Below are 288,358 nucleotides of genomic sequence, written 5' to 3'. Positions count from 1 at the left end.
AGCTTTAGTCTCCTGTTAGAGAATCACCCTGCTGTTGAAATATTACCAGCAGTGGTGCCTGCACTGGAGTTTTATTCCTTTTTCTGGGCCAGTCCTTTCATCTTTCTTTTCTTTTTTTTTCCTCTGAAGGTTATTTATGCAAGTGTGACATGCAGTTACAGTAAAGTTCCTTGCAATGAATGGAGTGCAGGGCAGTGGTAAATTCCATTCCAAAATCATTTTGAATTCTAAAGGTTCCATTTAAGGGATAATGATGGGAGCAAAGGGCATTTCTCCAGGATTAATCACTGGCTGGGTGAGATGATAGCCCAAGGCAAAGCCACAGGCCATTAACCCCTGCAGGTCACCTTATCCCTACAGGAAATGCACTGGGTCAAGTTCACTGTTGCTATTATAAACTCTTATTCGAGAAAGGGGTTACACTTCTATGTTTATATATGTCTTCCATTCCCATGTTTGTAATGATAGTGGATAGCTTTTGGCAATGCCTCTATATTGTACCACTGAGAGATGTAAAAACAAGTTCTATTGTTATATTTGATGCCAAAGACACAAGTGGATTTTTAATGTTTACAGTGAAACATTTAAGATTCTTGGAAAAGAATGAAAAATGAAATGACAGGAAAACACCACATGAAAAAGGCCCAAGGAAATGACATTAGAAAGAGGGAACCTCTCTTCAGCTGGTGTAAATCATCACATCTCTAAAGCTAAAGGAGCTACATGAATTCATACCAGCTAAAGAACTCAGACAGAAGTTGAGGTTGAAACACATTGAAGAATAAATTTTAGTCTTGGCTTCTATACCATCACATAGGTAACATCACATAAAGGAGCAGTTTGACAAAAATACTGCTAAATGGGATTTATGTGCTTGTGAAAACAACATTTTAAAGTGCTGCCTGACTCCTCTATTATTGGCATGGCTCCCAGTCCCACAAACTTCAGCCAGGTTCAATAGTTTCTAGCCACAGCACCAGGCAAAGGCCTTCCAATCAACCCATTGCAAGGGAAAGGTTGTCACTGTAGCTCCGTGGGTTGAAGCAGCAGGAATTTTGCTCACAGTGAAGTTTTTCTTTGCTCACATGAACAGTAGCCCCAGAGTTCAAACTCAGATCCAGAATAAGAACTGTGCAAAATCCCCACTATATGCACATTTGAAGATCCTCCTGAACAAAGGGACAGCAGACAAGGTCAAACCAGGGCTGTGTGAGCTTTCTGCCTGCCTTCCCAGCCTATCTTGAAATGCAGTAAACAATTTCAACTTTCATTAAAGAGCAAATAGTCCTTAGCCCTCTGCCAGAGAAGAGCACTGAGGGCCTGGGCAGTTCTCTCTCACTGCTCGTGGCAGCTCCTCTCTTCCCTTGGGGCTGTAGTACCTGTATCCTTTTGGTATGCACTGTCTGCAACTCTCTTTCTACCTCCAGCCTCTTTTTCCAGAGGTGGAGCAGGGATCACTGGTTTTATGATGCCCCTGCAGTTAGCAGCAGTAATCCCTTCTATAAAATCGTTTCCTGAGGACTTGTACAGGAACAGCAGACTTAGACTACTTCTCCACAGTCTGAAGGGAGTTCAAACACTCCTAGATCCCATCTACAGAGCAAATCTGCGGGGGGTGCATTTAACCCCTTCATTTTGAAGTTGTGCTGAAGTTCAGCAAAGAAGTGAAGATCCACAGAGCCCCAGAAAGTGGAAGAGTACATCACCATACTGAGTGGTGGAGGTGGTGCCTACGACAGGGAGGCCTCAAGTCCATCAGCTACTCCTGCAACATTTCTACATTTATCCAGTTACAATTATACTTACAGTGCATAAGCATCCCTGCGGCTGTCAGGATGTTACACTCTCCCTGAAGTAAATAGAAATCTCACTGCAGTACGGGAGTTTTCCCCAGCAACACGCCTTTCCCTTGGAGGTTGTCCTGATGTCTCTCTCCCCTGGGAAAGGAGCACTTACCAGCAGAGCTGCTTGCTGCAGGCTGCAGGTCCTGCACACACCAAGGAAGCTCCTTCCTGACCACAGTCAGGTGCTTCACTTCTGGAGAGAGTTCAGATTTCAGATGGAGCCCCATCTCTTGCGCAGTGTAGGTGGCTTACAGACCATGAGTTTGTTTAAATCCCACTTGGAGGTGGCTGCCTCTCCTCATGCACTGTATACAGTGTCCAGACAGCTAACCTGTGGGTCTGATTTCCCTAAAGAGTTTTAAATTTATGCAGGAAAACACCATAATTTCCCATTTTCAGAGTACTACACTTCGTAGTTTTAACATTCCTTTAAATAATTTTTTAGGTGCAATACAAAAGTACGTACATATTCAGCATACAGTAATCAACTGCATAGTAAATATAATTACAATAGCTCTCACCAAACTGAAACCTTTTCATTTTCCTGTTAAATGACTAAAAGAATTTGCAAATGTTGAAAACAAAACTTTGGCATCAATATTTAATAAAATGCAGCAATAAGATTCTAATCATCTGACGGGACCAAATAACAAGTTTTTAGATCATCTGATAGGTGATCAAGTGTAGAGCTGATGATGCTTATTGCTCTCTAATTAATGCCTAAACCAACATTCAAACAACACAGAAGATCTGGATTAGTAAAGCTGTTACTGCTATTCATTTTTTTTACTCATTATTTTGAGGAAAGACCCATTATGTGAGTGGAAAGCAATTGGACTCATGGCCCTGACCCCTGTGAAAATGGAGACAGGTAAGACAGACTTCAAAAGGAAAAGTCCAGCAATGTCTCTAGCAGGACCAGTCAGGAGGAGCAGTGTAAGGCTGCTGCAAGCAAGCACAGGGAGTTTTCCACTGCATGGCCTCCCACAGGGAAGGAATGCATGGTCATTTCACAGCACCAAAGCCTCCAAAGCCAGTACAAATGTAACTCAGGAGTAACTGAGGTACCAGACATGATGTCTCCTCCTTCCCTTACCTTCTCATTTGCTTAGGGAGAGCAAGGGAAAATTCTTGCAGAACAGGAATGGAAAAAGAGTATTGCTGCCAAACCTGGGCTACCTCCAGCACATGATCCAGTGTGGGAGAGGAAGCAGTGGGAACAGTGGTCAGGGTCCTCCAGGGCTGCTTACAGGTACCAGCTGGCATCAGACCCCAGGGCTTTTAGGATGCTGCCACATCCTGTGCCTGACCAACTCCCCACCCAGTGATTACCAAGCAATGGTCAAATCTCAGCCTTCACATCTCACGTACAACAAGCAGTGCCATTGCAATGTCTGCTCTGCTGTGCCCACAGGTCCCCTCTCTGTATTCTTGCATTTGACAGCTTCCTAAAGGAGGTTCTCTTTTTTGTTATATAGAAACAGTAGCTCTGAATTTCCAGCCACTAGTGCCTCAGTGCTGCTGCAGTACACAGGAATCATTGTAGGAACAGAAAACATCATCCTTGGAAGACTAAAATGAGGCAGAGGAAAAAAAAATGCATCATAGTCTTAAATCTAAAATAGTTATTAAGAAAAACTGAGAGTAGCAGAATGTAGTTTGTTGCATATTTTGAGATGGCCAATACTTGGAATGCCCCCTCCAAGTACTCATCTCTTGTGGAATTTTATATATATATATGTGCATATATTGCAGCAGTTTTTCATCTAACTGTTGAAATACTGTAATGATCACATGTTTCACTTTAAATAGAAACTCCTACTGAAAAGATCTGGTAGGTAATTTTCTTTCACATCTGTGATGGGAGATGTATTATGCATTTGAAGTTTGAGCCAGCATTTTCTCCCTGCCTTTTTTTTTTTCCTCTCAGAAGAGCCAGCAAGAAAGACTGCTTCATTTCACTGCTCTGCAGTTTTGAAAAATGAAATGGGCTGGACCATCATGAAAAGCTAAATAGTTAGATCTGTCTGTGCTTTGGCTAGTTTTGCTACAGCATGAGGAATTCAGATCCCCCCACAAACACTGCTCTAATGATAGGGTACCACAGCCTAGCCCCAGTGGCAGGGGAGCTCTACTTTGGCTCTTACTCGCCCTTTAGTTCTTTCAGGAATAAGATTAGAAACTCTGCAAGTCTGAGTCTCTGCCCCATGGCATCATCTTTATGCTGATTTTACCATGTTAGACGTACATGTGTTATATCACACCGTAGGGGTGGGGGCTGGACAGGATCAACACTTTTTTGGCTGCCTCCATTTTATGCAATGTTTGTTTAGCCTGCAAGTACAGGCCATGTTCAGAGGAATAGTTCATAATAACATCAATCTAATTTGGGTTTATTGATCAACTATTTCAATTTGCAACCAATACAATAAAGGATGTCCTCCATATGTTCAAGCAGCAAAGGAAAAATTCTGTGAGATAGGCACATCAGCAGTTATAACATATACAGAAGGAATCTCCTTGCCTCTTTCCTAGGACTTCCAAGGTCCTCATTAAAACATTTGGGCCCCATTCTTGACTCAAGGACATTGGTACAAGCTCATGAGTGTCAGTGGAAGTCAGGCCAATTTAAACTAGCCCAGAATATGGAAATGAGAAATGGCTCCTCTTTACACCTTGAATAATAGTTGAGGCACAACAACTATAGATAATAATTTGCATAAAACACTAGACTAAAAACTCCTCTTATACTGAATACTTATTTGTTGTTTGTTACATTACTTACTATGTTGTAAGATGATGTCCAACTAAGATAGCTCCAAATCTATGTTCTATGAATATTTTCTGTCCTGCTTTTATGACATCCTATTCTCAAACTCTTAAGGGGCTTGTTTTAATCAATTTAATCAATAGTGTGGTAAAGCTGACACAAGAGATTACAGCACATGGCACAGGAATTCTGCTGCTCTTCAGTGACGCTTCTAGGTGATCTTTGTCTTTAGATGCTCAAGAAAAAAGCCAACAGTGATAAAGAATTGCATTTACATCACTGTATTTAGGTTTATATTCCTATTCACCAACAATGGAGATTTGGTACTTTCAAACAGTACTTTATAATGTGATCCAAATACCTTATCTTGAGTTACTACATAAAAATATTATAGATCATCCAACAATATGAGAAAATGTCACCTTATTAATTTAAAACAGCTATCTCTGAAATGTGTGTTACCGTATTTTGCTTGGGGCAATATATTTCCATACTTTATGAAATTATTAATTCTCATTAAATTCTAATGATCCCGTCTGAAAAGAGCAGAACTAATTAACTGCTCCATTAAAGTTATTACTTATTCCTGATGAGGCCTGTAAATGTTTCTACTTTGTTAGGCCAGTGAAAGTTTTCTGAACCACAGCTCCTGTCCTTCCAAGGAAAATTCCCCATTATTCCATAACAATAAAATTACCAGGTCCTAACAACACCAATGTAGCCTTTAAGACTGAAGTCTTACGCCCTGAAACAAATATTTTCCTCATCTCACAAATAAAAGAAAATAATCTCATGCTGGCAGGAGGGCTCTGCAGAGCCTGCATCAGGCAGGTGATGTCTACTTGGGGTCAGCACCTGTACAGAAAGTAATTGTTTAAATGTCTTTGGGGATTTGGACTGCAGTGGCTCTGCTCCTCTGCTGCCATTTGTAAAACCAAAATGACTTTGGTACTTCTCCAGAAGCTGTGAAAAATGATGACACCCTGAGGTTCTCACATGCTGTGTCTGTTAGGGTTTCATCTCTGCCCCACGGACAGATGACAGAGCCTGGAGAGCAGCACTGACCCCTCAGTTTGCACACTGAGCTGAAGTGTTCAGCATAAAATGATACTTTTAAGAGAATACAGGATCATCTTCAAGAATTGAAGACCATCATAACTGCAAGAGGTAAGTTCCCAACATGGACTAAGGACAAGTAAAAGAGCTTCAGTAGTCTCAGCACCACCAGGGTCAACATCACAGAAACTCAGTGAGATGTCGCCAGGAAATGAAGGAAGAAAAGCATCCATCAGAGCTGGTAAGTAAAGACTGCAGACTGAAACAGCAAACTGTGACAGCTGTTTTCACAACCATGTAGTGTACAAACATTCATATGTGAGAAAGATTTTAAATACACACACGTAAAAATCTCCCATGATAAGGCTGTATGCTGATCTGACCACAGAACTGGAACAGAGCCTATTATTGCTGCTACATCTCTGACCAAGACCTACTCCAGACAAGTAACAAATACTTTAATCCATCAGGTAATAATTAAAATAGAGATATATTAGTTAAAGAGTTTAAAAAAATTATTACTTTGGTGATCTATTAGATTATTTACATACAATGAATAAATTATGTTTTAAATAATTTCTTCAACTTCATTATTAAGACATTTTTCAAAGTTTTATTATTTTTTAGGAGGGAGGGGATTTTCTGGTTTTTTTTTCAGAGTTTATTCTTTTCTAGATAAAAGCTGAATTTTTTAGGGAAATTAAATAGTTGTTAATAGTGTTCCTCAGACAATAAACACATTTTTTTGGCATTCAACTCCCATCACTTCCCAAGAAGCACTTCAGTTTGCAAGGCTTCTGCCACAAAATCAGGGTTTTTTAATGGTCATTGATACTCTGGAAAGGATCAGAAGTTAGATTTGCAACCTAAATCAACGAATACACAGTGTACTTTGACTCATTCTGTGCCAATCTCTGCTATTCAGGCATTGAGGTTTGGCTGAGGGTTTTGGATGCTTCTCTGCAACAAATACAACCTGAAATACTGACTGCTCTGGAAATACTTTTTCATCTGCTATGTCACCCCTTTCAGCCACAATAATAAAATGATCAATTCTTATCATTAGCCCCTTGTTCCAGCCCCTTGAAAAATGTTTTGCCAAACATTTGCAGTGGCAACTTTTGACAGCACAAGTTTTCCTGGAAGCCCTCACCCTTCCCGGCTTTCTCATGGCCTCCATGTGCACTGGGCATCCCCAAGGAGGGAGCTGATTCACCATTTGGGGCCATCCCAACAGGCTGGGGAGCTGATTCACCATTTGGGGCCATCCCAACAGGCTGAGGATCTGATTCACCATTTGGGGCCATCCCAACAGGCTGGGGAGCTGATTCACCATTTGGGGCCATCCCAACAGGCTGGTGATCTATTGCTCTTCATTCAGCGGTGGTCCACACCAAGGTAGGAAATGCTGTTTTGGGCCCCAAGGTAACTGTGCTAGGAAGTGTTTCTAAACAAGGAAATTCCAAATTACTTTAGTTTTCTCAGCAGCAGAAACAACAATAGGACCTAAAACACACTCACACTATCAGGCTGCTTGTGCAAGCAAGCACCACACAATGCCCCAGGCTCAGCTGCTTCCTGGGAGAGGCTTCATCCTTCCATGGGGGGACCTGGCTCCATCACCCACACCAGCATGGCATTTCCACCACCCACATACTCCCTGGAGAGCTGTGCCACTTGCAGAGAGCTTCCAAAATAGCAACTTCCCAGCCCATAAGCTAGAAGCTTTTGAAAACATTTGCAACCAATTTTACAGTTAATTAAACGCAGATTTGCTCTATTCAGTCATTTGTCCTGTAACTTTTAAATCTTTTTTTTTGGTTTAAAGTTTAGGGAGTTTTTTAAGTCGTGTGCAAGCTTTTGCTGTAAATAGGTTAATTGCAGCTCTGATGTTCCTCCAGCATCTGCCAGTAAAGACAAACAGTTTTCAAACATCCAGAGCTAACATGGATCACAGCATTTCAAGGTGGGACCAGTCCCATGACACTGCCAGCAGAGAATCCCATGCCAAATCATACAGCTAGTAAATAGTATGGCATCAATTCCTCAAAAATTTCCATAGCAAGAGTTTTAGGAAAAGATCCAAATACTCCTGTAGTAAATCTCACAGAGTAGGTAAAAACTTTGCAGTTGCCATATATTTCAAGAGGTCTTTCTCTCACATGTGATTGCTGTCTACAGATCCAAAGCTTACACAAACTAGATATTCCACAAATTTTGAAACTCTCCTCTCTCCTCTGCTCAGAATAAATGCAGGAAAATGGTATGATGCAAAATCCCTTATTTTTTCTCAACAAGACAAAAAAAAATCATTATTCATGTTTTTCTTTTAAAATCAATATTTCTACCAAGAAAGAGAAGTAAGTTGCTGCAAGAAGGAGTGTCTGGCTTAAGTTTAAAGGCAGGCTTCTCCTATCTGGCCGTTTCCCCAGCAATGTGCCTTTCTCTAGCTCCAAAGCAGAATCTCTTATGACTCTTACCTTGTATAGGTAAATGAGGAAATACCAGTTAAAATTAAGGTCCGGCTCAGCAGAGACCAATTACTGATTTTCTTTCTCTCTTTACTCAATGAATAGAACAAACAAGATTTTAAAAATATTTTTAAAAACTTTGGAAAAAAAATACCTCTCTGACAACTTCTGCAGTGAATTGCAAATATTAACGAAAAAACCCATGTCTTGCCTCCATTTCTGGTGAGTGCTATAATTTTTTTTTGAGAAATGAGTAATTCACATTCACTGAATAAGGTCACAGAAGCACCCCTGTGCCTTGAAGAGCCACTGGAATCACAGACATCCTTGGCAGCTGTGGGCACCTATACTTAGCCCTAGCCCTGGACAAAGGAATTAATCCTACAAAATCTGAGGTGTAAGTGCATAACATGCTGGTATGTCCCAAAGACAGGCAAAAGCTGCTATGGGAGCTACAGGCTGTCCTCTGCAGAAAATAATGTCTGATTTACTTAAAATCCTTAAATCCTTCCTATATTCCTTCCTGGAAGGTGTGAACTGGTGTCCAGTAAAATCAAAAACCATAGTGTGAACCCAGATTAATTATCTGCTTGGTTGTGAAAGCAAGTAATTTATATATTCCTACAAGCCAAGCCCATTTGTGAGTTAGAATTATCTCAATGCCTTAAACAAACTTCCAGGAAAGCTTTCCTATTTACCTTGGAAATTTCATTTCTGACATTAAAAAACCCAAAACCCTCTGGTATCTAGTACCTTCAAATGGATATTAGATACTATTATAATTCTTGTTTTAAAAGTCACTATGCAATTCCTTAAAACAATTATTTTGGTGCCACTTACCATCATCTGCTGCTGCTAGTAGGAGATCAGGGGGAGGGAGCACAGATGCCAGTGAGAGTCTGACTCAAGGCCAGAGCACCACCCCTGCAATCCTGCCTGTAACAACCAGCAGGGTGAGATTTCTCAGACCACATCCAAGCCCCGGGGATCGGAGATCACTTGTCAGTCATTGCCCACATTGGACACAACTCCTGCTCTCTGAAAGCACTGCTGCATTCTAGCACTTTTCTTTCTTAAATTTCACATCCTCGCAACCATTTGGTTTTTAGACAGTTGTCTTTATTTGGCAAAGCACACCTTGGGTACTTTAGGCAAACCTGTACCATGCTCTGATAGACCAGAAGTATGAGTCAGATAGCATTCCATCAATCTGTGTCAGTATGGGCAATTCCCTTAATACTCAGACTCGAGGATCCTTGTGGGTCCATCCCAATTCAGAATATTCTGTGAGTGTGTGTGTGTGAAGTCTGACCACATATACAGCAGCTTATGCAAAATGTGCAGGATATACAAAATACACATCAATCAAAAATATCACCACAATCTTGGTATAAATCAAGATCCACAACTCAAAATCCAAGACTCTAGTTTAAATAAATTGGAGTTTTATATAAAGATTAAGTTCATTAATTCTTCTTCATCTCGTTTGAGGAAGTGTGCAGGGTTAGAAGTGAGAGAGTAGTATGTTTAATCTTAGTTTAAAAAAAATTTAAAAAGAAAAAAGAAGAAAAAAAAGAAAAAAAAAGGAAGAAAAAGAAACCAGCAGATTCTGTGTCCAGAATAAATATATTGTGCCACTCTCATAAGTATTCACTTTTTGAACCCATTCCAAAATTCACCAGAACTCATGCCAGTTTTTTCTCCAATTGTTTTCTGCATCAGTGAGACTCCTGACCTCACACACAGCCACTTTCCTCTTTGACATTTTGACATCATCATTTAAAGGCTGTTGTTATCATGGCAGGTTCTTTACAGCTGGAACAAAGAAGCAGTATGGTTTTACTTCTTGGGAAGAACATTTACTCAACATCCTGCAAACAGTCTACTCCTAATCCGTGGAAACCAGTGGCTTATGGTCTGGGGAAGTCAAAGGATTTGTGGCTAGTTACTGTACAAATCAGAAGGGAAAAACATAGAGCATGTTGCTGAAATTATCAGTGACCGCAATTAAAGGTGAATTAAAGGAGGGACACAGATCAAGAACCACCAAAGAATGAAGTATCAGGTAAAAAAAAAGAGGGAAAAGGTGCCTTTTTTTAAAGAAAGTAGTATTAATTTTGCCTTCAAGCTACTGACCTCTGTACAATAGATGATATATTATTGTAACCTGTTTTAATTCCTGCTTAATGAATAAGTATTCTACTGTTCTTCAAATGTGGCTTTCTCCTCTATTTTGGATTCTATTTTTAATCAATGAAAACCCTATTAAATTTTGGAAAATAACTGACGGTTTCATGTGGCATACTGCATGAAGTAGTTTCATGTTAATTCAGACTATTTTGTTCAGTTTCATTGCTTTTGATATATTAACAATTTCTATCAATCAGAGACATGCAGAATTCAAGTTGCTAAACTAATTTAAAATAATTTCTTTTAAAACAAATCAATTTACATTTCTATAAATATGATTTTCCAGGAAAACTTGATAAAAGGAGATTTTCTTCAAAGGATTGCTGTGAAACCCTCTGGATCATTCAGGTACATTTTCCTTTTTAATAAGTTTAAGGTACTATGGCCTAATTTTAATTTAACCTAGCACATGCTTGCTTAAATTAACATTCAGACTTGTCATCAAAACTTCAAAATTCAGTTTTTAAAAAGCATTGTAATTTTAAATTTCAGTTACATTTAAAGTACAAGAAATCCAAACTGTAGACAAAACCAGAACTGTATTAATTCATGAATATGTTATTGCTAACAAGAATGGGTAACATAATTATATAATTGTATTTTAAGATTATCTTTTAGCAACATTCATGCCTTTAAGATCAAAACGGTGTCTGGAAAAACGTATCAGTAATTTATGTCGACATCAGTAGTTAAAATATTTCATGGGATCGTTAATTTTTAATTTTTGTCATACTGCTTTGACTCCTTGATATCCAAAAAAGCCCCCAACAAGAATCTAGAGAAAATGACTGCTTACTCTATTGCTCCTCAGTATGTTTAGCAACCACATTTCTGGGTGCTGTCATACAGCCAGACATACAGGAGCTATGAAATGCACTTACAATTTATTGCCTATAATTAATTACACTCACAATCCTTTACAAGAAAAAAATTGTACCAATAAAATGGAGACCTTATAAAAAGAACTGCGTATTACTTCAAAATGACAGGGTTCTCTAGCAGTTTCACTACTGCTTTTTGGCTAAAATCGTCCTTGCTCAAATAGTGAATTCTCCACCTGGGCCCATCCCAGCTCTCTCAAGAGCTCTGACTCCAGACTGGCAGCAAAAGCTGCATTCTTCAGCAGCAAAGTTAGCAACCCCCAGGGTTCTATTGCAAGTCTTGGTATAGTATAGTCTTGTGATTTTTTTTTTCTTTAAAGCTTCACGTCTTGGAATTAACAAAATGCATGAAAAAATTTGCTTCCTTTTAACTAATTTTCAACTTCACCGGAGAATTAGCTGAAAAATCTTTTTTGTAAAAACTTGGGGATGTGGAAGGCAAATAAAGCCAAGGGGATTTTCTACAGTAGAGATTTTCTAGGCTGGCATGTTTGGGTTTATGTTCTATTTAATATTTTTAATGCTTGAGATTGACAAAATTAATAGTGGGGTTTTATATCAAATGTTAAACACTGCGGAAGAGCAGCCATCCATCAGAGCCAGAAGGACACTCACAGGTTAGAAAAGCCGAGTTTCTCCTGCATCCCTATTAATAACCAGCTACAAAATCCATTGCTTATATAAATACCTGTGAAACAGGGAGGGGATTAAGCATAGTAAGGGCTTTGTTTTGGTGTACATGTTCAGTGGAAAGCAAAGTCGAAGTTAGTATCAACCCACTTACTCGAGAAAGTGAACTGGGACAACAGAAACCCTCCAAACCAGGAAATGTGTTTTCCTAAGTGATTTATTTTTCCAAAAATCTGGTTATAATTTATTTTAAAATGTGATTCCTAGCTATCCTACTGCAAAGCCTGGGCAATCTCAACCCCCTTGCTGTTGTCCTCCTGAGTCTGTAAACAGGCAGAATTAAACAACAGCATTGCTAAGTGCGACTTACTCCATTCATCTTAATGGACTGTTAATTATGACCACTTAAATGCCCACAGTGTTAACCCTGTCACCGCCGGCTGCATTTCATCCAAAAAGGCAGTTTATGGATGTTGATTTACACACAAGCAAGTAGATGTAAAACTCTCATCAATGCACCGTTAAGTGAACTAAAGGATTAATGAAGTTATGAATATGGATTATGAAGACAGATGAAAAATCTAATAATCATCTTCTGAAGTTTATTCCTTTCAAAGATTTAGAGCAAGGTGCTTCTTTCAGAGTCAACACTGCTGGCTAATTTTTTGAGGGTTAAAGAGTTTTAAATAGGATGGTGTTTGGTGTGTAGTGAATTTTCATGTAGTGAATTTTCAGAGGCTGTAAGGTGTAGTTAACTGATTGACTTTGCAAGTCCTAAGTAATGCAGCAATATGTAACATCAGGATATAATAAGACCAGTTTCCTTTTATTTCAGAATTTTTAATAGAGCTATGTAAGATATGAAACTATGCATTTTTAAAAGCCAGGAAAGTTTTTTTAAAAGTAATAGGTTTTATGTATTGCTGCTTATAAAGCTGAAGCAATTAACAGAATTAACAGGTATAGAATAAATGGAATGGGCACAAATTTATAATTGAATAAATTTTTTGGGCACAAATATATATGCTTTTGGAAGGGGCACAAAAATCACGGTGGTTTTTGAAGAATTTAACGGAACAATATTTGGAGTACAGTCATTATAGGAATTGCATTTTTAGTATTGTGTGTATCGCAAAAATAATAATTAACAAAGACTTAGGTTTCATTGTCTCCCTGTTTTTCCACTGGCATCTCTGGCTATTTGAGGAAAATCTTAGCACCAAAAGGGAACACATCCATTTTTTTCTGTCACATCATAGGTTTTTCAGGCATTCTTTCCATCAAATCCTATGGCTGCTCCTTGCTTGCACAAATCCCAGAAACTCGGGGCATGAGGTAAGCTGGTTAGCATGGGGAAAAGCAAGGGCTCACAATATTCATAACATGCAAACCCCTTGTAAATATTTTCTCAGTCTGCACTGGCAGTTACAACCAGCACCACTGCAGCACCACTGGCCACCCATGCAATGCAGATACTCGTTTTTGCAGCATAACCATAGTTCCCAGAGTCTATGAAACAGCCAGTGTGCCTCTCCACAACGATTAGAAAACAACACATCCACCAAGTAAAGCAACTCTGAAACCAGAAACCATATTCCAAAACACAGAGAACCCAACAACAATTTGTACTCAAGCATGCTGTCTGTTTTCTCCATTTAAGCACTTTGGGGGGTATCTTTTTTTTTTTTTTTTTTTTTTTTTTTTTTTAATAAGAAGTAGTTGTAAATGAGCAGTCAAGCCCATGTGGTCAGCACATAACGCTGGCAAGAACAACAGTACAACAGTACGTGGGCCGATGCTCTGGGTCTAGCACCACTCTCGAGACCCCCCTGATAGTTACCATAGAGATAGTAGGAGCCACAAAGAGCTTCGATCGCATTACCGGCTGGGAGGGGGTCAATTTGTATGCGCGAGCCCTGCTGGGATTGAAAGAATGCAGAGGAGGACAGGAAAGATAATAGAGAGAAAAATAAGTGAAGGGAGAATAGAAGAAATTAGAAAAATGAAAGAATGAAAGGAAAAGGGGGCAGGGGAAAAATGGGAAAGCGACCAAAGGGAGTGAGGGTTCTCAGAAGAAAAAAATCCAGCAGAAAGACCAAGGGAAAATGAAGAGATGAGAGAAAACACGAGTGAGAAAATTCATCTTGTACAGACAGCACTCGTGTTGCTGCCTGATAGGAACTGCTGCTCTGGAGGAGCTAAGCCAGAGGTGTGGGCAGCTGCAGGAACAGCAGGGATAGAGGGATGGATGGATGGATGGATGGATGGATGGATGGATGGATGGATGGATGGATGGATGGATGGATGGATGGATGCTTGCAGCACCTGACCCACACCAGGAAAAACTGCTCCAAACACAGAGCAGAGGAAGGAGACTGAATCACGGAGAGGAGAGGAGAGGAGAGGAGAGGAGAGGAGAGGAGAGGAGAGGAGAGGAGAGGAGAGGAGAGGAGAGGAGAGGAGAGGAGAGGAGAGGAGAGGAGAGGAGAGGAGAGGAGAGGAGAGGAGAGGAGAGGAGAGGAGAGGAGAGGAGAGGAGAGGAGAGGAGAGGAGAGGAGAGGAGAGGAGAGGAGAGGAGAGGAGAGGAGAGGAGAGGAGAGGGTTTGTTTCCATACGCCCACATGTGAACTTGCTGAAGCTATTGCCAACTGCACCAGCACCACAAATTTGTTCCTTTCTTCTTTGTGCTCCTCACACTGGAGGAGGACACTGAAGGGCACTGAGGGCTCAGGGAAGGAGAGCTTTTGCCTCTGAAAGCTCTGACTGCCTGGTCTGGTGGGGCTGGACCTTCAGCAAATGCTCTGGAGTCTCTGTGAGCACCACATTCCCAGCTGCCTCCTGCAGACAACACCTAAATCCCTACTCCTGAAAGGCAGAGACAAACAGTTTGAATCACTAACTAAATCAGCAGAGTGTCCCAAACACCAAATTTGGGAAATAATCTCTTAGGGATGACAGTGGCCACTGTAATAAGTCGACTGTGTTGTTGCAATAACCTGTTTTTCCTCTGCAGGTTAGTAATGTCACAGGCAAATCTGCTTGTCTGCCAAGAGGAATCTCAGCAAAGTCAGAGACAGAGAGAGAGATTTAATACATAACCAGTAACAGTTAAAGCAAAATGTCTTATTTGGTAGAGTGCTCCTCAGCCCTGTAGGATAGGGATAACAAAGAAGGCCTTGCTTTGGTAGCCTGGCTGATGCCATCATCGTGCTGCAGCAACTCACCTTGCAGTTCCCAGGACACTTCACAGCCTCGTGCTGGTACTCAGCTGGGATTTATTTTAGTTTGCTGCCAGAGGAATGCCCCAGAGGTTGGCAGAGCAGCAGACCGCTGCAGTGTACTGCAGCCCATGGCTGAGTGACAGCAGAATTTTTCCTGGGGAGAATGACCATCAGCTGAGTTTTTCTAAACTACACCCTTTTTTTCCTTCGCAGGAGAACGACGGTATTCCTCACCTTGAGGGCCATCCTATTCAGCCCTGTGAGATCAAGACAACATCTTCTTACATTTTCTTACAGAGAAACAGATTTAAATATGTTCAGTGAAAATTAGGATGGATTTCAGAGACAATCCCCAGCTCTCAATAGCATCAATTGGCTCAGCTGTATCATGTGCTCAGTACGCACAGACCAGCTTGGAATGGAACATGAAGGTGGGTTGTTTTTCTTTTTAATGAACCAATACTGGATTTGTATCATTTCACTTTTCAAGCCAGCTGCCAAACTGACCATAAAGTAGATTTCTCCCTTGCCTATTAACACCAACGTCAAGTTACCCCTAAGATCAACAGCATTGCCTTTGAGTTAAAAGCACACAGATGTCTAGTAACAGTAAAATTACTGAAGTATGTAAAAGCCTCTGGAAATGTTGGAAAGCAGCTTTTCCATATATAACATGTCACCATTTAAGTCAAATACATTGTGATTTTAGCTTAAAAAGCCCTCCAAAGCAACACAAACTAAATTGAAAACACTTTCCATTCAGATGAATATGCTCTTTACATAAGCTGCAAAGTAAAGCAAGAAAATGGCATGTATAAAACTGCGAAGTGCCTTTGTAGGAAAACCTGAATAGTTCTATGCACAAGTTTCCACACTGTCCTACACATTAGAGCTACTATCTTTTAAAATGTGATTTGTAATACAGAATAATTTTTAAAAGAGATGGTGTCAGTCCAGCCACAGATATAGTCAAAGATTTCAAAGCCTTTTTTCGGCTCTTCCCTTATCACCACCACACACGTAGGGAGAGGATCCTCCAGTAAGCCACGTAGTTTCCAGCCAAGCCCAGCCCAGCCTCAACAGCCTCAGGCTGCTGAAGTCATTAAGATTTTTATGAACATCTACTAGCCAGATGAGTCCTCATTTCCAAATCCCTTACAAATTTTTCCACCACAAGAATACTTTCCAAAAGCTGGGTAATAGGCCCCAAACAGTGTTTTCAGGACTAATGTGAACTGGAAACTGAAAAACCACCCAGCAATAGTAATTTGTACAAGTCTCTTAAATCTTGAAAATGAGGCTATTCATTTTCTAATAATAAATCTTTACTGCAGATAATCTTATCTTCCTTCTACAATAAACTCCTAATTATTACCTTTCCAGCCAGCATATCTGGGATTTTAAAAGTATGTGATAGCAGTAAAAGCAAATGCTGGATCTTAGGACTGAAAAAAAAAAGGAATAGTTTGGTTAGGCATACAGAAGATCTCTGTTTTTCAGGATCTGGACAACATGATATAACAGAACAAGTTACAAGCTGGGAGTGAACAATTCATATGAGAGAAGTCAAGGACAGCCACGGCTCCACCAGCTGTGGAGAAACTCTACCTTCGGTGTGTCCAGACCTGTGCTGCCCAAAGGAAAATGAAAGAGGAAAAATCCTTCCTTTTTTTTTTTTTTTTCATTTCAAGTTAGACCCAGTTAAACCCAGAATCCACTGCTAAATATTAAAGGAAAATGAATAAAACATTTTTGCAAATATTTGTCTAAACAGAAAGCTTTGCACATCATTAATTATGAGTTTTATCTCTCATTTATACTGAAAGTACTTCAGGGCTGGCAGCCCTGTGAGGCCCAAGAGCACTGAGCACAGTGTGTGTCATGGCACAGACCTTTTCTGTATCACTTTCTCTCTGCTGAGGCTAAGCAAATTATGGAGAGCATCTGCAAGGCTAATTTTTGAGCTTCAGAATATTTATGACACCCAAGAAAAAAGACCAGATAAAATATGTCCTCACATTAAACTGAAGATCTTAATTTTGAGTAGTAACCACTTATCACTGCCTACTTTCAATCGAACCATGGGAGAGGAAATATTTAGAGACATGATCTGAAGAACATATCTGTCTTACAAAACCAGAAATATTTGCAGGGAATCTGTAAAAATTATCACTCTAATCCTGCCATTTTACTTCACTGCTTTACAATCATCTTTTAAACAGTACAAGGGATTTAGCAGCACCAACTTTTAAGCAGAATGTTTATAAACAACTCACAGCTTGTTAAACCAATTATTCCTTATCAATATATGCACTACTCTAGCAAGTATTTAACAGTTGCTTGTAGAGCCTGATATGACAATGACACAAGAAAATAAAATAAGCAGAATATCCTGTCCATTCGGAATAAAATATAAAATCACCAGTCCCTTGGCCTCAGTTATTTGGAAACTCCCAGATATTTCTTGCTTTTCTGGAAGATGTAGATAGAAGTATTCCCACAAATCTCCCTGTCTGTTTAAACATGAAGGTGCAATTTAGTTCTCAGGTTTTGCCAACAAAGCTATGATGATGACAAAGGAATATAATACTTAACAGAAAAAAATAATCAGAGCCTATTACATGTAACAATGTTTTAAGTACATTAGGGCAAATGAACTTCATGAATCATAGTCATATCCTTTAAAGGAAAAACATTATACTGGCATTTCTCTTCTTGTGAATGCATTTCTTTGGAGCAAAAATGTATTTTGAGTAATCATAAAAATAATTTTAAAGCAATTTATATTTTATTGATTTATAATTTAGAAATAAATTTATTTATTTATTCTATTTATTTCAACAAAATGTTCCTGTCCTTCATATCTGTGGGACAAAATACAGTGTTATATCTCCTTGGTCCTTCTTCACACCCTGTTTCCTCCCTGGAACCCCGCATACCTTTCACACATAAATCGGATTTCCATGACATTTAAATGCAGTTCCTTAAGCTTTCAGCAAATGTGACACAGCTTTCCTCTCTGGGCCCTACAGCAGTCTCCAGCGTTACTCAATCTGGTTGTAATCTTCCTGTTTCTTAGATAATATTAAAATTTGAGCTGAGTGTCTCTTTCATTTTCAGAACAAGACTTGTCCATTAAAAAGTCAGTGCCTGCTTTTCTAGGTTATTGTTTCTAGTCTATGCATTTTTTTTGGTCACAAGCGCAAGTTTGTAATTTTAGCCTTCGATGGAGCTTGTCATTTGCATTTCAGTAATTTTGCTCACTCTGCTTTTCCCAAATGCCATTCTTTGGAGATTCTTGTGTGCTACAATTATAAAAATAATGGGGAATCTGCTTGGTTTCATAGTGCCTTTGATTCAAATAGTCTCAAGAAATGCTGTACCAACATCAGGATGCGTAGAAAGAGGTGCTAAATACGTTTTTATGTATCAATCCATGGGGAAGAATATGGAACTGAGAAATTAAAGTAAAAATGTTCAGCTGCAGAAAGTAACCTGTACCAAGATGCTGAAGTAATTAGGAACTGCATATGCAGTACCTCAGAATTTCCTTCAAAATTAAAACATATAATAAGAACAATACAGTTCTCAACAGGAACGTTATCCTTAACAATTAGAATTAAAACTGCTGCTCAAATTGACTTTAAAGAAACAAGTAAGTGAATAAAATCAAGCAGTTCTGTCTCAAAATCCTATCCTTTAATCTTCAGACAATTCTCTCTAGCCATCCCTGCACTGTATTTTTTAGTTGTCTTTGTTTCTTTTTTTTTTAAGTGCATTGTTTATGCTGTGCTTATCTTTGAAGGAGTAGGTCCAAAGTAAGCAAACAGCAACGAGAAAAGAAATAAATAAATAATCCAGGGGAAGGAGCCTTTCTGAGCCTGTGTAGCTGTTCCACTGACTTATTGTCTCTGCTCTCACCACACCCCCCCCACTCCAGTCGGTTGTTCCTCTGTAAAAAAAAAAAAAAAAAAAAAAAACAAAAAAAAAAACAGAAAACCAACAACAAAAAAAAATTAAAATTTGTGAAGGCCCAACCTTATTAAAAACCTTTCAATTCTTAGGGGGAAAAAATGAAAAAAAAAAACCCAACCCATCAACCAAAAAAAAAAAAAATGGAAAATCTATTTTGCAGTTATATGTAAACAAAAAGCATCTGAAATCAGCATGTTGTATTTGTTTTCACCATCACTTTAAGGTGGGAGAAAAAGAAAGAAAAAATAAAGACAGCTGTTAACCCATTTTAGTAGAAGTGGAAAAAAACCTGGGGACTTTTTAAGCGTAATTTCAGCCTAGAGTGATTTTTATGGCGAAACAATGAATCCTTAAAATAATTGGTTCATATCATGAATACACAACAAACTCTGAACCCAGGCCCTGATTCAATTTCCAGGGTAATCGGCAGCAATACCTCCTTTGATTTTGGTGATGGTAACAACGTACAATATCATAAAAAACCAAAAAAATCTTTACCGATGTGTTCTGGCTGAACACGGACCAATTGTTTCTTTATGTTGCCTGAGCTCTGAAGGTGTTTTTGCAGCATTACATGTGACTTATGTCGATGAAAACAAATCGATATAAATCGTGGGTAAAAAAAGCACCGTCACTTAGAGAGGTACTAAATTTCCAGACCACAGCATTCAGATTATGATTATTTATTGCCATTGTAGGTAGATGAAAGGCTGTGGCGTTCCTTCCAGTCTCCCTGCTTCGTGCCAGCTGAATTCTGCGAGAGGAATGGTGTTAGAAATGGAAGGCTACAGTAATGTTAACTATGCTGTTTCCCTCCAACATCCATTTTGTTCCAAAGAAACACTTGCCAGAGATTAAAATATTCAAGATGGCTGTTTTCTGCACCCTTTCTGCGAGCTGTACAGTTTTTCATCTTTCCAATACTCCGGGTCCCCGTCTTTATTGAGACCATGAATATTTTATTCCCCATCTTATCTGCCTCCCAAGTCATTAAATATTGGCCAAAGTTCAAAGGGAGTTGCTCCACCACGGCCCCTCTCGCAGCCCGGACACCGCGCGGCCCTCCGGCCGCCGCTCCAGCCGGACGCCGCTCCCGCACCGCCGCTCGCCTCCGGGGATGCGCCCCCGCACCGGGACACCCCCGCACCGGGACACCCCCGGCCGAGCCCCCGCCAGCCCGGGCCCCGCTCGGCCCCGCCGCCGGGAGGCAGGGCCGGGGCAGCGCCCGGGGCGCGGCGGCTCCGCGGGGGCGGCGGGGCCCGCGCCCCGCACCTGGATTTCCGCGCGGGCCCGCGTTCCCTCCCGGCGGAGGCCGAGCAGCTGCGGGGCGGGGCGGGGCGGCCGCGGGGCCGGGGGCGGCGGGGGGGTCCCGGCTCCGAGCGGCCCCGCCCGCTGGCAGGAGGCAGCGGGGAGCCCCGGCGAGGGGCGGGGGCAGTGCGGATCGTCCCCCCTCCCCCGGCTCCCACGCACAGCCCACCTCTCCCCTGGGGATCCCCGCGGCCGGGAAAGAGTATTCTTTTGTCCCCGCGTGTCCCCGTGCTTGTGAGTGTCCCGAGCAGAGGCGGGGGTCGGCTCGGGCAGGGGGCTCCAGCAGTGCGGTCAGCCGTGTCCTCCCCATCCCCCAGGGCTCCGCTGGACGCTGCGGGGAGGGGACCGGGATCCGCACCCGCGGGGAGCGCCGACTCCCCGAGCCCATCCCGCAGCGCCGGGCCACGGGAGGCCGGTGGCGGCTCGCCCTCCTCCGAGAGCGGAGCCCCCGAGGCAGGGGACCGCGACAGAGCTGTCCCCTCTGTCCCCAGCCCGAACCACCGGCCGCCCCCAGCACCGAATCCCCGTCCCATCGCCGCGCGAACAAAGAGCCGCGGCGCGTTGCGGGTTGCTGGGGTTTATCCAGGCGCTGATGATGCCAGGTTGAGACAGCCGGCGGTCCGCTGGTCCTGGGTTCTCCCGAACGTCTCAACGGCGAGTCTTCCGCAGCTGCCTTAGAAATTGCTTGGAATATCGGTTGGAAATACTTTGGAATTTATCCCGGTGTTGGTTAAGAGGTCACTTTGAATACGTCAAGTCTTTTTCCTAAAAGCATCAGACGGTGCAGTCCCCCATTACATTAAGAACAGCGTTTATCCTAGACTGCATATAGATAAATGGATTAAGGCAAGAACCGGCTGGTTTGTCTGGGTACATTACACAGCTACGAGAAGCTTTTTCCATGGCTAAAAACTGAAAGCTTCACCGACCTCTGGAAAAAAAAAAATTCATACAAAGAAAGCTTCGATTCCCTGTCTAATCCCAAAAATGTATCAGGTTTCCCGTTCCCCACAACCTTAATTGTAATTAGTTAGTGAGCAGATGGGATGAGGCAGTTCCCATGCACGAGCTTTCCACTTCTACAAAATGAGTTTATCAAGCACTGCCTAAACGTCGCTTTGTATTACCGAACCCATGATGAGCCTCCTCCCGTAGATGTGTCGCAGGATCGCGGTGTGGATGCTCACACCCCGCACCGATTTTAACAGGTTTGACGGTGCACGTTTGCACAGCGACGTGTAGCAACTGGAATTAGCTTTAACAAACCCCGTGGTCAGCAATATCCATCCACCCCTATAAAACGCATCTGTGACTTGCTAAGGAGAGCAAGACTTCTTTATAGGAGCAGAAACGCCTGTCCTTCCCCACGTATTATCAGCTAATTTTAGTTTCTAAATTGTTACTGGTTTTCCAGACACTGCTGTTTCACACTGACAGGATCAATTTTTTTGTCGGTGATGGTTCCTGTAAACTCTTGATGCCTGCCTGCTAGCGCGACGGTACAAGCAGTGGCAAATGCAGATTTTTAGATTTCATCCCCTGCGAGACTTTGCTGGCTGCAGTGGATGCAGTGCTACTGGGCTGAATCCATCCTGCACTGCAAACAGCGTGGAAATATCGAGGAGGGAATTTACCTGAACTTTAGTTAAAATAAAATTCTCCCTATCAGCAGAAAGTATTTAAGGGCTAAGCGTGGCTAACGGTAGTAGTTGGGGGGGGGGGGGAGTCCTGCAGATAGCTACACCTCCCCCGATGCTCAGCACACGGCTGCCAGTTTTTCAAAATATTTTACCGAAATGAAAACTATATGGATGATAGGGGGAAAATATACCATCACACCAACGGTTTAAGGTTTACTACTTTCAAAAGATTTTTCGGTGTTTCTAAATACATGTCTTTTCTCTGCTATCTTGGCTAGCGAGGGCCGTATCTTGTCATCGATGGTAAATCAATGGCACTGCCTGACCTTTAAGAGGGTTGTATCCCTTATTCAAACCAGGCGGGTTGAACAGAAAGATCTGTGAAATACAGCTTCGCCGGGGAAGGGGCATTTTTAATACGGATCCTGTTTTCTCTAAACTGTAAATAGATCTCCTCAGAGCTGGCAGAGGTCGGGCTGGAAGTCAGCCGGATTTCACGCAACCAGAGCGCTCGTTGGAATCGGCTCCGGGCTCGGATACGGCGAAGGTGCCAACTTCTAATTGACACGTTTAGGCGAAGCTCCCAGAGTAATTGCTTTTAACATTCATTTATGCAAAGCGGCTTCGCGCGGGCAGGGCGAGCCCGGAGCGGCCGCGCCGTCTGCCAGCGGGGAAGGGGCCTGGAACGCGTCCCGCCTCGGGCGGGGAGGGACCGGCAGGGCACCGCGGTGTCCCGGTCCTGTCCGCCGGTCCTGCCCGCCGGGCCCCGGGACGGGGCGGGAGCTCCGCGGCCGGCTCTGCCGCCGGGCTCCCGTCCCCCGCCTCGCTTCACCGGGCTGAGCGGGCTCCGTGCGCCGCGGCGAGACGGGACCGCCGGTCTGCGCGTTTGGCAGCGCCCGCGGAGCGCCGGCCGCAGTCGCACCCGCCGGTGATCGCAATAATCCTCCTCGCAAGCGGCGTTTGCCCCCGAGTCTCGGCTCCCACCCGGGCTGTCCGCTGGCGATCGCTCGAGTGCCGGAGCGCCGCGAGCGCCTCCCGGAGCAAATCGCACTCGCCCGGCAGCATCGCTCGTTATCCCGGAGCAGCTCGAAGACCGCGCTTTCCTTCGCACCTCCCGCCGCCGGAGCACGGGGTGCAGAAACTCCCTGGCACTCGGGTCCCCGCCGGTCTCAGGACAGAGCCGGCCGCCGCAGCCGGCGGCGCTCGGGGACCTCTCGCAGTAACCGCATCGCCGCAGGCAGGAGCGGGTCTGGGGTGTCCCGCACCCCTCGGCCTCGAGCGCCGGGGCGCGGCCGTGCGGCCCCGCGGGGGCTGGGGCGCCGTGGGCAGGGCAGGCGCTGTGCGGCGGCGCTCAGGGAAGGCCCCGTCGCGGCTGGGGCCGCCGCGCTGCGCTCCCCGCCGGGGGCCCCCCTGCCCGGCAACACGCGGCGCCTGCAGGGCCGCCGGCGATAATCTCACATCCTCCCCCGGCGCACTCGCACAAAACGACGGCCGGCGGCGGGGGCGGCGCCGAGCCCAAAAGGGAACGCCGTCCCTGGGTGGGCTCGAACCACCAACCTTTCGGTTAACAGCCGAACGCGCTAACCGATTGCGCCACAGAGACCGCGCTGTTGGTCCTTCCGCCCTGCTATCCAAATGCTGCGACACCGCGCCCGCCGCGTCCCCGCCGCCTCCCCGCTCCTGCCCTGACCACCGGCGGCCACCACAGACCCTCTGAGCCCGGAATCCTAAACCGCGAGCCTCGCGACACGCCAAAATTACACTGAGGAGACAGCGAAAACGGCGGCTTTCTTCTCCTACCCAACGAGAAACTCATTCCCAAAATCATGGTTCGCAGCAATGCTCTTTACTTTAGGGAATAAATTCATATATCAGACTTAAAACTGCTTCTTCTTGGATGCTGATAACTGATGAGTTATGTATGCAAACCAAAATATAATTTCCAAATATCGTGGCAAAATTCCCCTATTAAGATATTTAGAAGGCAATTTTAAGTGACCTCAGGGAGCAGTTAGTCTGTCTAAAACAGGCAGCAGTCCTCTGTGTGTGTAGGGTAAGTCTATTTACTATTCTAAGTACTGGAACTACCTGTGAAGAAAAGCTAACATTCCTATTTATTATTTTATCAACATCTTCTTCCCAGAGTGCCTTTCAGTAAATCTACACCTACGGCTCTGCAAGTGCAAAGTTTCACATCTGAAGCTGAGCAGCTATTTCCCCTTTGCTTTCACAGAATTATACGGTTTGAATCTCTTTAAACTCTTAAAATATCGTTGGCTTCACGTTGTCCCTATGCCTACCTGAAGCCATGCCTGATGGCTCTTTTGCCCATTAGAAGCCCTTGGAGTGGAGCAGGCACATGGAGCTCACAGCACCAGGACAGGCACTGACTGCTCTCCAAGCAGTGCTGCTCGTCTCCTTGTATCCACCCATCCACAACGAAGAAGTCCCAGATCACTCCTGAAAACAGAGAGTCTCACATTTTGCACAATACCTTGCTCATCAACACTGTTTGACTTCATTCCTCATCCCAATGAGTAACCTTAGACTGATCATTTACTGATCACAGCTCAACCTTTCCAGTTTTTCCAATACTTTGAAAAGACCTACATAATTCCCAGCATTATCTCAGGATGGCTCAATTTTCTTTTATTGTGTATTTTTGGTAACCTTACTGACTGACACGTTAAAACCCGTAAGAGAAAGACAAGATATGCAAGCCCTGAAGAGTAATTGAAATAATTATTTTATAGATGGTTTTTGGGAACACCATGCCTGCTGCTGCATATTTTCCTAACCAGATATCTGCTGTTCTCAGGGTCAGAAGAATCAGTTCACGGGCTGGATCACTTCTGAGTGCTTTGTGTAGGAGGATAAGCAAAAGTCCTGTGATTTTATGCACAAGCCAAAGGGTATTTAGTGGAATGAGCAAGATTTCAGTCTGACTAAAGGCCTAGCCCACAGATCCACAAACCTGTAGATTGTGTGTAGATTTTGGGCCCTGAAATGTTTCACTTCATGCACATGAATATTCACATGAGTTTTAATGAACTCATTAAGCCATTTTAAAACTCCCAGTCTAGAGGCTACATCCCAAAAGGGTCTTCTCTATGCTGATATTGAACACAAACTCTAAGTCTGAGCTGTCTGACCTGGTGTTAGAAAACCAAGGCTGTCTGTTCATGCACTGGGACCGTGAGAAGAGTGCTGTAGGTGAGGCAACACAGTCACTTGCACATTTCTTCTCAGCAGTCTTCCTCACTCAGTCTCAGAGTCTCACATTTAAAGTCTCACAGTGTAAAAAAGCAAATAAAAAGAACGTACACAGCTGTGAGTATTACCCCTTCAAGCTTGAAACACACAGATGAGCAAAAGATCCAAACATAGATGACTTGGGTGACTGTGGAAGCACTGAGCAGTGAGGCATCGTACTAGAGGGCAACATTATCAATCACTGCTCTGCCAATGGAAAAGATTTACCAGATTTACCATCTACTCTTGGAAGAAGGTGTCTGACTGCATCTTTAGTAGAAAGGAAGAGCCCAGGTACTGTTTAAGGCATTCAGATACTAGAAAGGGCTGCTACTTCAGAATAATCACCCTTCCTATCAGGGTTTTGTTCTTTATTTCTGGACAGCTCTGCTCCTTGATATTCTATTTCTTGTGGATTATCTCTGGAGATGCTTAGTACTTTGCAATATTTAGTGTATACAATCTAAATACTATTATTGCATTAACTATGTTTCATATCATTGTTTCAATTTTTATAAAAACACAAATGTGTAAAAATATATTGTATATTAATGTATTAAAATAGAACACTATATAATGTGGACTAATTTATATTTTATATAATAACTTTGTTTTGTTGTTTTTAAATCTGTGTACTTAAATGTTTATTGCTATGACATCTGTGACCTTCTTCAGATGTAGTCTTTCTTTCTTAAATGTCAGAGAAAGTTACTGCAGGACAGAGGGTGAAACTGGTATTGTTTACAAGATTTATAAACATACCATATATTCATCTGCTGTTCAGAAAAAAAAAAATCTAGAATTCACCCAGAACAGTTCCTATAATCAATTCCACAGGACATAGCAGAAACAAAAGAATCCACTTATATAGCAGAATTACTCTATTTCTATAATTTCTACACAGGAAAGGACCATTTTCCCCCAACAAGCACATGTGCCTACTTTATTTATCATCCTGTATCATTTTTGGTTAGCTATTTGTCAGCTCTCAAGTTACAATTCTGCACAAACTACAAAAATCTATAGTCACAAAAAAAAAAAAGTGCAACAGCTACTCAGATGCCCAAATGCATTTCTGATTCCTTACTTTGCAACAGAAATCTCTAGGTTACTATCCAAAGATTTCTTGTGTTTTCCTCAGAAACATACTATTCTAATCCTTATGAGAACTGGGACATTAAGATAAATGGGCAGATAATGCAATTCAACATTGCTATTAGAGTTATTATGGGCAGAGAACAAGATTTCCATCACAAAAGATTTTTCTTCATGGAGCTGCAAGCATCAAACCATGGAAAACATTACTCCTGAAGAAGGATTCAAAAGGTTGGAAGAAGCAGGTATTGACAGTTTTTCTTGACCAGTTGCAAGACTTCTGTTCTTTTATTCTCCCAGTAAAATGCATTTGTATGAGGGTTTTTCCATTTGTTTCTAGACAAATTTGCTGCTTTCCAGATACAAAGATGGCTTATATTTCTTTAAGGACTTTATCAACTAAACACTTCTATTCTTGGGCCTGTTAATAAAATCAGGAAAATGTTATAAGTGAGAGGACATCCCTCCAAATCTGTTCAACTTACCCTAAAGGCAAAGAGCAAGACTGAATAATAGTATTTTACTGATAAACACTAGTGAACTTATCTAGTTCACTTAGCTCTGGCTTCTCTTCTGGTACAAGTCACATAAAAGATGACTAGGTGAGAATATCCAGCAATCTTGGGTTACTGTCAAGTGCAGAATGTTGGGTAAACTGAGTCAACCATACTCCCAACCTCCATGTTTGCCAAAAGGAAACGGCACAGGCTGCCTGGTTCTAGATCGAAACACATGTTTGAACACTTATGTTCAGGAGAGACAAAAAGTGACTTGTGACAAAATTAGAACAGCCATTGCTATTAGCAGTAATTTGAAATACACCAAAACCCCAAACCCCACAATGACAAAAATAAACAAAACAAAAACAAACCTCAAGCCAAACAGAGAGGGCTGCATTCAGAACTGATCTTCAGATCTCAGCTTACATACTGTAAGGGGAATTTTATTTTGCCCTTCCCTGCAATCCGGCTGTTCTAGTGACTGACTACTGAAAAGAGTGCAATCATTGTAGCAGTCAGTTCAATAGTTTACACACACACTCAAACACACACACAACCAAAACAAGGGGAAAAAAAGCAGACAAAAAACCCCATGTACAGTCTAAAGTGAAAAGAAGAACATTTTACTGGCATAAGAAATAGGAAGAGTAATAATGATGCTTCTCACATAGCATTTATTTATCTCAAACACTTCTTATTATCATAGTAAGAAAGGGAGAGCTTTCCTGTCCTTGCAGGTTTTTTGAACTACTCTAGGAATGCCTAAGAGTTCCTAAAATAATAGCGAATATTATGAAAATAAGAATGAGTCTTATGCAACTGAACTTTAACGTTGTCTCTGCAATAACACACATGAAAGCACAGGAATTTCCAGCCGGTGTTTTCAGAAGCACCAACCTGTTTTACCATTTTCTGAAGTCCAGAATTCACATTTAAATTCTCAGCATAGGCCTCAGTTCAGGAAAGCATCTGTATTCAGAGTAATATGAAAGCATATGTTACCTTCAAGTAAATAAAATTACTAGCATGGTGTAAAAGTACTTTATTAAACAGGTTAAATTTCAGGAGAAAAAATAAGGGGCAAATTTTAGAGTAGACCCAAACCCATAGTTTGTTGAGAATTGAGAAGAGCACAAATTTGGTATCCTTACAATGCTGAGGAAAGCACACCTCCTTGGTAGTCTCACCAGAAAATACCAGTTCTAAGTTATTTTGCAGGTCATCACACTGGTCAAGTTTACATCTGCCTCAGTGCTATAATTCAGCCAGAATATCTGAAGGAAAGGCAGTGAGAAAGGAAAACACAGGTAAGTTTTGTGGATGCAGTCCAGATATTTCCCAAAAGGAATCCAACATGTTTGGCCAGGCTGCAGGCTTAAGAAACTTGTGCTGACAGGTTGTATTGGCAACACCACTTTTCAAACAGTAAATAATAAATCAAATTCTGGTATCAGTGCTCTTTTCAGGATGTGTTTACAGGTTCAGAGAGTTCTTGCATTGACTTCTAGAAGAGCTGTGTGAGACAGATGGCACAGAGGGTTCAAGGAACCATGGAAAAGCCAATATATTTTAGTTTCTTCAGCTACATTTATTTTCAGCTAGCAAAATAACAACAAAGGTTTCTAATTCTGTCACTCTATTACCAAAAGGGAGGGAGGTTATGATACCCCATTCTGAAACCAAGTTTGAATCCCTATCGTTATCTATCGTTATCTATCAATCCCTATCGTTATCTCCAGCCAAATTCTGACTCTCTCAAATACCTCGGGTGCAAGGAAGTTTCTTCCACTGCTGTCCCCTAGCTGTCTCTTACAATGTGAGCAACATCCCATAGGACTTCAGGATACTGAACCTATCGGTGGTCTGAACCTGCAGTAAAAAAACCTCCTTCCTGAAGTTGCAGTAAGAATGGTATACAAGAGATTTGTCTTGTTCCTTATAACTACTATGTAAGAGATACTCAGAATATTCTTAGTAATTTACAGCAGAGAGAAACTAAAGGATAAATCTCTATATATACATTATAAGAAAATCCTTTCCTTTATATGGTCTCAAACATGGATAAGTTTCACAATAATGGGGCCTCAAAAACTAAAAGCAAAACTGTAACTAGACATGAGTCTGCTCCAATTCAGTGGGGGAGAGAAAAACTGAGGAAGTTTATATTTACATTAGTTGAAATAATGGACAATGTACTTCTGCTGTTCTATGATAGTTTATCATCACTTAGCACAGATGGGCATTCGGAGGTGCTGTAATATTTAAAGAATAATTTTTAAAAACCCCAAATCAATCACCTTTAAACTCTCAAATTAAACACACCTATCCTAATCTGAAGTCCTGGAAACTATGAGGTAGAAGAAGATTAGAGTAGGGAGAATAAAAAAAAAATAGATTAGGGAGAAACAAAGGAGGACAATGTAGAGCATGAAGGAAATGAAAGGTTAAAAAAAAATCAGAAAAATGAAAGTCAACTTGAATTAGATAATTTTTGAGTCAGGCCATATTCCTGCTGCTTTCAGAGATTTTACAGTGGAAAGGAACCACCATATTTTTGCAGCTTCAATAGCTTTCAGTGAGACTTCAGGCAAAAGGAGAGCACAGAGGGAACTGACCTGTGTCCTATTTCTCCTGTCCTAAAGGATAATATAATCTCCACTACAGCAAAGGAAGAGAGAAGGCACTTGGAGAGTTACTCACAGCCTCCTGTCCCCTCCTCCTCTTCTTAGCCCCCAGTTTCTCAGATCTTTCTATTAAACTTTAATAGTGGGGACCCCCTCACTCAGGGCAGCACTGCAGTCATTCATTAGTGTCCACCTAGGGAGCAAATAACTCTTTAGCTGCGCTGTAGGTGTCCAGCTTGCTTTGTGCCTGGAGGGGGATTTGTAATCGAAACAGGGAAGTGCAGGAGCAAAGAGAAAAAATGGGCAGCAATAACCCATGAACTCGCCTTTCCTTCAGGTAACACACAAGACACATGTTAATGATTTCAGCTCAAGTACCAGGCAGAGAACTAACTGTACACTGACCAGGCAGAAACCACCTGCATGTGACAACGTCCCTCCTAAGCAGGGACTTCCTGCAGAAGGGACAGCAAGAACTAACTTGCTGAATTTGCAGGAAATTATTTTGTTGTGTATTTTACTGCTCTGCCTTTGCAAAGTCCCTTTTCATCTCCCACCTGAAAGGATCGACAAGCTAAGATTTTTCTCGGGTCTTGTATTTTAGCTTGTCTGCACAGGATTCCTGCAAGTGGATTAGGAGAACCCATGAGTCTACAGATAGAATGTGCTGGGATTTCAGCAGCACTGTTGTCTGATGGGACTAGAACATCAGCCAGTTATGGGCTATCTTAGGCAGGACTGCTTCAGGCCTCACGGCATGGATCATCCAGATAATTTTTAATACAAATTAATGAAAAGATAGACAAACAGTAAATGGGTTTTGCTTCCTATAAATTCTGTCAAAATGCATGTGTGTACAAAAGCAAACAAGCAGTCCTTATGTAAGCACTGTCCTTCAGTTTCCTTTTACAGGTTTTTGGTGGCTGCTGGCCCCAGCAGGGTGAGGCAGCTGTTTGCCCACCTTCCCAGTGCCCTGGGATGAACATATCAGCCTCCTGTACATAAAGGTAAGAAGACAGACAGAGAAATACAAGGGAAGAAAGATCTCTAACAGAGGAGAGAGGAGTGCAAATACCTTTGAGGACAATGTTTCCCTTTTCATCCCTAAATATTTGCAATCAATAGAGCTTCAGTATTTCACAAGCTAATCAATAATGCAGTGACAGTGAAAGAGATGTGAGGGTCTTCTTGGCAGCTACAAACCAGCAATGATGCTTTGATGGCTCCTACTGAGGATTTATCATTTCTTGGATAATCTCCTGCAGAACACTGTGGGGTCTGCGAGTAAAATATACAATATGGCTATAGGAAAGAAACTGAAGAGATGATTGCACTTTATCTTAATTCCCTATAGCATCATCTGCCAAGGAAACGAAAGGTAAAATACAAACATGATAGATGTCTAAAATATGAATACACTATACAAAGATTGTTGTTTAGACATTTAATATAGCTAAGGTGGTCCATAGAAAGTAAGACAGAGCAAGAGTGTTATGAGGAACTACTTTCCTTTTTTGCCATTGTCCTTGCCATGAGCAACTTCAGAAGGACTTCATTATAACTAATGTTAGATTATACTAACAGTTATTTCAGAAGCATACACAAGCTAATTCTCTCTCCTTTTCCACATGCATGAAATTCAGTAAGTGTGAATAAGATTAAAAATTGCCCCTAAATACAGAATCACATGTGCTATATAATAAAAAAAAAAAAAAACAGAAGAGGTCACACCTCCGAAGTGTAATACATTATGATCAAAATGCCCCTGACCAGAACATTTAGAGAGATGTGCCACCCCTGGGGGAAGGGATCTTCCATTCAGACATCTCAATGGCTGTGCAGAACACTGTCCCTCACACACAGCATAACCCTCTCAGGAAAAGGAAATACAGGCTGTGCACAGCAACACATTCTGACAAAAGTACCAAAGTCCACCTCCTTCTCCTGGAGGCTGTGATCTAAGGCCCTAATAATAAACCCAAGAATAGTCAGACAACATGTTAAAACTCACCATTTCATCTGCCCAGGAACCCTCTAGGCCTGAAAGGTCTAAAGTGATTCCCTTCCCCTTCTCCTTTCTCACTTTTCTTTCCTTACAAAAAGCCTTTCTAGATTTCCACAGGTTTGTTTTGCAATTATTTACTGTCTCCAAATCATTATTGCAAATATTTTAAATTTTACTTCATGAAAAATGGTGTATTAATAAACATCCACTGTAACGCATCCCAGTTGCTACTGAAGAGACTCCTAATGATCCAGCATTACTTGTTGTAGTTTTTCAAAAGAGAACAATCCAGCATTTTCAGTTTTCCACACAGCCATCTGTAGGACCATTAGCTTTTTCTGTATTTTCACACTCTCTGCTCATACACTGTACATTGGTTCAGCTTCCACAACTACTTACCCAAAAGTAAATACAAAATATAAAGAACACTTGATTGTGTGCAGCATATTTCTACATCTTACTGCCCTTCCTACTCTTGTCATTACCACATTAACTAGCTTTAGAAAATTCTGCTAACACTTGAAGCCCTTCAACAGTTGCTTTCCTCATGTGATTGGCATTTCCAGAGTCTCAGAGGTTTAACCTTTTTCCTTTCTTGTAGTTTATTAAAAAAAAAAGAACCCCCAATAAACCCAACCAAACAAAAAAACCCAACCCCCACCCCTTAAAAAACTCCCACAAATGTGCATGAGTCTGTCGGTGTATTTGGAAATCTTCTACCTTTTTTTAAAAATTAAGATAATAGACAAAATTGTAATGTTAAAATCACTCTCAATTAAATTTTCAAGTGACTTTAAGACAGATTATTTTCTGAAATTCTTTCATTTTTTAACTCAGGATTTTCTAGAGCATGTTAAAATATTATGCCAAAATCATCAAGCAAAAACACATCAAAAAGAATGATGATATTAATGATAAAAGTGGTATTTATGCTCTTTTACAAATCACAATATCTGGTTCAATGGCACACAAGCAGATTTATAACAAAACTAATCTCACAAGACTACAGAGGCCTTTTAAAACAGCATTTCTGCCATCTTCAACAGGCTTTTGCAGCTTGGTAGGTACAGATAATTTGTATTTCATCAGATAATGGTCATTAAAGATCCCCCCATATTTCTCTTAAATTGCATAAATTAGAAAATTGTTCATTTCCTCTTCCTCCAGCTCTGTTTCCATGCATGATGAATTTAGGCATGTTTTGCTGAAAATGGCCAAGTGATTATGCTACATAGAGATATGTCTGCTGAAAGCAATTCAATGAATTTAAAATAACTCTGCAACTGACCTTTCATATAGATCATATATCTCTATATTTTTTACATGCCTTAATGATTATTAGAGTCTGGCACAATGAAAACGACCAAAGATTACAGTTTCAGTGTTCTGTTTACAGATGTTTACGATCGCCATCCTGGCAATGTTACTGAGATGAGTGATCCAATCTCTTCTGTTACTGAATGGAAGATGAGCACTCAAGTATTCTGAATGGAAGGTGCAGGAGCGACTCTTTTATTCCAATATATGCACGAGATAAACAGGCAGACACACCATACAGATCAGCTTAGGTGGGGAATGCCTCCTTGCTGGAGACAACGAGTCTGCTGCCTGAGCAGGGCTCACAGGCAGATGAGCACAGCACTGCTGAATCCTGACATGCTCCGAGAGCTCTGCAGCCCTTCTGATGGAGACCTGTCGCAGCCAGCTCTGCGCTGAGTGTCCCCTCCTCCCCGACACAGAAAGTTCACTGTCTCCAGCACCGCTGTGTGCATCACCACATTCTTCAATACTACACCTCAAATGTTGCTTCTAGTCAATACCAGAATCATAGTCTGGGATATATTAAATATGGGTTTACCTCTATGAGGAAAAGGGATATCTGCAACATCATTTCCTTCCTAAGTCCGGATTTTAACTAAAATTACCATGAAAATGTACGTTTTGATCATTTTGATATTAGATAAATGGGAGGTCGCAACTGTGAAAATTAATTCCATGCCTAGCATCTAGCTTAGTTTTGAAGATTAAATTCTGTAAGTACATATTAAGATATTACTCATAAGGATTTTTAAATAACAAATTTTAGCAACACATGGAATAAGTGTATGCATAAAATGTGATAAAAGTTATATGCATTTGTAGTTCAGAGCAGATGCAGCCATGGCTACATCTTCCTCACTGATGATTTTTGGTTTCAGTTCAAAGGTTTGCACATGAGTTTCATGCACATGGATTTTCTGACATTTTCAGGACCTGACCTTACAAACACTTGAGTAACTTTCTCCAGAGGTGCAGTCCAACTCTGCTCCAAAACTTCTCATCTGAGCCAAGCTGCTTTCACATTTGCCGGATGAAGCTTCTGGTATTGACACGGATACACGTGGCTAAATGAGATTTGGCTGCCAATTTCACAATGTGGTATTCTGTATCAGACAAAGCAACAAAGAGAAGGTGACTTGTTCCCCTGTGTGAGCTGTAAATACCTACCATCACACCACTTAATAGGTTTATTTTATTAATAGCATGTATTTAAAGACTTCAATGCAAGTTTCTTTTGAACGATGAAAGGCTGGCAAATTCTTAAAAGATAATAATCAGCAGTGCAGCAATTCTTTGATGGTCTGTAATTACCCAACTGTCCACTATTTGAATGACAGCAGCAAACTACCACTCACTGGTAGTTTATTTTTATTTATAACTCGTACTTTAGGTAAGAATCCATTAATTACAAGCAAAACAAATTGCTTACTCAAAACACTTCCCACAGAGGCTATTTTTTTCACATGCATTAATCTAGCTGAGATATACATGACATTTTAAATGGAGGTTAAACTGATGTAAATAAATGCAATTATTAGAAAGCAAACAGGATTCAGTCACATTTATTTCTGTGCTGGATTACTGTACTTTCTCCCCTTGTGACCAAGCACTGAACCACAGGAATTCTGGAAGGCTGAGGATTTTAAAACTTCCTACTGATATGAAATTTGAGGATATATCTCCATACCCTTTCTTTTAATTCTATACAATTGGCTTTAGGTGGTGTATTGTGTAATTGTTTTTCAAATAGGACCACTAAGCTGGAGGCACAGCAAAGGTTTGGATTCCACACACTTTTGTGCTTTCCTAATAAAAAAGTTACAGATGAGCTGCCTGCATGGCCGAGCCCTGCACATGGAGCTGCTGGACCCTGCTGGGAACACCATGGGACAGTCGCCACCACGGGACTCCCCTGGGTGAGCCGTGGCCAGCCTGCACTGCCCAGCACCCACCCACCAGGCCATGATGGCCATCCTGAGAGCCTGGCCTTCAGCCAGCTCCAGGCTCCAGAGCACACCTCAGCCACCCCCATGGATGCCGCAGCATCAGGGCTCCTTCCCATCCTTTTCCATCTGGCACCACCCATCTCACCTGGCCACCCCTGAGTAACGCAAAGCAAGCTCCGCTGACCTAAGGCCAGGGTCACTTCAAAGACAATGACCAGCCCAAGAGACGTGCCAGAATTGATAGCTGTAATCCTGCCACCTTTTATAAGGTATTTAAATTTCAGAAGTGAATTTGTACAGTTTTGGTTTGCTTTGGTCACACTCTGAGCTGTGCTAGTTTCACTTCTTTGGAGCAACCCTCGATGAAGCTCTTTGAGAAAAAGAAGAGAGAGAAATCAGTGTAAACCCATAGGGACTCTGAGGACCCACCAAGTTTCTATGCTACAGGCACTGGAAAGCCCAGTCCTGATTCTGAAAAAGACAACAAAAAAGGGATTTTGCCACCAGTATCAATGGGAGTAAGATCCAGCTGCCCACAGCAGCAAGGTTCCATGAATCAGTTACATGGTATGATAAAGACTCTGGGACACAATGATTTTATTGTAGTCAGTAGGGACGAAAAAAATTCCCACCCAATTTAATGCACCAAACCGTTTCAGCCTATTTTTGCCTTTTGCCATGGCAGACGTCTTCTAAAAATTATTTAAAATAATATACAAATATGAGTTCCAAAATGTTGGCTTTACATCCTTCCAATTTCAGCTAACGTGCCATGTAATGGATAACCTCATAAAATCTGATCAATAAAATCAAAGCATGCAGCTGAACAATCAGCCTTCCACGAGCTGACCAGCAGTCTTGACGATGGTTATTTCAAACTACACAAGTTAGAAGTAATTGCAAAAGGGTCCATCTTTCTACAATCAGACCAATGTAGGGACACTGTTGGCTTATGACACCTTTAGCAAGGCTGTTCTTGCTGCTTCTGTGTCACTGGAGAGGGATAAGCACGACCCTGACGTGTTCATGCTCCAGTGGAGAGGTTAGCCAGAGGGTTGGGGTGCTGGGCTCCCAGAAGCTCTCTTGACAGACTGGATCTCACATGCATTTTCAGCAGTGTTACTGGGTTAGGAGTAGTACCCAGGCACAGTCTGGCCCATATAATCCATTAACCCAGCCAGAGATCAATTCCTGGGAGAAGTCTATTCCATTTTTTAAGAATTACTTTGTCGCCGGCATTGTAAATCTAGCAATAAACTGTTGTGAAACTCTATCCTCTCTCACACTTAAAGAGCTTTGCAGAAAACGGGTCTTGAGGGATAGGGAGATGCAGGAATATTTTTCTGCAAATATTTCAAAGAGGAGTTTTTCTACCTGGGTCTAAAAACATTTTTGTATTTTTTAATATTTCGGTAACTAGTACATTTTTTAGAATGTTATTTTTATCATTATTTTAATAAACCATAGCTTTGTATTGTCAATTCCAAAAAACACAGGCAGGACTATCTTTGTCAGAGTTCCATATTATCATCAGACATACATATTTATAACTCTCTATTTCCTAGAATGCTCCACATAAATAGATGCTCAGCGCTTGTCATGTAAAATGTCTTGCAGATAGTAAGAACAAAAGAAAAACAACAAAGCAACAATACCAAAAATAATTTTTAAAAATCCGAGCTGAAAACATAAAAGAGAAATACTCAGGCATTCACTGGTAACAACCACACATTTGAAGCCAGTGAGAACTGAGCTATGTTTTGTTTCCCTCATGCTTATGAATCTGATTGATGCCATGTGAATGGGAAGAAGTCTGTTTAAATCTAATAATATTCTTTATGCAAGTGTATTTTATATTGATACACTAACTCAAAACCCAGTCACCTTTACCTGTATTATAAAGTTCCAGCCTACAGGAGCTCTTGCAACAGGCTAACCTTAATTTCTTGGCTTCAGACACACGAACCTGGCCAGGGTGATGAACATTTACAGACAGTATGTCATGTGGCACAAGGGTCAGTATCCACTAATTTCAGTGGCTGCTGCTACAATATTCAACCAGCAAAAGTTTCAGATCAGAAGTTGAAAGTTTGAGACATTTATGAGTGAGAACAGAGGGTCCTAATTTGAAACGTGTGTGACCTTAATATAGCATTTGGGGATTCAGAATATTCTTATGTACTTTGTCTATTACTGCAGTTTTACAGTACTCCCTTGCTTCCAGTCGTAAAACCTTTTCTGTAAATTTTGTAAAGATGTCTGAGAAAAGCAAATTTACACTGACTATGTGAACCAGTAACAGGCAAATAGTTTTTCTTTATGCAAAGGCAGAATAAAAAACCCATGCATCTAACCCTTAATTCCAGACGTAAGTTGGCATTTTTCATAGATGTGTACATTTTTCAGAAAGTACAATAAATCAGAATGATTCTGTACTTGTCAATGATAACTCCGTTAATGTAAAATAATCTTATAACAGGACACCAGAATAATCTATCTTAATCAAAGACAGATTTATATCCATACAGTCCAGTTTTTCACAGACTGTAACAAACCATATAAAAATGTAGATCTGACATCACTGTAAGTCTTGCATACAGAATGGCCTTCTTCATGTATTGCATAACAATGAAAAACTAACACCTACTCCTGCTCCCATTGAATCAGTTGAAACATTCCCATTTACATCGTTGCCATTTGGATGAGAGATCAAGACTAATTTCCAGCTTTTGAAAACTCCTTAAGACTCAGTATCACATGTATTTGAATAACTCTGATTGTTCCACAGCTTACAGGAAATATAATTTTTTTTCTTCATAATTAGCCCAAAGAATTAAAACAAAATTCAGAAAAGGATGGACATGCACAATATTTTCCATAATTCTATCCATACATTTTTCCATAATTACAGCTTAGATTACAAGAAACCAACTCAGAAACTTGGCTCATCTAAACATTTTCTTGAGGAAAATACTTAATAAATGGCAGTATGAAAGAGGAATAGAAATAGAAATAATAGAAATAGAAATAGAAATAGAAATAGAAATAGAAATAGAAATAGAAATAGAAATAGAAATAGAAATAGAAATAGAAATAGAAATAGAAAACTACAAAAATTGTGTCATCAAATATGATCAAACCTACAGTCCTTATCCAGTCAAAATATCCATTATTTACCTGATGACTTAGCCCACTGTTCTCAGTCTTGTTTCAACAGCTTTTTTGATAAAAGCATTGATAGATGAACTGACAATGGAATCACTAAAGAAACAGATGAACATATTTTTAATAGTATGCAAAAGTTTAATGTAGATATATTAATGACCTGTTTTCTGTATCAATGTCATTGAAATTTCACAATAGGTAGGTAAAGCCAAGAGCAATCCGAATTCTTTAAATGGATTCTGGTTCAAATCAAAATAATTACATTTTATTCAAAGTGTAAAAAATACCACAATGAAGTTTTAGTGAGACAGAATAGTGCAATAACTCAAGAAAATGAATGCCATGAGCAGTTTTTCCTCTCTTTTTGACGGCAGTGGTCAACAAAATAAATTAAGAACAACAAAAGAGAATCAATGCAAAGGCCTAGAGAGTAACTCTAATTTTTTTAACTATTAATTTTGTTCTCGGTGTCAAAGGCAATGACAGTAAGTATTGAATAAATACAAAACTTCTTTGGGAGTGCTGTTTTTTTCGAGATGAAAAATGCACTGGCTTGGAATGTTTATTTGAACCAGCTGTATGGTATTACTATAGAGAGTCAGGAAGTTAATATATTCTTTGGAAGTCCAGTATCATAACATGCTATTCTAGCAGGCACAGTGAATGAACAGAGGATGTGCAATGGCAGCCCAGGCACAGACACTGCAGACACTCCTATATTCAAGCTACACAGCAGCTACAAGTTACCAGCACCATGTCTTGCTGCTAATGAGTAGAGTGACTGGTAAAAGAGGCAGAATCAGATTTAATATCTACAGTTCCTAGCAGAAGTCATGGGACTTATCCTCTCTGAAATTTACAGAATGAATTCTTTTGACTGAGATCCATCATGTAACAGGATCAGGCTCATAACACACGACACCTTTTTTTGTTTATTATAGTGCTTTATTCTGGGCATTTGTCTCCTGCAGTTTATACAACTACATCCTCATTGTTACAGCCCTGGCAATTCAGCAATGTCTTGTGATAAGAAGGGCTGGAAAATCAAAGAAATCTCTGTTCTGCCAAAAATTTCCATGGCAAGCTGAGTGTTGTAGAGGTGGAAAGGTACACATGCAGATATTCCAGTTAAGAATAGTCATGAAATCTTTTTATATTCTGAATCTCTCTCATAAAACTGTTAAATGTGAAATCCTTCATAACACTAGAATTGATCTCTCTGTAACCATTTAATAGCTATGTTGAGGCAAATCAAATTATTATCATAATCAAAGATAAAATCCAACACACTTTACAATCTATTAAGTAGAAGATCTCTTACTTGTACAGTTAGTGTCTAAAGATTGTAATGGGTTCACCCTGGCTGGATGCCAGGTGCCCACCCACTCTATCACTCTCCTCCTCAGCTGGAGGAGAATATAACAAAAGGTTCATGGATTGAGATAAGGACATGGAGAGACCCCTCACCAGTTACTGACATGGGCAAAACAGACTTGACCCGGGGAAATCAGTTTAATTTATTACCAAGCAAGTCAGAGTAGGGTAATGAGAAAATAAAACCTAAATCTTAGAATACCCTCTCCCCACCCTTCCCTCCCTCCCAGGCTCAGCTTCACTCCCCATTTTCTGTGTCTCCTCCCCACAGCACAGGGGCATAGAGAATGGAGGCTGTGGTCAGCTCATCACGTTTTCTTTGCTGCTCCTTTCTCTTAAGGTGGAGAACTGCTCACACTCTTCCCCTGCTCCAGCAAGGGGTCCTTCCCATGGGAGACAGTCCTTCACCAATTTCTCCAATGTGAGTCTTTCCCATGGGCTGCAGTTCTTCCCAAGCATCTAGAGCACGGCTCCCTTCCACAGGGCGCAGTCCTTCAGGATTAGGCAGCTTCCAGGTGGATCCCTGTGGGCTCACGTGTCCTGCCAGCAAACCTGCTCCAGTGTGGACTCCTCTCACACAAGGATCTCACAGGTCCTGCCACGAGCCTGCTCCAGTCTGGGCATGTGATATGGTCACAGCCTCCCTTGGGCACTCAGCTGCTCCAGCGTGGGGTCCTCTGTGGGCTGCAGGTGGATCTCTGCTCCACCGTGGACCACCACAGCCTTCACCATAGACTCCAAGGGAATCTCTGCTCCCACACCTGGAACTCCTTCTTCACCTTCTTTCTTCACTGATCTTGGTGTCTGCAGCCTTGTTTCTCTCGCATACTCTCACTCCTCTCTCCAAGTGAAGTTGAACAGAATTTATTCCCTCTTCTTAAGTGTGTTATCCCAGAGGCTCTACCACCATCACTGATGGGCTTGGCCCTGGCCAGTGGCAAGTCTGTCTTGGAACTGGCTGGCATTGGTTCTGCTGGACATGGAGAAAGCTCTTGGCATCTCCTCAAAGAACCACCCCCCATAGCCCTCTCATTATGAAAACCTGTCCAGGCAAACCCAGCACAGAGATCAACTGCTGCGTCGCAGAATATTAATTTTATTATATGAAGTGTAAAGCAAATAATTTAAAGTTCAAGCTGAATTTCAAAGCTAGAAGTATACTTTAGTGGCAAGATGATGTAGGAATGTAAGTAATGACACCGCAACAACAAGAAACAATAGGGTAAGTTAAAGTTACCATAACAGATGTTTTGACATTGTCTGCATACCCTGACTCTAGCTAATGTTGTCACAATCTTCTAGTTGCCTAAATACGGATTACTGTTATCAGCCAGCCATATCCCATCATCCTTAGGCAACTTTCCCAAAAAGGGAAAGGGGAATTTTGTTTGAGTGACAGATACAGAATAATGACAGATGCAGAACCATTTTTTATCCTCTGTCTGCTATGTAAGACAAAAAGTGTTCTGGAAAAGAGTTCTTTTCATTGTAAACAAGGACAAAAGCCTCTTCCAAAAAATACCACTTTTACCTAACTTTTTTTACTTTCACAGAGCAACACAAATTTACTGAAATTTCATTACAAATTTACTGAAATTTTAGAATGTGTTAAGAACCTTTCTGAATTTATTTATCCTTAAAAATGGGTTATGCTCTAAGTTACTATATCTTCACTTTCTTTAAATTACAGAAAAAAATTATTTTCCAAAATATGAACAGACTCATATCATAGTTTATTTATTCAAAGCAGTCTATCAAAAAAAATGATACACCTACATAGATCACAACAGGGTATTATCAGATTGTGCTAGGAGATGCTTTGGCTGATAATATTAATCTATCTAATAGAGTCCTGTATATACTAAGAACAAGTGAGCAAGTACTCTGGAATGTGCTTACATTTTAAAACATATATTATCTACCTGATACAAGAACACTTTTTAAGTTTATCAGGTATTTTACTATATTTGCACATTATTTAAAACTGGACTAGGTAGCAATCCAGTATAAGATATTCTCAATTCTGCCTGTTTTTTCTTTTTGTGGGGTTTTTTTTTGGTTGGTTTGTTTTGCTTTGTTTTGTTTTAGTACTACAATGTCACACTAATATGTCATCTTAAATAATTAGATTACTGCCACAAAATGCATGCTTGTCCCCTCTTCTACATGCAAAATACTTACAGCATTTTTCTAGTACGATGTGGCACAGTGATCCTAGTGATGTGAGTGGATGGTGGGAGGCACAAAGCAGGACTCTACCTCCAAGCTTGAGCAGTATGACTTGCCCAGCCTAAGCAGCTCTGTAACTTCCATGGAGTGAACAATTTCCAACACTGAGAAGTTCCAACATTAGCAAAGTTATCCCCAGCATTCATTCTGGGCTGGTCATTCAATCCCAGCATTCTTCCCTTCTCCTCTGACCCTCATTCACCGCCACATTCAAAACATCTTGGACTTTCTGCCAAATGGTGGTCTCCAGTTCTACTCTGCCTTAAGAGAACCAGGGGTAATGAGACCAATCCTAATATTAACGGGGTGGGGGGGGTTGCACTTAGACTCAGGCCACTGGCTGGAAATGAAGGCCACAGTGAAACAGGGCAGGGGGAAAAGGTTTCTGACAGCTTTCCCTGACACTGAGAGAAGTCCACAGATGAATGCACTCTTTTCAGTCTCATCATACAGCATGAGAGAGAAAATCCTACCATAGAACCTCCCAGGGTTTCCTGCCTCTCAGATGGGCTTTGCCTCAGAGAGGACGCCTTGACAGGAACAGATGTGATAACAAATGACCTTTAGAATTGCACCCTGAGAGCTGTTGACCGTTTCCTGAAAGCTGTTCATCTTCCTGAGTTCCTGGCTTTAGTTTGGAAACCTTGAGATCTTGGCATATAGCTAAAAAGGGTCAACAACAAGAAATAGACAAATAGAGTGTAAGATCCAAAGAAAGCCAGGAGAAAACCTGAGTACATACATATATATTTAAAGATTCTTCCTTTGTTTTCAAGGATAAAAATCCCCGAATCAAAGAAAAAATTCAGAGATGACACAAAAGGCTATCCTATTGTAGTATAATAAAAAAATTGATTCAAATCTATTTAATTTTTATTCCAATTCAAATTAAGCCAAATATATCATATTAGATAACATAATATTTGTATATTTCTGTGACAGTACTTGGATTTGCTATGTAACACACAAAACTGCCTTTCCCAATGACAGCTTACAGTGCAAGTGGAGCACACAGAGAGCAGTACACCTTGGGAAGTCCAGAGAAGAGGCTGCACATGCAGATGTGTGACCACAAGCGTGAGAGAGGAAGATGGGAGGTAGTTTATTTGTTTCTCTTTGACTTCACCAAGAAAGTAAAAAGTTTCTCAGCACTGACTTCTTGTAAAGCTCCTCAAAATCAAGACTATGACCATAGCCCATGACTGACATGGAGCAAAAGTCACATTTCACTCATATGCTCACTTAGTTTCTGTTGTGGATTTCAGGCTGTCTCCACTGAGTCTTTTTGGGGGGGGGAGTGGGGGGAGGGAAAGGCTGAAAGAACAACAACATGCTGGCATTCCATTTTTGAGACAAGTTCAGGAAAAAACCTGGCCCTGCTAATACAATGATATGCTACATCTCATTCATTGCCTGTGAGATGCAGAGAAGAGAAAATGGGAGGGGTAAGCAAGAGACGGAATGAGACAGAAAGCAGAAGCAGAAACAAAGATGCAGCACTGGGAGAGAAAATGAAAGCAGGGATGACATGGGGGAATGTTCACAAGATGCCTCTTCTTACATTTGTTAAAACTAAACACACACGCAAACTATAAAGCTGAAATGAAAAGCACAGGCAAGCTTATTTGGTTTAATCCTTTCAAGCAGTGAAATGATTTTCTCTATGATTTTTTTCCCTGTCAGTTCCTGTCATTTCCTTGCAATGCCTTCTCCTTTCTCACTTGTCTTTTCTCTTTTTCCTTTTCAATGCCATCTTGCTTTGCTCCTTTTTCTTAGCTTCTGTCTGCTTCTTTCTTCCTTTCTTCTCTTGTTTTCCCTTGTCTTTTTTTGCCTTGCTCTTGCTCTCCCATGTGTTGTCTAAGTACATGAAGAACATGAGCACAAATAGTCAAAAAGCTTTTTTTTTTCCCTGATGCTTCTTTTCCATCCCCATGTGGTTTTGACTGTTGCAGCTCTGTTAGGTTTTAAATGCACGTGGGGAACCCACTTGTAGTCCCATGTGTTTTAGAACTATCTACAGTAGCACGCTGCAGGAAAAACATGTGGGAAGGGAATGTGTCAGAAGAGTTTCTTGTACTCCCTCCAACACGTGGGCCACATTTAACAAGGTCAAGGGACAAGTGTGGCTCACAGGCATTAGTTTGACCGGTACGATAAAAAAGCATCAGACATTCTACTTTCTTTTACCTGCACACACTCTGCAGTTAATCACTCACCCAAATACAGTTCATGGAGTCTCAACTGATCTACTTTTATTTTTAGGCTAGATTATCATCTTAACATATTTTAGGAAGAGGTTATTATATCATTTTTCCTGATTTGATGATTCCAAGATAATGAAGTATATAAACGTAACAGAAGGAAATCTTTTTTTTTTGTTTCCTTTGTCTTCCCTCCTGCATGAGAGCACCATGCACGCTGTGACCGAGCAGACAAGGGTCTGCCTGTTAAACTGGCTGGCTGTTCCTAAGGCAGATAATCTCTGCTGAGAGCTCCTTCTAAACTTTCCTTATACAACACCAAATTCACACAAAATGTCTGTGAACTGCTGGTTCATGTTATGCACATTTTGACACCTTTCAGCTGGCTTTCACAGATTTTCAAAGCACCTATTCCAATACAACCTGTCTTTTTGGCAGCAACCAGTATCAGTAAACCCTGATCCTCTGTTGCTTAACCATTTCTAATAATGTACATGTCAAAAAATATAATTAAATGAAAGAAGGCAAATGCTCTCCTAGATACTGGACCACACTTCCTGCAGGCAAAAAAATTGTTTGCATTGTTACAGACCAACTGATCTGTTCCTCCCTGTCACTCATTTCTTAGGGGAAAGGTCCAGCTCACTTGCAAGTGGGCTGCTTGCCATGTGAGCAGATGGGCACCAGGTTTGACAGCCAAGAAATGATGGATCAAATTTTGAAATTTGTTGCTCAGTCTCCACTCTAGTAGTTCCTAATTGGCCTCGATGGAACTTTATTGCTGTAAAAATGGTATAATGGCAGCAACATTTGACTGAACAAGCACACATCCCATGTAGGTGCTGCAAGCAGACTTCCTGGCTGACAGAGTCAGGACGATGCCGTCAGTGAATGTCTGCTACAAGCTGACGTAGCCCTCTAAGGTTAACGTGTTCCTGGGTGAGCACACGGGGGGTTGAAGGGAGCTTCTAAAGCTTATTTTAAAAGGTAGTCTAAGACACAGTCTTCTGCCTGCAAAGATCCTTTTAATAAATATAACCATATAAACAAAGAAAGGGCTTACTGATGTTTTACAATAAACATAAGGCAAGAGGAAGGAAGAGGTTTTATTTCAGTGATGCACTGTCTAAAATTGTTATTGCCCATATAACAAATGCAATTCAGGATTTTATATAGAAAATTGACCAAAATTAAATTATATTTCACTGATTCTAAGAAATTAATAAAATAAATTTGCCTTTAGAAAAATATTTTTTCCCAGATTTCTCAGAGCTGCTACGGCAGTATACATTCAGCTCAAATTCCTGTGTACTCAGTGAAAACATAGGATGTGAAAACAACACAGATTTATAATAGATTTCATTTATATATATATATATATATATATATATATATCTCAATAATATTGTTCTGGTTTGTATAATCAATAATTTGAATTATGACAGATTAAGTGCTATTTAACCTACAAAATAGAGGCTTCTTAAATTTCATATTGGCTGTACATAGCTGTGTAATTTTAACTCTGTCTTTCTGCTGCCATTTTAACTGTATGATACACTGTATTAACTATGCACTGTATTAACTAATACCAGCAGCTGCAAGGCAGGATCTCAACATTTTGTTTATACTATAATTGGAATTACTCACCTTGTGCTGCTTTCTTCTCTACATTTTGACAGATTACTGATGCATTTGCAAAAATAGTTTAATTTTATGACTGCATAAATAACAGGTGATTATTATTATAATTAGTGTTGTATTTAGAAATTACATTGCGTTTTTAATAAAATTGCAGATTCAGAAAAGATGATAAAAATCTTTATAAGCACCTACACAATACATTTCATTAATTTTTTCAAGGAAAAAAAGCAATTTCCCAGGGTCTCTTCCAATTTTTCTCCACCACCTTAGGCCCAGTGCTATTTGGTACGGGCAGATTAGGGTAGCTGATGATTCCTATTGATTTAAATGTCGTGCTAGGAAGCCTAAATCCCCAAGAGCAATAGAATCTCCCCTATCACTATCCTACTGCTTATTGACCTAATTCACTAACCAACCATCAGGGTTTTCTCTCACAACAAATAAATCTTGCATGAAACAGAGAGTACATGGACATTCATAGTTTTCAGTGCGTTCCTCTTTGTTTTCTCAGAGTGATCATAATGTCATTTGCTATTTAAAATGAGCAGAAACAACAACTGTATTTTTAATAACAAAACTCTTTCCACAGCCTGAAGTAAACTTGATGTCATATAAATGATGCAGACAATTTAGTATGTGCAAAATTCTGTGTACTTCAATGCTTTGATTTGCCCGTAAGTTATTGCTGGAGCATCTGCTGAACAGGTTTAATGGTTGCAGCATCACATCCACTAATTGAGATAATTCTTTCTCCCAGTGTTTACTGCTCAAAATTCTGATAACTAGTAAATTTTTCATTAATTGAGTCTAACAAATGAAGAATGAACCAGGGTTGGTTATATTACTCTGGGTCTCACAGGGTCATCATTTCAACAAGAACTTTCAACTTCGAACTCTGCAGATGCCTCTGTATCTGAATTCACTCTTGGTGACTTTACTGAGTTGAATAACACGTTTGTTTATATGTAAAAGCCAGGATTCTAAACTTGGTGGTTCTGTAAAATGTGGTTGCCACAAGATATGAAATAGGTGCAGCAGGAGAATACAAAAAATAGACTACAGATGTAGAATAAATTTTAAAAAGGAAAAAACCCAAACCCCATCATACTACTTTGATAGGCAGGTCTATTTCAGAGGAGAGGCCTCATTCTGCTCCCAGTAAAGTTAATTAGAGCAACAGCAAGATCCTAAATTAGTCCTCTCATCAATATCAAGTTAAGCTTTTATCAATGTAATTTGAAGCAGCATTAAAAGCAATAAGTGCTAATTTATAATTGTTGATACTATCAAAGCAAGATCCTTTGCATACCATACATAACTGTGCCAGATTTTTATCACACTATAAAGGTTAACATAAGTGTTACAAGAAACATCAATGAGCTATGTACACTACGTTTGCTTTTGGTTAGATAAGTATGCTTTGTAGTAGTTGATATTCCCTCTAGATAATGGATATGGGCCAGATTCTCTGCTGACACAATGCAATATAAGTTATTTGAAGGCAGATATGCTGATTCACACTAGCTGCAGATGTAGCCCTAATTTATTTAGATGCAACAAGCCATCTTAAGTAAGTCAGTTTCCCAACTATTACTCAGCCATTCCTCACTGTTGCCAAAAGGGAACTGTGAATGCCAAGGTCTGCAGTACTTTATTTATCAAAGCTTCTTTTAAGACATCTATCATTTCGGCATGCAAGCTTTGCTTTATGACCAGAATCAAACATTTTCTTGAAACAGCAGGTCTAATTCTAGCAAAAAATGCCACGTAGTTCTTGTTCTTGCTGCAGTATTACAACATCTGTTTCAACAAGTTGGGTTTTTTTAATAAAAACTGTTTATTACATTATCAGAATTAGATACTTTTGCTGCTTGATACTGTGGAACTGTATAAAGAGAATGAAAAATGCTATCTCATGTACCTCTAAATACTGGATTAATGATAACTCGATGTATTTCTGCTTTCATCTAATTTGATAGGAAACTAAGTGCAGAGCTAAGAAAATCACATTTCTGTTTGTTATATAAATACAAAATTATTTTGAATAGCAAAATTAGGTGCTATGCTAAATAACATTTTAGTGTCATGACATTAAACATCTGGAGACAAATAGTACCTAAGCCACACAGCTTAATTTTCCTTTGAGGTTTATCTATTTTTACTTACATTTCCTGGATGTCATCTTATAATAATTACTCTTCTACACACATCTCTAGCACTAATGTGACAGACTGTGAATGCTTCTTGACAATAGAACATAATATCCTCCTTACAGGTTTCCACCAGCAAGGCTACAATCTTACTATCACGTGTATAAACATGTAAAAAGCCTTACTTTAAACATTAACAAATTTCAAATGTATTTGGCTTACTGTTAAAAATCACATACAGATTAGACTTTTCTCAATGAATCCACAAAATAAAGCTAGATGTAAAGAACTTTGGGTACAATGTGTGACATCTGTATCTGAGAGCTGCCTCAACTTTGAAGCAGCTGTAAATTATGTCAGATCATTTGAAAAGTAGCAAAAATTTCCATTTAAGACCTGCTTCCAATAAGTGTTGCTTACAAAAACAGATAAAAAGCAGTTCCTAGTATTTTTGTGATTATGACAAACTGTTCATCTGTGACACAGGACTAGACATGGAATTACAATAGTAATTCCAGTAAAGCAGCAGGGATGTTTGTATTTCTCCATCTGACATTAAAAGCAGCATGCTTTATGTAGGCCTCATCTGTAAACCTCCACGAATTTAATCAAAGACATTAGAGTTTTATCTGAAGAAAGAACAAACACATTATGAACTACACAGCTTTATTTCTCTGTGAAAGAAAAAGAAGGAAAGAGAGAGACTGAAAAAAAAATAAAAAACAGTAAATGCAGGACTTTCATTTAATTAGGACTTCAAAATAAGTCAAAATACACAAAACAACAAAGCTGTTATCCTGGAGGATGTACTGTCCAGTACATCACAGTGACTCCAGCTCACATCTTCAGATATTTACTGATTCTTTTATTCCTCAGGTTTTTTTGTATGATCTTAGACAGAAAGTATTCAAATTATCCCTGTGATTTTTTTGTATTAGGCAAGAAATTATAAAATCTAAATTCAAATAAATTTCTAGAGTTCTGATTTGTGTTTTCATAAAATAAGAGAGTAATGGAACTTTTACAAAATATAAGATTTTCCTGAATTGTTAAAAATCAGAGGAACTACAATGTTTTAAGCAGCGGTACTTCTCTGGTTGCCTCTATTCCTGAACATTTAAATAAAGACTGAAATATCAATACCATAAAAGTAAAATTAAAATGTGTAAGCTCTAGATTTTTCATTCTTCTTCTTCTTTTTTTTTTTTTTTTTTTTTTTTTTTTTACAGCTTAGGAATATCCGGCTTTTTTCATGTATATAGAGAAAATCAAAAGACTTTAAGTTTAGACAAATAGAAGATAAAAGCAAGTTGAATAAAGCTAATCAAAAGGTAAATAGATAAGACCTACTTCTTTTTTAATAAATTAATCTCATTTAACTTCAAAAATACTACCTAGTACAAAAAATGGTTTTCATGTTAAATAGTCCAAAAATATTAAATACCTGGCAAAAAATGTATTCAACTACTATAGGTTTTACCTTACCAAAATAGATCAAATGCTTTCACATCTTTAAATAAAAAGCTAAGGTCCTTAACTGTTAATCAGAACTATTTGGAAGCAAACAAAACATGTTTTGTTGAATAGTCCTTGTGTCTAGAAAAACAATGCATTTATTGAAATTAATACATACCAAAAATTTCTGAAAGCAAGTATTTTCTTCTTAATATGTGACAAGTACTTCACTTTCAGCAGATACACAATAATCATACCAATTAAATAATCCATATAATTGCCTGGTTCAAGGGAGTATTTTATTTAATATTGCATTTTTGTGCCTGTGATCATGAGAGAAATTTTCCTTGACTTTCTGGCATACACAGTCTCCTTTTCTTTATTTCTGTGGTCATGTCAGTTACTGGTATATGGATATGATGCTGTCTCAAAAATTTTTAATCCAGCAAGAAATAATTTTTGTAGAAAACGCTGACTTATTTTTACTGTTTTGAACTGCTCAAAATATTTTATTCAGAAAAATATATTTTATAGTGAAGAAGGCTTGATACTGACTTAAAAGAAATGTTCAAGAGGCATTCCATTAATGTGTGGAAGAAAGTCTTGGAATTCAGTAATAATTTGGCTGAAAACTGGTATTAGAATATCATCTTATGTTACTGTCTCTTAAGACTATGAAGAGAAATACATGAAGCAAAATGAAAAAAAATGTTAATCTGAGATTTTTCAGAAATACTTATGCCAATGTTTAAATTTTATGAATTAGTCCTCTGAAGATGTTAATGATTTTCCTTCATTTTGAATAGTTGAACTATTTTGTTTTAAGCAACAAAGTCCAAGCTGTAAAAATTATTATCTGGCAGAGGTTGAGACAGCATGTTTCCCAGATTAATTATTATTCAAGTATTTATGCATTTCCATCATAATATCTTTATTCAATATACAGGTTAGATTTATCTAGGAAATTTTAATGAACAGCTCTGTAAAATCAGTATATGCTCTCAACAAGTAGTAAATTCTCATAGCAATCTTTCCACCTGAATCCATCTCATTACCTTCTTGGAAGGAAAAAGAAAGAAATAAAAAGTCCAGCTGGGAGACTGGGTAGAGGACTTGATAATATAAATTTTGTGATGAAATTGTGATGAGAGTTACATGTACTACATAAGCTTGTAATGAATCTTTAGCAGTTGTTTTGCCTTTAAAGCTAGATATTAATTTATAGAATTCAATATGCTATAAATGATAAGGGGATGTTTAAGAAGAAATTTCTGTAATGTGCAACCATACCCTGTGTGAACATTTTAATATATTTTAGGTGACAACCCTTTTCTATAGCCCTGGTCTCTTTACCTTTGTAATTCTACAGCTCAGAACTCTCTCCTCCATGTTATGGTTTTTCTTCACCTCCATTTTATGCTGGCATTTCTTAGGTATTGTGTATGTATTTGACAACCATACCAAAAAAAGAGAGAAAGTCTTAATTTGTCAGCCCACCTGCCTGTCAACACCCCTTTCTTGTTTCTGGCAAAAAAAAAAAAAAAAACCCAACAAAAAAAAACCCCAAAAATAAAGACCAGGACTTCGGTCTGCCAGACTCTGAAGCTTGGAGTTTGTCAATTCAGGGGTACTAATTTTTATGTGTGAGGCCAGAGGTGGTATTTCAGACCATATTCCAAAACATTCTCTGTTCGTTCTTCACAGTATCGTGTTGCCTAATATTGTACATGAGAGTTAGAACTGAGAGCCAGTTGATTTTCCTCTTTACCTTAATTTTGGCACAATTAAGACCCAGGTATACAAACATGGGGTTTTTTTTTAATAACACAGTGGCCAGACAACCCACAGGAGACAGGAAACTGGAGGCAGAATCTTTTGATAGCCTGCATCCATACTGAGGGAGATGCACACATTGGCTTGGTTTGCAGAAAATATTTATTAATTAATTAATATCACAAAAATATTAAAATCAAAAAAATTAAAAGAAAGTAAGTCGAGGGATTATCTCAAATGTAGCATGATTCAAGCAGACATAAAATGTGCTGTGGTGAGATGTGGCAAAGGCTAATTTTACCATCTGTACTAGGACAAAGCTGGAACTGGCCTCCAAAGCTGGACCAAGCTTTTAGATGGCGGATTGTAATTAGTGAGAGTGATGGATACAAAATTCCAAAAGACTTTTTGATTAAATCAGCTACCAGTCAATTACCATGAAAATTCAGAAGAAATTAAATTTTTTGTTCTTTTTGACATTGTATAGACATTATTTTAAAATAATTAATCTGGCAAAGGCCTCTAGCTTTTACTCTTATTTTTTTAGGCTGAGTAGCTTTCAGCATTGCATTTCCCTTTAAGAAATGTTCAGCAGAAATGTTTGTTCAATAAAGAATGCCAAGTAACACAGTAATGTTCTCGACCATTCAGAATAGGAGCACACAAAGAAAAAAAAAAAAAAAAGATCTAAAATATTTTCTGTACATGAAATCCAAAGGTCATATTCATTTAACACACTAAGGCCTTTACCTTTTTTGATTACATCAGTCCCAATTTGGTCCTTAGCTGAGATATAACCGCAAAATATCTCATTGCTTACTCTTAAGTTACTTAAGTAAACTTTAGTATTTTTGAAGATTATGGCAATATTTCAATTCTTAAAGAATAAAATGCTGACATAAGAGGTTAATACTTCGTGAAAAATTTATCAGATTTTCATGAAGATGTTTTTAGACAGCAGTTGTACGCCTTTTGTAAAATCCCCACAAAAAGCTGTTTTGTCTACCGGTAACTATTTTTTGTATGCCAAAATGTGCAAAACCTTTTGCCAAAATGCAACAGCAATCCTGGTTAGAAAATTAATTTAGGAAAACAGAAGTTAGTTTAGTAGTAACTTCACATTTCAGCTGGCCATAACCACAGGTAAAAAGCGTGGTTTGACACTCAAATCTATAACCACGTGGAGAGGGGAGGAATATGTGATGATACACATAAGCGTTTCAGAAGCAAAATAACATTCTTTACTGGAAGAGTGGTTAAGCATCGGAACAGGCTCCCCAGGGAGGGGATGGAGCCACCGTCCCTGGAAATGTGAAAAAATCCGAGTGGATTGTGGCACTCTGTGGTATGCTTGAGTGGGCATGGTGGTAGCCAGTCGGGGGCTGGACTTGGTGATCTCGAACGTCTTTTCGAACCTCAGTGGTTCTATGATTCCATATAATGAAGGGATAATCCTGTTCCTGCGGATTTGACATTGCCAGCAACACATTTTTGGGCTGAAAAACTTCACACCAACACACGCACGTTAGACATCTACTGAGATACAAGCGCTTTAGGGATTTCATGAGATACGAGCACTTTTAAGACTCATTAATGGCTAATTACACCCCAAAACACGACTTTATGGCGCACCTCCCACGAAAACAACATCAGCGACCACGCCAAACCCACAGCAGCGAGGGGCGACGCTGTGGACACGCGTGGGGAGGACGGCGGCGGAGCTGGGTGGGGCAGAGGAGCGGGGGCGGCCGCGGAACCGGCACCAGCACCTCCTCCCCTCCCCTCCCCGTCCCGTCCCGTCCCGTCCCGTCCCGTCCCGTCCCGTCCCGTCCCTCCCCTCCCCTCCCCTCCCCTCCCCTCCCCTCCCCTCCCCTCCCTTCCCCTCCCTTCCCTTCCCCTCCCCGCCCCTCCCTCCCCTCGGCCCGGCCCCGCCTCGCGCCCGCGATCAGCTGCGCGCGCGTCACGTGGGCGCGTGTCGAAGGTCACGGCGCCCACAATGGAGCTGTCGCCGTACGCGCAGGGCGGGTGGCGGCTGCTGGGCGACCCCCGCCGCTTCCCCCGCCGCCCTTTCGCCGCCCTCCTCCGCGCCGCCTTCCGCAGCCTCCTGGATGACCCGCAGGCCGGGTTGGGTAAGGCGCGGCAAAGGCGCGGGGCTGGGCGGGGTGCGGGCCGCGCCGCTCCGTCCGCCCCCGCGTGTGTGTCCGCGCGTGTCCGCGCCGGAGCGGGCGCTGCCCACGCGCACTCCCGGGGCGGCTCCTGCCCGCGGGCGGCTCCGGGGTGCCGCTGTGCGGGGTGTCATCGCTAACGCGCGCCTGCTTCAACAAGGCTCCGAGCCGTCCGAAATAGAGGGGGCGGCTCGGGGAGGGTCCCCCCGCGCGTTCGTGTCCGCGGGGCGGGGTGGGCTGAGCTGGCGGCGCTCCCCCGCCGCTCCGCCGCGATCCTGCGGCCGGTTTCGCGAGTGGACGCGTCCTGCGGCGGCCCCGGCGCGAGGGTGCACGGCCGTACAATTAATTTGGCGGTGTTAATGGCTCCGCCGCCGCCTCCGCGGACGGAGGGTGCCGGGCGGGGGCGGCGGTCCCGGTGCCCCTCTCGGCCGGTGGTCCCGGTCCCGCTCCTCGCCATTAAGAGGCTGCTGAGGGTCGTGGACGGGGCTCGCAGAGGAAATTGAGGTTATCCTTCTTTGTTTCTTTCTTTATTTTCTTTTTTTTTTCCTTTTTTTTCTTTTTTTATTTAATCTTTAATGGGAAAGGGATGTAGAGGCGGCGGGGCGCTCAGCGCCGCACAGCCCCGCCTGGTACGGTTTGCTCCAGCCAGTGCTTCAGCCCCTCACCTTCTCCTCCACCTCCTCACCTTGCCTGCTTGCTCTGTCCTTTGGCTCTGAAACACCAAATGTGTTTCATTTTGAAGTTTTTGCGGGAAGGATAGCGTTCAAAGGGCGAGCAGCAGCCTTTGGTACCGTGTGCAGGGGTTTGGCAAATGTGCGTCATCAGTAATTCACTTATTTTAGACGATCCAGACCTGAAAGATATTGACCCTACAGTGTTAAAACATTGCCATGCTGCGGCTGCAACGTGTATTCTGGAGGCAGGGAAGCAGAAAGCTGACATATCTGCTATAAGGTACTCATATTTGGAAGCTACACTATTTTTCCAGCGGTTGTTACTTAAAAGTGTACTATTGAGTTAATGTTAACAAAAAACTAATAAATTCTTTTTCCCCGTAGCACATGCCTAGAAGACTGCAAACTGGATAAAGAGAGAATAGAACAATTTTGCACCGAATATCAGGTTTTTAAACCAATTTTAACATATTAATTTTTCTGCTTTCATAGGAATTTATTTAAACTAGCAAGTTTTTTTTCTCTCACTCCAGAAAAACAAGGATGCATTGGAAATCCTATTGGGAAGGTAGGTTAATCACTCAGCAGAGACATGGTTTCACTTACAGTTACTTTGAAACTGTCCTGGAAAACACTTCTGCATACTTTTGGTGATTAAAATAAGTTATATTGTTCCATTAAAAAATAAAGTGCATTTTTAACAAACTCTAGAATACAGCTGTTGAAACTTTTCTTCATTTGGAATTCTACTCTTAAATAGTCTTTTAGGGCTTCCCAAGAAGCAATACCAGGATCATGAAAAAGTCCTTTATTGATGGACAGCCTGAGAAAATGACCTTTTCTTTTAGCATAGGGAACTTGTACCTGTTGTGTCTTTCAGCATAGGAAGATCTCCTCTCCATATAACTGATGTGTCTTGGCGCTTGGAATATCAGATCAAGGTATTTTTAACAGATCAAGGTGTTTCTTTAGTCATCTTATATTTTAATGCTGAGACCTGGCCTTTTAATATGTTCTTTGTTTTTTATTTAGAACAGTCAGCTTCATAAAACTTACCAGCCTTCCTATTTGGTGACCTTAAACGTAGAGGTACAGTACTCCCAACACCCTCAAAGGAAAAAACTCAGTTTCATAATATTTTTTTAATAAAATAGACATTGCTGGTTTTTTTGCTTCTTTCCCCCTTCAGAACAGTGATTCAGGATCACACCCAGATGTTAGTTTTAGTTGTACAATGGAGCAATTACAGGTACTTGTTTCCTTGATCATTCTATGCTTAGCCTCAATTGTGGATGTACGTGTTTTTAACAACTTGCCAATCAAAGTGAAATCATATACACTTGCTTAAAAATATATATCCAGTACTGGGAGGGTAAGAGAATTTTCCATAAAAGTTATCCAAGTGTATTTTTACTGTCTTTTCAAATAAAGTTGGAAAGTAACTGAATTTAGTTGCGTGGGGAGTATTTTATATACGTGCATAAATATTTTGTCTGTTTTCATAACTGTAATCCATAAGTATATGTGGGAGGAAACTCATAGTTTTCTGAAATTCTGATTTCCTGGGCTTTAGAGAAATGATTAAAGAAATTGGTTGAGTGATTTAAATGTGTCATGATTAAAAACAGAGAAGGAACTGAAGGCTCTTCAGTGGTGTTAATGACATGTAAGAAATGTCCTGAAACAAACGTTGATCTTTGTTCAGCGATTTAAATGTGTAACTGAACAATAGAGGTATTGTAATGCTTGGAAGTGACCAAACTGTGGAGGACCGGGAAGAGTGCTTGGCGGGAGAAGAAAAGCAAGATATTAAAACTTAAGGTTTACACCTCCTCTTTTTAAATGTCTCAAAAGTTGTCCTTTTGTCAGTAATGAGTGTTTCTAGGCGGTTTGCTGGCATAATGAAATCTGATGTGCTTTGGCTGGAGACTGGTCCTGGTACAAAATTGCGCTCAAAATATTTTCAGTATTTTAGAAATCCATGTAGTACCTCAGAGCCTGAAGCAAATGTCAGCATTAGCCATTGTGGCAATATCAATAAAATCTACGTGTTGATAGTAATGATCTATTTTGGGAGAAAATACATTTTTAAAAGCATTTTCCTTCAGTTCCCACTTTTCTGACTACATTGTAAAATACAGAGCTATTTAGTTGTTTGCTTGCATTGTTTATCAGTGGCAACACTTCTTTGTGCTACAAAGTGCTGGTTTCACTTGCATCTGTGTATTAAAAAAATAGTCTGTTCTTCTGGCTGACCTTTTAAAAGTGTGCTTATTCTAAAACACTATTTCATCTCTTAGGACTTAGTGGGAAAGCTAAAAGATGCTGCAAAAAGTCTAGAACGAGCGACTCAGGTGTGATTGAAGGAAGGTGTCAGCCTGCTGAAGCACTCTCCTTCCTAAGTGTCTCCAAAATGACAAATGTATTTCATCTCTTGATGCAAACTGTTTTTTGTTTTAAGTTCTTGGATGTGAATTAATGAAACAACTTTTTTTTTTTAACATCAGGATTGGGTAGTCCTTGGTCATGTAATTTTTTTTATTAACTTCTGTTAAATATTTGAGGAACTGTTGTATCATTAAAGTATTCCTTGTATCTTATTTTGTGTATTTTTACAACTCTCGCTGCTTATTTTTCTCTATGATCTAATAAAAGTTTATTCATGCCTGTTGTGCAATTTCTATGGATGAATCAGCTGTACCTAAAAGTAAGATGCTAAACGTTAGATCAGCCCAATGAGGCAAAAGCGCCTTCTTCCCCTGCCGCGGCTAAGGCGCGTTTGCTAAATCGCCCGCCGCCCTTCGTCGTTTACAGCCGGTCTTACATCTCTCCTACGAGGAAATGTTGGACCCCGACGCGGGGGCCAAGAAAGGACTTAGTTTAATCTGGGGGAGCCGGGGCGCCTCACGGAAAGCCGGCAGACGCCGCGGAATGGAGCAGAGGCGGGTGGCGGCTCCGGCTCGACGGCGCGGCCGCTCCCGGCAGGTATCGCGCCCGGCACCGCTGGTCTCCGCCGGCAGGTGCGGAGGGGCTCCCGAGGCGCGGTCCGTCCGCACCTGCCGGCCAAGGCAGAGCGGCCCGCGGAGGATGGGCGCCGGCGGCCCCTCCGTCGCCGCGGAGCGGGGCTTTCTCCTCTCCGCTCCCGCGCGCCCGAGCGGCGGACGGCGTCTTTTCCTCGCCAGAGGCGAGCACCGCGACGGTTTCCCCGGTTCCTCCCCCCTCCCGCTCCGGCGGCTGCCCGTTCCGCCCGCGGGGTGCGGGGACACCGCGGGTCCCCTCGGCGCCCGGCCCCGCCGCCGCTCGGGGCGGAACGGCGTCCGCGCGGCCCTCGAGGGGACGGCGCCGCCTCGACGACGGCGGCTCCGCGCGGCCCCGGCGGGGCGAGGGGCGCGCGGCAGCGCGCACGCGGCGGCGGAGGCGCGAGGCCGCGGTGCGGGTCCCCGCGGGGGTCCCTCCGCGGCGGGACGGGGAGTGCGGGGACGGGAGCGCGCAACAAGTGCGCGTAGGGAGGCGCCGGGGCCGCGGGGGCAGCGCGACGGGCGGCGCGTGGGGCCGGCGGGCGTGCGGGCTGTGGGGCTGCGGGGCGGGCAGGATGGAGAGGGCAGCGCCGGGCAGGGCGGGGGGCGCAGCGGCCGAAGGGGAGCCGCGGCGAGGGCGGAGGGAGCGCGGGGAAGGAGGGCGGGAGGCGCTGGGGCTGCGGCGGGCGGGAGCCGCGGTGCGGGGCCGGGGGTCGGGGCGGGCGGCGAGGAAAAGGAGGAAAAGGAGGAAAAGGAGGCATCGGCGGCGCGCGGGCGAGCGCGTGCAGGGCCGGGGGGAGGGGAGGGAGGGAGGAAAGGAGGAGGGAGGGAAGGGAGGGGGTGGCGGGCGGGGGAGGGGAGGGAGGGAGCGAGGGGGGGAGGCGGAGGGGGAGGAGGCGGCCGGGTTGCGGGATTGGGTCACGGGGAGGCTGCCGGGCCCCGGCGGCAGCGCCGCTAATTCCCAGGCCGCCCTTAAGGAATGAGGCGCCCCACGTGACGCTGGCGGGGCGGGCGAACTCCGAGCCATTTTGGGGACGGTGTCAGTTTCCACTGTGTGCCTTCAGCGTTGCATTCTTCCCTCCTCCGCCCTCCTCCCGCCCGCCCGCCCGCCCGCCCTCCTTCCCTCCCCGGGTCCCCGCCACCAACTATGAAATAACAACAACAATAATACTCGTAATAATAGCAATAATAATAAAGGAAGGAACGCGAGAGAGGCCGCGAGGCGGAGCGGGGGGCAGAGGGAGAGACAATGGGCTGGTGGAGAGAGGACCCATCCGGACCGGGGAGACTGTGCGCTCCCAGCGCCTGAGCCGCCCGGGCGGCCGACTCGGAGGGAGCGAGAGAGCGAGGGAGCGAGCGAGAAGGGCCCGCGAGGAGCGGAGGAGACCCGGGCGTTCTGTAACTAAAATGAGCGGAGCGCAGCGGCGGCGGCGGCAATAAGCTTATTGCAATTGACAGCGTCTGCAGTTCATTTCAAGATGGCCGCTTGGCTCACATTCATTTTCTGCTGAACGACTTTTAACTTTCATTGTCTTTTTTGGCCCCTGCGATCATCACCCACCGGCTCCGTTTTCCGGGTACGTATGAAGCGAGGTGTCGCCTTACCAAGGGCGGGGGGCGAAGGGGGCTCGGCGGCGGTTTTCGGCCGGTTTGGGGGCTGCAAAGGGGCGCCTAGGTGTCCCCCGAGCTCTCCGTATGGGAAAAGCGCTGACAGGCTGCTCTAGCCACACACACACATACAGACACGCAGCAGCAGCAGCCTGTGCACTCGCTCGCGTTACGCACCCACATTTGTAAATTTTAGTTCCTTTCTTTCTCCAGACGCCCCCTAAAACCTTTCTGTGCACATGGCCCCCGAGGAGAATATTTATATTTCCCGACCCTGCTGCCAACCCGGCCCGAGCGCCCTTTGTTTAAAGGCAGATTTTGATTAAACAGGGACGGTCGTGAAATCTGGAGCTGCCTGGGTCAAGTGATTTCAGTCCTCCCCGAAAGAAATGTGTCTGGGGGGGGTTAAAATGTCAGATAACGCACCCATTTTATAGAGACGGAGCCAGCGGGGGCTAGCGATCCTCCTAGGGGGGTTGTTAGGCGCCGGGGCACCCAGCAGAAAATGTTATTAACTTAAGTTGGACAAGTACTTCTGTGAAATTGGATGGGTTGTAAGATGGCGGTTCCCAGTTGTTTCCAATGTCTCCTCTTACATTTCTGCTCTAAATGCTGAACTTTAGGGGTTTGTGCCTACTGGGAGAGGCAAGGGGTGGTCAACGCCGAGAAATAACTTTTTTGGGGGGTAAGGATAGCACTTTTAATGCGGTCTTGAGGAGCTGGGGCGAGCGGTTTGCTGGAGCCTTTGGAGCAAAGGTGATGTGTCTGCGGGACGCGGAGGGGGGGTGGTGTGTGTGAATTTCTTTTCTCTGGTCGGTATTTTTTTTCCCCCCCTGAGCCCGGGAAGGGTAAATTTACATGAAATCCTTTGTCAGATGTTAAAGATGTCATGAGTGGGCTCCTCGTGCTGTTTATGGGCAGCACTTGAAAGTTGCTGGTGTTATGTTTTTATAATTGAATGGCCTTGGCAATATATAAAGCGGGATGTTTCTGTGTGTTTGCTGTAAACATTTGCAAATAATCAGGTGAAAATAAGCAGGGAGAAAAATTGCGTTTCCATAAAAGTGAGGCAGTAACTTTTCAGCCTCTAAAAACTTTGATTCACTTCTCCACTCTCCAGAAAAGTCGAAGAAAACCTGGACATGTGTGCCCATTTGCAAGCTTGGCGCTAAAAGAATTTTTTTTTTTTTTTGCGTTGTCTGTAGTGCTGAGAGCAGCTTCTCTTATGGGACTGTCTCTAAGACCAGGGACATTCGGTACAGTCCACTAAAACTACTTTGAATGACTCTGTGCAGCCCGTCCTGGAAACTGAGACTTGTGTTGCACTTTGCCAGAGACACGAAGCCTTGACCTACCTGATCGCTTAGCTATTACAAAATTAACATTTTAGTGTATTTTTAAAAGTAGATAGGTTGTGTCGTACTCCTAGTCCCAGGGAGGCGATCTAAGAGACTGGGGTCCTTTTGCACTCTGTTGCCAATATTCTGGTCTTTTCTCGCTACAGCGAGTTGTGCAGAGATACTTGAGGTTCTTGTGCCTCTTCTGAAAGGACTAGTGTCCTCTCCTTTAAAACATATGCGGCCATTCTTAAGCGAAAGAGTAATAACAGGCTCGATAGTACAAGTGGCTCTGGCTGATAATGGGTGAAGATGTAGAATGAAGGCTTGCTTTATTCCTGATGAGAGTTTTCCGAGAGGAGATGGGTACAAAGTACACAAACTTACCCGAGTGATGCCTCTATTCTTTATGTATGTATTTTCTGTTAGAGACCTGTCAAGGAAGGTTTGATAGCTTATTGCCTTTATGGATTCTTAATAATGCAGCTGATTCTTAGCAGGAGAATGCACTTCTGTTTTTCTTCATTTTGACATAACTTGTTTAAGGCCTCTGTACAATCAATTGGCTGGCAGTGTTTACTTCTAGCAGATATTATCCACATATATTTTACGTTTAGTTGTTCCATGTGTCAGTGTGTAAATATATATTGTCCTGGCTAAGAGGCTGTTTGTATTTCTGTGAAGTGTTGGCATTCACCGTGCGATCAGCAGGAGCAGAAAAAGCATCTGAAAGGGTTTCCTCGTACCGAGATATTAAAGTCAGGCTGCTGTAGTAAAATATGCTGTGTTCATGTTACATCCCCGCAGGCACAGACACGCGTGTGCCTGTGCGGGTGGCTTTTGGGGAGAAATTAGGTGCCTAGTTCAGCTCGCTGGGGAAAATCACTGGTTTTCAAGATAGCTCATAGCATGTTGAAAATGTGCTAATTTTGGGCAATAAATAATCCACATTTAGGGGTTGCTTCGACAAAACAGGTTTCACGGTTGAATTTAATCCCCCTCCATTTAGGAAGGGGCTATGCCTGTGTGAAATAAACGCGTTAATGTCTTGAAAGGTTTGTCCCAGTCTGTCAGGGCTGGGAAGGAATTCTCGGTCAGCCGACTTGTGTGACCTCGGTCACTGCTGGTTTGTTGTTTTTTTTGGGGGGGGGTTTGGTTTTTTTTTCGGTTTAGATATTTATGAATTATAAGGTACTGACTTGAACAAATAAAACACAGAACCGTGAAAGCAGCCTGTCCATGTGTAAGTACGTAAAGGGACTCTAGAGCCGCCGGCTTCAGGGCACTGGGTTCTTCAGAGAGGCGTGCAGAAACTCCGTCTCTGCCTTTTCTAGGAAAAGCAAAACCTCGGTATCAGTTTAAAAGGAAGAAGCGGAGGGTCAGGGACCCTGGAAGCGACATTTAAACCGCAGTACAATGCAGCGGGTGTCTTGCTTTCCCGCACGGTCCTGGGAACAGCTCTGGGGACCTGGTCTGGCTTGGTGCTTCTGGAACTTTGCTTTTCTTTTTGCTGGCCGTCTATGGTTTGATGTTGGGGTGTTTTTTCTGCTGTTCACTCGGGGGTTCTCCTGCAGCAACAAGAGAACTTTCCTGGTCGGGGTCGCTCGTTGGCGCTGTGCACACTTCTGATGAATATTGTACCCCTGTCCTGGTCAGTTTGGCTGACGTTCAAAGCTTTTAGAAAGCGTGGTGTGTTGCTTTTCCCCCCCCTCCCCTTCTTTTTTTTTCTCTGCCTAACGTTGAAGTTTGCGAGTGGCTGCTCGCATCTTGGGCATACGGTGGTGCGGTGAGAAGTGGCTCGAAAGCCACGAAAGGTGCCTCGGGAGGAGAGGGGACCAAGGACAGGAGCTGGTGTGCCGGGAGCACTCACCTGGGGAAATTAATAGCTTGGACTGGAGCAACGTTGTTACGTTACATTTTTCAGGATCTGGTTGACAGAAAATAATTTACTCTACAATTGATGTGGCTGTCAGGGTTTTTTCCCCGTGTGCGCTTTTCCCTTTATCTGTTATTCCCTCTCATTTTAAACAGTGTGTATGCGCCTAGCGTTGGTGCCAGTGCATCCGATGGGGTTTTATGGATTTCAGACTATGAAAATGACATTTGTTTTTCACTCTTGTCTCTGCGTTGTGTTGACAAGGTGTTGATTTAGCTTTAGGAATGATCTTGTCACATGGTCCTTCGCATGTTTACACTAATGTACCGTTTAAAGTCGGTTTGGGCTTCCCCCCCCCACCCCCACCTTCTCGGTGTGCTTTATTGCTGAAAAGGGGGGTTACTTAGGGATCCGGAGACGTGTGTTCTCCCGTCCAAGCACCTTACTCTGGTGATGCAAATCTCTTTACATCTTTTGCAAAACTTTGCATCTCGCTTGCCTCGTCCGCGGGATGGTTTTCAAACAAGCGTCAAAGGTCGGAGAAGAAAAGAAAGAGAAAGAAAAAGATTTGGGCGTGAGAGAAAGCTAGGAAGGAGAAAAGTGAGGAAAGCAGAGAAGGAGAGAGCGGGGATGCCGGCGCGATGGAGCGGGAGCTGGGGCTCGGCACCCCACTGGCGGTGCAGGGGGCTCGGTCCCCGGGAGCGCGGCGCGGTTCTTCTCGCCGGAGGGAGGGAGCGGGGGGGGGGGAGAGGAGCTATCTCAGACCAGCTCCTCGCACCGAGTCGACGTGGAGAGAGGCCCCTGAGAGGATCCGAAATGGCCGAGGCTCGGGAGGAGCCTCTGGCACTCGCCTCCGCCAGGCTGAGACCCCAAAGCCCGGGGCCGCCCCCTCCGCCCGGGCTGCCCCACATCGCGCCCGGGCACCCTCCGGGCTGTGGCAGCCGACCCCGCCCGGGCCGCTCCCGCCCTCCCCCTCCCCTCCCTTCGCGGCCGGGCTCCCAGACCCCCGCGGGCTCCCTGACTCCTCCACCCCCTCCGCCAGCCCCCGGGCCCCGCGTCCCACCCCCTGGCCCGGCCCGGCCCGGCCCGACCCGCCCCCCCGGCCGCCCCCCGCCCGGCTCTCGTGTGTTCCCAGCGGTGGCAGGATGCCAAGTGTAAGTGTAAGTTGCTATAGCAACCCCCTCGGAGAGCGGAGCAGATCCGGATCGGCACCGAGCCGCAGCGGCAGCCGCCCGGGCCCCCCCCGGCGGGCCGGCCCCGCCGTCCCGGTGCCCGGCCCCGCTCCGAGGTGCGTGTGTCCCCCCCCCTCCGGCCCTCCCCCCGCCGCCCCTCCCCGCGCTCCGGAAATGCCAGGGCAGCCGCACCGGGAGGCGCTGGTTCCCCTTTGTGCTGCTCGCCGGCAGCCCGGTGCCCGCCGTGTCGCCCCCGGAGCTCCCCGCCGCATCGCAGCCGAGCCGCCCGCGCAGCCCGAGCCGCCCGGGGCCGCCGAGCCGCGGGAACGGCGCCGTGCCCGCCGGGGAACGGCGCGGTGGGTGCCGCGGAACGACCGCCTCTCCGCGGGGCTGCGCCCAGGCCGGCCCGGGGCGGTGCGGTGCGGGGACGCCCCGCCGGCCTCGGGACCGGCCCTCGCCCGCCGCCCGGCCCCGCGCCGCCGCCGCCTTCGTCTTCCGCGCTTGGTCTTCCTCTGCGCCGGAGGATGCGATGCGATGCACGGGGGAAGGGGATGCGCCGGACCGCGGCACCTGGGACGCCGCCGCGCTCGTCCTCGCTGACCGGTCCTCTGTGTGTGTGTGTCTTTCAGAGCCGCTCCTCGCCACGCCAAAATGCACCGAACAACCAGAATCAAAATAACCGAGCTAAACCCCCATCTCATGTGCGTGCTCTGCGGCGGGTACTTCATTGATGCAACAACCATCATAGAGTGTCTCCACTCCTGTAAGTACGACCGGGCGCTCCGCGTTTTCCCCCCGCCGCTTCCCTTCTTTCCCGGCATCCCGGGAACATGCAAAAAAAAAAAAAATCCTCCCAAGCCCAAATCCCCCGAGGGGCTCGGGACCGACGCCCTCCTCCTCCTCTCCGACGGGAGGGGAAGTAGGTGTTCCAGCCGCGGTTCAGATTTTCTGAGGATGGCCCTGCGGTCTTTGTTAAAAGTAATAATATATGTACTATAAGCGTCTCCTTTTCATGGTAATTGCAGCTTATTTGGGTAGTTGTTTAGCTTAAGCAGCATGTTGCTGACAATGGACGATTTGCTCTAGCTTGCATAGTTTAGAAAATCGCACCTTTATCTATGCATATCTGAGCGGCACCTAGGAGCATCACTAAAAGCCTGTGGTGTTTGACTTACAGTCTGTAAGACCTGTATCGTGCGTTACTTGGAGACCAGCAAGTATTGTCCTATCTGTGATGTCCAAGTTCACAAAACTCGACCGCTTTTGAATATCAGGTAGGAGAAAGTTGCGAAATGCACACTGCATCTCTCGTTTTGCTTTATATGGGGAGACCCAGCAGTAGTCGGTGTAAATGTTATCTCTTCGTCTGCAATTTAAATCTGAAAGGGCTTGTCAATTTACAAGCTACCTCGTGTGTATGTGCTCTCTTTGGAGTTTTCTTCACAGATTGAAACTGAAGATACCTCTAGATGTTTTTGTTGATCTATTTTAGAATATACCAGTCATTGATGCCTCTTCCCTCTCGCCCATTCTCCTGTACCATCCCCACAGTTCTTACCTCTACTTTCTGTATCTCCAAGACATGCGTCACTCTAACCACAACTCCTAGTCATGAAAAATCCTGCTGCAACTTTCCAAACTAAGAGGCAAAAGCCTTTAAAATATCATTTGCCCTTCAAAAACGCTTTTGTGTCAGCACTGCATTTTGCTCTCTGTACTTTCTAGGGAGGACATGTAGTTTTTAAGGCCTTCTTTCAGTCTGAAAGAATTCTTTTTCAGTTGTGGTAATACGGATGAGTTTTTGTTCAGGGTGGTATTTAGAGCAGGGTTAGTTTGATTACAAGGTCCTGTAAGTCAACTTTTTATGACTGGCCTCCCACTTCATGAAGATGCCTCATTGTTGTGAAAGTTTATAAGTGAGGAGCTACCATTTGGATTAAAATATTGCTTCATCTACTTAATTTTATGTTGTGGGATTGTTCTTTTTTCAGGTCAGATAAAACTCTCCAAGATATTGTATACAAGCTAGTACCAGGCCTTTTCAAAAGTAAGTAGTTAAATCAGGTATTTTATTAAAAGCACAAAAGCAAAACCAGAACCGCTATCCTATATCAATACTGTGAGTTACAGAGTAACTACTAAAAGAAAAATATATGCTTTTCCATCTAGATGAAATGAAAAGAAGAAGGGATTTTTATGCTGCTCATCCGTCGGCTGATGGTAAAAGCTTCTCGTTCGCAACTTTATTATGTATAGCATTCAGCTAGATGTTTTTACTGTTTCCTTTTTAACTTACAAGTGATGTATTACCATCACAGAATTTTAAGAAGTAAAGTCGGCATAATAAAAGTTTATTGTTTTAACAGTCAGGTAGCTTTCATTTATTATCTTACTGTGAAGATTTTTTTTTCTTGTTACTGAGAATTGCAGTTCTTCCTGATTTGAATTTCAAAATGTAAATTATTGTGGAAATTTCTGTGCAGCTGCCAATGGCTCTAATGAAGACAGGGGAGAAGTGGCTGATGAAGACAAAAGAATTATAACAGACGACGAGATAATAAGCTTATCCATTGAATTCTTTGACCAGAATAGGCAAGTTTCAGAATTGCAAAATTTTATGTTTACCTGTTTGATAGCACCTGTATTTATTATTTGTTGTAATTGTGTAACTTCTTCTCACAGACTGGAGCGAAAAGGAAATAAAGAGAAAGAAAAATCAAAGGAAGAGGTAAATAACTTTCCTTTACTCCAGAGGAAACATACCACATACACACACAACTTGGGGGCAGGTCTGTAGCTGCAAAAAATTTTTAAAAATGTAGGTATGTGTATCTAGAACAAAGGAAGCACACCTCCTATTATGGCACTAAGTATAGAAGAGGTAAAACATTTTCATATCTCTGTATATGCAGGCAACTTTTTAAAATTAAAAATATCTGCTGTATTATTTTTCAAGCAGAATCTGATATTTTTGTCGAAGTTTGGGGAAAATATTTAATAATTTATTTTTTAAAATGTATTGCATATGTACCCTAAAAATATGTTAAATATAATGCAAATATTTACATATAAATTTAGTTACAATTTTAAATCACTTTCTCTAGAACTATAATTTGCTGTTTATTTCTTATGTGCCCTCTAAGACAGCAGGCATTGTTGTATTACAGTTCATAATTTAGTAAGGTGCACTTTTTTCAACCTGAAACGTTTGAATACAACATTGGTGGGAATAATTGCTCATTCTCAGTAGGCTGATTTTCTTTACTATGCCACTAGGTGAATGACAAAAGATACTTGCGCTGCCCAGCAGCAATGACAGTGATGCATCTAAGAAAGTTCCTGCGGAGTAAGATGGATATACCTAACACTTTCCAGGTACCCATAGGGAAAGAGTGACTTGTTTGGGGGTTGTTTTTGGTAGGACTCATTTTCTCATTGCAGCCAGTCCCAGCAAGTGGTAGCAGTCAAATATTTCTGGAGCGTGCCATACATTATTTGGTTTATTTTAAAAATATCTGTCTGTAGAATTTGGTGACATTGTAATTTTTTTAGTGCTGTAAATACCAAAGTATTGAGAAATTGCTCCTTGTTGTATTTGTGATATCTGTGACAGTGGGGCTACTTTTACCTTAGAGCAGTCACATGCTGGGGCTAAATGCCTGGATGCTCCTTAATGCAAGGGTTTGTATCTTGAACAGATCGATGTGATGTATGAAGAGGAGCCTCTGAAGGACTACTACACCCTAATGGATATTGCCTACATCTATACCTGGAGGCGGGTGAGTATTTCCAATGTGCCTCCTGGGAGGGTGCAGGTCATGGCCTGGGCAGGGCACTTACCAGGGTCTCCCTTTTGCTTTTCAGAATGGGCCTCTGCCCTTGAAATACCGTGTCCGACCTACTTGCAAGAGGATGAAGATCAGTCACCAGAGGGAAGGCTTGAATAATAGTGGGGAGCTGGAAAGTGACTCTGGGAGCGACAAGGCGAGCAGCCCAGCAGGAGGCATCCCCTCCACCTCCTCCTGTTTGCCCAGCCCCAGCACACCAGTCCAGTCTCCTCACCCCCAGTTCCCCCACATCTCCAGCACCATGAATGGCACCAGCAGCAGCCCCAGCAGTAACCACCAGTCCTCCTTTACCAACAGAGCTCGGAAAACATCAATAAATGGCTCCTCAGCCACTTCATCTGGTTGATGTGCCAACCAGGCTACCACCCTCGCCCCTCCTTTATATAGATCTCTCCATGCCATTACAGCTTTATAGATGCTAATCCATGTGACTATCATCCAAATTGCTTTCTTTTGTAGTAACACTGAACTTGGCTATAAAAGGCGGACTAGGTGACATTCAGGATGGACCTTAATGGAATCGCAAGATTGAAATGTAAATTGTTTTCAGAGGACTGGGAAGAAAACAAAAGTTACACCTTCAGCTGTTCTGAATGATGTGGAGTTGTTTCTGTCCCCATCATCTTGAGCCAGGAGTCTCCAGAAGTCAATACAAATCCTGGGAAGTAGTTTGTTAATCCAGACTAACTCCTCCATTGCGTTCTCTTCGATTGTTATTGTTCTTATACTGTTTTGTGAACCTGTAGAAAGCAAGTGCTTTTTCATCTTGAAATCCAACAAAATTGAAAGAATATGCATAGAAAAATGCATATATGTAGCCATGTCACTGTGAATAACAATTTTTGCGTATTAGCCATTTTGATTCTTATGTTGCATCTTTTACTTCTCTGTTGCTGCGCAGAACCGATCAAAAGAAAAGTAAATTTCAGTTTTACAACCTGTATGCCTAAAAGCGGGTATTACCGTTTTATTTACTGACTTGTTTAAATGATTCGCTTTTGTAAGAATCAGATGGCATTATGCTTATTGTACAATGCCATATTGGTATATGACATAACAGGAAACAGTATTGTATGATATATTTATAAATACTATAAAGAAAATATTGTGTTTCATGCACTCATGATATGGTTGTTAAATTTCTAAACTGGTTCGACCCTTGCAGATGCCACCTGTTTGAGCTTTGCTCATACTGCAAGAAACACATTGTGTGTGAAAGCTACAGTATTGGGAAAGCACATTCAAGTCTCTGATAACCTGGAGGCAGTTGGCAATCTTAAAAGGATTTTACTTGCTTTGTCTTTTTTTTTTTTCTTCCAAGTGGAATATTTTTACTTTACCAAATGTTGAAGTGATACAATGAAAAAAGAAATCAAGGGACATGGAAGTTTTAGACCTGTTTGATTACCTTTTTATTATTTGTTGTGATGGGACTGTGTTTTTAAAAGCACACGGAATCATTATAGAAGCCATAAACTATTTGATATAAATTTTAAGGAACCAGCAAGTGGCTGGATGAAGGCATTTTATCTAAATTTGTTTTAATATATATGTATATGGTACAGTACTAACTTCATTAAAATTTAACTGGTACTTTAATATTTCCAGTAAATTGTGGAGAATGCCTTCTCTTTAATGGCCTGCGAGTAGGTGCATTTTGTTAGAGGCTTCTAAGGGTGGTTTTTTTTTTCAATAGGAGGAACATATCCACCATAAAATATGAACAGCCCAGAACACTTTTCAGTTTGTGCTTTGCTTTGGTCGAACTTTGTGTGTGTTCATCACCCATCAGTTATACATTTGTGAGGGTGTTTATTCTATATGGATATTGTTTCATGTTTGTATGGAAAAATTGTAGTTAAACATTTCATTGTCTCCAGTCTGCAAAAGAAGCACAATTCTTATTGCTTTGTCTTGCTTATAGTCATTAAATCATTACTTTTGCATATAAATTGCTGTTACTTGTCCTGCTTGTTTTTATAGACCAGGTGATTGCAAATCCTCCACAAGGTTATTGCTTATTGATGTATATGTCTTGTTAAACAAGAGTTGATATTTTTTTCCTGTAGTAAACATGTACAGTTCAATTTCAACAGTAAAAACTTCAGTTTTATATACACGAATAACTTTCATTTATAGCTGATCAAAGAAATAAATAAAAGGGATAATTCATTCAAAAGTAGCAAATTACCTCTGTTGATAATGTGGTATTAAAGGACAAACTTCTTGGTCTCAGGGGAAGTATTTCTGGGTGTACTGAAGCTTTTAGTGAACAGTACAGTATAGTATACTAAAATAACAAAGGGGGGGGAGGGGGGAAACACCTGGAAATTGTAGTGATTTGTTTTGTTTTGGCCTGTCTTGAAAACATTTGCTGTTCTTTATTGGACACCGATTTATTCTTGAAAATAAGCAAATGGTGCGTCCTCACATCCCCGTCAGCCGCAAGTTTTACCTCCTATCTGTTCGAACTTAGTCCCTGTTAAACTGCACTGTCCGGGAAGGGAAGAACTTGATTTTTGTGATGGCGAGTGCCATGTTCTGCCTGTGCTGCCCTGGATTACTTTTTAAAGCCGCAGTGGAACTAAATACGTTTTAATATAAAGGTATCTCTCAATGCGACCGAATGTCTGTCTTGGCACGATTCCCTCAGCTACACGAATGAATTACACTGTACTGGTTGAATTATTTCACCAAAAAACCAGCACTGAACCTGCAGCAGAGGCTTGTACGTTAGCACACTGATCAAAATGTGCTTAATTTTATTCGAAATATCAGTTAATTACTACTTCTAGCATCAATACGGAGCTGTTCTCGGTTTTTGTGGAGTGCCCGTGAAGCACTCGGCAGTGAAACAGGAGTTGGATATTTCCCTTCGAGATTTACTAAGCTCTTACAGTATTTTCTACATCTCCCAATTTGACTTCTGTCTGAACAAGAACAAACGCCCCAGCAGCTCTCTTGCCGAGCTGCAAAAGCCGCCGAGGATGTTTGTGCTGCCATGTGAAACTTTTGTTTTGCTGCTGGCCCTGCGCAGATGGCACTGCGATGCGTATATACTGCTAAGCGCAACTGGGAGGACGATCAAAGATAGCATCTTGGTGTTCTACTTCTGAAGCTGCTATGTCAGCCTTCCCGGTTTCACAATATTTTCCTTTGCATGTACATAGTGGCAGGTTTTCCTTTCACATGTACCTAGATTCTCCCTGATAGAAAAGAAATCTCGGCTCGGTACATGTAAGGGGAATCTTTTCATTATCCGACTTGCATTCATATAGATGGAGGGATAAAGGCGAAGTCTGCTACGTTTTCCTGAGCTTGTTCAACAAGCAATCTGGTCAAAGATAGAGACAGGAGAGGTCTGTGCCGGCTGGAAAAGGATGTTTTCCTGCCTTCGTCCGACCAAATTTTGCGCCCTGGTTCAGCTGCCTGCAGCTCCAAGCACCGCTTTTGTGTCCGGCACGAATGGGGATCCAGCCCCGGCGAAAGGAACGGAGAGGGAGCATGAAAATCTCTATACGCTTCTGGAGAAGACAGACAGAAACAGGAAGGCTGAATGCAGAAATATGCAGGGGAAGAGGAGCATGACGAGCTTGCTGTGCCGAGATGGTTGTCACCTAGCACTGACCATTTCTCTCAACAACCTGCGCCCATGACTTCCAGAAAACCGAGGCTGGCAGGCGGATACCACCGGTGAATTTCCGACACCGGCAGCGGCCCGTGGGCGGGAGAGGGAAGCGGAGGGCGGCACCGCCGCGGCGCCGGGGACCCGGGCAGCGCCGGGGGAGCTCCAGGAAACGCCGTGAGAAAACGACGCTCCCCGAGTTTTGAATGATGGGGAGCAACAAAGAAACCCGACGGCAGCGGCAGCGGCGGGCGCCCTTCCCGACGAGGCGATGCCTTTGGTCCTCTGGCCGCGACCGCCGGGCCACCGCCGTCACCTCCGCCGCCGTCCCGCTGCTCCAGGAGTAGCTCGTTTCGCTGGGGATTTTCAGAGAGCGGCCAAAGCATATCTTCCCGTGGCTGGTACCGGGGGGAATTCTCCTTCCTTTCGCCTCTGCCAACCTTGCGCCTCTTTTCTTTTTCGCCGCGGCCCCGACCCGCCGGTTCCCTAGCCCCGGTGGCAGAGTGCTCCTACCTTTCAAACATTACTTCTGGACTGTTCATCTCTCACCACGCAGGAACTCCTGCAGTTCCGATCTTTGCCACCAAACTGGCTGACGAGGATCGGGTTGTCTCGTCGTGCCGGGCTCCGATTTCTGGCCCCGGAACGGGGCGGTCGGCGGCGGCCCCTGAGGCAGGCACGGCAGCGGGAGGAGGGCTGCGGCGGCCCCGCAGAGCACCTCGCGCCCTCCCAATTTTAAAACGGTGAAATTCTGAGACAATGTTTACTCAGATAAGTGTTTCCTGTTTCCGCTGTTAATTTTTAACGTTCTTGCTCCTACTCTGGGTACTTGAAACGGATTTCCTTTATTTTACTATAAACAGTTTGTTTTTCATCTTTTCTGCCCGTCTCCTGCCCCAAGGACGCCTGGAGAAGAACCTGCCCTCACCTCCCAAGGGCTGCGGATCTTCGCTTTCCGCAGCTCAATGTCGTTGCCCCGTTCAGGGAGCTCCGACCCACGGTTGATTTGTGTTTTATTAACTCAAGGATGCCAAGGATTCTGGCAGAGAGGATTTTTTTCCAACTCTGGCTCCTTCACTCGCTTTCCCCGCTACCAATAGAGGACTCCCGCCAGGAGAACAGAAAAACTTGTAAAGCCCGGTGTGGACCAGGCAATTCTCGATCTCGCCGTCTTTGGGGATGGGATATTTGTATTTATTTAACAGTGATGATGTGGGTTAAAGAAAAAAAAAAAATCAGTGTCAGTAACGGGTAGAGCACGAAGGACACGTAACGCCCACGGCAAAGGAGGTTTTCCTGCGGGGTTTGGCAAGGCAGAGGGACTTCCATCCCCGCTCTCTGCCGCGAAGCAGCGGCCGCGACGGCCAAGACAGCGGTAGTCGCGGAAAGGCCGCGAGCGGCGGTGCCGGAGGCGGGCGCTGCCCCAGGGGTGCGAGGAGCCCGCGGGCCTCTCCGCAGGCCGGTCGGGCGGCCGCTGCCCGCCCCGGGAGCCCAGCCGAGAGCTGCGGTTCTGCTCCGTTTCTCTCCGCGTCGCCTCCGCCGGCGGGAACGCGGCTTCTCGGGCCGGCATGGGAACGCGGCGCTCGGCGCCGCCGGTGCCGCGGGCGCGGCCGGGCCCCCGCCGGCTGCCCCTCCACGGGCGGGCCGCCCCGCTCCGCGCCCCCCGCGCCCGGCCAGAGGCCATCTTGCGCCTGCGCACCTCTCGCGCCCGCGGAACTTCCCCCGCGCCGCCAGATTCGAACGGGGCTGCGCGGAGCGGGGCCCGCGGGGGGACCCGCCGGCCGCTCCGCGCCGCGCCCGCCGCGCACGGGCCCCGCCAGCGCCGCCCCATCGACCTCCGGCCGCGGCCGGTGGCCCGTCTCGCCTTTGGCACCTCTTGGGCCGTGCCGGGTCCGGCCGGGGGGCGGCGGGCGCGGCTGGCAGGCGGCACCCCCGGCCCCAGCCGCCCTCCGCTGAGGTGTAGCGATGCCACCGCAGGCTCCGCACTGTCCTGCGTTCGGTCTGCCTTCTCCCGCCTCCTGGCCTATAGGGTGCTCCAGCCAGCGCGGACATTTGGGGATGTGCGCGGCGGGACGGGAGCATTCCGGGTTTTCCATCCGCGGGGCTTCGCGGTCCTGTGTCCCCGTCCGCCCTGCCGCAAGCGGACGGCTTCCCGCTGAGGCCGGCCGGCATCAGCCCTTCCCGGGGCACCGTGGGGCTTCGGGGCGAGCCCACCTCGCCGAGGAATAGGAGAGGGTAGCGCTTGCCATTTGGCGTATCTATTTTCATGGCACTCAGCTGAATATCGCACCTCGTCTAGAGAGACAAAGGGCTGTATGTTCCTATCGCCGGGGAAAGGCTGATGCTTTCCCCGTTCCCAACGCCGAAGCTCTCAACGGTGTGGAAGGGCTACATTTTCCGGGAGCGGCCGGCTGAGAACTCCCCAGTGGCAGCGAGGCACTTTCGAATAGCAAAGGCAGTCAGCAGCCCTTCCCCCTCAGCGCCCGCCGCCGGGCTCCGCGTCCCCGCTGCCTCTCGGCCGCCGCATCCCCGGTGGAAGAGGCCGAGGCCGGCAGGAGCCGCCTCGCGTCCTGGGGCCTCCGCTGAGCGCAGAACTCCCAGGCACTGCTGCCAGCGGTGGCATTTCTTACTCCTCCTTCTCCATGTGGTGGGGATGCTCGAGAGAAGCCTTCTCAACAAGGCATTTTCTGATCTGTGAGACAACATCGTGCAGCTGATGGAGGCCTCCAAGGTGGACTGAGTCAACAAAAGAAAAAAAAACAAACAAGAAAACAAACAAACAAACAAAACCCCATCCCAAAACAAGCAAAAAATATCCAAACAAAAAAATCTCCCCAAACTCAAACAGAAAAATTAGAAAAAAACCCTAGCAAAAATAACAAAAAACCCCACACTCCATCAAAGGACTTCGAGAAAAACTCCACATACACAATCCCAAAACTATGAAGGGGAAATGAAGAAAAAAACCCTCCAACAAAACAAACTACAAAATAAAAACCAGAAGAAAGCTCAAACAACTGAAATCAAGATACCCATAAAGCTATGCTAGCAGGGTGCTGAAAGGAAGGTGTTGGCCTGACTAAGGCGCAGGGATGCTGAGTGAGTGATGTCCCTGCGAGGCAGCTCTCACTGCACGGGGTGCGCATCCTGCGCACACCTTCCGTAGGTTGCCGGCACCGGCAGCGCGCGAGCCGAGCTGGGGTGCCCGGTGCGCGGAGCCGCAGCTCCGCTCGGCCGAGTGCTTCGATGTAGCCGGTCGGGACGTGTCCCTTCCGAGGGGATGGCACTTCGATTTCTAGGTTGGGTAGGCTGGCTGCGAAGGACGAAGGGCTGCGGCTGGAGCCCCGGGGGACACCGCGCTGCTGCTCCCCGGGCTTGGGCTGTGCTGCCGGGCAGGCGGGGAGAGCCCCCGGACACGGAGGACGTGGCAGCATAGGGGACCGGCGGAGAGGAGACAGGGGCTCAGCGCCGAGAAGGATGCCTACAAGCCATGAGCTGCCATTTTGTCTCTTTTAAGAGGGTTGGCTTTCCCCTCTCCTGGAGCGCAGTGCGCGGCGGTAGCAGCATGTCCCCTCGCCCTGACCCTCCTCGGCCGTCCTGCAGGGAGGCAGCTCGGGGCGGCACGAGAGGTCCCCTCGGGAAAGCGCCCATCAACCCCAGCCTTCCCAGCTCCGGCGCTCTCCCTGCCACCTCCGCCCTAGGTGCTCGGGGTTTGCAGGCTGTTCAGCTGATTTGTTGCTAATAGCAACCACACGACAGCGATTTGCAGCCTTTGCTGCTGCCAGCGCCTCTCGTTACACCTTCTTCTGCTAACCGGGATACGGTCGTCTGGCTGCTGCCTGTCCCCACCCCTCTAACCGCAGCAGCCAGGGACAATAACGGTGCAGGAGGACGGGACGGCCTCGGGGCGAGCTGCGGGCTCCGCTGGGCACCGCGCAGATTTGGTCCTTCCACATCAAGACCTAAATACTGGCTTTCAGCCGCAGCCGCGCAGGCTCCGCGCATTTTGCATTGTGTGCTAGTATTGTTGAGAGCTGCAATCCGACCGGCGCGGGGGGGAGAAGCGCTGCTGGGTTTACATATGTAGATGTGGGCAGCGTTCAGCGCCAAACCAGCACACACCCTCCCCCGGAGCATCAGACACAAAGGAAGACGTCGCTCCTTTCAAGTCCCCAGAATAAATTAAGCTCCGGCTTTCAGTTTTGGAACGTCCCAAAAATACATATTTTTTAATGGCACTGCACAGGCGCTGAGGGTTCCGCAGGAAACCAGAGGTATAATCATATGCACGTGGTAAAAAGGGCTCAGCCTTAGCAGCTAATATTTCCTGGTCCCATCCTGCAAGTCAACCTGACATGTTTTGTGCTTTTCTGGTTTATTTATCTCTTAAAATTTTTATTCAGTCTTTCCTAGTGTAACGGTGATGCACCGATCTCCATTAGCCAAGTCTGTACCGTTTACACGTTTACAGTTACAAATATCTGCTCAAATGCCAGGGTCGTCCTCTTGGGTGAAGAAAAAGGAGAAGTCCTCTTTCTAGCGCGTCTGAGCTGCCTCGACGTTTCTGTCTTCGCCTCACAGAAATAATTTACTCTATAGGAAGGTCTTACAAATTAAACTTTCCACCGAAAATCCGGAGAGGGTACCCTAGATTGGAGTGAGTCCCTGCAGCCCCGAGCCAAAGCTCAGGGAGAAAAAAGAGAGAACTCCCCATTCCTACGGTCTCCCTCACAGAGTTTTTGTTAAAATCAGGTAATGGCACAGCCCAACTTAAATTTGAAAAATAAACCATTCAAGGATTCAAATTAACTTTAGTAGAGGCTGCACGTGGAGTTGGACATTCTTCACTCAGTGTGCTCTTTTCCAGATAGCACTTCAGCTGCCTACATCCCATTCACTCCCACTAACCTTTCCACGTTCAAACTCCTGGCTCTTAAAAACTCAGCACTTCCAACTCCGACCCGTGGGAGAGTTCGCGCGTTACTCTTCCCACCAAATGAGCTGAGTCGTGCAAATACGGGATTAAAAGCCCTAATTTCTATAACCCTATGAATATCTCCTCAACGCCTTGATCAATTTGCCAGGCGTGTGGCAGGAGGAGCAGACCCTCCAGAGGCAGATGGGGCGACCAAGGGCCCCGCCGACGTGCGCGGGGGGCTCCCGGGGGAGGTCTGGCTCCAGCCCGGGTGATCCGCAGCTCCGGCGGACTGTCCCGGAGGCCTTCCGAACCGCTGTGGAAGCCGACGTACCAAGGCACGGGAAGACCTCACCTTTTAATCGGCGTCGAGCGATTTTAAGCCGTAGCGGAACATCCGCGGCTTGACCAGCCGAAGCACAGCGGGGCGTGAGCCGTCGAGGGGCAGAGAGCCCGGTCCTGGACCGGCCACCCAGTGCCCTTCCAGCCGGAGGGTCCTGCGGGGCGGGGAGGGACCCGGCAGCTCCTGGAGCTGAGTCACCTGTTGCCTCACACCCGCGGGGACGAGACCGAGCCAGGAAAACCCACTCCCTCGGCACGCCTCATCCCCCAAAAAAACCCAGAAGCAACTTAGCCCTTCCCCGTCTTGGGGAAAACGATGCTTCCCCGCCCCGTTCTGGGCGCATTTCAGAGTGAATCAAAGTCTGAGATTAAAAAACACCCATCAGAACCCGAAGGCACATTATCTGGATAACTGTTGCCTATTCCCCTGGTCTCCGGTTTATATTTTAAGCTGACGTGTGCGGTAACGCAGTCATTACTAACACGACTCGCTTAAGGATACGGTTTCCTACTAATGAGCACCCCAGCAGAAGGCAATGAAGTCTCACAATTACGTCATTTCCATAAATGATTTTCCGTCTTCAGTACTTTTGCGAGAACCGGTGACATTTCCGTAGACCGCATTTGCATGGTGTTTATTCCTCATTATTATTACTAACCATGTGAACAGACTTAGTATCAAGCAACGAAGTGTAACAACAAGTCTTGGTGGTACTCAGGGTGCGTTTTGTTGTTCCTTATACAAACATTAGACTTAATTAGACAGATAAATCAATTTATCTGTAATCGACACGTCTGCTTTTTTTTTAACCTCTGGAAGTAATTAATCACCATTTGTTTATTTTTTATTTAACTTAAGAACAGAAATAAGTATAAAGAAATGTGTTTAACAGCTGTTCTCTTCTCAAGTACACATGGTGATAATTTCCCAAAATATTTTCTGTGGCAAACGACCTTCTCGCCAATCTTACTTTATTTGTCTCCTTTATTTGTAAAGAATAGCACACCGCCTATTTAATTTGTTTGCTTAATTATTTTTTTTTCTGCACTAAATACTCTTGGAAACACGTAGCTCATTTTAGACCATGACATTGTGTATGCTAGCCCCTTTCTTCTCAGCTGAGCAAACACAGGATTAAAAAAAAAAATAGACGTATCTCACACACTTTTCTAAACTTTTAAAAGGCAGCTGAAGTACCTTCAGCGTGCCAGCTTCAAGGTATGAGACAAAACTTTAAATTACTTCTCTGATAATACGTTTATATAGTATCAGTCGTCTGTTTTTGTACATTTACAGCTTTGCAAGAAAAAATTATCAGCCTATGAAATCTTGAAGTCACAGTGCAATAATGTGTGGCTTTATTGACTATTAACTCTGATTTTCTGTTGTGGATCACAATTTCACTTGGAGCAGCCTGATCGATAGCACGGCTAACTATTACCTTCGTTCACAAGTATCTTGCGTCTTGGGAATCGTCTTGGGAATCGCCCTCAAAAGATACTAGTGGAGATGTAGAGGCTATTTGTCTTCAAGCCCTGAAAACACTGATTTCACTTTCCCGTCCCACCGTTTGCATTAGTTGCTATACACAACTCCAAGGTTGTGTTCACTCGTAGATGCAACCATGTCTTTGCCCACCAGTTATGAAGAGAATGATTCGTAATTAGTCCTTATGGCTGGGCACCAGGATAGGAAAAAGTGGAAAGCAGTGCGTAGCTTATCTACCAGAACGATACACTGCCGGGAAAAAAAAAATAAAATTAAAGCCCCCCTATTACAGCGCGCAGGAATAACTTTGTGTCTGTGCCAGGCAGAGCCAGAGGGCTGCTGCCGGACCATCCTTCCCCGCCGTGCCCCTTCCCGCGCTGCTCCACCGAGAGAGCGGATGCTGCCCCCGGCCACCTGCGGCCGAGCGGGGCGGGGAGCTGCCGCTGCGCCAGTGCTCTGCGCGGATGGGTGCGCTAGGGCAGGTCATTAACTGCGGTGTGTATCGTCTGGGAAAAGCCTTCCCTTCCAGCGGGGCACGGCGCGTCTTCTGCCGCACTCCCGTGGCTCCCAGCGGAGGCGGTGGCTGTAGCCCACGGGCTCGCCCCTGCGGGTCCGCGCTGCCCACACCGCCCCAGCGCCGCCGCGCTCCGTAGCCGTGGGTGGAGGGGGCTCCGCGGCCCTGCGCGGGACAAGTTTATTCTCCGTGAGGAGCAAAAACCCCCTGCGTGGGTCGTCGCGGCGGGGTAAGGCGAGAGCCGAGATCCCCGAGGAGGAATCGCGACCGTGGTGAGAAGGGAAGGAAAAAACTAAAATCAAAGGACCCCACTTCCCGAAGAATAAAGGCGCAGCGGCGGGCGAGCAGCTTCGAGCTGCCCTTATCTTTTTTTTAGTTTTTATTTTCCCTCCGCACCCAGGGAGTGGAGGGAAGCGAGAAGCAGGCAGGTGGATCCCAGCGCAACCCCTGCCGGGAGATGCGCTGGATTTCGCCAGAGCGGCGAGGCCTTGGCAAGTTGCGGAGCAGCGGAGAGGGACCAGGGACGCGCCCCCGGGGGAGCAGCTGTGCGCACCGACGGGGCGGCCGCAGCGCCGCTCCCAAATGTCAGCGGGGGCAGCAGGCCCCGGCCCGGCCGTCCGACATCACCCCGCCGGCCTCCGCTGCGCGGGACTCGGCGCCGCGGCTGTGGCCCGGACACGTCCGTGCGCTGAACCCGGCACCGTTCCCTGTCCGTCCCCCCATTCCCCGGCGCTGCCGAGAGCAGCAGCTCCCTGTCGGTGAGAGGTGAGAGCGTACAGTCGCTGTACACGTTTTCATGTCACGTCCTGCTAATACATCCCCACAGGTGCTGTGCTGAGCTGCGCGTGGGCTACAGACGTGACACAGCGGCGGTCCCCTCCGCGGTGCTGCCGGTCCCCTCGCCCCCGCCAACCTCTGTAGGTGCCGATATCCACACCTCTACCGGCAGGGCATGTGAACAGGCGTGCGGCCCGCCGCCAGCTGGGCACAGCCCGCCGGGCCCCCGCTCGTCCCGTCCCGTCCCGTCCCGTCCCCGCGGGCACGGCCCGAGCGCGGCGCGCGGAGCCCCGCGGGGCGGAGCGGGACCGGGCGCGGCGGGCGGGCGCGCTGACGTCACGACCTAGACCACGCCCCCGCGGCTCTGCTTTCGCCCGGTTGCCGGGGAGACGCGTCCACAGCGCGGAAATCCCCGCGGGCGCGGAGCCCGCCCGGCGCCGCCATGAGCCAGCGGCAGGTCCTGCAAGGTAGGCTGGGCCGGGGGCCGGGGCTGGGGGAGCGGGGCTGCCACGGCGCTCGCCCGCCCGCTGACCCGGCGCCCCGGCGCTGCCGCCCGCAGTGTTAGAGCAGTACCAGCGTGCCCGGTCGCAGTTCGCGCAGGCGGTGGCCGACCTCGCCGCCCGCCCGCAGAGCATGGACGCGCTCCGAAGCGCAGGTACGCGGGAGCCCGCGGGGCCGGGCCGTGCGCGGCCGCGGGGTTTTGCATGTCCCGGGGCGGGGGAGGGAGCAGCGCGGGGCCGCCGCGGTCTTTCCCTGCTTTCTTTTTTTTAATCTCCCTCCTGCCTCATTGGCCGTTCAGTTTCCGGAGATTTTTTTTTTTCCCGGTAGGATTTGGCTCCCACTCTGCTTGCCGAGTCCCCCTCGTTGCGGTGGGAACGTTAATGGCGCTGCTCAGCTGCGGGGGGGGTGCCCCCGTGCCTGTGCGGGGGTGGATGTCTCTGGATGAGATCTCCGGTTTGTTTCAAGGAAAACTCAGCATAATTCTTTTCAAAATTTACTTCCTCCCGGTTCCGATATAGCTTTATGTAAAGTACAGAAATTGGAATTCCCGATGAAACCAGCGATAATTTGCCAAGGAAATTCTGCTTTTAGAATAAATACATTTTTATACTGGCTTTAAAAGTTGTTCCTAAATTCTTCAATGCTTTCTGCCGGCAGATTGGCTCAGTTTAGAAGGGATTTGCTTTTGTTATATTGCTGCCATGGGATGTCGTGAACCAAATTGAACATTTTTAGAAAGAGGAGCTGCGGGAGCACTTCTACCAGCTGTTGTGCTGCTGGCATCTGGCAGACCCACTCCACTCGGCCAAAGTTCCTGAGCTTAAAAGAGGAAAAAGAAGTGCCTGGTAATTGATTACCTGAATGACAGCTTGAAAATTTACTGTAGATCAGTGGTTGGTTTGCCATGTGGTATTCATGAACTGATTATATTTTCATGTGTCTAGATTTTGTTTTTAATACTTGTTTCCCAGGTCTAATGAAACTATCTCAAATACAATGACATCTAACAAGCAATTGAAAAAGAAAACCAATGGTGTGAATATTTACAACTTTCTGTTATTGTATTTACAACAGTTTTAAAAATTTGTTTCATTAAAAAAATCTATCCCTTAAATTCTTGCTAAGGAAACATTTCCTTTCATTATGGGAGTGACACGTTGACTCCAGGCCTTTTGTATTACCTTGCTGCGGCTCTTGATTTTTTTTGTTTTGTTTTCCATCTTTTGGTGAGTTAATGCCACTGCTGTAGTTTATACAAGTGATCTCTGTTTGCCAAAGGGACATCTTGGCTATAGGAATAATTTATGCCTTATTTGTATGAAGAGGTCCCTCTGCGTCCTTTTACAGTCCTGGTTTTAGCAGCTCCCAGAGAGAGATCCCATATAGGCAGGCTTCTCGCAGCTCAGCCTTTAAAAAAATGTAGAAAGTTTCTGTTTTAAGAAAGCAACCAAAGTGACAAGCTAAATTAATTTGCGTTGTATTTATTTCTAAAATAACTATTTTGATGTAATCTGGTTGGTAACTTTACCTCAGAATTGATTTGTTGCTTGTGCAGAACAAATAATCGGTTTCTTCTGTACACAGCTGGTGTTGGTCTGAAGGTTAAATTTGCAAGGATCAGGCTCTGGGCTATAATGTTTAAATGTGCATTTGTGTAGATTATCCTACTTGGCTGTTTCTGGTCGTGAGCTGCTTTTCCACAAGCTTTAGTTTTTCAGATGCTGGACAAGAGGGGAATGTCTGCAAATACAGCTGTTATAATTTATTTGGATGGCCTACAAATACTTTACCATCTTTCCCACCTGTGACTTTAAAAATACTTTCTAATATATAATTGCAATGAGAGTTGTTCATTTTGGCCTTTTCTGGATGTGCTAGACACAAGTTTTAAAATCTTCTCATAAATTATGTGTGATTAAATGTTTTTCTTTAAAACCTCCCACCAAATAAAATTGGTTGCTTTAATAAAACAAGTATTTTTGGTCATTGCTGTCCAGTCGATAACTGGTATGCCTTTTATGGTCTTAATCTAATGAGTGCTGAAGGAATGGTTTAAGTAAGATGCCTGTCTATATGTATATCTCTGTATAAATCTGTATTAAAAAGGGTTTGGGGCTTGTTTCTTTTTCTGGTGAATAAGAATTCTAGCCATCCTGCTGTTTTAAGAAGATGAGAAAAGTCTTTACCTGCTGTCATTTTACATTAGTTGTAAGAGTCAGGGGCACCTTGCAGGGTTCTTTTGTTGGATCTCAAAAGTTGCCAGTGTTTAGTGTCTTTTTGGCAAAAGCAGAAAGCAAGATTACAGTGACTTGAATTTGAACAAAATGAAATCCTTAAAGTGTGCATGTACTCTTGTATTAATGGCCTCAGTTTATATTCCTGGCATAAGAATGAAAGATGAGCGCTCAAGAAATAAAGCATCTGATCCCATTTTAGAAGTCCTTTTGATAACTACCTAACATCCTATAAAGAAAGTAAATACTAGTTTGAGACCTTAATCTTTGCAGAGGTGTCTTTGGACACCATGCTAACACAATGAAAGATGGAAACATTGAAAAAGTAATTCTTTACTACCCTCTAAGCCCTGCTTCTGTGGTATTAAACCAGGTACAGGCAATGGTATTGTTGCACATTCAACGCTTTCAGCCTGGAGGGGAGTGAGCAGCCAGGATCAGAGGCACAAGTTCCTTATACAGGCTTGACTACTGAGAAGCCTTGAGGTACCATTATTGTGGAGACTCCTATGTATGACCTGTAAGGAAAACTGGTGGGAAGGTGAAAAGAAGGACAGAAAGGGCCAAAGGAACCCCACCTTTTCTTAGGGCATCTGTCTTCTGAAGCTTCTGTATGTCATCGAGTTCTGGAGCTGCTTTTCCCACGGGGCAGAAATCTCAAAGGTGTTGTAACCAGGGAACTGGAATCTGGCCCTTGGCTTTTGACACATGTGCATGGCACTGGCTCTTTCCTGGTCAAGAATGTCCTGGGGGTTTAGTGCCTGGGAGCTTAACAGCTTTCTGGTGGCAAGAAAGTGCAAGGAATGATCAGAGAGATTCTTTTGTTGGAACTCGTTTCTGTGTTTTCCAACTCCCTGATTTGCTTTGATGAAGTTGTTCCATATGATTAAATGTTACCATGAGTAATGATTAGGGTTTGTCATTTGAATGTTTAATTAGTTGATACTCGGGGAGAAAAGTCTGCTGCAAAATTCCTAAACCTTTTCCATTTAGTAAATATACATGTGAAACAATGACAGACTTTTTATCAAATCTTGTTTCTTGAGAGCTGCTGACTAGTGGGAGAAGGTACTTTGATAGTAACAACTTTAAATATACTCTTTAAAAATAAATCTATTCATTTGGCAGCTACTGCTCATGAAGTTTGGTACTAGAATGCATTATTCAGCTCAACACCCCCTCATCCTTCCAAAATTTAAAATCCCAGAAAGAGGCTATTTTCAGTTATAATGGCAGATGAACTTGAGCTCTTGTTCTTGCACTGAGATTTAGGCAGCTGTCTGTCTTTTAGAAGAGCTAGGTGAAAATTTGAAGTGCTTCTAATATGTTTATAACAGTGGTAGTCACTAAGTCTAATTCAGTTTTTTTTCTCCTTGTGAAGTACAGCACTCTGTAAATAAACAACCACTTTGAAATTGCATTTTGTTTTGATTTTTTTCAGAGGCATTTGCAATTCAGGGTTCATACACGTATCAGAATGATCACTTCTGGGTATTTGTTTTTGATTGATTATTTGATTATTTTTTATTTATTAATCTTGCGTTAGAGCATATGGTGATAAGAATGTTGCTTTTAATATGTGAGTTATTTAAGGTTATCATTGTGATTAAGAAACAGTTTAGTCTTGCTACTTTGACTTTAAAGATATTACAGTATCAGCTCTTTAACCCCTTTCTTGGGGCTTATCACATTCTTAAGTGTGATGGCAGCGGAAGTCATAGGGAAAGCTGAGCATGGAACATGGAAAAACAGATCTGTGTGGTGCAGCAGTCTGTGCAGCAGCCCTACACACCTGACTTCTCTTCACATTGCTGCTGGGGTGTTTTTATCATCTTGGGCAGATAACTTCAGTTGCTGTTCGTCTGCCTTGTTGGATTGCTGGCCAGTCTGCAGAGTTCCAGGAAAGTTCTGAGATGTCACTGTTAATGAAGATGCTCTCCCAGTGAATCTCTTCCAACTGTCCTCCCACTCCATCAGCCCACAGCTCTGAGCCCAGGTCTCCCATTATGCCTGGTATCAAGCTGCTTCTCAGGCCTTATACTCCAGTCCTGAGTCCTCTCTTCAGCTTTTACCCTCTGGGCTTTTTCTCCTGTTTCACACAACCTGTGTTGGCAAGAGGCTAAAGCCTAGAGGCAGGGCTTACCTGAATCAAACTAGGACTCCACCACCAGCCCTTGTGGCATGGCAGACTTTCCCCTGTTTTGTGGTCTGTTTTTCTGTAGGTAAAGGGTGATGTCATAAGTGTTACTTCTTTCCTGGCTCCAGACCTATTCCACTGATGACAGGTTTTGAAGCTGTATTTCTGAATCTCTGGGTTAGTTTTAGGAGTCTTTACTTTTAAGAAGACACTGTTCAAATTTGTTTCCCTCCTCCAATTACATTGAATCTTTTTGCTGATGCTTTTCTCAACCTTTTGTTCTGATGTATGTATTTTAAGTGTACTGTTTTTGAATATGACAGTTGGACACTTGGCCCTGTATAATCTGAACCAGACCCTTGGGATGGGATTTTAGGGTATAGTTCCATATTTTATATAATATTAAAGAAAGTGATTTGATAGCACTGTGCTTAATATAAAGCATTTGGATCTTGCAAGTGGATATGCATGGACAGGTTCTAAGTATCCAGTTCCAACACTGGAATTTATGTACCCTCTTTTGTAAAGGATGTACACAGCTTGCTTTTTCTTTTTTTATTTTCTTTTTTTTTAATATATATTTTTGGCTGTTTTGTTGTTGTCGTTTGTTTGGTTTGGTTTTGTGTTTTCTAAAAATATTTTTATTTTGCGTTAAAAACTTTAATAAGCTTTGGCAGAAGGGGAAGTGGGAGAGTATTATGCAATGTGGCATAAAAGACAAAAGTTGTCTTTGCAGTTGTAGTAGGTCAAGTATGGAGAGTGGCTTTCCCAAAGGCTTGATGACGTGGTGCCTGATGAAGGGAAAAAGTGAAGTATGAGAGATGACAGAGAAGGAAGAAATAAATGTGGCTGAAGCTGTAGGATTGAGTTTTTCTGTAACTCAGTCAAGTGAAAGCTCAACTGTTCCAGGATACCTCCTCTTCTCAGTCTCCTGGCCTGCCTGGAGATTTGCAAGTAAGATGTCAATACCAGAATTTTTTAGAAACTTCAGTCTCATCTTAAAAAGTGGATATTAAGAAAAGCCAGCTCCTTGTGACCACCTTGGTTTTGGTGTGTCTGTGCACAATTGCATGGTGGCCACTAACAGCCCTGTAAGAGGTATTTTCAGAAATTTGTCCTCTTGTAACAGGATTAGTTCTGCTTCATTAATGCAGAGACAGGGTCTGGCATCTAAGGGGGAGAAACTTTCTGTTCCTTGATCCTTCAGGAATCTTCAGTGATACTATCAAACTGAATCTGCATTGTGTCCCACACCATCTGGTAGTTGCTGTACAAATTACTTGATCAGCCAGACTTTCTGTTACCAAACTGTATTTATGTTCCCTTTGATCTCTGAAGGATGGTAGTTGGGCTGTGGATGGAACTGTGGCAGTGAGAAGCCCTTTCTCCTGACGAGTCACACTTGAGGAGTGTGTACTTGAGACTTGCATACTCTGCTGTCTCTGGAAGAGGCTGTGTCAAGACGAGTGACTGTGAAAATTCTCTCTTGCTGCTCTTCTTGAAATTTTTATTAAAGTAGGAATTTAAAATCTACTGCTGCATAGCTCCTAGAAAAGGGCAGTTGAAGATGGGATGTTGGGGTGAGGCAGAAATAAATTTCCATTTTATTTCCTTGTTAAGTCAGCTGAATTTGACATGAGGAGCTCTGAAAAATGAAGATGATATGATGAATGTTCAGGTGCTAATGTAGCTCTGTGAATGTTCTAAATGTAACAGGTAGCACACAAAAATGAGAAGACATTGTTTTGGTCCAAAGCATAAATTAGAAAGACAGCATCTTCAAGACAAGAGTGTGTCCAGAGACAACAGTAGTGTAGAATGACTTTTTTCCCACATTTTAAAATAGAAATTATTTTTCCTATAAGGAAGAAAGATAAAGTAGGAACAGTCATCTTCAGATGCAGAAATAGAAAGAATTTCCAGTGTAGTCATGTTTCTTTGTATTGTGACTAGTCAAGTTTGACAAGGATTTGATGGGGATGGGAGGAGGGTAGAAGTATTTTGCATGAATTCCAGGTTGTTTTCCCCAAAAAATTGAAATGGCCAAGCAAAGATTGCTGTCTCCAGAATAGTGACTGTTTGTTTCCTACAGTAACTTGGAATGAAAAAAATTGGAACCTGCTGCTGCCCTGAGTGATTTTGTTTGTTTGTTTGTTTGTTTTCCAGATAGGCAGCAGCCAGCATTTGCTTGCTAAGAGAAAGTTCATCAGGCCTGTATATAACAGCTCCACTTGAGAAGTGTGTGTTGAGAGTGATTCAGCTTCTAAAGTGTGTCATTCTTTGAAACAAATTTGAGTGGGAAACTTAGGATAGAAAGGGGAATCATTCCTTGCCCAATGTCAGTCAAAGTTCTGTGATGCAAGAGAGAATATTTGGCAGTAATTCTCTGTTACTCAGTTTCTGAGTGCTAGTGGGAACTCTTCCAAAATAAATCTAGTCCAATAGTCTAAATGCCTTATTTTGTAGTTTACTTTCTGTGTGGTTGCTTTTGAATTAGAGTTAATGAATTTCCTACTGCTGTCACAACAGACTTATTTAGAAGAAGACCAAAGAGTTCTAAAGTTTTTAGCAACAAGACACTGCTACTCCATGATCTGTATGGCCCTGTTCACTTGAGTGAATGGTCAAGATAAAAGGAAGTAGTTGGAAGGTTCTTGCCTATTTTTCTCCTCTAAGTAATGTTAAATACATTTTAATTTAATTAAAAACGCTGATAGGAATCCTGGCTTGAACCTCTTTGGAGGAGTAGACTGTGCTGTAAACAGGATAGATGAAAGGAGGAGATCAAATAGAGGAGGTCACCAAATACAGCTGTCTCTGGAACAAAGAGCTGGATTGGGCCCAGTGCAGGAAAGCCTCATCCTGTGTCAGGCTCATCTGTCCTTTACACACTATGTTCAAAAGTCATAGAAGAAAAGGTTGGATACCTTGGCTTTCCTATAGGTGTTTTAGTGGAGACCATAGCATCTCTATCTAGCTGTTTTCATACTCTCAGACTGATTTTTTTTAAGTGCTGTAAAGAAAGAAATACTAGGTTTGCTGAGGATACAAAAATGATGACAATGGTGAAAGCTCCTCAAGCAGTTGGCCTTGCAGAGTAATTGAAGGTGATGGAAAGCATCTTGGCACAGAGAAAGAAAGTGGTTTTAAGAGAAGGTGGAAAGTAGAGGTAAAAACTTTTAATTGTGTTCAATGCACAGGCATGGTCTAGGCCTAAATACACTTCTCTCAATTCTCAGTTAATTTGATGTAAATATAAGGCTTTTACAGCACCAGGAATTGTTTTTTCTTGGTCTTGTTCCTCTAAAAGTTGTTCCATTATAATTATTTGGCCACTGTCTCTTACATTCAAGTACAGCAATAAGAACATACAGTCTCCTTGAGGACCAGCACAGTTGCTATTATTTCTTAACATGCTTTTCCCCCTAACCCTGTTGCAGCATTTTGTGTCTTTTCTTCAAATAGTAACTCCCATTTCATTTTTCATCTCTTTCCTCATTATAAGTTGTACCAGTTAAAGTAATACGCAGTAGAACATTCTGTGCTAATGCTTAAATGTCGTCACCAAACTTTACATGGTTTATACTGTCATGAAATGAAAGGCATTGGTCATGGGGAGGCATGCTGCTTGGAAGCATTTTCAGATTGAAGGCTTTTTAGGCTGTTCCAGAAGTGAAAGCTGTATCAGCTAATCTTGAAAATACAAAATATATAAATCTTACATTTGGAACAGCTCAAAGCATATATGTATGTAAACATTGTTAAATGTGGTTTTACATTTTGTCATGCCTAGGTTTGACATAAAGGTCAGAAATGTGTCACTTGGTCTGGGCCTAGCTCCCTGGTAAAGTGATTCTAGTCTATTTAATTTCACTGGATTTGAGAGCATCAGAATTGAACTCTCTGACATATACTGGTTTAATGTTCCAGCCATCAGTCTCTTGGCATTTTTAGGGTCAGGACACTATATGCTGAAGTGCTCCTTTCCTTCTCCCCCAAACACTTCTGACAGGCTCTTTTATATCAACAAAATTATTTCCCCCCCACCTTTTTTTTTTTTTCTATTTATTAATCTTGTTTTCATATAATCTCAAGTCAAAGGCTCAAATGTAAAGTCTGTGCAGTAAATACAAGTGAACTACTTCTAACTGTTCCTGCTTCACTGAAATATCTTCAGTATAGATTGTAAGAACAGTGTGAGGTCCCCTTAGGAATTTCAGCGGCTGTTTGATCATGCAACTGATGTTAGAGGGAAGGACAAGAAAATACCCTTCCACAGAGGGTGTAGGTGACTGGCTAGAAGCTAAAAGATGATACATGGCATTGGCCCCAACTGGTATGTTTGGTTTTACTTTTAATTTGTCATATAAAGTATTTAGTGGTTTTTGATATGAAGGATAACTTGCTAACGACACTGTACCTGCTATGGAGATTTCATGAGAAGATGTCAATACGATGATCACATTCTGAAGTAGTGATTTCTGTAAACTGCTGAATGAATTCACATTGATCTTACAATACTGGAGGATCTATCTTTTGTCATTTGGTAGATAGGAGGTGTCTTTCAGCTCCCATTGGCTTGAACAGAAGGGTGAGCAGACCCCAGCTATATTACAGATGTGATTCCATAGGTTCAATTTACTTTTCTGCTTTTGTTATGTGTTCCTCTGAAACCTGTGTTATTTTGTCTTGTGAGCATGCTGGGAGGCTGTACCTCTCATGACAGTGCAGCTTTTGTCTAGAATATTGACCTTCCTCCAAATTAATGGACAGCATGGCCTCCACGGTTAATTTTTTGTGTCCTCCTTCCCAGTCCCTTCAGAGCCATGTATAGATGATTCGGCTATTTTCTTCTTGCTGGGAGCAATCTGGTTTTGGTGTAAAATAAAGGTGATAATTTTACTGCTGCTCTACTTAAATTTTTTTCTTTTTAGGGAAAGAAGTATGCTACAGGGTAACTTGTTATAGCCTCCATCCCTTTGGACTATTCCTTGCTCTGAGGTCCTCAGCTTTTCCTTGTCATGGAGTACCTGTTGAACACCTGGGTGTTTGTTGCTTGCCATCAGGCAGTGATCCCCGTGTTGTGGCACTGAGACACCAAAAAGGCCTTTGTTCAGTGCTAGTAACCATATGAGTCCTTGAGAAGGGAAGTCTTGCTTTCTTTCACTGTTGCTCAACTAGATCTTTATATGTGTAAAAAGATTTAGTGGAAAGGACTGAGAGGGCTGATATGAAGGTACCTGTAGCTCTGAGTGATCATTATTCTGTTGTAACACATCTCAACTTTCGGAGACCTCTGCTTTCTGGCTAAGGTGTAAAGGGTCAAAATGTTAATTCATGGAGCTGGCTGCTACAGGGACAGCACATTTGAAGGATCACAATACAAGTAACTTTCCCTTCCCAGACCTTACGAATCACATTCTTTATACAATTGTTTGGATCTCATTTCTATCCCTACTATAGAGTCTTAGTTGAACAGGAAGAGCTTGCACATACAGATTGGTAATCTTTGATTATCCTTGTTCCCTTTCACTGAACCTATTTCAGTTCTGTTCTAGTGGAGGGTATTAAGTGTAGGATAGTGATGACCCCTGCTTTAGCCTCTACCCCTTTCCAAATTATCCTGAGCATTCTGTATACTTCTGAAGGTAAAGAGTCTTCTCTACTACTGAGCAAGAGCTGGGATCTCTATGGAGCTGTCTGTTCTAGCATTGAAATTTTTCTGATTGGTAGTAATCTGTTTGGGGCCCGTCACTGCATATGTGAGGTTGGAGTTGGGTTCCCTGCATGAGCTCCAGCTCACTTGCCATTTTGTAATCTAGTCATTCAGTCTGTAGTTTCTTATAGCTTCCCTTGCTACTACTTTCACATTTTTTATGCTTAGCTGATACACTGTGAACTCATCAGTGAAAACACATCATAAGTAATCACATGATAAGAAAATCTACAACTCTTCTATCTGGAGTGCAATGTATTATGGATGTTGGTTTTCAAATCAGTCAGTGCTTATAACAGATGAAATGTAATTTGGTGTAATTCAATGTATAGGTTCTGCTGGCATGATGAATGAGGGACATGCCAATGTCTTTTCCCCAGGATCTCCAGATGGAGTTTCCCATGCACACTGTAACACATTCATTTTATGTATGTTTGAATATAACTTAAGCTTCTTGTGTAAACTTTAAGATGCATTTTATAGATATTTGAATACACCTTATTTCTACATGTGACTTTTTTATATTTCAGAATTGTTTTGTACCTATGAAAATGAGCAGAAACATTGCTATACATCAGCAGTGCTATCCAAGTGCCAACTTAATTTCAGTGGAACACCTGTATTTCCAACATGTCCTTATTACCTGGAAGAGTAATTTAATAGATTTTTATGAGCAAAGGCAAATGTTTAGAAAAACTTCTGCTTACCAAATTGGCTTTTGTCTTCCTGCTGCAACTTAGGTGTAGTGGGTTTGCTGAGACCTCTTTTGCTGGATGTCATCCCAAGTATTCGACAGACCACTGCCTTGGCTCTTGGGAGACTTGCTGATTATGACGTGGAGCTGGCAGAGGCAGTCGTGAAGGCAGGCATTCTTCCACAGCTCATATGTTCATTGCCTGAGGAGAATGTAAGGCATGATTGTTCTCTTAAGTAATATATTTTTTTAACTATTATGCAGGGAAAGGAAAATCTTTCTGTGTCAGCATCTGCTCTTATTCTGATAGGACATTAAATGTATCGAAGTCAGAGCAGCATGTAAGTTTGAACCCCTGAGAGATCACTGTGTACTGTATGCCTAAGTCTGACTTCAAAATATTGTATTGACTTTAAAATATTGTATTATCGTTTAATGCACTGTAGGAAATACATTCATTGCACTGTAACGTTTTTAAATGTTGAGTGATGCTTTGTAAAAGGTCCCCCTTCAGAAGGGAAACAGTTTGGAAGCTGTGGTGATAATTGACTAGGTTTTGTTCCTAATAGCAGACATATGTAAAATATATATAAACCCCCTGAACTTCTGTAAGGAAATACAAACTATCTCCAAATGCAGGCCTTTGGAAATCTGTAGCATGAGAAATAACAAACTTCTGACACAGGAAAATATATGGAAAGGTTTTTATCTTCATGTTTGTCAAAACTAAACAAAGTACAGTTACAATTGCAATGCAAATAAATCTGTTGTCTCTTTTGCTCCCTTTCTAACATTTTTCTTCAAGCTCTGTGTCTCTTTCAGCTTTGATTTTTCAAATGATGCTAACCTAGATTAAAAGAAATACTTTTAAGTAAGGTTCCTAACAGCTGGAAACTTACAGCTGAAGGGTTAAATGCACCATACTTATGTTGCAGCTTTGACTGAGGAAATATAATTTGGAAAACCATATATTTTCAATCTTTCAAGGGTTGAAAATATACTCATTGCATACTTTTTGCACGAACAGAATCATTGCCTGTGCAATTAAAATTGAAAAAGAAAATGCTAAAGAAAAATTTTGATGGCAAGATACTGGTGTAGTATGAAAAGCAAGTAAAGATTTTAATTAGACAACATTATAAGCATTTTGGTTATTTCTATTTTTAAGGGAAGATGCAGGACAAAACTCTATGCACTGTTGGTTTGGAAACTACCCCCTGCTGCAACTTGAAGCCCTCACTAAATGAGCTCAAGAACCTTGAGATAGTGTGTTTAGGGGAGGCAACAGCAAGACTTGTGTGAGGTCATGGAAAGCCTGCTACACCTTGGGACTGGGGACAAGTGAAGGAAACTCATCCAGTTCATGAAGAGTTTAGCAAGTAGACAGTTTGTCACTTCACACAGGCAAAATACCTTTTCCATTCCACTCACTTTTAGTGTATCAACATCTGCATTTAAGGATGAGATTCTTTGAGCACACAATGAATGCTATTTCTGCTGATCTATGGGGAACAGTCATAGAGTAACATCCCAGATCAATATTTTATTAGTTAAATGGAGCAAAATTCAGTTTTACAGTGTATTCTATGGCTGTGAATACGGTTTGTTTATGAAGAATGTGTTTTGAATAATGAAAACAAAGAAGTGTTTTTCTTTGCCAGGAGCGTAATTACTTAACAGAAACAACATACCCGTGTTTGTACAGACATAGACTTATGTAAACAAATATGGCTCCATCAAGTTCAGCAAAACTTACATTATCTAGGGATTTGACCATTTGTCTCTACTGTTTCCCTTAACTTCTGTTCCCCCTAAATGAGGTTCAATGCTTTGCTTGTAAATTATGCTTAATGTAAGGTCTACCTGCTTGTAGACCCTAACTTAGAAAACTGGATTTTTGACATAAAGGAATTATATCAGTACTGGTAAACCAAGGAAGGTAAGGACATTTGTTGGAGCACTGAAAGATGACTGTGCTTGTTAATTAGTAGCATGCTCTCTGATGGGGTTTTAGCCAATGCCAGCAATCAAAATATTCAACATGCTTGGACGTAGTTTAAGGGATAGCACAAGGCAGGAACAGTTTCCAGTAGCATAGATGAGGCCATTGTACTTTGAGGAAGGAGGAGTTTAGGTGGATGTATGTGTTAGGCTGTGTCACCTTCCTTTAGGGCCAGGGAGTGGGCCTGGGTACATTTTATTTCCTGGGGTGCCATTGCAAATACTGTTCTGTTGCCATATCTTAGTGCTTTAGATCAGGCTTTTGAAGGTGTTTGGGTACTTTACAGGATGCACAAAAGCACTCACATGGCTCTTTGATTTTTCTGGACTTGATCCAGAAGGGATGTGGGCTTTGCACTGTTTAAATTTTGGGTACCCTAACAGTAGGACTAGCACTGTAAAGTGCCCAGGCTCCCTGTGCAGAGCAGGGGAGAATCAAGCATCTTGGGATGAGATCAAAGCCAGCTGGCATATGGAGAGAGAGCCCTCTAGAGCTTGTCCATAGGGGTCGTCTGCCAATGCCCAGGCTGGAGGACATACTCCAGGCACAGAGACATAGCTGCAGGTTACTTGTGAATCTTGCCCTTCACGAGGGAGGGGAGCTGTCTTTCTCACAGTATGGTTTTCTATGGCCAGAGTACTTTAACTGGGCTCTGGATTTTGAAAATGTAAGGCAGTAGAAGAAATGGAATCTTCAGCATCTGTATCCTAGTGGTGGTTATAAAACTGCAGAAGGAGACTGTGACTTCTTGAGGGAAGACTTAATTGGGCTTTTAGAAGAAATCACTGCTGCAGTTTACATGGGAACCCCACACTGTGTGCAGTATCATGTATTATATAGATCCTGAAAGCATTATTTGATCCAGCACTGAGGGAGATGGGCAGAATTGAGACAAGAGCTAAGACTTCACGTGCTCATATGACAAAAGGGCCAGGGTGCTTAGTCCTGTTCAAATTGAGCTTTTTCTGGACACAGGCAGGAGTAAAATTGCAGGCTGGTTGATCAAAATGGAGGGTTATTCAGTATTGGGTATTGGTGAGATGGGTTTTCAGTATCCTATCTGTGGGTTTTAGGCAGTATTTAGGCATTGCAGGGTTCAGATCCTAAACTCTTTTATTTGATCTAATTCTCTTTGTCTCAGTTTCCTATTTGCAGATGTAAGTAGCGTTTTCTCATTGAGAGGTTGTGATGGTACCAATTTTAGAAAGTGTAAAACCTTGCAAGTGTTACAGATTGGTAATATTATTTTAGGAGCTTGCACTGCATAATCTGTGTAATCTGGTTAAGTATGTTAAGAGTTACTGTTTTTTCAGCTCTTGTTGTTCACTACTCACCTAAACAGTCTTACCTAGACTAGTTTTTTTTTCCATATCCTTCTAGCTCTCTCGTTTTTTCTGTTTGTTTATGCCATGTGCTACAGATTTTATATCATGATCTGTCCCAAAGAGCTGTAGGTTCATTGTTTGTGTGATGTCTAGTGGTCCTGATTTGGATCTGTATGAGATATTGCTGCTACTAAAAAAGTCTAATTTAGGCCTGTCTGTACTATGTTATGCTTTGGACTTCTTAATGTTAGTGAAAGTTTGTTTGTTTGTTTCTGATTTGTCTAGCGTTACTACAAGAAAGCAGCTGCATTTGTGCTAAGAGCAATTGCTAAACATTCTCCACAACTAGCTCAGGCAATAGTTCAATGTGGAGCACTGGAAATGCTGGTGATTTGCTTGGAGGATTTTGACCCTGGAGTCAAAGAAGGTGCATCTTGGGCATTTGGTTATATTGCCCGACACAATGCAGGTAACAAGTTTCATGTGTCGTATCTTTTAGCCTAATGTAATAATAATAATAATAATAATAATAATAATAATAATAATAAATTGTGTTATTTTGGTGAACAGAACAAGGTGTTTTTTTCTTCTCTACTGTTAGAAAATTTTAAATTTGAGATAAAATCCTTATGTAACTGTACCATTCCAACAATGCTGTATCTTTTTGTGGGAAACTGGCATACCTGACACCAGCAGTGTCCAGTTATGAGAGGTGCTTTAAGAGGAGATATGTTTGGCCTGTGGCCAGAAAAGGACACTCTGCTTTATTCCTCTTCATGAAGAGATTTCTGAATCTTTATATATTGCGTAGGTGTTACTGCAGAACCAGGTTTCTTTTGCTTGACATTAGTTCTTCTTTTATATACATAGTTGAATGGAGAAGCCTAGGGAGAAGCAAGGTTCATTCAGCTTACAGTAGTGCAGGATAAATAGGCCAAATTTGTTGCACTATGTTATCATTAGTCAGTGGACCACACTACTCTCTGAGAGTTAGGAATAGATCCTGGGAGTCCAATATCGAGCAGTTCACTGGTGTCTCACAGGCAGTTGTATAACTCACTGGTGGTGTCATGTTCCTATTTAAAAGCTGATCCACGTGGCTGATAGTTCCTTTACCAGCTATTTATATAGTTCAAGTAAAAGTTTAGCCTGTGAATGAACAAATTGAGGGAGGAAGCTGCTAGCTGGAAAGGGGTGGGAGAAATAGTTAGCGTTTGTATTGTTCAGAGCTAAACTAATTTTAGGATCATAACATTAACTCATGGTTTTATATTTGGTTTTGGCTCTAAAATGTGTATAGAATGATTTTGAAAGTGATTTTCTTCATTTTTTAATCAATATAGAATGCTGGACTGCAGAAGGCCTGGGGGATTCCCCCTTCCCACTTAGAGGGTTAGTGTACTGGGACTCCAAAGTTGTTAGCACCTTTCTAACAGACTGCATTTTGTGGGGAACAAATTAGTTCTCGGGACACCTCTCTGGTAATGAGTTTTTATCATTTGGTCATCAGGATTGAATTCCACCCTTGGTGGAGAGTGTTCCTTCCATTGGAAAGATATTTATTTAAATATCAAAGGCGTTCGTTTGTATAAATGTGTGTAGTGTGTGTGTGTGTGTCTGTGTTACTCTTAACATAAACATTTCTGCAGTTTTGTTATGTCACTAAATCAATATTGACTCACTTCAATTGCCCTTCATGCTATTCACTTCATGAATGCTGACTGAGCTTTAGGGTGATCCAGTACACTCTGTGACAGCATTGTCTGCAAAGATGAAGGTGATGTGGGGGTATTGAAGACAACAAATTTATTGTACAAATTTTTATTCTATGGTTATGAATAATTTATTTGCTGATGGTAAATGGGTGCATACTTTATGCCAATTTACAATGACAATAAGAGTAGCATCCTCAGAAATTAGGCTGAAATTGTGGGTGTTAACCAAGCTGCAAACATCAAGACATAGACAGATCATTAGATGTAATCAGTAAAAAAACCCCTGAATGTCAACAAAAGCCCACCTAGAGATCCCTGAAAAAATTGCCCAGCTACAGCCAATTTAGGGGTTTTATCTGCCTCTGTTACACAGTCACAGGATGTCTCTAAAATGATTATTGAAAGTAGAGGAGTTATACTGAAAAAAGGTGGTGCATCGTATGTTTCTTACACTGCTACAAGCATGCCTTTGCAACGTGATATTGTTGGAGATGGGATACAGAGATAGAGAAATGGGATAGAGAGACTTTCTTCAGCTGGTGTTTACTGTTCAAGAAACTCTGGATTAGACTGACATGCTCCTACTGACAAAATTTGGTGGTTATTATTTTCTGTCATTGACAATCTGTGGACACATTGCAGCTTTAACTTTAAAAACAGACCTGGTGTGAAATGGTTTCCCTCAGCCACAAAAGGTTTTTCAGTTTCAAAAATTGTTACAGTTCTGGATTGGGACAATATTAAGACAAGACTTTTTCTCTCTCCTAAGAAGATTGAGGGGTAGGGAGATTTGTTTGCCCCAGCAGGAAAAGTTCAAGAATTAGGGCATATCTCTGGGATTAAAGTCCTGATTTGTTTTAGGTAGGATGTGAACCTCTGTCTTCATGAGTGCAGTCAAAGGCTCCTCCCAGGATTCAGTGATAATTGTTTGCAATAGTGAGAGTCTCTCTGCTTTTAATCAGAAGTTTCATCCATGACCCAGTAAAGATACCTAAAACTGTAGTATGTGTTCCCATGAAAAGAGCCATTTGAGAAATTTCCATTTTGAGAAATTGAGGCTTCCCCCCCCCCCCCCCCCCCAGCTTCCCAATGAAAACACTCTCTGCTTAGCAAGTTCTATACTGACTTAATACAAAAATCTCTTAAAATGCAGTTCTTCTGTGAGCACATGTCTCCAGAAGGCCTGTGACATTTTAGGTAAAGACAAATGTCTCATGAGGTTTCAAGATGCTAGAAATCTTGCCAGGTCAGATTCCAAAACTGCTTTTGCAGTTCTGCTCTTTCTTCCCCTTTGAGCTGAATTTCAGATACTGATCTTACTCCAAAGTGTACAAATCAATGTGCTGTGATTTTGCCATTCATTATTTCTACTATTTGAGTTTAGAAAGAAGTGTAAAGTGTTTCAAATACCATAAATACCATCAGGTCCATGAAAAATATTTTGTAACATTTTACGTATACCATATTCAGTTAAAGTGCAAAATTGTTTTCTTTGAAGTATGCAAATAATTTGGCTTTCCACCTTTTTTGTCTGCATTAAAGGTGTTATACCTGCTTCAGTATATTGTAAATTGGTAGGAAAACAAAAATAAGCAACACTTTATACTGAAGCATATTGCTAAGAGCAGAGTTTTGCTCATTTTCTGTCATACAGTGGATCATAACTCAGCTTAGAAGGGACCTTGGGAGATCTCAAGTCCAGCTTCCTGCTCAAAGCAGCATCAGCTACAGGAACCAGTTCCTCAGCTCTTCAGTGATTTTGAGTCTAACCTCCATCCTCCTGATGAAAGGTTTTCCCTCTGTTTCCAGTGGAATCTTCAGCGCTGTGGTTGTAGTGGCCAGCATAAACCTCTGATTTTGAAGTGCAGCCTTTGGGCTACTTGTGGGAATTAGAGTCCTTCTATGTGGCCATGACATGATCACACAGTTCTCAGAAAAATATGGTATTGGTGGTTGTTTTGGTCAAAACCTGTTGTTTCCTGTGGATGCACCTGCTACCACAGCAGAGTCTGTTTGAGAGCCCTGGTCTCAACAGAAACTTGCATTTCCTTCCAACCAGGGTTGTTGCTGCTGCTTTACTATGGGAATATTGTAATATTGTCAATATAATATTGAGCTGATTTCCTTTCTTTGGTCACAACCTGGACATTCACTTTCTCACTTTCATCTTTTTTATCCTTATCTGTTTTGTAAAATCCATACTATTATTGCCAGTGTGTTAATATTAATAGGATTTTTTTAACACCTTAAACTATCTTAAAATAATCCTGTAAGACTTCCCATTGTTTTCAGTGGGTGTGTAGGTAGGATTTTGAGTCCACTTTGTTGGCTTTCCCTTTTCCTGATCATATAAACTGATGACAAGTCTTCAACTTACTTTGGTTTAATTTTTTCATCCCTAATGAATACTTTTGTATTGAGACAAATCAGTGCAACTCTAGTACAACTTCTAGTTGAACTAGAGCTGGTGTCATCTCAGACTCCAAAATCTGTCTTTATTAGTCTTTCCTCTACATCCATTTGAGTCTTGCTAAAAATCTTCTTCACGTAGGTCTGAGTGAAAGCAGTTAATTTATGGTCAGTTTTGAGCCATAGTTTTGTGTCTGAATATGTGGAGTTCAATTCTTCTACTTCCACTCACACAGGGAGAAGTTCAGCTTCATCATCATGTACTTGGACAAGTTCTTCAAGTTGTACCCCAATGTGAATTCCAAGCCTATGTTTTTCATAACCTTGTGGAATTAAATGAGGTTCATACATTAGCTTTTCTCTGCTGTCTTTCTCTTCTGCAGCTATGGGTCATGTCTTTGCCTTTATCATACAGCCTTGACATTGTATTTGGAAGAGTATTTTTGTAATTTGTTTCCGTTATTTTAATTTTTTTCTGACTGAATATTTGGTTTTAAAAAATTCTTATTGCCAAGTTTGTTTTCGCCTCTAACTCCTTCCCAGTCTATATTTTTTCCCACCTCTGTGTTTCTAATTGGATGGCAAAGTTTCATTAATCCTTTGGTATATAATCCTCATTAAAGATGTTCTACAAGTAGGAAGAATGATTGAGCCTTTTCTTGATGAAAAAAATGAATTACAATTTATAATAGAATAATTAATACTTAGAATTGTAATTTTGGGCTGAATTTGCAGGGAAACATGATAGGAAATACTGTATTTCCTTTCTTCCCTGCCTCAGCTTTTCTGTTTTTCTGACAGTCCATTTGTGACTTGTCTGTCTTTACACATGGTCCAGCCCTCCATGTGGTAAGTTATTAGCCATGAACCTTATAAACACCACTGGAAGAAAAACCATTTAATTACCCATGACCAACAGTAACCATCAGTATTTAAATGTTATCAGACTTCTAACAGCAAGAGGTGGTCTAAATTGAATCAGATTTAGTTTGCTCTTTTGAAATAACTTTTACAGTTACTTTTGCATGCCTGAGTGTAGCTGAAACCTGAAAGTATTGCTCTTTCTTTCCCTGCTGGAACTTCATGAATTTAACTCATAAGACATCAAAGAAGCTCATTCTTCTAGCACTGTGTCCCTCTTGGCATGAGATTCTTGATTTGAGCATTTCCCAGCAGACTGTGGGCAATGGAGCTGATTGGTCTGGAGTTCTGAGGCACAGTTGGAGAGGTTAATCTGGACTGTTGGTTAGTAGGTCACCACGTATTCCACTTAGTGTTCAGCAACAAAACACAATCTGAAGAAATTGATCATGCCTTTTTCCACAAAAAACTGCCTGTAGCTTATCCTGCTTAAATTTGTTAGCTCCTTTTATTTGTTTTTACATACATTTCAAGTACATTTCACTTCAGATTTTTAAAACTGAAGATATGACATTTGAGTTTTGTTGAAATTTTATGATTTGTGTATTTTGAGGATGCACACACTACATTTTCAATCAAATATTTATTTGAAAAATGAAATTTATAGAATTAATTTTACAGATTCACAGAATGTTCTGAATTGGAAGTGACCCACAAAGATTGTCAAGTCCAACTCTTAAGTAAATGGCCTGTACAGGGGTTGAAATCACAACTTTGCTGTTATTAGCACTATGCTCTAGTCAGCTAAGCTAATTTCAGGGTGTTGTTTAAAAACTACTGCATGATTTATTTTTTTACATAATATTTATATTTGTATACTCTAGCCAAGTAAGCTAATTTCAGGGTATTGTTTAAAGATTACTGCATGGTTTAATTTTTTGATGTAATATTTATATTTTCTGCAAAATATTGTATCATAAAATAACATACAGTGTAAATATTTGACTTATCACATGTATTGCAGTGTGTGGCTATAACTCACTAATTGAAAACCAATCTGGTCTGGAACATTATTTGGATATTAACAATGTAATGATGACATGACTTACAGATTTCATGAAGAACTGTATTAGTCTATGTATATTTAATGAAGTATGCTGTATTTTTCTTAGTATGAAAATCTCTTTATGGATGGACTATAAATCAAAAGCTAAGTTAGAGTCTTGAAATACAACAGCCATATGTTGCCATGGTACTGTAAGTCAAGATAAATGTTAAAGATAATAATGGATATGCATAATAAGGTATAGCAAAACTGAATGAAGAACCTAATAGATTATTGAATCCCCTATGGTTTTTACCACATTTTCAACAATATTTTAAAATAGCACAGCTTGGTTATAATAAAAATTTTGTTTCTGATATCCAGTAATTCTCATTTTAGGACTGTGATTAATGCTGCATACACAGAGAGCTAATGAATTTCTAATAGTGTAATTTTTGTCCATGTCAGCTAATCACACACTCAGATTTTTTTTTTTTTTTGTTTAAGGTACAGTTAGTTATGGATATTGTGCTAATCTCAGACACGCAATATCACTGATGATATTTCTCATTTGTCTAATTGTGTATGATAACATTTTCTTGTCATTAAAGTATAAATTCTGCCTCATCCCATGTAGGGTAACAAAGACTAGTTTTGATCAGCAAGTTCCATTTTTACAATCCTTTATGTAAGATAAATCTTTTGTATATGTTTTTTGTATTTTTGTTTTTGGCATTTGATCTATGCTAATATCTGCTTATCATTTAAAGAGGGTAAAATGCTCTCTAATTAGCTGGTTGATAAAATTTTGGTACTTTGGCTTTCTGTGTTGTTGTTAGCCATGCATAAAATGCTTTCCTATTGATCAGTGTAGAATAGCCAGGGTTTAAACAGCTGACATCTGCTTACTTTAAAAAAAGAAAAAGAAAACAGAATAACAAACCATTTCAGCCTAATCTACCTCAAATGTGTGCATGTAAATGGGGGTCCATCTATTGACCTGCATTCTTTTCAGTTGTGGATTGGTCCACACGGTTTATGAAACCAGGAGGGCTGATTTGAAATGCAGATGTCGAGACAGTGAACTACACCCTCCCCTTTTTCCTTTGCTGTATCTGTCAGGGTGAAAAATGGCTTGCACAAGGGTCAGTCACCCATACTCACTTAATTACTTTCCTTGGACCTACAGAACTGTCACAAGCTGTGGTGGATGCAGGCGCTGTTCCTCTTTTAGTGCTCTGTATCCAGGAGCCAGAAATTGCTTTGAAAAGGATTGCTGCTTCAACTCTCAGTGATATTTCAAAGCATTCTCCAGAGTTAGCCCAGACAGTAGTGGATGCAGGAGCTATCGCTCACTTAGCTCAGATGATCCTGAACCCTGATGCTAAACTGAAGGTACATTTAATTTTTTTTTTAATCTCCATTATACTAGTCATTACTTGAGATTGAATCCAAGACACGGATATGCATATTTATTTAGAAGCTCTTGGTCTGGGTATTACAAAATGTAACCATGTAGTTAGTGACAAAGAGTTCTGAACATATTTACAAATTTAGCTACTGGATATAAACTGCAGCTCTGTGAGGAACAGCTAAACTAATCCTTAAAGTGAGTAGTATGGGGTTTTTAAAGAAATATATAGTGTATGAAGAATGCAACAGATACTTTTAATAGATAAAATTTGCACATTTCAGCTACAAAAAAAGGTTTTGCATACTAAAGATTATACGATAAGATAGTTAATAGTGAGCTTATTGTATTTTAGAATGTACTATCTGATGTGAATAGCTGTTGTCAAAGGTTTAATCACTAGCGTTTAATTGACAAAAAAATTGTTTCTTATTATAAATTTTCTGTCTAACTCTACCAAACAGAAGACGACCTAAAAGTGCCACAAAAATTCTTAATATAAATCTGATGAACCCAATTTATGTAAATAAAAATACTTCCTATAGATTTTTCTAAATTTTTATTACAGTTTTAAATGGTGTATATATATATATATATATTTTTAATACATACAAGCTTGAATGGGACAGAACAAAAGAGAAACTTTTATTCAGGAATGTTCTGTGCCATTATATTTGTGAATGAATTGACACAGTGAATTGTAAAATAGCTGTAATTGTTTTCCCTATCCTGCTTTGTTTTCCTTGATGCAATAGATTTTTGTGTGCAGGGGTAGTGTGTGTTGTGGGATGTTTGTATACTATTGATTTTATAACAGTTTTTATTTACTAGCGTCAGGTGCTGTCAGCTCTAAGCCAAATAGCAAAGCATTCAGTGGATCTTGCAGAGTTGGTGGTTGAAGCAGAAATTTTCCCAGTTGTGCTCACATGCCTGAAGGACTCAGATGAATATGTCAAGAAAAATGGTGCAACTTTAATTAGAGAGATAGCAAAGCATACGCCTGAGGTAAAACCTTGAAAATGCAAATACAAGGTCATATCATTAGATTTTACACTTTAAATAAAATACAGGATTATTCTGTCATTTGCTTTTCGAAAGGGAGGGCAAATGGCTGTTTGGCATGTTCATTGGAAAATATGGAAATGCTTGCTGATATTATGAGATGTGTATTGAATATGAATTGGGTTAGGAAGCTGGGAATCATAAAATGTATACCTAGCTACTTCATTCTATGAGATATCAGCGCAGAGAGGGAGTTCTTGGCTGACAGTACTGTCAGTCCTAGATATTAAAAATATTATGAGAAAAACCTCACAGAAGTCACGATACCAGCTAATAAATGGCAAGATTATCCTTTAACAATAATAGATGGTGTGTCTTTTTAAAAATCTTCAGGGGTGCTTGGATCACATTTTAATTATTTTTCCAGTGACAGCAGAGGTCAAAAATTTTCTTACTTATGGTATCCTGATGGTAACTTGAGTTTGTAATTTGATTTTGAGCATTTACAGTGTTTTTGCCCATAGGAACATGGGGATGTTTGGCAAAGTCAATACAAAATAAATAGGAAAACCATATAATTGTAACTTTGTTAATCTGCCAGACCACAGAGAAAATTAAAAGGCTCTAAATATGACTTTGGAATGAAATACAAGTCATGTATTGGTGGAACACACTAATGCTGAACACATTAATTTCCAAATCATGGTACTAACTTAAAAACTGAGAAGTGTTTAAGCGTAAATGTACAGTTTCTTCAGCCCACCAGTCTTTAGGCTGGTGATAGAAGTTGGCAGTCTTGGCACATTTCCTGCTTTCTCTCTGTACCTCATGGGCAATGCAACTTCACTTCCTCAAAAAAGTAAAGGATTTATCATTATCAAAAGGGTGCCCTAGATTCAGAAGCCAGGAGACCAAACTCAGGATTTCAGGTAAAGTCAGAAAAGCTGCTCCACCGAATCCTTCATGCAAGAGGAACTGGCCATGCTAGCAGCTCTCCAAAGGAGCAGTAGGAAGTATGTTGGTGACTCCCAATGGGAAGTCACAATCCGTGTCTGACTTCAGAGTGACAGAGATGACTGTCCAGCTCTGGGAACTCTATTTGAGCAACACGTGTTGCAGTGGAGACAGGCTGGCAAATGGTATTTCTAAAGGACTTGGCTGTGTCATTTGAGACTTGTGGCCTTTGGATCTTGACGCTCTGTCTGCATATGCAGTAAAATTCATTCAGGTCAGCAGCAGAGGGACTCAGAGCGAGGGCTGAGTGACACGGCAGGAGCTCTGCACATCCAGGTGCGCGTGGCTGTGTCCAGATACAGGACTTGGTTGCCACTGGCTGTGTATTTCACAATTATGTGAACAGATTTCCCTAAGTACTAACTGGAAATTTCCTCTGGCTCTTTCATGAAGAAAACAATCCCCTTTTAAAGGCTCTAAGACAAAGGTGGATTTCATATTTATAGAAATCAACTGGATTGGGAATTTAATGTGCCTCAGATTTGTTCATTTAATTTTGACTTTTAAGAACATGTTCCTTTTGCTTTGGAATCTGTAGGGAGGATGGGATATACTGAAAAACATGGAAGAAAATAGTAATAATAATAATAATAATAATAATAGTAATTTAAATTTCTATGCATTATTGATATCATACATATTCTACTGCTGTGATGTGACAAGTTTGCTTTTGTTAGAAACCCATGTTGCATAGCTTGATTATCATTTATAAGCAAGGCTATGTAATTTGGCGTTCTGGGGTAGACTCAGCCATCACGTGTGTTCCCTGGACACTTCCCTCAGAGCATGCTAACATTGAAGAATGGTGCAGCCCAACTCAGTTTTGCACATCCAGAACAGTCCTTGGCTTCATGCCTTGGCATGAGGATCCACAAAGGATTTTATGCCACAGAAGTAATTTAGAATGCAGGTGAGAGGAGGAATGGGCCTTTCCCTCTGTCACTGCACAGACCATAGGATGTTAGTTTGGGAATGAGGGGGCACTAGGATGAAACAGTATCGGGCTCAGTAGGTGCATCTTCAAGATCAGTTATGTGATAAGCTGTCATTTGCACATTTCTCTGGTGTGTGATGATGGAGTTGAGAATATATTATTCCATGCTATGCAGCATCAAGGATTCAGAGCCCTAATTTCCTTGCAGTAAAGTCAATGAAAAACACAGTAGCAAATTAGCCTCACTCCTGAAAACTTGATGCTGCACTTAGTTCCCAGCAGTCTGTATGATACGTCACTCTTATTCCAGCTTTATTTTGTAAAACAAGAGCAATAAATTAAAAGGCTTCTCTGATGTGGTTCTTTATGCCTGTTGATACTTCACAGTATGTAATCTCTTCTGTTTATCTTTTCAGCTCTCACAGTTTATAGTAAATTCAGGCGGAGTTGCTGCTGTGATTGATTGTATTGGCAGCTGCAGAGGGACTGTCAGACTGCCTGGCATCATGACACTTGGTTATGTGGCAGCTCATTCGGAGAACCTGTCAATGGCAGTGATTGTCTCCAAGGTTAGCTATCACTTTGTTGTCTTCCTGTAGTTCTTCAGCAGTATTCTTTGGTACTGATACAAATTAACTTAGGCAGAAAATGTATTTTGTGACAGATTATATACTTGCTCTCAATGAATGTACTTTCTCCTAGTATGGCTGCTTTCTATGACTGAAATTGTGTGGTGACCTGATAAAAGGGTGTCTTTATGGTGTTGAACCTTTTACAAAACATCCTGGATTAGTTGGTATTATAGTGCATGATTTTTCTATGTTGAAATTTCATGGGTACAGAAAATTTGTCACTGAATTTCTGTACAGAACTTCTGCAGTCTGCTTCCTCATATATTTGTGAGTGCATCAAAAGTTTCTTTGAAACAATGATGTTCTTCATTGTACTAGTGTGACTCTGCTAGTACTGCTAGAGTGTCTTGCAACAGCAATCTTCAGACTTGAAAAGATCTCAGTTTCTCATGTTGTATAGTTTGATTCAGTTGTGCAAGTGACATTTCAAGTGAGTAAAGTTATACATTTTCAGATTTAAATAAATTCTGCTGGGCAATGATATAGAAGAGGGAGAATTTGCAATGTTTGCAATAGGTGAAATTAGTGCCTGGCTTAGCAGTCTGATGTAAATAATGCTAACTAATGACAGAAGGAAGGAAACAGTTTCAGTAACATTTTTGACCCATTTTCACACTGTGTCAGTCATTTAAAACATATCTGAGAGTGGAGCAACAAAACAATATAAACAAAGGAACAGAAATGTCTTCTAGTAGAAATGCAAGTTAAAAATGGAAGTTATCACCGTATTGCATAGTATGCAGGGAAAGTAGGAGTGATCAAAAAAATGCTCTTCTGTATTTTAAAACTAAAGAAATAGATGCTTTTTTCCTGCCATCTCTGGAGGGCCGCCTTCTCTGGATGTGTCTGTCTTTCTACTTTCAGGGATGCCTAGAGCAAATGTGCTCCTGCTGTTGAGTGCTTGACATTAAGTGGGATGAAACCAGGATTAAGTTCTGGAGGAAGCCCCTAAGTTAGATTTTTGAAGAATAATAATGATTCCTCTCTTAACTGAATGGAACTGCTGTGAGAGCTGTTGCAAGGATCTGGGCAAACTTTGTTGAAATTAAATATGTTAATGAATTATCCAGAAAAGGAATAATAATAAACCTGAATAAACCCAAAACCCATTAAAGAAAAACTGCTTCAGATGAAATTAAGCTTGTGGAGTGGTACATAGTGCTGAGGATAGGGCTTGGTAAACTGGAACCATTTGAAAGAAATGCACTGTGGCATAACCATATACAGTTAGACACTGATGGTATTATGATGTAAAGTGATAGTTCCAACCTGGAAAGGATGAATTTTGAACAATGATTTTTGGGATCATACTGGACAAACAATTAATTATGGTCTTCTGCTGTAACGCAGTGGCAAAACCCCCCACAGTTTAGCTCTTTGTGGTATGAAAGAGTAGAAGATGAAGCATTATTGGAAAAGAGAAGTTAATCTATTTGTTGTAGTAATACATGTAGTTCCACTCTCTGTATTTGAAAATTATCCTGTGGATAAAACCCAAAGCAGCAAGGCAGAAAATTGCAGAAAAGAGTAAAGAAGGATTCATGGGCTGGAGAAAAAAAGTTTTTGGGATAGAGGTTTAGTAGCCTTGCCTTACCTAAAGTAGCAAGAAATGTTTCCTGTTGGAGTGTTTTGGCATAAAATACCAGCTACTAAGTTGTTGTGGAGAAAGTATAAAGACCCTGAACTGGAACAACTTTAGTAGCAGCTGGATGTGAGATCTCCATCTCTTGATGTCTGCAAATCAAGAGTTGAAACCCTTCTTGAAGTGATGGGGTGAGTCAGACATGAACTACTGGACTGAAGAAGAGGTTGATAAGTTGAAATTTAGTGCTGTGGATCGTAGAAAAGAAAGACTCAGTGACTGAGCCCTTCTAGTCTTAAACTGGTTTCATAGAATCATAAGCACTCAGATACTTTCATTCTCAGTTTGAGAAAATCTGCCACATTTACTTAGTACAGCCTGAATTATGATGTGTATTCTTCTAATACCTTAAACGTGCATGTTTGTTCAAACTGCTTTCTGACTTAGAACATTGAATCTGTTTCTTTTTAACTATATTTATTAAGATTTATTTAAAATTCTTGTGAATCATGATACTGTAAAAATATGACACCACTAGCATGCATTCTCTTAGTTTTTTTTTTTTTTTAGAAGAGTATAAATAGAGAAACATTTTCTAACTATCTGTATCTGTTTCGCATTGTCATTCTCTGGTCTACATTTGTAAAGGTTGTGCTTTTGATTAATGCTACAGGGAATATCACCACTGTGTGCTTGCTTGATAGAAGAACATGAAGATCATATTAAGGCAGCAGCTGCTTGGGCCTTGGGACAGATTGGAAGACATACTACTGAGCATGCACGTCATGTTGCAGTAGCAAACGTGCTGCCCACACTGCTCGATATCTTTGTGGACACAGGCAGCTCAGAAGACCTTAAAATGAAAGCAAGTAGACTTGTAGTATGGTATATTAATTTTAATCAAGAGGTTTAAATGCTTAAAAACTACTAAATTATATTTGTTTTTATTGATGCTCACTGAGTCACAGCTTTCCTGGGTGCAGAATGTCTGAAGGCTGTGTCATTTATTAGGGGGTTGGCTGGTCCCAATGCATGTGCATATGCAGTATACCAAATCATATGCTACAGCCACCACAGTCTAATCCCTTATGTTTTTCCCAGTTTAGATCAGAGTTTCATAGACCCATAAATGCTGTAATTTCTTGTGACTCATTTCTAATTATCCACTTCTTTTTTTTGCAAGTATAAGCTCTTGTAGAAAATATTACAGTCCTTGTAATAATTTTGCCTACATTTTTATTATTATAATAAAACTGTAACAGCTAATCAAGGCTCTGCTCTTTAAAACATGCAACTGCCCATGTTTAGGGCCTTTTCCTTGTGTGGGAGCTAGTAGAGTTGCAGTTCAGTAAAGTGTATTTCTGAGCAACAGTAAGAATGTAATAGGACAGGATATGATCTCCCATGTTGCACTATGCTTCTGTACATTCCACTGAAATACCACATTCCAGATCAGTAAAGTAACTTCTATGCAGTTATTTCCAGTGGTCCCAAAAATATTGAAGCCAAATTAGCTGTACCTCTAATCCTGCCCAAGAAGGTCACTACTGCTTGTACTAGTCAACATTGAGTTTGTTTTCAGAAATATGCACCAGTGCACAATTGTTTCATTCTCTCTTTTCCCCCCTGCCTGGACAGTACTGCACTTTGCTATCCCAGACCAGCAGCCTCTCCTAGTAAGCCACTTCTAAAATACAATCTTTTAAAATATGTTTTGATTTAACTTTCTTATTATATTAGAGTACTTCAATTTATCTAAAGGGTCTACTCCAGTTTTCATTATAGTCAAAGGAAAATTGCTATTACTTTGACCATAGATAACATAATAATAATATGATGCGCTGTAGGTTTTGAGTTTTAATAAATCTAAGTAGAGAATTGATTCTTCATTAAGTGACCTGATAGATATCACAGTTTGTATTCAGAAATTGCTCATTGAAAATTCTGATCAATTTGCTTTTTTGATCAGACTTCAGTGATAAATATGAATTCTTGTTGTTTTCATTGATATCTTACTAGAGAAAGTTTATTTTTCATTTCAATAGACTAAGAAAGCCTTAAAGAGCGTTCTTCAGAAATGCACGTATCTTCCAGCACTTGAACCACTGCTTCATGAGGCCCCTCCCAGTATTCTGAAACATGTTATTGGGCAGTTTAGTAAGGTAAGAAAAGGCTCTGCTTGCTGAGTAATATGTTCATTGCTAATTGTTTCCCATTTAGCAAGGAAGTGATCTTTCCAAAGAAGAAGTCACTCTAAAGCTGTCACTGTTTTCTCAGCATCCTTAAATGTACCCTTCAAATGCAGTTTGGATCCTGTCCTTTTTTCTGATACAGCTGGATACTGTTTCATTTGGAATCTGCCATAATTCATCCTAAGACTGGGAAAACAGTTTCTTATAAGCAAGGTGTTTTTTTCTTCCTTGCCTCTTGAGATTAAGTGGAATATTAACTCACGTGCAAATATTTTCGCTGAGCCAATGTATCACATAAATCCCAGTCACATCTGTTTTAGATAAACTACAAGCTGTCTGTACAGGAGTGACTTAAGTCAGATATTTTACAATAATATAAAGGCATCACTCCTTTTATCCTGAATAATTTTCAGTCTTAAATAAGTGTAAAAATTCCAAATCTTTTCTCATGCCTCTCAAAATTTAGAAAGTTAGTTGTTAAATACATTGTTGAATGCAGCATGAAAAAGTGATACATTTTATTAAAAATATTTAAAATTTGTAAGTAATTGCTAACTAATTGAGAGAGTTGGAGTGTCTGTGATGTTCGGCTCGTGTTGGGAATCCTGTTGAACTATAGACTATGTTTTGTGCAATGCTGTGCAGTGTAACCTGTTAGCAGGGTATACCAAGCTCTGTTGGTGAGATGTTCTTGCTGGAAAGGCCAAGGAAAACACTTTTGATACTCAGTTCTGATTATGACAGATCTGAAAGCACTGCTGTTGGTAGTGCAGATTCCTGATTACATTTCCACAGTTTAATTTGTCCTGTCTTCTTTCTAAGGCTGTTCAAAGACTGGAGATTTGCACAGAATCCAGTTCTTTTTTGCTTCTCCGTTCTGACTGGAGCTGTTAATGAGCCAAGTGCATAGCAATTGGTTATCCAGTGTATATTTGAATATTTCTTGCTATTGAAATGGTTTTGTGTCCTTCATAACAGCTGATGTTTTGTTTCATTTTTTTCCTTTGCCTATACATTATTAAACTATGCTTGTTTGGCCTTTGCTCTTCTGAAGTATACTCTTAAAATTAAGTTCTCTGTAGTAAAAGCATTTTTCTCTCCTGTACCATAGCTTGGGAATTTCCTATTCTTAGAGCTGTGGTCTGTTACTTTTGTGGGCTTATTTATGACACAGTAAAAGCCTTATTTCCAAGCTGTGCTTCAAAATGGGGTTCTATTTATTTTTTGTGCTGGACTGTGCATTTTAGTGTTAGTGTTTTCAGGGTTTGTGCAATTCTGTGCTGTCTCAGGTTGGACTGGGGGAAGGGTCTGAGTCTCAGAGGTGCTCTCTCTCTTTAGGACCCCTTCCAAGAGAGTTTTCTGCTGTCTTATCCAGCCTGGAAGTCACAGTGTGGAGGAGGAAGGCAGGGAAAGGGCCATATCCTGTCTCCTTGCTAGTTCCTCCTTGGCAGTTCTTGTTGTGGGAGATATGTGAAAACAGACGTCTGTTCAGTTCCACAACGAAAAATCACAGTTGTTCCTGACACTTCTGTTGAACATATAATAGAGAGAAGTCTCTGTGCTCTCCTGCTTTTTCTTTACCTGTCTGTTGATTTTGTACAGCCTAGAGGAACCACAGAAATGAAGATTGTTCGCCTGTATGCGTGGAAGAAATCTTGTTATTTTTCTTCATTCTTTTTTGAAGCTCTTGTTTTACACTGAAATACAATCAAATTTATGGCTTAATGTCTGACCAGTGTGGAAGCTTACAAAATGCTTTTGCCCTCATAATCTGTAACTCTCAGAGTTGGTTTTAAATGCATCTGGTTTTGCTGTAGATGCAGCTGACATCTTGCATTATCTTTCTATCTTTTTTTCTCTCTCTCTTTTTTTTTTTTTTTTTTTTTTTAATAATATTGCAGCCCTATGGGCCTATGGACTACATGCTGTCATTCTCCCTTGCCTGGCCCAGCCCCCACCTCCCTCCCTTCTTTCCTCCCTTCCTCCCTCCCTGCTGTCCTCTGGACAGAGCTGCATATTGGCATCACTCAGGGAGCACAGAATGTTATTGTCTGATCATTTCTGCTTCTCGTCCCCTTTGGCTGCAGAAACTTCACGTTTTTGCTTTGTGTGTGTTTGTAAAAGGCTTCCATGGCTACACAGTGTGTTAAAGGATTTTAATATCTAGGAATTTAATAGTAGCATGTAATGCTTCAAGGCTGTATTGTTCACTTGCAACAATTCTCAGTATTGTTTTCATGAGCTAATCTATACTAGATCATTATAATGATATAAAATTCAGCTCTACAATTAAACTGTGGGAATTGACATAAAAGACCTGAATAACTTGGTTTAAGTGGAACAGATGCTGTTGTTATTCCATGTTAGTGTTCTGTTTTTATTATCGATTTATTCTCCACAATCTTATTGTCTCTGTAGGAATAATTCAAGAAATATTATTTATGTAAGGATAAATATTAAGTTCATTAATTTTTATATGTTATGTATTAAAGTATGATAAATTATGTTGTAATCATAAAGGGCTGATTTATGTTTTTTTCCCTATACAACTGGGTGTTATAATACAGTAGTCATTACAGACATTGTTCCTGTGATTTTTCCATTTTATCTGTCCTCTGAATTAAAAACAAATAAGCAATATTTGAGCCTAGTGGCATGCAGATTAATTCAAAAGAATTTTTTAAAATGTACTATTCTGTATGTAGGTGTTACCACATGACAGTAAAGCACGTCGTCTCTTTGTAACAACCGGTGGACTTAAAAAGGTTCAAGAAATAAAAGCAGAACCTGGGTCACTTCTTCAGGAATATATCAACACTATTAACAATTGCTATCCAGAGGAAATCGTGAGGTAGGAAAACTGAAATGTAAAGAATTCGTACTTCTAACACTTTTAGATGTTTTTCACAGGAACAACACAAAGGAAGGATTTAAAATATTAATTTAACTCCTATGTGAATTTTGGTTTTAATAAAACCAAAGTGTAACTTTTGGTTGCCCCAGCAATAACACAATCTCTGGACACATACATTAGAACACTTTCTCTTTTTGTATTTGGAATTAAATTTCTTTGTCTGTCAACAAAGGCCAAATAACCAGGTTCTTGCAGGAAAGTGTGATGAAAATTCAGTCCTGCACTGCCCACATGGATTCTGAGTCTTCAGTACAGCCACTCATATTTATGAATGTCTGTGGGAAGTTTATTTTGGAACTTATTTGTGGATTACTTAGGCTCCAAAATACAGGTATTGGTGAATCTTTGGTCACATCCTTGACTTTTGTAATAGTGTGTCTGAATTAGTATATTCAGAGGCTCATTTGAAACTGCCTCTGATGTACAGAGGGTCCAGAGGCTCTCCTGCACAGTTGGTCTGCCCACAGCTGCCCTTCCTCCCTGAACCTCATCACGAGGCTTAAGTGTTATATAAAAGGACCATACACCAGCTGTCTGCACCAAGTTGAACTTTGCCCTTAATGAATACAGAAACACTATTAAATAGCTTACAGTCAAAATGTCACCATCCTAAATTGTAATAATGAGGGAAATGCCCTCCTAGATTCTGGATATCCATTTACCAGTCCTTCACTCCATCAATACATCAGAAGAATGTTGTACTCATGTACTCCCTCTACAGGCTCTGAAAATCTGCATCATCAATTTTAATTATAGCAGCAGAGTTCTTCAGCTAATAGTAGCTAGAAACTAAGTCTCACAAAATGAAGCCCTGCTTGTCTCCACGAAGAAAAGCCGGTGGTTGTCAAATGGGTAAAGGCAAAGTCATAAAGAAATCTTAGTCTGCAGCTAGTACTTCAGAGGGAAAGAGGAATTTGTTTATGCTTTTCTGGATATTAATAATGTGTCTTTGTTATAGCTATTTTTTCCCCCTGTAAATGAAAAAAGGTTACTCATCTCGCCTGGGATGTAATAAAGAAAAAGGCCCCTTTGAGCATCTCCTGCTTGCCTGTCTGTGCTACTGCCTGATTTTGGTTCTGCTGCCTGAGGCACAGCAGCTGTGATAGAATCCAGCTCTGGGTTTGTCCTGGAGAGCTGTTATTTTAGGCTGTTTGCAAACTGAATACAGTAATGCATTGGAAAGTTAGCTTTACAAATCACAGAAGTAATACGAGGTTTAGAAAGATTTAAATTATTCAGAAATTATCCAGAGAAAATGAAAATTAACAAGGTAAATAGATTTTCCTTTAAGGGAAAGCATTTGGGATTTTTTTTTTTTAAGTATATTTTAGACCTACATTTCATGGAGGTGTGTTCTTTCTTTATTGTTGAAGCTTTCAGGGCTTGGAGGTGGCAATTCACATGCCCACAAAACTAGAAATATACTGAGATGTATGTTTTTAGGATAATACAGTATTAAATTTCAGATACTCTTAACCTGGAAAACAAGAACTAAATGCAGCTTTGATGCTTGCACATCGGATGCATGTAGTTGGTCTGCTGTGGAAAAACAGTTGAATGATAGCAGGACAATAATGGCACCACAGAGTCCTACTCTAATGTAAACCTACTGGATAATGTCCATCCTTGAGTGGCATTAGAGAGAGAAGGTCACTGTGATAGTTTTTTTTTATTTTGTTCCAGAACCAGTGTCCTTCTCATGGATGTAGACTTCATGTGAGTTTTGGGGTGTGTGCTTATGTCTGACAAACAGCAGCAGACTATTGTCATTTGCAGCCAACAGTTCTATGTAAACTCACACTTTTTTATTAAAGGCCATGATCTCAAAAGAAGCTAACACCTACACTTCTTAGAAAAGATAATGCTTATGGTAGCTGAAGTTGAACCAATCTAAAATGTAGCTGTTTACCTACATGCCCTGAAAGAATCTAAATATATTTTTAAAAACCTGACTTCCAAGTATAAATGATAATGTAAGTTGAAAAGCAGGTAGTTAAAACATTGTAGAGGAGTAACTCTAGAATTCCTTGACCAGTGTTTAATGCTAGGGTTTTTTCCTGATCAGTAGAAGTATGCATAGTGTTTCATTGCTTTGCACAGAACATGCCTTGTAGCCTAACACACAAACAAAATGTTTCTCTTTCAGGTATTATTCCCCTGGATATTCTGAGATACTTCTGGAAAGGGTGGAAAATTACCAACCAGTTTTATAAACTTCAATGTTTTATTAGAGCTGCATTTCACATTTATGCCTTTATGACTGTAATACAAATACAGCTGTTGAAAACCTTGCTTGATTCTCAAATCTCCTCCTACAGTTTGAGCTGCTGAAAAAGCTCAGCAATTCCAGCAAGCTGTATTTTGTTCTTTATAAACTGGTTTGTTCCTTTTTGTTTTTCTTGAACATTGCTTCCAGATATTTCTACATATATGAATGGAATTTCATGCAGGGGTGATGATTTATCACAGAAGCTTTTTTAGAATCATTCATTTCCTTTTCCTTCCACAAGAAAGGTTTGTTATCTCATTCAAATTTTAGCCTTCTCAGTACTATTACCATTTTCCCCTTTTGCCTTTGCATGTTGTTTAAAGCTTCCCAAGCTTGATGAGGGAAAAAAAGATGGCCTGTGTGCTTTTCCTAATTGTGGAATTCTTTCTGCACTGTCTTCTACTGATACCTATGAGCAAGTAAAGTGTTGTGATTTTATATCTCCAAACATGTTAGCAGCAGCTAAACAAAGAAATAATCAGATCTGAAGATGGTACAAGGGCAAAATTCTGCATGATATGATAGTGTGGTGATCCTGGCCTGGTAGATAATACATCTTCTGCAAAAGTCCTCCTAATTAAAGAAGGATTCTCTTTGGAGGAGAGGAGCAATACACTTGTTTGGTCTGTGCATTGTTGTTCCTCTTGAGAAGGACAGAGTGAACTCAGAACTTCCATGGATGCAAAGGGAAGGACCCTGGAAGCTTTGGTTCTGTGGGGGTCAGCAGCACATTTGTGTAGCTCGGAAGAGAGGAGATTTGCTTGGCAGCAGGATCACTGTTAGCAAAGTTCTGAGTACATTCAGAGGAAATCTGAGGCCACTGATTGGACTGATAGGACTAAGGTATCTTAGGATTTATCCTTCAAGAGCTGAAATAGCTGAAGAGTTGAGTTAAAACACATTTGAAACTTAAGTCTTGAAGCTGCCGATCGCATCGCTGTAGAGGTATGAGCTCTTTCCCATCTGTAGAACATCCTGAAACTATTTTTACCTTCTTTTCAAGAGTGAAAAGACTTTCACATTCTGCTTACTCCTCTGGTGTATCACACAGCAAATAACCTTCTAGTCTTCCCTAACTGTAATTTTCCATTTTTATTCTAACTTCTCTTCTCTTCCTCTTCTCTTCCTCTTCTCTTCCTCTTCTCTTCCTCTCCTCTTCCTCTCCTCTTCCTCTCCTCTTCCTCTCCTCTTCCTCTTCCTCTTCCTCTTCCTCTTCCTCTTCCTCTTCCTCTTCCTCTCCTCTCCATTTGCATTTGCAGCAGTTTAGGCGATGTGGGTTTTTTCTTTTTTCTTTTTTTCTTTTTTTTCCCTTTTTTTTTTCATTTCTCCCAAAGACTACTAAATAGTTTCTGGAATGGGATATCGAAATACTGGCAGCCACAAGGAAAGACAACATTTGAAAACCTCCACCTGAAAGAAACTTACCTACTTTCTTAAACATGTAGTGACTTTTCTTTGCCAGATTCCCAATGACTATTTTTTTATTCTTGTCAGCATATTTTTCAGCAGTTCACAGAAACACTGGTGAGCTATCCTGTGTTAAAATTTATTTCTACCGAGGGCTGTGCTCCTGCTGTGAGGTACTTGGTGGTCTCAGACTCTGCTTTTCAGGAGGAGCAGGGGATGCGCAGTACTTTACTGTATGGAGACTGAGACAGAAACTGTCATGAATGTTGGTTTAGAATCCACACCAGAAAGATTCTTTCCTTAGCCCTCAGATAAGTGAAAAGCCTTGGAACTGACTAGCTTCAAGCAAATGCCTTTTTTGTTTCACTTTTTATATTCTGACATTACTGCTAGCATATTCTGGCACTATTAAGACTAGTGGAAAAACTTTGAGACTCTTAACAAGATTGTTGTTAAGAGTAATAGTCAATAATTTTCTCACTTGCATTATGGATATTTAAAAATCAAATCTTGTGCAATCTCTGAAACAAAATGCAATGGAAGGGTCTTCAAGACAGTCTTGAAGGATCTGAAGCCTCTATTTTCCCTAAGAGAGCAGAAGTGGTGCAGAGGGCTGCATGCAGATGGGAGGCAGCAGAGACGTGGAGCTGTGTGTCCCCATAGCTGCGTCGTGTGCTCGGGAGCACCCCCACCCCACAAAATGCTAATGTATATGTTTTGTGCAGAGAGACCAAAGAGGCTTCAGTCCCCTGACAAATGTGCTCCTGCTGTGTCACACTGTGCTACACTGTAAGGATTCCACAGGGTTAAATTTCAATGCCTAAACAATTTGTTCACAGTCTTTTCACAGTCTTTTTCTGATTCCTGACAAAGGAAATGATTGCGCAAGGCAAACCTTCAAAGCGATCTGATTGTGTAGAGCACAATCTAAATCAGACCTAGCATAAATACATCTTTACATCCACTGGGCAGCTCTGGCCTAGGCCAGTGGCTGTTTGGCCTCTTGTTGCCACATTCCTGGATTCCTGAACGATGCCACATCCCATTAGGCTGTGGCAGTGCAAAGTCCTCTCCCACGTAGTTTGAGACCTCCACAGTTGCTCTTTGCTGGCAGGCTGCTTCTCTGCCTTGCACAAACACCTTGTGGCTGGAGGCTTCCCTGGAGGTACACGTCTACACAAGACAGGTCTAACCCATTACAGCAGAATTACTGCTAATTTTTATTTTACTAATGTAACTATGGGAAGAGTTGTTTTTTTCCTGTAGTGTTTCACAAGGTGTTTCTTTAGTGTTTCTGTTTCATCCTCTCGTTTGGTTTAAGTCATCATCTAAAACTTTATTAATGTTCGTAATAGCTACTCTGGCAGGCTTCAAGTCTGTATCATTTGTCTCAATTTAATATAATAAAATGTAGATTTACATTTTAATTCGTTCAAATGCTGTTTTCATGCGAGAGTGTGACTGTGGTGCTAGAGAAGATGAACAACAGGCTCGTTTTGCAGCTTGGCCTTTACACTGCCTTTGGATGTTTGTCTCAGCTTACCACTCAATGGTGCCTACTTTGCAGTTTAGGACATACAGGCATTTCAAGTAAGAGTCCCTCTCACAGAGGTAGCTTATTAAGACACACAAAGAAAATTAAGCCAGTGTTTTGGCAGAAATAAATGTAAGCCTTTAAATAATTTTGCCTGTTCCTTTGACTGCAGCATTGGGACTTTTCAACTCGAGTCTCTAAAGATCTTCTCTGGGGGCCTGAGCCATGATTTTCTGCATTACTACAGTAATTATTACATCTACAGATGTAAACCAGGGCCTTGACAGAACATGTGGATGTGTAGAACTTTTACCATATTTCATTCAGTGGATGGATTAACTGGCCTACAAAAGCTCCTTTCTTTATCTGAATGACTGGAAACCTAGAGGATCTGAAAAGGGGAAATTCAAGGAGTTCAACTCTTGTGCATGTAATATGTTCTGCATGTCCAGAGGGATTTACCAAGGGATTGCTTTGTCTCATCTGAAGTGATCAAGCTGCTGGAGATCTGCATTTTAACAAACAAATGAACAAAATGTTGAAGGAGTTGAATGGAACTGGTGGAGGAAATTAATCTCATTTTGTGAAGTAAAGCATAAAGTTACTGTAATTAGGAAGTGGATGGAGTGTGAGTAGATCTTCAAGTGTTCTTGATTTGGTCTAGGGGGTTGTGAATTGGCCTGGCTGAAGGGGAGTTTTAAGCATGGAAAATGCTATGGGCTGCTTTCAACTTTGTTATAAATTGTAGTCCTCTGATTTCTGGGTATGTAGGGGTGGCAGACAATTGTCTCACCATGTGAGGAATCTGTGAAAGCATGCTTGCCTCAATTTCTTCCTTAATGGCTGCTTGCTTTCCAGTATCTTGGTTGTTGGAATTTCAGATCTCCCTTTGTGTTGAGGGGGGAAGGAAATATGGAGTAGGACTGGATTGCAAAGCCAGTGGTTCCACTTCTCACACTGACATAGGATTGCTTTTATGGTCTTGGATAATTATTACAAATCCCCATGATTCATCATCTTCATCTGTGAAGTATCTGTTGTACTCCTTTGTTAACTTACAGAAGTGCTGAGAAAATTAAATTCGCATGAGAGATTGATGCAGCAGAACTAAACTTCTTTATAACTAATACCATATTCAGAAAGAAATATTGTTCAAGAACCTACAAAAATTTACCTAGGAAATCTTGGAAATGCTGATTTTTTAGAATTGGAGTTGAACTAAGAGTCAGTGGATTTTGTAAGTTTCCTCATTTGATACAATTTAAAGGGATGACAGAGAAAGGAAATTATTGTATCTTGTGACTATACTAAAACTATTGATGTTATTTTTTATATAATACTTAACTGATAATATTGATGCTACTGTGCTTTATTCTGCAGCCAGCTCTGTAATTTAGCTAGTGAAAATACTAATTACGTTATTACCGCTGTACTGTATTTCTAGGTATGGCACAAAAGGCTGAGTTAGAAAATATGTATAAGCAGTACTAATGCATATTTTGATGATGAGAATGCCTTTTAAACCAGGAAATGGTTTTGTGCTGCCTTCCATGAGAAGTTACTCCTGCTTGGGTTAAACACATTTCATGGCTGTGTCCTGCCTGCCCAGAGATCTGAGTGCTCAGTGAGCTGCTGAGGGACTGGGAGCTGCTGTCCATAGCAGAAACTGGTTGTGTTCACTCTCATGCATCAGCAAGCCATGGAGAGGAACAATGCAAGGCTACTAATGTCATCCATTTAGCATATTTCCACTGAGATCTTGAAGGTTTGCTTTTTTCTTCATAAATATATGCTCGTTCTGACTTCCACATTGAGTTAAATTATAGGTACCCAGATTAACTGAACATTAGCTGTTCTGTATTTTATTCCTTTTGTAACAAAATTAAATTTCAAGATGTGAGAAAAGTGTGTTAATGTGTTATGTATTTCTTTAAAACAAAGATTTTGATTACTTTTTTGTGTCAAATTTAGCAGCAAAACTCTTCATAATCTTATGACGAGATCTGTGCCCTTTGCTTTCAAGGAAAATTTGTCTTCGCTGATGAAGACTAGTGATGTGTTTTATCCCTGTTGTCCTATTTATAATTAGGTATGGTAGCCTCTGAACATGTTCACCTTTCAAAATCAGGTCAGTGTTAAAGCCATTATCAACCTAAAAGGTTGGATTACTATCAGGATCCAGCCTTTGTTGCCTCACAGTGCTATAAATTATATTACAATCTATTGTTAAAAATTAATAATATGCAACATAGAGGTCTGATGGAATCATGTTAATGAGAACACTGAAGCTTCATTGACTTGCAATATCATTAGAGCTCTGAGACAGGTTTATAGCCTTGTGCAAACTATATTTGTGTTGGTTTAGACACAGTATTTATTTGGTCACACCCAGCCAAATGTTTCCTTACTAAATTAAAATAAATGCTGGTTAGTTCAATGAACTACAAAGATATATAGTGTAATTTCAGGTTCTCATGTCACAGAAAATAAGCCCCAACAATGGAAAGCAGCAGAGAATCAAAAATGATGGATATACTAGAATGAATATACTAGAGGTAGGGGAGTTCACTGGGTTGGGTGTGGTTAATATTTTGTGACTCAAGTAATGTGTAAAATTTGGAAAGAACAGCTCCCATTTGTAGTCTGCCCTGGTCTTTATGTAACTTCTCCCTGTATACACATACATACATGCTTGCAAGCATAATCAACCAAAATGTAATCAAAAATATATCCGTGTGCTTTCACAAGACTTGCCACTCTTAATGTGTGTAGGGGCTGGTGGAAAGCAGATCGTGGGTAGCTCCTTTGCTCACTAATGCCAGCTTTATGGCTTTAATTTCTATCAAGGCCAGCAGCACACATCTGATTTCCATTGCAGTGGGAATTGGGCACTAGATCTGCATCACCTGTGCTCTAAACAGCTCTGCTTTTTACTGGAAGCAAAGCAGAATCAAGAAAATTACTTGCCTGCTTTCTTCTCCAACAAATGCTTCACATGAGGGAATGGTAGGAAAATCTTTCTAGAATTGGGGAATGGCTTATGTTCTGTGTTGGAAACATAACCTGCAGCTGTGCAGAGCTTGAGATAGAAAGGAAGGTTTGAAGAATCAATGCTGGTGTTGCAGCTCTTACCTGCTTTGGGAAATGGATTTTAAAGAAGCTTCAAGTTTCCCAGCTCCTTTCATGGGTAACACTTTGCTGTTAGCTGTCCCTGAGTTCAGTCATGGGGTTCTACCTCCTGCTCTGGGGATAGGGATTACAACAGTGACACCATGGCTGTGCTGCTCATGCCAGCCAAGCATTGGATTGTGATTCATACAGACATTTTTATTTTATGGAAATGGAAAGGAAGATAATTTAAGTGATTTATAAGCAGTTTAACAATATGAAACTTACCTGCTTTCAGTCACTCCAGAGCAAATCCTTTACCAGCTTATCTGTGAAGGCTACAAGGTCTTGAAGCACACAAGACAGGGAAATTTGGCAGTGGGAGGCTGAAGAGAGTTCAAGGAGGGTGGGCATTGTGCTGGTGCTGCTTGTATGCTGTCACAGCTAGTGGGTGGAACTGAACTTGGTCTATCCTTAACTGTGTGGGTCAGGACCCCACCCTACCTTGGACAGAGCATATCCACACCCAGAGCCTATGCCTACAGGGTTGAGAGATTACAGATTTCTCTCCCTGCCTCCACCCCATGTCCACTCAGCATTGGTGCACCAACCTTACCTAGCTGGCTTTGGCACAGTGAGGACTTCCACCTCCTCAGGATGTCCCAGCGGTGATGTTCACAGTGCTTTGAAGTTGAAAACTGCTATGAGTGCTATGTGCTGTTTCCATTCATCAGTGTGCAGCTGACCAGAAGTCATTTTCCTGCAATAATTCCCTTGGTTAAACTGAAGAAAACGAACTGGTTTGATGACAATGTTTTAAGAAGCTGCCATTTCAGAAGCTAGAGCTATGCCTGTGATGTATCACCCTGACCGACAGCAAGAACAGAAACTTGGCTTTCCAAACTCTGAAATATGGAGCTCCAGTTTGGAACACCTCCCCTTATTTTTGTTGGGTTTTTTGTTTGTTTCTTTTTAATATCAGACATGACCTACTAGTAACAAAATCTGTTAAAATTTTTGCCAGGGACTTGAATTACCACAAGGTCATGAATCACTACCTTAGCCCTTCCCCTCCTAAGTGTTTTCTACAATCCAGATTTGTGTTTATTCTAATGTAGTCATGCAGTGCGAATGTTTGGTACAATTGCCATTTAATTTACAATAGAAGACTGCTTTAGCAGCTGTTTTATAGCAGTTTAACTACTCTGACCTAAATGACTGTTTTTAAGAGATTGAAAAGTAATTGAAAATGTAAAAAGTCCAGGACCACGCTTTTTTTTTTTACATCTTTCAAATGGCTTATAAACAACTCAAATTCCTCTGCAGAGTACAGATTAGAGACAAAAGAATGTCAGTTTACTGGGAGTTGTTCTGACCACCTGAAAAAAATGAGTTTTTCATCCCCTTGAACATCATCTGGAGTTATAATAAAACATGCTCTCAGCTGGATTCCTTCTGTGTGAAAATAGACAGAGCTACATCACTGCACACCTAAAGGAAGCACACAGAACTCTAAAAGCAATCTAAAATCTGGATTTTTTCCTTCTTCTCTGAGGCCACAAGTAATTTTGTGTAATCTCAATGAATACTATTTGAATCTTGAAAGGAGGATATACCTCTTTCTTCCCCTCAATGTGAGCAGTCCAAATGAACAGAGCTAGACATATTTTATACAGAGTTAAGTCACCTGTCAGGATCATAGTGTGAAAACATTTAAGCAAAAGCTATTGAAGGAACTGCAAAAATCCACAAAACTTGAAGGTAATTTGTGAAAATCCACAAGTAAGTTAATAAAACTTTGGCTGAATGTTCATTCCAATCTGTAGCAGATGAATGAAATGTGGTGTTAGTGGTGTTGGAGTCCTGTGGTGATAGACACATGAAGAATAGATAAAAGATGGTTGTTAGTTAGCTAATGGTGCAGACAGGCCATCCTACTTGTCTGGGGAGCTGGTCCTGAAAACCCTCAGCCAGGCAAAAGCTTTTGTTGATCTGAGGGTGACGGTGCACTGAGGGAATGTTCTGGGCTGGGGCATATGGCAGTCAGATGACAATGGCACAGCTCCCATGATGTACTGTGCACTGGTGGGATGGTTAGATGACAAAACTCTGCAACTTCACACAAGTGCGGTGTAATTTGAAGCTGTTCTGCAGGGAAACCGTAGGCAGCAAGTACAATCTCTAAGCCTGATATAAATTCCATCCTGTTTAACTGCCCCCAGTTCTACTGCTGCAGATGAGCAAACCAAGTGAAAGAACAAAGCAATGGAGGGAATTGATCTGGCTTCTTACTGCAATTGAAAAATTCTCCATTATAAGAGCATTTGCCATTGACCCAAAAGCACAGAACTCAGGTCTTTGCTGTCATCTGTTGCCGTATTGCTGTGCCTGAAGTGGGCAACTGGTCCATTTGCTTCCTTCCCCTTGTTCTACTGAGCAAAATAGTGGTTCAGTCACTGTCTTCTGGATTTCCTTCACCTCTTCTCTGTCTGTATTTTTTTCCTTTCATTTCTTTAACTGAAATTCACTAATGCACTTATCTCCTACATAATTTTTTCTGTGGGACAAATGCAGGAATCTCAACTTTAGGTCCCTCCAATGTTTTCCCAGTCCTCACACTCTCCCTCTGTTCCTTGATTCCAAGTCATGATGCACTTTAATAATTTGTCCCAATTTTGTTTGTTTGGCTAATTACTCTTCATGTCTCCTTCAGCCCTTCTGAATTACCACTCCACATATTGCTTGGCATAGTTCACACTCCTTTTGTTTGACTTTGCTTTATCCAAAGCTAGTTACTGAGTGTTGCCAGAATTGTTACAGCATCTCACAAACAGCTGTTTTCTTGCTGTGACAATAGACTGATGTATGCTCCAGAGTGAACACACAGCGTGCATATTAAATACTTACAGTGTCATGACAAGCACAACCAAGTTTTTAAATAGTTAAAAATTAGGATGGAGATTCAAAATGGAAAATAATTAAAAAGAAACAATCCCAAACTGAGGAGCAAGCATGCTTGAGATGAGACACACACTATCAGCTGCCAAATAAGATCTCGTGTAGTAAAAGATTTTGCAAGAAAAACACCACGGGCCCCATGATGTCCTGTATATAGGCAATGCAGCATGTGGATGGCTGCACAGTTTCTCCTGGGCTGTATCTGAGTAATAGGATCAAATGCAGCAAATGCACAGAGCAAATGCAGCTCTGTATTCCTATGTTCCTGATGTTCCTATTTTACAGAATTGATTAATTTCTTCAAATAAACTTTTATCAGACAACTACATCATGGTCACACTGAGAGGATATTTTAGCGACTGCTTTGGTTTAAAGCTGTGGGGAGTACACTGCTGCTTTCATCCTTCTCTCTCCTCGCTGTATCTTTCCTCCACCTTTCCACTACTTTTCCCAATTAATGTTCGATGCACGCTCCAAGGTATGTCTGTCGGTGGGTATTACTTTCACCAGCCTTTCCTTGCAGTAGTATGTCTATAAATGGCAGACAGCATCATTCCTAATTACATGTTGCCCCCAGATGCTCCAAGGGTGATGCTGATGGATTGCTGTGTGGGTGGTGTTGAAGGAGCTGGGGGAGGGGAGCTGGGATGCAGCTCCTCTAAGTGGTAGCAGAGATCGCTCTTCGGGCCGGGTTCATCAGTCCTCCCTCGCTAAAGTGAGCTCAAGAATCTCCGAGATCATGGAACTGGGCATTGGAAAAGGGGACGCAGGGCAGGGAAGGCTTCAGAGTACAACAGGGGAAGCGGGAGGAACTGGGAGAGACAGAGAATTCACCCTTTACCTACCCGTGCAGGAGGCACGCAGCACGGAGGGCTGGCAGGGTACACGAGCCGCTACATCTTGCTTCCCTGATCTCGCTTTGCCAGCCCCGGCAGCCGGAGCTGCCCCGCGGCTCGGCTCCTTTCCTCGGGCGTGTTTCGGACAGGCACCTGCTGCTTGCGTGGGGTCAGACATCGCTGCCGTGGCAGAAGGCGGGCTGGGCTTTGGAATGGAATCAGGCCGAGCGTGGCCGCCGAAAGCGTGGCCGTGGAACTGGTTGTGCCGCTGACTCCTGCCAGCTCCGCGGCCGCGCTGGAGGGAGCGGGCAGAGCCTCTGCCCACGAAAAGCCCCTCCCCGGCCCGGGGATGGGCATTCCTGCACCGCAGGCTCGAGAGGAAAAATGAGGTGGTGAGTGATCCTGGACCTTAAAAGTATGCTCACCAAACCCCAGAGAAATGCGGAGAACGGTGAGGAGGTGAAAGCTGGAATCTCCACTCAAGTGTTTGTCGGTTTTGAACAGACCTTTACCCTGCGAGGTCTGTCAGTGGGGAAGGAGGAAGTGAGAGAATGCACGTGTGCGAAAGCACATCTGCAGGATCTGTTTCCTTCTCTCTAACTGTTCTGGGGTCCTTGAAGGGGTTTCTATTTGGTGTGCCTGCCAGGTCAGCCTGCCAGCTGGGCAGCTACTAGGGAGGCACGGATGGAATAGGCAGTACTGGCTTTGGGGACTGCAGCAATTGGGCTGCGTGGGTTTTTGCATCTCAATCTTATTGCCAGCCTGGGAATTTGCTCCATCACAGTGTGCACTGAAACCGGGAAGTGTCTAGGAACGGTGTGCAGGAGCCCATTTCAGAATGTAATACATCAACTGCTGCCTCAGATCAGTGGTCTGTCCAGCCCTGAGTCTGGCAGTGCTACCTACAGAGAGCAGGCGAGCCTGTCCTCTCTGCACTCCCCAGTGGCTGGGTTTGGGTGTTGGAGGCTCATCACTGCCTAAGCCTTCTGGTGTCTGCTTGTAGAGCCATTGCCAACTCACTCAGTTTTTATGAAGTCCTTCTAGAGTTGCTTGCCTGAAATAACTTTGTGATGTACAGATTGAAGGACTTCACTGTACGCTCACTGTTCAGGTACCTACTGAAAATATCAGCTAAAGCCAGTCCCACCATCAATCTGCACAGTGCGGAGATCTTTGTTGATGCCTATTTTCCATGCTGAAAAGTGGCTCTTAAGCCTCATCTTTTGCTTCATGTTCTGCCTCCAATTTTCTGTCTCTAATTCATGTGGTGAGTTAGTTTCTCTGATAAGTTTTGGTATAGAACCTAATCAAAAGGGGTTTTTTTTAGAACAGGACAGTTCTGTATCTGCTGTACCTGCTCTCTGTCTTTTCTGGTGCACTCTGAGGGCTGTGGTGGGGTGGTAAGTCAGGATTTCTCTCCACAGAAGCTGCACTGCCTTGCTCCCAAGAGACCATGCTTATCCTTGTCTACAGTGACTTCATTTTTTCAGACTCTACTGCCATTAGGATGGATGGATGGCAAACTTCCTGGTCTGCAGTTCCCAGGGGCCCTTCTGAAGTCCTTTTATTGGCTGTGAGTTGCAGTGGCAGGTTGCCAGCCCACTGTCAGCTTGGGCTACCATCCCCATCCCGTGCAGCCTGAGACTGAGGGGTATGGATGAATGGTAGGGACAAAGTGGAGCTCTACTCAGGAGTGGAAACCACCATCCAGCTAAGTGTCAGTAACTAATTTATTTTAACTTCAAAACACATTTGCTGAACTTCTGAAGGGGATACTTAAGTGCCAGTTATTTCTCCCCCACTTCTTTCCAGAGGGACAAGGCATTTCACATGGCTCCTCATACAATGGTCAGTGAAACATGGGGATGTGTAAGAGGTCAGGTGGAATACAACTTCTGTCATGAGTTTCATACCTGCTATTGATATATAACTGGTACTTGGTGGGATATTCCCGAAAGTGTGATGGAAATATCTGTATTGGCAGTGTATTGGAGTGAAGCAGGAAGGGAGAGACTATACTCTCAAATCATCCAAATCTGGATTTAATAGAAGGCATGAGCACAAAACTGAATAACATAGCTAAATACAAACCCTTTGGGCTACAGAAACACCACAATGAAAAGTTTTTGGCTCAAGTATTAAAGCAGGTGTCTTATATGACACCTAATGAGGGACAAATGCTGCTATAGAGCCTCTGAGAGGATCCAGCTTGTGAAAGACTGTAAGGCAGCAATGTAGTTTTGCAGGTAATGCTCTTTACTGATCATCACCAAAACAGGAAGAAATGAAAATACAAAAGCAGAAAGGAAATAGCAAACAGTAAATAAAAACTCAGGAGGCAAAAGTAAAATGTCAATTTTTTGTTGTCATCAATGTGACTGCCAAGGAGCTTTGTTCTGGAAAAAGAAAGTGCCACAGCAGGATGGGAATGCTTGCATTGGATGGGCTGTCATATCTGTCATCATTATAAACATGGACAGATGATGATGATCTCTCCATTCTGTTTCTAGTTTTTCTTAGTCTCCAGAGATGCTCATCCAGCTGTTTTCACCAGAAAATTTATTCAGCTAATTTGTCCACTTTCCTTTCTTGTTTTCTTACAGTGCTGCTTTCCTCCATCAAGCTGGTAACATCTCTGTGCTCATTGCTGCTTTAAGCCCTTCCTGTTCCTGGAGACCCTGACTACTTTCCAGTACTTGGAGGTGTGTTAGTCTTCCTCCTTCACAGATTTTTCTGCACAATGTGGCATGCCATGCTGCTTGAGGAGGGGGCAAGGTGAGAGAAGAGAAACAGGCAGTGACTGAGGCTCTTTAAGCAGGTCACTTCTCATAGATACAGGTCCCTTCCTGTCCTCTTACACACTCATCATCCCTCGGGTACTGACCCCATGTTTATTTTCTAGCCTGCAGCAGCAGTGTGTCTAAATCCAGGCAGCTGACTGCACAGCTTGAGAGTTCAACTACTGCTGTAAGATTTTGAAGACAAGCAGGTTTCACAAGGCTGCAGCTTAAGGGAAAGTATTTCTAGAAGCCAGTTCCTCTCCAGAGTTTTCAGAGATGTGTATGATCAGTGATGTTTTCCAGTCGTGGTCTTTGGTAAGTGAGTTGAAGAAAGGTACTCTAGGTACATTTTTTCTATTTTTCCCCCCAGTTGATAACTAGGATATAACAATCCTTTCTAGTTATGTGCCTCTCCTCATCCTGAGCTTGTTACAGCCTGTGTCTGAGGAAGACCACTTCAAATGAGATTTATGTGCATTTGGTATAATTTGAAACAGACTGAAACTTAATGTCAGGGCATTTCGTGACATGCAGAGCCTTAAAATTATGATGGAAGTCATCTGGGGAGCTGCGTTGGCAGTGTACAGCCCTTCTCACTGGAGTTGTTCCTACCTGCTTACTACAGCCTGCAAAACAAGCAGCCACCCATGCAACTATAGTGCACAGAAAATTCTGTGGTGATGGATTATGTCCAGGTGTGACCTTTCACCTGTTACGGTAGCCAAAAATCTTGGTGGGAAGAGTGCATGATGAAAAATTGAAGGATAATAAAATATAAAAATCAGTCAGGTGTAGAATTCTGTTGTTAAAAAAAAAAAAAAGTATTAACTATTTTTAAATACCCAGCCATCTGACAGGCCAGGACACACCTGAAAGGGTGACTGGCAAAGCCTTGGTTGGCTGAAGAGGTTCAGTACAAAGGGCAACTACTGCTGGCAGGGACAGAGCATTTCTTCAGTGAGCTGCTACAATGGATGCAAGAAACTGAGCACACAGTCTATTATCAAATGCGTGGTGGAAACTTGACATTTCAGCAATGTAATGTGCTTGTTTTTCCAGTAGAATGAGACTAATATGCTCCTTTTCTGTGCTTGATGCAGCGTCATTCACATCTGAGCAAAATAAATGGGAAAGAAGACAATTTTGGTAGCTATTCTAGGCATTGCTAATTTTAGTGCCACTAAGGATAGGGATTTCCCCCCCCCCCTTTTTTCCTTTTTAAAAAAGTAATTATAACAAAGCACATGAATCTTAGAATAAAAATAATTTTGAAGGGCAACATCTCTGCTGATTGTTTGATACTGGCACCTTGGTAGCTGTAGTACATCCCTTATATTTTCTGGAATGAAAACCAGCCATCAAACTCTGACACAGTGGAGTTACGAGATCTTTCCAGTTTCACTGAACCCCCAAAGCAAACCAGTGTTTGTGTAGCTGAAATTAATAATCACATTAATTAAGAAACCTTCTGAATTCAGTGCCATCAACACAAAAGATTACATCTCTAGTCTGTGTGAAAGAGGTTTTGAATCCCATTTTTTTTAATCAGTCACCTGTCTCCCTTTTGCAGCTCTTCCTTCTACCATTGTGGTAGCTCATAAAAAACCAGATCTGCATATTGAAGGAAAATGGTGGAGAAAGGCTTGTGCTTGGCCTAACTCCTTTGAAATGCATGCAGGCATGTTTATTTCCCCTATGATATGTTCCCTATTATGTGCTTTGCATCTTTGACGGTGTGAAACATCGTGCCTGCCTGGCAGGACCCTGAGATTCAAGATGGAAGAGAGACAGGCTTTGTTTTCCCTCTCATGGAGATTTTGCTTTGGTCTTTCTTTACCATTTTTTTGGCTTGTTGAGAGAGTTAGTAAAAACCCTATCATGTTTTCCCAGTTTATTTATATTTTCTGTGCACAAAGAGCAAAATGCACATTTTCCCTCTGCACAGGGAAAAGCTAGGAAAAGAAAATGTGCAAAACCTCAGTGCAAGACGCAGTGTCTCCTCTGCTGCAGAGGCTTCTCACAGCAGACAGGCAGGCTGCATGCTCACATTGGAAACTGCAAAACAAAGAAGAGAAACTCACAGGCACAGATTCTGGAATGGCTAAGAACTATTTCTGTTCCTGCCAACCTGCTCCCAGCCAGGACAATAATGAAGGCAAGCTGCTGCAGAAAGCCCCAGACATTCCACCATATTTTGTAGATGGGGCATTTGCCATTGCAAATTGCATTTCAGATACTTTAATTTTTCTGCCTGGTTCATCCATATTCTAGAGTACAAGAAAATAAGAATACTGTGGAAGTAAATCTGCACCTGTGGTAGATTACCAGTTAAACTGGTAAAGCACTGGTCTGATTTTGTAAGTTGTTCCACGTGAGCAAGTGGAGGGGCTGCAGCAAGCAGGGAGCTAGGCTTGACTGCATTTGGTGGGGGTGGCTTGACTGCAGGGTGACAAACTCGAGCCCTGAGTTTTTTAAGAATAAGTTTCCTTCTCCCCATTCCTGTATGGGCTTCAAAAGCTGCATGGTGACTGTTTTCTGAGAGGGGGTGAGTCTAAAGCAAGCCAAAGTGAGTGAAGCCACATTAGCATTAGGGTTTGTTTGTACGGTCAGAGGCTTAACCATTCTGTCAGTCCTGATGAGTTCATGAAGAAGTTGTGGCAATTTGTGGTGAGGCCTCCAGGATTTTGCATGAGGTGTGGACTGACTGTGGTTAGAGCTGCATTCTTTCTTCCCCCTGTATAAGTGACCTCCTTGGAAAATAAACCCCAGGACTTATGTCAGGGGAGTATTCCACATGCATGGAATAGTGACACCGCTGTGGTGCGTGTAGAAATGTGTGTACATGGAATAGCAGTGCTCGTACCAACATCCTCCCTCGAGAATCCTGTTTTGGGAGGACAGTTATAAATAACTCTTTGGCCACTATAATTGTTCTGCCAGTGCAGGCTGCCAGAGAAATACATTGACTCAGCACATGCCTGAGCAAGGTCCTCTCCCAGGCAGCAGCTCCCACTGTACAAATGTCCCTGCAAAATCCTGTAGGTGCCTGGTGGGGCAGCCAGCCCCATCTGGCTGCTGCTGCAAGCTGCCATGAACCAGTGCTGAATCAAATTAATGTTTGTAAAACATATTGAAGGAAAAAAAAAAAAAAAGCACTGCTTAGGTACTAGTTAATATTATTTCAGTGCCCCCAGTAACAATTCTGTTGTTGCAAGAACCGCAGATGCCTTTCCTTGCAGTGGTAACTCTGGGTGTTCCCAGTGGAGAAATGGATGTTCTTCTGCCACTCTCACAGAGCTGCACTGGTCTTTACTGAGCCAAGTAAGGTGGCCTGGCATGTGTTCACTGACAAGAGGAGCAAAACTGTGCCTTGTGCTAGCATTCTTAACATCTACTGCTGCGATTGCTTTTGTGCATCTTCTGGCTGCCAGTCTTACCAAAGAAAGCTCCCTGGCTCTGTACCAGGGAGGAGGCTACAGTCAAATTTTTTTTTGCTGCTGTTCCTGAGATGATATTAATGCTTTTTGATAATTACGTGGGAGATTCTTTTACTTATTTTAAAAATTTCTTTCAAAATAGTAATTAGGAAGCTGTCATTATTAATTTTTTCAAAACAGGTCTACATGAAGTAAAGAACTTAGAGATGAGATTTGCTTTTTATCACTTGGAGTACCAAAATGGTTATAAATGAATCCAAATGTAATTTTCCCGGGAAAATAATTCTTCTGTTATACAGGCCCTTTTTGCTATACATTTCAGAGCCTGTTTTCACAGTGTAATTTGAAATTATTCAGAAGAAATCCCTGACTTTTTTGTTTGTGTGAGTATTGATTCTGCATTTTTTATTCTGCTAATCCTGTCTCTGATACTGCTTTTTTATTAATGTTTACAATTAATTGCACAATCTAACTTTCCAAGTACCTATTTGAATGCACACAGCATGTTCCCTTGCCTGCATGTCTCCATTTAAACCTCCAAGTACAATTACTTGGAGGAACCTAGGTCTACTAGTGTTATTCTTACAATGCTGTATCTCTTTCCTGAAATGGTGATGCATCATACATTTATGTGAGTAATATTGCATGTACAGCAAATGTTCTGCCAGTATAACTACTTTGGTAAAATAAAATTATACCCAGCCTAATTATAATGAAAATACCCAGGGTGTTGACCAAGACTCACCTGTTAATTCTTTATTACAGCACGTTTCCAGCTGCAACAGAATTTAAATACCATATTTTCTCTTGTGAGTTATTTTAATTTTTTTCCATAATGTCACGGATTTATTATTTCTGAATGCAATTACAACATCCGTTACAATGGGAATGTTTTTATCTTTGCCCTGTGTCCCATAGAGACAAACCCTGAGAAGTCAAACAGTAAGCTTTCAAAAATGAGCTTATCTGTGAGGTTTAATGAGGTGTGGCCACCCTGACATGGGGCTCCTGCATAAAGAAAATGTAATTCTTCTAGGCCCTTGTAGTGGTCCTCATTCTGTATTGTGAAAATAGTTTTATAGATGGGTATTTACATATTTTTAGCACTGTCATGTACTGTGTTTTCAATGGAGATGTTATATTTAGAAGTTTCTCAAAATGTGGAGCATGTGTTAAAATTTTTTTGTGTAATCCATCAAGATTAATTTGATTTGAGACCGGTGCCTTTTTTTTCCCCCATCTGTTTGGAAAAGTGCAGTTGTAGAGACATCAGTCATGTAACACTTTCTGTAAAACAGCTTTACTGACAGTTGGGAGTTGTCAGTAACCATGTGGATTTCAAGCTCTCAGTCTGGCTACGATGAGAAAAACCCTCTGACATATAATTTCCACAGAACCACAGAATCTGAGGCTGGAAAGAGCCAGAGTGCTTCTAGCTGACCTCCCACCTAACCAAACCAGAGGTAAGTAATATTTCAAGCCCAATAGCGGCAGAAAACACCAGCTTTTAGGACAAACATACACTCAATAACATTTGCTCATCAATCACCACTGATTCAATAGTTAACTACAATTATTTATTTTGTATATATGTTGTGTACATAACTGTGGCTTGTTTCCTATTTCAACTGATGTAGTTTCAACTTCCAACCTTTGGGAAAGCTTTAAGAGATGCTGAGTCTCTGCTCCTTGTTTAAATATGTGCAGTCCAAACTCTGCTTGGGGTAAGGGTAGAACAAGCAGATGCCCCAGGAAAGCAAATTCCTGGAAGCAGGAAGAGTTCTGCAGAGGTAAAACCATGTCTCTGCTGCCTGTGTCCACAGTCCACTGAGTTTGCTGCCCAATGCTGGGGCAGAGGCAGGAGAAGGGACTTGCAGGGCTTGGCACAGTCTTGGTGGGCTTGACATGGGCTTGCAGGGTTCTCTGATGGAGGAAAACACTTCGACATGTTTTCCTTCATCTCCTACACCAATGCTTCCTCCTTGTAGGAGGTGTAGGAGATGGAGGAAAACACATCGAAGTGCCCATACAAGCTCTTTTCAAATAAGAAGCAGAAAATCTCAGTTTTGCCCGTGTCATTGAGAAATGTGAGATTGTCTCTTCAGACCAGCGCAGCAATCTCCACTGTGCTCACTTCTGTAAGGATACCATACTGAAATGTTTCCACCTCTCACTGTGAGAGACTCAGCGTAGCCTCTAGGACTCTCTCTTGTTCATTTGTATCCTACTCAGGAGGTGGCCTGAACAGCACAGCCCATGAAGGCCCACATCAGAGGTGACACAGTTTACTGCATCATACTTGGCCTATATCCATGTCTTTTCTCTAACCATGCTCATCAGCATGGGCTCTCTTCTGCTGTGAGTCTTTCATCCCTCTCTGTGTCTGAACTTGCTTTTGGCTGCATTGGAAAGCTTATGGTTTCAGTGTGCCCATGCAAATGACCAAGTTGACTCCTTGGGTTTCAATTTTTCCTCCTTGTTGCATACTCTTGCACTGATTTTGGAGTTTTTAAAAATATTACTTAGGAATCAATGAAATATTAATATTTTGTGCGGTGCAAAAATATGAAATCAGGCATATTCAGCTACCTTCTTGCAAACTGGAAATGAATTCACTTAATCTTATTTATAGTAATATTTTTCTATCAATTCATACTGTTATAATTTTATTTAGTTACTTCCAGAAACAAGGAGTTAATCTAGGTCAACATCCTGCTTGAAATGGGGCTGTAGTCAATAGTGGATGAGGTCAGCCACACTACAGCTAAGTCTTGCAACACCTTCAGGAGCAGAAGTTCCACAGCCTCTCTGGGCAATGTGTTTCAGGGTTACCCTGCCCTCCCAGTGAGCATGTCCTGTCCAGACCTCAGCACGTGTCCACTCCTACAGCCTTTAGCACTAAGAAGACAAGTTTGACTCTCTTCTGTATAGACACCCTGTTCCAGCAGCCCTTAGCCTTCCCTTGATCAGATTAAACAGGCTCAGGTGCCTCAGCCCCTCTCATGTTGCTCCAAGCCACTGATGATCTCAGCAGCACTTCACTGGACCCTTTCCAAATTGACACACTTGGCCTTATGCCCTCTGTATTCCCCAACTCCTTTTAACCAGGATGGCTCCTCAGTGAGGTGATTCCCAGCCTGGAGCAGATCATGTTTCCTTGTTGAACATCATGAGGTGTCTGTTGGCCTGGATCTCAAGGATATGAAGGAGCCTCTGCATGGAAGCTTTGCTGTTTTTCAGTGCAGACAGCTTAAGTCATCAACAAATCTTACTGTGTCACCATCAAGGTACCTGCTGAAGGTACTGAACAGTGTGGATTTTGGTACTGACCCCTTGGGTGCACCTCTGGTTGCTGGTGACCTGTCAGGCATGACCAGACAGTTTTCAGTCCCTCTTTCAGACTGTTTTTTTTAGCCCACACCCTCTAAACTTCCAAGTGATATTATGTGGAATAGTGTAAAAACCTTACATGGCACATTACAGCCAGCACTTTCACCTTCACATATTCATTAATTTCATTTTAGAAAGCAGGCTGGTCAATAAAATTCAGTTTGCCATCAGTAAGTCCATCTACTTATTCCCAAATAAGTTTTTTGTCATTTATGGCCTCACAACTGGACCCCAAGTGGGGACACTCCCTGATCTTCTAGTGACCGAGATGGTGATCAGCAGATAGTTCCCCGGTTTCCTTTCCTGCCTTTCTAAAGATAGATGAGGTGTTAGACTTTTTCCAGACACTGGGGACTTCCCCAGTCTAGACAGCTGTCACAGACAGCAGTGTTACAATCCCACTGGCCACTTCTTTCAGGAAATGGGTATTGTGCCTCATGTCCATCTCTTGTATGTTCCCTTTTTGCATCTGGTTTCATCAAGAAGATGCTTCTGTGGCAAATTAAATATTCTGCTGAAATTCCTTCTTCCTGCACAGCGGGATAATTTTTTGCTGAACTACTCAGTAACTTGTCTTTAAAATAATTCAGAAATTCTGGATACATTTCCACTCCATGGTTCCATCTCAAGGGATTTTATTTAGCAACTCTGTCAGTAAACTGAAGTTTCTTCTTCTGACATCCAGAGTAATTATTTTGTAGTTTACCTTCCCAGCCTTGTTCTGGATCCTGAATTAATAATGGTGACAGAAGATAAATCCAGGCTGATACTGTGACCATGTTCACCACTGGAAGTCGAGTGTAATCCCTAGCTGTCCCCTCCAGCGTTCACATGATGGAATTATCATTTGTACTGTATAAGGAGCTCCTGGATTGCCTGGTCATTGCTGTGTTGCCCTTCCAGCAGATGGCTGGTTTGAAATGCTCTGCAAGAATCAGAGTCCAGAAGATTTCTGCCAGTTTTCTGTAGGAAGCCTAGTTCACATACTCCTTCTGGCTGGATATGCTGTGAGAGGCTGCCCTGTTTCCAGAAGGGTCTATCCCCCCTGCTCCTCACTCAGAGGTTACTTCCTCTCTCTGCTTTGCTGCTGGAGCTTGATACAGTCAGGGAACTCCTTAACACAGTGCAAAACTCATATTGTTCGTGTTTGATTCGGTGTGATTCACATCTTCTTGATTAATTTTGAATCTCTTGATTAATATCATTCTTGTTTCCTAATCAAGATGTCACTGATTTCTAACCTTACAGTCAAATGCAGTCAAAGATAAGAAATCTAATTCCTTTTCTTATTATCTGGGCTTGGTACAGAATTGTAATAATAATAATTACATATATTCCTTTATCCTCAACTTCTCTGAACCTGATCTGCACAGAATTTAGTGTTCTCCAAGTCAAGCCATCTGCACATGATGACATCAGAAGATGAAGTTCTGTTTGCCATAGGGAGCTGCATTTGCACCCTAGAATGCTACAGCTGTGAAGGTGGAAGGTATTAGAGGGGCATGTGAGCAAATATTTGTGCTAATGGAAGTACTGCACCAACATTAACATCAGGCTGAACAAGCAGAATTTTTTCTTTATTGGTTAATACCCTAAAGCCCCAAACAATCGTGGAAAGAGTAGACTCTTTTGAGTGAAAGTCACACATTAACTTTATGTTTTATATTTTCTCCCACACCAGTTGAGGGTTTGTTTTTTTTTTTTTTCTTTTACCATTCATTCGTTTGACCAGATTCTTGTGTAAAAGGACTGAAGTAAAGTTGGTGGGAATGTTTTTCTTTGTTTTTGTGGGATTTTTTTTTTTGTTTGTTTGTTTGTTTGTTTTTTAAACAGGAAGCTTGATACAGATCTTGGACTGTTCCTGTAGCCAGAAGGTGCAGCAGCCTAGCTACATGGTGACTCATGGCCCTGTGCCACATCGCAAATAATGCTCTTATTAATCTCTCCAGGCTTTGTTCTGGCCCCCCTCCTAGCAGTGTCTGATTTCATGGTGTGGCGTAGCCAAAGGTCAGATAAACTACACGATGGCCAGAGTTGCTACTGCAGAAGGAAATCGGAAATGCCTCTCCCAGCAGTTTCAGCAATGAGAATGGAGAGAAAAATAATTTTTTAGTACTAACCTGCCTGACACATTATCCTGTGTTGCTGTTTCAGTAGAGGAAAGCTGTGGTACAGCAGTAACCCAGGGAAGCAGCCAAGCCCAGCTGTGTTGCAAATGCTTCTGGATCTGCCTGGCTCAGTACATATTTCAGCAAATATGTTCTTTCTTTAGGTGTTTAATCATTTGCAACAAATGACAGTCCCAAGCTAGAAGAGATACTGGGCTTTGTCCCTAACTGAGCTGGTGTCATTGACTGATTCATTAATTACCCACTTTTCCCCAGATTAGATTCAACATACTGTTCACAAAGAGATAACCAGTCACAAATTAGTCAAGCTGAAGTTTGATGTGCTTGGTTACAGGGGCATTTTTTTTGTTACCAGTTTCAGATGAGTGATTACTCTTGTGAAACTAGCAAGAGCTTCTTGCAAGTTGTTTCTTTTCCTCCATGGCTACCCAAAGTGTTTTTATTCAAATGAAATGGAGCCCATACGCACTGGGCTGGGTGCTTTGTGAGCACAGCTAGCACAGCCAGATCAAACATGTATGCTTGCTGTAAACTGGAGCGTGGTTTTCCTTGCTCTCCTTTGAACCAAGCTGTCTGTGGTTTCTGGTGACTGCAGTCTCTGTGCTATAGGCTCTGGCTAATGCTGACACATAGAGGACTTATCTGGAAAAAGAGGGGGGAGAACAAGACAGCATCACTTCCTGCACAAACAGTCCTGGCCATTTCTATCAAATGTTGAGACCTCACTGAAGTTCTTTCCAAGAGAAGCTTCCTGTGTCACCTTTAAAAGATTTGGGGGGCAACAGAACCTGCTGTTGGCTAGATAGACGCAGGGGAGCAATAACATTGTTCTTTTAAAACCCCATAATTTCATGGATGGGCATTGCAATACCAGCCTCATATTATGACTTTCAAAACCACATTAGTGCTAGTCTGCAGTGCATGGGGCTCTGTTTTTCTGTCACACAGAGACACGCTGGCCCTGCTCGCCCTTGCTGTGCTTGGGCTGTCCCTTGCAGCAGGGCTCCCACCAACCGTGTAGGCACAGAGCTCTGTTGGCTGGAGCCAGCAGTCCCCATCTGGAGCAAGGGCCAGTGATCGCATAAAGCACAGAAAAGGAGAGGGAGGGGTCCAAGTGGTTTGTGTTCAACCTGGCCTCCAAGACCATCAGGGCCAGGTGAGGCTTTACACTGAGCAGATTTGAGGCTCGTCAGTCTGTCAGCCTCTTTCAAGGGGAACAGTCCCCAGCCCATCACTCTGTTTTCCAGCTGCCAGCAGCTGCCCTGGGCCCCTTAGCCCAGAGCTCACCCTGTTTCTGCACCTCAGCTCACCTGCTGGACCACGGCAGGCACTGAGGAGGTGACAGCCAGGGCCAGCCGTCCTGCCTCAGCCTCCGATGTCCCCTTTGTCACTGCCAGCCCCTGCCTGGTCTCAGATTAACCTGCTGGCTGGCTGGCGGCAAATTGTGCCGGAGCCCTGCCCTCTTTGGCTCGCTTAGCCAGGGGGTTTGTTTTGCGGAGCGCGGTTATTACTGCTCTGCTTTTGTTCTTTGTCGTCAGTCCTGCCTTATTTTTGTGCGCATTAACTGTTCATAATAATGTAAAGCGTTAAGCTTCGGCAGCCAGCCGAGCTCTGCACAAATCCGAGGACAGCACGGCCGCTGGCACAAGGCTCGGAGCGCTCGGTTTGGCGACCGACAGGACCGGGCGCTTCCCGGCGTCCCGACAAGGCAGCAGGGAAGGGGAGGGCAGCCCAGCACATGGCGGCACGGGGCTCAGCACCGGCCTGGCTTCTCTTCAGACCGGGATTCTCCCAGCACTGCCCCTTGTGCTCCTTCCCACTCTCCCGGGCTCCTCGTCATCCCTCAGGAAGGCGGCGGGAGGAGGGAGGAGCAGAGGGATGGATGAGAGCTGGCTTTACTCACAGCTGCTGCTGCTGCAGAGGGAGGCACCACCACGGGAATGTAGATGGACAGGCAGAGGTGATTAATAGTGATACATATTATTTTAATTGAGTCATGTTTGGCCTCTTGCTTTGCCAGTACTCAATTTTTTTGCTATTGCTGTGGTGTGAATTTGGAATTAAAGTATACTAAGAATCCCTCAGCTGGCAAATGCAGGCAAGACTGAAAATTAAAATGCTATGAAAATCTCACAAGATTAGGGCATAAACTGCAGCAGGCAGTGGAATGGCTGAAGGTTCAAGAAGCTGGAAAAGCCTCTCTTCACATTATTCCTGGTAATACATAATCAATTTACATTGAATGCATTTTTTCCAAACAACCATCCACCACATTCTAATTAATATTGGTAATGAGTGCAGAAATTGGATACTAATATATTCCAGGGAAATACTCTGCAGAGGTTTTATTAGTTCTAAAAATACTTGGTGGCATCGCAGTACTTTGTCATTAAAATTGCCAGGTTTTGTGGTACAGCTACCGTGGAATTGTAATGAGAATGCTGCGGCGCTGGCAGCGGTAGCATTTTGTTTTGAAATCCCAGGTGCCTTGGGAGGGTTTTTGGAGCACCGTGTACGAGGCGCTGCCACCCCCTGCTTTCAGCTCAGCCGCGGCTGAGAGCGCGGCAGCAGCGGTCGGGGTGGGGATGGTGCAGGGGACCAGGGAGGTGTCAGCCCCACTCACGGACGGCGCTGAGCTCACACACACGGCTCTGCCTCGGAGCCGCCTTGTCATCCCCTGGAGAAAAGACAACAACAAACAACAACATGAGTTTCTCCCAGCTGGGATGCGGCGAGGCTCAGGGCTGCAAGGTCCCCCCGTGGCAGAAGCCGTCACCTCGTGCTCTGGGGGGGCTGCAGGGGCAGCAGGCGCTTGTTGAGGCTGCTCTCCCAGGAATCTCAGCAAACCCCATCCAAAGGAAGGCGTCCGGCTTGTGGAGGGCGGGAAATCCCGAAGAGCCTGACCAGGAGGTGAGACCTGCAGCCCTGCAGCGCAGCCTGGGCTCTCCATCCCTCTCACCCCCTGGATGGATGCTGAGACTGCCGGGGGCTGGCAGTGCGGCACAGGGGCTGGGGAATCGCTGCCGAGCCCCCGGCGCGTAGGGCGCCCGCTCCGACCTGCCTCCGCTTAGGAGGAGGTGGAAGTCCCCTGCCTCGGCTGCTGCTTGGAGCTCCATCTGCAGCACTGATGAGGGAAGTATCATTCTTCCTGCGCGGAAGCCATTAATTCCCAGCTGCGGGAGAGGGATCCGGCATGGGGCAGAGTCCGTCCCTCTGCCTGGTGCTGCGGAGAGTGGGGCTGGGGCTCCCGGCAGGTCTGTGTCACCACGCGCTATTTCTGACCTGCCCAAAAGTGCTGCTTATCTCTGCAGAGGAAGGGCAGCCCGAGCCGGGGCTCCCCTGCAGCCTCTCGGCGGGGCTGGGGCGGCCGGGCAGCTCCTCCCCTCCGCTGGCTCAGCTTCCTCACCTCGGCAATCTGGATAATAATATCTGCCCGTGGGAGCTTCATCACTTACAGCCAGTGGCTAAAATTGTCAAACCAAGTGAGAGAAAAGGGCCGTGCCTTGTTAGGTTTCCCATCAAGATACACCTCCCTCTCCACCCCCCTCCCCCCCTTTTTATTGGTAAAAAAAACCTACGTGGATTGAAAATGAGACACCCGGAAAAGAAAAATAACCCTATGGAATCTAAATCAGATTTAGATTCACACTCTGTTTGTGTGAGGCTTCCTACTATCTTTAACTATTCCATTGTACATACAGACAGCAAGCCAGCTCTGGCCCAGAGGAAGGTGAAGATCCCCAAAATGAAGGCTGTTGGAGGAAAAGTGGAGAGATGAGCTACAACAGCAACATTAATATTTTTTGACATCCTTTTCAGACATGGTTGCAGCTCCCATTTATTCTGCTACTGATTAATTTGATCAAACATTGTGAACAAATAATTTGTATTAAAAATCGTGCGAGTTTCACCCTTCCTGTAGTTGGCTTCAGGCAGGTATTTATTGGATAACATAGTCTCAGACTAGTGAATGTTGACATTTAATTAATATGGAAGCTTAGCATTGTGAATATGAAGAACAGAAAAAAGGCCCAAGAAAATCCTATGATAATGAGATGACAACCAGGTTCTGGTAGTCAGACATTTCTGTTGACATTGAAGGGTCAAATGTAGATATCTGGTGGAGGGCTGCAAATAACCCTGCAGGTCAGGGTTCGCCTGTACAAATAGTTCCACACGATGCCTGACTTATACTCAAGCTGCTTGCACTTGCACTGGCAGTGCTAGGGTGGATATTTTTGTCATGACTATACTAGGAAGATGCTACCAAAATAGGGAGAGTGGTGTGACATACCAGTACAGTCCTACAGCTGGGAATGCCCACCATACAACCACGGGATTGCCTTTCAGAGAATTTAGAGGTCAAAACCCCCCAAAATTAGGCTAGTAAAATTGAATCTGTGTTAGGGGATTAGGTACTGTGACCAAAAAAAAGCAAAATTAGGCTAGTAAAACTGCATTTATGTTAGGGGATTAGCCACCATGACCTACATGCCTATGCCAGCAGAACTCTGGAGTATCTCAAAAGTACTTGTGTCCTGTCTAACTTGTGACGGGTAACATCTGTGCCCACGAAAACAAACAGACTGCAAAGAACTTGATTGTAATAAAAAGAGAGTGTTTTATCATAGAAATGTACGGGAAGTGCTCCTCTTGTCCTGCATAAATCAAGAGCATGAGGTTGCCTGAATTTTCCATTCCATTAACTCCGCACTTTCTGAGTTGAGATGAAAATAGCTGGAGAAAGGAAATATTCTCTGCTGCACAGTGAGGATATCACAAGGCATGTTAAATTGCCCTGTTACTTTGTTGGGCATTAGCCTGCTACTAACTTCTGTTTATTATGTGGTTTACCTTACAAAGTAATTGTGTTCAGAATCCTGTTTATTGCATGTGCAGGAAGGGCATTATTTTTTCCTTACGTTATTGGGATTTATCCCCTACACTTTGAAACACTTCACGCTGAATTTGAAAAAAAAAAATTAAAAAGAGGTGAGAGTAAGTCTTTTTCTCTGTTTCATGTTTTGATTCAACAGAGAAGTTTCTACTTAGTGGAAACAGATATTCCATTAAAAGTCCACTGCTGCTGTATAATTTAAATGCTTTTTCAACACCACAAACTAGCTCAAGCCAAACAGCTGGTGTTGACTAAGAATGGTATTTCAGCCTGTTACATGCTGTGATTATTACTTCCCAAACAAGAGTTTATACTTCATTTTCAGTGAAGATTAAATTAATTAGGATGGCAATGTGATACAGGAATAAGGAGGTGAGTGAAATTAACAGATTTCACCTACTCTGAGATTTATTCAATTACCTATTTTCATTTGGATCTGGTGGTCTGGGACTGTATTTTAGCAGTAATACTTCTTTTTGGGCAGATAGTGCACTTCACAGGTCATGCAGGAAAACACAAGCTCATCAGAAAGCAATCAGTACTTCCATTTTGACTATGCATGACATACTAAAAGAAAAAAATCCCATTGAATGGATTTTAAAAATCTGCCTTTTCACGGCATGTATTGAAAATGAGTAGTATCCTCCCAGTAAGAAGGAAGAATTGTAATGTATGGAGAAATTGTATTCTGCTCTTTCATTATATTTGAAGAAATTTCTTTCTCATGCTGCTGGAAAATCATCACACTAGAGAAAACTACTAATTCCTCTTGTCTCCATTAAAATGTAGTGAGCATTCTCCTAAACCATCAATATTATTGCAATGCTTCTCTCTTTGCAGATCAGGGGCTATTCTACTCTCATCAATAATAAAGATCCGTGTTTAAAATATTTTTTCTGAATTTATAATGAATTGTTGATAGAAAAAAAAATCTTCACTATCCTTACAGTTGTCTTAAGATTTCGTAAGTCATTTGAAAAAGAAATAAAAATGGAAAACATCCGCTTTATGGACTAACCCCTAAGAACGTGATTCTACAACAATGCTGGCTGCCCTCACATGCCCTTAATGACCACTTATTGGCAGTAACATAACTTAAGGTTTTAATTGATGTTTTAGCTAGGCTTTTGACTTCAGAGTAGTATTTGTAAAGATTCTAATTATCATGATATAGTAGAAATTAGAAGGCAATTTGTAAATGTTTAGTTCAACGTGATTAATACAGTAAAACTGGAGCAGCCTGAACATGTACATAGCTTCACTTAGGGAAGCAGTCTGTGCATAAAAAAAACTAACAAATAACTGGAGATTCAGGTCTTACAAGATAAAACACCATTGGTCTGACCAGATTTTCATCTCCACAAAAATCTGGTGTGTAGTATGACTTGCATTCCACCAGTCCCACAAATATAATTTGTATTCCATGATTTATTTAAACAAAATTTATCTCTTCTCCTGTTTGAATTTCAACCACAAATGCAAATTGAGATATCTGAATATATTTGTTATTCTAAAATACATAAGCATGTAAATTTTAGTGTAAATCTTCATGAGGTTTTAAGAAGTACATAGACATCTGAGGCACTTTGACTGAACCTTGAGGAATGTTTCTTGCCATGAAACATAGCCCTGGAAATCTGTATTTCCACTGTGTGCCATAGTAAATTCCATATTCCCTTTCTGCGAAGATTTTCCTACTTTTTGTTAAAAACGACTGTATCAGTGACAGTCTCACCAAAACTGGACAGTATTTTGTCCCTCTGAAGCACATTTGAGAGCACTGGATACAAAAGGAATGTAAACAAACTGAAAACAAATTAATTAAACAGCAGAACTGTTTTGTAGTAACATTCTAAGGCATTCTCAGCCTTCTGCCTTAACACCATTTAAGAGAAGACCAATTTAGAGGTTGCATTTGCTGTTCCAAACAAGTGAGAAAAGCTTTAACTGTGCAGTTGTACAATTCCTTCAAAAATATAGTTATTTAACATTTCTCATATCATAGCATTTTTAGTCATCTCCTAAACTGTGCACTTTGCACGCAAAAGCCAGCCATCAGAGTTTAAACAGGCTTCCCCCTACAATTCGTTGAAAAATTACTTTCCTTTCATAATTTTGGTACAACCTGAGGCACCTTTATTTCATAGAGGCAGGGAGGACAGAAGCAGTTTGTTTCTGGGCAGCACGGAGTACCTGTTTTGAGTTAGCTCTTGCTGTCTGACTCCCCTGAATGATTCTATTGATTTCAGGGGGTCCACTTGCATGAGAAAAGTGAGCAGCAGAGACTGGATGCTCCTTTTATTGTTTCATCCAACACAGATTCATTTTATAGGATCAGTTATTCTGTGTGATGAATGGGAAGTGCAACTAAAAAATTGAGCCTAGAAATCTAATGTTAGCAGAGAGCGTATGAAAGTCTGATTGTGAAATATGATCCAGAACACATTTACTAACAGACAAAACTCAAGACTCATTTCTCACACAGGCAGGACTGTTAAAGTCAGTAATACTTTGCTTTTCCATTACAGCCAACAGGATTTCTGCTGCACAAAGGCTAAGCAAAGCAAAGATAGAAAGATCTGGTGCTTGGAGCAGTAATGCTTTCATTTACTGAAACCTCGTGTGTGCAGAAGGTAGAATTAATTTAATTGCAAATAAATGTCAAGAAATAAATTAATGAAATAATACTAGATTTTGCTAAGAGAATACGTTATGTGTAAGCTATTCTTTTGTGTCAGTCTTCCTAAAGAGAGGGAAACAAAGGAAAATGGGTAGGGGCAAAAAAAGGCTGTACTGAAAGCACATGCAGAAATCAAACACAGGAAAACTGTTGGGGACTTAATAGTGCTAGAGGTAAATTGGCCACTATTCTTTCTATCAGAAAGAGACCAGAGTATTTGATTAAGTTAAACAGGAGCCATTTCTTTGTTCCTGAGAACAGAGAAAACGGCATTTCAACCAGACGACTGAGACAGAGAACCCAGGGAAAAAAAATCTATTAAAGAGATAACAAAGGAGAAAAGCACTTACACTAATTCTGTAAAAACTCATGAAGCATCCTGAGAGGCTGATAAAGGTGATGTTCTTCTGAGGGATGTAGAGACAGCTATAGCAGAATATTTGTGGTAGGTCCAAAGGATTGGGGATTTCTTTACAAGTTAAAGGCCCAGTAATGCCTATGAAATAAGCTAAAAAGATACATTTGTGAGCTGTGTGGCTTAGAAATTAAATGTCATAAAGACAAAAGCAGCCAACCTCTGTAATACTGAAGTTATTTCAAGACGCTCTGTAGGAAGGCAGGTCAGCAGATTTGATGAATATTTCAGTTGCTTTACCTAGAACAGGCACCCCTCACGTCCTAAATAAGGGGCCAACACTAGTATTGATTTAAATAAGAAGATAAAAAGCTGTGATTTCGTGAAGCTGGTCATACCAAATGAGTATCTTTTTATCTCCATGGTAATTTATTGTATCTACCAGAGTGTAAAAATAAAACAAAATCCTCACCTGATTCACTTAAATCAATGTTGACTATCAAGCAAAAAATAATTCTAGCTGTCTACTCTTACATATTTGTCAGCTTTTCAGATGTGAAGAAATAGTTATCCTGTAAACAAAATGTCCAATTTTCCTATTTCTGATAAATTCACACGATGTATTTTACAACAGTTTGCAAACTAAACACATTTTGTGCAAATACGAAGGTATCTGAGTAAGGCTAATTTAGGGTATATACTGATTTGAGAGCAAAATATGGCCCATCAACTTCCATATTTAAGTTAATGCAAAGATTTATTAGTCCTCTAGGTAAACATTGACCTTGACTTCACCTTGGTCAATATTTATTCCCAAGTTAATAAATCTTTATATTAACTGCAATTGAAGTCACTCTCTGCTTAAAAGATAAAGACCAAACAGGTCCTCATATGAAGACAGCATTCATCAGATAAATGCTGCAGCCTGATTTATCTTTTTGCCGACTTGTCTTAAAAAAATGGTAATCCATAGCTGGTGAAAGATGTTCCTCTCTGGAAGAGGCTTTTTGGGTGGCTGTGTGTATTTTATTTTATTTTATTTTATTTTATTTTAAACCTGTAGATTTGCGCATTTTGCTTACATTTTAAGGTAATGGAACCAGCTTTTTGTCTCTTGCACTTTGGGATCTTCAGAGTTTCCAGGATGTGATTCCAAAGGATATTACATCCCTATCCCTACACAATCTATTTATCTACGGGCAAGCCTGGAGACTATTTTACTTGGTGGACAGCCCTCTTGGCCACAGACTTGCATGCTATTTGGTTTCAACAAGGTGACAGGTTTAACTTTTTGAAATTCATAGCTATTTTGGAAAAAGGTGCTGACTGGGAGTGATGAGAATGACACTGCAATGAAACACCAATAATAAACAAATCAACTAATGTGTGAGTACCTTGGAAAAACAGGAAATTTTGAACTTATCAGGAGAGAAAAGGCATCAAAGACTTGACTTAATCCAGCTACCAGGAGTAGGAATCTGAATTACTGTAAAAGAAATTGTCTCAAAGAGCATTTGGATAAGTCAAGGATGAAGTTACAATTAGAGATTTCCCTGAAATTATAAGTGAAAAGGAAAACCAGACAAAAACAGATTTACATATCTTCTCTTTCCATGATTCCAAACATTATTGCACTGATTAAAACCTCACAATGCTGTTTTCTCCACATTTAACTTGTGCTTTTATAAGCCAAAACAAACAACATATGTTTTATCCATGGGTCTCTCTGATTGAGTCAGGATTGGATTAGATTATACCATACCATATATCACTTTTTACTGAGTTCTGAACAATATCAAGCCTTTTTGATTGCACAAAAAAAAAAAAAATAAAAAAATCAGGACTTGCTGAGAAATACTCAATTACAGAGAAATTAAAACCTAAACTTTTTTGAAAGAGAATCAAAGCAGCAGTAACCTCAGAAACTGAATGGCAAAGTTGTTTCATTTTTAAAAACATATTTAAGATCTCACTTAAATAAACATCAACCTCTTCACTTACGCAGGCATTCCCTTTGAAGTCAATGGGATTAGCAATGGATAAAATTCATCCTAAATTATGTGTAGAAAGACAGGTACAAAGTCACTGAATCACTTAAATCCCACAGAGTATTTGGCTTAAAATCTGCAGAGGTTTCTTGTTAGTCTTTTGGACCAGAGTGCTTAAAAATGTGGAAATCAGGGGTGCAGGATTTGTCCTCACTGGAAGATGCTTTAAATCTCTCCAGTTACATTCCTCTCTTCCATCGAGTGGCAGTTTTGGCATGCTCTTGTTTTCTCCATGCAGCACTGATGAGTTTACAATGATGCTGTGGTGCATTTCTGCAGGCAGTGCAGAGAAATGTCATGCAAACTCCATTAATAAATCATCCTATTGGCATAAACTGTTTGAATGGCACAGCCAGCTCTACTAGTAAGACAAATGTATTGCATGGTTGTGCATGTGTGCAAAATATATATACATATACTCATCTTTCCACCCCAAAAAAACCCGATCCACGTTTTTATTTCTTTATTTCCTCCTTGTTGGAAGCAGTAGCTTAGTCAGTAAGTGACAAGTCATACAAAGGAATTGTATAAAGTCCATGGTGACTGGTTATAATACACCTCTAACTTTCATTGTAAATGGTGTAACTGTACTTCCCTCTATACTTTCTTATTTCTAGTTCATGAACATAAGACAGAGATAGAATTTCAACATAGTTATAAAATCTGCCAGGATTTAAAAATAATTTTTAAAAGCATAAACATGAATAAAATTGGTTTAATTTACTGGCATGAGAACTGAGAGCTGGGAGTGTAGCTGTTTGAAGGTTGTACTGTGAGCAAGTGGCAGTCCTCAGAGACGGAAAACCAAACAAATTACGGCTGCTGACTCCCAGTATTCCACTTTAATTGGTGGGGGTTGTCCTGGAGAAAGATACACGAGCCTTTCCCGGCGGCAACAGGAATTTGACATATATAACTACAGGGGCCCATTTGCGTTCGAGACTTTCACGCACCCTCATGAGACGCTGGCGCAGGGAGGCGGTCCGTGTGCCCCGCACCGCTCCCGCCGCCGTGCCCGAGCGGCGGACACGGATCCGCAGGGCTCGGAGCCCCGGCTTGGGAAGCGGGATCGGCCCCGCCGGAGCCAGGAGCCGGGAGCCGGGAGCCGGGAGCCGGGAGCCAGGAGCCGGGAGCCAGGAGCGCTCCTCCGCGGGCTCACCGCGCCCCCGGCCCGGCCCGGCCCGGCCCGGCCCGCCTCAGGCTGCGGTGCGGGGGCTGTGCGGAGCCCTCCCGCCGCTGCGGGCTCGGCCGCTCGGTTGCCATGGGACCGGGACCGGCCCCGCTCCGCGCCCGGCACCCGCCACCCTCCGGAGCCGCCGGCTCGCGGCCAGGGGGAGGGGGCTCCAAGGCGCTCCCGCTAATTTGAACAGCATTCTCCTTCTTCTCTCCCCAAAATCAGGCGGCCGAAATTGCCGGAGAAGCGCCCCCGCCCCCGCGCCGGGGCTCTCGCCTTTGTTGTGCGGAGCCCGGCACCGGCGAAGGCGCCGCTAAATGAATGGTGAAGTGTCTTTAAAAGGCGCTGGCGGGCGATGCCCCGTCCCCGGGGAGCCGGAGGCGGGGGCGGCCAATGCCTGGCGCTGGGACATAAGAGACGAGTTGGGGAGGTTTCGGACACCTTTCTTTCCCCATTTAATCCCCTCTCACCCTGACGTGGCCGGTTCCCCGACGCACTGAGTGCCGAGTGAGCCGGACACGCGGGGTATGCAAGGACGCATGTGTGTAATTAATAAAGTAAATTAAAGGGTTTTAAAAATTAATTCTACTCATTTAGTCACCAATCTGTTAATGAGGCATGGAAAGCCCCCGGGATCGATAGTCGGGAGTAAAACCGAAGTAGGTGAAGGAGGTGCCTGCTGAAAGATAAAAGCTTTGTAGAGGAAGTATCAGTATCTCGGGCGTTACAAATATATATAAAAGGATGTGTATAACTCTTTGTCTGCTCTGGCGGGATCTGGATTCCGTCGGCGCGATGGAGGCAGCCGCCGTCTGCCTAGTTTATGGGGCTCCGAACTTTCCCTTCGCCGGTACCGCGGGGCTTCAACCTTTGCTCCGCCGCATCCTCTCAGCCACAGGAGCCTCTGGCTCCTACCATAAATATTAATACTCTGCGCTAGTGCGAGGCATAATTATCTCCCCTTAATTGCAAATTCAACCAAAAATTGAGCCTGCTGTCATTCAGGCACTTCTAAATTATTGTAATTAGGGCTTTTTTATGTCAAGTGAATCTCTGGGCTGAATGTTAGTCCTTGTATGCGGTAGTGCAACACGTAAGCCCTGTGCTGTGCCGCTGCTCGGGTAATCCCACCGCCGGGAGCAGCCGCCCCCGTCCCCGCTCCAGGCAGGGGTCCTGGGGAGCGGAGCAGCCCTCGGGGAGCCCCGCGGGGTCTGCCGGCAGCGGCAGCGCCGTCCAGCACCGGGGGCGATGCGGGGGCGATGCTCCGCACCGGCACTCATGGCTGCCTCCCCGTTTCGGCACCGGCATCTCGTCCCCCGCGGCCGCCACAAAATCCCCCTTCGGAAAACGGACCCGCTCCCCCTGCTCGCCCCGGCCCTTTGTTCGGGGGCCGGAGGTCCTGGGGTGGGGTCTGCGAGCCAGGCAGGACGGGCCGGGGGAGCGCCGGTTCCTCAGCTGGGGGATGAGCTGGCTTCCAGTGCCGCTGTGGGGGCTGCAGGTGCTGCCCAGACTCCTGTCGGTTGCATCTGGGTCTTCTGGGAGCGAGACAATGAGCTGGTCTCCAGCAAAGATCCCCAGAGTGGCCTGGCACCGAGTAGCTGAGCCAGAGGTGAGGCTAAGGGAGGGCACAGAGCAGCCCAGGGGTGAGGATACAGTGTTCCAGCCATGCCTCTCACTCAACCAGCCCTCTGAGCAGCGGGCAGAGTGCTGCTCCTGCAGCCCTTCCCTGGTCACCGGGCTCTGGGGCCTCCTTCAGGCTCATGAGAAAACCTTTGTCTTTCTCCCGAGTGCAGTGGTAGCTGAGGACACTATTCCTGACCAAGGACATGCATCATTCTGTGTGAAGCTGGGGGGCTGTGCCAAAAGGAATACCAGGTCTGTTGGGCCAGCAAGACAGACAACAAGAAGGAAGGTCCCTAGTCCGTGCTGAGAACCTTCTGCCAGGATGCAGGGAGCCTGAGTCTCTGCCCCTTCTGAGTTTTATGCACTTCATGCAGTAATTTTCATACAAAACACATAAGCAGCCTACATGTCAGATGTTGGTGTTGTCCATTTGGATGTGGCCTGCTAGTGCTACTGTTTGCAAGTCTTAAATCCTGCCTTCCAAGCTGAATGGGTGAGAACTAATAATTTGTATGGGAACATGGAATCAAGCTTTCAGAAAACTGCTTAAATCCACAAGTTTAAAAATTGGTGCTCAGGAAATTATCTAGCACAGCACTAGGTACAAGAGCCATGTGAGCACAATGTGTTGCCACCCAGACAGGAGATGCTGCTGGCTCTGGTTATGATCTCACGTTTGATGGCAAGGCTGTGTAAGGAGTCCTTCCCCTCTTATCTCCAGTTTATTCATTCCTGTCCTCGTGCTGCTGTGCTGGACTTGCAGAACTGTTTGTGTGGCTTTGAGTGATGAAGGCTGAAGAATTGTTATGGCTATTTTTTATTCCCTCCCAATTCTAATAACTCAGAATTCTCCTGGGAAGTTGTTCACCTCCCTTTCCAAAGCACATCCCTACACTGGGCCTTCATTAGCACAGGTCACACAGGATTCACCTGCAGCTTCTGATTTCCCAAGCCATGTGATGGAGTGCAGGGTAGATGGAATTATATTCAAAAAAAAGTTTACTTTTTGTGATGTGCTCTCAGTGGAAGGCTTTTCTCTGAGCAAGAAATTCACAGAATAGAATATAATCAAAAGAAAAAGTGCATAGGATGGACCACTCAAAAGTAGGAAATTATAGGATTAAGCTTTTCCCTTCAAGTTAATGTGGCCTTACTATAAAGGGCTTTGGGTACATTTAGATTTTGAGATTTTGCCTTATCTTTGCTGCAAGACTCTCTCATGCGATGCAGGAGATACCTCCTGCCCTGCAAGTGAGTCCAGATTGTGTTTTTGTCCTTCCCTGGCATGGGCTGCAGTGTTGGGCAGGCAGCAGGAGCAAGCAATGATTTTCCTGAGGGGAAACCCCACAGGCAGCAGCTTTGCATCAGATGTGACAGCTCATCTGTCACTGGGGCTGGCCCCTGTCACAAAATTTTCTGACATTGCTGTTCTGTGCTGTGCTTAGTTCTGGTCCTCAAAGAGCAACTGAGACCTGAGATGAAGGGGCCCTGATTTGGGAAAAGTTTCTGTTTAAGTTGTTGAGAGCTATGCTGTGAATTCATGAAGTACTACAAAACATGAAGATAGCACAAGACTCGGCTCTGAGGAGATCCAAAACTCAAGGCACTGACACATCTCACCGTGCCTGCCCAGCCTCACCTGGGGCCTCCCTGACCCTGCCCATGGCCCAGGACCCTGTGCCAGCCCAGCTCGTGGCTGTCAGTCCCTGCCCCTGCCCCTGCCCCTGCCCTGCTGGCCCCAAGGGATCAGCCAGCCCTTACTGTTCCCTAAAGAAAATCATTCAAGATATTGGATGTTTCAGCTTTAATTTTTCATTTTATGTCTTTCATATACAAACAAGAGAATAATGCCACCTTGCCTCACAGTGATGTAGTGCAAATACATCAGTATTTCTAACAAAATGAGCTGGCAAGGTGGGAAGGCCAGAGAAAGCCCTACAGAGAAACTGGTGGCAAAGTGAGAGGCTGGAGAGTCCCCACTGGAACACAGCTGCAGCAGCTCCCATCTTAAGGCAACCGCATGGGGGTGAAGAACTGGGTGCTTCTCATTTCACTCTTTGTTGTTATCTTGAGCAGCTAAATTGCTTAAAAGCTGAAAAGGTCCTTTGAAAATCACCAGACATGTTAGCTTCTCTGTAAGTCTGAAAATAATGTTACACTGTGATATTTTTCAGTCTGTGGCCTTTTGCTTGCCTCCTCCCAAAATTTTACTTGCTTAAGTGGTTTACAGTGGCAGAAGTGATCCTATCCTGGCCCTGTTGAAGTCAATGGGAATTTCCCTGTGACTCATGAGTGCTAGTATTTCCCATGGGGCAAAAAAATTTGCATTCCTTTACCTCCTTAAATTCAGTCTAGGTCAGTACAGATTTGATGAGTCCTAAGTGTTACTGAAAGCTCTTTCTTTGAGCCTGCAGATACTGTCCCTGTTTGAGGCAAACTAAGCTGTGTTTTAAGTTCCAATTTTAGAAACAAACACAGATGTGATAATTACCACCTATGAGCCGGAAACCAAGATGGTGTAAATGGGTCAACATGCTGCTTGGGCTTGAGCCACAGAAGAGTTTTATTTATGTAATAGAAGCCATAGTTTGTTTAGAAGGGAAGTTTTAGATTAAATCATAGGCCTTTAGAAACAGGGATAGTCAGTGAAGCTTGTATTATAGTTAGTTCTCAGTAATTCTGCTGAGTTAACATCTGATGTATATTATATTTGTTTTGTATGTTATTTGCAACAGTGTTAATAACATTGTTTGCAATATTAATAATACAGTATATCTGTGAACTTGTGCTGAACTGTGCAGGAGAATGATTTGGGATGGTACTCATGGGACCAGTACCATACCACCTGTGAATTTGCAGTTATTAATTAGCAGCTTTGGTTGGAAAGCCCACCATGCACGAATAAGTGCTCCTGCCCGCAGCCTGAACTTTGTCCCGGGGCAGCATCCCAACCTGAGGGGCACGCAGAGCATCAGGAGGGATCCTGGAGTGCTGGCTCTGCGCTGCCTGGAGTCCGTCTGACAGCATGGAAATGGCACTCAGATGTCTCTGGCCTGCTTGGTAATGGAGGAGGATGTGAGGGTGAACTTCTAGAGGAAAGAGGATGCTTTCCGGAAAATATATTTTTGCAGTGATGAAGAATTTCCGCTGAGTACCTTCGCAGCAAAGAAAAGCGGTTAATGAGATGCAGAGCTCTTCTTTCTCCTTGCCCAAGCTCTCACAGTGCACTCCTTGCCAGGACCCAGCCCTTGCTAGCTGTGCTGACATAGTCTCAACCCAGATTTTCTTTGTGCCGAAAAGACTAAAAAAAGCAATTTTGGGAAGCAAGCCTTGTGCCCCGCAGCTCGGGAGAGGAAGGCAGGAGAGGGACCGTATCCCATGGAAACTGCAGGGGGCACAGTGTCATTACTAGAGGGCTGGGATAATTAGATGCTGTTGACTTGCCTTCCCTAACGACGAGCTGAGCTGGGGCTGAGTGGCAGAAAATCAAGCCCCGGCTCGGGTCACCCACCCCTGCAGAGGTGCCGTGGTGCGATGCCAAGCCAGCCCCGGCAGCTCCTCGGCACGGCTGCCCGGTGGCAGCGGGGTCTGACAAGGAGCCCCAGGTCACATCGGGGACACGGCCCGTGCCACCCTCCAACACTCGGTTGATTCCTCTAACCTTGGCTCCTGCCCGCTGCAAAAGGGACCCGGTCCAGGAGGATGTGCCAAACACCCAGCGCTGAAAAGTTAAGAGAATAGGTTTGCCTCACCTTTTCAAAAATGCCAAAAAGCGCTGAATATAAAGGAGCTCTCGTTACCAGCATGTTTTCAGCTAATACATAAATTGTTTTAGCTTTGAAATACATTAGTTTGGAAGCCCAATACATTCACTGTTACTTTGGGTGTATTTTTCTTACGTGCAGCCCTGAGGCACAGGTCTCTCTCACCTGTTCTGGGTCAGCAGGATGAGGAATTTGCTTTCAATGTGGAGACACAGACAGGGCCATTCAAATGGTATCTTGTGGCTGTTTTTTCCCCTGCAGAAATGCTTTGTATAACTGACATCACCCGTTCAGCAATCTACAGTGCTGAATAATCATAAACATGTTTGCCCTAGTTATTCCTCTGGAGGATTTTTCCACCTAAGATATTTAAAGGAGTATATTCTTGCTGTGACATAGGTCTATTTTAGAAATACTGTCAGATTATAGTATGTTAATGTTCATAGATTTAGTAACTGCTTTCCCACAATTAAAACCTAAAAGGTTTTGCCTGTAGATACAGAGCCCTTTACCAGCTGAAAATGTCATAGCTGTCTAAGCAAAAACATTTATTTCATTTATATAAAAACATCCTCTCATATTAAACACATATCTATGAAGTGACTATTTTGTGGTCTTAGAACCGATAAAGCAGCTCTGGAAATATTTTTTTCTCTGTGACATATAGCTGGATACATAAGGAGTTTGATATTGCTTGAGCACTTGCTCTTTCTATACACTTAGAATAGTGTTAGATTTTGTAAACTTTCCCCCTCTAATACTTGTTTCAAGGGATCAGAGTGAAAAATACAGCCTTTTCTTTTTTTTATTTTCAAATTATGTCCAGAAAAATTACAGTTAAATAAGAGAAAACTACTAATAAATTAGAAAAACAATGTAAGGGTTGCTTACTCTTATGTAAACTCAATCTTCATGAAAACAGAGGAAAAAGAAAATTATTGGGGAAATGATGTTTCCTGAGCTTCCAGGAAGCATTGCTAACAGTTTATTAGAATTTGTTGTAGTAATTAATAAAATTTCAATGAAAGTATTAATATTATTTAATAATAATTATAGAATAATTAGTAATTATTGATTTTAATATTTTCCTTGCTTTCTTTTTATCTGATACCAGTCAAATAGAGCATTAGGACTTAGATAGTTTACTACAGTTAAGCTAGTTAATTAAAGAAGTTTATTAAAGATTATCCAAAATACACTATTCATAACAGTACAGTGAGTTGGACCCTATATTTTCCTAGTGAAAAAAAAAGTATCTAGTACTTCTGCCTGTATTTAGCAGCAGAAGGATTCATTTAGGTTGGTAGAGGTTTCACCTATATCTAGGTGACTGCATCTTTAGCTAGTAAAGGAATCAAGCAGCGAGGAACCTGCCAGCTACTTTCACAGATGGAATTAGGAAAGGAGTCTAGTGGAGAAGAATCTGCTGAGTACTTTTCATACATGGAGTTACTTATAATCCATTTTTCAGCTCAGCAGGTTCCTGTGATGAAAGGGAGCTGATCAGAGAAGATACGGGTGGGGTATTCCTGCAGGTGAAGCGTGGCTCAGCTGCAGTGAAGAACCTTCCGTACGGTTTCTCCCCTGTGACATGGCAGCACCAGCTTGCCCTGACGTGGGCTGCTCTGCCCTGGCTGTCCTGGAGCAGTGGTGCCAGCACATCTCCGAGGGCCAGCTTTCTTCCCCTCCCTTGACTTCTGGTCTGTCAGCACCTTTCAGCGTCTGGGATTAAGATCTGCTATTTCTGAGGGGAACCAGAACAGATAATTCTGCCCATCTGGCTTCACCCCTTCCAGCACTTCCTACAGATTGGTGTTTTATGATTGATCCTGAGTTCCTGATGGAACTTTGCTGTGAATAAATATTCACACTGCGTCTCGGTTAGTGGCTGGTACACTGGGGGGCTGTACTTCCACTTTTCCCTAAGCAGGGTGCTTAGCCCCCCTCTTCTACCTGAACTTCTGTTCCTCTGAAGATGTATAAGAACTTGGTAGCTCAAAGCAATCTGTACCTCCTTGTTAAACTTGGTTAAATCTGGCCAGAGAATCTATATGAGAACTGAATCAGACACATACAGAGACACATGGTGCCTTTGCATCTTGGTTTCCTTAGGAAACGAAGTTTAAAAAGACATCCGTACTTTTCCTAAGATCATAAGCCAAATTAATACATCTGTGTCCATGGGGAAATCCTTCCTTTGTGATCCCTGTGCTTAACAGCAGAAAGCTTAAGTGTGATTAGTGAAGAAAATAATAGCTGGCTTCATTGGAGGCTACAAAATTTACAGGTCTGGCCAGTATCCATAAAAGAGTTGGGTGGAAAACTAGTTCCAGGGTCAGGGAGGACAGCAGCTATCCAACCCAACTTAGGCATGCAGTTGTTCTCTGGCTCACACTTTTATGACTTGTTTTCCAAATTTTTATCACTTTTCTACAGCTGTCTCTAAAGAAGCTGAGAGATTTAGAAAAGTCAGCATCAGGATTGAACACAGTACTGGTCTTGGGAGTGAATTGTACTGTAGAAAAATCAATTCCTTTCACTCAATATTTCCATTTGCACCTTATGTTACAGGCTTGTGTTCTGGATGGCCTTTTCAGCTTCCCTCTGAGAAACTGATTTTCAAAGTAGTCTTCTGTCCTTCCAACATCCCTTGCATTTCTGATTTCCATTAGACTTTCCTGAAGTGTCCTGTGGGGCTGTGTCCATTTGTCAGAGCACATAAGAATAACTTCTTATGTTCACTTCTTTCTGCAGACTTTGATTTTAGTGCCAAGCACAAGCTCTACTGACCAAGCCCTTATGAGATTGAGTAGACTGTCAATGAATAGATAAGAAGACAGAACTATATTCAGGAGATTCTCCCCAGAGAGAACATTCAGATATTTTCTCATTAAATGACAACTTCCATTTTGATATTCTTCATTAAGACAATTTTTAATCTATATGTACCTCATTATCTTCATATAAAATATCACGTGTTGTGTGTTTCCAAGGCAGACACCTAAAAGAGATCCAGCTGTACTGGCACAGCCTCCTTCTGCTTTCTTCTCAGATGATGTCAGGCAAAAATGGTCCATAACTTCTGAGCCATTTTTCCACGTTTTAAAATAAGGAGGCACAATTTGGCATTTTCTGTACTTTCAAGGGAACCAGGGCTGTCCAGGCAGAGTTTGAGCTGAGAAGCTTGGTGTAGGTACAAGAGCTGTGGTGGGCCTGAAATGCAGAGGGGAGGATGGGGCAGAAAGGGGTCAATCCCAAGGACAAAGACTGGAAGTCCGTGTTTATTACTAAAGCAGGGATGGGATCTATGGTTTCATAATCTTGCCTTTCTTTTGCAATCACGAAATAGCTGAGGTTTTCTGGTGAGTTGTGCTTTTTGTTCCCTTCCAGTGCTGGTCCATCAGATGTAATAACCTGCTCCTGCTGCCAGCTGCTTTCTTACCTCAAGTAGCCAATGTGTTTGTGGTGTGTCAGCCCAAGTGATTAATGCCCATAAGGAAATGAGTAATTCCTTTAGGGTAGTAGAGTTTCAATAGCATGTACAAATAAAGTCTTGGATTATACCTTGAATAACAGGAAGAAAACAGAATGCCGGGCTTTTGTTCATTAAATTAACACTGTCTTCTCTGCATGGAATAACAGAAAGACCTTGCGGCTGAACAGTGCGCAATCATGTAATCAAAGATTATACATTAAAATCTAACAAACAGATAAGCATCTGGAGGCAAATTGAAGTGGCACAGATCTTTAGTTCTATTATTTCCCCAAATCCAGTGTCAGAAATCCACTAAAGTGTTAAATATTTTGTCTCAATAGACTGCCAGAAAGATTATTTATCAGAAAAAGATATAAAGAACATCATGAGTGGTTTTGTGTGTCTGTCTCCCCATACTCCCTCCCTGCCTGTTGCCTTATACATGTCGTAAATCCTCTACATTGTTGCTCTCTAAGGAACTGTGCAACTGGTTCATTGTTCGTTTGTCAGTTTGCATATGCAAATGGCACAGCGCCATACATTTCAGCAGCAGAAAAAGCTGTTTCTATAATCAGGAAAACTAGCAATTAATGAGGTGGGAGTAGGAGCAGATATTGCTATAGGCAGGAACAGCAGGCTTTTGTGCCATTCCTCCATGACTTTTCGCGTCTCCGCCTGGATTTTAAAACTGTTACGTGGTCGAGACAGCCCCTGCTCGTTGTCTTTCTAGTCAGTTCTGCCTTCCAAGGGCTCAGCACTAGGTAAACGTGCAATTGAAAACTCATTTGCTTTGTGAATGAATTTGAAGGTAAGGAGACTTGATTTGAAGAAAACGGCCCAACTGGATGGCTTTTAGAAATGTCCTTTCCTCAGCACGTGTGCTGCTCTCTGGGCTGCCTTACTGCTGAAGGTGGGAAAATAAGAAACTGCAACAATCGAGGCAGATGGTGACTAGAGATGTGTATGTGCTGGGAGACCCTGCATGGACAGGAGATTCTTCATTCTGGGTGTTTGCTCTGCTGTGTTTTCTGTGTATACTTCCACATAACCCCTGTATTTATCTAGTAGCACTCTCCTCTGGTATAAACTGACATATTTTACAAATGGTTTGGATTGTATCACGGTATTTAAAAGGAAACACAGATGTTAGAGAGCAATTCAGAGAGGAAATGAAAAGAGGAAGAGCATCTGGAGACTTGAGTCTGGGCTGGAGGCCTGGTTGTTGGTTGATTTAGTACTCTGGGGTCTTTGCAATCAGATCTGGCCTTTTGCTTTTAAGTAGGTGCTCCGAAATATTCCCGAGCATACCTGGCTTTGTGCTGGGTATGGGACTATGCACAGTGCCAGTTTGAAGCTCTGGAGGAAGGACAGACAGAGGAATTACTTTGATGCCAACTCCAGTTGCAATATCCACAGCCACAAGTTTTAGATCCCTTTCAGATCTTATCAACCTTCTATCTAATAACACTGGTGCCCACAAACAGTCAGCTGTTTTACGAAAACTTTGGCAAAGGACAATCACCCAAAGGAGATTCTACCCAAGGGTTTTGTGTTTCTGTCACTGCTCTGAGTCCAGGTAAAGCTGGCAAGCCTGCACCTTTCATAGGTTTAGTAGATAGGCTTGTGAGCATCTGCACTGCAAACTGTTACACCACCTGTGGTGATGATAAATATTTTATACTGTGCAGAATTTGTGTCTTGGTTACAATTACTTGCATGTTTCTGTTGTGCTTGTGTCTGTTTGCTGAGTTTGTGCAGATGGTATCTGTGCATCTGAACAGGCTTGACAGAAAATTCTTGTGTTATTCATCTTCTCTCAGGCTGAGGAATAGAGAGCTCAGGAGCAGTTTTATGTTGGAAATGTAGTGGTGCAATGTTATTTTAATTCCCCGGTATTTGTTGGGAAGTGTTTCTTTAACTTCCCCACAGCCTGGTACTTGCTCCCCCTCAGCCTCTCTTTGTCCTCAGTGAAATGTGAGATTTAATGAATTCTAAAGTTTATGCATAGCCAGTCTCTTTTCTCAGATAATTTTATTATTTAAACAAACATTTTTATATTTTGTACCCTTCCACTGATTTTTTTAAGCCCTAGAAATAGTGAGTGATTTATCTTTTACTATCAGGGATGTAGTTCATGTCTCCTAATAAGTAATAAAGCCATTATCTGTGTTTAATGTAGACATTTCTTTCTTTCCTTGAGGTTTGGTGCTGTATATTATATGCTATCTAAATCTTGTCAAACTTAAAAGCATCACAGAAGACATTTAATAGAAACCAACCTTAGAGTTGATTCTTTGCTGCCTTTGGAGTTCCTTGGGAACAGTGTGAAGGAAAAAGAATCAGTGAGATGAGGAGATGCAGGTTTTTTTTTTTCTGCAGAACTTTCCCCCCTCCCCCCCCAATTTACATTTAAACTTATCAAAAAGTGAATTCTGAAGATAGAGATTTTATTTTTTTGAGGTAGGTTTTTTTTTTTTTTTTTTTTTTTTTTTTGGTAGAATATTTTACTTCACTCTGGGGAGTTGACAACTTTAATCCTCTAAATACGGTATTCAAGCCTCCTGGATGTTTCTGCCAGTGCAACTTATTTCGGCTCCTAGGGCAGCAGTGAGAGAAAAGTAAGAGAATACATGCAACACTTGTGGATGCCAAAGGCATTAAAGGTTCAGGGAGGGGTGGGTCCACTGAGGGCTATTAAACATAATGACCCAGATGCAACTGTGGTGTTAGTGGAGATGTGGACTCTAAATGCAAGCTCTTAGGTTAGATCAGAAGATTTTGTAGTATTATATATGTGGGTTTGGAGATATTTTTATTTAGCGTGTGTCTGTTTTCTAAATAACTAAATCATGTGTGAGTGTTGCAAGTGCATCGCTGTTTTTATTTCTCAAGGATAGGAAAAAAAATGTACCCTTTATGTAGCTTCCTTTAAATAATATAACATGTAGGAGAGCATAATAGATTCAGCACTAGGCAGGCTACACAGTGCTTGTTTTTGAGGGACTTGTTCTGTTCTTTCTGGAAATCCAGTAGAATATTATCAACATGAATAGGATTGAATTGTAAATGCTTAAAATTATCAAAGATAAATACATGCAATTTAGCTAGCCACAAATTATATACAGTAATGAAAATATCACTAGCAGAACTTGTAAAGGAGTGTACATATGGGTTATGGTGAGCTTCAGCATTTAGAGGAAAAATGATGAAAAGAAAGAAGAAAAGCAAGCTGCTTATGGAAATAATTTTCTGCCTATCCAGGGCCGTAAATAATCTGTGCCAAAATGCACAAAAAGCACTAAAAATGCTTCTTCAATGCCAGTTTGACTGTTGTAGGATTGGGCAAAGCAGCTAAGTTTGCACAACTGCATAACTGCTGCATGCATAGGCTGCCCAAGTTTTTAAAAATTGCTGTTATCGCTTCTGGTATAATGAAGTCTCTGTAGCTAGGACACAGAAAAGTTTGAAGCCTTTAACATTTTACAGAGCTAAAAATAAACTGCATACATAAAAAAAAAAATCTTAATATCTTTATAATACCAAATGACACCACTGTTGACTCTATGTGAACAGGAACGTCGGTCGTTTTTACCCCACATTCATTGTCTTCTAAAGATAATGCAAGTTTTGATGGTGCCTTTATGAGCCATGATTCTCTTCATATTGTGAAAAATGCTTTCATGTTTCTGATAGGGAAATGATAATTTGCAATCTTGAAAAGATTGTCACATAAAGGAGTCTGCATGTACTGAGCTGCATATGCTGCACAGATGAGGTAATGTCTGTGGTGCACACTTGAGATTAACCTGTTTGAAGCACAAAATACCATTTTAATGATGAATTAAAAACCAAAGGGGCGGGTGGGTGTGTGAACATATTACTTTGAGCATAAAGGTGAAATCCTTCTCTACAAAGGTTAAACGTGAAAGAAAAACACTTTGCTGAAGAAATGAGCTGGACAATTAATGCATTTTCAGAGGGAGTTTGGAGGAAAAAAGAGTATCCTCCCAAGATGACATATGACTTAATGAGGGGGTGAAGAAATGTAGTGGAGGTGTAGAGGGGAAATAGATAAAAATAATTCCTGTTTCCTCTTACCATCAGACTTCCAGGTGTTACATGCTTTCTTTGCCTCTTGAGTCTAATAAAAGACTTGTGGGAGTCAATGAAAACATTTTTGCCTCTGTATTCTATTTCCCCCCAATAATAGAAATTCTGACAAAAAAATGAAACACCATGGTAGTCTGAAAGGCATTTGTTTAGATGATGTAGATTGCAAATTATTTTCTTACAGGACAAGCAGTGCAATCTTGGGTCATAGTTCAGCTTTTACACCAGTTTTGATCAATTTTCACAAGACCGAGGCTATAAGAAAAGTAATTGCCAGACAGCTTCAAAATCTACTTACTATTGAAAGTGATACATTGAAACATACCTTTTTGAAAATAATTGCGATATCATCAGTCCATACGCTACCTGAAATTAACCGTTTTATATACAAAGAGAGGAAAGAGCATGTTTCATAAACTACTACACCGAAGGTTTAGAAATGCAGCACAGTATTGAGTATCTAGATAGACTAAGTAATTGCTGAGGTTTTGTAGCCTGATGATTGAGTCTTTTCATGTGCCAGATGTTAGGAATTTCAGCCTCTGTTGTGCAAAGAAACTTCTTGTTTTATTTATATTTCTTTTAAACTGAAATTGTAAGCTTCTTCACTAACATGCTCCATTTATCGTGTCACTCCTAAAAGTACATCTTAAAAATGGATTTTGTGTAACTGCAGAAGTGGAAAGCTGAGAGGTAGTTTTAGTAATTGAAGAAGGTTAATCTTGTACGGTGGACTTCTTGAATGGATAATAACAAATGCCAGCAAAACATTAATTGTTTGCTGATGTCCCATTGCCACTAGTTACAATAATATACATTATATTAACAGGACAATTATATTAATATAGAAGTCCTTAGATAATTGCTTTTATAGTGGTAGTTTCTAATTTGTGATAACAAACTTGTGATAAACAAGTGGAAGAAACACCTATAATTAAACAATTGTACATAATGCTGATGGTTTTATACCAGCCAGCAAGAAAGAATCTTTCCCCTGGAAAGGCAGCCAGAATACCAACAGAAGCAGGATGCAGATCAGTGGACTTTAACTCATGGATTAATGACATGCAGGTGTGTCAGGGGAAGTTTAGGCTGGATATTAGGATAAGGTTCTTCACCCAGAGGGTAGTTGGGCACTGGAACAGGGTCCCCACGGCAGAGGTCACAGCACCAACCTGACAGGTTTCAAGAAGCATTTGGGCAATGCTCTCAGGCATGAGATGTGACTCTTGGGGCTGGTCCTGTGCAGAGTCAGGGGCTGGACTTGATGGTCCTGATGGGTCCCTTTCAACTCAGCAGATTCTATGATTCTTTGCTGCTTGAAATCAAACTGCAGCTGCAAGTGGTAAATGATTTCAGTCGATGCACTTTCCTGTACAGCATCTAGAGGAGTGAAGGGAGGAGCTCTTCCTGGATTTGCTTCATATTACCCTGTGGAACAGGGTGAGGGGTTCATTAGTGTCCTTGTGTCGCTCAGGCCCAGCCCCATCAGCAGTGCTGTGTTCAGTTAAACTGCAGAGCAAAGGCTGCTGTGCCACCCCAATCCCCTGTGTGCTGGGGTGCTCCAGACAGAAACTGCAGCACTTCTGCTGTGCTCAGCCTGCAAAATGAGCCTGAAGCTTCTGGAAAATGTTGGATCCACTGCAAATGTGCAATAAATTTAGCACTCAGGAAGTATTTTGGGCTGACTGTGAATGTGTGAATCAGTTGTGCAGGCTGTTAATTGCAGATTTGAAGCTTCCATGCAGTGTCAGACCTATGTGTGTGAATGTGCAGTCAGAACCTTAGGTGGGTTGGCTTGGGTGGGACCTTTGAAGACCAGCCAGTCCAACCCTGCTGTCATGGGCAAGGTCACCTTTTGCTAGACCAGGCTGCTCAGAGTCCCCTATGGCCTGGCTTTGAACACTTCCAGGGATGGAGCACCCTCAACTTCTAGAGATGGTATGTTCACTTCCCTCACTGTAAAAAAAAAATATTTTTCATTCCTAATCTAAATGTCCCCTCTTTAGATTAAAGCCATCATCCCTGGCCCTATCACTGTTGATCTGGACAAATCTTCAGGAAATGCATTTCATTTCCAAATGACAAGTAGCTGGAAAAGGGGCCTTGTTTGGGATAGCCTGGGCTAGGGCAGTCCAGCACAGATTGCTGCAGAGCTGGTCAGTGCCTTCTGACAATCAGGGACACTTCAGCCTTGTCTTAGGTTTGTTGTTCCTTTAAGAGGGCTGTGGAAGGCCAGAAAAAAAAGAAAAAGTGTTTTTTTTTTTTTTTTTTCGTATGGCTTTGCACTGTCTTCTCATGAGATGCATATGAGGCAGTGATGGAGTGGAGAATGTGGAGCTCTTGGAGATGAAGCATTTTGGGGAAACAAGTATAGGTATGCATCCAAGCAAGCAAAGTGTGCTTTGCCTCTTTCAGCAATGAATCAGCTGAAGAATGGATTTTTTTTTTTTTAATTTCATTGGGAATAATTTTGCTGCCTAGTCTTGAACCTGGAGGCTATTTTTAATTTTAAGAGGATTTCTCTCTTGATGAGGTGATAACTTAAAATGGCACAGGAGGATCTAATGCAGCATGTTTTCATTCAGGGCGTCTGTTTTACAGTCAAGCCTAGCAATACAAAAAGGAAGCTTGAAAAGAAATTGTTAGCTTTATTGATCCAAAGTTGTTCACTTTTTTCACATGTGTATTTATGGTTTTGAACATTATACTACAACTTATATGCCAAAGAAATACTTGGAGAAATCCCATGCAGTCCTCCAACTGCTTATGTATATCCAGAATGTTGCTGTATATGTAGAAATACACATATTTGCACAAAAAAGCATCTTGGAGAAGAAGCTAGGGAAAGCTGCCCAGCACAGGACAGGAGGGGATTTGAGGATGGACTAACAAAAAAAAAAAAAAAACCCAAAACCCAAAAACAACAACAACAACAACAACAACAAAATCTAATCATAGAACTGTTTAGGCTGGAAAAGACCTTTCATGTCACTGAGTCCAACCATTAACCCAGCACTAAGTCCACCGCTAAACCGTCCCTAAGCGCCACCTCTATACTCATTTAAATACCTCCAGGGATGGGGAGTTGTGGAAGACTGAGCTGTTAGGTGATAATGGCTCAAAACATTCCCCATTTTCCGGAGTGTGTAAGGGAGCTTTGCTCACTAGAGGTGAGCTTTTGGGTGTGGAGCGGCCAAACCTCCGATTTGATAAGTGAAAGGATGAGGGGCTATGAGTGAGACAGGAGACATCCTGTGGAGATGGATCGTGCCTCTCATCTTGCTGAATTGCCCTCCCTCTCACAAACCTGGGTTGTGGGCTGTCCCTTCCCCCCGGGGGAAGGACGGACACTGGCCGTGGCCTCAGGGTGTTGATCTCTGCTCATGGGCCATAATCGACTCAGCTGCCTTGGTGTGCTGGGCAGCTGTGCTGTCTTAGGGCTCCCCAGTGTCCCACCATCAACGCTACTGCATCAATCTCCCGTCCCAGGGGAGGTCCCTGGCCGTTCCTGAGTGGATAGAAGCCAAATAGATGGTGTGTTCCAGAGATCTTTCTCTGCCTCTTGTTCGGGACATCCTCTTCCACCCGATGGATCCGGTCTGTGACCAAGACTACAAGCAGCCAAATCTCGTTGCAGGGTCTGTGATTGGTGAGATCTTCAGTCTGGTCCCTTCTCTCTCTCTCTTTATTTTGTGCTTCATGCTCTTGTCGTTTCTCGCTTTCTTTTCCCTTGTGCATGTCCTTGGAGGATGTTGTACTTTCATATTGCAATGCTTTTATGTTGTTCTCTTACTACAGATAATAATCAAAATGGCTACATACCTGCTTTCCTTTGCAACCAAATTGTTCTACAATAAACCCTACATATGCGTGTTCACTGACACAAGCTTTCTGTGTTGTTTCACTCTAACCTGCCCCAAAGGGTCTAATAACAAGACCCTGGGCTACCCTTGCCTTCTGCAGGGCAGGACTCTGCCACTGGGCAGCCCATTCCAGTGCTTGATAACCCTCTTGGTGAAGATTTTCTTCCTATTAGCCAATACTTAAATCTCCCCTGCTGCAACTTCAGGACATTTCCTCTTGTCCTATCACTTACTACTTGGGAATAGACTCCCACATTTTAAGCAGAAGTACCCTGGGACAACCATGCCTAACAATTGCAGAAGTCCTCCCAGTTGCTTATAGAATTTTTCATCTGCTTCTTCATCCTGTTTGGGAGGTCTGTGACAGACTCTCATTGTGGTGTCTGCCAGGTTCTTAACCATAAAGATTCAATCCTCCTATACCATCATTAATTCCAGACAATCAAAAGTGCCCCTAAAGTACAGGGCTTCCTCACCTTTTCTCCTTCCTTGCACATCCATTCTGAAGAGTTTATACCCATCCATTGCAGCTCTTCTGTTGTGTGAGCCATGCCATCACACTTCTGTCACAGCAAATGTCACAGTTTTCCTGCCGCACAACAGCTTCCAGTTGCTCCTGTGCATTGCATTGGTGCAGATAGATTTGCAGTGGTCACAAGGTTAAAGCCAAAACAAAAGCCAGAGGGCAGAAGGAATGTCACCACATTGGGAAATACGCGCTCACAGCTAATACTGTTTCTCTACATGGATTTTTCGGGCACAATAGCTGGTAGCTGTCCCAGAACCAGCATAATTGGTGCTTCTGCCCTACAAACAGCTGATTGTGGGTGGTGAAATTGCTGCTTTAAAATCAAGTCAGGCTACGAACATCCTTTTTCTTTTGCCCTTATTGTTTCTCTCTAGAGTGACTTCCAGGACATCTTTAATAACCTTTCCTTGGCACATACACCAAAGGTATCTTTTTTCCTTTTTTTTTCTTTCCACTTTTTTTACTGGAACAGATGCATATTTCTTCCTGTTTGCAGCCCCCACCCTCACCCTGAGGACATGATAGTAGGCTGTGAACTTCTGGAGTCAAGGATCAATCCCCTAACTGCCATAAAAAGTAAAAAAAAAAAAAAAAAAAAAAAACCCTCAATGAATTTGGCATATTTTTCTAATTGATGTGAATGAGATGAAAGGCACAGCTGACTTCCATGACCTCTGCAGGATAATTTTATATCATGTGTTGCATGAATAAAGGGTTGTGCCATAACTGCAAAACTGGGAATTGACACCATTCTGCTCTTTAACAACATCCACTGGTGTGTGACATCCAAGTACATTAACAGCTGTCGCCCTTCATTTCTCTTCTGCTCACCTCCCACTTTCTTCGTTCATTTGCATGAAACAAATGAAACTTGGTGATGATGCTTACAATTGTTGAGACTCTTGTTACAACTTATTTTCATAAATGTAACTGTAATTATTAGGCTGCTGATAGTCTTTCCAGAGACTTTACCAGAGCAAGACGGCAGGAAAGCCAGCAGATCATCTGGGAAAGTTCTTCCATATCTTGCAGTATTGGAACTTGGAGGAGGAGTGTTTTGACAAAGGTCTACATCACAGATAAGATACTTATCAAAGCAATAGATTCTTCAGTGGTGCAAACTGACAAGTGCATTATTAGGACTTAAATTGCTTTCCAATATTTTTTCCAATAAAACTATTTTGAGTTGATTTTGTGGTATTTCTTTCTCAGTCAAGAATGAGCAGTATTGAAAAGGTTTTGAGAAAAATCGGTTCATATTATATATTTGTGAAAGAAATGCTTTAAATCCATGTTTTTATTTCATTAAAGCTTTTGTGTCTGGCTGTAAACCAAGCTTCTGTCATGTCTCACTCCTCACGGAAGGTTTTGCAGCAACTAAAGCTGAAGAACATCATCTTACTACACCATTTCAGTCAACTTAGAGTTGAAATGGTCATGCTTGTGTTTTAAATTATGTATTTAAGTATCTTTTGGAATTGAGAAGGTCTAACACAGACAGTGCGAGCCTGCTTTCCCTTCCCTTGGTTAGGGCAGAGTTCTCCTGTTGCATAGAAAAGCTGCATGGTGCTAATTACACTGTAGGAAAACTAGCACATACTCTGTGTATGCTGGAGCTGGATTTGTTCTGCTCTCATCTGGTCTGTGGGAATTTATTTGACAGTTGAAAGGATGTTTGAGCTGGCTGTTAAGTACTACAGGAGCATTAGGCAAATGGGACTGGAGATTCTGTTCAGGAGAAGATCTGCTCAAACATCTGCCTTGCTAACTCATTATATTTAATATAGTCATACTCAGTAAACCTTTGGTGAGAAGTTTGACTCTCCTTTTAAAGCTGCAGTTATGCTGTAAAGCGTTTAGTACAAGAACAGTCATAGGTCTTATGCTGCTACAAAGCAGAATAACTTCAATAAGCATCATAAGGAAGTACTGGGATACAGGCTAACAACATAGCTACTTTTACCAAGACGTATCTAGATTCATGGTAAGAAAGACTGGAAATCTGAGTTTATGCTGGCACTGTTAAAACAGCAACACCTTTTAGTTTCACAGGGACTAATTTGTGTGAGTCACGGATGATGAAAAGGTTATGCTTGAAGAACCTGGTTCAATAACTATTGAATTTAGACAGAGACTTTCCTGGGCTTTGGATCAAGTTATAATTTCCAACTCAAGTTATTTGTAAGTTAGAAAATATTACAAATACCTCTGGATTTCTTTTGATGTGTTGAATGTGTTCCAAAGTGAATAATGGTTTGAAGGAATAACATGTGCTTGACAGAGTGAACTTCAGAAATAGTACAACTTGCTTTTTACCATGTAAATCTTTGCTATAGGAAACTCATAGCTAAAGCCAGACCTGATTGTGACTGCACAGGGGGCAGTGCAAAGGAAGTTGATGAGACCATTTTCTATTATTCTGATTAAAAACCAGAGCACTGCACTCCAGGCTGTGAATTAGTCAGGAAAGTAACATTTTGATTTGTGGAATAAACAAGAAGGGGCAAAAGCAGTTTTTGTAAGCAGCTTGCTTGAAAACCACATTAAGCTACATAGGAGGTCTGTTTAAAATTACTTTGTTTAGCAAAAAGCAACAATTAGAATTAGAAAGAGTTTGGCAGTTAACATGTAAAACTAATTTCCTAGCTGAGACTTCATGGGAATATCTGCATTATATGGAAGACCTAAAACCCAAACATTGGTCCAAAAATCCTGAAAGGGTCCGGAAATATTTTCGTATGTGATCCTTGATTGGTTTGTTTGAACTATCTGAACATTTCCTCAGGAGAAACTGTAAAATGTTTAACTGTAAAATGTAGCCCTCTGGTTATGCTTGGCCATGGAATTATGTTTCTAGGATCTGGCAAGTCCTATAACTCTCTTATGCAAACTCTCCTGTTTAGTTGCCCCATGTAATGACAGAATGTATGCTTGGAAACATCACAAGTCCGGGTACATGGGCTTTCTTTCCAACCACTCCTTTCTCCCAGACACAGCCTCTGTATTTTTGTGGACTGGGGCTTCCTTGCAAAAGCTATGCCTGCCCTGGTGCCCACGAGGTCCAGCAAGCACAATTCTCTCTGAGCAGGGTCTCAGCAGGGTTTCTGCTCTACTCACAGCTTGCGCAACTCATTTGCTCCCTGACTTTGGTTCTTCTGATCCTCTAATGATCCAGCTGCATTTTTCACACTGCCTATAATGCATGGATTGATTTAAACTGGTAATTTTAACAGCATAAAGCTTGGCTGTTTGAAGACCATCTTCAGCTTTCACCTTCTGAGTATCTGTGGTTGGCCACAGTCCACTCTGTAATGTTTCCTACCCTCTTGTTCTAAATTAGAGATGTATACTTGTCCTTACTAGGATAAGGACTTACTGCTTTGTTTCTCACCTGTTTGAAAAAGCTTATGTTTTAGTTTTAGTATGTAATGGAATTTGACTAGTAACAACAACTCTGTAAATTTGTAAATTCTTTCTCTACTTTCATGCTGTGAAGCCATGTTTGTCAAGAATCCAAGAAATGCTGTTTCAGTAATAATCATGGTAGTAAATGTAGAGTTGCTCAGTGGTCATGTAGGGCATTATGCCTTTGGAGAGGGTCTGGATAACGAGCCCTGATCACCAGTACAAGAACATATATGACAACAGTTCTTCTCTGGGTGTTTTTAAGTACAGAACCCCACTTTGGGAAAACATTTTTTATTTAAAACATTTGTATTCTAATTCTTCAGAATAACCAAACATTTAAAGCATGAGCCTTCAACTGCTATGTATATATCAGACTAGGTGACTTCTAGGATATGAGCTGTGATCTGCTCTTCCACTGCAGCATCATCCAATGAATTGATGAGCCACATGATGCACCTTCCCCAAGAAGGCAAAGCTGGAGCCCTGCTTGCTAACTTAAAGGCTGAACTGGGGGTTCTAAGCTAACTCCCAGTATGTGAGAAGGAAGAGCTGCTTCACAGTGCACCCTAAGAGAGTGACAGTGGACCTTAAGAGAATGACAGTTTTTTCACACCCATCTTCTCAGCTGAAGACACTGTTCCTCTATCAGCTGTCCCTTGCCCAAATTGCCCATGAGAGCAATTGTGTTAGACCAGACGACGTGATACTCTGAACAAAACCACAAGGTGTTTGTGGGGACTGTGTCTGATGGAGAGGCTGAGTTAAAATGGTGGGAGATACAGGCTACACAGAGCATGAGGAAATGTTTCTGTCCAAAGAATATCCTATCCAAACAAATGTTTCCACAGACTGGTTTGGGTCACAGAAAGAGCTTATTTTGATGATGGAAATGTTCCATGTAGCCATCTTCCTTTTCAGTCTTTTCTGTATCAACATACTATCATATGACCCAAGTCCAGCATTTTAATTGCTTTACAGGATTATCTCCTTGAACCTTTTACCACATTGCCTTGGTTTTTTTTTTTTTTTTTTTTTTTGAGGGTTGCTATCATCTGCTCTCTAGGATGATCAGTTCTCTCTGATTCACTCTACTGCTCTACTTCAAATCTTACACCATAGCACTGTTCCCATTATTTTGGGTGAAAAGGTAATTATTGTAAAATGCTTGTATGGTATTGTCAATGTAGTAATTTATGCCTTTCCTTTTGCATCATAATCATTATGGTCTGAGGTTTTTTTTCTCTTCTCCCATGTGGTGCTGTCCTCCCTGACCCCAGAGCAGATGCAGATAATGCCAAACCCAGGGAATGTATTTTGTGTTGCTTCTTTGTACTTTTTTTTCTTATTCTCAGCCTTACGTCTTTACTGCTTCAGTACTATCTCTTCCTTGTAATTTCAGAAAAGGTTTTTTGGTTTGTGCTCTCCTCTTACCCTAAACCCTTGTTACTGCAATCTGTGGAACCCCACTGGTGACAGGTCCCCAGTCTGAGGTCACCCCATTCACTGTAACCCTTTGTGCCTGACCCATGAGCCAGCTGCTCTCCCACCACATGATGTGTTTATCCAGCTGTGAGCTGGACATCTTGTGCAGAAGGACACTGTGAGAGACAGCACTGCAACCTTTACAGAAAACCACAAATCTCATTTTATCAGCTGGCTCCCCTTGATCAACCAGCTGGGTTACCCTGTCACAAAAGGAAATCAGGTTTGATGAGCAGGACTTTCCTCTCATGAAGCTGTGCTGGCTGTGCCTAGTCACTGTGTTGTACAGAAAACATGTTCTTCTCCCTCCAGACCAGGACCTCTAAAAGCATCATTGTACTGCTGGGTCCAGTTTCAAGGCCACAGATGCACTCAAGTTTTCCCTTTTTCAACTGACTCAGTGCCATCCCACTGTCCTGCATCCTGGAGTGAAAGAGCAGCCCACAGCACAGAGATGCTGCAGCCTACAGTGTGTGAAACACAACTTGCAAACTTCTGCTCCAGAGCACTTCCCAGTGTAATCAGATCAAACACTGAAATTCCTTCCACACAGATCTTGGCTGACTGAAGCAGCAGAACAGCACTAAGCAGGCCAGCGTGCATATCACCGCTTAACTAAAAGCAGATTATTTCCATTCTATCCTATGAAGAGATGATCATCATTGCATAGTACAATTTGATATTTTAACACCTTAAATACAAAGTCTTTGGTGCAGCTGAGGTACAAATAAATATATATCTAAGACTTACTTCTGAACTAAGAGAAAAGAGTGAAGACTTTCAAAGCAGAAAATGTTTTGTTTTATTATGCAATTCCAGTGTGAAAGATAGGGCCCTGACCCAGAGTCTAAAGTTCAATTTAGCATTACGTGCATGGTTAAAATAGGCACTAGTTAATCAGACCTACTTGGCAGAAAGGATTCTTTTGCATCACTTGAGTCCAAGGTGCTGGGATAAACAGGCACATCTTGGGAACCACAGGAGTTTCTCTTAACCAGAATCAAACACGACCCTGTTATCCTCAGGTGATGGAAGACGAAACGGAATTGCTGTCACCCCAGCCACTGGAGCTAGCCCTTCTCTCTGCCTTGGTATGACACACACTCTAGACATTAGAGTGACTGAGATACTCTCGTAACAAAATAGCTTTATGCATCCACTTAAAAATATAAAATGGAAAAAAAAATAGAGTGCTTTGGCCTTGGGCAAGGTGAAATACCAGAAATGTAATGAGTTAAACTACCTTCCACGCTTGTGTGGAAGTGCTAAACCTCTTCAAAACACAAGGTCCTTACACAAACACAATTTATTCCAATAGGACACACACTGCTAAATAAAATGAGTCACTATGCATGAATCAGATCGAGTTGGAACAAAGTAGAAGGTTTTTATAAGCTCAAAGCGTATTGGGCAATAACTGAAATGCCTACAAATATTCAGAGTACTGGGTAAGAATGACTTTATGCTACCTTGCAAGAAGTATTTTTTGTATCTTAATACTTCTGGCCAAATAACTATTTTATTTGATTATCACTAACAGAGATGAGACAGGAAGATGCGAAAAGGGAATGAGAAAAGCTAAGATCATGATATTGTTTAGTTTGGGAAAAGTGAAAAGCAGTATTTTATTGTAGTTATAGCAACATCTACAGCCAAGAATTGGCTGTACTTATTTTGAAACTGCACTTTATTCAAACAGCAATTATGACAATTTTTTTAGTAGATGGTAAATGAATGGCTACAAAATTCTCAAAACAGAAATTCAAGAGGCACCATTTTTTTTTTTAATTAGGCATTAGACAAAATGGAATCGGCCATTCTGCCTTGCTCAAGCCATTCTGATCATTTTGTTAAATAAGAGAGGGAATATTCAATTTAATATGTGCAAAAGCTAATATTTACATTTTTCAGTACATAGAGGCAGGATCACATTAAGAGAAACTGGAAGAGAGTAAACTGTTCTTAGGGTCTACTGTAGCTAGAACAAATATTAATGAGTTTAAAGCACAGTAATATAGTCAGGTAAGATTTTAGAAAAAAAAAATAAATCTTTGTAATGATAGAGCTAGTGAGGCATGGGAAGAGACAGCACAGCAAAGTCATGGAACCTGGGAAAGATTAACCAAATTTTCATCAATGTTTATTTACAGGTGAACTGCTTTGGGACAGACTATAATTACTTCTTCAAGTCCTCTCCAGACCTCTTTGTTAACAATTTTAATAAAGCAATTGCTAATGATTTCATCTTATGCACAAGGCCTTTGTCTCTTGGCATTTTAAGGGCCATACTGATTGCCAGAAACAATTCCTGCCATAGAGAAATCAGGACAGAGATGGAACAGATTGCTCCTTTAAGTTAACTGTTCTCTCTCTTTTTTTTTTGTTTTTTTTTGTTTTTTTGTATTTTTCCCCCACTAAATATGAGTTTGAGAGAAATCAAATGGACAACACATATAGAGAGCAGATACTGGATAAAGGCAGGCTTTGAGACCATCAGAATGCAATGATCCCACTTGATGCAGGGACTTGCTAATTAGTATTACTTTGGAAAAGAAGTGTGGGAGGGAGCTGGAAATTCACATTATATGTTTAGATTATATAGCTGACATAGAAAATTGTTGTTTCCAAGAATTTTTAGTATTTTATTTTTTTTTTGCAATCCTTGCACTAACAAGCCAGCTGGATCTCCTGCGTGGAATATCATCACTGCCTTCAGGAAAGATAACCTTTTCTTACACATTGCCATATACACACTTCTGCTGAAGACAGGGTCCTGCAGCTGCTTGCTGCTCACCGTGGCTAATGGTCCATGTAATTTGAGCAGCATTCCTTGAGCACCATGTTCACACTAAACTCTCAGCAGCTGGAGCAGCTGTGTGAAGTGCAACCTTAGATTACTAAAGACATCATTAAGTGGGTAATTAAGAAGCTGAATCTCTCTTCTCTCTATCATCTCACCTACTTAAAACAGAATAGCTCCTCAGCTGCCTTGTCTTTGGGGTATCTCTACTTTATCATTAATTCAGTCATGTATTTCACAGGTAATACTGCTGGAAATATTGTTTTGTGACACCTGTGCAATAAACTGAAAAAAAAACCCAAACAAAACAGAAAGTGACAAATGTATTTAAAAAATTAAAAACTAGGTCAGAATAAAGACATAAAGACACTTTTCTGCCATTTGTCCACAATGTGCAGCATAGGCTGTATCATACATTGAAAGCCCCAACAATACAAGTCTTGAAATTCTAGAACAGAAATCCCTCCCTCCTTCCCATGAAAGTTTGGACTTATTCCCAAATACTTTTAAAATAATTGGTTTAGCATAAGATCACAGCTAGCAAAGTTCTGCCAATCCTTCTATCAATTAACTATTGTGGATGCTCTTCCTGTTTTGTTATTAATGCTAGGATTTAGTCCACAGATTTGCAATTACAAACCTCAGTATTCACTGTCAGAGCCAGTCTCAGCCCAAAACTCCAGAGACTAGATATCTCAAGCTCCTTAAAGTAAGCATGGAAGAAGCATGATAAAATCTAGTGAAAAACTTAAAGTTTAAATTTTGTCTTACTTTTTTTCCCTTCGTGATACAGACATTTAACATCCAAAATTCATCTGTAAGCAATCAAAGCTACAGGTGAAAAGCAAGAACAAAGGATATACCTAGTGAGTCATCAAAGTGCTTTATTTTATAAAGCCTTGCTCATGTTCGGAGTGTAATCTAAGCACTAACATACACAATAATGAGTCTTCCTTGCCCTGTCCAAATAAACAGTTTATCAACAAGAGTGAGTGACAAAAATGCTACACAGATAAAAAGAATGCTTTGCTGTAAATGTCTAAAATGGTCTAAAAATGTACACTCATTGGCCGCAATTAAATATGTACTCTGAGTACCTTGTTATCACTCCAGGGTCTCCCTGTGGCCTCATACCTTCAAAAGCTTCAGAAAACGAAACTTGGGTGAGAATGTAGACAACCAGGGTGTTTAGGGAGAGGACCAAAAAAAAAAAAAAATTTCAAGCCACAGTACCAACTTATTTAAATACATACAATACAAAAGTATACACATACATTACAGTGCTGCAGACATCACTAAGTTAAAGGTAACAAAAAACCCTGTGGGAAAGGTTGGGGAAAGGAAGAAGAATTAGTACACAGCAACAGGGATAGTATTGCCTTTGGCTGCTGAAGAGAGTGTAATTAAGGGGGTGCTGTTGTAGGGGCTCCTCTGAATGAACCATGACACAGGTTATGCACAGTTGCAGGCTGGGCAGCACTGACATTAGTTATGGAGAAGGCATGCTGGCACTCCTGATCCCAGTTAAGAAACAATGAGAGGGAGGTTTGACTTCTCTTACGTTGCCTACAAAATCTAATAATTTCAATAAAGAAATTTTAAAGGCACAGCTTTAGCACAGTGTATAAGTAGATAAACTTTTAAGCATATGTAAATTTGTCTCTTTCAAGCATGGAGTCTTTCAGGGAAAAATACAAGAGGAGAAGGAATACAATGTTATTTAAAAATTTTAAACAAGTTAAACATGATCAGCACAGTTTCAGGCAATGTACTATACAATCAAAATTGAGTAAATGGTAGGACAGGTAATTTTGATGCTGAAGGACAACCATGGGAGAAATCCCTCCGAAATATCCTTTCACATTTTATTGTAAAAAGAGTCTATCATGGAGGTGAGCGAGACATTCACTTTAGTACACTACTGCACATTACTTCTTGGAAGATGACAAACATTACTTCATTTGTACTGCAAAATAACTTTACATGTAAACTCAAAAGTCTTATATTGTACATGGCCCTGAAATTCAGAAATATCCCTGCTTTCCTAATAATGTAAACAGTAAAATTCAGGGTTCATTTTTCAAGGGATAATCTATAATAAAATACCGCTATTTCAACAGTACAACATAAGCATTTAAACTTCAAATTCCCAGTAAATTACAAGGGAATGGAATTTCTATCAGTGTGCACATCTTTCAGGATGGGTAGAAGATGGAGCTACTATTGCCCAAAACTATGCACTTCTTCAGATAAGCTTTCTTTACACTTGCAACACTATTAGTTCCTATATTGCAAGAATATAAAACAAATGAAAACTTCAGGTAACAAAGAGAAATAAGCAAAGTTTTCCCTTAATGTAAGTTCACCATAGCAAAAATTTACACATAGCATGAATTCTGTTAGCTCTTTGTAAGGTAAGAGATGCCAGCTCTCAGATGTCTGAGAGACTGAACTTCCTGACACAACGCGCTGACAAAAACTGGGAGAGGGAGGAAAGAAAAAGAAACTGCTAGGAACCAAATGGGAAAAGCCTCCGGCACCAAGGGCTGCTGCAGCTGCATTTTTAAGGAGTGCCAGTGTGCAGGGTGTAACATTCGCAGTAAGGTCTTCATTATTATCACCATCATCATGAAGAATACTGTCATGTATCTTTTTTTTCAAAAAATAAACTGATCCACAGTTTACAATTCGTTATCAATATTGTAGATTTAACATGCATTTACTCTTCCTCACCCCCACCCCATACCTCTTTGCTCATTTATTCAATTTCACCTGGTAGCATCAGAGTATTACTGTCACAGTGCACTCTGAGTAAGCTGTTCTATTTATTTAAATTATTTTAGATTTCTTTTTGCACACACAAAAGAGTCAGAAATAGCTAGGACTATGCTGGGAATATCAGGCAGCTGTTAAAGCGAGTACTCCACCCCACTTCAGTCATCTTTGCCAGCAGATGTAAACAAAGGGGTTGCTTTCTGTAAGATGAGTGCTTCTCCGAGTTCCTTTTTTCCCCTACACTTGTAGCCACTGCTGCTGTCCCCAGGTCTTGTGTCTGTCCTATGTAACACGATAGGTTACGTCAAGATGTTGGCAATAAAGTCCAAGAAGCGCTTTGAATACTGTTCTGGATTAACAGTTGAAATTTCTGCACCAGCCTATACAGAGAATTGGGAGGAGAGAAGAAAGAAGGAAGAATCAGTGTTTTATTCGATGCTTTTGTCATTGAGGATGTTAATAAACTTCATGTGCAGTTTCAGAATCAGAGACTAGAAACACAGATTGTAATGGCCCTCAATCAGAATCTAACTGGGGCCTTTTTGGGCTTCACAGGAGACTGATAGTCAGTACTCACCCCTGTAACAGCTATCTTCCATTTCTGAAAAATTTTCTTTTTACTTCGCATGCTTCTCTTTACTTTCATTGTACTTCAGTCTTCTGTACAAATTTTTACAGCACATTAGCCATGCTACCCCACTGATTCACCAGCAGATTCTGGTCTCCTGAGCAGCAGTGCCCTCATACAGAGAAGACTGAATTGCCATACTTATATCTGGCATGTCAACAGTTGTGTAACACTGTTGTGTGTACTGTTAACCTGAATGCTACAAAGCCTAGTTCAAAATGCATGGTAAGAGTAAAACTTTTTCAACATTTATGCATTTAAATCTGGACTCAATGAATAAGCCATACAACTGTTATGTCAGTTAAGTCATGATTTCATTCATATATTTACTTGAGTTTTTCAGAGACTTACCCACATTTTTATTTCTATTTTTCCTCTTTTACAAAAGAGGAAAGTTGCATGCATGCAATTAATCAATGAACTTCAGCATCATGTGGCTCAGGATGGAGACAGAGAAATAAACAAAATGGATGTATGAAAGTAAAATTCTGTAAAAAGTTCTAATCACAATCAGCTTCAATAATCCTATCTGTTACTCACAACTTATTTCTATTTGTTATTTAAGCCAGAAGTGTGAGTTTTTAAAGTCTGCTACTTTCAAAGTTCAGTAATAATTGCCAGATAATGGCTGCATATGGTTTGCATCAACTTTTGGCTGCCCAGAAAGCAGAGAGTAATGAGAACATTGCTTTAGTGAGACAAAAAAATACCTCCTACAGGTCTTTGCAGGTCACATCATTCCCTACTGTAAGTAAAAAGCACAGAGCCCTTTGCCTGAAATTTCCCACAATGCCCTGACCCTTTAGATAGTTAGACACAAGAGGGATTTTAGCCTCAAGAATGAATATGCTCTTTCTAAGAAGTTTATGAAATTTGAATGTTATATCACCACAGGAGTGATAATGGTAGACACAAATCATAAGTCTGGAAGACTGGGATGTTTCACCACAGTTCTTTGGTGTCTGCTGCTAAGCAGCAATTTTAGTCAAAATTAAATAATGGCAGTCAAACAGAAGCCTTCACTGAACAGTCCCTGAGTATTTAATATATAAATTATGGTTTTATGCCTGATTTTGTAAATTGTGGGGGTTTTTTTCTGAAGAAGTCTTCTAGAGTGAGCCACATTATATGCTGAAGAACTAACTTTCAGCAGGCTGTACCAAATAATGAAATTATCATTAGGGCCCTGCATCTGAAATTAGACTCATGACAGGTTTCATAGAGTGGTGGACAGCTTTGATTGCAAGAATAAGGTGCATCTCACAAATTCAGGGCGAAGTCTTAAAAAGCATTCCACTAGAACTCTTTGTGGGTAAGAAAGCTGTGCATGCAGCTGAAAAAGGAGTTCCACTCTCAGTATGTAATGTGCAGTAGTTACTCTGTACATCTTTATTGCACATTAAACTTCAAAAAAATTGAAAAAATTTCTGATCTATTTCCCCTTTCCCTAGATTTACTGAACTGTCCTGAATCAGGGCACTAAACAAAAATGCATGAATATAAATGGAGTAAGAGGAAGAAACCAACCCAGATACTTACCCCATGCTTTACCGTTTTTGCAGCATGGGCAGCTTTCTTTTTTGCATCATAATGAGTAAGAATGTCAATAATGGCCATGAAGTACACTTCCTTTCTGGGTGCATCTGCCAACAGCAAACACAGGGCAGTAAGCACTTCTGAAATATCTTAACAATGAGTTCTCCTTCTAACAAAGAAGACTCGCTAAGACTCAGTCAGCAGCTAAGACAGGTCAAAGTCAGTCATAATCGAGATGCGTAAAGAGCACGAGCTCAAGCTGTCCTTAACTGAGAGTTTAACTGCACTCATATATAATGCTAAACCCCTAAATGAGCGGAAAATAAAAATCTAACATTCAGAAATAAGATTTATTGCTCAGTTAAAGTAACATGGATTTCATCTTTGTGGAAAAATGATGAAGTTTTATATGGGAGGTAATGCTTCTGTGTCAATAAACAGAGTCACAGAATGAACTCAGTTGGAAAAGACCTCTGAAATCATCAAGTCCAACCTATGAACTAACACTTCCTCATCAACTAAAACATTGGCACTGAGTGACACATCCTGTCTTTTTTTAAACATGTCCAGGGATGGTGACTCCATCATGTCCCTGAGCAGATGACTCCAGTACCCAATTACTCTTTCAGTGAAGAATTTTTTTCCTGACATTTAACCTAAATGTCCCCTGGTGCAGCTTAAGAACATATTTTCTTTATGAATAAAACCATGTATTTATTCACATCAATGCTTATAAACAAAAAGAAAAGGTAACTTTCCTGTCTTGAACAACCACAGATACCTAGTTATACTTAATTTTACACATTAACATTAAACTCAGTTTCAGGCTTCTTACACACTCCTTATAATGACTTTCTCAGCTGCAATACAAAAATTGGATATAAGTGCACAAATTTTCAAAAAGCAACCAAAAAAACCCAAAATATAACTCAGAATTCTTATTTTTTCACTCTTTTTAGACTCTGTTTAACAGTGTTATATGCCAGAAAAGACCAATTATAGATACTAGACTTTCTGGAAGGGATGAAAACCCCATGAATTAACTGCTGAAGAACTGGTAAACATTATAGAAATTTTCTCCTTTCTGCTGCACCAAAGAACAAATTTCCTTTTCCAAAGAATGAACTTCTTTTTTACAGTTTACATTTCCCTTTACATGGTTGTGAGGACTTCAGGATTCTGATGCAAGAATCAAACCACCTTAATACAAAAGTATTTCTTACTGCTTACTTTCATGTGATTTTATTCCATAAACATCAATAGCTGGATCAAATTCCCCTGGAGCCAAAGGCAGTGAGCTGTTCAGTGTATTTCCTGGACTGTCTGGAGGGGTTCCAATGGGGTGGGTCCCATCACTTTCACCTTCCTCTTCTCCATCATTCTCTTCACACTCTATTTCTTCCTGTTCAGCTCTTTCAACATCATGAATTCCAACCAGTAAGCTGTAGTCCATGAGTTTTAACTGAGCAAGGAACTAGAAAGTGATAATAAGCAGTCTATCAATATTGCTGAAAAATGTAAGCTACACTTACAAACAGAAGTTACACAAAGGTGTCACCAGTTGAGAAAAACTTCTAAGGCACTTCTGAGAGAGAGCAAAAGGGAAGTTTAAGTGATAAAGCTGGCAAAGAGATACCTGCTTTTACTAAAATGCATTAGCAGCATAGAAATTACTTGAATCTTACAATGCAGCCCACTCTTCCAAAAGCCTCAGGGAAAAAAAAATCTGTAAGTAGTGAAGACCACTGTGCTTACAAGCTGACAACTGTTACTCCTGTCTCGTGTTCCATTTAAATTACAGATTCATAGAATATTCTGGGTTGGAAGTGACCCCCAAGGATCATCAAGTCCAACTCTTGGCCTGGCTGTACAGAAACATCCCCAAGAATCACATCATGTGCCTGAGAATACTGACCAAATGCTTCTTGAACTCTGTCAGGCTTAATGCTGTGGCAGCATCCTCTGCCCTCTTTTGGACAGCTTTATAACTTCCTCATGTTGTGGGGCCCAAGACCACACACAGCACTTGAGGTGGGGACTGCTCTGTCACTGTCAGTGTCCAGAACAGCCTTTGTGCTATCAGGTGCAGAGTGTGCTATGATCTGGTGCTGAACCCACCCTCTCAAACCCTTTTAAGTCTTATTAAAGAATCATGAAAAAGTGTTCTAATATTCTTGCAGTGGAAAGCTGTGAAGTTCCACACCCTGAAGACATGAAATGATGTTGTATTCTCTTCACAGTGATTTACATGATTTACATCATGAAAGCAAAACAAGTATGTGAATGAAAGAGTGGTTCTGAATAAAGAATAAGGATGGGAGATTGTAGGAAACTGAAAAACGAATACACTTCATGTACAAACACAGAGTTATTTTAGTTAAGGAGAACAGGATAAGGCAGAAAGAGGACGATGGAAATAAGGAAGGCATAAAATCAGGAAAATGGGATAAACTGCTCAAGGGGGTGAGGGATAGGCAGGACAGAGCTGTGCCGCAGCTTAAAAGCAGTACAGTGATTTCAAACTTGTGAAGTCCATGCTTGTGATATGCAGAGAAAGTGGCTGAAAATAAAAATTGCCTCAGTTCTTATAAAGTCTAAATGATTATAAAAAGGAACTTAGAGCAGATCAGGGAAGAAGGCATTTGAGCTAGACTTTGGCACAGAGACAGTGATGGTGATGAAAAAGATAAAATACTAGGGAATGAGAAACTCCAGTTTGTCAAAATCTGATTCTGAGATGAGACAAGCTGGAGATAACTGTAAATTCAAGTGCTAGGAGAAATACTGTGAGACTGAGAGGAGGTTTTAAGAAGAAACTGTTTTTTAATGATTTCAGTAGCATTTATTTCAATATAATAAAACAATAGACTTCACATGACTGGAAGGGATCTAAGTTTGAAGAGATGATGCACAACAATATGCAAGACAAACCGATGAGACTGGCCAAAGGCAATGGGATGGAAGAACTCCAGGCATATTATTCACAACTTGGTAAATACAGGAGGAAAAAAAAAATCTACTAATAATAATACAAAATGGCATAAAAGAGAATGGACTCTTGGGAAAAAACAGTGAGCTACAAATTGTATGAGAATGGCTCTTAGAAAAAAAGTGTGCTGCTGCTAACAACAAAAGACTTAGGGAGATCAGCACGAGGAAAAAAAATGCAGTTTTTCTCAGGACACCTGCAATGGAGTAAGGAGATGGGAAAACAGACAAGGGGACATCAGAACAGCAGTAATAATTTGTGTTTGAATGCAGGAAGGGGACATATGACTTGATTAGCAGAGAAATACAGAAACAAAGCTTAACGAAAAACAAGAACAGATATACAGCCATATAGCTCAGAATAGTACTCCATGATATGTTAACTATAAATACTGTCTGATAAGATGGTAATATACTAAGTGTTGCACATTTCTTTTCATTATAGTGAAATGTGAGCTTTTACACATTGGTTACAAAGTGTGTCTACCAGTTATCTAATAAGGGCAAAAGAACCAACAAAAGAAAAACAGGGTTAAAGAATAGCTTACCATTGTCAAAATCAGGAGCCAGATCACTTCACACTAGTGGTTTACATAGATGTTAAACAACTCTCTGTATAAACTTCAAACCCATAAAAACAACCTCTCAAGTCATAATCTAGAATTTGCCATTATATTCCCAGTCTGGTAAATGATACAGATCATACCCAATCTACTTTTCAGGGTAAGAAAGTATCTTCCACATTCCTTCCACACACTTGAGATATTATCTGCAACCTACTTACTGTAAAAGCAGTAGTCAGCAACAGCATTACATGCTAAAAGAGCACAAAATTTAAACCCAAATAAACTTATCTCTAGAGCACAATATTTTAAATATAAAATAAACACACATTGATATTTCAGAAAGTATTTATGTTTTCATCATCTTCACCACCATAAATTTCCCATTGTTACTATGATGGGAAATTAGATTTCTTCAGAAACAAATGATTGTGTAAATTCTAAATAACAGTATTTCGTTTTGTACAACTAATGAGATACAGATCTCAAGAATTCGGAAAGTCAATTCACAGAGCTCTTTTGTTATAAATAGCTGAAAGTCTTATTAAGTCACAGACACATTTTGCTACCAAGTCTCTTCCAAATCTGCCTTTTTACTTGAAAACAGATTTTAGTCTTTGAGTATAAAGATGCAAAATAATGTGCTTAGGAAAAATATTTTAAATTATGCAAACTAAAGGCAAGTTGTGTGAACAAGTTAGTCTGATATTTATTTTATAAGCTGAACAAAATCAGTAAAAAGATTTCATTAAATTTATGCATTGACATTCTTCTTTCAAGTATTTACTATATGCAGCCAAATACGTTACAAATTTATATGAAAGACTACATTAAGATAACGAGAATCCAATTGTTGTATGTAGATTACTGAAGCACTCTACTATTGTGACACTAAGAAAGATTTAAAACTGGATTACTAATATGAAACAACAGGGGCATGCACAGCTGTGAGCAGGGGAGATGCCCATCCTCTATTATTGACCACAGTCTGTATTTGGCCTTAGCTCTGGTGGACCTCCACCTGTAAAATACAACTAAGAATACTCACCTCTCTCTTGGGGGCATTTGGAAGTACTAGGCTTGTAAAGCATTAAAGTACTAAGCAGTACCATCATTTAACATCACATCATCAAGGCAGGAACAATGTTTGGCAACCAGCTATGGCAGCAAGCCATTTATCACATCAGCAAAGCAGTGATCAACTCCTGAAAGTTTAAATTGTGTTTCATTTAAAACAGTCAGTGTTTACAGTTTTATAAACAAGAGCTTTAATTAACGAACTACAGGTACGATTTCCTGGGACATCTGTAATTTGCCACACATTTTAATCACATGTAACTGAACAGGCACGTTCTTACCTCAACATCCTTTTTGAGTTTCTCAAGGAACATCTTTTTGTTATTCTCATCAATATGAATCTTTTGGCCATCATTAATAAAATCATTGTCTTTGAACGTTGGCAGCTCTTTGGCCTAAAACAAACCAAAATTCCTGTAAGAGCAGGATTGCAAAGAGGAGTGTGGTAAAGCTGCTGGCTTGGTGCAGCCCCTGTGCCTGAGGAGGCACCCCCGAGCTGCCTCTCCTCCACAACACTCATGGAGCTCTTTCCTTAGCTTATCCCTCCTGGAAAGGGCCTAGAAGGTTTGTGTTAACTGGGCAGCAAATGTAGCTAGGACAAAACCTCCATTCAATACTGGATTTGCATTGAACACTGATGTGCACTGAGCTTCTTCCAAGATGTTATTTGTCAAAGTGACTGGCAATAAGTGAAGTCAAAACACAATCTATACCTCATAACAAAGGGCCTGCATCAGGTCTAACAGAAGATGTCAGACTGGATTGCATTTTGCATAACTATTGTGTATGTTTACAAGTGCCTAATACAAAATAACAATTGGAAAACATCAAATGAATGTGAATTATGAAATTCTGCTGAAAAGTAGCAAATGCCAGAGAAGACCACTGCCTCTTCAAGTTCCTTAAGGACATTCAAGCAACTAGAAGTAATACTAACTCCTGTAATCAGAGGTTTTAAAAAATTTGCCCATTAAGAGCAATGAACAAACTTTCTCCCTGTCCCATCTTTAATCAATAGTATGGAAGAACAGATTTCCTTTACAAAGAAAATGTTACAGAACAACCAGTGCTGCAATTCCTATGAACTGTCAATGGCCAAGAACTGGTGAGCACCCTGAATAAAATAATTTGCTCTTAATCTAAAAGTCCTTCTGTTAGGAATAAAAGGCAGCTAACATCAGCATATAGGAATGTCCTCCGTAAGTTTAACTGGTCAGACATTGCTTATAATCTTACTGGAGATGGTATTTTTCATAAAGTTTATTTTCTTCCTAAGACACAGCAAAAAAAAAAAAAAGAAATCTGAGAGCTTCTTTCCTCTACTCCAATATACATATATCTTAGAAGGCACAGCATTAAAATGTAAGCACCACAGCAGACTCTGAAAAGCCCTTACGGATCTTCACAATGGCCAAAAGTTCTTTTTGCTGTTGGGCTGTGTACACTGAGGTGGCCAAAACACTCAGTTTCCCAACTGCCTGAATTCATTTTTTTGGACCTGTAATTTGTGAATTGCTTGAGATCCCACAATGCTACTTTTGTTTAGGAAAGTGATCCTTTTCTTCCAATAACTGCTCAAAAACACTTAAGAACTTAGTAACATTGTAATAGTTACAAATCCATTATTAAATCCAAGGCATCCCAATAACTAGTAAATTTGGAAAAAAAATAAGGTCCTAGTCTGGCTGCTCTGAATTATTACTGTCTTGCATCTAGAACATTCTGATACATTAAAACATCCTCTAACAGTGATCCTCTATTTATATTTAAAAAAAAAAAAAGAAAAAAAAAGGAAAACAAACACCCAAGCAGCTGAGATGGAGCTATAACAGTTCTTCTGTCTCAGACTCCACTTCCAAGGAGGAGTCATTCAGCAGTGCTCTCCTGCTTTACTCAAAAACAACGCTGGACACTTTTTGAAGCTCTCAATGAATTGTCTACCACAATATGACTGCACAGTGTGCATTGATTTTCTTTCTGGCCTACTCAGTAGGAGGTTTAGGACAAAAACGGGCAGGGGTAACATCAGGTAAGTGTTCCAGGCTAACAGCTGTAGAGATTACCATACTCAATTGAGCATAGTGTTTCATGGACAGGGCTAAATCTGCAGAGGCAGGACTGTGGATCCAGGGATGTTGCCAACACTGGAGGATGGAACTCAGTGTGTGGGATGCTTAAGAATGGAGAGGAGATTTGGATGAAATAATTGAAGATGAAGCAATAATGAAAAGAATGCAGGAAACCAAGCTTCCTTTATTTTTAGCCCAAAATCACTTAAACCACCCCCCCCCAATTATTTTTCCACCGAGTATATCCAAATCATTAATTACATGAGGCAGAGGTTAAAGTGAAACAAACCCATTAGCACAGAAAAACCCCCCTTCTAGTGCTGCTTAAAGCTGGAGGGTAAGCACAGAGGGAGGGTGTGCATGTGGTAAAGATGCTGAGTTGCTTGTTTGCCTCTAGGCTCTGCCACAGGCTTCCTGTGGAGCACAGCCCCAGTCACACCAGTGGGGTGTGAGAGGAAGCTGCCTCACCACTCAGGACAGTGCTACAGTAATAAAAATAAACTTAAATTACAAGCAGTGTCTTTTTTGGAAGATGCTAGGGCTGGTAAGCCAGTTGTGCAGGTGCCATACTTCACTTTAACCTTGTCTCTGATCTATTTTTAATAAAAGTGAGCTAGCAAAGTTGACACTGCTGCAGCTCTTTCGCGTCATCACAAGACCCAAGGGGTACTCCCAAGGACGTTCTGGGAAGTGAGTCAGCACTCCCAAAAAGCCAGACTCTTCACTGCCTTGTATGCAGGTTACCCGAGTCCACAATCACCCCTCTGACAACGTTTATCTGAGGTAATCTTTATTCACCCAAATACCCACGGTTGTAAAGACTTGGCAAGTGTAGAACCATGAAAGTTAAAAGCCAATTCTGAAGCAAGTGAAGAAAAAGGACAACGTAAAAGCAGTGGGTCCCATCTAAGCAACAGAAGCTAAGAAGCTCTGTGCCAGTGGTTGCCCTCACTACATTACTTGCATGATGCCTGCCAGCCTATTCTCTTCCCTCTGTCTGGGTGTTACTAGAAAAAGTTTGTTGGGTTTTATTTTTTTTTTTTTTTTTTGTGTACTAGGCAATACTATTCTCCCTATTTATTTAAAACTGAATAGACCCTAGGATACTGTTGCAGTCCCACATATTACTAATGACAGCCACCAGCAGAAGTGCTTCCAGCAGTACTTTAACTGAAATTGGTCTTAAAATTGATTTGTGAATTTAAGAATCAAAACCTATTAAATACTCAACTAGGAGGGGCTCTTGTAGTTATGCCAAATTAATAATACATTCATTCATGTTGAAAAAAATCCCACTATGATAATTTCTTACATGCTGAAATAAACACAAATAGAATCCCATTGTGGCACTTTAGAACATTATCTGAATGAAAAAAATTGTGACTTTGCTTTAATGAAATAATTGATATGGTTAATTTTTTATGATGTCTCAAATATTTCCAATGAAGCAAAATCCTTGGTGGAAAATGATTCTCCTAGAATGTAATTCATTATAATGAACATATTACTGTCATTAAAGAACTAAATATTTTAAGACCTGCACAGGAGATGAGCATCTAACTACTTCCACAAAATTAATAATAGATTTTCTTTCTGAACCACCTCACTTTTTAACCTCCTACTTAAAGACGTAAGAAAGACACAATAGAATTTACAAATATGAAATATTTATTTATTAAAAAACCATGTTATTGGCACATTTCAGGTTTGCATTCCAAAGTTTGCGTTCCAAAGTTTGCCATGGTCACAGAGAATGTAAATGGCAGGAAGATTTCACTGCCTCTAAAAGGTTGAAAATCAATAAAGATTTCTTAGTAACCAAGATGACAGAATGTGTAAAGCCACATTCAAAATAAAAGTATAGTGAAAGAGCTGATACTGTTTTGACTTAAAAAAAATCTTGGAATGTAAGAACCAGGAGAAGTTTTATTTCTAGACGAACATGAAAATAGTTTTTGTGTATTTCTAAGGACATCTCAATTCAGCATCCTATCCTAATGAGTTGAAATGAATATTAGCAATTTTGTTTCTCCCAAAGGGATTTTGTACACATCATGACATGAAAAATAATGGTCATAGCTAACATTAATGCTCATATTTTGGAAGAAGCTTGCTAAAATAGCTGTAGGTCAGGTAAGTTTCCAAATAAATGATTGCAAAAGGAAAGACCAATTGTCCTCGTGACCTGGCAGCAATTTCTCATCTAGACGAGATTTAGGTTTTAGGAGAAATGTTGCATAGCAGCCTTGTTTTTTTCTCTGGAACTAGCCACAAGTTACATTATTCACGCAGCTAATAATGGAAAAATTTGGCTTAAAATTTATAAATTTTGAAAATTATGTAAAACATCTGCCAAGAGTGAAGGTCCACACCCAGGAATTTTTAAACAGCAAATGGTCCATATACACCTTTTATTTTTTTTAAGTATTTGGCTCATCAGCATACATGGAAGGCAGTGTTTGGAAAAAAAATGGGTCATAATATTAAATATAGTTTGCAATAATTTGGAACAGGTAATTTTAAATTGAATCAAAACTCTGGAGTCACTAGATCTAACAAAATGGAAGAATAATTTCCTTTGGAATTATGCAGCTTCTTGCCTCCAACAGTTCTGTAAGCTGGGTCCAAACTTTTGTTGTACAAATTGCCTTGCCCTAGACAGGGATTTCTACACAAAGGGTCTGCAGCTCCACCTGACAACACAGATCTGTAAAAGGCAATGGAAATAGAGCTGTGACCCCAAAATAGGGTTTGAAGGGAAACACTGGAATGACTTTAGCCAGTACAACAAGCATTTTCCACAGGGTGGAAAGAAATTGTGCAAGATGCTGTGGAAGGGTGAAGTACTCAAGCATGTACCAAAATAGAAACTGTCTTTCCAATGCTCAAAGAAATCCATCCAGAATTATCCCTAGCATTAACGTCTTCCCACTGCAAAAGGGACATGCAACATAAAATGCAACACATAATTCCTGTTATTTAAAAAATTCTTTTAACATATGGAAAGCAGACTTCTAAATAAAACACCCCTCAAAATCATGCAAAGGCAAACTATAATTTGTTTTGAAAACCTGGAGGGTGATGTTTTGAAAGTTATAATCTCTGTAGATTGCAATGTTTAGATTTATTTCACAGATAAATCTAAGACACTTCACAAGTCTCTTGTGTGAGATCAGCACATGAAGCAAATTGAACTCATTAATAAGAGATAAATCCAAAAATGTTCTGAAATTAGCAATCCTAAAATAGCAGGGAAAAATAGCTCAGATTTTGGAATTATCTACCTTGAATAAAGTTTTACATCGTGTCATCATAAGTAAAATAATAGAGTCAAGACTGAATGATCACGTCACTATGCTCCTCTACTAAAGCCCTTCTTCCTTAGGTTATATCTTCCTCTCAGAAATCAGTTAATGAATATGTTGTGATATGTAAAGTAAACCACAGAGCTCGTGTCTAGTGACAACTTCCAATCCAATTATCACAGCTATGCATTTTGCATACAATTTAATTAAGATACAACATAGCTGTCAATTATGGCAATCTCTTTCCAAAAAGAAACTTGAATAGAAAATCCTTTATTCAATTGTATTGACTATAATTATTCTGCATTTATGAATGGTGATTTACGAAACAACACACACTACAGAGCTAGAAATCCAACCAGTTTTAGATTGATTTAAAAACATATAATCTCTGAAATTGCTTGAGAAAGATGAAATGTGGTAGGCATCAGTTCTGCTAGCATCTATTTTTCTTCAAATTTCTTTCTGAACTGCTCGCTCACAAGCAACATCTTAGATTATTTTATCAGTACAAGTAGACTCAACTGTTATTGCTAATTTGATGTTGTACTGCAAGTATGGCATAATTGTGAGCAGCTAGACCACCAGGGGAGTTTTGCATTATCACTTCAATTAAGAGGGCAAAATGTTCCAAAGAATGAAGAGAAAATGCCCACTATTAAAATAATAAAAAATTAAAAAAGAGTTGTAAAGCCTAAAAAACAAAAAGGAGCAGCTGTCAGAATTTGACAACTGTTGAAACACACAGTTCTTTCAAAATCCAAGGCATCTGTAAGTTCGTGTTATGATACACGTTGCCAAGAAAGTGATGCCTTTACTATTAAAAGTTTCACTTGTAACACAATGAAAGGAATTGTGTATTAAGGAGAAATTAAAGGGAATGGTGCTTGTTTCTGTACTGATTATCACAAAATATTGAAGTGACAGTTTTGGAGCTCATCCATATGTTTGGATATTAAACAGCTGAAGACAGTCAAACAGGAGGTAAACTGCAAACAGGATGGAAAAGCACCACTCTCAACCAGACAACTTTTCATCCTAAAAACTGATTTAAAAAATGTTTTAATACTAATACTTATGCTACACTACCAAACTGAATTAGAATGATACCATTTTCTCCAATTTATTATCCATGAAATATTTTTGCATATTTATTTCTTCTTAATTAACTGAGTAAGTAACTTTTAGTTTGATAAGAAGACTCAAGAACAGATATATCACCAAATTTGCCTTTACAAAGTAATTTATCTGAAGTTTGCAGTCTGCATTACAATGTGACTGAAGGACTTGTTCTTCTGTTTGACTTCTGCAGTTTAAGAGAAGTAAACATATTATTCTCAATATTTTGAAAACCATTTGTTTACTTGAATGTTGTAATTTGAAATTCAATGTGAACTACTTATAAGCCCATTTAAAAACTACCCATTGCCAGACAATTTAGTCATACATTTTTAGTACCAGAAGTTTCCTTTATTCCTCTCACATGTGAATAGGCATACAGCTATAATCAGTAATTATACTGTAATTAATTGAAATTTATTAATATTAATGTAATTTCAAGATAATATTAACAAATTGGTGGTTTTGCTTTCATCTGACTCAAAATAAGCTAATAATTTATTACACCAGCTCAGGTTTTCAGACTGCCTGGTTTTGTTTAATCACTCAGAGCAATTTCTTCTATGATAGGAGATGCCAAAATCTCTTCAGAGAATTTGCTACAACATCTTCCTCCCCCCTTCGAAGTCAAGTTTTTCCAGATTGATTTGTGATTCTCACAGATGACAACAAAAAGTTTGAGAAAATGGAAGAGAGAAAATGGAAGTAAAAAAACATGCTACAGGGCTCCACTTGCCACTCAGGAATAATGGACCATTTACATATATTTCAGGTCCTGAAATCAGTGGCACATGTGCAGAGATAGTTCTCATGACAGCAGCTCTTGAGCATTCCTCAGAGTTTCAGAACCAAACTTTCCTTGTTTATTCATATAAACATACAACATCCTTTTTATTTAAACCTTAAAACTATGTGTTAGAAACATTTAAGTAGTTTAAAGTGAGTAAATCTGCTGTCGTGCCTGCTACAGGGGATTCAGATCATACTGATGACAAACCTCCTGAACATACGCAATCCACAGGCAAAATGTATTCTGGCCCTTTCAAATGAAACAGCAGACTCTAAAACTTAAACAAAACCCGTGTAATAAACAAAATACTAATTTTCCCTTGCCTGAATGCCTAAGAGTCTCAAAGTATAAAATGCTTTTCCCCCTCTATGAATGTAGAAGTCTACACAATAATTCCCTTTCTCAGAAATCTTTTCTCTGCATGCAAGCTTGTCACTTCCCTGCTGCATTGCACTGGGGCTTGAGGGGAATGATGAGTGACAGAAAGCTGTTCCAAAAGCCTCAGACTGTCTGCTTACAACATCAGTAAGATGTGTGCAGCTCCATCCTCAAGAAATCAAACGATTAAAACAGCAGATTAAGAATTAGGCGGATGAGGCTTTTACGCATTTTTTTCAGAGAAGTACTCAAAAGGGAAGGCTCTTGATGTGAAGTTGATAAGAATTTTTGCTATCTGCCTTATAGAAATTATGATTTTACATTAAATTTACAGAATACTTGTTGTATACAATTATAAAACCTCACAGTTTTGTTTCAATTTATCTATAAGAAAGTTCAATAGTAATTCTGCCATGAACTTACACAGTAGAAAAATTAAGGCACTTTTTCTTTGAGGTTCAATCTATTAGCTACAATACATGTGTACTATTATTAATCAATTATTATAAGGCATATTCCCAAAATTGCTCAAAACTACTTTGCTAAACATCAGTATAGTATCAGCTCCTGTATAGCTGACTGTACATAATACTTTTGAATTTGATGTTAATCGTCCAAGCATTAATGTTGCAACCTGAAGCAGTCCCATCCAAATAATTTGTCCTCCTTTCTATCAGACTATTTCAATAGTACAGCAGAGGTTTTCAATGACATTAGGTATTGTTTGTAAGACACTGAAGGGTTACTCCCTGCACTTTAAAAACACTGTAGTTGCCACTAAACAAGAACAACAACAGAAGACAAAGGAAAGAACAGAGACCATTGAAGACATGATCTTGAGGGCCTGGTACAGCAAGAGAGAGCTAGTGCTGGCAATTGTAACTGCAACTCACATGTGGGGCTGTGGTATTGCCTAATGCTGGAAGAAGAACTTTAAATGTACCATCATGCCTTAGGGAAGGTGGGAAAACCTGGCACAGTTTTTCACGCAGCAAGAACTGACAGCTACTTCATGTCCCTTACTCCTTTAGTGCAGTTGTGTGATTTGTAGAAGACTCAGAGAGGAAGGTATGGCACAACTACTGTTTAGGAGAAAAACCAAATGATCTGAATGGAATTTGGGGGCAACATAAAATGAAGTCTCTTAAGTGAACTGCTGAACGATCCATGCTAATTCAGGAGGAATGTGCTTGGACAAATTAAGAAAACAAGGGCCATGGGTTGTAAGACCTTACCCAAATTTGAGATCTAAGTCATCTTATCTGATGGAGACTATGTTCCACTTCCAATTATCTGTAGAATCTCCAGAGAAACCTCTCCTAAAATGCCATCCGGCTATTTCGTTAAAACCACAAAGCAAAACTGAGAACATTAAATTTTCCAAAAGAACTGAAGTTGGAGGTGAAGAAGAGCAATCTATTTCTGTTTAGAGCAAGTCTTCAGCCCAGAATTTGAGGAAGACTGTCTCTCATTACAGCTACATGTACATCTAAGTCTCTCAGTCATTTGCTCATTTGTATGAGCTTTATATACCCAAGGGCTGTCATAATTCAATGTTTAGTTCATCCTTGCACTCAGTTTAGAAGTGGTGTCCCATCACATAATTCTATTAACTGACACGGAATATTCATAAACCTCAATATTAAAAGAGAAAAAAGATGAAGCAGGAGAGAGGGGAACAAAGTTCTGATGTTTTCCTAGCACAGGGCAGGCCCTGAAAAAACTAAGAGAAGAGAAAATGAAAAGGAGGAGGTAGAGAATTGGTTCACTTACCTCTGAAATTTCAACACCTTTGCAAACCAATATTCAAAGGTCTGCAGGAACCAGAGGATAGATAAAGGAGGGATAAGGTAGAACTCAAAAGGGAAGAATACAGCAGGAAAAAAAAAGGAAAGAGTCAGAACAGCACTAGTTATGTTTGTTCTGAGTCTAGCTAGAAGATTAATTAATTGAAAAAGAAACTGAAATGCACCATACCTTTTCTTTGTCACTGGCTTCTCGAGCCACAGTAGAGCCCTGAAACAGAAAAAATGGATCTAAAAATGTGCATATGTCAGAAGCTAATTTGAAAATGTTATGGTAACAAGTCAAAAAATGGATGAACTGTATCCTTTTGAACTTGAGAAATGTCTTAAAAAAAGGTGAGACAGTAGGTAGAATGTCCAGGACTCCTGAACTGCTGCAATTATGTGAAGAAGATGCATCATGAGAGAAGAAAGATGGATTAAAACCTCAAATGCTCTACTTCTATTGTCCTCCTAATTCCTGGAGCTTGTCCTCATCTCTCATCCTCATTTTGAGTGTATCATGCTGAAGTTTAGTTTGCTTGGCAGACTTCTCATCTTTTTGTGCCAATTTAGCTTTATGGATATGGAATAGCCTATTCTGTACAGCTGTTTGGACATTTGCAATACACATTTGAAAATTATGTCACACAATATAAACACAAAAAGTATTTAAAAAGATCATAAAGTACAAACAAGAACAATGCATCTTACAGCAACACAGAGTAAAAAGAAGAGACCAACTGCAGATTCACAAGACATACAGTGCTTGACAAAGACATTTTGGATTTTCTTTTAAAATTTATTTTTTAGATTAAAACTAGTGGGCAATATGGTGCTTTCTGAAAAACCTGGAGCTGACAAAACAAAAACAAAACCAAAAAAAAACCCCAAACAAAAAAACCCCCCACCTATATATTTCCTTAAAAATTTCTTGGAGCAGGACCACACCTTTAAAAACACCAGCATTTGTTTATCACATAACAGCACTGCAAGTAATAGTAACTACAAATATGGTAAATGGATGCTGAAAGATGGGTAGATTAGCTCTGCTGTTTGTTAAAGGGTGTGCATTGTGTAAAGAAGTGCTGGAGTGGGGTCCTACTATTTAAAGAATGTGAGGATCCCCAACCACACTCTTTCATAGCAAGTTTTATTCTGTTTGCAGAAAGAAACTTAGAAAACTCAGAAGTGATGGTGAGACAAGATATATGGGACAGTATTTGTTATTTTGTATGGCCCAGCAAGCAGGGATTTCATTGAATTATTCTTAACTGATAATAAAACTTGATAAAAGTCTAGCATTTTAGTTTGCTCAGGAGACACCTTCCATATTGTATTCTGTACTCTAAGAGACTATTAGGCCAGATAAAAGATCAACTGAAAACCAAACTGAAGGAAAAGAAAATAAGATTCATACTAGTAAAAATTAGGGAGGATATCAAATTAGACATTTGGTAAAAATATGACATTGAAACAATTTTAACAAAATGCATCCGTGGCCAAAAACATACCCTTGACATTCTATGCTGATCTGTGGTCTTTTTTTCTTGTATCTCCAGAGGTAGAGACTTTTGCTATAAAGTGAGTTCTAAGCTGGTGTCAAAAAAATTAACATACAAAAAAGGACCCTGAATCTACTGTAGATGCTATAGCAAAGAATATAAAGAAAAAGTAATTTATAATATATGCAATGTCACTATAAATCTGTTCAGTGAAGGAGTCTGTTTGGAGGAATATGATATTGATGTTAAATTTGAATTGCATAAGAGGTTAAAGCAATGTTATCCACCTGGACAAACTGAACAGACTACAGAAGCATTCACAGAGGTAAATAACAAAGAGCTGTTGACTGTTAAGAACATATTGTATATAATTACTGTTTCTTTCTATTGTGCTTTTGTGCCCTTTTTAATGTATCTGGACATTATGATGCTCTAATCACAGCTCTCTCAACAAAACCCCATAGCTTTCTCTGGTAACTGCTGCCTATACTGAATATCAGAAAGTAAATGGCTGACAATCTGGAAATCAGTTCTTATAAATCAAGTTCAGTCAACTATTTAAGCAACTGCTACGGAAACATGACAGTAGGAAAGGATGGTGCACTACATAGCATTACAAATCTCTTAACACAGAATGATAAATGAATATCTTAAACCAAGCTTGCAGATGCACTTAGTGGTTCAGCACACAGAAATTAAATGTATTAGAAAGAAGTAGGTTTCCAAGGGGATTCTTTACAGAGGAAATTAAAATACCATTCCTTGGGTAGAAAGACTAAGACTACGTTTTGGGTATTTGTTGTAAGCACTATATATTAACTACTGTCAAAATCACAATGAGCAGATAAAGCTTCTGAAACAAAACTAAAGCAGATGTTTTGGTTTTTAAAGACTCTTCTCTGTTACACTTGAATTATTTAAAAAATATCAGATAAATTATTAAGATTTTCCAATAGTGATACACTTTGCTAGCAGCATTTATTAGTTTAAGTGATGCTATTAAGTCATTTTATAAAAAAGCCCTCTGCAGAATCAACTGTGGCTTTCCATAAAGTTGATTAAAAAAACCTATAAAAAGCACAATTATTATTGTACTAGTGTGAAGGGTTTTACCTTTAACCACTAGAAGCATTTAGCAAACACACTTGGCTAAATTGATGTGCTTAAAAATGCACAGAACAGATAAACTTGTATGTCATCCTTTAGTCTGGCTAAACCTAATTGTAGAATTAAATCAGTTATGCTAGCTCTTGCATAACACAATATAAATGAATTAAAATTCTGAGCAATATTCAAGCATGAACATGACCTAACATTTACAGTAAAGATTTTCAGCTACTTTGTCAGTTATTTAAGCAGCATTTATTTCTCACCTTTAAATCATATTTTCTATAAACAGATAAACGATGGCTGAACACATTTCTTGTAACAACCATGTATACTTCAACTCCATCAACAGTAAGCCGGTACATGCCCAAAAACTGGGGGAGAAGTGTATTCCCATGACACTCCACAATAAACTGCAAAATGAAAAGAAAAAACAGAAATGAGGATTAACATATATAATATATTTTTCCATTTTAGATACAAAATACCAAAAACCAACACATTTATTTGCTGAATATTTGTGTGATGACAAACCTTCAAAAAATTATGCAAAAACAAACCTCCTCATCAGGAAGTTATTCTACTTTTAGGTTAGTGCTTAAAAATTAAAATCTTGAACTGCTTAACTTATAACTCTTGAGTTCCACAGACAGCCTCATAGAAAGAGAAGACTCCATCTGACAGAACTTTTAACTTCTAGGTTAACACAACAAGCCAACCTAAGCAGATAGCGTATTTGGTAGTTATGTCAAAACCCAAGAACTTTTTGAACATTGCACTGCTGCAATATGTACTGTGTTGTCCCAGACCACATTTAAATTGTATGTTTCTCCATTCTCAGTATTTGTTTATTATGATGAACATTTATGGTGTTGTCATCAGCAAGGGTTATTATTTGTTATTACCAACTTTCTGCTAGTTCCTACCTTGCGGTTGCATTTTGGGGTCAATAGACCTGAGCAATGAAGTGTAAATTCCCTGTATTTTATCTATAAATTGTTTTATGTCCTTAAGGTCACTATATTCCATTAAAAATGGAAACTTGAAAAAATTTGCCACCTACAACCTGTCTTTTTTTCCTAATCACTTGCCTTGCAAGCAATTTTCTATTAGAAAGACCACTGGGAGAAGCAGAAAAAAAACCAAAACCACACATTGAGGATGAGAACTCCTGAAGGATGAATTTTTATTTCCAGAATAAAAATGCCCATACTACATCAATCCTACTCAAAAAGACTCACATATATTTTGTGTAACCAAGGAAAAGTTAAGCCACAACACCAACTAGAAAGGATTCAGCAGCTTTCCTCTTTCTGTTAGTACCAAGTCTCAAACAGAGGAACTTTGAGAAAATGAAAAAAACTCAAGGCCCAAAGAGGAAACATGAAATCTATAATCAACAATCAGCTTTTAAATATCAATTGCATACTGAAGTTGCTGTTCCTTCATGCCAAAATGACCCAGTTATTAGAAACACAGGTTTTGGAAGAATTTAGAACAAGTTAACTGAATAAGCCATTTCAATTATTTAACAAAGGCAGGTAGTATTTGGTACCAAATACTGCAACAAAGCTCTTGAAACCATGGAGATTTTGCAATTTTGGATTCCTCTGCTAATTTTAAGGAATTCTCCTCACTAACTGTATACTGGAATCTGCACATATCACAGACACACCTTTTAACTGGCAAAATAAAAAATAGACTTGAAACTATTTTTAGTCTTAAAGACACCTGAAAACAATCCTGTCCACCATGAAATGAAGAAAATGAACAAATATAGAAATTGGTGACTGTCAACTGAACCCAGTTTAGATTGACACATAAGTCCTGCTGAATCTCGTTGGCACAGTTTGGGTTGCAGCTCTGCTTTCTGCCTGTCCTGGAGCTGTACTGGAGGTTCAAGCAGTGAAGCACAGAATGAAGTCACAATGTAGTTGTGCCACTTCACAGCAAAACACTTTTAAGCTCAAACTGCCTAAGAATAGGCAAAATATCTTAAGGTGCTGCAGAGACAATGAATACAAATCAGCATCTTACAAAAGGAGTATGATTGTATGCCCCAAAATGCAAACAGAAGTTTGGTAGTAAATGCCACAAAAGCAAGGTCAGTTGTGAGCAGCACACCAAGTTTGATCAGTTTGCACCTCAGAAGATTTCTGTATTTAAAAGATACAGAAGTTTTAAGTTGAAGTTCTCAGTTTGGAAGATCTTCAGTCGTAGGGCTGTTAACAACATCACAAAGTAGTTATAACACATTACAAGATACACAACCTATTCTGACCATCATTTCTGTTAAAGATCCAACCATGAAAGTACTAATCCATACTAGCAAAAATACACTGATTATTTTTCAATAAACATCAAGTACTTGGAATATATCCTAAAGTAAGTACTTTTATAAAGTTTTATAAAAAGAAGTGTTGTTTCTATAAAAACACTTACTAAGTGACTTGTACTTCAATATGATTATGTTCTATGAGATGAAAATTAATCTAGCTTCCAACAAGAGTTTAGTATCACAGAATTTCTAGTTACTCAACTCTTAAGTGGACATGGCCATTCCTATCTTACAGCTTTTAACTATAGAATTTGGATTAAAATAAATACTGTTGTTCCAATTTTCCATATGGGTATCTGAGATGCAGAACCTTTATTTGAAATCATACAGAAAGTTTGTGCCATGTGAAGGAATGCCAGCTAGGCATCTTGAGTACCAGACTAGGAACCCCTTGCCCTTCCTCTCAGCTGTGACTACCACAGTACTGACACTTAAAAACTTTATCTCTTCAACCCTGGCTACTGCTGACACCCAGATTTCAACCTTTCTGGTCCCAAGTGTACCCATCTTTAAAATGGCAATGCCATTACCAGAGTATGAGCACCATGCCCAGTGCAATATCATAAAATAAATTATTTGGTTAGCAATAATTATTTGGTTAACTGTTCTGTAATATGTAACGAGGACAAAAAGGCCACTAGTGAGAGTTGCTTCAGTCCTGTTTCTAAGTTAGGGTTTGCTACTTGCTAGCACTGCTGTTTCATTATCTGAGTGTGCAAATAAAGACTTCTGAAAGGGCAGTGTTAACAGCATGCGATACAACACATGAGAAGCTCTGCTAGTATTGCTCCTCTTGATAAAAAGAAATTTGGCTGTGCTCCTGCAGACTTCTAAGAGACCCTCTCAAAGCAGACCAGGTACCACACAGTCATTTCCTATTTGCTGCTGACTGTGGACACTCATGCCATTGCAATTGAAAGAAAAGCCTCTAAAATGATTTCAGCATTTCCTAAGACAGTATTTCTTATCCTGATGGGGAGACAAAGAAAAGAGGGAGAAATGGCACTTGCTTTCAGCATCTACAAGGTTGGTCTAGAACTTCCTACCTTTGAAACTATCAATCCCCCATATCTGCATCACAGAGGAGGCAAAACGTGTCATCTGTTTGGGTGGGAGTCCAGCAGGACTTGCACTGGTGACTGTGGTTGGCAGATTTTCAATTTGTCCATCTTGATATAAAGGAAGTAGCAATTTAGTCACCTCAAGGTGCTTTTTAGGAATGATTTCCTGAAGTTTCCCACTCACAGCTGGAAAAAAAGTGAGCCTAGAAAATAAGCCAGTACATGCTTAACAGGACTGCTAAATTTCAGTGAAAGAAAAAGACCTTCACTCCTTTAATTTTTTCTAAAAAACATTTAAACAATTCTACTAAGCAGACTTGCTAAATAAAACTGCAATACTCAGCTAATACATTGACAAGTCTTTATATGCTGTAACAAAATCCATCTTTTTTTTTGAGTGTTGCAATAAACACCCCATCTTTTGTTAATTCAGATAATTTTCATGTTTATGCACAGCACGAGGACAATATTATTATTAACAAAGTGAAGAAACATCAGCATATTGACATGTTTTATCAGCTGTGCTTTCCTAAGGTATAGATCCCTATGTATGTAAGGTATCACATACATAAAAAGATAACATAATGTATACAGCTTATTGGTAAAGAAGGTATACTACTTTGGGGTCTATTTAGAAAAAACACAGTAAAATTTCTGCTTCTACCATTTCTCCTCCTCCACTTGGAGATCATCTGTGGGATGATTTGACATTGGTACAGATTAAATCCTGAATTATAGCTACCTTTACTCTATGCAAAAAGTCAGCATTCCTACTTCTCATAGCCCTATTTTGCAAACATTAATTCAGAAATGCACAACATGCTCATTCTCTGTTACCCCATTACATATAATATTCACAAATTTTGGTATCACGATTAAGGCAAACATTTGATAATTCAAGCACAATTATGTGACAAGTCTATACATTCACCAGGATACTTCCATTAAAGAAACTGCATAGCAAGTTATGGAATTCTTTAAAACCATTTTGGGCCTTGTGCAGGACTAGACATTGACAGTCTCTTTTGTGCTCAACTTTTTCTTTTATATCCTCTTGTCTGCAATCAGAAATATCCTTCACCAATGTACTTTGTGCGCAAGCATTGGCATGTGGCATCACTCCCCTCCAAAAAGACTGAGGACTTGTTCAGAGTTATAAATATTTCACTTATTGCCAATTTCCTGTACCCTAATAATTTCACAGAATATTGTGCATTGGGTACTTATGTGATACATTGCAAGGATTCATTAGCCATACTACAGCACACGCCAGAAAGCTGCATGTTACCAAGGCATATAAAAAGCTGTTTTCTTCAAAGGAACCACCTAAGAAGGTAACTTCATTTAAAGAAGCAATCAATAAATATACAGGTTTTTATATACAAGCCTTGTGATTCACAGCACTTCACATTGTTTCAGACATGGCTAGTTATTTTTACTTCTAAGTGCAGTGCAATTTCAATGTTACCATCACACACCATTATCTAGGCTGCAGATCTGTTACCAGGAACAGCATACTTCATATTGCTACAACTGACTCACTGTGTGGACTGATCTCTTCTGAAAAGTGCTGTGCACAACATCAGTAACTGATATATATAAAAACCAATAAATATATAGAAAACACCTGCTGGTGAAACCCAGGTCTCCACAGAGCCAGTGCAGACAAGACCATTCTGCCATTTTGTGCAGTTATTTCCCTATGAAATGCCACATCTTTCAGGGAAGACTTTCAATGTGTTTTTTTTTTTTTTGTTCCAGTTCCAGTCGGTGTGGTCCCTTTGTACATCAGCCCTCTGCAATTCTATCTGACAACCAACTAGCGAGTTTCCCATTTTTAGGGTCACCTCTTCTATAGGAAGAGTGGGCCTGTTGGATGCAGGTGAAACACAGACTGTTTGGATGAGAACACGTCCATTCTCACATCTCCTTTTTCTGCTTCTCTTGTTTTTTTCAGATAAAAGCTGCTTTACATGTCAGTTATCTTAGCACAGGACAGAAGTTGTGTTCTGTGCTGCCTCTTGATTCTCACAGGGAACTGCTGAAAGGCCTTTTTTCAACTGCATTTCTCTGCAAACCTCCCAGAAATCTTCACCTCTTACTACTTCAGGACATACAGAGTCAGGGTCACCATTACATCCTTCTTCATTCACGTTTGTGTTTAAATAACATTACATTATACCACCTTGCTTTTTACCTTTTTTGTGATACATATGAATGCCAACTTATGTAGCAAAAGCAGAGCTGGGGGGTGGGAGGAAGCCACTGATAACCTGTGCAAGTACTGATGTGGAGGGGGACGATACAAACTTTAATGTAGCTCTGCTTCAGCAACCTACCAGCTTGACAAACCCATCCATGCCAGTACAAATTCCTAGGCACCTAGTCTCCATTTCCTTTTCTGGGATATTCTCCAACCTATGCTGTCATCAATTCGTTGACAAAAATGTTTTTAGCCCACTATATTATTTCACTATTTCAATATTTATCTATTTATCTGAATTTTTTTTTCTGTGTTTCACACAATCTGCTGCCGTTTCTTGATTCCTGCGTAGCCCTGAACTGTTATTGCTGCAATTTCTCCCTTTTTCACCTTATTGCCTACATTTCCCCCCCCCCCCCCGCTTTAATCTGCTTTCCCGTTTCTTTCATACTTTTTCCCCTCAAGTGCTAAGGTCTTATTTTCCTGCTTTTGTTTTGTCTTTTATTTCTGTCTATTTATGTCAGCCATTTCCCCTTTTTTGCTCATTCTATTCTTTCCTTTCTTCCCATTCACTTCCTCATCACTGTTTGCTGCCTCTGGTAAATGGGCAGTCCCTCTCCCTCTCCTTTTACCACTGTTCACTATTTCTGCTGGTTGCCAGGGAGACAAAGAGGCAGTGCAATAGGTGTCAGTTCCACGTACAATTACCTGCCTAGGGAAGAGAACTGTGCAGTCAACAAGGACAGCTGCCTACAGAAAACCTAAAGGGGATCTGTACTCATGAGCAGCTTGATGCTGGAAGGTTTGTACACCAACAATTCTCTCCTGTTCACCTGCTTCTCTCTTCTTTACTAAAGTTACTTGGGTGCCCAGCAGTGAGGAGTAAGTTGTCACTTTTGAAGTAATTTTCATGAAAAAGTGTTTAAAGGGTGTTGGTTTATCTGAGACACTAAAATTGCTTTATTTTTTAAAATTTCTATCCTGCCCATTATCTGTTCTCATAGAGCAAAGGACTCCTCTTACACACCAATTTAAGATTTTAAGCAAGTTAATGTCACTGGAAAAGGGCAGGATGTCTTGATTCTGACATTTCAGATATTATAAAACCTGCCTTCAGAATTTTATGACTTCTGCCCTTGAAAATAACATTTATACTTTAGAAAATATCTACAAAGACAGTAATATCTACAATATATATTTTACATAGATTAATAAACTTTGTGCACAGGAAAATATATCCAAAAGAAATATATAAACATAACTTAGAATATACGATGAAATAGAAAGTTTTCCTTTAGGAAGAAGCAGGGTATTACCCATTCCTTAAACACAGGGTGGAATTCTGACAACACTTTTATCACAGATGACTATGCTGAACTCTCCCTTAACAATGCCAAAGGCAGCAATAGGTTTTAACTCGATTTTTCTGGTCCATGTTCTTGGGGTAAGGAGTCTAGGTTTAAAACAAGACCACACTAGATTTGGAGGTATTTCCAAAGAATATTCGATTTTGCTCTCAAATACTCTTTGATACAAACATGCTTGATTAACTTGCACGATTTTAAATGGTCCAACTACATCTGTGAGCCCCTACAGTGGTAGTTTTCCTAATACTTGGAAGTCTGACCCATTTGAGCATATCAATGGTTCTAACTGCATTTGATAAGTACATGACATTCAGCTGAATAACACTTAAGAGTGGTGAGAACAGTTCTACTTACAACTGAAAATGTACCAATACAAGAAGTCCAAACTGATTGCACATTATCAATAAATGTGACTAAAAGCATTATTTTGAACTATGTCCCAAAAACTATTACTGTAGTGAGAAACTGGCTAGAATGGAGAATCACAGCACAAGAACCTAGCATGTCATGTATGTATTTGTATTTACCCTAGCACTTAAAAACCTAGCTCTAGGCCATTTTGTCTTTCAAATGTAGGTAGAAGGCTGATCCATGCATAATGGGCTTTAACAGTCTAGTCATAGAACACAGGATGCTTTCCTGTTTACACATGGAGAAAGTTATTATTCCTACTGTTTGCTTAATGGTTGTTTTGCTCAGTGTTTTTTTTTTTTTTTTCTCTTTCAACTTTGGAAAAGAAAATAATTATCTCTAGTGTTTCTACTCAACACTGAAAGTGTCAGACTCATCTGATGAGTTGACAGAAAACATCAGTGTTTAGACTGAAGTGTTCACCATCTGTCTGAGGTTGCAGGCCTGACTGCCACCAAAAAAAAAAAAAAAAAGGCATCATAGACAGGTAAATGATTTTGAAAACTCATGATTTTTGAAAACTCATCATTTTGGATAGCAAGTATAATTTACAATTGTCAAGACTATTATTTACAATTCAACAATTTTAAGTTGGAATCATTATATATATATACACATGCTGCTCCTGACACTCCTTCAAGCCCAGCTCACTTCCAGTTATTTACACATTTATAGCATGTAGCCTTTGGGTTGGAATTTTACTCTGATCAGATAATCTGATGATTTAAAAACACCATTCTAGATTTTGGATTTTTAAACTTACAAGTGTCTACAGGCTATGAACTATTCCCACTCCTTTTGTAAACTCCTACATATACAGACTCTTAATTACAACCTCAGTTCCTCTGAGCTCCAAAGAACAGACAGGTTTTTACACCTTCAGACAAATGGAGAAAAGAAGGACTAAGGGAACTGCATGGGCTTGTGAACTATACATTTCCATGATGTCCAGTTACTGATAAAATAACTTGAATTTCTACTTGCCAGTGGGAGTGTACATGTCTCTATCTAATGCTTTGGTGACTTCCCGAAAAAATAACTAATACTTGGAATTAGATTTTGGAGGTTCATGGGACAAGCTGCTGTGCTACATTTCTCTGCCAACCCCACAAACTCCCAGATGCCTCATTGGTAGCTCTGCAGTTCAAAAATGCACAAGGAAAACAACAGCTTTTTTGTAAACACCAAGATGAAAACTGTTTAGGTGAATAAAGGACACACTGAATCTCACACTTCTGCCTTGTGATGGTTCCCTCTCCAGCATTCTTTGTTTCAAGATAGATGTCTCCTCTGGTATTTATTGTTAAGGAGTTCAAGCAGTCTTGGAAAATATTTGATAGGGCTTGTTTGGTCCCTAAGCAAGGACAGAGGTGCTTTCAAGGTCTAGAAAGATTCTATCAGCCCTTGTGCTATTAGACTTAAGGAAACAGGTGAGTAAATACTATGGTTTAAATGAAACTCATTCAGAGTTTCAAACTGTGAAAGAAACCTGGAATGAATTCGCAGAGAGGAAAAAACAAAATCTGAAAGAGATCTGTCATAAAAGGCATGAATTTCACTCATATTTATGCCAGAAATAATGGAAGATAATTACTGCCTTCTTGGGCACTTGAAAGAGGAAACAAGATAATGGTTTATAAGACACCGTTCTTAATGGAGAGATGATCTAACTTCAGCTCCTTTGGGGAACAAGGGAGATAAAACCTAAAATTCACATGAATCGCCTCCCTAGACTTCATGCATCTGAAAAAGGCTGTCCTTTCCAGGGTGATCCCTGCACTACCTGGGTCTGCACACTCCCATTCTTGGAAGCCTGAACATTTCCAACACAGCTCTTTTTTCAGAGCATACTGGCACAGGGTATGCTGCAGGGACATGCCACCAGAAATTCAAAACCATTCCAAATCACACTCAGGCTGTGAAACACAGCTTGGCCAGGAATTTTCATGTGTGTGGTGAGTGCTGCTGACAGTCAGAGAACTGAAACTGAAGAAAAGCTAACAAAAAGACTTCTCCCTAAAAATTCCATATTTGGCACTCTAGTCTACAATTATTAACAACCAAGAAAGATACTGGACAGTAAGGCAAGAAAATCAATAGAGGAAATTTGACAATTCCACTATTGGCAGAAGAGACTATGTCAAAATACAACTGAACTCACAAGAGCTTGTGTTGTTGCCACAGATTTCTACAGGACTACCAGGGCAGCACCTGAAAAGTCTTACACTACTGCAACTGTGCCATCCTACAGAACCATAAAGTTACATCCACAACAGTAAAATAGACAGGTCTTGGACTGTCCTCACGCATCATTATTCCATTCCAGCTGGAATGGAGTAACTCACATCTAAGTTATTAAGCTCCCCTCTAAAGAAAAGGATGTTTATATTCAAACTCCTAAGTAGGAATGTTAACTCATCTTAATTAACACATTTATTCTTGCCCAGAATTATTTGGGAGACAGTAAGGTGGCCCAAATCAAAACCACAGTAGGGACTATTAATGAGCTCAAGTGCAAGCAGATGGTATCTGGCATTGCACTGCTACCTAGAAGGCCAATCTGTGTGGGAAGACTTGGTCAAGGGAATCATTAATACCTTTACTCCAGGACAATGGGTTTGCTAGACTTTGAAAAGCAAGTGAAGATAAGCTTTGCATTCCTGAAAAACATTTAGAGAAATGGGAGGACAAGCTGCTGTACCTAGTGATCCCAAGCATTCAATTTCCAGCAGCAGCACAGAGGACATTGCGTTAGCTGTCATTAGAGCTAGTGGATTTAATTTAGCTCTTGTTCAGTACATTGCTGAAGATTCTGAAATTAATTTAAATAAAAAAGTTCAATTAATAAACTGCCTTTGCACTTGACTGCCTCTGTATTTCGAGTTTTGTACAGTGCTTTCAAGTTCTGAGACAAAAAAGAACTACAAGTTGTATCTTTATGAATCTCCTGGAGCCACCAGTGAGAGCTATTTTATATGAAAGGTTTCGCAGTATAAAGCAAAATTAGGTGCCTGGTAGAGATAAATTTCAGATCATTATTCGTAACTTAGCCTAACATGAACCCTGATGCTGGAAAGCATTAATAAAGATTCCAAATTATTAAATTAATTCATGTTAGCACTGTCTTCACTGATACTCTTGAAAGATTACTGTTTCGAAAAGCAAAATGACTTTTTGGCTGGATTAAGTCTCAAAATCTGAATCATTAATACTAGCTTCTAATGCCAACTACGAAACAGACTACAACTTTAATTTTGCTGTAAAGCTTCACAGATCAAATCCTTGCAGATCAAAACTAAAATTGCAAAGTTAAAAACTCAAATAAAAATAAACCCCAAGATACAATTATATTTATGTTAGGTTTAAAATTTTCTTTGGTAAAACTGTCATTAGGAGGCATCTTAAGAATATTTCTGATAGTAATATTTACTCACATTAAAACAAACATGGTGCTATATGTCATTTAAACAGAGTAACACCACAGGAAGAGAGAAAAGAGTTCACATCCAACATCCCAAAGGCTTCCCAAGTTACTCTGGACTTGGAAGGCCTTCAGAGATCTCCCTTTGAGATTTACAAAGATAGCTGGCAATACCTTCAGTTCCAAGTATCCTGAAAGAATGCTTTGGCCTCCCACTTCAGAAGTTAAAACTGGTTTTATACAAGTAATGAATTTTTTTTAAAAAAATCTACTACAAACAAGAACACTGCACAACAAAAAATAAACTACCTAAACAACAATAAAAAAGCCCAATCCCAAATGTCCTTAAGTCTTCACCTAGAATTCCTACCCACAGAGAAGAAAAGGAAGATGGAAAGAGGGACAAAACCCCCTTCTTATTGTGTAGCATATTTTAGGTGATTTTTTAGAGGCTTTTCTGACTTCTGCAGCTTTAGAACTTATTCAAACACATGTAGGGCTAACAAAACTAGCACTGATTTTATTAAGGCTTTTTGTAATTCCCAGGTTCACCTCCCCTCTGTGCCAGCCACACAAACTATGCACCAGCACAGTACAGCAGCTATTTGAGGCTGATTTGAGGGAACTCCACTGTTCTCTTTTAACTTTAATGTTGTGTATGAAAATTCATATTGTCAAAACAGATTTTTTTAATAGTAGGATTTTTAAATTAATCATACGCAATTTTTAATTTCTTATATAATACAACTTTAAATGTTTGAAATCTGTTGTGAAAGACAGAGCACTTACTGACTAGATCAGAAAGAAAAGGTCACCTGGAGCATTCATACACGTGTACACAGACTTTTCCAAACAAGCCCAGAATAAAATACTGTCAAGACTGGGAGTTCCCTAACCAAAAGAAAGACCACCTTTTTAAGTAAGGCAAAGGACCTTACAACCTCCAAGTTACCTCTATCACATAGACATATCTTTTTATCAAATGCTAGTGCAGATATTTAGAAGAGTCCATCTTTGTTAACTACAGACATAGAATAATTTGCCAATGCAAAATGGAAAAAGTCTGAAGTGACTTTTTTCCATAATTATAAATTTAAAACTTTTAAGACTCTAAAAGAGATTGGCATTATAATACTTAAGAAGACATCCCAGACCTCGGTAGAGTTCATTTATTACCTGATGGTACTTCTTCAGTATATTGTGCATTTCTGCTACATCTTCACTTGTTATCGTTTTGATGATATATCTTTTGTCGTAAGATGTATGAAAGCGGGCACCACTGCGTGCCTGGGAATCATTAGCAAGGGGTGCACTTCTTGTCAATGAATTCTGTCAATTGATTTAAAACAAAAAAAAACAAAGTCAGACAAAAGTATGTAACTTTTATATAGACCAAACATAAATAATTCACATTTTTAAAAAAATGTTTTTCAATACATCAGCACCAAGCTGAATTCTCTAAAGCACATATTTGCAGACATTATCTTGAGAAAGCCCTTCAAAAATATTCTGAGAAAAAAAAGCATATTTGAGGAGAAAGGTGTATCAGTAGTTCAAAACTCATCCTTAACATTTAATGAGAATTTACTGGACATCGATGCATATTTATTATCAACTCTGGGGAAGAAAAAATGCAGTAATTAAAAATCCAGAAGGAACACGCATTACACCACAACCATTATAATCAGAGGATTCATCCATACTTATAGTTCAACACTAGCAGGATTTGCTCTTGAGACAGTGTGATCTGGTACATAACCAAGACCACAGTTACACTTCTGAGTTCTAGTACCAGAGCTCTTCCAATGATTTCATATCTAGAGTTCAGCACATAATACTGTACAATACCTCCTTTCATAAAATAAGCCTAGCTCCACACTGTCTCAAGAGGAGAAAATTGGTTAATGACTATACAGCATTTCGAAGAGAGATTAGGGACTATTCTTAGAGTGAAATTTAAAATTACTGGTGCTTCAACAGAAGCAATAGAAGCCCTCTGCTTTTGTCAGAGGAAGTACTATTTACGCTAGATTTCTTTATATTTATTAAAAAACAAAAAACCTTGACTAAGTATAGCAAATTATTTTTGCCTGGAAACATCTTTCTTTGCCAATAAGAACTTATGCTAATTGTTATATACTTGAATTGCACTAAAAAAAACAACAGTAGTAACAGCAGCAGCACAGCCATGAGAAAACAATGTTTTGGACCCCTTGCATATTTCCATAAATATGGACATACTCTGAAAAGGTTAAACAAGTTAATTATAGACTACTGGAACACTTCTATGTTTATGAAACAGACTTGCAGTAACCATCTGGTATATCCTTACTCCCTAGCAGAAAACCTCAGCTCCTGCTATCCTTCCTCATTGTACTGTGATTCACAAACATCTCTTGTTAAAATTGAAATATACCTCCCCTCTTTACACATTCACATAGCATAATGTTCTCCCTGCTAGGTGAAAAGCCATTTTATTTTCAAAGATAATTTTAATAAAATTTTATATATAAATGCTAACATTGCAGATTCCTAAACACCAAAATTTCAGCTCCAGTAGTTAGAGAATGAATGTTTGTGCAGTGTGGTAAGGCACCATGAACTAAGCCACAAAACAGATTTGCACTAGAAGAATGATGATACTTTGCGAGATTAATTATCAATATACATCATCTACCACACTCAAGCACCAAACCCACACAATTTTATTTTTGTAGGACCTATGCTTTATTTGGAGGTTTTAACCATTGTTAAATCTGTTCACACACTCTATGGACTTCTGCAGGAGCTGGACATGCAGATTGAGTCCCTGTGACAGAAGGTCAGTAATTATTATAAAGTAATAACCTCAACCAAGAAATTAGGGAAACTATAGCCCCCAATTTAAGATGACACTTGAACACTTACAATTATGTCTCTGTATTTTGGAGATCCATTGATTTCAATAGGCCTTCAAGCATTGTTTAATTTATCCCAACTGTGGGGTGCTTTCTGAAATCAATTTAACATGAAATAAAACCATTTTCCCACAAGGTTACTTAGTTCAACAGAAATACTCAGGAGTGGCAGGAATAACAGTAAATCACCTAAAAGCACACAGCTCTACAAGGGCTTGTTAGATTGAAAACCTTAATTATGATATGTAGGAGAAATAAATCTTTTGCACTTCTTTCTGTATATTTCTAGGCTTGTACAATGAACCAGTATAATTACTGATGTCTATGACAAAGAGTGACATCTCTCTCTATTGTCCTCTCTACTCAATAATGAAAGAAAGAATGTGGATGCTTCTCCAAGATTTATAAATCAACAATTTTTCTAGACTAATCAGAAGAAAGGATACCACTTGAAGGTCACCACTACAGACATTGCAGTTCCTTCTCTGCTTTGACTTCTGGACAGTTAGTTTTTACTAATACAAGTCTTGATATACTATCACCCAACATGGTTTTGAAAATAGCAGAGAATTCAAGTAATACAGCAGTTTTCTTTGCCTGCTTTCATTTTTTTTTGTTAAAATTAATTTTCCACCACTGAAAAGTTTTTATGTACTTGACTGAAGTCTATTCAAGAAAACAAGTATTATAAACTGATTACATTTCCTTAATGTTACACTTGATACCAGTACTCCATTAAATTTCAGACTGAATTGAAGAGGTAGTGGTAGAAACTTTTTGTGCTCTACAGTCAGAGCTTAGTTTTGTTTCCAGGCCTGTATTTAATTGTTCAAGATGAAGAGTTGATAACAGAAGTTAAAACAAAAAGTAGAATTCAGTTGCCTTGATCACAAATTGAAAATATGATGTAGTGTAATAATTATTTTTAATTAAAAAAGTGAACACAGGGGTAACCATTAGTATATGTAGTAAATTAAACTACTGCTAAGTTATTAGGATATAATTCAGTTAGTAATAATAAAGGCTACTGAGTCATGACTTGTTATTGTTCCCAGCAGAAAAGGGAACATTATTCTGAGGTTAACTATTGCAATAAAGCAGTAACCACAGTATTCTGAATGCATTTTTTCCCACAGAAATCTAGTCTTCAGACTGTAATCCATATAACATAAACCTTGAATGTAATTAACCTGGTAGGAGACTTAAATTGTTTAGCTATAAAAAGCTGCAAAAGAGGATATTGGCTAGTTGGCCACTGAACAACTGAAGAAGAAGGAAAATGTGAAGGACATGAACTCAAAGTTTCAAGTACTCTTAAGGTGTATTTTAGTAGCCTTAAAGATTTTCACGCCATGAAAAGATTTTCCTATTTGAGTGAAACACAGGCCTGGGTTGTACTGGGTATGAAAGAGATAATTTTTACAGCAGCCAGCAAACTGTAGCCCAACTGCTGTAATTTGACTTTGTGTTAACCAGCCAATATGAAAATATCCAAAGCATCATCATTCTTTCCTACTGGGACAGGGCAAGCCACATATAAACTTTATCTCAGACCTTGTTGCATGGTCTCAGCACTATGTGGACACACCTGGTGGGTTGCACCTACAATTTCCTATGGGGAAACAGAAGTCTATGTCAATGAGAAGTTTATGGGGCTAGATAGAATCCACCTGAAGCCACTGAGGGAGCTGAGGGACTTGCACACAGAGACACTTTCAGTCATCTTCCAGCAGCCCTGGCTCACTGGAATCTCAAGCTTCCAGCTGACTACAAGACAGCAAATGTGATGCCTGTCTAAATAAAGTCTGGAAGGAGGATCTCAGCATCAGGGCTTGTCAGTTTGATCTCTGTGCCAGGGAAGGTCATGGAGCAGATCCTCCTGAGAACCATCACATCTGCAGGACAACCAGGGGATCAGGTCCAGCCAGCACAGGTTTGTGAAAGGCAGGTTCTGCTTGACTGACCTGATCTCCTTTTCTATGATAAGATGACACACTGAGTAGATGAGGGAAAGGCTCTGGATGTGCCCACCTGGACTTCAATAAAGCCTTTGACACCATTTCCCACAGCATCTCCTGCAGAAGCTGGCTGCTCATGGCTTGGCTGGGTGCTCTGCTGGATGCACAGAGAACTGTTGGGATGGCCGGGCCCAGAGGGTGCTGGTGAATGGAATTACATCCAGTGCTGCTCCCCAGGGCTCAGTGCTGGGACCAGCTGTGTTTAACATCTTTATCCACGATCCACGTGCAGGGATCAAGGACACCCTCAGTGAGTTTGCACACACTGAGACACACTGAGTTGGGTGGCAGTGTTGATCTGCTGGAGGGCAGGAAGGCTCTGCAGGGGGATCTGGACAGGCTGCATTGATGGGGAGAGGCCGGAGGTCTGAGGTTCAACAAGGCCAAGTGCCTGTGCCTGCTCCTGCCCTTGGGTCACAACAACCCCTGCAGTGCTACAGGCTGGGGCAGAGTGCCTGGAAAGATGCAAGCTGGAAAAGGTCCCGGGGGTGCTGCTCAACAGCAGCTGAACAGGAGCCAGCGAGTGCCCAGGTGGCCAAGAGGCCAATGGCATCCTGGCCTGGATCAGCAACAGCGTGGCCAGCAGGACCAGGGCAGTGACCATCCCCCTGGACTCAGCACTGCTGAGGCCACACCTCAAATCCTGTGTTCAGTTCTGGGCCCCTCAATTCCAAAAGGACACTGAGGTGCAGAAGAGAGTCCAGAGAAGGGCAATGGAGCTGGGAAAGGGTCTGGAGCACAAGTCTGATGAGGAGAAGCTCAGGGAGCTGGGGATGTTTAGCTTGGAGAAAAGGAGGCTCAGAGGAAACTTGCCTGCTCTCTACAACTACCTCAAAGAAGGCCAGGTGGAAGTCAGTCTCTTCTCCCAGGTAACAAGCAAAAGGACAAGAGGAAATGGCCCTAAGTTGCCTTCATCTAAACAGATCCCTGTTTTTCCAGCAGTAGCTTTTTTTTTCCCCTAATGAAAATTTATTCTGCCTGATTGCTAACTATAATGAAAATCAATTTGCAAATACAACTATCATACCAAAAATGTTACTAACAAGAGACTACATTATATCTCTGGATAATTATTTAGCTGCACTTTTTCTAAACATTTTAATGGGCTACAAGTAATGATGCATTTATTTTTTAGTAGATGGCTATTTTATAAGTAGTCATGTATATCAAGATTAATTAAGAATGCACATAGCTATCATTTTACCACATGAATATTAATTTGTCAGAATAAACCAACCAACTTTATGCTAAGCAGCATCTTTCCATACATGCACAGATAACCCAAGTGCCCTCTCTACAATACTTTGTCTCTAGTAATAAATTGAGATGTTTAAACAAAAAACAACCTCTAATTAAACAACCTCTTTGACACTTTAGTTTTACTAACTCGCCACTCGTGATAGCACTCTCAATACAATGCACTTTTCAGATACAGAATGTAGTTACTTTGAACTTTAAAAGCATGTGGAACATGGAAGACATTTAATATTACTGTTTTCTGTATTTTCTTTTGATACTTGTCCAAGTTTGTTAAATAAGTGTTTAAAAATCAGAAAAAAGAAATCTAATTATATCATAGTGGCAATTACCAGTAATTTGCACAATTTCTTGTGTTGATAAATACATAGTTGAGTTTTGTATGTAGATCACTATTTGTAATGGTTAATTCTCCCTTCTGTGAACAGAGAAAAGTTCAAATTCCTTCTAAAGTAAAGCATGCAGGTACCTTGCAAAATATACCCTATCTCTCGACTATACTAGTTATACTTGTTTATAGATAGTAATCAGTCTTCAGTAAAACACATCTACTGTTACCTGGTGATGATGACAACAAAGAATCTTTAAGGAAAGAAATTACAAGAATTGGCTTGCACTGGCAAATCATCATTAACAAGATCAAAAACCAGCTTCACTTAAAGGATCAAACAATGATATTTTAGGGGCTTCAAAGAAGAAACTATATGGCTTTTTAAATCCACTATGATTCTTCCCTTTTGATGTAGGTGAAGCTAACCTACCCGTTGGACTCAGACTGTTCAGGCATCTCATGGAGCCAAATACTAGTAAGTTAATAGTATGTGTTTGGAATTGAAGAGATTCTTCATTAGAAAATATCTCTTTTGTAAGTTAAGATGCAGAATGGCCAAGAAAGTCCTGCACTTTAGCCACTCTGAATGAAGCACAGACATTAGAAAACCTATAACTAGTAAGAGATATGAGAAACACCACATGTGGTAAGTATCAAATTTCACTTTTAAGTTAGACTTTAGATATATCCAGGTTAGTTAACAAATTTAACTTACTCTGGGGTTATCTTGTGCAAGTTTTTAAGGCAGACAATAACAAAGTTATGCAGTCAAGCTCATTAGACAAACTAAAAATGCACATTTATTTGAATTTTACTGCTCTGTTGTTCAGATAGCTATTGGTCACTTTGTATAGAGTTCTCTTACTGTTGAATTCAGTTTTTAGATATAAATGGTAGCTTCTGGGATCCAGACAACTTTTGCCAGAACACGAAGATAAATTTCAGTGATGATTTGTACAAGAAGTAAGAAAGTTAAGTTGCACTGTAGACATCTGTGCACAAATTCCTTGGAAGCAAAGCTGATCAAATCTGTCTAAAGAGAGCAGTGTAGTGCTTTTCCTCTGCTTGAATCCAGCAGTAAATTCACTTCAGAGACCCACTGGGGTCTCTGGTAGCATATCTCCTTCTTAAGTGAGGTATCTCTAGTGGACTAGGGAGGAAACAAATAATGAAACTTAAGCATCTCCCTTTTCCAAAAGGAAAATATAAACAGCGTTGAGGGAGGGGGAAAGGAGAGACGCAGAGAGATCATGGCAAATACCAGATTGAATTCCCCCGGCTCTGCTTCTTAATTAGGGGAAGACTAAGTGGAATATGAACAGATGGGAAATGAGCCACTCCTCACTTAGCACAGACAGATCTACAAACCACAAAGCCAGACAGAACAGGGAGGATATCCTTCAGATGGAGACAAAAAATGCCCAGCTCTTACCCTCCAAGAGACACTGGTCTGATGCTCTTGTACCATCACTTACTGCTACCACACAGCTCTCCCCTACCATGCCAGGAGCCACCAGAGCACGTCTCCAGCTGTACAACATTGGAGGTATTAGCCCCCCATAAGTTAATAAAAATCAGCTACTTATTCAATAGCATTAGTGAGCTCAAAATTCAAAGTAGTAAGGGACAGACTGCCCTGTCCTCTTCAGATTTTCTCATCCTTCTCCATCTCTTCCATGGCGTGCCTTGGATCTCTGGCACAATTAAAACATCTGTCAGCCAGGCATACCCTGTTCCACTTAACAGCTTCGCTTAGCAACTCACTGCAAGTCTCCTGCTCTGAGTGTGCGTGTCCTGCCAATTCCCCATTCACTTCTCATTTGCGAAGTTTTAATCTTGTGCCTGCTGGTGTTTTGGTCTCAGGAGAAAGAAAAGGTTTTGTACTTTTACAGTGTGAATACTTTCATGAGGTCACTTAAATACTACACTAAATTACTTGTGTACTTACTTATACAACTGATGACACATTTAACATGCCAAGCTCATAGATACCTCTACAAGATAAATTTTTCCATACATTCCACTCTTTACCAAATAGCTTCCCTCTGACAAGTCACTGGCTGGAAGCTTAAGTCCCCTTTCATAAATGAATATTAAAAAAAAAAGAAAATCACCCATACTTCACTGACTAGGAGGCAAGTAGAAATATTAATTTGATTTTCAGTGCTGAGAAGCTACAAATCACAAAGAAATTGCCCCATACACAGAATTAATTTCTGATAAAATAATAAAAGTAAAAAACAAAAGCTTTAAATATCAATTACTAAAAGCTACACCATTTACTAGTAGTTAACTTCCCAGAGAGCTCTTGAGAAAAAAAAAGTTAATCAGCACACTTAAATCACATGTCATAATTTCATCCAAGAATAGCATATTCTTTAGCAAATTACCTGAAAGGTTTAATTTCATGATAGACACACTCTCTCTCCTCTTTCCCAAACTCTCAGCAATCTGCACAGACCTCCATTTCTTACAATAAATATGTATCAGGTAAGGAAAAAGGTTTTTTTCCATAGGTGCTTTTAGGACCTGACCCACAATTCTTTGACATTCACAGGAGCTTCTGGAGACTTCAACAAAATTTCATAAACTAGAATCCAACAGAACTGCTTCCCATCAGAAGCTATTTTATTTCACGCAGCACTTCCTAAACTGAACTCCAATCTCTACTCTTGGATTAGATAAGCTCCAGAAAGGCAGTTGTGATTATTTCTCTCTTCAAAAGACCAAGGTTCACCACTGCAGTTTTTCTACGATTTAGCCATTTGTGTTGCTGGAAAGGTGAGTCTAATTCTGAATTTTAATTATTTCCTTCTCTGGTCATTAGTATTTATTTTACTCCTGAAGCACGTAGTATTCTTTTCCTGCAAAGATACTCACATACTACTTGCTTCTGATTTCCAATTTTCGCAAGTGCAGCAGGTCAGACTCTGTCACTCTCAACCAAATGGCATTCTCCATGTCCTTAAATTCCTTTGACACTTTTCCAGTATGTTTTCTACATCCAAATTTTAACTTCCTTTTTTAAAGATTACTAGTGTCAAAACTACATATAGTATTAGCTCCAGGTATAAAATAAGCAGACGTCAAAAAAAATTTAGAACTCTTTCTGAGCTTATTTTTATGACTTCTAATTTATCCACCTTAGGGTGCAGTTCCTCCTTCTAGTCTGAAGGTCCCCCCAGTGCTAAATTCTTGTCCTCTTGTTCCTTCTCAGCCCTGCCACCTCCTTGAACACAGCCCTTATCTCTGTAGTTCTGCATTGTTTTTTCATCATGTAAGTATTCATCTCACTATATTAAAAGGATCTCATTTGGACAGGAACAGAATACCAGGTGATCAAAGTGGGTTTTGTACAAAATCTTTGACTTTATTCTGCTTCAACATTTGAATAGATTTTGCTTCCTCTACAAGATTTCACTACAAGAACTGCCAATTGCTCATTGACAATTAAATTTTGACTGTCATTTAATTATCCATTATTTATATAATTTGAGATTTTTATTATAAAGCTCTGCAATAATTAGCATTTTAAAAACCCAAGAGACAAAATATCAAGGCAAGTATTTTGTAAGAAGCATTCTCAAGAGTCCTTAGAAGCCAGGTAAAACACTACCTAATGCTTTATTCTTTGGAAGTCTATTTTGACCTTGCACATTGGTCAATAGAAAAAGCAAGCTATTGTAATTAAATAACCATAGTGATATGACTCAATGTTAACTGTATCAATAGTAGATATCAAAAATCCTAAGCTAATTTCCTGAGAGGCTTTGATTATTTCTAAGAGTAACAAGTTAAGCTTATCTGGAGCTATTTTATATTGAAAATATTTTTTGTGAAAAAAACCACATGGAGCAAATCCACTGAAGTACAGGAAGAACTTGTCCCCCATCTCACACCATAACTGAAAGCTATATTTATAACTAGCAAAGTATTGCCCCCCTCTTCAAAGACACACTGGTAGTGAGGCTCTTCTTCCTCTGCCCACTTTGCTTAAAATGTTCACAGCATGAATTTTTATCTCCACAGTGGGAGGCCAAGGATTAGCCCCAGTCTCCAAGAGGGTGGAGAGATTTAAAGGTCAATTTAATTAGCTCATTCTAATCTCTCGCACGCCTAATGTAAATGTCATTGTTTTCTAACTGCTACTTTAGCAGACAAGATTGTATTTTAGAAACTTTGAACACATGAACTATGTGTTGGATGTAATACAAATACTCTGTGTAACTAATTTAAAAAGGGAGCCTAATAAAAATTGCCATTGAGTCAGAGCTTTTCCTAAGAAAAAGGGCAATAGGAAAATTCTGGTGGTAAAGCACAGAGAGCTTTAGAAGAACAGTAATCTTTCAAACTGACTGGCTTAATAGGTTCTCATTGATTTAAATCTTCTTCATTTCATGATGTCTGGACAAAGGCAAACAATGGTTTCTGGTGCTGTGATCTCATCCAAAGGCCGTGAAAAACTAAAATGAGCTTCACAACCCTCAACATACCCTAAAGACAAATCAGATCACATCCCAGACTATTTAAGAGTGCCTCTGGGCAAGTTTTGCATGAACAAATAGGCAAAAACAAGTGCACAGATGATGCTCTGTGATGGCTGAAATCATAGGTCAGTGGATAAGCCTGGCAGTGGCTCATGGCTGTTGGAGGATGATGTAGACAGTCCGGCTGTTCTGCAGCAGAAGTCACAGTGCTGCTCTCGCAGCTGTGCTCAGGCACAGCTTCCCAACAAGACAAACCTGGAGCTTTCCCCAACCTCTTTCATTTTTTTATAGGACCTCAGGCATCATGGATATGGAAAGTAGACTAGGATTACTGATTAAGGAGGACATTGGAGATACAGTATCACACTACTGACATAGATGCTCCAAGGTTATCTGCTGTAATTTGAAACAAGTAGCCCACTTCTGAGATGATTTTCAGGACAGTGTTCTGTCAGTGACTTGTAGAGGGAAGAAAGGCAAAGCACTGGTGTTTTTTTAACAACAGAACCACCAAACCCAGAGATATCTGGGCTATCATACAGGGACAGGTAGGGATCACTTTTGGGTCTATTTTCTATGTTGACACTGTGTATTCTTGTCATTAAGCAGGTGCTTATCCGGAAACCCTGTTGGGGAAGCAAGACCAGGCAACACTGATCTCTAACACTGGAAGGTGTGTAAAGAGACTGACATGGAGAAAAGCATACCTAACCTACCAGTAACATATGGTACAAGCACATTCAGGGGTGTAACCTCCCCTGCCTTTGCCAGATATATGGACAATTTTGAATGATGATTTCTTGTCAGCTCATAAGCATGGCTCTCAAAAGGCCTATGGTGAATGTCATAGGACCTCCTAAAGATGAAAACAGGATACCACTGGCCTTGCGTTGCACCCATCAGAAATATGGAGATTCTTCTATGATCTCATTAGGAGTGTGTACATCCACATCTTAACACCTATGAACATTTATAAAAAAAATTGTATTCAGGTGGTGATTACTATGGTGAAAGCTGTAAAAAACTGACAGAGAAAGGAGGAACACGAACTTCTTTTCTGCACTGAACTATCCTTCCAGGAGAAAGGTTATGGGTTCCTAGACTTCACTGAATAAAAGTTAATGAATAAAACATGAAGGTCTTTCTTAAATCAAGTCATCCTATTGAGACTGTAGATCTGGATTTGGAGCTGTCAGCTTAAGGCATACACTTGCTTTGCAAAGAGTTAGGGCTCTTTTTCTGGGAGCCTTTTCCCTTTAGCCCTGAAAAGCTTGGCTTGAAGCCTTCCTTTCAATAGCTGTGTCTGTAAGAACTCTGGGAGTACCTATCAGTTTGTTCTTTTGATATTACCAGCACATGGTAGAATATTATTTTCCAGTTTGAATGCCTGCTTGTGAATGATACTCAGTTTAGGCAAGGAACAGCTGAAAGCAAGGCAAAATAAATGTTTTCTAGGGAAAACTGAGAGAAACCACAAGTTAGAATTTCTGTTGCCATGTATACTAAGGTTAAGTCCCACCATCACTAAATTACTATTTGGACTGACAGTTAAGGCAGTAAGTCTTAGAAAATTAGCTTTAAATTGCAAACTACTTTTTTTACATGCTGAAAAGATTACAAACAGCACAGTTTTTGTTACTACATCTGGTTCAACACTTTACTACCACCACTGCCTATTCTCATGTCAAACAAGATGTCAGCAGTTCTGAAAGTCTTGGTGTCAATGTCCATTTGGGACCCACAAACTCTATGCTCTGTCATAGGAATCTCATATCACAGATAAGCCCAGGAACTTTTCATGCACTGACAAATTTACCATGCTAAAATAAAATGACTAGCACTGGCATTTTCTTTACAAAACAGTTCTTGCTTTGACGATTTTTAATGCACTTTATGGAATTAACTGAAGAGATTTATAAGCAATAAGCTCCAACTCCTAACATAGTTGTTGCTCGCCTTGCTGTCTGTAGTTTGATGTTAGAGGTGGCCTGTTCCTTCCCAAAACAAGAGCCAAGAAATAAAAGCATGAATTTTAGTGCAGAAGCACCAGCTGAGAGTGCCGATTAGTATTTTTCTGAAGAAACATATAATATTGGATTGCAAATTACTTTTTAAGTTCTTAAGATGATGTCATAGGATTGGATAAGTAATGTAAAAATCAACAGAAGTATTTAGATATTGATACAAATTTTGATGCTCTGAAGTTTAGATATCTCAAAAGAAAATTATATTGAAGGCTGACATCTAAAACACAAGCCTAGAATTTGTATTGTTTTCCCAATGCCTTCTTATGAGTCTGGACTACAAATCCTTCTGTAAAAGTTCTGGGAGACACTGAAAAGTCTCCTTAACAGCCTTATTAGAAGACGTTAAAGATACTGAGTTCATATGGTTTGTTATTAGGGAAATTGCTTAAAAGCAGGAATTCTCCATTATTTTAGATTTGAATATTTTATATGGAAAAATGCTTAAAGCATAGGTAAATTAAAAAGAACTTACAGAACCATTTTCTCAAAGTTCTTCATGAATTCTTTGTCCTGTACAGAGAACCTCTACAGACTGCTCCTGCAGACAGGAAGAGCCAGATCTGAGCCTGTCTCCTATTACACTGAGTACTAAAACTTCAAGGGAAGTCAGTTGTGCTCTCCCTCATCCCCAGTAGAAGGCTCATTAGGTACACTGGGACATTGGTGCCCTCTGGTATGAGCAATTGTACTTTACTAGGCAAGAACCCAGTCCCTCCTCTTTTGCCTAGCAGAATCCAGATGTAGGATTCAGCAATAACTTTAAGCAAGAACAGATGTGTTGGAGCATAGCAAAAAAGTTTCTCTTCCCAGAGCAACAGCAGCAGAAGCATTTTTAACAGTAGTACAGATTTCTACAGATTGTTGGGGGGTGTTGGGTGACCTGCCTGCCTGTTAATCTCTCATAATTTTGCAGTTTACAGAAGTTAACCTTGTAAGTCTTCTATGAGAACTCTACTCTTGGATTTTCTAAGATAACAAAGTATGTCAACTGACTTGAGAAGAAACCTTAAAGAAAAAACAACTATCCCATTATTTGGGTGGGGAAGGGATGGGCGAGTAGAAATCTTTCTGTAGACTAACCTTTACAGTGTCTAAAGATGAGGCAGAATGCAGAAATTAAAATTAATTTAGCGCTTAGTGAGGGACTTCACAATATGTTTTATAATAAACTTTTTTCTTTTCTACTATGAACAGTTAATGCTCTCAAGTATTCCCCCTGTAAATATTAGAAGGATTCTTTTTCAACTAAACAAGAAAACACTAATAAAAATACATAATATACCCTATCAAGGCAAAATCTGTCATTACTTAATGCTCTGGCTTTTGAAATTATTTTGACACTTAAATCTTCAATCAGAGATCCATATGTACTTTCTTGTGACATCCAACAGTACAAAGCAAAAACATAGTTTCTTTCCCTTTGATAATTTATAGTCTTTGTAAGTGGTTAGAATGGTTCTAAAGTTTTTCCGTCATTCAAATGCAATTTTGATTCATACTGACTGATCATCACTTGTGTTCCCCCTTTTAAGAAAAAACAGCCGGACCAGTTTTTAATTTAATGCAGTAACTATTTTAGAATTTTTAAAATAAAAGAACCAAGTTTCTTAACCTAAAGAATTCCTTTATCATAACAAGTTTGTATAAGCAGTCTTTGACTGAAACTCAAGGTTTCACTACCTTCATACTATATTTTCTATGCTGCTGTCCATTAAAAAACATGAATCACAAGGAAGACCCACACTCAGTATTAACAACAACACATCTATCTCCACAAAACTTCAATCCCAGTTCAGTACTAAATGTCTCTTGGAGATGCCCAACTAACCATGAAATATAGACAGATGCAGAACAGATTACCAAAAAAATAAAAAAATCTCAAAAAAGGGAGTTGGTTTGTGTCATGTGAAGGGAGTTCATTCCAGGAACTGTAATTGCCATTACTAGGAAAGGCTTCCTGTAAGGCAGGAACCAATACAGTTCAAGGAATTCCTCTGACTCCCAAGTCAAGACTACCTGTAGGAAAAAAAACATGTACTTTGTGACATTTGAATCTCTCTTCAGAGACAAAAAGAGAGCTCTGCAAGACAAGTTCCACATACTAATTATTCCATATGTGAACTAAATCTATGTGATAAGCAATCCACAAAATTACTACAAAATGAGAAAAACAATGTAGAGAATTAAAATTAGTATAGCCCACTATTTAGAGCATATGCTACCAATTTTTTTGCATGAGGTGGTTTTTTTTTTTTTTTTTTTTTTTAGTGCTTACTCATAAGGAAGGACTATTTGCCCTCTGGAACAACTCATCAAGGATATCAGCAGAACATTCTGAAAACAAAGGCATTTAAAATGAATGTTCTTCAAGACTGTGACTGATGTGTCTGACTAATGAACAAGGTAATTGGGTTTATTTATCTAAACCAATCCTTTCTGGCTCAATAATGGGAATGACATCGTTCACAGTTGACTAGGACTCCCTTCCTGAAAAACACAATATAAGAAAGACTATCAGAAAAAGTAAGTTGATATTTCTTCCATAAGCTTTCCCTTACACCGCAAATAATTTTTCAATTTTAGGTTTGATTCTGAGTGTAAGACAATCGTTTTAGCAAATAATAATTGGAATAACTTCCTTGAAGATAAAGGTTATCTGAAAAAAAGTATATATAGTGAAACTCCCTTTGTCAAATTAGATTCCCTCTTTAAATCACAGAGACAGTAACATTAAAATGAAAGCAACTTCTACTTTTAATAGGGATAATCTCCATCTTATATGTGGGGAGACAGACTTTCTTTATGTTTAGTTTTGTAAAAAAAAAATAATTTTGAAAGCAAGTTCAAAATACATTAATACTTCAAGCATTTAATTTCTTTCCTTTGTAATCAGATTAGTCCAGTAGAAAAAAATCAGAGTGATAAATTGCTTGGGCTGAGGAAAAAAGCAATAGTGAAGGCAGACAGTGTCTTCCCTTAGGTTAAAATTAATATTAACTATCTTCTGTTTTTCACTAAATATGCTTTAAATACTTAAAAACATGAGATTCTTTTCCCAATATATAATTTGTTGTATCAAAACAGGATGCAATTACATGTTCTTATTTTGGATTGTTGATTGGTTACATTACCAAAACACATAGCTATAAAGAAGTATTTTTGGTTTTAATCTGAAAATACAGTTTATCCAGTGACAGTTCCTTAATGTTGTTTTATCATTGTTATCATTAATAAATCCAAACAGCAGTATAACAGTCACAACAAAAAATTTGTTGCAGAACAGCAGTGCAGATGGAAACATTTCACAGTACTGTGGAATGCAGCACTTTTTTGATTATGCCAAGTTTGCCATTTTTAACTCACTATAGCTTCTTAAGTCTTCTAACATGTACTGAACACTACCTTCCATTGTCTAGCAATGTCAAAAGCCCATGTTCTAAAGACAGCAAGCATGAGTTGACACCACAATTTTAAGAGCAATTACATGTCTTCCTTCTTTGATACTCATCCTTTACCTTTGTCAAGAAAACTGAAATCTTCATATAAAGGGATCAAGTAACTTCTTAAGCAATAGGATCCTCCTTGGTCCATTAGCAGAACTGAACCAGGAATGCAATTTGATATATCTGTTTAAACTGCTGGCCTCAGTCTTGGTGCACTTCCTTTTAAACAGTTCTTCATAAATAGGATCATGGAAAGTCATGGAACACAATCATTAGAGCTCCACCAAAATAAACCAACAATCCTCTTCTCCACTGACTGGCAAAGTGTCTTAGCAAGGTTACAGTGGCTGTATACTGAGATTCATAACCCAATGTCCATCTACACCCCTGCACATTTTAACCCACCTATGTATTTCTAACACATTGTAGGATTCTGAAAAGGGACAAATTGTAAAAAGGATTGTTGAAGGACTCAGATAAACATCATTCAGTTTGCTCCATTGGTAAGAATGGGAGTGTTATTGTACAAATGCATTTTGCACCGTTTGTTTAGCTATTTAAAACAATTTCTTAAAATTTTCTCATTACGTCTTGGTGACATTATAAATATAACTGCAGCTCACATCAAAATAGTTTAAAAAAGCAGGAGAGCATGAGAGGAAGCAGTACTGGGCTCCACAGCAAACATTCTTTGGGACAGGACATCTTGCAGTGTGACTGCAGAAGGAATGATCCCTGTGACTGACAGGCTGTGCATTAAGAACTGTTAATGGAAAGGGAACTCTCTGTGAGAACTGGCAAATCAGGCCGAAGCAGAGTTCAAGGACTTTCTTTTGCAAAGGCAGAAAGAAACTGACTGCATGGAACAACCCTGCCAAATCTAGAGCAATTTCTTGGTTTGCTGTATCTGCTTTACACAAGCAATTTGTTTCCAGATCCTCTTAACAACAGGAAAACAAGACATGATGAAGCAGAATGAAGCTGGCAGGCCACAGGTCACTCTTCTAACCAAAAAGAGCATGAGGAGAAAAAAAACAAAACAAAACAAACGAAGAGAAGACTGTGGTCATTTCAGAAACCATAGCTCATACAGGCAGAACACTGAAGCAACTGTTATCTAAGTAACTCAGCTGAATATAGCATCTTTTGCCAGAAGTATCCAGACATTATTTTTCCTCCTTATTGCAAGAGGTATTACCCTGCAGCTTCAATAAATGTAGCTTACATGGAGACACACTAATAGGGAACACAGAGGACTAAAAATGACAGAAGGGCAGAAGCCAGAAGACAGCTGGGGCAGGCCAAAAGGTAAAACAAACGTGCATTTCTCCTGCCTAGGTTTTTTCAAAGTGAGCTTACCTGAAAGTCTTGATCATCAATTCCAAATCTCTCTCTTAGATTACGGAAAACCATTGGACAATATTCTTTAAATTTGAAATGACTTGGCATGTTTTCTCTGAAAGAAGATAAAACCAAATCAACTTCATTACTGTGCATATGTAACAAGTAACTCTAGAGAATTTTGTCTCAAAGCTGTTCACAGAAAGCTGAGGGTAACAACCCTCTTAAAATTTATCTTCTAATGCTTTTTTTCAGTGAGATTGGGTTGTTTTGCTTTTCTTCACAAAGTTTAGCAAACGTTTATCAGCTTGCTTTAACATCATTATATCATAGCTAAGGAATTACAGTGATAAAATGAACACAAACTGTATTTTGACAGTTCTGCAACAGACTCAAAAGAAGAAACTAAAGCTTTTCCACTGCCCTAAACCAAAGGTGAAATCTTAGATTGGATTATGCAAGAACTACTATACCATCTGTGACATCACAAAGTACTAATTGCGCCAAACCTTCAAGAAAATTTGACTTGTTCACTACAGAACTAGTTTTAATATTGAAGTGCTCATTTTATACAAGAGATAAGTTATTTTGACCTTTGTCACAGAACAGAAGACCCAAAGCAGCAGAATTTTTCTTTTCTACATATATTCTAGAATAAAATTCAGGTTATACACAAACCAATATTAACAGTTTTGGATGCCTGTACATACTGCTCATGGGGATTTTATTTTTAAGGGATAATAGACATTACATGAAATTACCATAGTACTTTTGAAGCCTCTATATTATCGGTATGACTTTGTACTATGGAAAATAAAAAGCTGAACTTTATTCATATTTGATATAGGCTTTAGATTCTCTGTCTTATTCAAATACTACACTTCATAAAAAGCATATGAATATGAAGTTATGTTTTTAGAAATACACAAATAAATGCTTATATCAGCCATAAATAATTACACCAAGAAGGGATCATCTTCAATATCTAAGATACTCATAAGGCAATAATAAACCATATGGAGGAAAAATTCTACCCAGCAGCCTTTGCTGGTGCTTTTTAGAACAGCACAGATGGTTGTGTTTATCTCAGGATTAACTTAATCATCAAATCTTCAGTCCCATGCACTAAAAAAAATAACAGTTCATAGGACTTTATAAAAATATCACTGCCACTGTCCACTTCTACATAAAACTGTTATTTGTACTTACTTGTTGAAAAGGTGATTGTCCACCTTTATCTTTGAGTACGCTTTGAAATCATCTGGCATCAACATAACAGGGATTTGAACATGGCTCAGTTCATTGATCTAGAGAAAACAGAATATATTTAGTGGCTGCTGCCTTTGCAAAGATGCTACATACATATTTTAACTCTGAAAGTCTACCATTTCCTGTGTATATATCCCAGGAGTGAATGCAGGTAACAGAAGAACGCAAAAGCAGTGTTATTCTTTCCAGATCAAATGCAATCTCAAGAGCAGCACTTTGGAAGAAACAAAAGCATTCCACATTTACACTTGCTTCAGAAATTTTCTAAGTGCTTTAAAGCACACCCAGCGTGCACTTTTTATGGAAGGTCAATGACAATGCCAGCAAAATGGTCTCCTATACCAACACGTGGTTTTTTTTTTTGCCAGTCAAGCTCCGCTTTCCAAAGATAATTCAACTTCCAATGACTATTTACCCCTGAAGTTTATGAAATAATCTTACATGCTTGTGTCTTGAACTGTTTATAGAAAACAAACTGAAACTTGGCATCCATGTGAATGTACATACTTGCAGTTCAACAAGCAAAAGTTTGTTTCTGGCACTAGTGCAAAACTCTGAGTTTTTGCAAGTCCCAGTATTCAGGCATTTCTTTGACTGTTCACATTGGACAAACCATTTAAAATAGATCAATTTTTGCTTAGAAATAAAAATGCACATAAGTCCTAAGGCCTCCCTTACTTTCTTACTTTTACGTGGACCACCTACTCTTTCTAGCTTTGAAATTAACATTGTCAGTATTCCCCAGATTAGGATTTTTCTACTTATATTTGTGATTTACTTCTGACCACATCCCTATTATAAAATGTAGGCAACTTTACCATGGCCTAGTTTGTAGGCATGGTTTTAAGTATTTCATGTATTAATCTACCCTTACTAAAGTTTAACTAAAACATGATAAATACAAGACAGAATTGTTAAGCTTTCAATAGTCCTTCCAACCCAGGAATGAGATACCCATTACAACAGTCACTGAATACCCGTGACACACTGTTTTATCCACATTTTTATGGCATTCCACACCTCTCAATGTCACATGTCTCAATTTACCCAAACCTTGTTGCTCATACAGAGCACATTTTTTCTCAGCAGTTTTCTACAGGGTTTAGAGGAAAGCTCCACTCTATAAGAATGGAAATGCACACTGGGGCTGGATGTAGCAACTCAGGTGTGCTCCTCTGCTCCCTAGCACTACTTATCCACTAGTGTTTTCCAACTAGGAAGATGTTAATTGCCTCTAAATGCTACCTTGCTTAAGAGAGGCTTTTGGAGAAACCTTCACTGAAGCAGCTATTAAAGATACTGGAGAATAAACCCAATGTGCTTCCTGCAAGTATGACCTTAAGAAGAACTGAAGTTAAACAAGACAGGAAAAGAGTGAACAGTCTTCTGGCTCTTAAGCAGAAGAAAGAAACCAACACAGGCAGGCAGATCGGGTGGTCTCCTTACCTTTTGATACTTTAAAGCCCTGGTAATGCTCCCTGCTATGTCTCATTTTTATCATTCAGATCCTTGCAGCCCACATGAAAACTGCTAAGATCTGTTGAATTTTACAGAATATGTCTTTGGAAAGACATGAAAAGTTCTAGATAGAAGCATGGCAGCAATAAGCAGAGGAGAGAAAGGAAAGAGAAAGATGTTTGGGATGAGTTCAAAGTGCTCCACTCCTCAGAGCTGTAGGGAGAATGCTCTTCCCCCACTCTAAAGGGAAAGAAAGAAGCAGCTCCACTAAATTTTTGAAAACAGCTGTACAAGCCTAATAAATCATGATGACACCTCATTAAATACAACATAAAGTAACAAAATGCTGATTGAAAAATCACTACATCCAACATACATGCTCTTTACTGAAGTTGATACCACCGTACATCAATCTCACCCTGAAGCCACAAGGCAGTTCACGAGTCTGCAGAACCAATCTAGCTGCTGTACAAATAAAACTAGGGACACTTAGATACATTACACAGAGACACGAAATTCTGAATTTGCTTTACAGAATTACCATCTCTTTCAGACTGCCAGATCACACAAATTTCACACTTGAACAAAGAGTAGCAGAAATGTACATGCATATACATTCCAGACAAAAGTGATCACAAGAACACCTTCTGCTGAATACTGTCAGAAATGCTGGATGCAAACATCTTCAACTATCAACAACAAAGTTGGCTTGCAAATTTGCATTTTAGATTAACAAAACTGCAATGATCAAATTTTTTGTGTGTGCTTGCTTTCTTAATTTGCTGATATAAAGTTTCTCTGCATACAACATCTGTAGATTAGCTTTCATGCTGTGGATAATTAAATTTGTGCAATGCTATGGCACAGTTTTACTTGTGCCTGTAGGCCTTACAAGCATCACCTACACAGTGGAATGAAAAAGCCTTTTCATGTGCATACTTTGGGGATTCTTTGACTTTAAGAAAAACATTCCAAAATGCTTCTCCTAAGAAGTTCCTTACAGGATGTGAATGTACACTGTTCCCATTCCCCAGTCAAGCAAAAAATGCCCACTAACAGAAGGCTTGATGATTTTCCTTTGTTTTTTTCAGGAGGCATGAGTCTTCCAGGGTGCTTTTTTTGTTTGTTCTGCCTTTTTTTGGTTGGTTGCTTTGGGTTTTTGGTTGTTTCTGGGTGGAAGTTTTTTTTTCCAGACTAATCCAAATCTGAGGTAAGTAAAAGTAATATCTCTAATATTTCTGGGAATTCCTCTCTAGCAGAATAGGAAAATATAACAGGTGATAAATACACAATAGAAGTGACCTTTGGTATAGCACACCAGCTGAGTAATGGTATATCCCAGCAGCACCGACCATTAATTAACTTAAACCTTTCAAGTATAAGGTCTGGTTCTCTGTGCAACAGTATAGTTTTGGATAGATTTGATGAGGCCAGACTGGAAAATGCACACAAGACAGAACGGAATACCCCTGTCATTAGATCTCAGTGGAAACTGGAACCACATGTGGGGGGAGGGAGGAAAAACAATATCCAAAACACCCCCCACAAACAGCTCTTGAAAAGCTAAAAGAAAAAGAAGAGGTCAGAGGGATCAATTCTCTACTCTGCCATCCCTGTGTGAAGAAACAGTCACATCTGAAAGATGTGAAAATGTTTTATGAAATAAAACATACTGAGTCTTCCAAATTATCTCAAGAATATTTTGCTTCTTTTTCTGTGTTTGAAAGTTAAGCACAATGGAAAATGTTTTAAGATGCATGTGATACCTTTGACAAGTACTTTGCCCATCTCTTCATGTTACCCATTAAACACAGTTAGCTCCCTTAGCAATAGCAAGTGAAATGTGTGTGTGAGGATGAAAGTTCAGTATTCTAAATTACAACAGAAACTAAGACAATAGCCATAATAATAACATGAGAAATACACATTTTCCTCTAAGGAGTGCTTCTGAATGCAATAAAATCATAAGCAAGAAAACTTCCTACAAGAGATAATTGCAAAGCATAAATGAAGCAAAAAGAGCTCACTGGACAGGGAACTTGGGATCAAACATTCATTTAACTGCAGTAACTTCCGAGAATCCTCACGTCCAGCATCTCTACAATAAATGCACATGCATCACATTGAAAAGAAAAATTCTTTTAGTCCTGCAACCTACATCCTTCAATTACCTTGAATTATTGTTGCCAAGGCAAAACTTCACTGCAGTTTGTCTTCTTTGAAACAATGCTTGCTGTATCTTTGAGGAATTCAAATCTCATAAAATAGCCTTAGAGAATGTATTGTTTTGAATATGAATGCCTAAAATTTTAGTTGCACAGTAACCATGCATATTATGTATAAATACCACAGGTGTACTAATAACATATGCAAGCTCATGCATATACCATATTAACAAGTGACCCAGAAACATCCCTTTAAGTAATTAATTCAGTATCTTCTGTGATATTACTATCAACATAGGTGGTTATGCAGCTTGGAAACATATCCCAAAAACTTAAAAGCTTTAAGACAGAAGAATGTTTAAAGGGGCAATGCCAGTCTAAGGCTTTTAACACACATACAAAAAATTGTGGCTCAGAGCAGTAGCTTGGCCACAGGAGGTGGAAGAGGGCCAAAGCAAAAAAGAAGCTTTCAGGCAAAAAACGAGTGATTGCAACTCATTTTGCTCCTGCAGGCTTAGGATTGAATTCACACTGTCAGGAAAACAGAGGTTGTAATTAAACTGCAAATAAGGGAATAGCAAAAGCCTACTGGACATTGAATAAATAGTAAGACTCAGCTGGTAATGATTTTGAAATTAGCACACAGAGAGGTGTTCCCACAAAGCCATCTTATATTGGTGGCATTTCAAATAAGCTTCTCTAATTTATATGATTTGAAATCAAGCAATGAATATATCATAAATTGTTAGGCATTATTAATGGCCCTTATTTAATTCAGATACATTCACCCTAAACACCACATTACTAGGGCAATGCATAATTAAACATTAGTTTTCATTCTGTCAGAACATAAGCAGCAATAAATTGCTTGTATGCAAAGCAGACAATGAGATATTTAAACTGCATATAATAAAGGCAATTTAAAGCATATATTGCATGTTTAGCTAGAAGAGCCTGAACAATAACCCTGTTTTCCAACAGATACAAGCTGATGCTTATTGCTACAATGTTACAGCAAGAAACCTGTGTAACACATTACAGCTCGTATTACACATCTAAAAGCCCAAATGACCAACCAACCAATAAAGAAACCCCATAAAGGAACCCAAAAAAGCCATAAAAAAAAGCCATGTCCAAAATTTAATCCCAAGCAGTCCAGAAATCACACTCAGACTTCTTAGCAATGCCCGGTTTCTTTTGAAACACTCTTCCTACTTAAAGCCTTCATACTCTATGGGGGCTTCTTTGCATTTAATGTTGCAGCTTTAGTACACAGCATAGGCACTGCTTCCTTTAAATTTAACATATCAGCCCTCCAGACTCACTGAAACTATGGAGGGATGAGCTGTTTCCACACTGAACAGCCTGATAAAACATCTCAATCGCAGGTACAGCTCTTGGCAGTTTCACACACAGGAAAATTCCCACTGTTCCTGATGCTGGATGTGGAAGAAGTTGTGGAAGTGCTACTTTCTTTTCAGTTGTTTACCCCCCAGCTCTCTTTCTGTACTGAAAGCTAATTCACAGCAGTCTGATCTGTTGAGACAAACAAGCTACAACTGGTTTGTTACTCTAGGAGAAAGTCAAGTGCATTTTTCACAAATCTGTGTATTTTAAAACACTGATTTTGGAAGAAGCGGGAGTAGTAGAGACTTGAGAAGAAATAAATTATTGGAGTATAAAAATACAACTGAACTTTTAACACCACCAGCAGTTCTGAGATTTTTATGCTCAGGGTTTTACTTTCTGCATCACAGCTTCCACTTTGGGAAAGAAACTTGCACAGAAATCTGAAGAGAAAAAAATATTAAACCATACTTTTGGTTCAGACACAAAGTCACGATTTTGAACAGGCCGCAGACTTCCTCAGTGGCACAGCTAATTCATTTACTGGTAGTTTAATGCTTATGAAAGGCAGCCTATGGGCTTCTAGTGGATTGGTCTTATAAAATGGGCTGCAGAACAACAACACAACAGAGGAAATTCTTTGGAGTATAAGATTTCACATTTAGGGGACTATACTTCTCATTCATCCAGCACCTTCTTCATACTGAACACCCTGCAGGTTTTACCAAACAGTGAATTTTCCTGATCACTAAGCACAGTCAACCAGAAGGTAAAGTTTCTTAATCTTACTCATTCTACTGTCCTGTAAAAAGCCCTTTCCAAAGCTGTTCCAATTTGGTAAGGAGTAGAGGCTTAGGTTAAAGCACAACAGGCTGAGTGGTGACAGGCAGAGCTATAGGCAGGCATTTACGTCCTCTCCTTCCCAGATGTGGAACACACTCTGGTATTGCTACCAGGACAGTAAACGCCTTGTGCTGAAGTATAAACTGAAAGTGAAGTGATTATTTTACAACTCTTTGAAATCTACCTTGAAGGGTCTGAAAAGGGTGGATGAGGTCAGCAGCTAATCAATTTTGTGGAAGACATTTGCCTGTTACAGGGCAAAACCATCGTTTGATAAATGTCATTTGACAGTTTAAATTACACTCAAACCCATTCTTGCAAGAGAAATAAAAGGTTAAGCTAAGTTCTGCTGTAGAGAAATAAATCAGTTCAGCAAAATACTCCTTAATTTGTTTTAAATGAGGTTTTCATCATTTCCATCGCACAAAAATTCATCTCTTTCCCCTGCCTCCCCCGGTAACCTGCAAGATAAAAACCACACAGGCTTTTAAAAAAATTTTGTAATGTGTTAGTCTTTAGAAGGCATCAAAAACTTCTATACAAGGATTTTCTAGTTACCCATTCAGAATCAAGTCCCAAAATTAATGCAATTATATGACTAATAAAAACAGAGGCTAAAGCATTTAGCTTTTTCTGAGTCTCTAGAATAATTGCAATTTAAGGTATTTGAACAGAAAAATTTTAAAATAAACAAACAAAACCCAAAACAAACAAACCAACCAACTACCTTGCTGCCAGGTAATAGGCAGCTACATAAAATAATCTAAATTTTACAAGTCTCAAAACATCTACCAGATTAATTAGCAGAGCAGCTTTGTGTTTTTATAGTTCAGGCGATGATGCCTGTCATTAGATTTCTGGCTTTCAATAAAATTTGGTAACTTAATACTAAAAAAGTAGGCCCAACAGAACCAAAAGTATTCCAAAATGCCTTAACGTATACTTTTCCTAAAGTACTAACCACAAAATATCTGAAATACCCCACAAAAGTATTACATGTATATCATATTTAGCAATATTGAGAAATGAACACCTCAATTACAGCCTTCACATTTCACCAAAAAGGGTAGCAAGACCTTTCTCAAGTCTTATGGTCTTCCTTCGAATTAAAAAACTTCACAGCAGACCACAGATATTTTCATGAGACATCTTAGCTGCTGTTTTCCACAGGAAAAGGATCTGTTTGGGCATGGAAGGTCTGTAGTACATGCATCCATGTGGAAAACAGGATATTGTGACATACTCAAGAAAGCTCTGGACAGGATATTGTGACATACTAAACACAGTCCTAAAACAGAGCAAAGAAATGGTTTTCAAAGAGCATTCACGTTTGTCTTTAAATTTGAAGTATGAGGGTCCAAAAACCTATACAAAAGGTTTATAGCTTGGTTATCACTCCTGTTGAGAGAGTTTGGAATGTCAGGGTTTAAAGAACCTAGAACAAAAGCACTTAAATCACATTTCCTTCCCAACTACTTGGATGCAAGCTTCCGAGTCTTTCAAGTCCCTTGGACACTGGCACAGTCTAGAATATCCAGAACAACTGCTGTATACTGTCAGACAAGCATTAAGTCACATTTCTACAGATTTGGGTAAAGTTCTCATGAATCTCCTTACACATTTCAGTAAGTGCAAAAATTAACACCTCATAATGTGCCAAATAATCAAAGGCCAAAAATAAATTAAGCAGCTCAGATATAATGTCTGCCATGATAATCCCTCACTCTCCTAAAAGCTAGGTCAAATGTCATAATATGTACAAATACATTAATGCCCACTAATGAAATGGGAAATAGAATAATAGAAATAAGACTTATTTGTACTGGAAATTTTTGACAAGCTAAACCCTTCTAATAGCAAATGGCACACAAAAATAAAGTCCTATCTTAGTCCAAAAGGAAACTGTAAAGGACTGTAAGCTCTTCATACTTGGATGAGTTGTGAGGCACGCTTTACACATGAGCTCATCCTTGTTTGCAAATGCAATTGCTAAGAAGAAAAGACAAGGGACACAGCTCAGAACAGCTCAAACTATTAGCTTGCCATAAACTTGATAAAATAATACTTTAAGTTTTGAGAAAAAAATATAATGTTGTTCTCTTGAAACTTAAATTTGTGCTGGGAGGTTGATGCACTTTGCCAATCTCTCATATCAATGCACATCCTCAATTATTGTTTAGAATACTGATTTAAAATATATATACTTGTCACAAGGTCTGATAGCCATCTGGTCTGTATTTTTCTAATTAAAAAGCAAAATTATTAACTGGCTTACTTTTATCTTACTTGGCTTTATCTTAAAAGCTTCACAAAAGAATGACTAAAAAGAAGAAGATGATAGGAGGCACCAGGTATTCAATATGACATAGGGAAAAAATTTAAAGAAGTTCAATTCTACACACAAAGTAAAATACACAACTCACAGACAGATGTTCTGCTAAATTTCTAAATTATCTATTTATTGTGGATTCTAGAAGAAGAATTCAACAAGGAAGAACAAAATGAATTAAAATTGCACTTATATTCCATTAATTGGGTTAATCAGATTTGGAGAAAGATCAAACTTGGCAACCAACCAGAAAATAAACCTAAAAAGTCTTAAATAATGTTCATCTCATAACAGCTTTCAAGATTGTTTTTCAAGAATAATATTTCTGAATAGGAAAAATGAGTTCATGAAATTAAGCATAAGATTTCAGTCAGCAGTTGAACAAACAAGGAGATGCTGTAGCCTTACCCGAATGCTGTAACTGAAAAAATGAAAACCAATAGAAAAAAATTCTCTCCAACAGAGAATGGCAAAGTATAATGGGAAAAGAAACATAAAGAACCATTTTACCTATAATACTTGGCTGCTTAATGAAGAGAAAGGCTTTAAGAGTATCCTGCCTAAGAAAAACAACCTCAGAACCATGCAGAACAAATGCCATAGAGCAACAATTTAAGGCATCAGATGGGCCTCATTATTTTTCACACATTATAACAAATGTAGAAAAGCCAATTTTTGCCTATTTTTACACTGGTATAATGAAGGTAATCCATTTCACATTATTAGTAGTAGCAGCAATAGTATTAAAGAAGACCAATTGCGAAGGGGGTTTAATGTACTGCCATATTCCAACATCACAAATATGAAATTATTTAGAAAACTGTTGACTTGTGAAAAGATGACATTAAAGCACAATTCCTTCTGGCCATTTCTGACTATGCATTAGGTGAAGGCTAGAGCTGTGAGGCAAAATTTCTGCAAACAGCAGCAATACTATTTACATTGTATAAATCTAATTTAAAAAGTTAATTAACTGGAAGTACATGAAGGTCACACTACCCTTAGTTCTGTGCTCTGTAAAGTGGTGCAGCAGCTGCTCTTGGTAACATGGACCAAGAGAGCAATTGGAGAGCACAAGGGACAGAACTTGTTCTGCCAGCACGTCTTAGCCTACAGCTAAATGAACCTTTTTTAGCCTCAACCTAAATCTCCTATCCTTTAGGAGAAATAATAACTTTACATGTAAGCACCATGCAAAATTTTGTCCTAGAGGTCCAAATGGGTAAGAACTGCAGTTCCTTGGTTTAGAGAAATCCCTCCATTCACCTCTGATGCATCTTGGTTGTTGCACTGTATTCCTCCTGCATTTACCATATAATCTTTTACTTCAAAGTAGTGTAATGCTTGAGGTTGGGCTAACAGTTCTGTAGTCACCTATGAGAGTTATCAGCTTTCCAGGTTTATATCAGGATTTGTGCTAGTGCATTCTCCTCCATCCCCTTCCCAGGCTGCACTGTGATCTGAGAAATGCTCATTAGACCTCAGCCTTGAAAACAGCACCTGGGCTCAGCTCCTCTTGAGCTTATCAGAAAGACTATCTGCTCCCAGGAATGGCTAATAAGCTCCTGTTTTCCTTATGAACAGCCTTGGAAAATTTTTCTTGCCTGAATGGCATAACCTTCCTGTTCTTACACTTTCTAACAAAGTGCTGACCCAAACTGTGGCCAGGATGAAACACTCATGACTGAACCCCTCACTTGCGACCCCATCAACAGCGGCCCAAAAGGAGTCCCTGGAACTCTTCGGGGGTGCAGTGGCTGTGACCAGTGACCTCCCCCTGAGTGGGGCCTCTCAGAGAACCCTCATGTTTGCCAGACTTGGAGGATCACCAAACAATACCTCCACTCCTTGAAGCTCAACCCTTCTCCCATCAGGAGACGCAGGGCATGTGAAGACAGCATTTCACTGACCTCTGACGGGAATTTTTCACAGTACCTTGCATGCAACTGACTTCTATGTCTGTGTGCATGTTCATGCACATACACTACAGCAAATCTGAGAGGAATGCTGCTTTCTCAGATGTTCAAATACCTTGGATATTAAAGAGACATGGGCCTGTAAGTGAGCTTGTGACATACTGACTAAACCTTAAATACCGCTAAGTGTTGCTCTGTTACTGAGTTGCTAAGTATAACTTCAAAGTAACAAGTTAGGTTAAATGCTACTAAGTGTTACTCCTCTGTTAAATTTTCATGGTAAAGTCATAAATTAAGGTGAAAGTTAAGTTAGGTACAAATTAAGTGGTGTTCCTTTGTTAAATGACTTGGTTTAAGGGAAAAGGCATAAGTACAGTTACGTTTGAGAGCTGTTAAATGCTGTTTTAGGCCATGTTGCCATGTTCCTTTTTATCCTCACCCTCATTGCCCTTTTATCATATGCACCTAAACACACACATCCTTCGACAGTTCTTTGTTATTTCTATTTTGATTGCCTAGATTTTGTTTGGTTTTGTGGTTGCTTGTTTTTCCTTGCTGTGCCTTAACCATTGTAGAGTGAATCTTGCCAATGAACTTTGTCATGCTGTCACTTAATATTAAACCTGGCTTTTGCTGATACCCGAAGATTTTTTAAGTGATCTCAAATATTCCTTCACAACAGGATGCCATCCAGACAGTTTTTGCTGCATTAAGCCACTGTATGGGGCTCACTTACGAAAATGCTCTCAGAGCAAAAGCAGAAGCTCTTGCTGGTCAAGACACAATGACAGCTGGAGGGAGACATGAAAGGCCTCAAGTCCCAAGGAACCCAAAGAGAGCCCAAGCTGAGTAGCAAGCTCAGAACAGACATCTGGGATTGTTTATAGATTGTTCTAGCACTTTCCTGTCCACCTCATGGTCACTGACTTCTATGTATAGTTTCTAAATATGCATTTAGCTCCCCTTGTCACAGACATTAAAATACACATTTGTTTGGATATAAAATCTGCAACTTCTGGATACAGAAGTTTACTGAGTTTACTTGTTGCTCTTTTCATGCTTGGGAAAGACCAGTATCCAGGTATGGTTATAATGAACTGGGTTTTGCTATTGCTCTGGATATCCTTTTTCATCACAGAACCTCAATTTATTTTGGCAGTAATACTACATACAAAACTTCATTAATTTGTTATCATTACTTATGAGATATGAACTGCCCAGATATAACAACTGCAACGTTCATTTTGCTGAAGGCCAAGTATTTAAATTACTGTGTGTTATTTCAAAACCCCAGAAAGCCTTCCCAGCCCTGCAGAAGAGGGGTGTAAGGGGAGGCTGTTGCAGAGCCATCAGGGGCTTATGGTCTCCCAAGTCCTGTCACTCTCCTATTCCAACTAAACTGGGAGATAATTATACAACTCAAGGTAAACAACTTCTTTATCCCTTGATATGAAATAAAATATAATTTGTTAAAAGCAAGATAATACAATTGCACAACCTTTTCCCTCTGCTTACAGGTCAGAATTTCACTATCAGAGGATTTCATAAGCTTAGGGGGACAATGGGACATGCTCGATGGGCAAGATGACAAATCCGCTTTCTATTTATACTTTTTATAGCCCATAAATAAAAAGCAACCCCAGTGTTTTTGGTGCTGTTAATCTGAACATGCACTAGTGCCACAGTATCTCTGAAAGGAGATCAAACAAATTGCCAAATTTTGTCACTCAGTAGACACAGCAACAACAAAACATTGCTTCAAATATAAAGAAAAAACCAAATGGTAATGACAAAGTTTTCTGCAGCAGTTTCTGTTATACCAGCCATGGCAACACTGCTCCAAATCCAGTCAAAAAGCATTTCCCATGATGAGGTGGTTTGTGACAGTTATTTGATCAGCTGCCACTCATTTACTCTCTCCAACTCAGGAATCACATTTCCACTACTCAGAGCAGAACCACCCCAGAGAAACACTCTCTCTCTCATCACTGACATTTGATTCAGGTTATGTATTGCTAGTGAACAGTATGAGAAAGAAAATATAGATTTTTTTGATTGTTTCCATATGTGAAAAACCAAATTAAAAACATTTAATGATTTAATTTATCCCTTAAGAAAATTTCATATACATATGTACATATTTTACATATACACATAAATAATTTAATAAAAAAGCCCTGAGCTACCAACATGCATTTTAAACCATTAATGCTAATCTAAAAACAGCAAATTCTCCAATGCAAATTAAACAAAAATACAAAATTAAGAGTTCTGAATAATACACCCACAGTGAGCACAACATTGCATTTTTGAAGAGCTGAAGCCATGTGGTAACAAACCAAGCAATATTTTTGGGATCAGAGGCAGGAGCAGGCTGCCTGCACAGCACAAGGGCCAGTTGACTCACAGCTGCTTTGCATCACCACACCAGCACAGGCCATCTGGAATGTGCACCCTCTGCCCTCCACGTCCCTCTGTGCACACATACTCATTTCCCCATTTTCCATCTAAGAAATATTTTCTGAAAAACAGAGTTAAAAAGGAAATACTGCCCTTATTTTTTATTTAAATATAAAGGCCTGAAAAGCATACTTTAATTTTTTTTTGAAAGAGAAACAGTAAAAGCCACTGCCCTTTTTCTCAAGAAGACTGAGACCACAAGCTGCCATACTTTGTAAAATACATTGCAAAATGAGAACTAGCAGTAATCTGCACTGACATCACAGCCACTGACTTCTACAGCAGCAGAAAAGTGAAAGGGCTGCATGATCAGGTGTGATGTGTTGGCCCTCCAAACCATAAGGAGTCAGAGGGAAGTTCACATGCAACAAGTTAAGGATCGAGCTCATCGCTTTTAATCCATCAGGTAACATACAAAACCCAGGATGGATTAAAAGTATCTGTTTCAAGCTTGTAAGCTCAAGCTTTTATTTCTGGTATAAGATGCCTCACCATTATTTATTAAAGCATTTATGATTTTGGACAAATTTGACTGAAAATGCACAGTTGATACTGGGGCACATTACAGGAAATATAGAAGAAACACCTCTAGTTACAAGAAAGCTTTTGAGAAGAAAACAGGCTCAGTGAGCCACAGGTGTTCTCAGAAAAACATACAAAGGCCTATGCTTCAAACAAGTCAGTGTTGCCACCATCACCGCAAAAATAACACTTCAGATCTGCCCCATTTTTTTTCTGCTTTTGCATCAAAATTCTTCCCCTTGTGACATACCTGGGTGTGTGGTCAGCTGTGCTACAAACCAGAGCTAGAACCCAAACTAAACATGCCAAAAACGATTTTTGTTCATTTGGATGATTTGCCAAACCTGCTCACTGTGAGGCTGCAGGGAATTGGAGGCAGCAGAGAAATGCTTCCTTCTGCAATTCCTTAGCTTAGTGTTTGGGCTATGAACCCATTGAGTTGGGAGTGCTGCTTGCAGTCTGAGATGTGATTATTACAAAGTGAAGAAAAATTCATCCAAAAATATACTTTAAAATTTAAACGAATTTTTAACTTCAATACCTTGTAAAATATATGACAAAACAAAAAATAACAGTAACCAGAACTAATGACTGAACCTCCTGCACATAAACCTATTTTGACATTTGATTTTGCTGCCAACATTAAAGTACTTAAAAAACCCCGAGTTTGCTGAACTGTAAAACTAGCTTTGGATAACTAATTTGTTTTTCAGGTGCAGACAGAGTATCTTCTTAATTTCTTCTAATAAAGTTGAACAGATAGGTCATTCAGAGTTGAGAAACCAATTGGGACTCAAAAAAAAAGAAAAAAAAGTCTTGTTTTCCTTTTCTGGTCCCCTAATTAAAAAATGTTATGGAAGAAAAGATCTAGTTTTGAAATCTTAAAGCATGCTTGTGAGTTGAACTGATTATAGTCTTCAGATAATACTTCCTTTGTTTAAAAAAAATATTATGATGTCAAGTATGAAACTTGGTTTGATTAACTTACTTTCCAGTTTGTGTATCCAGGATATTTAAGGCTGCTTTATTTAACTTAGGAAAAAGAATGTTGGTTTAGTGCATTGCTTTGCAATTTATCAGATGGAGCTTGACAAAGGGGATTTAAAAATGGATCTCTCTTAAAAAGCAAATTCTTGCCTGCCAGCTCACTGTCAAGAATCTTCAGAGGAGACTAGCATGCAGTGGACCTTCCTACTTAGTACTGACTTCATTACATACAAAACAATTAAAATCAGATACATATCAATACCAATCAATTGCTTATCAATTTCACCTTCATTTAAACTTCTGCTTTAGAATTCACTACAGTCTGCTGCCTCAGTCACTTAAGCAGAGCCTTGTTTGACATGTTTTTGTCTCACGCTACCTTTTGGAACTTGAATGAATGAGATTTCTCTAATGCCCAAGTAAACAGAATTTCATCAACTCACAGCAAGAAAATGTACAATTGCTAAGCAGTCATCAAGAAAACAGTATAATCCTCAATTCTTGGCTAAAAACTGCCATGCCTAAGCATCAACAAGGCTAAAAAAGTATACATAATTTAAAAGGAAAACATTAGGTTTCTTTTTGTCTTAAAATATCCTTCTTTAATTCAAGTCTGTATGACAAGATTTCAATATTTACAAATCTTTCCCAGGTAAATTTACTGTCTTAATATAGAAGACTCGTAAAAAGCTTTGCATATTTGTCAAATGCAAGACAAATATATCCTTTTTGGACAGCCAGATATTAGAAAAAAGACCATTTACTCCAATGATTCTGAAGTTCTACAAACATAGTGTTAAATTTTTCTTTTTAAAGTTTGAAGCAACAAATAGTGACACATTATCTCTGCCTAGTCTTACAGAAGCAGTTATGTCAATAAACTCTCTATCAGCCAACAAACTTTATATCACAAACTCAAACTTGAATTCAAACAGCAGTGAAACCAAAAGCTCTGAACTTTTGGCTAGGAAGATTATCCAATTCTTGTCTCTTTCCCCTAGACTGAAGACATCTTTGCAGGCTTCAAACACAGGAAGGCTGCCAGCACTGTAAGGACATCTTCCTGCCTCCAGGCTCCCTGTACTCTCTCACTCCCACCTCTACTCTCCAGCAGTAGATAAGCCCAGAAGGCAGGACAGATCAAGTAAAGCCAATTTTCAGAGCTGCACTTGGCACAACATGAGGAATATGCCGTTTTTATAGGGTCATAATCCAGTGAAAAAAGAACCACACTAGAAAAAAAAATTAAAGATAAAAAATGTTTTAGACCACAACATGTAAATTCAGCAGGACAAAAATGACTCATACACCCCTGGCTAGTTCAAGTGACCTCAAGTACTAACACAGATACCATTGAAGAAAACACTAAATAAATACACATTCTAAAATAACATACCATCTATCTGCCAGTGCTAAGAATAGCCTTGGACTAATCTCTTAAAATACTGAATGATGGATAAACAGATGCTGTCTTACTGTGATGTCTCTAACCACAGCAGTGGTTGTGCTTACCAGACCCAAGACAAAGATCTAAAAAGTAAGCACAAGTATTTTGTGCATGTCTGCCCACTGCCTAAGAGGAAAGATCCTGCATTTCCTCCAACACAAGGACTCCTGAGCATCACCTGCTGAGCAAGTGGACTCTAGAGAACCAACATACAAGTACTCACAAGCAATCAAGGTAATTTATCTCTGAAGAAGCAGAGGTTTCATTTCTCAGTGTCTTCCTAATGAAATAAAACATGTGAAAGAATACAACTAGCTCAGATGAATCCCACAAAGAAATCAGCCCAATTTCCTTAACAGTAAGGTAGAATTAAGGACTAGTACCAACCAGGAAGACATTTGAATGACTACTTTTGAGGTGTTAGTACTCATGAAACATATACAGGATAGTGTATTCTCCCATTTCATTTTGGTTTACCATCTGGAAATGAGTTTTATTCAGGTTGTAATGCAATCACAGCTAGGTCTGCACTTGACAGTGTCACTAGTAAACCACAAAGTAGGCCTAATTTATGCCAGCAAAAAATTGCATCTCTGCTAGCAAAGCTTACTTCATCTCACGTGAGCTGGAGACATTGGCACAAGCTGTTTCAGAAAGTGTGCAGGTTCACAAACAAATCAAAACCACAAAACAGCTCTTGTCTATCAACCATATTTGTCAGAAACCAATTCCCTGTGAAAGGATGGCTGGTGCACCTGGGTCTTTCACACCCAACCTTACACAGATTTTTGGGTGCCTACTTCAGAGTACTTCTCACCTGGTTTTCAGGAGAGTACAACAGAAATAGCTCCCACTGACTTGTGTTGAATTTTGCAAAGTCTGTGCTCCCAAGAACTAGCTAGATGATGCTTCTAACTGAAGTTTGAACATGAAAAATCCATCGCTGCAGATCAGGTTTAAGTCAGAGCTTTCAAACTGAGGTAGCATTAATTGTTGTTGAGATGCCTCTTAATTACAGTAAAAATAAAAAATCCACTATTGACGTAAGGCAGCATTAAATGACGAGTTCACTAGTGGCTACTGGTACTGTACAAACCATGCTTTTTCTGCAAAATATACAGCTCTTACAGCCTAAAAGTAATAAAAGGTCAGTGACATAAAACAAGGAACAACTAACTTTAGAATGTATGGATTTTGCTATTTAGAGAATCTCCTGATAGAGCAAATACTGGAGAGTGTGACATGAAAACAACTATTGTCCAGTTTCCAGTTTTCAGAAATGCCAATCCCCAAACTATTACCAGCTACACATTTTCTTTGTTTTTGAAAACACAGGAACAATTTTAAAAAGCAGTATCACTGCAATACCCCCTGTTTCAGTTCCTGACACCATCTTTCACACCAGATATTTCAGCTTTATTTTAATGTGTGCTCTGGAAGAATCTAAACAACCAGAGGACTTAAGGATCCATTCAGAGATAAGAAATGCATTTGCAGTAAAATTATTGAAATGCTTATGTGGCTCTTTAATAGCATTTATCCTATCTTCATACAATTAGTAATTTTAATTTTTTTATAGTACATTCTTTGAGAAGAAGGTGTTTAAAGAGAAGATGTTCCTGAGGTCATGAATTACTGCAAATTTGTGGCTTTATAGAACATAGGGGAAAACATAATTTATCCTTAAAGCATCCACTTCATTGTTAACACTTTAAAAGTATACAGAAAACATTTGGTGCAATAAAGAGGAAAGTAATATTCAAAACAGTAAGTAAATGGTTTCAACGAAGAAATTTATGCAACTTGCTTTTTACCTTAGTAAGAATTACAGATTGCCTTCTTTTCTTGTGCTACTAATGTATTTCAATAACAGGCTGAATTTGGCCACAAAGTGTTTTTTAACAGTATGCTTAAGTGCTCTGCTTACATTAATGCCTTCAGGCAAACAGTAAAACCAAAAGTAAATCTGGCCTTCACTAGCTGAAGTGTAGGCACTTCCAAACCAGTTTACTTATGAGCTTTTACTAAAAAACAAAACCCAAACAAACATCCCACTTCCAAAACAACCCCTGAGACACTTCACTAGCATCTACTTACCTGTCAGATTGTTTGCTGTTTCAGTTGCTCTGACACTTCCCATTGACAGGTGTAAATCATATCTGAGGTCCAGCCTGGCAGAGCCTGTTACCAGCTCACAGCTAGAGTGACCAAGAGCACCTCAAGTGTTCATACCAAGTTGTTAACAGCCTCTCAGTCTCCTCTCCTCTTCATCCCATCCAACTAAAATCATCCTTTAACAACTCCTGTGTACAGGAAATACAGCAAACACCTACATAATTTCTCACTTGCTTCACTTTCCTTCCTCTATCCTCCTTCAATAAACTTTGGTCCTCCCCAGATAGAAATTATGTTGATTGCAGGATTTAACTGTAGGCTGCTTAAAGATTCAATGCATTCATTTAAGTTATAAGTAGTTACTTCTGCAACCATTAATTAAGCAGAATTCAACTGAAAATGGAAATAAGAGCACAAGGCCCAGCTGCACTTAACCAACTTATCATGATGGCAACCTAGTCAACAATAAACTGGGTCCAGAATAACCTTGCCATGGTCAAGTGTTTAAAACAGGCCACAAGATATGAGCTCAGTGCAGAGAAAGAAGTGCTTTAATTCCCAGAGGAGTCAAGGGTGACTAGTTCAGCTCTAGACATCTGCCACTGTAGAGGCATGGAGGACTGATTTCATTTATCATTCCTTTGCTGCTCTGCTACTCAAGTATCTGCAAAGCACCTACTTACACCTCACTTACTGGGAACTATTATGCAGTATGAACAACTTCTGGAGACCAAGGATAAAGACTGTTGACTCATGCAAAATACATTTTACCTCGAAGAGAATATAAATACACACAAGCAAACAGCCAAGGGGACATACGAAAACCCCAAACCACACACACAACGAGCAGAAGGCCTGTGAGCAGCTGCTCTTTTTGCAAGAACTAGACCTCTGCAAGTGCTCTGAACTAACAGCAATGCTCACCACAGGCTGAGGAGGGGGAAAGAGAAGGAAGGAAGGAAAAAAAAATACAAACCCTTCATTTTGGCTTCTTAAAACTTAATTTGATGAGACTTTTATAAATAAGCATATGTCTTGTTAACACATTTCAACATGAAATATGCAGTGCTATTGACAGAAGATATTTTCCTGGCTCCAAGTCTGAATTATCAGTCATTTATACTGCAAGTAATATGAGATCTGTTCTCTTTTAAAATAAGTATATTATGTTTCCTGAATATTTTTCTGATGTTTTTAAGTTGTATTTTGCAATTAGCCACGGATTAACTGGTTTTTAATAAAAGTACAGGTAGGAAAAAGAAAAAGTAGTAATTAGCCAAAATAATCCTAGACTAGAAAGAGCAACTAGCAAACATTTATGCCACCAAAAATTATTTACTCTTTTCTCAAGTCTTAACCATGCCAGACTTTCCACTTCAAGTGGAGTGAGTCTAGTTTTTGACTAGTATATAACCATTAGCATATGTAATTTCCATGTGGAATCTCTCTTTCATGCACTAATTTGCCCATACTTACAACTGTAGAAAGAAACACTTTAAACATAAAATCCTGGGTGCACTGTTTAACCCATAATCATGTGAATTTACATTCTGAGATTTTTAGTTAGGAAATCTAAGTTATTAAAAAGCCAGAGTGTTGCAATTCAAGGACAAACTATACTCTTCTCACCAGTCACTGCCCAAATTAAAACATTTACTTATAGCAAAAGCATTGATAAATGGTTAATGAACTGGAGGTGCTTAACTATATTTCAGGAAAAATCTGACAGGCCTGTGGCTGCAGACAATCAAGTCGAGTGAGCAGTTATTATGAAAAGTGTGTGAAAGCTTACAGTCACAAGAAAGATTCCTTGCAAACATTTCCAGCAGTCAGGAATAGGGATTCATCTCAATGGTGCGTTTTATAAATGCATATCAGGGTCTCTTTCAAAAAAATCCTCTTGGTTTTCTGCTGAATCATCAGTTATAAAAAGCAAAACACAACAGATTAAACTAGTTTCACAGCAGGTTTTCTGTTGGTAACCTTCCTCTCTCTCTGAAACACCACACCAAAACATTAAACTTGTGTTAAAACAAGCCAGAGTTTAAAACAGAAAGAACAAAATTATTTTATCTAGAAGAGGGGGAAAAAAAAGCCACTGTTGTTTGCACAACAAAATGAATGCTGATGGCAATATTCAGCTTCAAGACAAACTAATAATATATGATACCTTCAAGACAAAATGTTTGACGCACCTTTGACTGAAGTCTTAAGTATTCAGACAGATCAGCAGTGCTGAAGAGACCTTTAGTGTTTCTAACTTGGACATAACCACAGCTGTGAGTGTCTCAGCCAACAGGTAGGAGACTGGTGTCTCCTGACACCAAACATTATACGCAGACATGTTGTAAGCTGCTGCTTGACTTTCTATCCCAAAGGCTGTGGGTCAAAAACATATACGACAATGTCTGTGGTGCTGCCTCATAAAACCACTGAAATAAAAAGGTGAATCACACACTTAGCGTTTGTCTTCCCTATATCCAAGAGAATGAGGGCTAGGCTACAGAATTGGAACTACAGTAACTTAATGGAAATACCCACTGATACTGACAGGTTAAGAGGAAGAAAAGCCAAGAGCTGTGTAGAAAGAAACTAAATGAAGGAGAAAAAAACTCCGTGGTAGGTAGGAAGGAACAAAACAAAACAAAAAACCCAGGCAACTCTCAAGATATCAGCATGACTCAACCTAAACCAGCTATTTTCAGAATTACAAGTTGTTCTGGGCACATCACCTGGCCAACTATCTTTGTAGTTGTGCATGTTTCTAAAATAAATCAACAGAAGGTTACCTGGCCTTTCATACAGTGATTTGGAAGGGAAACAAAAGACTGAACAATAACATGGGTAAAATGGCAATTCTACATTGTAAGTAAAGCACTGCCAAGTTCATCAGTGTTATTCTTGTTCCAATCTTCTCTGACCCAGATCTTGTTATCACAAGGAAGAGCTAAGTCAGCTCCTTTCTGAATTAAATTTAACTGCTTTTCTGTAACAAAATTTGAGCAATGAAAATTGTAAAGCCTCAGTAAGAAGAAATGGCAAAAAACCCTTAATATGGTATTTCCTTTTTTTTCTGAAAAGCACTTTTCATACAAATCCTAATGTCAAAGCAGTTACTTAGTGGGGAGCTACAAAGAACCTGGCAATCTAGTGCATCCCATCCTTGTGCCACTCCTCTTGCTGAACCACAGGAACAGCTACTACAGCTACTACTGTGATTCCTCCTGCTCCCTTTGGTGGTTAGCTGGCTGAGATGGCTCATCACTGCACCCCATCAGTGCCACAGCCAGCACCAGAGAGAGGGATGGGGTGACACAGCAGGATGGCAAGCAGTGAATTAAACAAAATATTATACTGTTGTACAGTATTTCATCCTGAGCAGTGCACAGCATGACCCCATGACAGTCCTTCTGTCCATATCAAGGATTTCCATTCATTTGTGTCAAGTTATCAACTGGATCTAAGCAACTGGTGTCTTGCCTCAGATTGAAGGGGACATTGGCAGGAGATAAATGGGACATGACCAAGACAGCCTAAATTTTTGGACCACAGATATAAATACACAAATGACATAGCATTTATTCTGAAGCTTCAGAAGTCTGCTGAACTTTCCAAGACTTTAAAAGACTGAATTAATAAAACTAATTCTTCTCATGTATTGCTAAGCTAGCAGTAGTACCATCTGATTATTCTAAGGTATCTTCAGTTAACCAAGAAATGCAGAAATGCTTTACCTCAATGTTAAAAACCCATTAAAAAACATTCAAGCCCCCAGTAAAAAACAGTGTTCATAGTAAATCCACTCTATAGCCTGCTCAGGGGTATTTAGTGCTCTACATGGAATCTATACTTTGATTTTTACTTTACCTCTTTAGATAATTTCTGCTTACTTGAATGACAAAAATCCTTATGAACCACCACATTTATCAGCTGATATTAACTTGTAGTAACTCCCACAGAACTATCTACATACAGTCATAGTAAATCATTAATATTAGAAAAATCACATTCTGTTAAGCAGTTATGTCTCACTGCCTGTTTGGAGACAGCTTTAACACCAAAAAGTGTGAAACTACACTCCCCAGTAGTAAGCTACCACTGTTTCCCTGAAAAATACTATGAAATCAGGGAGTCTCATGAGAAATTATATATTTTATTATAGTACTCATCTTACCGGAAGTTAAAAAATTAGTTTAAAAACACTATGCCCTTGAAAATGAAGTGCATTGAAAGCCCCTTATGTGGCTCAGATCCAATAGATCAATCCAAAGCAGGTCTTCAGGATTTGAAAACACAAGGCAAGTTTTCAAGTTTCCTCCAGCAGCACTTAAGGAAGCATGTGGCAAAGCTGAGAACATGCATGTAAGTAATTTCAACCTTAAATTTTACCTGAAATTTTACCAACATCTACACAGAGGCAATAGGAACTCACACAGGTATATATTTAAATAGGCCAACCTGCACAACAGTGAAACCCTGCCCACTTAAGAGCCTCACCCAGGCCACAAAACCCATCCCAGAAGCTACAGAGCTTGCACTTCTGGAAAGCACAGAACTGCGTGTTGCTCCTGCAACAGATTAGTCCAAGTAACACCACTGTGAGTATCCATAGGAGCATCAGAAATCCCTAACTAAGCTAGGAGAGGTCTTGGAGTTGGATGCTATTTACACGATGGTTAAACCTCAAAGAAAAAAGAGCTAGAACAGAAATAGAAGGGTTGAGTCTGCCTTCAATATTGTTATTTTGTTATTTTAGCTCATAAAAAGTGAGCAACCCTCCCTTCAACTCAAGAACATGCAACTACACAACAATTTTGCTCTCATGATATTTATTACTGCAGACAGATATAAAAACCTTAGACTGTTCTAACAAGTCCTTCTAGTCTCACTTAATTCAGTCTTGTTTTGACTTTTCAATAGGAGTTTCTCATTTATACAAATCACATTACATTTCCTGAAGACCAATGAAAAAGCTAGCATGAACTCAAGACCAGCATTTTCGCACCAGAAGTGTTGGAAAAGATAACAAGCTCACTTGTGCAAGTCTCCTGGAGCACACTGGCACACACACTACCAAATCCTGGCCTTTACACATCCCTACTGTGCTTTTTAAGAACTACAAGGTGCTGCAGTAAAACATGTACTCTGAATGAACTAAAGGTTTAAGGACTTTTCCTTAAAAAGGAACAAGTGCCAAGCCTCACTAATTATCCCAAAGATTCCAAAGTAACAAAGATATACCTAAAACAGGAATGGCAGTTGCACCACAAAATACTCCCGTCCTTGCAGAGGTTAGGAATAGAGAAGGTCTGCAGTCTGGCTGTATTTTACTCAGCACACACTTTCAAACCAGTGCCAGATTAACAGGACACCAAAGATCTAGAAAACTTGTATCTTATAGATTTTAATACATGCATTTTGAAGTGCAGTTCATGAAATTTTGAGCAGGCAATATAACAAAATACTGCAGACCTGTTGTTTGTCCTGTCTTACCAAGCAACTGTTAAATATAATAAAGAGAGCTTCTATAACTCCCTTACACACTTTCTGTTTGGCAAGGAAACTAAACACACCAAATGTAAGAAGCTGACTTTTCATTACATGAATCATTTCTTCCACAGGGAGGAAATTACTTTTTTTCCTTCCTGAAGCCCCATCACCACTGCAGTTTAGTATCCCAGGCTTTGGGGAGCTCCCCCCAGTCCCACCTCTTTGGTTGAGTTCCCAGCAAGCACAACACCTCAGGGCAGCAGTTGCCATTCCAGTTATGGGCTATTGGTCTGACCTGTTTTTATTTTAGATGAGAAAGCACCATTTTCCAAACCCCTAAGCTGACTACAGATGAGATTCCCATTCCTCCTACAGTAGCAATGACAAGGAAATTGCAGTGGCTTGTGCAGCTCCTGTGAGGCTCTGGATGAGGGTAGTTTTGGGAGATTAACTCCCACACCACCCAGCACTGCAAGATGCTGGAATTGTTTTGGAACAGTCAGGAGCACTGCCACCTGCCTTGCCACTCTCTTACAGCTTGTCTCTGCACAACAAGAAAGAGAACCATGACAGGGACAGTGAAAATATCCAGAAATTACCTTAGAAAGATGCAGTCACTTTTTTTTTAAAGCATCAGAGATGAGCGTGGGCTAACAGAAGCAGACTATGCTGCTCTGATCAGCTACTGTACAATGCCAGAATGAAAAGGAGCATTTTTCTTCCCTTCTGCACAATCCTGAGCTGTAGAGATCACACAATACCACAAGAATCTCTGTTCTGTTTCAAGCCAACTATCATCAGCTGACAGCACGGTAGAAATCAAAGGATCCATTTAATTACTAACCACTTGTTGTCAGATCAGCTGTAGATGCTTCTCTGATAAGGGTGCATGTAATTTAAAAGAGAAAGATACCACAACAAGAATGGCTTGATATTTCTTAGGACAATGATGGCACTTGCGTACAATTTTTTCATTGATACTACTGAATTTGTTATTTTTGATACATCCTTCAGCCCATAAAAACAGAGGTCTATTTCATTTGCTCTGCTGCTTGACCAAACCATCACATGTTCCAAATGCTTCCATGGAAAAAACGCAGAATTACAGGAGCCTTGCCCATTTTTCTTTGAAAGTTTGCAGTGCAGTAGCAGCTTACTGCAGCATTCACAGGCTCCAATATTCCACCCTCTGTCCTTAGAATCTTGTGAAACTTGCGTTCCACAATCAGATAACTAAAGAAATCTCGTTACTAGTTATTTTTATTATATAAAGAAACCAACTTTTACAGACTGTGATAAAGTATATGGAAGAGTAGCAATAGCAACAAGAAACCAAGAGGCTTAAACTCCTGGTCTAGCTGCAGTGAATTATAAATATCATGTTATCTCAGCTGTATCTTAAAATGAGGAAGGTCTAAGTAATCAACTCTCAAGCAATGAACACCTCCTGCTGAAACAGACTAGCACTAACTACTGAGTGAGGTTCTTCTCCAGAAAGCAAATTCACTCCTACAACATCTACCGCTGGTAATGGGAACAATATCCTTTTTCATTTACACCCTCTTTTTCAACATTCATTATTTTCTGAATAATGAAGCAAAACTTCAGTAAAACAGATTAACATACTGGGGTTTTTTTCCCCCTAATTTCACACAAAAACTATTAAATGCTTCACTAATAAAACTTCATAAGTAAGGAGAAAGCAGCACAAATAACATCATTACTGAGACATACCACTAATGTTTTTAAACCCTAAGGAAACAGTGAAAATGGAAACTTAGTGCTGTTTTTAGCACCAAGAGAGCTAGGCAGCAAGTTACTCTTAGGTGCTCGCTAACCAATCTCCAAGATGCATAGAAAACAACTAAAAACACCTTATCATTTGTCTAATTCAGAAGTAGCCACAACCAGATATCAGAACAGTTAACATCCCTTTTTAAAATTCTAACAGATGTTTAGGATAGAGAACATAAATGCAACCCATTACTAAGATAGCAAACTGACCTGCTCACTAGTATGAGTAAAGACTATTTGATTAAAGAAAGTCTCAGCAGCAAGTTTCTCATGTGGTAACAGCTCATTCTTTTCTTTCTGGAGGTGTTTGGAGCAAGAAGGGAGTGAGATCCCCTGCAACACAAATATGGAATTTTCCACTGAAATCCCCTGCACATTGTCACAACTGCATCAAGTCCTGCTGCAGGAGCCCCTGCTATTTACTTCAGAAACACATCATCCTGAAGACAGTATCCAATTCTCTGAGCAAGCAGGAACTGATATTCTGTTCCATTTCCATTAGACTTCAAGTCTCTACAAGCTACTTAGCTCTGAATTTCATATTCTCTACATTTTTAAGTTTCCACAAACTTGTGAACAAGACACTATAATTCTAAAAACCAAATAACTTACTGAGTAAAGGTTATGACACAGCTGGCTCACTATTGTTTCCTCTGAGGCCTCAAGATTTAGGGTTTAAAATGAGATTTCAATGGAAGTGATTGTCAGTTTGATTTCTTTGACAAAATCATCAATTGGCTCCTTATACAAGGATATTTTTTTCATTGTAGGAGGATCTGTACTTGCCATTCCCATCTCGGGAGGAACACTGTGTCATTAAGTGTCACACGGTGCTCTGAGGCTGCATAAACACCGCCAGGCTTGGGCACTTTCCACTCTCAGTCAATACAGAGGCAAATGTAAGATCTAGGCTAATTTATGCATAAAAACATTTAAGTGCTGATCTGTAATCTGTATTTCTTCTAATTTTCCTGTCACAAAAGGATGTTTTTCTAAACATTCATAATTTGCAAAAAGCATTTATAAAAAGAGGCATGATACAGTCATTACAGCTGCTATTTAAGATGCATTCAAAAGTCCAGCAATAGTATTTTAATTGAAATAGTAAGAAAAATGTGAAGATCAAATTACTTTCAATAGCTCAAAGGCATGCATTATGAACAGTAGGTAAAAAAATTAGACTGAAATGTTTTAAGGGCAACTGTAATCCTCTGGTCCAAAATGGCAAATTCCAGTGTAAAATGATTATAATCCTAAGTAGAACCATGGTACAGTCTGAATTTTTCTACTGACAGAGAACACCCCCACCCCACAACCCAGTCTTGTCAGTTTGGAGCCAGATGCTGTCATAAGAACTACCCTGCACAGGCAAGAATTTTGCAGTACAACCTGGCTAAGAAAGTAAAAGAGACTATGGTGCTGGTGTCAAGACACAAAATTTCTATTCAGAAACACCTTTTCAGGTTCTAATGCACACGGATTAAGATGTACAGCTGATGGCAAGTGAAGATACTAGACCCATCCCAGACTAAGCAGTTTGTACCAGATCCTTCCCCAAGATTAAGTGACTAAACTCTGGCTTGAGCAGCACAATGAGGACCTGAGCTGCAGTGGTCCTGCAGCACAAGCACAAGCCTTGCTTTACTTGCAGACCAAACACCCATAACTGAGTAACCATCACAAGAGTGGGAATTCTCCTCCAGCTGAGGGAGCAGTTTGAGTCTGATGCAGGTTGATAAACCAGCCTTGGGGGTCTTTCAGACTTTTTGGTAAAAATGCATTATTAACATGAGAAAACAAAAAATAAAATGTTCACTGGGTTGTTGAGAACAATGGCTGTCAGTCTTAGAGAATTCTGGATTACCTTATTCTTACTGCTCAACCATAGTGGTGATAGGCAAGTAAGAATTTTCCATCTTCAATCATGAATAATTAGCTATGCTCATAAACTATCTTTACATACTTACATAGTAATATGAGTATCTTTGGTTCCACAGAAGTATTAAGTACTATTAAGCCTTTGCTTTCAGCAAGAAAAAAATGGTTATGTTCTAGAATGAGAATGAGGTGCAGCTTTCATTTCTTGCTGTCCTTACATTTGGCCACAGAGTATCTTACAAATGCAGATCCACAGATAGTGTTTGTTCACTCATCTATCAAGAACCACGTCTTCTGCCCACAAGTCAGAGCAAATTTTTGATTTGGAGTCAGAGGTTTCACAAGTTCCTGTATCCACTTTAATTAGCTCACAGTTTAATGTGGTAGCTTCACATGCCAGTACACCTGCCATGTCTCTATTATGCCCCTTGGCGCTCTCCTCACTGCTTTCAGCAGCCTCATGTAACGTTAGAACTATGAGGGCAGAAGGACACCCCTTCAAGAACTCATTAAGCCCTCCAATTTTTACTGCAAATTGTTCTTCAGAAGTCTTTCCAAACCAACACACTCAGGCAACAACTTAGGTGCTCTTAACCTCAGTCTTATCCTCAGATTTTCATCAGAAGTACTGTCAAGACAAATGCTGAAGATTCACCAGGGACACCAGCATAGTCCATTCCTAGAAAACGATGACAGAGAAGGTGCTACTTCCCTATGTTAAGTACTATAGCATGACAAGTAATCCCAAATACAAGAGAACTTCCTTTTTTTTGTATAATAAGGACTACGGAGTTCTTAACTATCCACCTACCTCCCTGCCTGCAGAAAGCTGGACTGTAAGTAAAGATACCTGATACTGTATTGCTTTTCCAATCTTTTGGGATTTTGGGGATCTTTTAACCCATTTCTAACAAACTTAAAGTTCCTTAATAACTTCAGTGGTCAAGAATAGTAAAATAAGACAGCAGCAAGTTAAATATCTATCTTCCAGAAAGGTACTGTAGGGGAGTTCATGCCATGCGGCCCAGTACAAAGCTACAGGAAGGATAAAACAAAAGAAAAAAAAATAAAAGGTTGATTTTACACCTTCACACTTCCAGATTTCACTCCCTCTCACTCCCACATAATCCAAATTACCTAGATGCTGTTTCCGCCACAAGCTTTGACGGAGGGAAAACAACTAGTCTTGTTCTTCTGAAATTTTGGAGTCCCCAACTGGTGATTAAAAAAATGAATTTAGGCCATTCTTTCTTGTGTTCTTTAGGAGTCACTCATTAATACTAGGTGGTCTTCTGTCTCAAAATCACTAACTTCAGCCTCAGTGAGCATGAGGTCAGGTTGGCTGTCCATTATCAGGTTTTCCTCCCCAGTTGAGAGGAATGGGGAGCACATGGGGAATGCTGCTCCTTCATGACTGCTCTCCTGGTGCTAGGATGCAGCATCCTCAGGGCCTTCTTTTTAGCCTTTTGGTCTTGACATAAGCCACACATTTCTCACATTTTACAGCTAGGAATGGTGACCTTGGTTATCAACATGGGCCACATTTTAAACCCTTTTTTTCCCCCCTGCAGTTTTCTAAGAAACTTACTATGAACACTTCTGTTCAGATTGCATTTGGATCAATCTTAATGTTTCTTTTACAAACCTTCAATCCCACAATTTTGTCAAATTACCACAGCATTCGTGCCTACATGTGCTTAAAGGATTAAGTCTAAGACCTCTCCAGGCTTTTCTGTGGTCTAGTTTTGCTACAGAAAACACAACACATGTTGTTCTTTCTCCTTTTGACTCTAAATGCCCAATACTACATCAGCACTATTTCAAGCTGAAAAACATGTTTGGGGTGTCACAACTAACCATTTGTAGCCTCAAAGCTTGTTGTTCAGTAATAAAACAGTAAGAGGTCAAAGGAAGAGCCTGTTTCAGAACAGAAGAATACTGTTGCATAAAACAGAATGGTGTAACATGACAGGATGCATCACTATCAAACCCCCCTTGATTTATATACCACATACTAATCTTAATGCTTGAGCTTTAACTATAATTTTAATTTAACAGTGACTGCATATACTTTCCACTATATTAATTCTATTGTTTATGTTTTGCTGAGTAAAAAGGTACGTGCAAGCACACATGTAAACTTTTAGAATGCAGAGAAACTAAAAACTTCTTTGGCTTTTTAGAACATTAAAAAATAGCAGTTGATGACTGTTTATCATAAAGTAGCTTTTTAATTCAGAATTCGTTTAGCTTACTGAAAAATAGCTTTAAAATGGAAACCAGCTAATAACTGCCTGAACAGGCTTGATTAATGGCTTTAGCAAAGCTGCTTTTTACAAGTTATCTGTGCTTTTGCACCCGACCTGGTTACTTTTAATCACTTTCTTTCAAGACTTTGGAGGCAGCGTATTTCCATCTCACACCACAGTTTTATTCACATGTGCAGCAAGAAAGGAAAACTCTTGAAATTTTCAATTACCAAGGTAAATAAGTTTAAATAAAAAACACTCTCAATACCTACAAACAGACCTCTGCCAGACAAACCTAATTTTAACAAATCTGAAGTTTGAATCAAGATACTTGCTGTACATGAGCTTTTATTCCAGTTCAACATTCTGATCTTTAAAATCTGAAAAAAACGTGCAATATTTCAAAATTTCAACTACTGTAGCACTACCAGCACTACCACTTTCAGCTTTAGAAAAAGACTGACACTATTGCCTATTGAACCAATTAAACAGAAAAAATCCCTATTTAAAATGGAGTTTTATTCATATTGTGTAAGAGATGACTGCTTGCCTGAGTAACTTATTGGTGCAAAAGCATTAGATGATGCCTTCATTGGCACCTCCTTGTAAAGTTATTTTAAAAAAAAGAGCTTTTAGCTTGAGTTAAAGTTATTTTTATTCTTCAACCATACCTTTTACTTCCTGAAGTACTAGGACCAATTCCTGTGCCTAGGTGGGGGAGATCTGGTGAGCACTAGGCCTAAGGACAAGAGCTCACCTTCCTAAGGCAGATGGCAGCCACAGGGGATGTACAGCAGGGCTACACCTTCACATCTCTGCTTTAATTAAAACCAACACACATCCAAACCACACTTGGCTTTTCAGTCCAAACTCTGGGTCCAGACAAAGCTGCTGATAGTCCATTTGGCAGCAGAGTCAGATCTGGGATGAGAAGGGTATGCCAGAAATAATTTTCACATTGAGTTGGGAGGAAAATCAAGTCCCTTGTATCCCCAGAGCCATCAGCAAATGGACAGAGTGAGAATCAGAACTCCATTAGGATCAGTTAGTCTTATTGATTTAACTAGAAACTAGATAAAGCCTTAGATATCTGACTTTATGTGCTTCATAAAACTACAGTGCTTCAGTCAAACCATGGCTTGTTCCACCAAGTACAATGGTAGCCATGGTACAACCTGTCATAGGAATCACTGTTTTTCTGCCATTTCAGTTCTTACTGCATTTATCTCCAGTAATGGTCAATGCATAACAAATGTGACTATAAATTCATTAGAGAAAATAAGCCATATTTATGCTCTTACCACACTCTTCATTCTCCTACTCAAAACCAAATTTAGGAGATTATTTACATGTTCAAGAACACCTCTTTAATATTAAAAGCTCAGATTCTAACGCTATACTTTAAAGCTGATGGTGACCATTGCTAGGAAGAAGACCCAGGAGAGCTAGCAATCACATGAATACACACCTTCTGCTAAAACACACCTATGGTAAATCCTGGACAAACCAAAAACCATTGCTTACTGCAGTTTATTCCACTGTTGTATTGCCATGAGCACTTACCCCTACCATTTTTTTTTGGTGAATTAATCTCTTGATAGGTATCTAAAATGGTATAGCTGCAAGAGGTTAAAAGGGTGGGTTACTGTCTTCAAAAAATAAGACAGTCTTTTTTATCTCCCCAAGGAAAAAGAAAAACAAATTGAGTCTACTATTCCAAAGATCTAAAGAAAAAGACACAATAGCTTCATAAACTATAAATAAAACTCTTGCTTGTGCTAGTTACATGCAAAAATATGTCACTATTGAATATTACAGTGCAACAACATTGGTTTGAAGTTAGTAACTCCTGCTAACTTATAAAAAGTACTATTAGAAAGTTCCAGTTTCTAGGATCATTGCTGGCTGCTTCTATACAAGAGCAAAGTTAAAATGCCTAGTCCACATGCTTGCAGAAAGAAGCCCATGCATATAACCCACAGAAGTTTAAAACTCATTCCATGATTGTTTTCAATCTTTTCCCCAGGTCTTATTTTCATGTATCTGAGACCTGACAGTGATTGCTCTATTGGTATTTAGTCTTTCATGTCTTCCAAACAGAACTAACCAGCTGACACTGTTTTGTAGGGTGTGGGGACATGAACTGAATTCATACCCTGAAACAGTTTCCTCCCAGGTTTTAAGGAGCACTTATTTAAAAATCAGTCAGTTAATCTTCAAACAGCCTCCATTATATTTTACAACTCAGCCTCTCCACCAGGAAAAAGCCTGAGCTTCTGCCCATCTTTGCCTGGTGCATTCAATAATCAGCTAGACATAGCAGGATTAATCATGAACCTTGAAACAACACTACTGTGTTATAGTTTTAGAGGAAAGGATGTCAGGAAGAAAAGTCACATCTCATCCCTTCCCCAGCTTCATCTGCTATCAGTCAGATTTCTCCAAATCACCCACTAGAAATGCAGGATTGGGGGCAGTTGGGTATTTTGTAAAAAGGGGGAAGAGAAAAAGAAAGGCAGGAGAAAGGCAGCAGTGGGTGGTTTGTTGCTTGTTTCCTTAAAAACAGCTGCCCAACCACTCTGCTGGGAAGCTGCTGATGCAGCCAGAAGTAGGGTGGAATAGATGAGACCTTTGAGACCTTTTAATGTGTTTTCTCATGGGCATACATTTAAAACCCCTATAATATGAACACTGGAACCTAGATAATTTAAGTCTATTTAATGCACTCTCTAAAAACTGAAAGAAACTACCCGAGTACTCCATCCATCTGGAAAATGGGATGGACACACTGCTGAGAGGTCTGTGGCATGGAGGACAGAGTCCACTCTTGGGGAGAAGAGGTCCTCCCCTACATCAGCACCTGAGCTCACCTGGTTCTGACCCTGTGCACTTTAAGAAAGACTCAAGACATTACAAAGCTCTCAAAATTCCTTTTATTTTCGATGTTTCTAGTGTTTGTTTTACCCCTCTAGACAAGGCAGAGTTATTTTTAATTTTGGGGGGGGGGGGCACTGACAGCTGTTACTGCTGAATTCAGGCTGCAAAATGTTACAGGAAAACTTTAATTCAACAACATCTCAAGTGAAAGTATTTACAGACGTAACATCAGACTTAAACCTTGCAATTGCACATGTTTTTGTACATGTGTCAGGGACATGAAAGACAGGAACATTACATGCTTTAGTATCAGGAAATTAGTTTTGAAGTTTTTTTCTAAAAATGTGTTGGTATGATTAAATTTAGGACTAATTTGACTTCTCACTGTAACAGATGTTTTCAACAAACAGTTTGAAACAGGTGTTTTTCTCCACATCCTCTCTGGCCCCTGTATACAGTTATCAGTAACTAATAGCTGAAGACATACACAGAATCCTGAAGAATGCAAGAACAGCTTTCTTTTTCATTAAACTAAAACACACTTAGACTTAAGCTCAACATCTTCCCTTAATACAAAAATACTTGCTCCTTAGTGAGGTCAATTCTACTGGGCAATCAGTCCTGCAGTATCTCCTCCCATGTGCTTTAGCCACCACCCAGTGAATGTATTCTACTCAATCCAGCACTGTTAATTAAAATTAGAGAGGTCATCAGATGAGACTGTACACACAAATTACTCAGTTTTCTTGATTATGAAAAATAAACCTGCACTAGAATGTTCTTCCTCCAAAGCAGCAAAATGAAGTCAAACACAAGAGTTCAGTATGTTTTTAAGGGATGATAGTTAATGACTGGACCAACTTTGCCAAGATAGGATTACCTAAGCAGATAAATAGAGTTAGTATCACTTCCACCAGATATTGGTAACTTCATGTTTTTTTAAGAATTTAGCACCTTCTAAAAGGTATTGCTAGAATTTGAGACCAGACAACTATTTTTAAAGACTACTCTACTTTCTTGTTCTTTCTTTCTTCATAGATGCAAGAGATAGAGGCAAACAGAAAATAAAACAACCTTGTATGTGTGGAAATTATTAGAAAGGCTTAATGCTACTGTACCTAACAAGATGCATCAGCAAACGAGTAAACTACAGGAGTTAGAACTGTAGCCCAAGTTTTTACATACTTTGAAGTCTTACAGCAATTTATATCTATGAGTAGCAATATTATCAGCTTACTAACAGCATAACACAGACCTGTGTAAGGCAAAGATGTTGTGCAATCAGAACTGCCAGAGCACAGAGCACACATCAAGGGGCAAGACAAAGGGGTGAGACTCTCATGACCTTAAAACACATTAAGTATCCTCAAATGACTAATACACACTCTAAACACCCTTTAAATCAAACTACGGATTACAGACTGCATTTTTTTTCAGGACCACTAAATGGAACAGTTTTGCACGTTTCAATAACACATTGTGATGCCACTTCATCAAGGAACAGAACCAATGGTGTCCACATCCATGAAGCCTGATGCTCAGGAGCTTGCACATACAACTGTTTAAAATCCAAATAAAATAGTAAACGAGAAATACACATAGAGAAAAATTTAGGTATATTTTTATCCTCTCTCAGGCACTGCAATTAGACTGACAGGCTACTGAGAATACATGGAAGCTCATTTATAACCAGAACTGCATACAGGCATATCAATGAGATTTAAGAGGTTTTATATCAAATTATGTCTAACTTTCAGCTACATTAATTGCTAGTTTTTCAAGCCATCTTTTCCTGTAAGATCAGTCTAAGCAATTTAAATTACAATCTTACAGAACATATGAGATCTGCTTTATAAGTAGGCAAGTGACTCTGATCACAAACTACCCAGAAACTAAAAGTCCACCAGAACATAATGAATGCAAAGCATTTAAATTTCATGTTGTCATATGAATGACTTTTTAATTAAAATATTCACCTGAAAAATAAAAAACCCCTTTCACATTAACAAGATGACACTGAACAGAAAAAAGCATCAGAGAAGTTGGTAAGTAGTCATTAATTGATTTCCTTTAATGCTTTGATGTTGTGTCAAAGTCATGTTAGTAACTGCTCACATCCTGTTAAAGCCAAAGTAAAAGCATCAAAGCAATTTTACTGTTTTTGTTAGACACTGTAAAGAGATTTTTTAGAGACAGTTTTCACCTCTGACAATACATTGTAGTTCCTTTATTTCACTTCACCATTACATTTTTTCATTAAGACTCAAACAGAACAAGCAGCAGCCTCAGACTTTGGTAAAAGGTCACTCCTCAATTTGGTACTTTATTCATCTCCTAAAAGCTGTACAAAAAAATAGAATTACATCTTATTCTTATATCTCATCACAAAGGAAATAATATCACTCCATGCAATAGTAGATTTTAGTTATGTTTTCAAAAAAAAACGGTACGAGGTGAAACTAGCACAGCACAAATAGACATATGCCAAAGGAAGCCAGTGGTCACAAAAGCAGGCACTGCCACTCCTGGATGATGCAGCAGTAAGGTGAAGTTTTGAAACTCAACAACTGTAAAATCCTGTGTTTAAAAAAGCTAATTAACCAAGCTGCCAGCTACATGATTTAAATAAAGAAAGTGATCTTTAATTTTAGCTGACATGGTGTGCCAAGGACAAGGGCAAGATGTATTTTTTATACTAAGTTCTTCAGCAGAGCTTTACCTCCACCTGTCCCTTTAGAAGGGTCATCTCTTCAGTTACTCAGATGTGCAACTGAAAGCACCAAGATTAGATGGTGAAGCAAAGACTAAACACGGGTCTTGATTATCAGCTACCTTCCTCACAGTGATGAGCTTTTTATACAGTGTCAAACATAAAACTCATTGAACTCTTACAGCTTAAACAGAGGAAGAAAACATTAAATTTGATCAGAAGAGCATTCTCGTGTAAACTTGTACAAGTATCTACTAATCACAACACGTAAATGGCAGTATTTTTCTTCGGATTTTAATAGAAAATATGAAACATATAACCAAACTTCAACTAATGAGCCAGGAAAAGCTTTATGGTAAGCAGAAGAAACATTAAAAACAAAGGCAACACTATTTTGGATTGGTTTCACATTTACTACAGCAAAACCATTAAAATTCAGTTAAGTTTCTACTGTGCTATAATAGGTTTAAGAATGAACATAGAAAATAAGCATTATTTTTGAACTAGAGCAGCAGCAATAGCTTGCCATTGACAAAGCAGATGTCTGTGACCTTAATAGTTTAAAATTCAGTCCTTCTCTTCCAATGCAGACAGCAAGTCTATAGTGCATCACAATTTGTGCTGAAAGACTATATAAGAATTGTTAGTTTTTATTTTCTAAAGTCTCAAATTTGCTGCATGAAGAACCACTTAGTGATTTTGAACCCAACTTCTAACCCAATCTTTCATGGAAAAAGGCAAAAATCACTTCCCGCCCAGTCCTCACTTTTAACTCATGACTTTTGAGACTTCAGCTCTCCAATTATCTATTTTCCATCCTGACAACTCTTAATGCTTAATTAAGTATCTACACCAAAGCTGTTCTGTATTTTTCATCATCCTTCATGCCCTCAACTGAGCTTTAAGCTCTACTATACCTTCTAGCAGGAGGAGACCATACAAAGTATTCAAAACACTGATACAAACTGGATTTACACAGTAACACAGCAACCTTCTCTGCATTCCTCTTCAGGTAACCAATAAGCTTGTTTGACACCTACTAAATAATAACAGCAACCTACTAAATAACAGCACTAAGACCTTTCTCCTGCACAGTTACAGCCAGTTTAACATCATCACTACACGTAAAGCTGGGGCTGCTCTCCTCAATGCAGTGACCTGCTGTCCTGACAAATGACAGCACTAGAAACTCAGTCTCATGACTTACCGTAGTTCTTTTCAGCTATACCTCACCCTTACTATCCCAATTAATTTGAAAGGAGTGGCAAGCTTTCTTCCCCATCGGTCATCAGGGCTTTAAGGTAATTTAGCAGTCTTACATTCATATAGTTATTTGTCCTACGTGAAAGTGACTTTCTTTACTGATACACCAAGCATTTACTTCCACCTTATTTTCTTTACAAATTAAGGTATTATTTATCAGCACAAAGACCATCCCTTCTTATGCTATGGCTTATTAATTCCCTTTAAAGCTAGTGAGGGACCCTCTCAAAATTCACTTAAATTAGAGACAACTAAATACTTTTATCCACATAGTTAGTGACCCTCCATCAGCCTCCATAAAGTTACAAGACAGGTTTCCTTTACAAAAGGCACATGGACTGTAAGAGAGAAGGCAGAGACTACAAGGACAGTAAGTAGTGGATATCTGCATAAGTAACATTACTAACTAGACTGTGTCAGACATTTGCATCAGAGCCTTACATATGCTACAGCCTCTCTTACCTAAGTTCTGGCACCCCACCTGCCATTCTCCATAGCACTGGCAACACAGATTTATACAAGAATTCCTACATCATCAGCATTATGCTATTTCATCTTTGATTATTTAGAACCAGAGTGAATACCACCCTGTCCTTGTACTTGGCTTCTGATAATGTTACCAGCTACATCCACAAACTCTTCTCCTGCCTCTACCATGTTAGACCCACAAGTTGAGGAATCCCTCACAAAGAAAAGTGCAGAAATTGAAACCTCTTGTTTCCTCCCCACTGAACTAAGACAAACAATTTCATTTCCCTGCAAAAGCCATATCTACTATATATGTTTCATTTACATCCTCATCCACAATTCCTACATGCAGTATAATAATGACCTGTAGAAAGAAAGCATCATTATCAGTTTCAATGTCTTTTATTAACCACAAAATTCTCAGTGTGTTTCTAGATCACTAGACTCATGAGTTTAACACACTTGAGCATTCCTTCTGCTTTTTTGTTTGTTTTGAAGGCAGTTGTCTCCATGCTACCCAAGTTTCTTCTGCTCTCCTGTAATTCTGCTAGATGGCACACGCTGTCACACTGTTCCACAATCAATCTCCATGTCATACATCCACCTGCTTCACTGTGGTCTAGGTCACTTAGAGATCTAGATTTCAAGAGCTGTCTGGTTACTTTCTCTTTAAGAAGGCTTTTTTCCCTATTTTTTATACCATCTCTTTGAATGAGAGGGACTTTGATACACATTTGATGATATACAAAAGATTAGAATGACTTAAATCTTCCTTTAAAAGTACAAATTAGTTTGTTCTCACCTACCATTTCTTAGAGTCATGCTGTGTGGTGATCAGTGTGTATTAAGCACAGCTGGACCACATCACATTGTGTGGGCACTTTACATAAGCAGACAATACCACTGACTCAAGTTAGGCTCCAACACACTTAAAACACCAAAACCAAACAAGGGCAGGAAGGACAATACAAAAAAGTCCAAAAACCAAAAAAACCCCTGTATTTGTTCACCAGCTTACTCTCTTATTGCAAGAAATTAGCAATGGAAAAAATTCACTTCCCACATAATTAATTCATATGCACCCATAACATTATATTCAAATTATAAAACGAAACTTGTGCTGAACAACAACAGTTAAAAGTACGATCTACAAAGACAGAACAGTATCATTCAGACTTAATTTTGTTCATTTTCCCCACCCACAGACTGCAGACTGTGCATCACTTCTTATAGCAAAGAGATACAAACAGCTATAATTCACACCACAACATTAAATTTGCATTAGCTATAGAATCAGTTCTTGTCAGTTTCCAGAATGAGGCTAATGCATTTTATAACAGTTGACCTTACAGTTCAAGATTGTAGAGGCAGGACCTTGATCTATTCACAAGACAAGGTGGAAGTTCAGAAATATTATTTCTTCCATCTTGCTCCAAAATCTCAGTATTGAAAACAACATTTTAGTACTTGGCATGTTTAGCATCCAACTGACAGTCACATTTCACGTCCAATATTCAATATTCCTTCAGAGTAGAACACTTGCTTTAAAACACTGAAATAGGTATATCTTATGCTCACCACACCATAGCAACTAACAAATCACTTAGCTACATTTCTTCAGTGAGGCACAGAACATAGCTCCCTAGTTTCTATGTAGAGAGCTGAACTAATCCAATATATAGCCACCTACTCTGTAGGATACCAGCACTCACACAAATGCTACAGTAATCTACTTTCCCCTTGTCTCAAACCATTTGTGGTATGGATGTAAAAAGCATTTGTAGCCTTTTAACAGGAGTGCTCTTGCAGAAGTGAGCTTGCCTTTGGCATCAGCCTAGCAATTCTTGGGGTCTGAAGTTTAAGAAACTTACCATTTCTTCAAAATTAAAAGAATAATCACATCCTAAAAGCCATCTGACTTTAATATATTCTTCCTTCCACCGCCATATCTGGAAGTATAAGGGATTGACCTATCAGTCCATTTCTTTACAAGATTTTCAGCCATAGTAAAACAGAAAGCAGCCAATCCAGCAGGCTCATGTCCTGACAACCACCCTGAAGACTTGTCAAAGGCCCCACTGACCATGTCACAGTTCTACTGTATTAGATATTATTTTTGTAATCAGTTAATTATGTCAAATATAGAACAGACTTCACAGAACTAATGCAGCAGTCTCTCGGGAGGTTGCAAGGCTGCCAGCACAAGTATTTTAAGGCTTTTACAACAGCTAGTTTTTATGGTAAGACCTCTCTCATGCTGCTGATGTTTCAATCTTTACTGTGCTTTACATAAAGGAGAGATCTATGTCATAAGGATACTGTAAAGCTGCTTTTGAGTATTAAGACAGATTTTAAAATTAAATATTAATTGTTAGAAAAGCATACATTAACACGTGCAGAGACAAGCAGACCAAGACTCAGTGGCCACTGTAAATTTAATCAGAACCCACACTCCATTAACAGCTGGAAGAGTTCCAGAAGCTGCCTGTGCCCTTGGCCATCTGCCAAGACCACTGATTGTGTTTTAAGTCCCCTGAAATTACAAGGATTTACTTGAATATGCCATTCTCCACTCCCGGTGCAGTATTTACAATTTTATTTTGTGGCACATATAAAAAGTAGCTGTCTACCTTACCACCAGTACACTTGCCTGCTACAGATGCACACAGTCAGACAAAGCCACCTAAACTGCAACCTTGTTTGGTACATTCTGCAAATGAACTGTAGAAATGGCACTAGTGACACCTAACATCAACAAACTATAAGTAGCATCTAAAATTTCAAGTATGAAATTTAATCTGTTGAGGAAAAAAAAAAAAGCTTTCAATCATTTACCAGAGCTGTCTACAAGTATGTTAGAGACAAGCATCAAAATTCTTGTCCCAAAAGCTTCATCAAGTCTACTGCTCATTAGTCATGGCATGCACTAATACATAGCTCTTACAACAGTGTTGTGCAGAGAATTCTGAAAGGAGGAAGTGTTAAAACTAATCACAATACCTGAAAGTCTTTAACATCAAAATGAGAAGTCAGTTTGGCCACATATCAAGAAATGGTGAGTATAATATCTCCCAAGAATATCTGCCATGCAGTCACAATTCTCTTTGGAGACCTTTGTATGGTACAGTATTTTAGTTAAGTAAGATACCAGAAGCTCCAGGTTCTGAAAAGAAAAATCCAGGCAGGTAGTGATGACTCTTGCAGAAACAGTGGTAGAAAGGGAAGCAGAAAACACCCCACAAAGGACAATACTTGGTCAGTCGCAGGTCCAGAATACTCCAGAAGTATTTGATGCACATGTGGAGTCAACTCTGAATTCCCCAAGCCCACACCAAAATCTGCCATCATTAAAGGAAGAGCTAGAATATTTGCACAAAGTATGTGCATTACAACTCACACAGACTAGAAGCTGCTCTTGAAAGCACATCACTGCAAGTACCTAAGTACTGCCAGGTATCAGGTTTGACATATGGAAGCCTAGCAACATAAGAAAGGGAAAATACTCATTGTCAGAACACCTCTTCCAAACTCAGAAGACTACTGTACAATACAGTGCAGCACTACAGTGCTAACTTTGCTCATCGCCTTCTCCAACGCAGCTCCATGGCAGAGTAACCCAGCTTGTCAGCCAAATCCAGCCTCCCACCCCCTGGCATTCAACATGCTTTTTGTTGAGCTCAGCTGGTGCCTATCCAGACAGTAGCCAGCAGCAAGACCAGCTCAGGCTGTGGTTTCCCTAGCCTTTTGCTTCCCAGCTAAGCTGAATTACATGATTTGCCACTTGGTAAGTGGGAATAGTCATGCTTCCTTTTCTCCTTTCTACCAACAACCCCTTCAATCAGCAAGCAAGTTGATTCAGCCTATGAACCCAGCAAAAATGAGAACAGAATGAAAGGCCAAAGCACAGACTTTTTGCCAGATTAGTCTCTGGTCTTTTAGCAAGCTGAATTGCTTTACTGGATCATCAGACAAATACTAGAGCCAGAATCAACTAAGCAGTAGGAACTCAGCCTCCTTGTGTTAAAGCCACAGACAGCTGAGAAGGGCTTGATGAGAGGTATTTATCCTTGTACCTTATGACACAGGTAGCACTGCTGCTCTGCTGCAATTCATACTGCTGGGACACAGCCTAATAGAAAGGCTGCATGAGAAAATACAAGTAGATCACTCAGGAGAGAAACCACCTGAATCTGAAGCATGTCTTATTGAAGCAGCAGAAAGGAGATGTCAGTCTATGAACAAAGGCAAATTAAAATGGTATGTTGGACCAACAGTAGATGCTGAAGGTCTTTTTAAGGAAGTTAGTTAGGTGTATCATGTAAAACACATGGCAGTGCACAGTGGCAGCACAAACACACTCAATTTCAATTAGAGTTCTCTTACCTTTTCCCAGGTAAAAAGATGGGAACACCCATGAAGGGTGCCTGCCTGCCCAAGGTACCTATAGAGTGGCACTGCTGTTAGAGTTTACAAGTGTCCCCAGTGAGTGAAGTTAAAACTGGGATACAAGACACCAAAGCCAATACTTTGCTCCTATCACAAGGGGACAGAGTCATGGCTTCTGCATCCCACCAGGCAGCTCTGCCTGTCCCTTTTGCACTGACTGCAGTACCTGTCACATCCCACCAGAAACTAAGCACTCAATTTCCTACAAATACTTTCTCCTCCCTAGAAAACAGTTTGGCCAAAGGTACAATACTGAGAAGAGTGGAAAAAAACAGGACAAAACCAACAACAACCAGCTGCTGCTGAAAGGAGGTAGAAGTGAAGCAACACCTGAAAATGAACCACAAGTTATCCCTCCCAAGATTCCTACTAGGAGCATATAGTCAGAGTCCCTAAAGACACAGGAGCAAGCAATTTAATACAGCATTACCTATCTGGCAAATTGTTATTCAGAGTAAGCATAAATTGTCCCTCAGGAGAAAGATTTACTAGACACACAGCCCTTAACTGGAAGGGAACATAGCAAAGGTGTAAGTGATGTATATTCAAAAACAGAAGGAAAGACACTAGGCATGGAAAAAGATATAATTTCTGTGACTATTTTCAATAATTTCATATAACGCCAGGAAGGATTCTCATCAGAGGGCTAACTGAAAGTAGTAGAATAACTTTCCCATTTCTTGACAAAGAGACAGGGGAACAGTTTGATCATGCTTCTTTATCACTTACTGCAAAACCCACAACATTAAAGACAGAATACTATGATGGACTAAGTCCAACACACTCATTTTTAGGTTCAGCTATCGACTACAACTGGTGTCAGTGTCTCCCACTGGGACCAGCAGAAGCACTTCCAAGATACCAAAACCACCATGGATATGGACTATCTATATTCCAAAGGGATTTTTACAAAATCCCATACCAGAGACTATACTTCCATTTCCTTTACATTTTAGTTACCTAGCATTTGTTGCATATACTTCTAAAAACAGTTTCCCTAAAAGACTGATATTTAAACTAGCAATATCAAAATTGTCATAGAAAGCATAAAATTAAGTGTTAGGAGACTTGGTATCTATTGTTAGAGGACAACAAGCTCAAGAATAAAGAGGGTTATTAGGATAAAGCTGCTGATAAAACCTATAGAAGCAGAAGTTGACAGATGGTTTTCATCTAGTGCTCCTCCTCTGGAGGATCAGCATTATAACCTTCCAAGTTTCAAAATCAATACCCTCCATGCAGGGAGAGAAACCAACAGAGTCCCAAAAAGGATCTTGTTCACAGCTGGTGTAGACCAAGGCTTAGCCTTACCTCTGCAGCAAGGCATCACACAGCTCCAACTCTGTGTGCTCTCCTGCCCATTGTTCCCAGCAGTGCCTGCATCCCATTCCTGTCCTTTCTGCTCCCCCCTGCCTGCCTTCACAGTATTAGTTTTCAGCAGGAAAGCAGCTGACCTGGCCAACCTGAGACACACACACACTGCTGGCAGCTGAGCTCACCCATTGAAAGGACAGGTTTTAGGGAGGCCCAAACTCATGACAAAGCCATGCTTTTATGTAATAACTCGGCCAGAAATCAGAGAAAGACAACTGACAGCCATATAAACCCCCCAAAAAAATTCCCCTCTAGTCTGCAAAACACTCTTCCTCTTCCCCATGTGGAGAGTAAAGGTACAATGACAGCTTTAGATCTTTAGGAGTAAAGATATTACACTGCAATATTACTGGTATCAAGTTATTTCATACTTCCTGACCTTAAGTACACCTTGGAAAGGGAGGGGGGGGTGGGGCTGCCAATAAATAATTTAAATAGTTCATTAGTAAATCACCATGGAAAATTAACAAGATTAAATGTCTTTGGTTTCATATTGCTGAAGCTAAGTAACAAGGAAAGTGGCACTTAGGCAGAAGATGTCTATACAAACACAGGATATATTTTATATTTACAATAGAGTCATGCAAAAATTTTGCAGTCATGGCCTGGATAATTGAAGATGACTAACAATGTTGTGGGGTTTTCATTAGTGGTTAGCTTAACCTGGCTTTGAAATAATCTTGCACAATTTTTAATTTAATTCTAATTTTTGGTGGCAATTACCATTCTAAAATGTTAGACATCCACAGCATGGGCACCTCTCTGATCAGTCACCCTGGATGCTTTAAGAGCAGATTTCAGCATCTACAACCTGCACCAGCTTGACTGGCCCAAAAGCAGAGCTGCAGGCTGGATTTGTTTGACTGCACTTCTATCACTGTTCCACTTACCATGCCCCTCCAAGGTGGCTGCAAAGCTGTCTGCTCACTGGGGGAGCTGTGAAACAGGTACCTTGAGCACTGCCAACTCCACCAGAAGCACCAGCCAGTCTCCTGAGCCCTTTCCTTTGTGCATTATTTATGCAAATACATGTAAATGCACAGGATCTCAAGGCTGTAGGAAACACTTCAGAAAGCACTAATTAGGCAGGAAGTCAGCTTATCTGTTCTGGAAGATACAGTAAAATTCAACAATACCAATTCTTTGGACAGTCCCTTAAAAAAAATTGCAAGCTCCCCTCAAGTTATGTAGTGAAAGTGCTGCAACTCACTGCACACTGTTTGTTTTATGTTCAAGGAGTCCAAAAGCTGAGTATATGCAGTCCTGGTTTGTCTGGCCCTTTTATCCACCCTACCCCAAGCTTCTGATACACTACATATATCTGAAAACTTAAATAAAACCGCATGTTTTTCAAAGAGTGGTTAAGCAGTCTAGCACAAATTGTAGAGACATTGCCGTATGGCATAACTGCATCTACAACTATGCTGTAACAAAGTTTAGTATTTCTGGACTCTACAAACTTCAACAACAGAGAGACCATTTCCATAAACTAAGTACCCTATTTAGTTACGGCCCACAGAATTATATTTCAAGTATTTGACATATGAAGCACTCAAGCAGAGAGAAAAAACACCACTACTTAGACAACTACTCTTAGTCCATATTGCATGCTATGGAAAAGCAGGATGCATCAAATGCACGAAGCAAGGTTCCAGATATACTCCAAAGTATGCACAAAGACAGGTGTTTACATCCCTCAGCAGAGCTGCCTAATATGGGAGGTTACACAGTAACTGCTGTGAAAAAACTTACATTCAAGTAAGGGGAAAAACACAGCAAGCACAGAACTGACAAACCAATTCTAAGCTCAGACTTGTCAGCTAGTGAAGTAAAGGTAAGTAGTGGAGAAAATGTAGCTCAAGGATCATACTTTACTATCTCAGCTCTCAGTTGCTTCTCCCACCTCCTTGAAGCCCTAGTATTACATTTCATCATCCAAATGATCCATGCCAGCTTGCACCACTATTCGAGTCTGTTTACAATAGTAGGTGAAGAAAATCAGGGAAATCCTAGCAGTAAAATTACTTGTCTTTACAAGCAGCTATGCAACTTCATCTGGAGAATACCACACAACCAAATCTAGGTTCCTTCTTTAATGAAGGGCCTAGGTTTTTTATTATTTAAATACAGTGCTTCCCATTTCAGAAATCAGTGTCCCAAATTATCTCTTTTCAAAGCCTTTGACCAGCAAGTAAAATGTTCATAGAACATTTCAAACTCCCCCACTTTTTCTTTTGCGGAATAGGCTATACATATTTCAAGACTATCAGCAAGACATAGATGATCTAGGTTCCTTTTAGTTTTACTTATCAAAAGGCCACTACTGGTCAGAAAACAAGGCTGACTGAAAAACAAGAAATCCTGAAATCTCAGTTATGTGCTTATATGTGACACAGATCTCCTGGATGATGTCTTCAATTCAAAAGTAGTCCCATGGCAACACAAATAAAAGCAAGCAGGATATTTCAAGTGTTACTTTCCACCACCTGAATGTAAGGATGTCTATGCCCTTGTGTCCAGGTTTCAGCTGACATCTTGGCCAACTCAACTACATAAAGCAACACACATTAAAATACAATGGTTTAAATCAATTTCACCTTGTAAATAAAAAACCACCAGATCTCTTAAGCAGTGAATGCAGTTTTGAAGTGAATTTTAGCCTTGCTATTGAGATGATCATAAGCACATAGCAACAGCAACTTAAGTGACTGAATTACCATTTATTTGCCAGCTAGACATTTCTATATCCCTCATCTGTTTTTAATTTCTGAACTTTTCAGCATTGTGCTGCCACAAGAGAAGTATACTATCTTGCGACAAAAATCAAACAAGAAGAATGTTTTCATGACCCTAGTAAGTCTTAGGGCACATGGGTAAAACAAGCATTTTTTACATGTCAAATACTGCAAGGATGGCTTAGCAACTTCAGCAATACAAAGACATGCCCCAAATGATCAGTCATTACACACATCCTGTAAAACAGTTAGAAACATGGCTTTTCAGGGAAGAGTCTCTACCTTTTGAAGGGCATTTATAATGGGGTGAAGAAGACTTCAGGCACATTGCTCCAGAGTAGTCAGCAAGAAGCAGCCCATTGTAAAAGAGTCATCACCCATGAGAACCCAATAAATCTTTCAGGTGATGAGCACATCATTCAGGAGCAACCACTACTTTCAGGCTCTTCCAGTAACTTCTTAGGTGCTTAACCTTTTATTGTGAAGCAAGTTACATTCAGCCAGGAACCTCAGGAAGTTGTTCACAGGAGCATGAACAACTTGACTTAAATATGGAAGTCTGGGAGATTTCCTCAACAAGACAAATACTAAAAATATCCTACGGAATGACATCCTCCAAGGAGAAACTTGCAATATACATCTCTGAAAAAAAAGTTATCAAGTACAAAAGCATCTGAAGAGTAATTTGCTTGTAAAGTGAACTAAAAGCACCAATATCAACACCAGGTAACTTTTGTAACATGGGGAAAAAACCTCCACAGGTGGGAGAGATTGTGGAGAAGGAAGAGAAATCCACTGCACTCACACCAAGAAAAAGCATAGTACACTAGCAATAGTCAAGATACTCAGTATTTCAACACTGCTTCAATGTACTGCAACAGAACAAGTAGAGGAGTGACAAGGGGTGCAGGATTCTGTGAGCTCACAGACATCTGAACCCTATTACCCAACACAGCCTGCAGGACATTGCTCACTCAAATGAAATAACCAGCCACAACTGCCTGGCAGCTGTAGGTAGAAAGAGAAAGCAGCATTGTTGAATCAGCTGAAACCCAAAATAATAGCTGGAAAAGCTGCTATATCAGGAACAGAATGGGCAAGAGGTTCCAAAATCACTGTTTGCAGTGCTTTTTGCTTGCAAGCAGGTACACGGGTCTTAACAAGCAGTAAGGTTTTGTTTCTGTAAATGACTTTTACCACTTGACTTCTGTAAACCTGAGGAATATCCAGACAGCTTTTCTTGTTTGGCCCAGTGTGTCATCACAGGAAAAGGCTGGCTAACATACCACACACTGCAAAGTGAATCATGAGTCAGACTGAAAGCACATTTCTGCTTAAGACCTAAAAGAATTATTAAATGAAAAAATTTCTTTTCAGTTCTCGCCTGCTAGTGAGGGCAGGGGGAACATACATTGAGAGCAGCAGGGACATCCTGATTTGCATCAACCACAAGGTACTGCACAGGAAGCTGCTGTCAAGCATGTGACACTGCATTTCAGTTTGAGTGAGTCATTTCTGAGCCTTCTACCTGCAAGTTCGAAGTGACAAAGGAGGCTTGTAATGGGCTTTCCAGTAAAGTGGAAAAGAGACTGTGGTCTTTCCCAGAGAGAAAACCTGCTCTTTTGAATAGTCAGCTGAGACAGCATGTGTTGATAAGTCCTTCCTCTTCCAGAAGTAAAAATAGATATTCCATTCCTCAACTCAACTGCTTTCTCAATTTTTTGGTATTTTGCAACTTAGTCTCCCAAAACTAGCTCTATATTCAGCTCAAAATATAAAAAGTCAGAAAGACCAAAGCAGGAAGCTCAGAGATTAGCAACCTTGCTTTTGTTACATCAATCTTCCAACTTTTGCTCAGCTCCAGGAAACCATAATACATGAGATTTGCACATTGTAAAGGGCCCTAACAACCACAAACTTTAACAACTATTTCTCTCTTAGCTCCTCTAGAAAGTTCTGTTATAATCACCCAGAACCCAACCCACAAAGGTCACACCACACCATAACACCAATAAACACGAACTACAGAAAACTTACATTTCTGAGAGAGAAAAGAAAAGCACATTGAACAAATAAAAAGCACAACCAGCAACAATGACATCATAACCTGCTGTACCAAAAATGCTTTTGGCAACCAAATGACCTAGCAAGGGTCTACAAAACACTGGGCAACATGACTGAGGCTTAGCACCACAAACTAATCAGATCTTTCTCAACTTCAGTTCAGTACAGCAAAGCTATAAGACACTAAATAATAGTATAATAAAACTAAAGCCACTTCACTTTCTTTTAGCTGGTCCCAGGCTAACCAAGTTGGGTATTTTCCTTCTTCCCCCTCCCCGCCTCAAAAAAAAAAGTCAGTGACTGCTACAGCCACATACTTGAAAGGCTGCAGGAGACTATTTAAAGGTGGGACTCTCAAAAATTGTTATTGTTTAGAAGTTCTTCCAGATGTTGGCAGTTACCTCTAAAAGCAACCTCAAAAACTCCAGCTCCTAGTGATGCCCCAGAAAACCATTACAGCTTTTCTGAAGACATTTAGCATCTAGAAACACAAGTTAAGTTAGAGGGTTTACCACATTCTGAAACCAAGACTATAGAGATGGCCAGAAACCAATGGGTGCCATATAATCAGTTTTGTCTTTTTTCAAAACACGCCATTATTTCAAGAGACTAAGATAGTTGAGAAAGGTCTCCTCATTAAAAGTGCAGAATCCAGTGAGAGTTCTCTACCCAAGTGGGTGTTTCCACCGTGGACCACAGTTTAGCTTGAGGTTACTGCACATGAAACTGAGCTATAGATAGGAGATCAGTGGTCAGTCAAAGAGCCCAGTCTGGAGCGATACAAGTCCCTCCAGCTGTCCTTAAGCTACTATATGTACACATACATCAGACTCTTCCCTTTATGCTCCCTGCAATTCCTCTTTTAAGCAGGGACTGACAAGAATATGGCCTTTTGAGGAATACAACTCCTACACCACATTCACTTCTTTGCATTTGTTTTTCTGTTAGCATATCTCCCCAAACGAACTTGCCATAGGATCGGACAAGTACCAGACAGAACGGAAGCCAGTCCAGCAGCCCCAGCTTTAGTAGGCTTCAGCATTATGGAGGCTGTAGTTTGCCTAACTTTACCCTAGCTAAAACTGGTACTTCCTTACAGGGAAGTTATTTTCCTCCATCTCTTCTGTTTTTGCATCAACATGCTTTGTGCTGGCACAACTGTTTGCATAGCTGGACCATGAACTTCAATCAATTATGATCCATCTAAAAAGCTCCCCAAATTGTATTATTTTGGCTGGATTATTACTTTGGAGCTGAGTAATAACTAATAAGGAAAACAGATATGGTTGAACTTGTTAACCAGGAAGACTGTAATGGCAGAGATTGATAAAATGCAAAAGTCAAGATATCCATAAGCCAAAATGACTACAACTCCCAAGTGCTTAGTTTGGGCAAGACTACACTGAAGAGATGGAAATGATGGACAGTTTCACATTACTCTAAAGTTGTCATGAGGTTGCACAATGTACAGCTAGTGTATGGATCTCTACAGCACAAGATGAGATGTTTTCAAGGAAGAACAGAAAACAGGGCTGTAGAGCAGGAACTGAATAATGGGGTGAGTCAGTTACTGTAAACAAAGTTTGCCACCCTGAAACTACAGGAGGAAAATAAACATCTACCAGGCCCTGGCAATGGGCATAATGCAAATATCTGCTTTAATGAGCAAGGAACTCAAAAATAATACCTCAGAGACTCTTAAGGCATCTGGTGGTGCAGGATACTCAAATAAGACAACTAAGTTGAGCCAACAAAACAAACTCATGCTGCCTATTTCCTCCATAGAACATTGTCCAGCCCTCTCTGCTGGGGTTAATGAAACTCAGTTTCAAAAGCTCACAGGAAAAAAAATTACCTAGCCTTTGCAGCACCTTATCTTGTAATTTGGAAGAAACCACAGAAAGTAGTTTTGAAACTCCTGTCAGAGCCCTTTCATAGCTCTTCCACTCTCATCCTTAAACTATTGTATGTGTCCCTTTCAATAGTTTACAGAAGGACATAAAATATTACTCCCATTTGTATTTCATGGAGGCATGTTTACTACCCTTAACCTAAACATAATATTTACAATTTATTTTTACTAGTCCATCCACTCAGTTGCAAAAGCAGTATCAAATTAATTACTGCAGTACACAAACCTCGACACCCAAGAAAAAAAACCAAAATTTTCAATAAACAACTCTTCCTGTTCTGCTTCCTTCTATATGCAAATATCTGGGCTGAGTACCCAACTGACTCTTTAAAAATAGTTTTAATTGTTTTATTTTCTGCTCTGATATAATCAATGCTTTTCAATGCATTGTTTCTTCCAGCTTCTTAGAAAGAGCTTTCTCCCATAAACTAATACCACCTCCATTAAACAATTCAAAATACTGTTTTTTTCTAAGCTCATCATTTAAAATCTTGAGTAATACCTTTAGCTTTATTTTCCCTTAGTTTTGAAAAGCCATTTCTAACAGCTGCAGCAGTGATGCTCTGCATTAAATACAAATAGTCAGCATTGTCAGCACACCTGACAAATGATAAGTAGCCCTCCCCACCCCAAAATAGTTTCCAACCAACCTGCTGTGCTGACAGGCAGTGCCATGAGTCACCATTATGGCTCCATATCCTCAGGGTGCCACCAGCCACATCATTTAAGACTATATTAAAAATATGGACACAGACCTTATCAAATCCTCTAACTTTTGAAGGCATACCACTAGTACTAAGTGCTGTAGGCTTGTTTTTGTCAACTGATCTCACCCTTTCTTTAATGAAAACTAGTCACAAGCATGGGGTTTGTACTCCAGATGGCATCACCTAATTTTCAATTATTTAGGTTTCTTCTTCCTACAGAAGAACTCAATAACACTTTTTCAGTGTCATTTTCATACATGTACAATGTGTCAGAACAAAGTTCTCAGGAGAGATGCTAGGTAAGTCAGGACTAAGAAAAGTGATTTATGCCACAACCAAGAGGTTCTACTTTACCTAACAAGCTCTCCAGTGGCATGTTAAAACATAAGGATAGGTATTAATAAATGAGCTAATTGTGTATTTGTCTAGATAAAAGTTTGTAACAAGAAAGACCAGTATACTGGCTTAGAAAAACCCCCAAACTGAAAACTTACTAGAATAGACCTCTTATAGCTTTCTGCAGATACAGAAGCATTCTTAATGTGATCAAATGTATCTTATTGCATGGGAGGGGGAGAAAGATGCATTTACTTGTCATGCTTCCCTCCTTCCCTCCCAGTTTCTAACTCTAAGGTGAAAAAATCCAAGAGGTACACTGATAGATAGGAGTCCCAAAGCTATTTTCATTATTCTGTCCTGATGTTGCTCCACTTCTGTTAAAAATATCAAGCAAGAATACAAGGAAGAGTGCAACAGTAGCATCAAGCTCACAGTGCCCCAGGTGAGCAGTTCAAGAAGGTCATGGAGTTTATTGTGTGTTCAATTCTTTAGCTACAAACAGTACACTCATTCTGATGCACTCCACAAAGCACTGGGGGGAAGTAATTTCATCCATGTATTCTTGTTTCTCCACTTGCTTATTAAGCAGCAAGTGCCATTGAGAAATCAGGCACTGTTAAATTTTTGGATCAGCTTGTAATCATCCAAGAAACAGATGGTGATTACAGATTCATGGGGTGGGGGGGCTTGCTTGTGTTTAGTTGGGGTTTTTTTGGCTTTTTTTTTTTTTAACTTGTACACTACGCTCAATAACTTCATTACACATTCATGCTCTTCTCCTAAATACATTTAATGGTTGACACAGCAGGCAAGCTCTCCAGGAGACTGTTCCTTATCTCAAAATTAGCTACAAAACCTCCCCACTTATATTAGTTTCCTGCTATCTTTTGAAGGACCTAAGCCTACAAATTCCCAGCTTTCCTAACAAGCTTCTAACAGAAGCAGGCAACCAATTCTAGTGAGAGCACACTCACCATCATTGTGCCTGCAGAAAACACAGAATCTGTGGATGTCATTTATAGGCACAGAAAACAAGTTAGATGCTACCTTCCCTTCCATCTCCTCCTTCGGACAGTTACTAGAAATCCAGGAACAGGGACAATACAGAGGTAAGAATGTTATTTACCACATCACTTGTAAAGTAAATACAAATTATGGTGCTAATTAAAAATATAGCAAAAAGTTATAAGTTATAGTAAAAATACATATAAGGTTATATATAAAAAGTTATAGCTATAGTTAAAAATATAGCTTTAAGTCATACTAACCAGTGAGTTTAAATATTTCAGTAGCACAGCCAGATTATCTTTGACACAGGGTAAAAGACCAAGATAAAATCAACTGTTAATGATGCAGATGCCTGCAAGATCCAAGCACTGACAATTAAGTCTTTGCTGCTACAAGTCATCAGTATTATAATCAGCTCTACAAAATGGGACACAGTAACTTTCCCTTTCACTTAGCAGCAAGCTTCATTCCACAGCACATGTCAGAGCACTGAGAAATGAATTTACAGTTCCAAATGTGAGCACATTTTTTCTTGCTTTGTAAGGCATTTGGGTAATGTTTGCATGTTTTCCTCTCACATGCCCTTTGAAGTTATTATTGAACTGGACTGTACTACCAAGCAGTTTTTTTGCATTGGATATCTAAGTTTTGCATTAGATATCTCACTACTTCTACCAAAACAGCAACAGTGAGTTGCTTACAGTTTCTTGAATAGGTGGGTAATTGATAAGAACCATGGGTAACAGACATGCCTCTGCAAATTTCTCCACCCATAAAGAATTCACACTTCTGCTGTCAGCCCTCAGCTTTGTGCCACCAATGTTTAGGTTTTCCCATTAAAGTCATTTTTCCTCCTAGGGCAGGAGAGTTAAGACAACAGTTTGTTGGGTATTTTTCCTCAACTTCTTCACATACAATTTCAAACTCTGAAAATGCTCCAAAATTCAACAATCAAGTATAGTCCTAAGATTAAAAAGTTAATTAACCTGAAGCAAAAACATATTTTTCCTTTTTTATCATCACCAAGTGCTTCTTTCCAAAACATGCAACAATGTCACAAATGTAGGAACTGCCTCCCAGCTTCACTGATTTAATATATATACTTATTCCCCAAAACAGTTCGTAAGACTCAGACTTCTATTGTCTCATTAATTGATAGGCACTACAGGCAGTCTTAAATATAAATTTTCAGATGATTACTGTGTTCCAAGTCTAATTACTACCATCATGAACTATGATCCACACTCAGTTCCTAGTCTAGCCTTTGCTTATGGATTTCTGTTTATTCTGCTAAGGATTCTTAATTCCTGTTGTTAATTAATCTACACACATTGTTTGTATTTCTCCCATGCGAAACTCTTCTTTATGATAAGAGTTAAACCATGTTGCACACTTATTTTCATTTGCTGGACAGTGCCACATGAAACATTACAAAATGAAAGGAAAAGCATCTAACAGAGGAGCCTGCAATGCTTCAATGCTGCATTCTTGGCCAAGAAGAGATGTTTAATTTGGATGCATCAAATTAACGTTTTTTTCCATGCTCTCTCATTCAGCGGGATTTCACTTCCACAGGGCCTCCAAGCATTACTCATGACTACATTTTGCAGTGAGGTAAAGAGATGGAATGCCATCTGCAGAACATAACAGATATTCACACCTACAACCATCACCTCCATGTGAACGTGAAGCCTCTTTTCTCTGAGCCTGTTGTGTTGCTGGCGTTGTTTTTCAAGCCTCTCCAATGAAAGGATTTCAGTTCACAATTCTGAATGAATCACGAACCAACATACTTCATGACTTTTTCTACTGGTAAAGGCTATGCACACTACAGCACAAAACTGCAGGATGGTGAGGATCACATATGGTGTTGCAGTCATCACTATTTACTTGGTTATTACTTGTAGTGAAGAGGTCTTTCCTCTAAGCATAGTGGTATTTCCAGCGTGAACTCACATAGCAATGAGCTGTTGCAACCAGGAAGATCCTTGCTATCATCAGTGATCTTCTCCCTCTCTCCTCTGGGAGACAGTGAACAGCAAGCACACGCTGCCATTCAGTACAAGTCTCTCACCCTGCAATTATCAGCTTGCTTTCTTTCATTAAAGAGGCCTGTTAGGGAATTTTCTATACCACTAGCCACCAAAAAAGGAGCAAAAGAAATGCGTGCATTTCTTCCCAGTTCAGGCAAACAGTATCAGGCACTCCTACAAATGAAGATATTTCTGCTTTGTAGATAAATAACTACTGTCTCACCAGTTCATGACATCACTGCTCACAACTGACCCGCAGAAAAATTGAAATCCTTTGTCACCATTTCCTACCGACTCACAGTGCTACCTTAAGCAGACTATTCAACTTCACTGAAGCTTCTCCTCTGCCTGGTACATACAGCCAAAGCATTTCCTCATGATCCTCACTTCAGGCACTGTGCTGTTTAACACAGCTCTAACAGGGCTCAGTCTTGAACCACAGACTCCAGGCTTTGGGCAAAAACTACTGAAATATCTACACAGGGAAAAAAAACCTCGTGGGATATGGATATGTAGAAAACAAAAGGAATAGCGAGTAAACACTACAAGCTGCTCTGCCGATTTCATGTGGATATTTCAAAATTTGTAGTCTAATCTCAAACTGCACACTGACATTCTTACAGGCTCGTTACTCAGCAGCAGACATAACCCATGCAAACCCGACACAGGCATACAGCCTTCGCTCCGCCAGCAGAAGGGAATACATTTTTTGCTCGACTGTCCTTAATACCCGATTTTTTGGCGATCTTTGGGCTCCACACTTTTAACCTGCCACGATGGCTATTTAAAGATGCAAAGCTGCGACCTGAACCTCGTAATACCCAAACCATGTGACATCTTTACCAAGCTCCTAATTTTAACGCAGACCACCACCCGGCCGGGGGCTCTCCCGAGCCGCCCGTCCCCGCAGGGTGATGGAGCACTTCGCAAATGGTGCGGTTCTGCCGCCTTACCACACCAAGCCCTTCCTCTTCCCCTCCCCCGCGCACGCCGGCAGCGGACACTTGCCGAAGCGAACTGCACGGACGCGGGACGAACTCGGCCAGTTCCCACTGACAACCGGGATTTTTCCCGGCCGCAGCACATCCACGCGACGCCCGCGCGCGGCCGGCGGCAGGAGCGGAGCTGCTCGGGCTCCGCTCGCAGCACCGAACCCTCCCGGGCACCTCCCCGCCCGCTGCCACCGAGCGGAACCGCGGGGCGAAGGGCGGACACAGGCTACCGCAGGCACCCCGCGCATCACCCGCGCCCGGGCAGGGCACCGCAGCCGCTCCGCGCTCCCCACGCTCGGTAACGCGCTCCCGGCCCCGCCGGGCGAGGGGCGGCAGCCGGCGGAGGGCTCCGGGCGGCACGTGCCCGCCCCGGTCCCGCTCGTGCCCCCGCAGCCCCCGGGTGCGATGCCCCGGCGAGGCGGGCGGGCGGGCTGGCGCGGGTCGAACGGCGGCGCTTACCGAGTGGTTGACCCCCCACATGAGGACGCTGAGCAGCGGGTCGCTAGCCCGGAACAACTTCACTTTTTGCGCCACGAAGTGCTTTTTCTTGGTCTTGGTTTTACTCGCCATGACGGGCACGATGCTGCTGGGGGCCGCCATGGCGCCGCCGGCGGCAGAGGTGGAAGGGGCCGGTGTGGGGTAGAGCGGCGGGCGGGAGCGAAGGGCAGGGGCGGTCAGCGCCGCAGTCCCGCGGGCGAGCGGGCGACGGGCGGACAGCCGCGGGACGCCGGGCGCATCCCGGCCTGGCGGCTGAAATGGCCCCGCTCGGCGCGGCGGCCCCGCCCCGCCCCCCCAACCCCCCCTCTCGGGGAGCGGCCGCCGCCCGCCCGCCACGCACCGCGCGCCCGCCCCGCCCCCGCGGGAACCGCGGAGCGCCGGCTCTGCCGCCTCACTGCGCATGTTCCCCGCGCGCGGCGCCTGCGCGGCCGCGGGCAGCGGGGCCGGGGCCGCCCGTGCCTCCCTCCCCTCAGGGACGGGGCCTGCGCTGCGGGGGGGGTCCTGTCTCAGCGCCGCCCGGGGGAAAGGTGGTGCTCGTCCCTGCCCTCCGGCCCACACACCCGTGTCCAGTTCTCACGGAAACCGAACTTTCTGTCGCTCTTTAGATAGCTAGTCGCTCACACCGTAACTTTGTACAGGTTGTGATAGTTACTCCGGTTGCAGTTCCCTCTAAAGGGACCTATCTCTAGGAATGAGAGGGATCTCTGCGGCAGGGCTTTGCCAGCTGCTGCCGCCCCAGCTGGGCTCCCTGAGCAGAGCGGTTCCTTCTCGCCGGCGTGCAGCAGTTACTGAAAGCTCGGTCCCCTGCAAGAGCATTGCACCCCTGTGACCTCACTGTGCTGTTTCACCCCCTGCAGAATTTTGTTGATTGCCTCCATGGCCACAGAGGATGTGGTCAGTGACAGGCGACATCCTGCAAAGGCACATCTGACCAGCTCAGAAATATCAAGCACCACATATGCTTTGCTCTGCTGTATGATGAGGAACTCAATGACATCTGAGCATCACCGTTCGGGGTCAGTACCCACGGGTAACACAGAGCATACATCTCCCGTGCCTTTACAATAACTCATACATCAGCTTCTGGATAATACAAACTGACCTGCCTGCTGTAGATCTTGCTTTGTTCATCAACTGATGCTTCAGCAAGGTGATCAGATCCTTAGGGAGAAACAAGAGCAGGGCAGCTCTGTGAGGTGGACAAACTACAAATGAGGGTCATCCCACTGCAACCAGTGCCCTCAGTGTCAAGGCACAGGCCCTCATTCAGTGGGCAGGGTGCTGGAAAGAGCACACATCACGTCAGCAGTCCCAGAGAAGCTGAGGTGATGAATTAGGTCCATCCAGGAAGGCACGATATAGGCACAGGGTCTATCTAGGGACAGAAACAGAGGTGTAGGCAAGCTACCCACAAGGGAGGTCAAGGTGTAGCCAGAACATGGAGATAGAGACAAGTATACATACAATGTAGCTCAGGCAAAGTCCTAAACTGTGCCCTACCTGAGCTTAAATGGAGGTCCTGTGCAGAATGTGTTCCCAGCTGTGGCTGTTCAGGGTAACTAAGGTCAATATATGAGTCTGGGACCCCAACAAAGGTTTACATAAATTTAAAAATGTGTTGCATGTCTCAATTTCTCTTTTGCCGTTGTGATTTCAACAGCAAAGTTATCTATCATACTGGAATCCAAAACAGTAATGTTTAATCTCCTTCCTGCATAGAAATAGTTACTAGGATTTGTTATATGGTCCCTTTCTTTCATCTTAGGGAGAGTAGGGAAAAACAGAGATGCATGTAATTTTCTGTCCTTTTTTTTTCCCCAGTAGAATTACTTAGGAGTTACAGAGATACTAAATTGTAATTTTTGTTCTTGAAAATAGATTCAACAACAACAAAAAAATCCCTTATATTCTGCTGCAGTCAATGGAAGCAGCTGAGTAGTCAGCACCTCTGAATACAAGCAGGTCACTCAGATGCCTAAATATAGATTTGAAGTCAGACTTTCGGAAGAGTTGAGTACCCATTTTATCCCTTACATTACACTTAGAACATGATATCTGAGCATTGTGCAATGTTGCACACATCAACATGACTAACATCTGCCACATACGTGTCTTTCATCATCTTTCCAGAGTAAATCCATATAGTGAGGCATTTTGGTTTATAAATAATAAATAGCACACATTTTAGTAGGTTTTTTTTATGGGGAAGGCTGAAGAAGGAAGTTGCTCTTTTTTTCCAGAAGTCTTTCTTGTCATCTTGGCCTAGATTCTAAAGAGCTCTTTGCTGCAAATATGAGTTCTCACTAAAGATTGTTTTATCAGAGGAACAAAAGATGTTGATAATAAAAATTACATCAGAATTTTAAAAATTCAAGGGCCTGGGCTATCTACATGACAAAGTCTGAGGCAAAGATTTGTTCTCTTCAGTTTTATGTACCACAAACAAAGATGGTTGCCTGTACTTGCCTTTCCTGTAGGAACTGCTGTGGGCACAGGTTTTCCACTGAATCCATGATATAGATGCAGCTGGTCTAAGGGGTCACTTGAAGAGACAAAACTTGATTACACTTGCAGCCTACACTCTTCTTGGGATGTCTCTTTCCCTCAGTTGTAATCCTATCCCTTAAAACAGAACAGAGGCTGAGGTCCTCCAGCCGTGCCCACAGTAAAAATTTTCCCAGTCCGCTTCTTCCAGCCTAGACTTCCCTTTCCAACCTCATTTAACTCACCTTCAGCTGGAGCTCCAGGACTCCCTCTCCCAGTTCCAGCACTAACCCTGAGGGCAAATTTAATTTTATGCTGAGTCACAATGCAGGGTCCCCAGCCATTGCCCACACCAAAACATTGTCACAGCCACGTTCTTCTCACAGTCTACCCTTTCCTTTTACATGTTCCCTTTTAAGCTCCCTCCATCTGCAGCTCTAGGCTCTCTCTGTCCAAATGCTCACCTTAAAACTAACACAGATCTTTAGACCAGGACCCACAGCCAGTGCCCTCAATAAAATATTCTCCCTGCCACTTTTTTTTAAGACCTCCTTTCTACCTCCATTCCAGCTGCAGCTCCAGGTCCTCTGTGTCTCTCAGCTCTAACCTTAAGCATCAAACAAACCATATGCTGGGCTTTGGATGTGGTGCCAGTGCCCACACCAGGAAGTTCTTGCTGCCAAGTTCTTCTGGCAATCTACACTTCCCTGGGACAGTCACTTTCTAGCCCTGAGCCAGCTGTTGTCTCTTTCCTTCCGTCAAACATAACCTCAAAACTCACCCTACACCTAGAAGTTATGTTGAGCCTTGGACCAGGCCCCTCAGCCATTGCTTCCACCAAGTTTTTGCAGGCAAGTTATCCCTGTGGCCCAACCTTTTCACTATCAGCTGCTCTCAAGCTTCCCTTTATCTTGTGCTCTAGGCTCTCTTTGACACTTCAGAGCTAGGACTGAACCTGGTACCATGTTGCCTTTAATGCCCACGGAGAGATATTTCCATTAGGAATCTGGTTTAGTGATGGGCGTGGGAGTACTAGGTTAATAGTTGGACTAGTCCTTAGGGGTTTTTCAAGCTGAATGACTTTATAATTCTGTCTCTTGGATCATCTATCTCCACAACTGCATTCATGCTGCATTGCAGGCAACACTGCTTGTTTCACTTCACAGATAACTGGTGAACAAACTAACTTACATGTTGAGATGATGGTCCAGACATTAACAAAACAATGAAAGGCCAAGAACTAGGATAGGACTAAACCTCTTTTGAAGTTTTAGTGAGTCCTTAGCTGCTTCTTAGAAATCTAGTCAGAATCTGTTCCCATGTAAAGCACTTAGGAAAATAGGAGATGAATTCTCTGGGTTACTGTGCGTTTCAAATTCTACTGGCAGTTCCTACTCAACTTTAAAGAAATCCACCCCTCAGTATATACAAGTGTTGAGACTTGGAATGTCCAGTTTTTTGATAATTGAATTTAAAGCTTTTACACTCCTCGAGGACTGAAGAAGAGACCATAATCAGGGCAAATTCACATTGCTTGGAAACGTTATTAAAGAGGTGTGATGCCAGCAGTGGACTAAGCTGATCTTTTTGCAAGCACAGAATGTACTCTGCCTCTCATGAAGTAATTTACTATTTTTAATACAACAGAGTGCATGTTGAAGCATCAATGGAGACCAAAAGGAAGAGCCTCTAGGTGTGTAAAATGTAACAAGGTAGGCTTGGGGTAAACTATTTATTTTTCATTGTCCAGTCTGCTTCATTTTTTCTGCAATTAGTAGTAAAATTTCTGCTTTGTCCCATTTTTTGGTGCAAGATACTCCCAACTGGAAGCTGGTGGACAAGAGAGAGAAAACAATCATAAGCAATCTAGCAAGACTGTGCTAATGAATGTCTTCCCTTGACTGACTTCATCAGTAGTTAAACTAAGTTAAAACAAGAGTGTGAGCTCTCACATTCAATCTTAAGAAAAGCCTGGGATTAACCATGATTTAGTAAGCTTGCTTCTAAAACCTAGGTGCTCTTTTTGGTGCTTGCCACAGAGTTTTGTTTAGCATTATTGTTTAAACACAAAAATCATTTGTTACTTTATTTCAGTATGAAAACGTATATGAATCACTTGCTTTTTCTCTCGCTGGTCACCCAGAGTATTTCTGCTGGTGAGTTAGGGTCTCCAATTTGAAGGACAAGGATATCACATACTGTGTGAGGCTTTGCCTAGCTACTGGAAAGTAGTATTTCCCTTTACAGTTATTTTCTGCAGCTGCAAAGAACAGAAGGCTCACAGAGTTTCCCTGGGCCAACTGCCACAGAAACTAATTTCAGCTAAGGCAGACTCATAAATTGTTCCATTACTCCATAAATTGGTCTGGGCACATGTCACTTCAAGCCAAGCTGGGTTACTTTAAATCTACCCTGTAGTTCTAAATGCTGCCATTTTTAAAAAAGAACATGTCTTAAATACATGATGAAAATAAATAATGTCTGAAATCAGTTAATATTCTACAAGTGCATAAAACCTACCAGGACGTCAAATTATTAACCATTGTCTATTTTTTTTTGGAAATACAAAAACACCAGACCAAATATTTTTAAGACAGATACTTTCCTTCATTTGTAAAACAAAAAAGGAGAAATAGAAAACCAGTATCTACTAACTATTTAAAATTAAGACTCCTTAATTGCTCCATATTCGGAAGAGCAAATCAATCTGTATGGGGGAATGATTACTGGATACATATGTTTACAGGCAGAGAGCATTGCCTGCACTTTTCAGATGGGCTATTAAGAGCTATAGGATTCACAGAATTTCATATTATTACAGAAAATTCCAAGTGGTCTACAAAACAAAGTTTAAAAAATAAATTTAAAATTATTAAAATTAATTTGCAAAGATAAATGTAATAATTTCTTAAACCAAAAGGATTCTGACATTTCATTTTAAGCACTACTTGTTTATTTTTGTTCCTCAACGGGAAGCACAGTACAAAACCAAAGCCCTGCAAAGAGATTACCAGCTCCAATTTGAGATCAGACATCTAACATAAGTGATGCTTTCTCTTTTTTGCTTGGTTGGTTTTTTTAAGGGTGGAAAAATAGCATCCCACTTCAGTCTAGGCTTGGGAAATTAGTACAGCCAGGTGCAGCTCCTGAAGTGACAATTCTAAAAACAGTGGAAGCCAGGACAGCTGATTTCCACCTTTTTTGGCTCTCCATAAACAAGCCAACTAAGTGTCCCTACAATCAGCGTCCAGCAGTAGCAGTGTCCATTTTCATTCAAAGTCAGTTCTCCAGGACAGAAAAATGCAAACCCCAACTGTCCTGCTCCCTCTGGGGCCCTCTGCTTCCCTTTTATGACTTCCCCACTTCGGCAGCACAGCTGCCAGTTCCACCTCCCAGCAGTTTAACAAGCTGCAACTGCCAGGTTTCGCAGCTTATATGGTCTTTAAGGGCTAACCTCTTCCTTTTTCTGTAGAAAAGGCTTTTAACCCTTTTTAAGTTTGTAGGACCTACAGCTCAACCTTGTGAGTTGTTTGTGTGCAACTTTCTAGAGTAACTGAGATGTTCCAGTGTCTCTGTTGATTCAACTTCTGTTTTATCAGGTGTTATCAGCTAGGAAATTGCTGAACTGTTCCTGTACATTGTTACTCCAGCTGGAGGGTTAGAGGGCAGTATATACAATATATAAATCTCCTTTTCCCCCAGCAAATTCCTGAAATTTACTAGATTTCACTATTAAAATAATAATGTTTTACAAAAGTAATCAAATATAAGCTTAATAAGGACATTCTGTATATACATTTTCTTGTTTACTCTTCAACTTGAAAGGTGTTTTGCTCAACATCAGGTAATAAATGCCATTTTGAATAAACTGTTAATTGCTCTTGTGCTGGTATAAAAGCTTTTTTTTTGTTTCAAAATATGATCTTTATCATATTGAAAAGATTTGCTTTTAAAAACCCTTAAAACATAAAAGGACACACAATTGAATAATAGATTGAGAAATAAGATGTAGTATTTAATTGCACATCCTTTAATAAAAAATGCAGAGTTTATCTAATTTTGTAGAAAACCCCAGACACTGTAGGTTTCATTTTGCTCTAGCTGTTATATTTATAATTTTCAAAATTTCAGAAGAATTTTTGAATTCATTCAGAAATACAGGTTCCTTAGCATCTGCCATTTTAGCATTTTGTTCTTACTGTGGTTAATCACAGGAACTGCAATAGCTGAAGAGCTGTCACAGAATCACAGTTGTTCTCACGTGTTCTAATTTGGACAGTTGCCCCTGGAGCTGCAGATTTTGTTTTGAGAAAAGGTTATGCTTGTGCATTTTTTCAGTGCTGCTTTACGATCTAGCATTCTTCTGCTGCAGACCTTGAAACACTCCACTGATAACAATTAGGTTAGCCCTGGAAATTCTCCAGGAGGGTCATGGAGATGTAAGATACGGAGTTTTCAAAGCTTAATTTACAGAAACATCCTTTTATTCTGAATGCCTTCATTCAAAACCTCAGATACCAAGACCCTGAGTGCTGACAACAATAACTGAACTCTGAAGCGCTATTAGACCTTGTGAAAATCAGGTCTCCCATGTACCTAAAGAGTATCTAAACAAAGTAACAGGTAAACCTCTGCCCAACTGACATTGAAAGAAATCCCATGATCATTATCGCATCATTTTGATCCATTCCGAAATCTCCAAAGAAGGAAATCCTGCAACCTTTCCAGTATTTGGCCACCTGCACAGGGGAAGCATTCTCCAGTATATCTAATAAGAATTCTAAAGGGTCCAACTTGTGGTTGCTGCTGCTTGTCCTGTCACTGGGCTCCTCTGCAAAGAACTTGGTTCTATCTTCTCTCTCTTCTCCTCTCCCATTAGGTGTTTGGCAGTAGACCTTCTCTTTGCCTTCAATTCTCACAGCTGAACACACCCAGGTATCTCAGTTCAGCTTCAGACGTACTGAACAGAGGACAGTAAATGCTTTCCAGACAAGCAATTACACTGTTGTTAATACAACCCATTTAATCTGTCCCAGATGCAAGATCCCAGACCTCATTTGCCCTTGACCTTCATGAGTTTTTGTCAGATCATTCTCCAGTCTGTCCAGATTCTTTGAACCACAGCTGCTCTTGCCAATGTCATATTGCCTACAAACTTGCTGAGAGTGCACTCCATCCCACCACCCGGGTAATGAATAAAGATATTAAACAGTGTTATCCCCACTATGAATCCCTGAGGGAGGCCACTTGTACAACCAGTCACCAGTTCTGCTTCATATTGTTGATTGCAACTCTTCCAGCATGGTGGTCCAGCTGATTTTCTATCCCTGCTATCATCCACTTACAGAATCCATACCCCACTAATTTGGCTCTGAGGAGATAATGGGAAACCATATCAAAGGCCTTGCTAGAATCAAAGTACACAGTGTTCACTGCTCCTCCCTTCACCCCAGAGCGATTCATCTCATCACAGAAGGCAGTCAGGTTGTTCAGGTATAATTTACCCTTGATAATTCTATGCTGGCTGTTCTCAATCACCTTCTTTCCTGTGCTTGGAAATGCTTGTAGGAGATTCAGTATGTAACATTCCCAGGGAGTGCAGCTCAGCTGAGTGGCCTGTATGGCCTCAGATTCTCCCTGTCCTTCTCAAAGATGGATGTCTTTTTGCCTTCTTTCTTTCTGGCTTCTTCGTAATATATTATTATTTCAGTCGATTAAAAAAACCTACAATGGACCCTAATATGCTATTAGAGAGTTAAAATCAATCAGGTTTCTCTTGTATGATTTTTTTTATTCTAATGTAAAAAACTTGCAATATTTATGCTTCAGTAAATTGTGATGTGGTTCTGCTAGAGGTATTTTTTACCCTATATAACAATATTGTTTCAAAATCTTTTGATTTACATGAAAAATGCACGTTTTTCAAGAAATATTCTGTAAGAAAATGAAAACTACACATAGTAATCTCCTTAAATCACTTTCATTACTAAAAAAACCCAAACCTCCCTGATGCCAAAAGATATTTAAAATATTACTTTTTAATGAAATAAATGCAAACAATCAGCTTGGTAAATACCAGAATACAGAAGGAAAGAAAACAGATGATGTACTTGTCCATCTAACTATTGTGTAATTACTATGTAAAGCTCAAAGGACTTCAGAGAATAACAAACTGATTTCTCATGGGACCAGAAGGAAGATCAGTGTAAGAACTGCTTAGGCACAAAACCAAAAGAGATTCTAATGACATCTCCAAGAAATTGCATAAAATGCTGTAGACCTGAAGAGAAAGGTGTTTGAGTTCATGGTAACGTGCTGTAAACCTGTGCTTGGACTTGTCCTTGGAAGGTCTATGCAGCTGAAAGCCACAAGGTCACCACTGCTCTGTGTGAAGCCATGGTAATGTTTTGCTCAGTTTACTAAAACTCTTTGCTCCTGTACATGTTTGAAAGTACATGTGTATGAGCCCTGATCTACACATTTCTTTTTTTGCCAATGTTTTGTCATTTGATAAGTAGTGTCATGTTTAATGTAAATAGTTATCCAGGTGCAGAGGTAACTGCAACTGTTTACACTAAACAATTTTACTAGCAAAGGTAGGTTATTTCCTGTTCTTAGGAGAAGTTGCTACACTCTAGAGCACCTTTTTACATGTATGAGATCTTATACCCTCAGATAGTGTAGTGCTTTGCCTGTTCTGGTTTTGAAAAGTACGCTAAACAGAATCATCACAGCTATTCCAGAGCTGAGAAGGTGCTTCTTTACCCAAGGTTTCTCCCTTGATAAGGTTTAGAAGCAGAGGTGGCACTTCCTGTCCATCATTTGGATGATACAACACTGCTCAGTCTGCATATGGGGCTTGGTGTCAGCAACCAGAGTCCTGGTGTGAGATTAATTAGCAGGGATTATCAGTGTTGTTCAAGCACTGTGACCTGTGTGCGGACAAAGCTTTGATCATTATACAACATCATAGAAAACTTCGTAGCAGTCTTCAGCAGCCCATCTCACAGGTTTGTTATCAGAGCTAACAGGTTTTAAGTTCTCTCAGGTTCACTAGGGAAGCATGATAATTTCCAGAAATTCAGCTTTGGAGAAAGCCAGTGGTCCCACAAGGAAAAAGGAACCATTGTAGGTGGGAGCTAGATCCATTTGTTTGCTCCAAATTGATTATGTTCCATCACTATCAATAGGTAGTAGAGGACTTGGGAAGCTAGATGTGGCTAGGGCTAGGACCAGCACCATTTACATTGCAGATATTGTGTTGACAAGTAAATGAAAGTAGACTTGCCCCATTTTTCGCTGGGGGCAAGTTGTAAAAAATATGGCCAAATAATATGAGTCATGTTTTATTTTAAAGTGATGCAATATAAACATGTGATTCATAATAGGTTAAAATTGGCTATTAGTGTATTCTGTGTTGTTTTTAACTACTTAACTTACCTTTTTTTTTTCCTTTTTATGTTCAAGAATCCAGTTTGTATTTATTTTGCATGAGAGCAAAATCCAGTGGGAAGACAACTGATGTAACACAGAGGAAGTGAGGGTACAGAATTATCTATTTGAGTTACTATAAGCAAAAAAGCATGTCTTTTCTAAGCACAGAACCTACTCTAACCCCAACTAGTTCCTTTTCTCACAAAAAGATAAAAGAGCATAGCTCCTTTAAAACCAAAGACGCTACAGTGATTAGTACCAGGAGAGCATTTTATCTGTGATTAAAGTAGACTTGGTGATTGATTCATTGTGGGGGTAAGGGTGTTGAGGGGGGAGGGTTGAAATCACTGATGAACAAATAATATATGCCCAAAGCTCACTCTCTAAAATAAATGGGTTTACATATGTGAGGTGGGTAGGATTAAAGGGCAGAAAATGGAAGCAGAAGAAGAAATACCACAAACCACAGCTAATTTGGTCCTCAGCTTTCTTATGCTGTCACTGTTTCTGCACTTGAAGATGAAGCTGCAGCCACATTTCCTCTGCAAGGCAAGCAGAAAGGGTAGCTGAGAAGCTTGTAAACTGCAGAGTTAAGTGCACCACTGCAGGAATTTTCATACTGATGAAATGTCAGCTCTTTGATGTTAGGTACTGCACAGTCCTGCAAAAATTAAGGCAAAGTTCCCATCCTGTGTTGAAGAAGACAACAAGGAAGCAAAGAGGCTTTGTTTTTACTTTGAAGCAAAGATAAGCAGAGGCTGTCTATAAATGAAATAGTCACATGTTCCAGTGTGTTTTTCAGTTCCTTGAATAACTATAGTTTGGTTTGAGCTCAAGTGTAAGAAATATTTTAAACTCCCACCCCATGGAAGGAAAAGGCTCTGAGGCCTAAAGATTGTGCTGAGCACAGAATCAGTATTGGTGACACTGGACCAGCACTACACTTACTGTTGCAGACACTTATAGAACTAATATTTACTCTCAGAAAATTGTCAAAAAAAAAAAAGAAAAAAAAAGACTCAGACATGTTTAAATATTTAGGATGGGGCAAGAAACCTTTTCCATCCTACTCATTGTTTGCAAACCACATGGTTTCTGTTCAGGTCCTGCTGGGAAAGAAAGGGGAAGAAAGAAAACCAGGGGCAGATTGTGGAGTCTTTTCTATTTCCAAAGCAGAGAAAGCACCAGTAAATATAACTATGTAATCTGATATTTTTGTGTCCTTTTCTGTATTATTTTGGCTGCTGAACATTGCAAAGGAGAGGCTTTAGCTGTCCTTATCCATGGCAAACAGGTCAGCTCTTTTCACTAATTGTTGGGCAGAATCTATTTTTCAAGTTCATTATCAGAGTACCAAATAATAGTGTTAAGACACCATTAAAAATTACAAGAGTATATTATTTCTTATCATTTAGGCTTGCACAACTAGGCAGAAACATACACACAAATACATTAGTCAGAAAGACTCTTACAGTGAAGAGCTAAAAAAAAAAAAAGGGAAATGGAGGAGAGAGAAGTACGTAATATAATGAAGAAGGAGAGAGAAAGCAGTGGGTGTTTTCTTTCCTCTTCTGCCTGCTCTTTGTGACAAGAAAATTACTTTGGATGTTTAGGCATCAGATTTAGAAAAAAAAACAACAAAAAAAAACAAAGTAGCAGAGAAACCATGAATGGGACTGTTCTTTGGAAACAAGAATTACATTATAAATGAAATTAAATAGCTTCTGCTGGGACAGCCGGTGTCATGAAGTATGTCATCAAAGTGACCCACTCTGTCAGATAGCAGGCTGTGTTTCCCCTTTTGCTCAGAGAAAAGAAACAACTTGTATGATTTGTTATGCCACTATTTTATTAATTTGCTTTCTTATCCATTACTGGGATGTTTTCTATCAGTTACTAGGTTTCTCTTGGCTCTATCCTTCTTATGTTCACTTTCAGAAAGTAGTATTAGCTTGAAACAAATCTCTCAAGGAGAAAGATGTATTTCTCTAAGCCTTCCAATAGGCCTGAAATATTGTTGCTTCCTACAGTTTCTAAGGAAAAGTAGGAAAAAAGACAAGTCAGA

At 40.6% G+C, this 288,358-nt stretch overlaps 4 protein-coding genes and 1 non-coding gene across 9 annotated transcripts; 3 read left to right on the top strand and 2 right to left on the bottom strand.

The window, feature by feature from the left end:
• Nucleotides 1-23,515: 23,515 nt before the first annotated feature.
• TRNAN-GUU (transfer RNA asparagine (anticodon GUU)) lies at nt 23,516-23,589 on the bottom strand. The gene has a single exon. It is a non-coding gene; the product is annotated as a tRNA-Asn (tRNA).
• A 29,119-nt stretch (nt 23,590-52,708) lies between these two features.
• On the top strand, nt 52,709-56,214 carry COMMD3 (COMM domain containing 3). 2 transcript variants are annotated; one of them, XM_062494390.1, is made up of 8 exons: nt 52,709-52,845; nt 53,724-53,835; nt 53,940-54,003; nt 54,089-54,123; nt 54,436-54,496; nt 54,588-54,644; nt 54,745-54,804; nt 55,856-56,214. In XM_062494390.1, exons 1-8 carry the CDS (start codon nt 52,713-52,715, stop codon nt 55,913-55,915), a joined length of 582 nt encoding a protein of 193 aa, XP_062350374.1. In that variant the 5' UTR covers nt 52,709-52,712; the 3' UTR covers nt 55,916-56,214. The 2 variants fall into 2 exon arrangements, with proteins under 2 accessions (XP_062350374.1, XP_062350382.1); XM_062494398.1 differs by having other exon boundaries at nt 52,713-52,840; nt 53,707-53,835.
• Nucleotides 56,215-58,068: 1,854 nt separating this feature from the next.
• Nucleotides 58,069-66,759, top strand: BMI1 (BMI1 proto-oncogene, polycomb ring finger). Its single transcript, XM_062494376.1, has 10 exons — nt 58,069-58,149; nt 63,195-63,328; nt 63,743-63,839; nt 64,557-64,612; nt 64,735-64,785; nt 65,049-65,157; nt 65,248-65,293; nt 65,842-65,940; nt 66,264-66,344; nt 66,430-66,759. The coding sequence occupies exons 2-10, from the start codon at nt 63,217-63,219 to the stop codon at nt 66,757-66,759; spliced, it is 981 nt and encodes a 326-aa protein (XP_062350360.1). The 5' UTR covers nt 58,069-58,149; nt 63,195-63,216.
• An 11,758-nt stretch (nt 66,760-78,517) lies between these two features.
• On the top strand, nt 78,518-112,608 carry SPAG6 (sperm associated antigen 6). Of its 2 annotated transcripts, XM_062494354.1 has the most exons (11): nt 78,518-78,542; nt 78,635-78,730; nt 89,404-89,570; nt 92,970-93,153; nt 99,904-100,109; nt 100,957-101,130; nt 103,492-103,644; nt 105,963-106,154; nt 107,335-107,451; nt 110,187-110,332; nt 112,542-112,608. In XM_062494354.1, the coding sequence occupies exons 1-11, from the start codon at nt 78,518-78,520 to the stop codon at nt 112,606-112,608; spliced, it is 1,527 nt and encodes a 508-aa protein (XP_062350338.1). The 2 variants fall into 2 exon arrangements, with proteins under 2 accessions (XP_062350338.1, XP_062350348.1); XM_062494364.1 differs by lacking the exon at nt 110,187-110,332 and having other exon boundaries at nt 112,542-112,565.
• A 56,256-nt stretch (nt 112,609-168,864) lies between these two features.
• Nucleotides 168,865-276,495, bottom strand: PIP4K2A (phosphatidylinositol-5-phosphate 4-kinase type 2 alpha). 3 transcript variants are annotated; one of them, XM_062507386.1, is made up of 10 exons: nt 276,337-276,495; nt 221,890-221,987; nt 220,699-220,795; nt 204,056-204,208; nt 192,345-192,491; nt 189,660-189,698; nt 180,303-180,416; nt 176,624-176,867; nt 175,397-175,500; nt 168,865-173,609 (listed from the first exon to the last, which is right to left on the bottom strand). In XM_062507386.1, the coding sequence occupies exons 1-10, from the start codon at nt 276,475-276,477 to the stop codon at nt 173,529-173,531; spliced, it is 1,218 nt and encodes a 405-aa protein (XP_062363370.1). In that variant the 5' UTR covers nt 276,478-276,495; the 3' UTR covers nt 168,865-173,528. The 3 variants fall into 3 exon arrangements, with proteins under 3 accessions (XP_062363370.1, XP_062363377.1, XP_062363386.1); XM_062507393.1 differs by having other exon boundaries at nt 220,699-220,780; nt 221,929-221,987; XM_062507402.1 differs by lacking the exon at nt 204,056-204,208.
• Between the last annotated feature and the right edge of the window lie 11,863 nt (nt 276,496-288,358).

The sequence above is a fragment of the Cinclus cinclus genome, chromosome 1 (genome assembly GCF_963662255.1).
Source record: "Cinclus cinclus chromosome 1, bCinCin1.1, whole genome shotgun sequence".
NCBI classification, from domain to species: Eukaryota; Metazoa; Chordata; class Aves; order Passeriformes; family Cinclidae; genus Cinclus; species Cinclus cinclus.
The sequence above is the reverse complement of the archived record's forward strand: the minus strand, read 5'-3'. Positions and strand labels throughout refer to the sequence as shown.

Coding starts and splice junctions, on each gene's coding strand:
- COMMD3 (XM_062494398.1), top strand. CDS start 52,713: ATGGAGCTGTCGCCGTACGCGCAGGGCGGGTGGCGGCTGCTGGGCGAC. Junction 53,836..53,939: donor GCTGACATATCTGCTATAAG/GTACTCATATTT, acceptor TTTTCCCCGTAG/CACATGCCTAGAAGACTGCA. Junction 54,124..54,435: donor TTGGAAATCCTATTGGGAAG/GTAGGTTAATCA, acceptor TGTGTCTTTCAG/CATAGGAAGATCTCCTCTCC.
- BMI1 (XM_062494376.1), top strand. CDS start 63,217: ATGCACCGAACAACCAGAATCAAAATAACCGAGCTAAACCCCCATCTC. Junction 65,158..65,247: donor GAATTCTTTGACCAGAATAG/GCAAGTTTCAGA, acceptor TTCTTCTCACAG/ACTGGAGCGAAAAGGAAATA. Junction 65,294..65,841: donor AAGAAAAATCAAAGGAAGAG/GTAAATAACTTT, acceptor CTATGCCACTAG/GTGAATGACAAAAGATACTT.
- SPAG6 (XM_062494354.1), top strand. CDS start 78,518: ATGAGCCAGCGGCAGGTCCTGCAAG. Junction 101,131..103,491: donor TAGCAAAGCATACGCCTGAG/GTAAAACCTTGA, acceptor TTATCTTTTCAG/CTCTCACAGTTTATAGTAAA. Junction 103,645..105,962: donor TGGCAGTGATTGTCTCCAAG/GTTAGCTATCAC, acceptor TTAATGCTACAG/GGAATATCACCACTGTGTGC.
- PIP4K2A (XM_062507386.1), bottom strand. CDS start 276,477: ATGGCGGCCCCCAGCAGCATCGTGCCCGTCATGGCGAGTAAAACCAAG. Junction 221,988..276,336: donor TGTGGGGGGTCAACCACTCG/GTAAGCGCCGCC, acceptor TGTTTTCTCTAG/ATCAATGAACTGAGCCATGT. Junction 189,699..192,344: donor ATAGAAAATATGATTTAAAG/GTGAGAAATAAA, acceptor TTTCTGTTTCAG/GGCTCTACTGTGGCTCGAGA.